The 288,358-nt window shown below is 44.9% G+C and overlaps 1 protein-coding gene across 5 annotated transcripts; it reads left to right on the top strand.

Moving 5' to 3' along the window:
- The first annotated feature begins 56,026 nt into the window (after positions 1-56,026).
- On the top strand, positions 56,027-262,404 carry CMIP (c-Maf inducing protein). Of its 5 annotated transcripts, none has more exons than XM_063945560.1 (22): positions 56,027-56,741; positions 147,709-147,834; positions 159,554-159,604; positions 191,416-191,577; positions 196,988-197,029; positions 202,235-202,297; positions 203,384-203,464; positions 210,552-210,629; positions 218,198-218,301; positions 220,115-220,219; positions 221,081-221,434; positions 231,158-231,223; positions 233,807-233,833; positions 234,738-234,786; positions 240,104-240,229; positions 244,958-245,074; positions 245,534-245,674; positions 254,320-254,367; positions 255,186-255,332; positions 256,646-256,751; positions 256,883-256,953; positions 259,993-262,404. In XM_063945560.1, the coding sequence occupies exons 1-22, from the start codon at positions 56,445-56,447 to the stop codon at positions 260,044-260,046; spliced, it is 2,415 nt and encodes an 804-aa protein (XP_063801630.1). In that variant the 5' UTR covers positions 56,027-56,444; the 3' UTR covers positions 260,047-262,404. The 5 variants fall into 5 exon arrangements, with proteins under 5 accessions (XP_063801630.1, XP_063801631.1, XP_063801633.1 ...); XM_063945561.1 differs by having other exon boundaries at positions 56,028-56,741; positions 240,104-240,211; XM_063945564.1 differs by lacking the exon at positions 56,027-56,741 and adding an exon at positions 125,755-125,836.
- Positions 262,405-288,358: the final 25,954 nt, after the last annotated feature.

Raw genomic sequence — 288,358 nt, 5'->3', positions numbered from 1 at the left:
TCCCCTTTTCTTATCCAGAGTGGCACACGTCAGGGCTTGTCACCTTTATTATTTGCCTTAGCTTTAGAACCCCTAGCTGTTTCCCTGAGAAATTCTCCCAGATTTACAGGCATAAAAATAATGGACACCATGGTAAAATTATCACTGTATGCTGACGACATGCTTCCATTTATTTCTCATCCTGATACGTCCATCCCTGCGATTGTCTCCCTGATTGAACAATTTGGTTCCTTTTGCGGGATACAAAATTAATATATCTAAATCCGAGCTTCTCCTCCTTTCAGGAGACTCTTCCCTCTTTCCATTACACCCGGTCCTGTCCCGATTCCCAGTGGCTCGAGATAGTCTTAGATATTTAGGGGTTCAGATCCCTACTTCCCTCCCGGATCTATATGCGGTTAATTTTGGTCCTATTTTGTCCAAGGTGTCTAAAATCCTTACAGACTGGGCGTCTCTGCCCTTGTCTCTTATGGGTCGCGCAGAAGTTATTAAATCTGTTGTTTTTCCCAAGATTGCTTATTTTCTTCTCCCTATTGCCCTTGTTGAGAAAGATGTCCTTTTTCTTAAACAATGTTTCACTAGATTTCTATGGGCAGGTAAACGACCTAGAGTCCCCTACGCTAGGTTACAGCTATTACGTGAAGAGGGAGGTATAGGAATCCCGGATCCTGTTCTATTTAGTAGAGCAGCGATGTACCGGTATATCACAGACTGGCTTTGGGGCAGATCAGTATTTACGAACTTGCCACTTGAACTGGCCGTATTCCATCCTTTCTCCCCTGCTGCACTCTTACACACCCCAAACTCCCGTCTCCCATCTGAGATAAAACATAATATTTTATTTGGGCATACATATCGAGCATGGCAGGCCACTCACACTAAAGCCCAGAGAAAACCTGACACCTCTCTTCACACTACGTTTTGGGGTAACCCATGTTTCCTTCCTGGCCTTGATAACGCACATTTTTTGAGTTGGAGAGAAAAGGGGATCGCAGCTATTAGAGACATATACGACCCAGGAGGCAACGCAGTGCTTTCTTTCTCTGATATCCAGATAAAATTTGATATTTCCCACTTGGAATTTTTTATGTACCTGCAGGCTAGACACTTTGCTCAATCCCAGTCTCACCCAATGATTTCTGAGGCTACCACAGACCCGCTGCGCATCTTAATGGTACTTATTAAAGATTGTCCTTACCATCTTAGTTACTTCAGAAACACCTTTAGGGTCTCATATAGAGACCGGCTCTGGGATTCCGCGTTGTCTTCATGGTCCAGAGATATCCCCAATATGGGATCGTGCGCTGAATTGTTAGATAACATTTTACCCACTTTTAGGTTCTTATACTCTGCCTCTTTGCAAGAGGTTCACTTGAAGACGCTCCAAAGGGCATATATAGCGCCTAATCAGAGGGCACACATGGTCCCAGACGACACTGGCTGTTGCATCAAATGTACTGCGCAGAGTGCCACCTTGTACCGCAATATGTGGTCTTGCCGGAAAATATCTATGTTTTGATACAAGGTGGTCGCTTATCTCAACACAGTATTTAATTTACGGTTAATTAAACGCCCGAGGGCTTGTTTGCTACTTGATTTTAGGGAGCGGTCTCTTGGGCCTGAAGATAGAGACATTGTTCCGGTACTTTCTGTTATCCTGACAATTGCCAAGAAACAAATTCTTAATAATTGGATCAAACCGTCTGCCCCTTCTTTGATGGCTGTGAAACACATGACCCTCCGGATTATTTATTTTGAGAGGCGTGCTACTCTTCCTGATATTGAATTGGGGGTCAGGCGGTTTGCCAAGAAGTGGGAGAGGTATATTGATACTCTAGACCCGGATGTACAGTCGTTCATCTATAAACTTTTTGAGACCACAACGTGGTATCTATATAGACAAATCGATAGGGCCTCTTGACAACCTAGGCCCATGTACTGTTCCTTTGGGACCCCCTGCTGTTTTCTTAGGAAATGCAATTATATTAATTTTAATACCCCATGCTTTATGTTCAGTCTGATGCCATATGGGTACTGAACCTTCTCTTTGGTTAGAATGGCTAACCATGCCTGAATTACTTCTTTCATATTTTTACTTAGGACTTCTTTGGCCGCTACACATTCATGATATGATTATACTTGTATTGTTTTCCCCATTTGTTCCCCGCCCACCCCCACCCACCCCTGTCTGTCTTCTTTACTGACCTCTCGGGATACTGATGTCCTGTGAATCCTCAGGTAGAATTGTATGCTTAGCCTTAGGTATATGGTGATTTCTTATGCTAAGACGCACGTCGGTAATGTCTTCATCATTTCCTAGACCTCATGTAGGTTAAGATTGTTTATCCTTTACCTCTTACTTAAGCCTACAAGTACCGACTATGTATCTGTGGTTTCACTGATGTGGCTTAAAAGCACCTTACGATGGATTATTGTAACTATACCGGTTTCTCTCCGGTTTTTGGTATGTCTGTATCATGAAGGTCTTCCCTGTTCTTGTATTTCTATAAAAAATCTAATAAAAATTGTTGAATTAAAAAAAAAGGGGCATTACAGTGTGTGGCACAACGTGTAAGGGGCATTATGGTGCGGTGCATAATGTGTAAGCGACATTGTTGTGTGGGGCATTATGGTATGGTGCATATTGTGTAAGGGGCATAACGGTGTGGTACATAATGTGTTGGGGGCATTACTATAAGGAGGAAAAATTCAAAGTAATGTAAAGGCCATGTATCAGGAACGAAAATATAGTGCTATGGATTTTTCGAGTTTGGGGGTCCCAAAACGGTATCTTGCCTAAGTGCTCATGTTGTCTAAATCTGGCTCTGCTCCTGCTGATATCTGTAAAACTATTCACTTTAATATTATTATTATTATCCTTTGTTTATATGGCGCCACAAGGGTTCCACAGCGCCCAATTAAAGATTACACTGCCCGATCTGTCGGGGACTGATGTCATGAACTGGGCCGGCGTGTACACACGCCCGCCCAGTTCAGCTGTCAATCACCGCCGGCTGCCGCAGCTTGTGTGCGGTCGGTTGGTCGCCTGTACACACACAGCGATGCGCCAATATATCGGTAGACATATTGGCCGTCGGCTGTGCTAAACGACAGAGTTCACAGACATATCGCCCATACACACTGGCCGACGGACCCATGATATATCAGCGGTTCAATAGAACAGCCTATATATCGGCCAGTGTGTACGGACCTTTACAGTTGAAGACAAAATAGGACAAGTACAGGGTAAATAAACATAACCACATCAGCAGATAACACTGAAATAAGTATCAGGTGGCAGAAGACTGCTGGATTTGGTGCAATTGAAGATTATTAAAGTAAGAAAAAGGATAAGCACATGAGGGAAGAGCGCCTTGCTCGTGACAGCTTAAATTCTAAAGGGGAGGGGCAGACAGACAGGGGTGACGATTCTCACTGCGCTTTTATTCCTAAGAGACCCGTTTTTTACTTTACTGCACAATGTAATGAAGGTCTTTAAATGAGACAGAAGCATTTTTCTTCAGATGTCAGCATGGAACTTCAGAAAGCAACTTAAGCCTCCCTACTTATTAAACAGGCTAGACAAGTTGCCTTCTCAATCCTCATGATGTGATTGTTCTACATTGAGAAGAAAAGGGAAAGAGATACAAACCAGAATCCATTTAGTTCTCATAAACATATTAAATAATGAATGTGTATTTTTTTCAAGCATAGAAGAGGTGACAGAGTTTGTATCCTGGTCCTGTACTGCTCATGGGAAGCATCTAGCACCTGGCCGTTACACTCCTGCAGAGGGCTGCATTTCTCACATGCACTTCTGGCCCCTGACGCAGAGGGCAATGTATCTCGGTTGCCGTTGCTCCCGCGCAGCATACACAGAAATAAATGTGCGTTTGTGCCAGCATACAGTGATGTGCCGCATTGTATCTCCCCCTATACATATTTTGATAGCTGTCATCATCAGGGTGCACTTGCAGCAACCTATATGTGGTGCAGAAGCTACATATGGAATGAGGTGTTTTTAATCTTCTGTCCAAGTGTGGACATGTGCATGATTGGGGCCGGAGAAAACGCAGAGCAAAAACATGCACAGCGCGTTCTGCAAGCAGGCGTACTTTCATGCTGCATCAGCCCCCTAGAATGCAGAGCTATAAATAATGCAAAGCTGGACTGAGTACAGAGCTGGATCATACCTGCAGCCACCTGGGCACAGTGGGTACTGAGGGCAGTGACTGCCTTAAAACTAACATTGGGGACCAAACTGGTAAGTCATGCTTGCCGACTTTATGCTTCTCCTCTCTGGAAGGAGCCTGAAGAGGACATGCAGTGGACCACTTTGGGTTCCGGGCTGGGTTCGTCACATCATTAGGCCCTATCCCCGTCATGGCAACATTGTGGGTCTGTGGAAAAGGGGTGAGACTAAAACATTGTGTTTTGTGCCTATTTAGCCCTGCCCCCTCCATGCAGGCACACGATTCCCAGTTTTCTCCCCATCCTGCCCACTTTACTAGGAAGCTGGCGGGATGTGGGAGATCTGGCCACTCTTCTGGGTACCTCACTAGGAAGCTGACGGGATATGGGAGATCTGCCTACTCTTCTGGGTGCCGTGTGGATTACCCAAAAAAACGTGAGTCTCCGGCTCCTTTTAGGAGAGCAGGTAAGTATGCGGTAAGTTGCATAGGGCCTCATAAGATCTTAATCATCATGTGACAAATGCCAGCGTCTGCCCCATCGCCAATGATTACAGACAAGGAGACTGTCTACAGGTCACATGTGTAAGACTGATTTTCTGTAAGCCTCCATACAGAGGCATAAGTATATCCTTACAAATAAATAAGGATCAAATAGTGTTTGAGGTAACAATATGGTTAAAAGGGAGTCCTGTTGCCTAGAATTTTTGCGTGGATTTGGTGAGATTTCACCACTGATTTAGTGAGAAAAATACATTTATTGACACACACATACATCCAGACATTGCTTCTACTACATCCTAATGTGCACCCCTACAGGACCAAATGTAACCATTGTTACCAGTGTTAAAACCTCTTCAGTTACTCAGTATATTGTATTGTATAATAGACATTTTAGCCTTACAGAGCCTCATCTATTTAAATAAAACATTTACTGAACCAAGCAGTATTCGGGATCTCTCAAATTCCACGTGAATGCTTTATTTCATGCTTGAGTAAATGTACATTTAAATGATATGTATTACTTCTTTTCCACTGCTGCAATAGCCTGGGTTATTGCCGGGTCCTCTCAGATCGCGGCTTTGTGGACAAGGGTCCTAGAAAAATAACCTGGGTCCAACCCAGGTGCAGTGTAAATGGGACCAGGGTGCGGTGTACGGGGTCTGACTCGGGTTTGAACCAGGGACGTGCAGGCAGGGGAGGCAGTGCCTCCCCTGTCAATGATTAAAATAATATAAAGAAGATACTTATGACACATATTCTGTTTCATAAGTATCTGCGTTATATTAATCTAATCATTATCCCTGTTTAAATGTGTTTGGGAGGCACCGATCGTGGTGGCTCTTGTTGTGAATGGGGAAAGGTATGGGAGCGGGGGGCGGGCGCAGGCGGGGCCTAGCAATGGGCATTAAAAGCCCATTGAAAATACATAGGAAAGTGGCACCATTAGAGGTGCCGCTTTTATACAGGGACATGCTTTCAACCCATGAAAGCACGTCCCTGTCAGTGAGGCCACAGTGATTGGCCAGCAGATAAGTCACTGGATCCGCTGTCAATCACTGTGTGGGTGCGGCGGAGGTGCAAGCGGCGGAGGTGCAAGCGGCGGTGAGAGTATTAGCGGCAGGCCATTCTGCAGTTTGGCAGCAGAGCGGTACCAATTTCAAGAATGGCACCTCAGTGTCATTTTTGAAATTCAAGATGGCCGTCACGAGCCAATCACGGCTCGCTGCGTCTTCACCCCGCCCCCTACGGGTGACTTATATAAGTCAGCGCGAGGCAGCGGCGTGTCAGTCCGACGGCGGAGGAGGAGCAGAGAAGAGCTCCTGAAGACAGAAGACGCCGGAAGTCCTGGATGGGCGGCAGCAATGGAAAAGAGCTTATCAGCTGCCACCCACCAGGTGAAGACGCTGGAAGCCCTGGGGAAGGCGACGGCCATGCAAAAGAGCGTAAAGGCCGCCACCCCCAGGTGAAGACCCTGACTAATAAACTTTTTTTTCAAGATAGTGTGGTTTTTTTCTTTTAATATTTTCTTTACAGGTGGACTACAGGTGTCAGCAGGACCATTATGTCCGGGCATGCTGGCACTTGTCGTTCTCCAAGTGCCAGCATGCTGGGGCAGGCTTGCTGGGACCTGTAGGCCACCTGTAAAGAACAACAGTAACAATGAACCCCGCACCCACTGCCACCAGGGGTGCGGGGCATAGCACTGGGCTATCAGCCCAGTGCTGGTTATTGCTCGATAGGAGGACCCCATTTTAATTTTTTTTTGTGTCCCCACTTCTGGGGAATTCCAGCCCTTGGCTGACTAGTTGGGGGGGGGGGGGGGGGGGGCAGATTAACGTTATGGCAGGGGGACCCCATACTGAGTGTCTCCCCTGCTATGGCATTATCCCCCCTGGCTGATTCTGCCTGGTGCTGGTTTTAGCAATGTATGGGGGACTACACTTTTTTTCCCCCACTGTATGGGGGAAGGGGGGGGGGGTTAGCTGCCAGTGTCTCCCCAGCCACTGACCTCACCGCACACCACTGGTTTGAACCATGTTCAAAAACTCAGTTGGGATCCAGGAATTAGGCATAGAAGTGGCATACATCTGTAGGATAATTCTTGTGATAACTAAAGTAGGTCTTTAGGATTTTCAGAGTGTTTTATTCATACTTTCCCACCCTGGCAAGTTCCTCTCTGGGAGTTCCTTGGAGAGGTAGACCAAATGAGTGTGATGGGAGTGGAGTGTTGCAAATGGCAGGTAAGTGCTTGAGGCCACCAAATTGCGGGGAAATTGCCCACTTCTCTGGGAACCAGAAGACTCTGCCCCTAATCCAGGAGTCTCCCTGAGTTTCTGGGACAGTGGACAAGTATGAATATATTTCTTGAGATAAGTCAATTACAGTAGTTACTGTATCTTCAATGAATAATTAAAACAACATGAAAGGGAATACACCTGCTAATGTGATTTCTTGTTATTTAAACCTATATTGTATACAATTGAAGAGATCCTTGCCAGTTTCCCATTTAATTGTAGTGACCCACTCTAGTATCGTTTTGGGTTCATTAGCAATAAATTGAAAAATACTGTTTCACCAGTTCAGTTGTGGGAACCCTTGCCTCTCTGCTGAGCTGTGGAGATGGAAGCAGGTAACAGGGCTGCCGAAGACAGAGTGCCGGAGCAGAAGCAGACTCCTGAAAACCCATTATAACCAGGTAACACCAGATGTATATTGCCAAACAAACTACAGCATCAATCATTTATTTGGGGAACCACACCTACAATTATGAATTTTTGTTTGTAACACCAGCCTAATTCCTAATAACATTTCTGACTACTATTTCCAAGTTTCCTCAAAAGCCAAAGAAGTGTCCTGGGGCCACTCCGGGTATCTGGACGCCATTTCTTACCCATCAGATGTCTCCTACGGCTGGCTCAGCGCTCCAGGACCGGATCCCATCTGTTATCCTAATGTTCACATTCCTGCATCCTCTCCTGTCTCTCTGAGACGCTGTCACAGTAACGCCTTATTACATCTGGCATGGCGTCTCCCGCGGCCTCCGCCGCCGTCCCTGAGCTTCTGCATGCAGAGTGTCAGAGTGGCGATTACGTCAGCCGCGGCCTCCGCTGTGTCCGCGTGGTTGGATGTGCACTTGTCAGCCTGGCGTCTCCTGTCTCCAGTGGCCGGCGCCGCCATTACTGTTTTCATTACCACATGGATTACAAACCAAACTTCCCTCCAAGTGTCTGCATGGGCGCAGCCATCTTGGATTCTGTCAGCTGATCATTTCCTCCAATCTGTTGTCAGTATTGTTAATCTGCATAATTGCCTAGCCAATCCCTTCCTTGCTGCAGGTATAAATACACTGTGCCTGAGCAAGGAAGGCGTCAGTGCTTTGGTTGTCAAACCTAGTTCCTGTTTGTCTCTCTCCTGTGATTGTCTTCCAGGTTCCAGCTCCTGTCTCAAGACTTCCACCATAGAGACCCGCACCAGCATTCCACCTGCGGTGTAGCCTGACTCTCCAATCCATTGTGGATTCATCTGTTTCCAGCTACAACATTACCTGCTTCCAGCTCAGCTTCCAGCAGAGTACAGCTTCCCTTAAAGGGCCGGTGTCCTTTCTACACTTTACCACTCTCCACCGGTATTATTATTTCTCCGCTCTCAAGTTCTACATTTCAGTTCATATTTCATCGCTCCCAAGTTCATTTATTATTTAACTGGTTCCAGCCAGTATCCACTCCGTGCTAACAACAGTCTGGTTCCAGCCAGTATCCACAGCAGCTGTTTTATCTTCAGCAACCCAGCTTTTCCTGGAACACCAGCTGGCACAATCCTGGGTTATCTCCATTGCTACAGTCGGGCCTGGTAAGGACTTTCCATCTAGAAGATCATAAGAACTATCTCACACTACCAGTGCCCTGTGGCTCCTGCCATCCTGTAGTTCCCAGGAACTGTATTTATTCTTTGCTGACTTTTACGTTTTCTTTTACTGCTGCTGTGTTGCGGAGTTGTCATAATAAACATCATTGACTTTTATCCAAGTTGTCGTGGTCACGCCTTCGGGCAGTTATTATTCATGTTACTTACATGTCCAGGGGTCTGATACAACCTCCCAGGTTCCGGTACATCTCAGCCCCTACAACTGAGGCTGCCTCCCGTCAGCTCAGGCCCTCAGTTGTGACACTTTGATAATAAGAAGGAACCAGCTGGATCAAGTAATATAATTAATAAACATCATTTTACATTTTGATGTGGAAAATGCTATCACTCAGACAGTATGTCAACTAACACTTTTTTATGTTTAAACAAATAAGGAACTTAGAATTATTAAAAGCAAATCTCCTTAAAAACATTGTAAATAGTCAACTCTGTTTCTATATAACATAGAAACTTTGTTACAGTTCCTACAAGTTAAGCGGAGTACGTACAGTACTTTTTATGATCACTCTGCTGATCAGGTTTAAAGGTGAGTAGACACAGCAGCTGATTGGGTAAACTCCCCCGATCATCTGTCCTGTGTTCCCCCTGCGTGAACCCCTTTCAGCTCCTGCGAGCACCGTAAACACAGAGCAGACTATAGCACAGTGTACACGGTGCTCCTACGGGCTTCTATGGGACTGGGTGATAGAAGCTTCAAGAATTAAACATGTTCAAAGTTTTGAACATTCGTTCCCGGCGATTGCAGGAGTGATATAAGCAGTTTATCAGCTTAAACTCCTGCATCGGCACTCCATATACACAGATACAATAATTTCGCCGGTCCTTCAATATCAGATAAAAATTGAAGGATAGTCAAAATGATTATATCCGTGTGCATCCACCTTCACGCTCCCAATCAGCTTGATCTCCTGCAAACCCCGTACACACTGCGCTAGAAATAGCTCAGTGTGCATGGGCTTGTTTGGGATGGGGAGGTTGGGCCGACAAATATAAAACAGTACATAAGCTGCAACCTCCTGATCCCTGCGTTATAAGCTGTTTATTGGCTAACACTACTGCAGCAGTTCTGGTATCGGGTGATCAGGCCTGTCATGATTGGCCGGCTGATTCTCCAGATGCGTCCATTTGAGAATAGCCTCCAGTGACTTATGGGTTACTTCCGACACAGTATGTGCCACCATGAACAATTAGACTGGGAGATACCCCTCCCACTGCGGCTCTTTGGTTCTGCTTTACCAGAAAAATATGCCTTTGAATCAGTAGCATAGGCCTTGCAAGGCCGTAGGTTAAGAACACAGAGGTCAGAACTGGAAATTAAGTTTTAATTTCAAGAGTAAGAATACTTCAGAGCTTACGTTACAAAAAAGATAGGGGGACATGTACTAAGCAGTGATAAAAGTGGAGATGTGAGCCATTGGAGAAGTTGCACATGGCAACCAATCAGCTGCTCTGTATACTTTTATAGTATGCAAATTATAAATGTTACGTCAATGCTGATTGGTTGTCATGGGCAACTACTCCACTGGCTCACTTCTCCACTTTTATCACTGCTTAGTGCATATCCCCCATAGTTACAAAGTATATTTGATTATATTTAAAAATACACAAAGATTATGAATTCAGAAAATAAGCTAAGTTTCAGAAATTCTAGAACTCACTAACAAGACCTGCTGTGGGGGATTCACAGATAAAGGAGGTATGGAGCACCCTCACCACATAGATGTCCCCAAAAAGTGCACCCTGATCCACCTAGCCAAGCAGGTTTATCTCAGCAGCAATCAATTATGACACCACCACCAGGGCCGGCTCCAGGCATACAATCACCCTGAGCAAGAAAATTTCAAAGTTATGCACGCTCTGTGGCGCCGGTGTCTGACGTCAGACACCGGCGCCGCACAGCACCCACTGAGTAGTTTTGCATAGTCCTGCCCACAGCACAGAGGCAGCCACTGACTGCTGGCTGGGAATGGGACTCGGAGGCGGGCCGGGGACAGACGGATGCTGCTAGAGCCTGGAGGCACACACGGGACCAGGCTCCAGGCTCCAATATGGCAGCGCCAGCATGCGGCGCCCATTAAGGGTGGCGCCCTGCACGGCCGCTCTATTGGAACATGCATGGAGCCGGCCCTGACCCCCACCACCACCACCCTTTCGGATTTTAACCCTTCCAAAACCAGAATAAATGGTTTATCCTGAGGTATCTGAGGGGCTTCCCTGCCAGACCCCCAGGGGCATTTAATTACTTGCTTCAGTCTGTTTGAAGTGTAATATCTGGGATCTACCAATATACAGTATTGTGCAGGTTTTATAGACTAAGGGATCTATTTACCAAGCCTTGGATGGAGATAAAGTGGATGGGGATAAAGTACCAGCCAATCGGCTCCTGTCATTTTTTAAATCCAGCCTGTGACAAGGCAGTTAGGAGAACAGACCAAACGCTTTTCTTAAGCAGTTTCTCTTGCCCTACTTCAAAGAGGTTCAGCACCTTTTGTGAACAGCCAGAAGACAGTACCAGTTACGCAGGCCCTACGCTGGTTAGAATATACATACGTTTCCCTTAACAATTCCAATGTTTCCAGTCTCAATCTATTACGTGGAGTTAATTACAGAATGGCACTTTGTGCCTACAGCTTTACAAATGACATTTTCATACAGAATATACAGGAGGTCATAACACATACTGTTACCAATACCATTCTTAATTATGTCCATTCCAATGTGAAATAGGCTTTATCGCTACAGGGCCATGGATTGTATAGGTGTATACCCAGCAAATAGGGGGGTGAGGATGCACAAATGCATTATATTACAAACATATATTTTTTCCTATGATTGTTCTAGTCTACATATATTTGAAATAATTACCAGAACTGGATTGGCGTCACTGTCCAGTTGGCCTAGCCCTTAACTTCCCTGATGTCTATGCAGGTTAACTCGATCCTCGCTCCAGTCAGGAGGTGACAGGTCCAAAGAGACCACATTCTGGGTTCAACAGCTGGGTATGTGGTCAAAATGACAACATGTTCAGATTGACGACATGATAGATAATTAAAATGTTGACATTTTGAATGGTTTTAGTGTTAGGGCTAGGCTGCGGTCTGGGTTAGGTATAGATTAGAGTAGGGTTAGACCTGAAATGCGCTGAATGTCTACTGAATGCTCTATGTCAGCATGACGACTGTCGAGATTCTAGCAACGTGAGCATTTCACATGTCGACTTTTGTACCACACCCCAACTGCAGTGCAACAGAAGAACAGCACCTGATAACGGAAGAAAAACCAAAGGGGGATAAATGAGACGTGTCATCCTGCAAGGCTGAGAAATATATCTGTGAAAATATTTTATATAGTCCCAACGGGATGCAGTTAATTTGCCGGCAGTTGGCATCCTGGCAGTCAGGATGCCGACGCCGGAATCCCGACTGCTGACAAAACCGTCAGCCGGAATCCTGGCTCACCGGGACCAATCCCACTCGTGGGTGTCCACGACACCCATAGCGTGAGAATAGAACCTGCGGCGTGCACAGTGAGCCACCAAGCCCGCAGCATGGCAAGCGCAGCGAGCCTGCAGTGAGACTCTTTGCGCTCGCCCTGATGCCGACATACCGACGGCCAGGATGCCGTTGTCTGTATACTAACGGCTGGCATCCCAACCGTCGGTAAATCATACTGAACCCGTCCCAACGTTTTGGGTACAAGTTCCCTAGTATCTCTAGCCACTTTATTGCACTTTTAAGAAGAAACTTTGTTAGATACCCCTGGTAAAGCCAGAAGCACCTGCACTTGCCCCCGGGAGGCATTACAGTACGATGTGCTTCACAAAGTGTTTGGAATTGAAATTCATTTTCCATTTTATCTACTTTATACCTTTCTGATGAAGCTTTTATGTTCCAGTCGTATTCTGGGATGTATAGTATGAAATTAATTATTTATATATACATGCACTTTGTGATATGGTAACATTTATTGCTAAACATATTGGTATTTTAATGATAGTTTATGGTGACTATATAATATATCTGAGGGAGTCAGAGGCAGTGAACACTAATGTGGAGAATGCAGAGAGTGGGAAAACATAACTGTCTCATATAAGCCATGTGATGTACTACTGTATAACCCGTGAGATGCTAATGAGATTACTACTAGGAAGGCCAATCCCAGGATCGGGATCTTCAGGATCCCGGTATTTAGGCCAAAAAATGGCCGGGATTCAATCCTGGCATTGGAAGCTCCAATCCCGGGGATTGAGGGATCAGCGCTGAGCGTCCTCAGGACGCTCAGACGCTGCCCGGCTTCCTCCTCCCGGCTCCCCAGCGTGACGTGCAGGGAGAGGTCACGCTGCGCCGTCAGCCGCCGCCGGGAGAGAGAATATGAGGTCTCCCACCCGCCCGCGATATATGGTGAGTTATGAGGGCGAGGGGACAGCCACAAAGGGAGAAGCCAATTCCGCGTATCCCGGGAATCCCGGGATTGACCATTTTTCAATCCCGATACCTGTGATTGAAAAAATGGCCTGGGATTGGCCTTCCTAATTACTACTGACATGCATTGCAATGCGATGGGAAGTGTAGATTTACAGCAAGTGATTTGTGCCTGACAGAAGCAAGAAATAAAATATATCCATTCTTGGTCCCAGATAATATTGCAGGTGTCCTTTCCAGTCTGACTAGCCAGCATTGGGGTAACTTACTGTGCCATGTGAGCAAATCATGTGTGTCATGTATGATCTCAAAATGTGATCTGATGCTTCTCTGCAGAGGTGATATCCAGTCTTCTTATGCCAGAGGCCCTGCAACATATCATGTTACCTAACACTGAGTTAAACTATGTTAACTAAAATTGATTGATCTGCAGATTTAGTAATTACATCGTTTTAGACCTGTTTACAGCAATAAGAAATTATAGATTGCTCAGATGCAGGCCCAGACTGGCCATCTGGCACTTATGCCACAGTTTGATTAAGGATTTGGTGGGCCCGGGATACTCTTAAGACAGGGGCTCCCTAAGGTCTAAAATTAAAATCATAATACAAATATATATGCATATATATATATATATATATATATATATATATACACTGCTCAAAAAAATAAAGGGAACACTAAAATAACACATCCTAGATCTGAATGAATGAAATATTCTTATTAAATACTTTGTTCTTTACATAGTTGAATGTGCTGACAACAAAATCACACAAAAATTATCAATGGAAATCAAATTTATTAACTCATGGAGGTCTGGATTTGGAGTCACCCTCAAAATTAGTGGGAAAAACACACTACAGTCTGATCCAACTTTGATGTAATGTCCTTAAAACAAGTCAAAATGAGACTCAGTAGTGTGTGTGGCCTCCACGTGCCTGTATGACCTCCCTACAACCCACACAAGTGGCTCAGGTAGTGCAGCTCATCCAGGATGGCACATCAATGCGAGCTGTGGCAAGAAGGTTTGCTGTGTCTGTCAGCGTAGTGTCCAGAGCATGGAGGCGCTACCAGGAGACAGGCCAGTACATCAGGAGACGTGGAGGAGGCCGTAGGAGGGCAACAACCCAGCAGCAGGACCGCTACCTCCGCCTTTGTGCAAGGAGGAACAGGAGGAGCACTGCCAGAGCCCTGCAAAATGAGCTCCAGCAAGCCACAAATGTGCATGTGTCTACTCATACGATCAGAAACAGACTCCAAGAGGGTGGTATGAGGGCCCGACGTCCACAGGTGGGGGTTGTGCTTACAGCCCAACACCGTGCAGGACATTTGGCATTTGCCAGAGAACACCAAGATTGGCATATTCGCCACTGGCGCCCTGTGCTCTTCACAGATGAAAGCAGGTTCTCACTGAGCACATGTGACAGACGTGACAGAGTCTGGGGACGCCAAGGAGAACGTTCTGCTGCCTGCAACATCCTCCAGCATGACCGGTTTGGCAGTGGGTCAGTAATGGTGTGGGGTGGCATTTCTTTGGGGGCCGCACAGCCCTCCATGTGCTCGCCAGAGGTAGCCTGACTGCCATTAGGTACCGAGATGAGATCCTCAGACCCCTTGTGAGACCATATGCTGGTGCGGTTGACCCTGGGTTCCTCCTAATGCAAGACAATGCTAGAACTCATGTGGCTGGAGTGTGTCAGCAGTTCCTGCAAGACGAAGGCATTGATGCTATGACTGGCCCGCCCGTTCCCCAGACCTGAATCCAATTGAGCATCTGGGACATCATGTCTCGCTCCATCCACCAACGCTACATTGAACCACAGACTGTCCAGGAGCTGGCGGATGCTTTAGTCCAGGTCTGGGAGGAGATCCCTCAGGAGACCATCCGCCACCTCATCAGGAGCATGCCCAGGCGTTGTAGGGAGGTCATACAGGCACGTGGAGGCCACACACACTACTGAGCCTCATTTTGACTTGTTTTAAGGACATTACATCAAAGTTGGATCAGCCTGTAGTGTGTTTTTCCACTTTAATTTTGAGGGTGACTCCAAATCCAGACCTCCATGGGTTAATACATTTGATTTCCATTGATAATTTTTGTGTGATTTTGTTGTCAGCACATTCAACTATGTAAAGAACAAAGTATTTAATAAGAATATTTCATTCATTCAGATCTAGGATGTGTTATTTTAGTGTTCCCTTTATTTTTTTGAGCAGTGTATATACATACATATATATATATATATATATATATATATATGTATACGCTGTATCATTTGAACTAGGGGAGTATCGTGTAGCTATATTATCTATACTATATATATATATATATATATATATATATATGTTACAGAGTATATATACATGCAAAGCTCTGCAGCACTGGCAGTTGTGACGTCTGTCAATGGTGTCAGTAGGCAGCGCAGCTCCGTGGATCGAACCGGTAATAGAGATCCGATCGGTGGCGGGGGTCCTTCTCAGAGAGGGGGGCCAGGGGATACTTACCCCCAGACCCCTCACCCCCTCCATTCGGCCCTGGGCAAATGCCAGAAAGGGTGATGGCCATATAGGCCGGTCCGGCCACACAGGAAGCAAGGCTGGCAGACCAGTGCAGCCCCTCGTTCTCCAATGTATTGATAATTGTAATCCTTTGTGAATAATAATAATTTTATTTATATAGCGCTCTTTCTCCAATAGGACTCAAGGCACTTAACAGATACATAGCATAATTTAGTACAGAAAATAATGAAGTACATTTTCATAAAATACAGAAGCATGAAGATACTAAAAGGGACATTATGGAAATGCTTGAGTAAACAGGAAAGTCTTGAGTCTACTTTTGAAGGATTCTATAGTTGGGGCCTCTTGCACTGTGCGGGGAAGTGAGTTCCATAGAGTCGGAGCCGCATGACTAAAAGCTCGACCCCCAGATGAATTATGGGAGATTCTAGGTACTGCTAAAAGTCCTTTATCTACAGATCGCAGTAATCGAGTGGGGCAGTATGGGGTCAGAAGCTGCTTCAGGTACCTTGGGCCCTGGTCATGTAATGCTTTGAAACTCAGTAAGCCAATCTTGAAGATGATTCGCCATCTTACAGGCAGCCAGTGAAGGGAGTAGAGGATGGGTGTTATGTGGCTAGAACGGGGCTGGTTGGTTAACAGCCTGGCAGCTGTGTTTTGCACCAGCTGTAAGCGGTGCAATTCTTTTGCTGGGAGACCAAGGTAGAGGGCATTACAGAAGACTAATCGAGATGATACCAATGCATGTATGACTTTTGGAAGATCATCTGAGGGAATTAAGTGCTTGATTCTGGCTATGTTCCTCAGGTGAAAGAATGAGGATTTGATTGTGGCTGATATCTGATGTTTAAGTGTCAAGCCACCATCCAGGACAACACCAAGATTCCGCACACGATCATTGGTCTGTAATTCTGAATCCCCGAGTGTAAGTCCAGTTGGTTGGCTATGCTGCGGTCTTGTCCTTTGATGTTGCGGTCATATCAGAAGGACCTCTGTTTTATCCGGGTTCAGTCGCAGCCAACTGGCACTCATCCACTGAAAAGTCCTCTTCAGTCCATGTGCCATCCATGAACCTGGCAAAAATAAAGTAAGCACATGGGACGACACTAATGACAGATCTGTCAAGCTTAAGATTTATCAAACCTTCTGAAAAGAAAAAGTGTAGGTGTTGTCTTTAGTAACCAATCAGATTCTAGCTAGCATTTTCTAGATGGTACTAGATAAATCATAGCTATCTGATTTGTTACCCCACTTTAATACGTCTCCCCCTAACTGACCCTTACTGATTGCTTTACTTTCATTTTAAGTTACAGTACATTATATGAACATTGATTTTGTTATTCATTGTATTATCTGGAAAATAAATAATTAACAAAAAAAGGTTAACGAAGACGAGACATCAGTGCTTAGCTCCTGATTCAGAGATGGACGCATATGCCATTGCAGCTGAGATTCCATACACAACATCTGTGTGAGAATATGCAAATGTCGCAGTCACGAGGACTATTACTGAGGCGCCCACTGGATCAGGCACCATGTCAGTGTCTCACGGCACGTTCTGCCCACATGCTGACATGATGCTGCGTGGTAAACTATGTAATCTACACTGGCGTTTCTATAATGGGTGCAGTGTGTGTGGTGCACACGGGCCCCCACCGCACACACTGCACCCATTTGTAAAATACTTACCCCTCCAGAGTCCAGCAAAATACTTACCCCTCCGGAGTCCAGCATCTGCAGCGCCGCTAGAACACAGTGAAAATGGCCCAGCGGCCATTTTCACGGTGTTCTGCACATGCGCAGTAGAGAGATCTCAGGGAAAATGGCCACCGCACCATTTTCCCGGAGATCTGCGCATGCGCAGTAGAGTCTGAGCCCTCTAGTGTTCAGACTCTACGGCGCTCCGGGCAGAGAGGAGGGGGCCCGACGGAGGAGGCTGAACACGGGCCTCCTCCTCTCTTAAAACGCCCCTGGTATTCTATGAATGTTAGTGAAAAACTACTATATGGGTTTTTTTTGTTATATGGGAAATGTGATTTCATTCTGTTTCACCTGCCTCACACTGATTATGATCTCACAGGACACTGTGTGCTTCCTGTCTGGCAGTCTTGTTCAATTTATTTTCCAGTTAAAAAAAAACCCTCCCCATCAACTGACTGAACTGCAGGATTCTATTGTAGAAGTGTAACATTCCCTTAGGTACCCACTTCAGACCCAACCACAAAAGCTCCGTACCCGAAGTCTGGGATTTTTAATGAATCCACAGCTTTTTGCCAACGTATCAGTAAGATTGTCAGGATGCCGTCACACAGGATTCCCGTAACTCTGCCCAGCTGTACATTAGGTACATTTGCAACGATCACTGTAGTTATTTGAAAGGGATCCCGACAGTCAGAAAGCCAACAGCCAGTGCTGAAAGTAGGTTGGTATGGAGTACCATTAAGAAATATGCGTACCACCAGCCCACTGCTGGGGCACAATTTAAAAGGTGCATTTTTGTGTGTGGGACCTAAAATGGTGTCAGTGGCATAACTGTGTGTGGCATAATATGTAATAGGCATTATGGTGTGTGGTATAATATGTAAGGCATTACGGTGTGTGGCATAATGTGTAATGGGCTTTATGGCGTGTGGCATAATGTGTAATGGGCATTACGGTGTGTGGCATAATGTGTAATGGGCATTACGGTGTTGTGATGTTAGTGTATTAGAATGCTTAATATTTGTAGACACTCCCTTACTAATATGTGCAAGCCTGAATCTTCAGTGATGGTCCCTGGGACCAGGGGGATGCTGGGAAGTGGGTGGTCCAGTGTGCAGTGTGTCTGGAGTTGGTGATGGAATAAACAGCACAGCAGTGAACTCACATGTCTCTGTGTCCTTATGACTGGATTTACAAACATATGAACAAAACATGGTGTCAGAAGAAGTTTAACTTGGACTGCTAGTGCTCTCAGAGTGTGAAAGAATCTTGCAGAAGTTTGTAAGGCTGTGATACTCAGTGTCTGCAAAGCCTGCCGTGTGCTCCTCTCTTCAAACAGTGAGTAACCATGGATAAACTGGCTCCTCCAACCGGCATGCTGATGTCTGGTAACTTGTCTGAAAACTGGAAAAGATTTAAGCTAAGGTTTAATATGTATCTTGCTGCATGTGGAGCTCATACAGAGGCTTAGAAAACTAAGGCATCCATTTTCCTCCATGTGATAGGAGAGGATGTGCTGGACATTTATAATAGTTTTCAGTTGGCTGAGGGGCAGAATATGGTGCTATCTTGTATAATGCAAAAGTTTGAAGATTACTTTGTGCCAACGAAAAATGTGACATATGAAAGATATAAGTTTTTCACATGTGATCAGAAGTCTGTAGATGGATTTGATCAGTATGTTACAGAGCCGCAATCACTCAGTAAAACCTGTGAGTTTGGTGATTTAAAGGATTCACTGATTAGAGATCGAATTGTCTGTGGAATACCTAATAATGGACTCAGAGAGAGACTGCTGAGAGAGCAAGACCTAACACTAGACAAGGCAGTGACTAAGTGTAGATCTGCAGAAATAACTAGATTTCAAGCCAAACCGTTACACAAGGAAGTTGATGCTGCTGTCCATGTAGTGCAGAAAACAGAGCCAAGCAAACCTCCATTCTCAAGAATGAAGCAATCTAAGCCACAGTCTAATAAGGAAATGTGTAGTAGATGTGGAAATGCTGACAATCCTAAAATGTGCCCAGCTTATGGTAAAACCTGCATGAAATGTGGTAGACTTAATCACTTTGCCAAATGCTGTAAAATGAAAAGTGAAACAACCAATGTGCATGCTGTTAAACAAACAGAGGAATTCTTTGTGGATTGCATTGAACTTTGCAGTGCAGATAAGAAAGAATGGATTGTCCCTTTAACTGTGAATGAGATTGTCATTCCCTTTAAGCTTGATACTGGCGCGCAGGTGAATTTAATATCGTTTCAAGACTATAAGACTTTTAGAGTAAAACCTAAAATTCGTCCAGCCAAAGTGAAAGTTACAGGGTACACTGGGGAGGAAATTCCTGTGAAAGGTACATGCTTAGTGACACTGAAATATAAGGGACAACAGTTTAAAACATCTCTACTGATTGTGGATAAAAATGTGCAACCGATTCTAGGATTAAGTTCCTGTGAGAAACTAAGCTTGCTAAAGAAAGTTTTTGTGGTGACATCACAAGTAGAAGATGACTGCAAATCGATGTTTACAGAATACAGAAACTTGTTTGAAGGTCTAGGTTGTTTGCCTGGAGAGCATAAAATAAATATAGACACGCAAGTTTCTTCAGTGATACACCCCTGTAGAAAAGTGCCGTTTGCACTGAGAGAAAAACTGAAACAAGAGTTAAATCGCATGGAAGCCTTGGGTGTGATACAGAAAGTTGATGAGCCTACTGAATGGGTAAGCTCCTTAGTAATTGTTGAAAAGAAAAATGGACAACTCAGAATATGTCTAGACCCCAGAGATCTAAACAAAGCTATTAAACGAGAACATTTCAAACTACCAACCAGAGATGAAATCATGTCGCAATTTGCGGGAGCAAAATGGTTCAGTAAATTGGACGCATCTTCAGGATTCTGGCAAATGAAGCTAGATGAGGCCTGCTCAAAGCTTTGTACATTTAATACACCAGAAGGTCGATACAGATTTCTTCGACTACCATATGAAATATTGTCTGCTCCAGAAGTATATCACAAAAAGATACACGATTTTTGAACATATTCCAGGTGTTGAAACAATAATGGATGACATTATTGTCTGGGGATCTACAAAGGAAGAACATTATTCTAGATTGAGACAAGTAATGGAACTTGTCAAGAAAGTGAATCTAAAGCTAAACAAGGACAAATGTGAATTTGGCGTGAATACACTTACCTTTATGGGCGACGTGGTCTCGGATCAAGGTGTAAAACCAGACCCAAGGAAAATATCAGCCATAGTGAACATGGAACGACAAAAAAGACGACGTCAGAAGATTCCTAGGAATGATTACTTACTTAGGAAAGTTTATTTATCAACTCTCTGAATGAACAGCCTCTCTTAGATGGTTGTTGTACAAAGATAACGAGTGGATGTGGTCACATGAACAAGAAGAAAGTTGGCAAAACTTGAAACAGATCATTACAGAGCAACCAGTGCAAAAATTCTTTGATCCTGCGAAAAGAATAAGAATTTCAGCAGATGCTTCGCAATATGGCCTAGTCTCAGTGCTGTTCCAAGAACATGAGGATACATGGCAACCAATAATCTATGCATCAAGAGCACTGACAAGTGCTGAAACAAGGTATGCTCAGATAGAAAAAGAGCTTCTAGCGATCACATATGCATGTGAGCGATTTCATCAGTTTGTGTATGGTCAAACATTTACAGTGGAAACAGACCACAAGCCATTGGTAGCTATCATGACTAAATCATTGCATGACTGTCCCATGAGAATTCAACGAATGCTTATCAGACTACAGAAATATGATGTACACTTGCTGTACTGTCCCGGCAAATACATGTACATTGCTGATACACTTTCTCGTGCTGTGGACAAAAGTGAAGGTTCCAAAAGTCTGATGGATGAAGCCTATGTTAATTTGATCGTAGCTTCTCTACCAGTGTCTTTTGCAAGACAAGAACAGATTAGGAAAGAAACTGAGACAGATGACACAATGAAAGTGTTGAAAGATATCATTCTGAAAAGTTGGCCAGCAGAAAACATGCGTGCCCGCTGTCTATCCATGATTATTGGATGTACCGCAGTGACCTTACAGTTGTCGATGGTATTATTTACAAAGGCAATAGGTTTGTCAAACCTGCACGACTAAGAAAAACTATGCTGTGCAAGATACATGAAGGCCACTTAGGAGAAGAAAAATGTAAGCGGAGAGCGCGTGAAGTTATGTATTGGCCAAGAATTAACCAAGACATAGCACAGACTACAGCTACATGTGAATTATGTCTTACGTATAGACCGAAACAACAAGTCGAGCCACTGAGTCCTCACGCAGTGCCAGAAAGTTGGCGCAGATTTGTTTGATTGTAATGGGAAAATGTACATTGTCGTGACTGATTATTACTCTAACTACCCTGAGGTGAAGACACTACATACAATTACTAGTAAAGCCGTAATCAATTGCATGAAGTCAATCTTTGCAAGGCATGGTGTTCCTATGGAAGTGTTCACTGACAATGGTCCTCAGTTTTCCAGTGCTGAATTTAGACAATTTGCTGATGAGTGGGAATTTGTCCATACTACGTCAAGTCCCCACTATCCACGCTCAAATGGGTTGGTGGAAAGTTCAGTAAAAACTGTAAAGAGTCTCATGAAAAAAGCTCAAGAAGGTAAAGAAGATTTCTACAAAAGTCTTTTAATCTACCGCAGTACACCTTTACAGAATGGACTTTCTCCTGCACAAATTCTGATGGGAAGGAGGATTAGAGCAAATCTCCCGATACATGATGAACTGCTTAATACGCATAACTCAGCGTTGGTCAGACTGAGTAAGGAACGTCAACAGGTGAAACAGAAACTGTTCCATGACAGGCGAGCAAAAAGCTTATCTGATCTAAAATCGGGTGACCAAGTCCGTCTCAGAGATCACGAGAAAGGTATTTGGGTGCAGAAAGGTATTGTGCAAGCACAAGTAGCACCAAGATCTTATACTATACGTACAGAGCGTGGAACGGAAGTAAGGAGAAATCGGGTGGATTTAAGATCTCAACCTAACCATAATGAAGACATGACTGAAGAATACCCTTCATCTGACATGTATGATGATCCTGATAATGGTGAACAAACCACGATTCTAGAAAGGTCCAACATGGTCGATGAAACGCAGACTGTGTATGAAAGACCCAAAAGGGAAATACGCAGACCTGAGAGACTCATTGAAACGTGTTAGATGATGTTCTTAATATGACGTTGTTAATTGTTGCATTGAAGTGTACAGGGCTTATCTTTAAAGAATAGAGGATGTGATGTTAGTGTATTAGAATGCTTAATATTTGTAGACACTCCCTTACTAATATGTGTAAGCCTGAATCTTCAGTGATGGTCCCTGGGACCAGGGGGATGCTGGGAAGTGGGTGGTCCAGTGTGCAGTGTGTCTGGAGTTGGTGATGGAATTAACAGCACAGCAGTGAACTCACATGTCTTGTGTCCTTATGACTGGATTTACAAACATATGAACAAAACAGGTGTGGCATAATCTGTAATAAGCATTACGGTGTGTGGCATAATGTGTTATCGGCATTACGGTGTTTGGCATAATGTGTAAGGGGCATTACGGTGTGTGGCATGTGGCCATACCCCTATTGTCATGTAGCCACTCCCCTAGTCTTGTGTGACCACGCCCCATCATGACACGTGACCACACCCATTTTTACTATCAGTACCACTAAGAAAAAAATTCTACTTGCACCACTGCTGACAGCGCACCCCTAAGATTCTGATCTTAGGGGTGCGCTGTCAGCAGTGGTGCAAGTAGAATTTTTTTCTTACTGAAGGATCCCTAGGTTAGTTAGGGTTAGGGCATACTTACTGACTTTTGAGGCTGCCCCCTCCGTGGAAACCAGGTTGGCACAACAGGGAGCGTTGTATCATCCTAGGTGGGCAGTGTGGGGGCGTGGGCCGCGATCACGTCATCGTGGCCCCACCTCCCGCTATATAATGCTCAGATTACCAGCATTGTAAAGTGGGGACGGGGCTATGATGACGCAATTCAGCACAAATCACGTAATAGCCCCTTCCCCAGACCACCCACTTTTGTGTACAACTGCAGGGGGGGGTGTAGACTTGCCCACTTTTCCGGGCAGCTGCGACTGCCACACGATTTTCGGGAGCCTCCCGGACATTCCAGGGGAATGAGCAAGTATGGGTTAGGGTTAGGTTTCCATTTTTTTTTACCACTGTGCTGAAGACAGGGCTGGATTTGTAGGGACCTACTGGATCACATACACATAGAGAGGTCAGTGGGGTTGTTATCTAACCAGAAGAAAAAAATTGTATGGGTCCTTCATTACCTCTTTCCATTCAAATGGGAGAAACGAACGCTACAACTCCTGCAGTCCAGTTCGAAGGATATATTGGGAGTTGTAGTCCTACAACAGCTGGATAGAAGCAACCAGTGGCTTAGACATGTACTACAGAATGTAGGGTGGCATTACAGGGGTAAATTGGATGGCGTAGGGCTATTCATAATTGAAAAGCTCTATCTTTCATTGCTAGCTGAAGTGAAGAGAGTACGCTCCCTGGGAGTAATTACGCACATCAACACCTATGGCTAGCAATGTATTTTCAAGAAAACAAAACTACATCAAGAAATATAACAAATATATATATATATGCCTGTATGCATAAATTAAGGAAAATGCTACTTGGATTTCATTTTAAAATAAAGCAGATCTATTGTAATAACTGGAAAGATAATTGTAAGCAGCTCTTTGGAGAAACACACAGAACATTAACTAATGTACTTACTAACCTATGTGTGACTGTGTATGTGTTTGTATGTATGTGTGTGTGTGTATATATATATATATATATATATACATTGCTCAAAAAAATAAAGGGAACACTTAAACAACACATACTAGATCTGAATGAATGAAATATTCTTATTAAATACTTTGTTCTTTACATAGTTGAATGTGCTGACAACAAAATCACACAAAAATTATCAATGGAAATCAAATTTATTAACCCATGGAGGTCTGGATTTGCAGTAACACTCAAAATTAAAGTAGAAAAACACTACAGGCTGATCCAACTTTGATGTAATGTCCTTAAAACAAGTTAAAATGAGGCTCAGTAGTGTGTGTGGCCTCCACGTGCCTGTATGACCTCCTTTTGAACGCCTGGGCATGCTCCTGATGAGGTGGCAGAAGGTCTCCTGAGGGATCTCCTCCCAGACCTGGACTAAAGCATCCGCCAACTCCTGGACAGTCTGTGGTGCAACGTGGCGTTGGTGGATGGAGCGAGACATGATGTCCCAGATGTGCTCAATTGGATTCAGGTCTGGGGAACGGGCAGGCCAGTCCATAGCATCAATGCCTTCATCTTGCAGGAACTGCTGACACACTCCAGCCACATGAGCTCTAGCATTGTCTTGCATTAGGAGGAACCCAGGGCCAACCGCACCAGCATATGGTCTCACAAGGGGTCTGAGGATCTCATCTCGGTACCTAATGGCAGTCAGGCTACCTCTGGCGAGCACATGGAGGGCTGTGCGGCCCCCCAAAGAAATGCCACCCCACACCATTACTGACCCACTGCCAAACCGGTCATGCTGGAGGATGTTGCAGGCAGAACGTTCTCCTTGGCGTCTCCAGGCTCTGTCACGTCTGTCACATGTGCTCAGTGAGAACATGCTTTCATCTGTGAAGAGCACAGGGCACCAGTGGCGAATTTGCCAATCTTGGTGTTCTCTGGCAAATGCCAAACGTCCTGTACGGTGTTGGGCTGTAAGCACAACCCCCACCTGTGGACGTCGGGCCCTCATACCACCCTCATGGAGTCTGTTTCTGATCGTTTTAGTAGACACATACACATTTGTGGCTTGCTGGAGGTCATTTTGCAGGGCTCTGGCAGTGCTCCTCCTGTTCCTCCTTGCACAAAGGCGGAGGTAGCGGTCCTGCTGCTGGGTTGTTGCCCTCCTACGGCCTCCTCCACGTCTCCTGATGTCCTGGCCTGTCTCCTGGTAGCGCCTCCATGCTCTGGACACTACGCTGACAGACACAGCAAACCTTCTTGCCACAGCTCGCATTGATGTGCCATCCTTGATGAGCTGCACTACCTGAGCCACTTGTGTGGGTTGTAGACTCCACCTCATGCTACCACTAGAGTGAAAGCACTGCCAGCTTTCAAAAGTGACCAAAACATCAGCCAGAAAGCATAGGAGCTGAGAAGTGGTCTGTGGTCACCACCTGCAGAACAACTCCTTTATTGCAGAACAACTCCTTTATTATATATATTAGAGATGTGCACCGGAAATTTTTCGGGTTTTGGTTTCGGTTCCGCGGCTGTGTTTTGGATTCGGACGCGGTTTGGCAAAACCTCCCTTAAAACTTTTTGTCGGATTCGGGTATGTTTTGAATTCGGGTGTTTTTTTTTTCAAAAAAACCCTCAAAAACAGCTTAAATCATAGAATTTGGGGATAATTTTGATCCCATAGTATTATTAACCTCAATAACCATAATTTCCACTCATTTCCAGTCTATTCTGAATACCTCACAATATTATTTTTAGTCCTAAAATTTGCACCAAGGTCAGTGGATGACTAAGCTAAGCGACCCAAGTGGCCGACACAAACACCTGGCCCATCTAGGAGTGGCACTGCAGTGTCAGACAGGATGGCATTTAAAAAAATTGGCCCCAAACATCACATGATGCAAAGATAAATAAAATAAAAAAAAGAGGTGCAAGATGGAATTGTCCTTGGGCCCTCCCACCCACCCTTATGTTGTATAAACAGGACATGCACACTTTAACAAACCCATCATTTCAGCGACAGGGTCTGCCACACGACTGTGGCTGAAATGCCTGGTTGGATTGGGCCCCCACCAAAAAAAGAAGCAATCAATCTCTCTTTGAACAAACTGGCTCTACAGAGGCAAGATGTCGACCTCATCATCATCCTCCGATTCCTCACCCCTTTCACTGTGTACATCCCCCTCCTCACAGAGTATTAATTCGTCCCCACTGGAATCCACCATCACAGGTCCCTGTGTACTTTCTGGAAGCAATTGCTGGTAAATGTCTCCACGGAGGAATTGATTATTATTCATTTTGATGAACATCATCTTCTCCACATTTTATGGAAGTAACCTCGTACGCCGATCGCTGACAAGGTGACTGGCTGCACTAAACACTCTTTCGGAGTACACACTGGAGGGGGGGCAACTTAGGTAAAATAAAGCCAGTTTGTGCAAGGGCCTCCAAATTGCCTCTTTTTCCTGCCAGTATACGTACAGACTGTCTGACGTGCCTACAGTGATGCTGTCACTCATATAATCCTCCACCATTCTTTCAATCGTGACAGAATCATATGCAGTGACAGTAGACGACATGTCAGTAATCGTTGGCAGGTCCTTCAGTCCGGACCAGATGTCAGTTTTCACTCCTGACTGCCCTGCATCATCGCCAGCGGGTGGTTTTGGAAATCTGATCCTTTTCCTGGCAGCTCCAGTGGCGGTAGAAAATGGAGGAGGAGATGTTGGCAGGTCACGTTCCACTTGACTTGACAAGTGTCTCACCAGCAGGTCTTTGAACATCTGCAGACTTGTGTCTGCCGGAAAGAGAGATACGACGTAGGCTTTAAACCTAGGATCGAGCACGGTGACCAAAATGTAGTGCTCTGATTTCAACAGATTGACCACCCGTGAATCCTGGTTAAGCAAATTAAGGGCTCCATCCACAAGTTCCACATGCCTAGCGGAATCGCTCCATTTTAGCTCCTCCTTCAATCTCTCCAGCTGCTTCTGCAAAAGCCTGATGAGGGGAATGACCTGACTCAGGCTGGCAGCGTCTGAACTGACTTCACGTGTGGCAAATTCAGAGGGTTGCAGAACCTTGCACAACGTTGAAATCATTCTCCACTGCGCTTGAGTCAGGTGCATTCCCTCTCCTTTGCCTATATCGTAGGCAGATGTATAGGCTTAAATGGCCTTTTGCTGCTCCTCCGTCCTCTGAAGCATATAGAGGGTTGAATTCCACCTCGTTACCACCTCTTGCTTCAGCTGATGGCGGGGCAGGTTCAGGAGTGTTTGCTGGTGTTCCAGTCTTCGGCACGCAGTGGCTGAATGCCAAAAGTGCCCCTGCAATTCTTCGGCCCACCCACAGCATCTCTTGCACGCCCCTGTCGTTTTTAAAAAAAATTCTGCACCACCAAATTCATTGTATGTGCAAAACATGGGACGTGCTGGAATTTGCCCACATGTAATGCACGCACAATATTGGTGGCGTTGTCCGATATCACAAATCCCGAGGAGAGTCCAATTGGGGTAAGCCAATCTGCGATGATGTTCCTCAGTTTCCGTAAGAGGTTTTCAGCTGTGTGCCTCTTATGGAAAGCGGTGATACAAAGCGTAGCCTGCCTAGGAACGTGTTGACATTTGCAAGATGCTGCTACTGGTGCCGCCGCTGCTGTTGTTGCTGCGGGAGGCAATGCATCTACCCAGTGGGCTGTCACCGTCATATAGTCCTGAGTCTGCCCTGCTCCACTTGTCCACATGCCCGTGGTTAAGTGGACATTGGGTACAACTGCATTTTTTAGGACACTGGTGACTCTTTTTCTGACGTCTGTGTACATTCTTGGTATCGCCTGCCTAGAGAAGTGGAACCTAGATGGCATTTGGTACCGGGGACACACTACCTCAAGAAATTCTCTAAGTCCCTGTGAACTAATGGTGGATACCGGACGCACGTCTAACACCAACACAGATGCCAAGGCCTGAGTTATCCGCTTTGCAGCAGGATGACTGCTGTGATATTTGATCTTCCTCGCAAAGGACTGTTGGACAGTTAATTGCTTACTGGAAGTAGTACAAGTGGTCTTCCGACTTCCCCTCTGGGATGACGATCGACTCCCAGGAGCAACAACAGCAGCACCAGCAGCAGTAGGTCTTACACTCAAGGATCCATCGGAGGAATCCCAGTCAGGAGAGAACTCGTCAGACTTGCCAGTGACATGGCCTGCAGGACTATTGGCGTTCCTGTCTAAGGAGGAAATTGACACTGAGGGAGTTGGTGGTGTGGTTTGCAGGAGCTTGGGTACAAGAGGAAGAAGGTATTTAGTTGTCAGTGGACTGCTTCCACTGTCACCCAAAGTTTTTGAACTTGTCAATGACTTCTGATGAATGCGCTCCAAGTGACGTATAAGGGAGGATGTTCCTATGTGGTTAACGTCCTTACCCCTACTTATTACAGCTTGACAAAGGGAACACACGGCTTGACACCTGTTGTCCGCATTTCTGTTAAAATAATTCCACACCGAAGAGGTGATTTTTTTGTATTTTGACCAGGCATGTCAATGGCCATATTCATCCCACGGACAACAGGTGTCTCCCCGGGTGCCTGACTTAAACAAACCACCTCACCATCAGAATCCTCCTTGTCAATTTCCTCCTCAGCGCCAGCAACACCCATATCCTCATCCTGGTGTACTTCAACAGTGACATCTTCAATTTGACTATCAGGAACTGGTCTGTGGGTGCTCCTTCCAGCACTTGCAGGGGGCGTGCAAATGGTGGAAGGAGCCACCTCTTCCCGTCCAGTGCTGGGAAGGTCAGGCATCGCAACCGACACAATTGGACTCTCCTTGGGGATTTGTGATTTAGAAGAACGCACAGTTCTTTGCTGTGCTTTTGCCAGCTTAACTCTTAATTTTTCTAGTGGGAGGATGAGTGCTTCCATCCTCATGTGAAGCTGAACCACTAGCCATGAACATAGGCCAGGGCCTCAGCCGTTCCTTGCCACTCCGTGTCGTAAATGGCATATTGGCAAGTTTACGCTTCTCCTCAGACAATTTTAATTTAGATTTTTGGGTCATCATTTTACTGAACTTTTGCTTTTTGGATTTTTACACGCTCTGTACTATGACATTGGGCATCGGCCTTGGCAGACGACATTGATGGCATTTCATCGTCTCTGCCATGACTAGTGTCAGCAGCTTCAGCACTAGGTGGAAGTGGATCTTGATCTTTCCCTATTTTACCCTCCACATTTTTATTCTCTATTTTTTAATGTGTGGAATTATATGCCAGTAATATTATTATTATATCAATAGCAATGGCCTACTGTACTCTACTACTATATACTGCTCACAACAAAGCAGCACAGATATGGATACTTGAAGTGACACGGAGCTGCAAGGTACAGCAATGGCCTATTGTACTGTACTACTATATATACTGGTGGTCACCAAAATGCTGCACTGTACTACTATATACTGCTCACAACAATGCAGCACAGATATGGATACTTGAAGTGACACGGAGCTGCAAGGTACAGCAATGGCCTACTGTACTGTACTACTATATATACTGGTGGTCACCAAAATGCTGCACTGTACTACTATATACTGCTCACAACAATGCAGCACAGATATGGATACTTGAAGTGACACGGAGCTGCAAGATACAGCAATGGCCTACTGTACTGTACAACTATATACTGGTGGTCACCAAAATGCTGCACTGTACTACTATATACTGCTCACAACAATGTAGCACAGATATGGATACTTGAAGTGACACAGAGCTGCAAGATACAGCAATGGCCTACTGTACTGTACTACTATACTGGTGGTCACCAAAATGCTGCACTGTACTACTATATAGTATATACTGGTCACACAACAATGCAGCAGATATTGAGCACTGATCAGGATACTGTCTAGAACTGAGTCTGACACGGAGCTGCAAGATACAGCAATGGCCTACTGTACTGTACTACTATAATATACTGGTGGTCACCACAATGCAGCACACTGAGCACAGATATTTGCAGCACACTGAGCACAGATATTGAGCTTTTCAGGCAGAGAACGTAGCCACATTCTCTCCGCTCAATCTCCAATGCACGAGTGAAAATAGTGGCGACGCACGGTTCTTTATATGGAATACGAATCTCACGAGAATCCGACAGCGGGATGAATGCGTTCGGCCTCGTTCGAGTTAACCGAGCAAGGCGGGAAGATCCAAGGCTGCCTCGGACCCGTGTAAAACACGTGAAGTTCGGGGGGAGTTTGGATCTTGACGAACCGAACCAGCTCATCTCTAATATATATATATATATATATATATATATATATATATATATATATATATTATTAATTTTTTTGATTGATTGATTGATTGATTCAAACTTTTATCAGGGACGAAAATGAAACGTGAGAGTAAAGAGGGAGTTTAGGGTGCATACACACGGTGCGATGTGTGCTTACGATTTTGACTATATAGTCAAAATCGTAAGAAAAGTTAGCAGATATCGCACCGTGTGTATACAGCTTGCAATACCGATGCGCGTTCCCGTGGAGTCGATATCGCAGGAAAAATAGACTGTGCAGGCAAGGAAATTTTGACTATATTGTGTACAGTCTAGTTTCTAGTATAGTCAAAATTGTATATAGTCAAAATTGTACATAGCCAAAATCTCACCGTGTATACAGTCAATATCGGTGGTTCTGGGCTCCTGCGAGTTCATTTAGCCAGAATTGCACCATGTGTATGCACCTTAAAACTCTCTTGTATATATACCCTGGGAACAAGTTTTGGGAGTTTCTCCATCCCTGCTGACCTTTTATGCTATTCTCTGGAGGACACCCAGCCCAGGCAAACTAGTCTTTATTTACCTGAAAGGACTGAAAGCCGGTCTATATATATGTTCTCATTTTTGTGTAGCCTGATATTGTCCTTTATGCTTCTTCCATGTCTGAGATGTAATGTTCCAATGTGTGTTATCACAGTCTTTCTTAATAGTCATTTAGTCACTGGGTGGCGCTGTTCCATTGGAATCTGTACACACAGCCCTTAGCAAGCAACATGGCTAACATATTAACAAAAGTACATAAGTACAATGTGGGGTAGATGTATTAAGCTTGGAGAAGTGATAAAGCAGTGATAAGTGTAGGGTGATAATGCACCAGCCAATCATTACAGGTTTGGAAAATGACAGTTAGGAGCGGATTGGCTGGTGCATTATCCCCTTACACTTATAACTGATTTATCACTTCTCCAGGCTTAATACATCTATTACCCCATTATTATAATGCTCTCTCCGCAATAAAATATTTCCAGATTTTATTAAGTGCTATTAAAAAAAAATAAAACACCATAGAAAATTATAGCATCATCTATTTCACTTACCTGAAATGAAAACCACATTCACAAATTTTGGGTTAATTATATTTTCTCCTACTGCCAGTCTTGTTACATCTATGGTTGCATATAGTTTGTCAGAGGGCAGCCATTTTGTCTGATGGCAAACTTCAGTCAGGATGGCTAGTTACTGATACGGAGCTATAACCAGCTGCTGTTACTATTTCCATTTCATAGGCTGACAGACAGAGGTAGCTGCCCCTGATGTGACGTATAAAAAGTATCCGTGTAGATATAACTCATTTATGCCTTCAAAACATCACCCTACGGTGGTGGACACACACACCCCGTTTAAGGTGTAAAACGAAAATACTGTTTTGAAATGCAAAGTCTGGGTCCTACAATAAACAATAGTGGTGTGGATGTATTAAGCAGTGAAAAGGATGGCTCAGTGAAGTTGTCTTTAGCATCCAATCAGCTCCTATCTATCATTTTATAGAATGTACTTGATATATGCTACCTCAAAGCTTATTGGTTGCTATAGGCAACTTCTCCACTGGACCACTTCTCCACTTTTTTCACTGTTTGATACATAAACGCCATAGAACGGTTCGCCCAACCAGAACATCCAATTTAAAACATACATATTAGTAAGGAATTAATATTCTTTTTATTTGTAATCCCTGTTCACTTAAGTTTCTCAATAATGTCCTTTCACAGAATAGTTTGTCAACACAATCAGGAAATTGGGAAACAGGTTCTCATGAGGAGAAGTGATCTACCAACTCCTGGGCTATGATTCATTACAGCAACAATAACAAATCGTATATCTTCATAATCACAAAAGAATTGGGAAGCGAAGCTGGCCAATATGTTTCTAAATTAATTTATTACTGGGCTTATAATGTCAACACTTTTATAATCAAAGGATCCAAGCTATGGCTGAGCGTCATTCCTTGGTGGCCTAATCGCTTAGATTAAGGATAGTTAACACGTGCGCTATGGCTTTGTTGAACTACAAGTCCCAATAATGTTTTCACATGAGGTGGAGGGCCACAATTTGCAGCATATAGGTTTAGATCACAGATTTTTCGTTTTTGCATTATTTTGTCAATAGGAGTGTGACAGGGTGAACTGACCCTTACCATGTGCAGCCTGGGTGTGGTATGGAAGGTCGACCACACTTATGTCGACAGTGTCTAGGTCGACCACTATTGGTCGACAGTAACTAGGTCAACAGGGATTCTAGGTCGACAGGGTTTCCAGGTCGCAGGCCAAAATGTCGACATGAGTTTTTTTTGGGTATCGTTTTCTCCGTACAGTGACCGGAAACCCCAATTAGTGTACCGTGTCCCCTCACATGGCTCGCGAGATTCGGGCAAGGTGCCTCGCTCCGCTACCGCTGTGCTCGGCACTGATTACTATTCCCAATCGAAGTTCATGTGGATCGTTACATGTGAAAAAGTAAAAAAAAAAAGAAAAAATTGTGAAAAATGTATGTCGACCTTTTGACCTGTCGACCTAGAACATGTCGACCTAGAAACCCTGTCGACCTAATTACTGTTGACCAATAGTGGTCGACCTAGACATTGTCCACCTAAGTGTGGTCAACCTAGAGACCGGATACCATGCAGTCTAGGGTAGGGAAGCCAATCCCGGGCCATTTTTTCAATCCCGGGTATCAGGATTTAAAAATGGCCAATCCCGGGATACCCGGGATTGGCTTTTAACTATGTGGCCGCCCCGCGCCGTGCCGCACACATAACTCACCATATACCGGGGGCGGGCAGGTGGGGAACATCCTTTGCTCTCTCTTGGCGACTGATGGCTTAGCGTGACCTCTCACGCTGCGCCGGGGAGCTGGAAGAAGGAAGCTGGGCAGCGTCTGAACGTCCTGTGGACGCTCAACGCTGATCCCTCAATCCCCGGGATTGGAGCTTCCAATCCTGGGATTGAATCCTGTCCGTTTTTGGCCCTAAATCCCAGGATCCCGCCGATCCCGATCCCGGGATTGGCCACCATAGTCTAGGGCAGAGGTTCCCAAACTGTGTGCCGTGGCTCCCTGGGGTGCCCCGGGACACTTGCAGGGGTGCCCTGGGTTGGTGGTCAAGGACCAATTCAAATTATTCATGGTCAATATAATAGGCAAAACCAGTGCTAGTGGCTGCCAGTCATAAAATATGTGGCCAAACAGAAGCACATCTTGTCCCTCACCACACAACTGACCCTAAGGATGACATATAAACGCAATCTACTTAATGTAATATTTCTTTCTAAATTTCTCACTAAGAAATTTTTGGCCTAGGGGTGCCGTGAAAAAAATTCTGATATTCTAGGGCGCCGTGATTCAAAAAAGTTTGGAAACCACTGGTCTAGGGGGTAAATTTACTAAAACTTTTAAAACAGAGAATTAGTTTTATTGCCCATAGCAACCAATCAGATGCTGTCTATCATTTTCTAAAAGGCAATAGAGAAATGATAAATAGCATCTGATTGGTTACTATGGGCAACATCACCAATTCACTGTAAATTTACCCCTAGGCTTCTGCTTACCCTGTCTGTCTGTCTATCTCTTATACAACAAATCACACATGGCATGGAAGGGTATTTAAATGGGTGTGGTATATTATGTTGACACTCAAAATGCTGACATTCAGAATGCTGACACTGACATAAAGCGGTAGTCAATTAGTCGCGGTAATACACTGTGGCTATCCAATTAGCCCCAGACAGCCGAAACCAAATTCACAATGAGCATGCATTTATTTTCTGGTCACATCTGTGAAAACACGTAGGTCCACGTCTTTTTGTGGAAGTCGCGGACCTATGTCATCGAAATGAAGTCTCAGCACAAGCTTGCCCCCACACAGGGCTACAAACCTGGTATAGTAGGGCGCCAAGTGCAGGATTTCTGAAGGGGAGTTTCAATTGTCCGATATAACAGCAATTATCGCCAGCCCATGAAAGATGCATAATTAGCATATAACAAGCTATAGTCTGCCCCAAACAAATAGCAGTTTACGTAATACAGTACTTTTCAGACATATGCTGGCCCAACGGTGCGATGACTGAGCACTCAGATCCACAGATCCACAGATAGAATACATATGTATTCCCGGCGGACGGGATGCCAGCTGTCAGTATGCCGACAGAGGCATCCCACCCGCCAGAATTCCGGCAGTAGGACGAGAGCAGACACCCACGAGTATGAATAGACCCTGTGAGCCGGGTATTCCGCCTGTTGGCATTGTCGGCTGTCGGGATTCCGGCATCGGTATCCTGACCGCCGGGATCCTGACAGCCAGCAAATTGATTGCCTCCCCCACAGACAGGCACACACGCAGCAGACTGGGATGAATCTATTATACCCACACGTATCGTGCGGGTATAATGCTGCTTCCTGCTGTGCCTCTTTACTAAGGCGATGCAGGAAGCAGCAGCGCCGAGATATATCATCTCGGGGGCCAAAGTGCGGGAGTGAACACTCCTCCAGCGATTGCCGATGAAGCATACAGCGCATCAGCCTAGTGCTGATGCGCTGTGTCTTTCCCCCAGACAGCTCCAGTGTGTATGTGCGAGATCTCGCTACTCTGGCAAGATCTCAGATGCAGCACAGAGCCATCAGCCGGCGCAATCAGGGACAGCGCGGTCCCTGGCTGTGGTGATGGGGCAACAACAATTGCAACTATCGAAATCAATAGCTGTAGGCAGAGGTGGCGATTTATGTTTTTGCTGGTGGGTGCTCAAGCCGAAAATATAGGGGAGTGGCTTCACGGGGAAGGGGCGTGGTCACAAAATAATACCAATTCATGTTACGCAGCACAGTAGTCTCCATTATTCAAATTACAGCAGCAAAGTCCCCTCTTTACACATTGCGGCAGTATGGTCCCCTTTTTACACCTTACGGCAGAGGTCCCCCTTTTTACACATTGCGGCAGCATGGTCTCCCTTTTTACACTTTACGGCAGAGATCCCCCTTTTAACATATTAAGGCAGCAGAGTCCCCCTTTTTACACATTATGGCAGCAGTCCCCTTTTTACACAATACGGCAGCAGAGTTCCCTTTTTTACACATTACAGCAGCACAGTCCCCCTTTTTACACACTGCACTAGCTTGTTTTCAATGAATTAAAATATCTCAGTGCCTCTCTCTATGTGAACTCACCATGAGTCCTCTCCCCAACGGAGCACCAGGCTGAGTAGAATGAGGGCAGCAGAGTGGAGTGGAAGGAGAAGGCAGGCTTGGTGAGCTGGATGGGAGAAAGCAGGGTAGAGGGGAAGAAGATGGTGGGCTGAGGGGAAGAAGAGGGCGGGCTAAGGGAATGAAGGGTAGGGTAGACACACCAGGTGGGGTAAAACAAATGATTGAGGATCTAGGTAGACTAGAGGAATGGTCAAGAGTCTGGCAATTACAGTTTAATGCCAAAAAATGCAAAATCATGCACTTGGGTCTCAAAAATCCTAAAGCTAAATACAGTATTAATGGCACTATACTGGAAACTACTGAGGAGGAAAGGGATCTAGGAGTCACTATTTCAGATGACTTAAAAGCAGGTAAGCAATGTAACAAGGCAATGAGGAAGGCTAGTCAGATGCTTGGCTGCATTGGGAGAGGAATCAGCAGCAGAAAGAAAGAAGTAATAATGCCACTGTATAGGTCATTGGTATGGCCTCATCTAGAATACTGTATTCAGTTCTGGAGGCCATATCTTCAAAAGGATATTAATACATTAGAAACTGTACAAAGGAGGGCAACTAAAATGGTGCATGGCCTACATCACAAAACATACCCAGAAAGACTAAGAAATCTCAATATGTATAGTTTGGAGCAGAGAAGGGAAAGGGGGGACATGATAGAAACTTTCAAATATATCAAGGGTTTTAACAAAGTCCAGGAGGGAAACATTCTCCAAATGAAGAGAAGCAAAAGGACACGAGGACATGCACTGAGACTGGAGGGGGGGGGGGGTTCAGGGGAAATTTGCGGAAAAATTATTTCACAGAAAGGGTAGTGGACAAGTGGAATAGCCTCCCATCAGAGGTGGTAGAGGCTAAGACAGTAGAGCAATTTAAACATGCATGGGATAGACATAAGGATATCCTTACAAAGAAATAAGGATCAAATAAGGTTAGAGATAAAAAAAAAAAAAAAAAGGGGCAGACTAGATGGGCCAAGTGGTTCTTATCTGCCGACAAATTCTATGAAGTGGGTGGGCCTGGTCCGACGGCCGAGAAGGAGCAAGGTAGAGGGGGCGGGCTGAGGGTAAGCAGGGGGCAGGCCCTATGGATGAGGGGAAACTGCAGCCGTAGAAGAAAATAACAGGGCGGATTGCGCCTCCATGGTTACAGGGTGGGTGCGGCGGGGAAAGGAGACTAAGCACTGGCACTGCAGTGATCAGTGTACTTCCGGTGCTGAGGTGACGGACAGCGGCGGCTGCACTGCCTGGACCTGTGGAGCATCCACCGCTAGAGCATGCCGCCCTCCAGTGGCCAATGTTCATAGCTGCCTATTCATGGTAGCGCCGACCATGGTGGGTACTCATCATTTTCCGTGGGTGCTCGGGCCCGGGAGCACCCACGGAATCGGCGCCTATGGCTGTAGGTGTCAGAATGGTCTTACATTGCCCACATAGAGTGGGGCAAAAAAGTATTTGGACAGCCACCGATTGTGCAAGTTGACCCACTTAAAAAAGATGAGAGAGGTCTGTAATTTCCATCATAGGTACACTTCAATTGTGAGAGACAGAGTCTGGAAAAAAAAACAAAAAAAACAGGAAATCACATTGTATGATTTTTTTAAACAATTTACTTGTATATTCTTGTGGAAAATAAATATTTGGACACCTACCAAGCAACAAGATTTCTGGCTCTCACAGACCTGTTACTTCTTCTTTAAGAAGCTCTTCTATCCTCCACTCGTTACCTGTATTAATGGCACCTGTTTGAACTGGTTATCTGTATAAAATACACCTGTCCACACCCGCAAACAGTCAGACTGCTACCTCTCCACCCTGGCCAAGACCAGAGAGCTGTCTAAGGACACCAGGGACAAAATTGTAGAGCTGCACAAGTGTGGGATGAGCTACTCGACAATAGGCAAGCAGCTTGGTGAGAAGAGATCAACTGTTGGCGCAATTATTAAAAAATGGAAGAAATACAAGATCACTGACAATCTCCCTTGACCTGGGGATCCATGCAAGATCTCACCTCGTGGGGTATCAATGATCTTGAGAACTGTGAGGAATCAGCCCAGAACTACAAAGGGAGACCTGGTCAATGACCTCAAGAGAGCTGGGACCACAGTCACAAAGGTTACCATTAGTAACACACTACGTCGTTATGGATTGAGACCCTGCAGCGCCCAAAAGGTCCCCCTGCTTAAGCCAGCACATGTCCAGGCCCGTCTAAAGTTTGCCAGTGACCATCTGGATGATCCAGAGGAGGACTTGGAGAATATAATGTGGTCAGATGAGAGCAAAATCGAACTTTTTGGTATAAACTCCACTCGCCGTGTTTGGAGGGAGAAGAATGATGAATGGCATCCCAAGAACACCATACCCACTGTGAAGCATGGGGGTGGAAACATCATGCTTTGGGGCTGCTTTTCTGCAAAGGGGACAGGACGGCTGATCCGTATTAAGGAGAGGATGAATGGGGCCATGCATCGTGAGATTTTGGGCAAAAACCTCCTTCCCTCAGTAAGAGCATTGAAGATGGAACGTGGCTGGGTTTTCCAGCATGACAATGACCCTAAACACACCGCCCGGGCAACTAAGTAGTGGCTCCGTAAGAAGCATTTCAAGGTCCTGGAGTGGCCAAGCCAGTCTCCAGACCCCAACCCAATAGAAAATCTGTGGAGGGAGTTGAAAGTCCGAGTTGCCCGGCGACAGCCCCAAAACATGACAGATCTAGATCTGCATGGAAGAGTGGGTCAAAATACCTGCTACAGTGTTTGCAAACCTGGTCAAGAACTACAGGAAACATTTGACCTCTGTAATTGCCAACCGAGGTTATATTACAAAGTATTGAGTTAAACTTTTTGATTGTCAAAATATTTATTTTCCGCAAGAATATACAAATAAATTGTTAAAAAAAATCATACAATGTGATTTCCTGGGTTTTTTTTTTCTTTTCAGATTCTGTCTCACAGTTGAAGTGTACCTATGATGGAAATTACAGACCTCTCTCATCTTTTTAAGTGGGTCAACTTGCACAATCGGTGGCTGTCCAAATACTTTTTTGCCCCACTGTATCAGCACGGTCAGTAGCGGATCTTGCTACGGGCACACGGGACTTTTTCCCGGGGCGGCGCCTTCCGGAGGGCATCGCCGTCATCCGGAGAGTGCCGCCACCGTGCCAAGATCCGCTACTGGTGGTGCCCCCCCGACGCTGGCTGTCACTGATGTGCGCACTGCCCGGCACTGTGGAACGGCACATAGATACTAGGGGTCATGACGGACCTCTAGTGTCTATGCGGTGCTATGGGAGAGACATCACAAGGGCTAGAACCGGCCCTGAGCACGCTATCTAAAAGATAGCAGCACTGATAATGACAGGCGCCCCTGTCACCTTGCACACCCCCTGCAGTAATACACGGGGGTGGGGGGAGTGATACCACTTTCCCCCATATCGCCGTTTCATACATCTAGCCTTAGTAGGAAAATCTGCTGCTACTGGGCATGTGTAGCAGCTCCATTCTGCACTTTATACGGCATGTAGTGGCCGCTGCCCAGGCTGTGTAGAAGGGAGATTTCCAGGCAAGTGGAAACCCCACCCTGTGTTTGCCTATGGGCGCGTCCTTCAATCTTATTAATCCACTATAAATATTGATAATTATCAAAACATGCTTTAGCATTTTGTTTTTGTCTATCAGCAAAAAGCAAGAGAAGGCTGAGCTAAATCATCCAGAAATCTAACAATGCTGGCAAAGCAATAAAAAATAGGATTTTAATACCTACCGGTAAATCCTTTTCTCTTAGTCTGTAGAGGATGCTGGGGACACTTCAAGAACCATGGGGTATAGAAGGGATCCGCAGGAGACATGGGCACTTTAAGACTTTAAAAGGGGTGTGAACTGGCTCCTCCCTCTGTGCCCCTCCTCCAGACTCCAGTTAAAGGAACTGTGCCCAGGGAGATGGACATTTCGAGGAAAAAGGATTTATTTTGATTTAAACTAAGGTGAGATACATACCAGCTCACACCTCAAACATGCCGTACAACATGGCATTCAACCCAACGCATGCAACGGCATGAATAATGACCGCAACAGGCTGACTATAACCGCAACACAACACGTGTGTAACCTTAACCTATTTCTGCAGATACAGTACGCACTGGGACAGGCGCCCAGCATCCTCTACGGACTAAGAGAAAAGGATTTACCGGTAGGTATTAAAATCCTATTTTCTCCTTACGTCCTAGAGGATGCTGGGGACACTTCAAGAACCATGGGGTTTATACCAAAGCTCAAGAACGGGCGGGAGAGTGCGGATGACTCTGCAGCACCGATTGACCAAACAAGAGATCTTCCTTAGCCAGGGTATCAAACTTGTAAAACTTTGCAAAAGTGTTTGAACCCGACCAAGTAGCTGCTCGGCAAAGCTGTAATGCCGAGACCCCTCGGGCAGCCACCCAGGATGAGCCCACCTTTCTGGTAGAATGGGCCTTCACCGATTTCAGTAACGGCAATCCAGCCGTAGAATGAGCTTGCTGAATCGTATTACAGATCCAGCGTGCAATAGTCTGCTTGGAAGCAAAAGCCCCAATCTTGTTGGGAACATACAGGACAAACAGAGCCTCCGTTTTCCTAATCTGAGCCGTTCTGGCTACATACATTTTCAAAGCTCTGACCACATCTAGAGACTTCGATTCCTCAAAGGCGTCAGTAGCCACTGGCACCACAATAGGTTGGTTCATGTGAAACGACGAAACCACTTTAGGCAGAAATTGCTGACGAGTTCTCAACTCCGCTCTATCTTCATGGAAGATCAAATAGGTGCTCTTGTGAGACAAAGCCGCCAATTCAAACACCCGCCTTGCAGAGGCCAAGGCCAACAGCATGATCACTTTCCAAGTGACGAATTTCAACTCTACCTTACATAAAGGTTCAAACCAATGAGATTGCAGGAACCGCAACATCACGTTAAGATCCCATGGTGCCACCCGGGTCACAAAGGGAGGTTGGATGTGCAGCACGCCTTTCACGAAAGTCTGAACTTCTGGAAGGGAAGCCAATTCTTTTTGAAAGAAAATTGACAAGGCCGAAATTTGTACTTTAATTGAGCCTAACTTTAGGCCCGCATCCACCCCTGCTTGCAGAAAATGGAGAAAACGGCCCAGCTGAAATTCTTCCGTAGGAGCCTTCTTGGATTCACACCAAGACACATATTTTCTCCAAATACGGTGATAATGTTTCGCCGTTACCTCTTTTCTAGCCTGAAGCAGTGTGGGAATTACTTCACCGGGTATACCCTTTCGGGCTAGGATCCTGCGCTCAACCTCCAAGCCGTCAAACAAAGCCGCGGTAAGTCTTGGTACACGCACGGCCCCTGCTGTAACAGATCCTCTCATAGAGGAAGAGGCCAGGGATCTCCTATGAGCAATTCCTGAAGATCTGGATACCAAGCCCTCCTTGGCCAGTCTGGAACAATGAGGATTGCCTGAACCCTTGTTCTTCTTATGATCTTTATCAGTTTTGGAATGAGTGGAATCGGAGGGAACACATATACCGACTGAAACACCAACGGTGTCACTAGGACGTCCACTGCTATTGCTTGAGGGTCCCTCGACCTGGAACAATATCTCCGAAGTTTCTTGTTGAGGCGAGACGCCATCATGTCTATTTGAGGAATTCCCCAACGACTTGTCACTTCTGCAAAGACCTCTTGATGAAGACCCCACTCTCCTGGATGGAGATCGTGTCTGCTGAGGAAGTCTGCTTCCCAGTTGTCTACACCCGGAATGAAGACTGCTGACAGAGCACTTACATGCCTTTCCGCCCAGCGGAAAACTTTAGCCATCGCCGCTCTGCTCTTCGTTCCGCCCTGACGGTTTATGTACGCCACTGCTGTTATGTTGTCCGACTGAATCAAGACGGTCAGATCGCGAAGAAGATGCTCCGCTTGTAGAAGGCCGTTGTAAATGGCCCTTAGCTCCAGAATGTTTATGTGTAGACAAGCTTCCTGGCTTGACCATTTTCCCTGGAAATTTTCCCCCTGTGTGACTGCACCCCAGCCTCGGAGACTCGCATCCGTGGTCACCAGGATCCAGTCCTGGATCCCGTATCTGCGTCCCTCTAGGAGGTGAGAGCTGTGCAGCCACCACAGGAGTGAGATTCTGGTTTTGGAAGACAGGATTATCTGTCGGTGCATGTACAGATGGGATCTGGACCATTTGTCCAACAGGTCCCACTGAAACACTCTGGCACGGAATCTGCCAAACTGAATTGCCTCGTAGGCCGCCACCATCTTTCCTAGCAACCGCGTGCATTGATGAATCGACACTCTTGCTGGCTTCAGAATCTGTTTGACCAGGTTCTGAATTCCCAGAGCCTGGAAGAAAAACTCTCTGTAATTCCGTGTCCAGAATCATACTCAAGAACGACAGTCTTGTCATCGGAACCAACTGTGATTTTGGCAAATTTAGGAGCCAACCATGTTGTTGCAAAATTGTCAGGGAGAGCGTCACGCTCTGCAGTAATTGTTCCTTGGACCTCGGTTTTATCAGGAGATCGTCCAAGTACGGGATAATTGAGACTCCTTGCTTGCGCAGGATAACCATCATTTCCGCCATAACTTTGGTGAAAACCCTTGGAGCCGTGGACAGACCAAACGGCAACGTCTGAAATTGGTAAGGACAATCCTGAACGGCAAATCTCAGGTAAGCCTGATGTGGAGGATATATGGGGACGTGTAAGTAAGCATCCTTTATGTCGACCGACACCATAAAATCCCCTTACTCCAGACTGGAGATCACTGCTCGGAGAGACTCCATCTTGAATTTGATTTTTTTTAGATAGAAATTGAGGGATTTTAAGTTCAGAATAGGTCTGACCGAGCCGTCCGGCTTCGGGACCACGAACAGGCTCGAATAAAAGCCTTCTACCTGTTGTGACGGGGGCACCGTGACAATTACTTGATTTTGACATAGTTTTTGTATAGCACCGCATACCACCTCCCTGTCCGGAAGAGAAACTGGTAAGGCTGATTTGAAAAATCGTCGAGGGGGCACGTCTTGAAATTCCAGCTTGTACCCTTGGGACACTATTTCTAATACCCATAAGTCTAGGGTCAAACGAACCGAGAAATGACTGAAGAGTCGGGGACGTTCCCCCACTGGTGCGGACTCCCGCAGAGGAGTCCCAGCGTCATGCGGTGGATTTGGTAGAAGCCGGAGAGAGGACTTCTGCTCTTGTGAACCTGCCACAGCCGGTGACCTTTTTCCCTTTCCTCTTCCTCTAGAAGCAAGGAAGGAAGACCCTCGTCTTTTTTGTATTTATTGGGCCGAAAGGACTGCATCTGATAGTGGTGAGTTTTCTTTTGTTGTGCAGGAACATAAGGTAAAAAGGATGACTTACCCATGGTAGCCGTAGATACCAGGTCAGCGAGGCCATCACCAAACAAGACACCACCTTTATACGGCAGAGACTCCATAGCCTTCTTAGAGTCAGCATCAGCATTCCATTGATGAATCCACAATGCTCTCCTAGCTGAGACTGCCATAGCATTGGCACTTGATCCCAAAAGGCCAATGTCCCTCGCAGCTTCCTTAAGGTAGGCTGCAGCATCCCTGATATGACCCAGGGTCAAAGAATGTTATCCCTATCCAGGGTATCAAACTCAGATGACAAGTTATCTGCCCACTTTTCAATAGCGCTACTCACCCACGCTGAAGCAACGGCAGGTCTGAGTAGCGTACCCGTAGTGACATAAATAGATTTCAATGTATTTTCCTGCTTACGATCCGCAAGTTCTCTTAGGGCTTTCGTGTCAGGAGACAGAAGCGCTACCTTTTTGGACAGCCGTGACAGAGCTTTGTCCACAGTGGGGGGTGACTCCCACTTTTCCCTATCCCCAGAGGGGAATGGATATGCCACCGGAATTCTCTTGGGAATCTGAAACTTCTTGTCAGGATTTTCCCAAACCTTTTTAAAAAGAGCGTTCAGTACATGAGAGGGAGGAAATGTTACCTCAGGTTTCTTTCCTTTAAGCATACAGACCCTTGTATCAGGAACAGCAGGGTCCTCCGTGATATGTAACCAGGGTCGGACTGGCCCACAGGGGTACCAAGGAAACCACCGGTAGGCCCCACTGCCTGAGTGTCCACTCCTTCCTCTAGGGATCAGGTTCCAGACTGTGCACTTGTATTATACATGTTGCATTACACTGCACTAAACTATTGTGTATTTCAAGCCTCTGGGGAGGCTGGCCACAACACCTTTGTAGGCTGGCCACACCCTTAAGTATGGGTCCCTATCACTGCATTCCCCCGGTGGACCGTTCATGCCCCAGTCCGACACTGTATGTAACACGTCTTTTATGGCCACAATCATGTACTGAATGCTTTTAGCCAGTTTTGGATTTAATCTGGCATCACTATAGTCGACACTGGAGTCAGAGTCCGTGTCGGTATCTGTATCTGCTATCTGGGTAAAAGAACGCTTTTGTGACCCCGAGGGGGTCTGAACTTGTGACAACACATCCACGGATTTCTTCCATGCCTGGGTCTGAGACTCAGACTTATCCAATCTCTTATTTAATAGAGCCACATTTGCATTCAGGGTCACTCCCACAGTCGTTTCTTTCCCTAATCCAGTCTCCTCCTGGGAAGAGCACTCAGCCTCAGACATGCCGACACACGTGTACCGACACCACAAACACACTGGGCATATAGGGGACAGACCCACAGTAAAGCCTGTCAGAGAAATACAGAGGGAGTTCGCCAGCTCACAACCCAGCACCTATCCCGGTACTGAAACGTTTGATACAATGCCTCAGACCTGTTAGCGCTTTTATTATTATTAAAACAGCACCAAACTAACCGTGCCCCCCCCCCCCCCCCCCCCCCCCCCACAGCAGTGTAGGAGGCCAGGACCAGCGTCTCTGCAGATCTGTGAGAGAAAATGGTGCTGATGAGAGCTGTGAGGGCTAAGCCACGCCCCCTTAATGGCGCGCTTCAGCCCCGCTATTTTTCAAATACTTATACTGGCGGGGGCTTCAGATTCAGTGCCCAGGCACTATATACCACTTTTGCCAGTTACTTAAATGAGGATTTATGCTGCCCAGGGTGCCCCCCCCCTGCGCCCTGCACCCTGTAGTGCGGCTGTGTGTGTGGGAGCATGGCGCGCAGCGCGGACGCTGTGCGGTACCTCAAAGCCGTCACTGAAGTCTTCTGATCTTCTTCTACTCACCCGTCTTCTGACTTCTGGCTCTGTAAGGGGGGTGACGGCGGGCTCCGGGAACGAGCATCTAGGCGTACCTAGCGATCAGACCCTCAGGAGCTAATGGTGTCCTGTAGCCTAAGAAGCAGAGCCTTGAAACTCACAGAAGTAGGTCTGCTTCTCTCCCCTCAGTCCCACGATGCAGGGAGCCTGTTTCCAGCAGGTCTCCCTGAAAATAATAAACCTAACAAAAGTCTTTTTTCAGAGAAACCCAGGAGAGCTTCTCAGTGTGCATCCAGTCTCACTGGGTACAGAATCTAACTGGAGTCTAGAGGAGGGGCATAGAGGGAGGAGCCAGTTCACACCCCTTTTAAAGTCTTAAAGTGCCCATGTCTCCTGCGGATCCAGTCTATACCCCATGGTTCTTGAAGTGTCCCCAGCATCCTCTAGGACGTAAGGAGAAAGGGCGGTAGCTTCCCAGGAGGTAAATTAGGACTGTCACATAATGGCAGGAATAGTAATAAAGTGGGTGCTAGAATAATATAATTGAATAGTATAGCACCAAACAGATAGAGTGATACTACAGTGAGGGGTGGCCTGCAGTAATGGGATACTGATGATGCATCGGGAGCTTGAGTAGCAATCACTACATAGTCAAACTTTAGGTTCCGGGGAAGAATTTCATTAATACACTGTGGGAAATTTACTAAGATGGGAGTTCTATATAGGATGGGATGTGCCCACGGCAACCAATCAGATTCCAGGTATTATGTTCTAGCAGGTGCTAGATAAATGAGAAGTAGAATGTGATTGGTTGCTATGGGCAGCATCCCATCTTAAAGAGAACTTCCATCTTAGTAAAGTTACCCCACTGGGTGTGCTGCAATGCAAAGTAATATTTGTTACAATTGGGTATAGACAGCCGTCTCCCCCCCCCCCCCCCCACCCCCCCACACACACACACCACCACCACCACAACAAGTTGGTAGAAGCATTTTTCATGAAAAGTCACTCATTTCAAAAGTAAAACCACAAAGCAAGATAAATAGTAAATAGCAACACTTCCCCTTAGCATTGATAGAGAATGGGGGAGATTTTGTCAAAGCTTGGGGAGAGATTGGTGAAACAAGACACACATTTCTCCAGCACTCTGCAATGGGCCAGCTTAAGAGACCAACAGCGGCATCCTGGCGGCCAGAATAAGTACAGGGGTTAGGGTTAGGCACTAAGGGGAGGGTTAGTCTGCAGGGGTGGGGGAAGTCAAGGAGGTGAGAGTTTTGCAAGTGGCCTGTGACTGTAATATTTATGTAAATATGGTCCAGGTGTGGAAATAGGTGTGGCATGGATGCTAGCATTGGGCATTTGGAGCATGTGGGACTACAGATAAGTGGCCTACAAACATATTGCTCAACAAGACTGCAGGCAAAACGTCTCGCAAGTTTTTGTTACTGTTATTTCAGCTGCTCCTGCTTATCTCTTAGGAATCTGGACCCACATTCTTCCTCATATGGGTGCCTTTCCTGGTAACTCCTGCAGCAGGTGGAGGTCTTGCAACAGCAGTTCCACTTCCGCATGCTATGGCTTTGTCATCTCGCTGAGAAGGATTGTCCGCCCATCTATTCTAGAAGAGAAACAAAACATCATTGAACAATAATGACTGGATAACAAAATATGAATTGTGAGTTTGTGCAAGAGAAGACGCAATCCATGATTACTGCAGCATTTTAGAAACTGCAATATTTGAAATATGGACAGTTGAACCTCCATGCTCGGGAAACTGCTGTTTTGGGATTGGACGGACCCTCAAGGGGGGATGCGTTCAATTTACCCACAATCAAAATCCCGACAGCCAAAACACTGACAACAACTGACCGACGGTCAAAATCCCGACAAGGTCAAACTACTGTCAAGGTCAAAATACTGACATTTAAAATACCGACAAGGTCAAAATACCGACATTTAAAATGTCGACAGGTCAAAACGTTGACATTAGTTTTTCATGATTTTTTAATTGAAACCGACTTGTTCATACTTTCCCATCCCAGTGGACTTCAGTGGCGCACCCAGGGGGGGTTTCCGAGTACCCAGAAACCCCCCTCCACTAAAAAAAAAATTTTTTTTTTTTTTTGGTTAGCTGCATGAGTATTATTAATGACTGTCTAGCGTCCTCTGCAGCCTGCTGTCTTCCTGGTGGCACTTGCAAGTGCAATAAAAGTTTACTTTGTTTTAATTATAGTACATATATATCCATGTGCATACATATATACACATGTATATACATACATACATACATATAAACACACACACATATGATATATATATAAGTGTGTATATATATGTGTACTGTATGTGTGTGTACATATATATATATATATGTATGTATGCTTGTTTAATATGCTATGTATATGTATGTGTGTATGTGTATATATATATATATATGTGTAGATATAGGTGTATATATATATATATATATATATATATATATATACACATAGACACACTAGTTTTACGGACCCAGCATATACTGGGTCACCTCAGTCCCCACCCCCGTGATTGGCTCTGCCCAGTTCTGGAAACCCCCCCATGCAAATCCTGCGTTTGCCACTGGACTTGGAGGGGGCGAGCGCAGCGAGCCAAGCGAGGGGATGTGGTACGCTTATACAGTGTCCATGTCGACCTATGTCGACATGCACACACACACAAAAAAAACAATTAAAAACTTGTGTTGACTTTTTGACCTATCAACATTTTAAATGTTGGTATTTTGACCTTGTGTGTATTTTGACCTTGTCGATGTTTTGATCGTCAGTCCATTGTTGTCGGGATTTTGATTGTAGGTACAGTATTTCATACTAAACCCCTCAAGGGTTTCAAATGTTCTCCGTAAAATAACATACATAACATTTGAATTTACTACTTACTTACATACATTACATTTGTACTTACTCTAATCTGGTTATCTGGTATTTTATTCTTCTGATATATGTGATATGATATAACACCAGATATTAATAAATGGTGGGACAATTTTAAATATAAACTTCTACAACCAGACATATATTTTAAATGGTTGTGCTTCATCTGTTTTGCCTATTCAAGTCTCTCATTTTGCACAGGTAAATTTTATATCTTCCCTCCCGAAATATAATGGGTATTTTTTGTGAACATATTATTAGTATTGTTTATTTACTTAGCATGACTGTATTCTGCAGCACTATACAGAGAATACGTAATCAAGCATTTCACGTAATGGTAACCACTGTGCCACCATGCTATAAGTGACATAAATATTCAAATAGATTGCTTTCTTTTTTACATCAGTTACCTAAGGTAAACTATGTACACATAGGTACGTACGTACACTATAATGTACAGCATATATAACTGCCAGGGTTACTGTTACATAATTGAATTATTTCTGGGGGTTATAAGGCAAGAAGTTGGGACATTTGACTTTTTGTTTTTAAATATGAAAGTCCTTTTAGAGTCAGAAGATTCTGTGAGGTCACTCCAATTCTGACTACTATAATAGATCCAACGTAAACTGGATCTACAGCCATAAGGCTGCCTAGGGATGGCTGATTCATCTGTCTGAGGAACAACCTCAGGTTGCCCAGAGATTCACCTTTACCACTGTGTATTGATGGCATAGGAACCTGTATTAGCAACTCTAGGGGGGACTGAATGTTTTTGAAAGCCGCACGCAGCACTGAAATCAATGGGAAACAAATAGCACATTTATGTCACGCAGATGGAACATGGTGGAATTTGGTGCCATGGGGCTTTGTGTGGAGGAAGGGAGGAGGTGTAGAGAGCTTCATTTGAGAAGTAAAAACATGAGATGTACTAAGCAGTGAAAAGTGTGGAGAAGTGAGCCAGTGGAGAAGTTGCCCATGGCAACCAATCAGCTGCTATGTATAATTTTACAGTATGCAAATTATAAATGTTACTTTAATGCTGATTGGTTGCCAAGGGCAACTTTTCCACTGGCTCACTTCTCCACACTTTTCACTGCTTAGTACATCTCCCCCTAAATCTTAGTTGAAATAAATGTATGTAAGGATTGTTAAAAACATAATTTTACTTTTTATCTCAGGCAGATAAATACAGATTTGGGGGTCTGTGTACAGAGTATACTTTCCGACTTTCCGCCTGCCCCATGCAGGAAGGGGCAGCCAGGTAGGTACAACAAGGGGCATGGCCTCATCATGGGCAAGCGGTATGGGTGCATGGACAAACAGGATGACGAGATTGCAGTGCTACGATGACAAGATTCATGGCGAAGCGCGTCACTGACCTCCCTGGACCGCCCACTTTCAAGGATGGCTGAGGGGGGTTTGGGAGTCTTAAGGGGGAGGAGGCTGCGGATGGGTGAGGCCAGTTCCAGGAGACTTCCTACCTTTCTGGAGGGTCGGGAGCGCCACCCGATTTTTAGGAGCCTCCCGGCCAATCAAGTTTGGTACAGCCTTGGAGAGAGATAAAATGGACGGAGATAAAATACCAGCCAATCAGCTCCTAACTGCCTGTAACAGGCTGTGTTTGAAAAATGACAGGAGCTGATTGATTGTTAATTTATTTCTCTCCACTTTATCTCTCCACAAGGTTTACTACATAGACCATAGGCAGCTTGTTGCAGTACTCCGTGGACTCATGTTACAGAACGTACATCCCATCTTTATTATTGTTATTACACACCATCAATTGTCTGATGGGTGTCCTGTGCACACACATCATATAATTAACCTAACTATAAATAAACAATTATAAGAAATAAAGACACCGAGACGTTGATTTGGCGGATTACAACTTGTCAGCTATTTATAAAATATTTGAATATATGTAAAGGAAGTAAGTATGCTGGTAGAGAGAGGATGGCCAGAATCAGCTTAATCCAACAGGGCAATACACAACTAACAATACTACATTGCAGATCGATGATACCCCCAAAGGTGTCACACAAACAAAAATATTACCAGCTCCAACAAAAGATATCCATAAAAACTACCCATCTGGGAGGGTGATGCTGCTGCCCAGTCAGGATTGTCTAGCCAATGAAGGTGAGCACACCCAAACACTATAACAATTTACAATATGTGCACTAAATATATAGTATAAAAGAAACCATATCATATAAATGTATCCAACCTGTGGTCCCTACCACCACTGTATCCACCATCCACTGAGGTCGATATTAACCTACTTACTGACACAAACTTAATGACATACCTTACTGACATAAACACTGACACTTATTGACACAGACACAGAAACACACTTGCTGACACACCTTACTGATACACTTACTGACACACACAGTTATTGAAAACCTGACTACTACAGACACCTCTAACTGACAGATAACACTTACTGACACATACAGCCCTTACTGACACAAATTCCAATTACTGACACACACTTACTGACATATACCTCTTACTGACACACACTGTATATACACAGATACAACTTACTGACACACACACTACACAGACACCACTTACTGACTGATACCCACTGACACACACACACACACACACACACCACTTGCTGACATACTGTATACCTCTTACTGACTCCACTTGCTGGCACATATACATACACACACCCCTTACTGACACACACACACTAAACAGACACCACTTACTGACCGATACCCACTGACATACACACACACGCGCACACACACACACACACACACACACACACACACACTCTGACACCACTCACTGAAATACCCTGAAATACCCTGGGCCTGGTGTGTGCTGAGTTTCGCCTGGTGTTGCACGCCTGTTCCGCCATCCACGGGCCCAGCTCTCATCTCTTTGCAGACAGCAGCCTCCTCCCCCAGGCCCTGTCCTGCATGTGATGGCCCTATTATGGTGGCAGCAGGTAGGTGCGTGGCCACCTGGGACCACCCATCTGTATCTCCTTGTCTGACTTTGAAATAGGCCAGTGCAGCAGAGCGGGGAAGGCACCTCTCCAGCTCAGCACCTTCTTGCCGCCTTGCGCCGACCCTGTGTGCAGGTGAACCACTATTATGCCTGGTGCTGGAAGTGGCGGAATGCCATACAGCTGTACACCGCCCCACTTACAGCACTGACTCTACATAAATAACAATTACAATGACATAAATAGGTAGACATATCTCCCAACCTCTGCTTTCCTTAGCCAGCATGCGTTCACTCCCCCTCCTCCACCACCCCAAATAAAAGGGTGTGACCTCGATGGGAGGGGGCATGGCCTCGGGACGGCATGACAAGACCCTGCTTTTATAATTTTTGGGGCATGCTCCTCGCTCTGCGAGCAGATGGGCCGCCCGCAGCTCTCCTTCCTGCAGTGTATATATGCCATGCGCGTGGCATCTATTCAGGGATCACTTGTTGCTTTGCAGAGCAACGGTGATAAAAGGCTCCCCTAACACCCCACCACAGGACACTGTGGTCCGAGAGTGGGACAGCGGGACAGTGTCCAAATAGTGAGACTGTCCCTCTGGAATCGGGACAGTTGGGAGGTATGGGTGGAGAAGACCAAGGAGAGAGGACCTTGCTTGCATGAGCTTACAGTCCAGAGGGAACATGGGTAGACACAGAAGGGAGAAGACTGCAGAGAATGGAGAGTTAGGAGGGGTGGTAGGTTAGTGAGAAAAGGTGAGTTTTATGGGTACTCATAAAGGCTGGGAGCCTGAATGAAAGTGTAATTGAGCATGGGAGGCGATTCCAGAGGTTAAGAGTAGCCTAGCAGAAATGCTGAATGTGAGAGTAGGACGTGGTGATCATGGAGAAGGTGAAGCGGCAGTCACTGGCAAGCGAAAACAGCAGGTGTGTGAGGGAATAAGGCTGGAGCTGTAAGGAGGAGACGCGTGGCTGAGCGCCGTATAGATGAGAAAGTCTTGAATTATACATGTAATTAGAATGATCTCAGGCAACTTTGCCGCCCTAGGACGGATGAAAAAACCCAACTTCGCAGCTATCGGAATGATTACACCTTGAATGGCTGAGGCTGCGAAGGCATGGGGCATCCACAGTTGCTGTGACCGCAATCTTATTGCGGTGCAATCGCAATTATATTGTGGTCACACCAGCTGGGCGGCAGGTAGCATGTTAGGTGACCATGCCCTGTGCTGGGTGGCCCCCAGTATGCGATAGAAACGGTTGTAGATTCTGCTTTTTAGGTGGCTCTGTAATCCAACCTGAATAGTGTCCACAAACCATATAATCAAGCACCGACCACGTGCATAAACGCCTAGTGGCAGAACCTTGGTAGCGTGACTGCATTGTTACATCCCTGCCATCCTGCCACTAAATGTGCACTGAGGTGGGCCAGGCCTGACGGCACGTTTCACAGCAGAAGTGGAAGGAGCAATCAAGTATAAATTAGACCAGACTACTAGACATAGCTAGTAGATGTCTCTCTTTAGTTAAAAATTTAGGTGGTATATTCAATTAGGGTCGGAACCATTCTGACATGCATTTGTCGGAATGGATCCGACAACCCCTATTCAATCTCATCTCAATTCGAATTTAAAAAAGTCGAATTGAGATGAGGGACCGGAGAGGGAGGAGACCAGCGGGGACAGCCGGGGCAGACAGAGGAGAGCAGCGCTGCAGAAGGATGTCTCACAGTCACCAGACCTCACGGCAGTGTCCACTCGGCTCCAGCAAGTGTGACCACACTTGCTGGAGCCGAGTGGACGCTGCCGTGAGCGGCGTAGCTGTGAGACATCCTGCTGCAGTGCTGTGCTGTAGCGCTGCTCTCCCCACTATGCCCGCGGCTGTCCCCCATCTCCCCCCCTCCTCCTCTAGGTCCCACATCTCAGTCCGACATTTTTTTATGTCGGACTGAGATGGTCGGAAACAGGGACAAATCCTGTCGAATTTGGCCCCGTTTCAGTCAAAAGTACGTGAATCGGCAGCTATACCGCCGATTCACGTACTATTCTACAAGTCGAATTCCACGACTTGTCGAATAAAAACTGATGGGATTGAATAGGTCGAATCACGATTCGACCTTAAAAAGTCGAAAACTGTCATCTTTTCGTCAGACGGCAGTTTTCGACCCTAACTGAATATACCTCTAAAACTGCACCCCTAGAACTAAAACCATATATACTGCTTATAGCTACTTGTTTACATTGCGTACATTATGCTATAAATTACAGAATCTAATTGGTCGCTTTAACTTTTCATCAATATCCACCAATGTCTTCATAAATTAGTATTTTTGGCTAGAAGAGGCGTACGAGCTAGTGACTTCTAGGGAAAGTGTAAAACACATTCAGGCCAGCAAAGATCAGCGTTGATATGTGGTCCTGCCCCGAGTATTTTTGGCACTGCAATCTCCAGATGCCATTCAGTCAAAACATAGGTCACACACCCGGAAGTCTGAAGTCACATGGATGGTTCCCTCTATTCCTAAAATCTGTCTGGGCTTAACCATCTGCTTGCTGGTGTCATTTACACTTTGTCCTGGGGAAATGCTCATGAAACCTATTGTGTGCTTTACATGTGTTCCATGGCACATTAATATTGCGTTTTTCATTTGATTTAAAACCCATAACGGGTGGGGTTTCAAAGCTCGGATATAGTGTAGAGCAATAAAGTACCAACCAATCAGCTCCTGTGGTTTTTCAAACACAGCCCGTAACATGGTAGCTAGTGGCTGATTGATTAGTATTGGTAATCTCTCTCCAAGCTTTGATAAATCACCCCCATAGAATTTTGACTGAACTTTTCAGATTTCAATGGATGAAAATTATAGTAACAGCAGAAAGGTGTGGACAGGACTATTGCCCTCATTCCGAGTTGTTCGCTCGCTAGCTGCTTTTAGCAGCATTGCACACGCTAGGCCGCCGCCCTCTGGGAGTGTATCTTAGCTTAGCAGAATAGCGAACGAAAGATTAGCAGAACTGCTAATAAATAATTCTTTGCAGTTTCTGAGTAGCTCCAGACCTACTCCTAGATTGCGATCAGCTCGCTCCGTTTAGTTCCTGGTTTGACGTCACAAACACGCCCTGCGTTTGGCCAGCCACTCCCCCGTTTCTCCAGACACTCCCGCGTTTTTCCCTGACACGCCTGCGTTTTTTAGCAAACTCCCGGAAAACGCTCAGTTACCACCCAGAAACGCCCCTTTCCTGTCAATCATTCACCGATCAGCAGAGCGACTGAAAAGCGCCGCAGAATCCACAGCACATCTGCTAAGTTTTTTGTTAAATAACTAAGCGCATGCGCCCTGCGTGCCTTGCGCATGCGCATTTTGCAACAAATCGCAGCATAGCGAAAATCGGCAACGAGCGAACAACTCGGAATGACCCCCTATAATCTATGTGCTGTATGTAAATGTATATATGCCATCTAATTATCTGTCACTTCTCTTCCTGTCTCTATTTTTTATATATTCATGTGTAGTTTCAGGTACGATAGTCACATCCTCCATTGTACACACAGTTATTGTGAAAGACTAGTAAAGTAGGAACGTCTTAAAAAACAACATATTTACTAATAACATTTTCTAGTGACTATTAGGGGTAACAAACAGCTGCCTGTATGCAGTGTGTGTTTGTATGTGTGCGTCTGCACAGATACTGGTTAAGGAGTGGCGTCTGTGTCTAAGAACATAATGCAGCGGTGATCCCAAATCCTTACTGATCAGTTCTACGTTCCTGATGACTAAAACAAAAGTAGCATTATGTTCAATCCTTTCCTTTCTAACACACCCTCGCCGGGTTGAGCAGTTCACTTGCAAATTCATGAGTTGGACCTCTCCCCAGTGGAGGCAGCCATTTTGTTAGCTTTAACCAAAAGTACGCCTAACAATCTACTACATTCTAGTGACGTCTGGTGAGGCATAAGATGTGAAATGAGACACAAACAAACTCATGCCTCCGTGCTGTCAGTAGTGAACTGTTGTGCTGAATATTGGATACACCAATACGATGGCTGCTAAATTATGTTACAAATCTATTCTATAATCTATTTAACTTGGTTAAATTACCATAAAGTAGATGATAACACCATAGAATTCATTCAAAGACAATTTTACAATGGTTTATGCCCCAGAAGAAAAAGGAGCATACGTACTGTAGGTAGGCTTACCATACTATCCTTTTAGACCGGGACACTAATGAATTACAAAGGTGCTGTGGCTAGCTGACTTCACCTAGTTTTAAGCAGCAAGAGAACCTGTGTAATTAACGACTGTCCCGGTTACAGGGTTAGTACGGTAAGCCTGAGCATAGGGGACGTCAGCGCACGCCTGTTAATTTTTGCTGTAACTTTATTTTTCGTCCTTCTACAGGATAACAAAATAGCTATCACTGAATATTTACTATCATCTGCCCAGTTATAGGCGGCACAGTGATACATTACACCTAAGAGGAAACACTGCTCCATACAGCTTACAGTCTAAACCCAGCCCGGTCACAGCCCTAGCAATTGCCCTAGTTCCTAGTAGATGAAAGGTGCCATGCAAATGCCTCATTTTAATTATTGCAATTATGATGCAGGTGTGACTGGTTAATGTTAACATTATGACGCTCTTGACGTTATCCATAACATGTAATTTCAGTAAAGCAGGTCCTTTGGGGAATCACAGATGGACATCAAGCATTTAGACATGGGCTTGCTATTATGTAAGTAAGTATGTGTGTGTCACTTATATATATATATACACATACCTCCCAACATGACCCTCTCCAGGAGGGACACAATGCTCTGCTTCTGGACTTTTCTCTTAATTTATGATTACCGGCACCTGTTTTGAACAGGTTAGTGGATAAGAAAGGTGTTTCAGCACAGGTGATGGCAATAATACATTAAGAGAGAAGTCCAGGAGCAGAACATTCTGTCCCTCCTGGAGAGGGTCATGTTGGGAGGTATATATATATATATATATATATATATATATATATATATATATATATATATATATATATATATACACACACACACATTTTTCTATCTCTCTCTTTATAAATAGATCTAGGTATGTCTGTAGATATATACTCTTGAATACATTAAGCACAACAAACAATTAACATGTGTAAATGCTGGTGCTAGCCTCTGTACTTGAGAGTGAACCTGTGAACACTCAGGTGCTGTAAAGATGGAGACCTGGCTATGCCCTGCTCCTGTCCCCAGCCACCCCCCTCTCCTCCTGTAATGACACCCTCCCCTCCCCTGCAGCAGACACACACACACTCACAATACGCATCCTGATCTGCTGCCTGCTTCTGCCATTGACGTCATTCAACGAGCACATGACCCGGCGGCGGCCAATCAGCGCAGAGAAGCTGCTGCAATCTTTTAGCATTTGCTACTCTGTAGCACACACACACACATACATACACACTCACTCACTCACTCTCACACATATACACACACACTAACACACGTAACACAGCTACATGCTGGGGAGACATAGGAAGAAGCAGAGATCCCACCACACACTCCAAGGGCTCCCCAGCCTGGCAGCCCCCACCACTCTCTGGATCAGGGGGCTACTGGCTTCCCCTCTTGGATAAAATGTGGATGTGACCCTGCAGATCGCTGGCAATGTCCAGGACCCTCTGAGATACTTTGTATCAGGGGATCTGCCTTCTTGTCTTCCTCCCTGTTGAACTGCTGGCTGGATTTCTGGGGGGAGGAAAGAGCAGAAGGGAAGAGACCTGGTTCTATTCACTAGTTGCTATGGATTTTACTAGCAGCTCGTGTGGGGGCAGTGATCACAGACCCATAGAGGAGACCAAGCCCCTGCTGGGGGAGATGGCTGCTCCAGATGGGGGGAAATCGGGGGCTGTGCCCTGCAGGAGATCCATGGTGCACTTCAATGGGATGAGATACAAACTGCTGCAAGAGGGGGACATCCAGGTCTGTGTCATCAGGCACCCCAGGACCTTCCTGAGCAAGATCCTCACCTCCAAATTCCTAAGGAGATGGGAACCCCATCATCTTACCCTAGCGGACAACAGCCTGACCTCTGCCACAGTAAGTGCTGCTGATACCCTGGCAATGTCTGGGCACTGATCTGCAGTGGTGATGGGGGGGCACATATCACATATGAATACTTAAGGTGGGAGGAGCATTGGGGTCTTTCTGTAGCCCATATATTGTCATTGTCATCTTAATGAGGGGTCATGTATTATATGTTGGGGCTGATCCATATTTTGGGTTCCTTATTGACACCTTTGCAATGTATACCCAGCCTTGGTGCCCATTGCCGGCGATTAAGAATGAATTGATTGCACTGGAAGGAGCTGTGTGGAATTATTTGGGAAAAGACGAGTAACCCAGCTATTGGCTTGGCTGCCATTGTATGTGCTGTCAGGGCTCAAAATCTGGACAGTTTGCCAGGAGGGAAAGGCCTCTGCTGCTGCAGAACATCTCGCACGAAAGAGGGCTGTCATTGTTTCCAAATGCACAAGCATTGGGATGATTGACAGATGGGCTTTCTAAGGTGTTCCGCAGCAGCCGCTGTCTTTTTCTGATGGAAAAGGTCTACGTATGGTACTGTTATTTAGAAATATATACTCTCTCTCACCCATATCAATGCATTCCTAAAAATATGTACATTGGGGAAAAAGCTGCTTGGGTGTACAGATAATGACCACTCTATATGGTTATAGGTGCCTGGATCCTGCATTGGTTTCTCCAGTAAAAGGAGAGACCATTTTTATTCTGATTTTCATAGTGTTTAATGACCATTGGGAATCTGTCCTGTATTGGCATCAGTACACCAACCTACTAGGATGGCGGATATAATATTGTTTGTAATATAATAATAAAAGAACAGAATCAGAATTGATTTGTCATTTCAAATGTGTTCATTCTATATGGATTTTTTTTTTAAATTATATACTAGGTTTTTGTATGCATAATAGCCGTTTGGAATAGAATGGTGACAATTTTGTCTGTCGCTTGATCACTGGTTTTTAGTGGAATAGAAAAATGTATACAGCCTGCACAAAAATGGTCTCTAGACTCTCCCAGCCATTAGTATATTGCCAGGGATTCTCTGTTTTGTCACTGAATATTTAAAATCTTATATTTCCCATTTTTTTTAAAAATGGTATATTTTAACAATTTACATTTATTTAATCAAAATGTCCTTTTGTTGCCATGACATTCTGTCATCGTGCTTTGAGAGATTCCCCACACAGCATGTACAGATTGCTCACTGCAGCACATTGCTAGTTTCCAACAGGAATACAGTATATTAGATCAGCAAAGGATTCTGGGAAATATACATTATATCCATGGTGAGCCGCAGAATTCATACAGATCCAAAGGGCGAAACACACTATGCCTTGGTCATATTATAGTGTTTTATAGAAAATAAAATAATTATTGTCAGGATACATTTTGATGCATTTGTTTTGACTTGTCTACATGTATTATTAAATACAATTTTCAATAGATATAATAAAACAATAGTATTTGACAATATTGTAAGTAATATCTACTATTGATAGTCATTAAGTAACTATCAAAATTTAAATACATTTTTTTTTTTAAATTGTAATTTAATGTATAATATATAGAGTATGTAGGGGTTTTTTTTAGGGGGAGGGGTGAGACTGGTGACTGATTGCAGTGACATAATTGATTAGTATCAAGTAGATTTGCAAAACCCAAATAAATTAGAAGTGCGCTATCACTTAAGTATGAGTTATCGGCCTAGGTCTGATAAAACTCATCTTATCACTCCAGCCGCTAACTCTTCTCTAAACGTGCTTCAGTATTGTATCATATAATATTGTATCATATAATATATTGTATCATATAATATATATATATATATATATATATATATATATATATATATATACACACACTAGTGAATCAATCGTGATCATTTGTATGTGGTTGAATTTTAAGTTATTACCGACTAATTTATAATGTGTCTGTACATTCTTGTAATATGTTGCTGTGAAATAAACAACATTTTGTTGCCTGTAAGGAATACAGTAGCGTAGTGTTTTTAGTTTATATGCACATATGATTATTTCTAATGTACGAACCAATGAGCAGCAATACCTGGGAAACACACCTGAGATCTGCGGACAGCAGAAAGACCTGCGTGACCATTTCCTAAGGGCACATTTATTATCAGAACTGCTTATTTTGATAATATTTCCTAGTGGAGAGTTGCTCGCTAATGAAGTTGGGGTAAATTTACTAAAGCTTGTAAGCTTGCGAGCAGGGCCTTCCTACCTCTGTCTGTCTGTCTTTGCCCAGTTTTGTTCTATAATTGTTGTTCTAATTGTAAAGCGCAACGGAATATGCTGCGCTATATAAGAAACTGCTAATAAATAATAATAAATAAATAAAGCTGCTGAAAGTGAAAAGAGGTGATGTTGCCTATAGCAACCAATCAGTCTGTTTATAATTTCTCTATTGAATCCTAGAACATTATAGACAGAATCTAATTGGTTGCTATGGGTAATGTCACCTCTTTACATTTACCCCATCATATACTGTATTTGAATCTTAATTTCTGTAATTATGTGCGAGAATCTGCTTTATAATGCTTGGTGTTTGTTTGTTTTTTTAATGTCCATTTTATTCACTTTGCTGTCTGTATAAAGTTACTAAAAAAATGTTGGAAAATAAGGAGTTTAAAAGTAACATTTCTATCTTGACTATTAATGAGCTCACATGTTGCCGATGTACAGTACTGTATGTCTATAAAATGAATGGTCATGTGACCCATCTTATGAGTCTCTCTCCTAAACCTTGTCTGTGATAAATTATACCATGGATAATTGGTTAATCCTGTGTCTCCAAATAATAATTGTAAAACAATTATGCAAAACAGCACAATGCAATAAAATATAAGTGTGTGTGTGTGAAGGAAAATCTTGTATTATTCTAGCCATCAGTATATTACGATTTTTAAGGTCTAAGGGGTCTATTTACTAAGCCTTGGACGGAGATAAATGGGGATATGTACTTTGCAGTGATAGAAATGGAGAAGTGAGCCAGTGGAGAAGTGGCCCATGGTAACCAATCAGCTGCTCTGTATACTTTTTTAGTATGCAAATTATAAATGTTACATCAATGCTGATTTGTTGCCATGGGCAACTTCTCAGCTGGTTGACTTCTCCACTTTTATCACTGCTTAGTACATCTCCCCCCAAAGTACCAGCCAGCCAGTGTCTAATTGCCATGTCACAGGCAGGGTTTTAAAATGGACAGTTAGGATCAGGTTGGTTGGTACTTTACCTCAATCCACTTTCTCTCCATCCAAGGCTTAGTAAATACACCCAAAAATTTGGAATAAAAAAATTAAAGCGTGATGCAATTTTAATGAAACCAAAGTGGTTTCTCATTTCTGATGGCCTAAAGCCTGAATTGCTGTAGGACTTCTAGCGGGAAACGCAACATGCTGTGGTTAGTGAGCGTTTGCACTTGCAATCAGTTTGGTTTGGTGGGGATGAACCATTGCGTTTACTTGCTGCCATTGCAAATAAATGGATGAGACACAGTGTGAAGAACTGCGCAACACCACAAGCGCTACCAATAGCAAATATAAGCGGGTATGTGGTTAATGGATTCCATTCTCATAGCCGTTCAGATAGAATATTTTTGAATAGACTGAGTACTCCCTTCTAGACAGTTGCAGTACAACATTACTGATTCTTCTGTAGCAGTCATCATTCGTTAGAGAAACAGGCACCATATTTTAGAAAACGAAACAGACTGGTCTAGGTGCCTTTATAGATTACATTTGCTACCTATTTACCTTTGTGCATGTAGTTCTATATTTTATGGCCTCTGTTTATCAGTGTTTTTAAAGCATCTATTTTGCAAATGATGCCGTACAAAGAAGAGCATGGTGTGACCGACTCTGAACCATAACTGAACTATCGCATTAAGCAGAGTTACTTTTCTAAGGTACATTTTGCCTAGGGTGTGCGCTCCTTATTGTGTCCTCATTTCCTGCTAGAACAACCTGCTATCATCAGAGTGGTGACAGGCTCTGGATGTGCTTCTGATCATGTGGGAGGCAGTGACCTGTCCATCCCTGCGAATATGTCAGAGAGGACAGGGCTGCATGTGACAGGGCCAGTGTCATGATGTGATTGGGGGAGGCTACCGGCTGAGAGACAATGATAGGAGTAGGGGCCATAAGATTGTGCCATCAAACATACCTTTATGGGAATAAAAATCCATGCTTCCAACTTGGAGATTTGTTTATTTGTCTCTCTTTACCAAAGATGTGTGACGGATGCATTTGGCTTGTAATAAAGTAATAGAGCTGTATTTCTGTATGTGTTCGTGACAATTGACCAATATTTCTTTTTAGCTCACGGCAACTATCTTTGATCTTTTAATACGTATTTACTATCCTCCATATAATTTACTGGATTGTTACTTGTATAAAAAAAAAAAAAGAAGCTTTTATGCATGACTATCTTTCGCCAACAAAAGTATTAATTTCCTCCATTTTATTTATTTATTTATTTATTTATTAACAGTTTCTTATATAGCGCAGCAAATTCCGTTGCGCTTTACAATTGGAAATAACAGTGATCAAACAAAACTGGGTAATAACAAACAGTCATAGGAAGGCCCTGCTTGCAAGCTTACAATCTATAGAACTATAGATGGATCTATAAATCCATGTGAACCACATCCTTCCACCTGAACCACGCCCCTCCACCTGAACCACGCCCCTTCTATAATGCATGTGTTACCCCTTTCACATTGCAAACCCGGGTCGGACCCGGGTTTTGAACCAGGGTCCGACCCGGGTCAGTGCCCATCACATCGCATTATTGACCAGGGTTATTCCCGGGTTATTGCAGGGTTGGTGCCTTTTTACTCAACCCGGGTCGCCCATGATAAAACAGTGTGATGTCATTTTAAAAGGACAGTTAAGAAGGGAGGGGTCTCTGTGTGCAGGCCTCAGTCAGCTGACATGGAAACAGCCAATAAGCACTACTTTCTCACACCCTTATTGTATATCTCGGGTCTATAGCTTTTACATGCATAATAACCCGGGTCCGACCAGGGAATAGCCCTTCTTTTAACCTGGGTTGAAATACGACCCGGGTTATTGACTTTGGATCGTTCACCCCGCACTTCAACCCGTCCCGACGTGGCAATAACACTAGTTAAATTGGCGATGTGAAAGGGGTATAAGTGTACTCTACTTTCTTACAATTCACTTATGCCCCTTTCACACCGCCTATGCCGGATCCCACCCGGGAATTGGAAACGGGTCCTTCCTGGGTGGTACCTGGCATTGGACGCTGATGCTGGCTTCCCTGACCCGGAAATATGCCAAGTGGGTTGCCATAGCGGCGGGGGGGGGGGCGGAGCCGGCAGCGGAGGCGGTACTGGGAGATGAGATCACCTCCGTGCCGCCTTTCCCTGTTGTAGTGAATGGGTCCCGGGTCACATCAACCCGGGAGCCCGTTTACGCTGCCACTGAACCGGTATTCAACCCGGGAATAACACTGCTTTATTCCCGTGTTGAATTACTGGGTCAGTCGACTCGGGATTTCAACTATGGCACTTTCACACCGCACGCCGACCCGTGTCGACCTGGCAATATGCCAAGTCGATACCATTTTTTTTTGTGCGGTGTGAAAGGGGTATTATTTACACTCCTATTCTACTGCCACAATAACCCATGTTATTGGATGTATCAACCCTGTTCGCAGTTCAGTGGAAAAGGGTCCCAAAAAAAAAAAAAAACCTGGGCCCAGTTACCTAGGAAGGACAAAGGTGACGGCGCAGTGTAAACAGATGACCCGGGTCATCCGACATGGGTCCTGTTTAAAGCCTATGGAGAGCCGGATCACCAGCGCATGGGGATGATGTCATCTCCAAGCGCCGGCAGAACAGATACGCTGCATACAGGGTTTTGGTGGAAAGTAGAAGTAATAGGCACAGAGGGCCACACTTCACTGCCTACTGGATCTTAATAAGCAAATTTAAGCCTATGGGGTAATTCAATTGTTTATGGGCGCATTTAAGTAATAGGCGCCTGACCGGCAATATTAATTTGTTCTGCAGATGTGCATGAGTGCCGCAGGTTCCAATTACTTATCATGCTTGTAGCACCCTGAAGCATTAGGTTTATACGTGTAAAGAGGCTAAACCTGTGCAAAGTATTGGGCACGCTGGCTAAGCGGAAGTTTGGGCCCCCAAAAGATGGACTTTTCGCAGATATCAGCTCGCCACCTCTGTGAGCAGAAATAAAGGGCGCCTGCAGTATTCGCGCCCATCTGCACAAACAATTGAACAGGACCAATGAAAGAGGAGCTGCGGGCGCCCAAAAACAATTGAACTCTCCCTCTCCCCATATGTATCCAGAGGAAATGTATTTATTTCCATTTGCACTTCTGTAGTTATCAGTTTAAGTAAAAAAACAAATAAACAAAAAAACAGTGTAGGGGTCAATCCAATTGTGGGCAATGGGGGTAATTCAGACCTGATCGTAGCAGCAAATTTGTTAGCAGTTGGGCAAAACCATGTTGCACTGCAGGGGGGGGGGGGGGGGCAGATATAACATGTGCAGAGAGAGTTAGATTTGGGTGGGGTGTGTTCAAACTGAAATCTAAATTGCAGTATAAAAATAAAGCAGCCAGTATTTACCCTGCACACAAACAATATAACCCACCCAAATCTAACTCTCTCTGCAAATGTTATATCTGCCCCCCTGCAGTGCACATGGTTTTGCCCAACTGCTAACAAATTTGCTGCTGCGATCAGGTCTGAATTACCCCTAATGTTCTTTCCCCCTGTGAGTTAGTGCAACAGCCGCATTTTACGTCAAATTTGTGCAAATTCTGGTGTGAGATCGGGCTGCGAAGGGCGCGAGATGCGGTGATGTTGCCAGCATTTCTGTGCCGCTGCAATGGCAACTCGCACCCTTCGTCTGTGATTGGATTGAACCCTTATGGGTATATGCAATTCCGGAGGAATTGCGTCTTTTTACCCCCGTTTTTAAATTCGACACAATTCGACCGTCGAATCCCGGCCGGCGGGTGCCGGAATTCGACATATTCAATTAAAAACGGATTCGACAGTCCCGCTGTCGAAAAACGGACCAATTGACGGATAAGTGCGTCCTGGATTCGACTTTTCTGACGGCACTAAAATGGTTAAAAAACCATAAAAAAAATTGTGTTGGGTCCCCCCTCCTAAGCATAACCAGCCTCGGGCTCTTTGAGCCGGTCCTGGTTGTAAAAATACGGGGGGAAATTGACAGGGGATCCCCCATATTTTTAGAACCAGCACCGGCTCTGTGTCCGGTCCTGGTGCAAAAAATACGGGGGACAAAAGACGTCGGGGTCCCCCGTATTTTTAACACCAGCACCGGGCTCCAATCGCTGGAGAGATAATGCCACAGCCGGGGGACACTTTTATATCGGTCCCTGCCCCCGTGGCATTAAATCCCCAACTAGTCACCCCTGGCCCGGGGTACCCTGGAGGAGTGGGGACCCCTTAAATCAAGGGGTCCCCCCCTCCAGCCACCCAAGGGCCAGGGGTGAAGTCCGAGGCTGCCCCCCCCCCCATCCACGGGCTGCGGATGGGGGGCTGATAGCCTTGTGTAAAATAAAAGAATATTGTTTTTTTGCAGAAGAACTACAAGTCCCATCAAGCCTCCCCCGCAAGCTGGTACTTGGAGAACCACAAGTACCAGCATGCGGGGGTAAAACGGGCCCGCTGGTACCTGTAGTTCTTCTGCAAAAAAATACCCAAATAAAAACAGGACACGCACACCGTGAAAGTAAAACTTTATTACATACATGCCGACACACACATACTTACCTATGTTCACACGCCGACTCTGTCCACGTCTCCAAGTAGAATCCGGGGTACCTGAAAATAAAATTATACTCACCTAAATCCAGTGTGTCCTGTTCTTTTTTTTGTAATCCACGTACTTGGCAAAAAAACAAACCGCATACCCGATCCACGCACTGAAAGGGGTCCCTTGGGTGGCTGGAGGGGGACCCCTTGATTTAAGGGGTCCCCACTCCTCCAGGGTACCCCGGCCAGGGGTGACTAGTTGGGGATTTAATGCCACGGCCGCAGGGACCGATATAAAAGTGTCCCCCGTCTGTGGCATTATCTCTCCAGCTAGTGGAGCCCGGTGCTGGTGTTAAAAATACGGGGGACCCCTACGTCTTTTGTCCCCCGTATTTTTTGCACCGGGACCGGACGCAGAGCCCGGTGCTGGTTCTAAAAATATGGGGGATCCCCTGTCAATTTCCCCCCCCGTATTTTTACAACCAGGACCGGCTCAAAGAGCCCGAGGCTGGTTATGCTTAGGAGGGGGGACCCCACGCATTTTTTTTCAGGATTTTAACCCATTCCCACTGAAAACCATGCTCTCTCTATTAGTCAGTTAAAAAAAAGAAATCTTTAAAAAAATATATAAATAATACTTGTGTCTCCTAATACACAAATCAAGTAGATAATCCCTTCTAATATAAATAGATATGCTATTAGCAATAAAAAAAAACACAAAAAAAACATGTTTTTAAAATTTTTTATTAGATTCCGCCAGCAAAGTGAGGCGGAATGAAATTGACGAAATTACTATCGAAAAGCACTGTTGTCTAATCGACATTCTTCAATTGAATATACTTTTGTCGAAAAGCCGCATTTTTACCACTGCAGACATGTCGAATTTTAAAAATGTCGAATTGCAAAAAGTCGAATCTGAAACGTCCGTTTTTTTGTCAAAAAGTACTGTTCGACATGTTTTTTTTTGTCGAAAATGCCCCGTTTTTCGACTTTTGCGGCAATTCGAACGCAATTGCCTATACCCCTTAGTGTCTTAAGTGTCTAATACCCCGTTCACATTGCCGGATCACACCCGGGAATTGGATACGGGTCCTTCCCGGGTGTTACCCGGCATTGGACCTGTGCAGTGTGAACATGGTGGCTTCCAGACCCTCTGGGGGCGGCGCTGGAGATGAGATCATCTCCGCGCCGCCTCTCCCTATACTGTGAAGGGGTGCCGGGTCACATCGACCAGGGTAACCCATTCACACTGCATCTGACCTGGTAATTACCCGGGAATCGCCCTTCTTTATTCCCGGGTTGAACTACCGGGTCAGGCGACCCGGGAATTCGGCAATGACCCATTCACACTGCACAGCGACCCGTGTCGACCTGGTAAAATACCAGGTCGATACCGGCTTTTTGTGCAGTGTGAACGGGGTATTAATCAAAATAAAAGGAGTTAGTTCCCTTCCTCCTCTTTTGTTCTGTGTTTTTGATGATCCATTGCACTAGCTATTCAGAGCTAAGGCGTGAATCCAGAGTTGGAGCTGTGTTACACAATGACATCATGTGCAGGAAGATCTGACACTTGTCTTCCTACTTGTTCAGCCCTTTGAATTTCTTAAAAACTTTGCTGCAGTAAAAAAAAAAAACTTTATTTTTTTGGCAATTTTTCTGTTTTCTATTTTTTTTCTTCTTCATTGCGTCTCAGTGATGATACAAAAGATTATCTGTGTATCGTGTTGATAATTATTCATCAGGCTTTGACACATTCAGTTTGCAGCGAGCACTGACTGTAAAAATATGACTAAATAAGGTAAACCTGTCACATTTAAATGAAGTGTCCATTGTTCATAGTTAATAAATATCATGAACAATTGGCGTTTATTTAGGTTAAAAAAAATATATAACTTTTTCTGGTTGTCTACTGCATTAATAATTGGAGATTACAAAATATATTATATATATATATATATATATAACTATTTTGACCTGATTAAGAATTTTTGTATATAATGCTGATCTGCATGCAACTGTACGATTATCGGCAGACTGCGCATGCACCGCGATCACACTGCGTGCCATGCATCAAGGTACCTTTGTGATGCTGCTCGCAGTGAGGATAAATTATTAGGGTGGTATTCAATTCTTTTCACCCCATTCCACACCAGTTCTGTTTCTGCTGATGGGCGTGGTATCATCATTTCAGCTAGCTACCCCTGGGGTAGCGAGGTGCCCTAACCCTTTGCGCCGCTAAACCTGATTGCTATGGGGGCGATATGCGTGATAACCAGGATCACTTTAGAGAGGAGATTGGGCGTGATATATCATTTGAATACCACTTTAAGAGGGATTGACAGGAAGGGACCGTAGGCATAAGTATACAAATCTGAATCAGGCCCTTTTTACAATGGAAAAATAATGTAACAAACGGAAAATGGTGTACTTGTTAATGATAGAGGCACCGTAGCTCACAAGCATCCATGGAAATTATAACTGGATACTTGAAACAACTGTTCAGGTGAAAACCACAATGTGCTGGTAAGTCACGGCGGCGCCCGTATAATTTACAAGTAGCATCAAATATTAACTATTGCACTACCTGCATCTGACGAGCATTATTTATTATTTTACATTATTATATAATTTATTAGGCCATCTCAATTACTTTCCAGACAGTTACATGTCTTAAAAATATCATTAAGTTGCTTACTCCATGAAGGTTCTGATTGAGCTTACATGCCAAAAAATAGGGATTCCTATGTAGAGCTACTGTAGCCTTGTGTGCAGAGAATGACAGTTTTTCATAGGCGTCAATGATCCCTAGTCTTCTGTCCAAGCTGACCCATCCTGCACAGAACAGGACATGTACGAGCCTATAAATCAATGCTGTTTGCAGATGAAAAACTACTCCCAGTATTTGGATGATAGAGGCAAATTCATGGTATTTGTAACACATGTAAAACAGGTTTCTTGCAAAATAACTAATTAAAGTCTGGTAACATATTTTAGGGGTCTGTTCATGAAGCAGTGAAAAGTGTGGAGAAATGAGCCTGTGGAGAAGTTGGCCATGGCAACCAATCAGCTGCTCCATACAATTGTATAGTATGCAAATTATAAATGTTACTTCAATGCTGATTGGTTGCCATGGGCAACTTCTCCACTGGCTCACTTCTCCGCACTTTTCACTGCTTTATGAATAGACACCAAATGTCTCTATGGATGTAAAACTTTCATATTTAAATGTTAAAGATCAAGAGGTGAGAGCGGTGCTATCATCACACATGGTCACCCTTTGCAAATGTAAGCGTTAACCTTGAGCACAGGTGGCATTTACTGTGACTTAGTTAAATGATGATAAATGATGATAATAAAAGCATTTGCCTACAGGTTTATGACACTTGAGAGGCGGCTGCTTTTCTAGTAAGGTTATTTTTTATCAGTGTATGGCCAGATACACAGTGGTGTTGCTAAAGCCTTTTCTGCATGGAATACAATTATATTTAACATGTGTTTTAGCATTTGTAGCACAGTTATAGCGCCCTGTGGGCTTCCACAATGCAGTCACCTGCAGTAAGCGCACATGGAGATAGACCAAGATGCATTAGGAAATCCGGAACACTTACTCAGTACTCACTGCAACACTAACAAATGCTAGCAACAGCTGTAGAGGCTTTGGTGTCCCTAGAGATAATGGCAAATGCACCATAAAAACCAAAGTGGGTATGGCAAAATTAGAAACAATGGATTCTATTTTCAGACACGCTAGCAAAATCCATCAGTAGTGCAAAGCCAAGTTCTGTCTATCTCTCATCAACTTTCACTAGCCCCCTTTCTCTCCCCCGCTCTTCACTTTTCCCGCCTCTTTTGCCCCCCTCTCTCTCTCTCTCAACTTCCTCTTCCCCCCTATCACTCCTCCCCTTCCCTCCCATCTCTTTCTCTTTCCTTCCCTTTTCTCTCACACACCTTCACCTCTCAATTTTCTCTCTGAATCCTCTTTACTCTCTCCCTCCATCCCTCTCTCTCTCTCTCTCTCTCTCTCTCTCTCTCTCTCTCTCTCTCTCTCGTTTTCTCGATCTTCCTCTTTCTCTCATCCCCATTGTCACCTTTCTCTCTCTCTCTCTCTCTCTCTCTCTCTCCTTTTCTCTCACAACCTTCTCCATCCCCCCCCCCCCCCCCCCCCTTACTCCTTTCTTCACTCCTCTTCTCTCAAGAAAGATATATAAACAGCCACCTTCACCTGTAACATATTTCTAACCTGGAAATACTGTTATGTACTAGATAAAGGTGCTGTAACCGTAGCAACTTTTCGGAACACTGTTTCATTCTCTAACTTGTATTAGAATAATGAGAGTTTAGAGTAGACTGTGGCTGCTGTAGTTGTTTCTCTGTTTCTTTTATCTTATAAATGCTCCCTAATGAGTAAAAACCAGGGTAGACTTAACTTTAGGGCTGTTTTTTTCCTTGTCTTTTTTAAAACAAAGAGTGCAGCAAAAAGGAAATTAAGGCTGAAGTGGACAAGCGGAGCACAAGGGACAGGACAGCACATAGTAACCATGGAGACATGGGATTACAGGGTAGGCTTCTTTTATAAGAGCGCCAAAGACCATATTTGCAGTTGTTTGTGAAAGTTAATGAGAACTGTAACCCATTGGTGCCCAAAACAACATAACATGTCAAAGAGTTAACCCGTACTTTTACAGACTTTTTTTTTTTTTTTTAAAGCCCCGTTTGTATGTTCTCCTGTGGCTGCGGAAGGGTTAAACTACATAACTAACCCCACAAGACTCCCTCACCTGTTGTTTTTATTGCCCCACCAATTATACTGAGTCTTCTGCTGTTCTGTGCATATAGCACAGGGTTTCCCTGCTTCCATGGCAAGCCTAGTGTCCCAGTAGTGCAGTTCAATATTTGCTACAGTTACTCCATTTGCCAGGTAACTGCTCGCTTGGGGACAAAACTTGATCCCATCCCTGAGGGAGCATGGTATGTCAACACATTTTTTAGCTAACAGCAGTGGCGGAACATCAGTTGGGCCACATTTATAATGTTCATGTAATTCCCACAATCATGGGTTAGTATATATCATGTAATACAAAAAGTATTTATTAGGAATATTACAAGTGCACTGTTTACATTGTGTGCACATCAAATATCAGTTATCAATATGTATCTAGCATCTCCCTACTTTTTTGGTACAAATACAATAATGCATAGGTATGTTCCTCTCACTATTGTCACATAAGGCGGCCTATGAAATTCTTAGGCGCTGGACGCTAATTTTGGTTAGATACGCAAAGACACACACACACTACACACTGTCGTTCCTTTTTGTTGGGAGCCAGTGAACCTACAGATATAGCCACGCTCATCATGGCTGCGACTAGTTGTTGGTGCATCTCGTTTGCCGCGATGCACGCGCACTCCGGCATATGTGTGTATCTTAGTCGCACCTGTCGCCATTAACATTAAGCTGCAAAAGACGCAGCCCGTCATGGCCTCAAACGGAGTGCCAGTGCGGCCGCTTCGCAGCCATGATAACTGTGGCTACATCTGTACCAGTATAACACACTCGGCACAGTTAGGTGCCGAGGGTGGAATTAAACCCAAGACCTCAATGCTGTGCGGCAGCAATGCTAACTCTTACACCAGCTGTGCTTCTTTAAGATGCTTTGCTTTAAGGTCAGTGCACTGTATGTCCCTGGGTTCAAATTTGGAGGGGAATAGAGCAGCCTGCAGGTTATCAGATTACAATGTTCACACCAGTACAGAGTATATCAGGCTATGATCGACAGGGCCATCTTAATGTATAGGCCCACTGGGCAGCTGCCAGGGCCACACAATTCCAGGGACCTTCGAGCAAGGACAGGCGGTGGCCACACAATCAGAGCAGCGGGAAAGCATGCTCTACTTGCCTCCCAGCCTGTAGCCACCACAGCCACACACAGAATGGCTGTCAGCATGCTGATTGCTGGATGGCTGGAGCTATCCACCAATCAGAGTGCTTTCACTGTATGGAATCTTGTAGAGAGAAGGCACGGGACCGCAGGAGGGGCATGTTATGATATTTTTGGTTGGTTCCCATGAATGAGTGAGTAGGGGCCCTAGTATATTGCTTTGCCCAGGACCTACTACGTTGTTAAGATGGCCTTAATGAGCGGACTGCCTTTGTGTGAGCGAATGGATCCCTCGTGAGTTTCATGTGACTGTGGCAGTGTTGTGATGTGAGGAAATGAGTGGAATCAGCAGGAAGTATCTGTCAGAGAGATACTAGAAGGGAACACGATTGCAGTGATGTGCATTGCCTGTCATAATGTTACTGGAATACTGTGGTGTGAAACTCACCTTTGTACTAAGCTCATACATCCAATATGCTTGAAAAATGGTGCAGGTTTTGCACGAAAACCAAAAATGAAACAAAAATGGAGAGCAGTTCCGAAAACTGTACATGGTCATTTTCTGGTGGTTTTGCTCCTTATTCTAGACTGGATTGTGCAGTTATTAAATGTCTGCCCAATTCATTGCCTAGATTTCGCTCTCCTGCAGTTGATGCCTAGTCTGAGACTTGTTGCCTATTTCTCATTCCCCATCCTTCGCGTTCCCCTATTAGTCTTGTAGAGCGCAGTCTTTTAGGATTAAAATATTTTCAGCATGGTGACATGTGGTTGTCCTAACTTTGGATATGAAGTGGGAGAAGGCCATCAAAGTTTAAAATACACACTACTAATGGAAACCGCCAACGCAATCCATTTGGGCAGAGGCTGTAGAATCTGGTGCTTGTTTTAGTAAATTGTGTGTTCTTAAGAGTTAATATTTTTAGCAGAGCGGCTTCAGGTCTGAATAGAAAGGTCACATCACTATTCCTGAATTAATTGCCTAATCTTAAAAGCTCTCTGGCCTCAAAAAATCTTGCTCAATTCTGCGTAGGACCAAGGACTGTGTACGCTTGTCATAGTTTCATGGTATCCCTCTGTCATTTTCGGTTCATCTGATTTCACACCCACAGTGATGTCTATTAAGTTCCCTATCCCACGGACATTTCTTCAAGATGAGAGGTTATCATAACACTAATACAATGGTAAGGAGGGCAGGCGATAAAGTGATCATTATGGTACAGACAAAAAGCCATGACAAACACCTTTTATGGGAGAGAGGTAAAGTCTTGTCACAGGGATATTGTATATTAATTTCTAGATATTTATATTTAAAATGTATATATTGCCTCTCTTTAAAAATGCTAAAAAATATTTTTGTTTTCACCTTGGCAGAAGAGTTGTCACCTTGGCAGGTAAAAATGGAATGCCTTGTCCCGGCTTTTCTGATCCACAAAATGTTACAACCCTTGCTTGGCCCAAAATGAGACACTGCTACAATACTAGATTGGGAAGAGTTACACTATAACTTGAATAGTCTAAATGGCAGCCTGTGAAAGCTATGTATACTTTATTGGGAATGGAAAAGTGCAAAAAATTGAAAAAGTTGTGAAAAACTCATGTCGACCTTTTGATGTGTTGACCTTTGTCATGTTGCCCTAATGCCAATGTCAACCTTTTCCAGGTATCGACCTAATGCATGTCGACCAATAGTGGTCGACCTAATAACTGTCGACCTACAGTAAGTAAGTTTGACCTAAGGACTGTATTTCACTTTATGTGTAATATATTCTCAAAGTCCATTTGCTTGTGAGAATAAGCTCTGAACTGGGTGTGGTTCATTAGGTCGACATACATTGATTCGACCACGTTTGGTCGACATGGTCATTAGGTCAACATGGAAAAAGGTTGACATGAGGTTTTTGACTGTTTTTGGTGTCGTTTTCTTCGTAAAGTGACGGGGAACCCCAATTAGTGCACCGTGTCCCCTCACATGGCTTGCTTCGCTCGCCATGCTTCGTGCTAGGTGCCTCGCTCGGCTACACCTGCGCTTGGCACAGGTTACCGTTCCCAATTGTAGTCCATGTGTATCGTCAAAAAATGAAAAAGTTGTGAAAAACTCATGTCGACCTTTTCCCATGTCGACCTAGTCACCACGTCAACCTAATGTACGTCGGCCTAATGCATGTCGACATAATGACCGCCATCCCTCTGAACCAATATAATGATTACAATTTACATTGGCTAAATCAGTTCTGTGTGACACAGGTCCTGACGCAGACCCAAATGGAGGAAAAACGTTGGGCCGCGAATCCAAGATGCACAGCGAATGCGTCTTCTTGATGGATACCCCTGGGGAACACAGATTAGAAGATCCATGCAATTCTGATAGGAGTCTGTAGGCAGTGACTTGTGGGTGACTTCTGTCAGAGAGTGAGATGGGGTTGTGTCTGTGTCAGGGACTGCGCCGTTCCAGTGGCCATGTACAGTCAGACATTGTGAGCTAGTGTTCATTCTAGCACCCTGCACCTTTCAAAACCCGTGCAGTTCCTCTTTCCTGACTGGAGTATAGCTCCCTGCTCTGGTGCTTCTAGCACACTCTGATCTGTAACTGAGTGCTGAGATACAGACCAGAGTGTGCTAGAAGTTCCAGAGCAGAGAGCGACACCCCAGGCAGGAAATAGGAATGCATGGGACTTGAAAGGTGCAGGGTGATAGAATGAACACTGAGGTTCCCTAATGTCCGATGTTGTGGCCAATGTCCGCTCAATGGTGTGCTTATTTGCGCACTGCAACGGATTAGACACGTGGCTGGTGGGCATCTCAATAGGGCACCCATCAGTCGGGCATCACCATACAGCCGCTACTGCGTCCACCTCTGAAACCCCCCGATAGTCTAATAAAAAGTAGAAACACATTAAAAGTAGCCAGTTGAAAACTCTTTATGTAGTCACGTATAAGGAGCCTTTGGACAAGCTGTCTTGGCCTGCCCCCCTCCCCCTGCTTATGTGTTCCTGGCTTCAAGTAACAAAGGAGATCCCAAAGAAGGCATATATTTATATTTTTACATTGTAAATTGTATACTCTAGTTTCCTGTCTGTTCTACTTTCAAAGTGAAGTCTTAAGAACTGTCACCATGGGGGTTATGCATCAAAGTGTCTTAAGAGTGGACAAGTGGGGAAGTCGCCTAGAGCAACCAAGTACATTCTAGAAAATCAAAGGTAGAAACTGGTTGCTATAGGCAACATACTTCTTCACTGGTCCTCGTCTTGACTCTTAGGAGGATATTCAATTGTTTGAAAAGTCAGTTTGGTGTCTATTTTTTCCCGTCTATTATATAGGACACCCAAACGACTTTTCAAACAAGTGAAAATCCCCCTTAACATTTGATACATTTCCTCTTATGATACAGTGCGTTCCATGTGCTCTCAGAGGGGTCTATTCATTAAGCAGTGAAAAGAGTGGAGAAGTGAGCCTGTGGAGAAGTTGCCCACGGAAACCAATCCACTGCTCCGTACAATTGTATAGTATGCAGATTATAAATATTACTTCAATGCTGATTGGTTACCACGGGCAACTTCTTCACTGGCTCACTTCTCCACCCTTTTCACTGCTTCATGACTAGACCCCAGAGTTCGCTAAATTAAGCTCCATTACCCTATTGTATGCCCTGCGCTGTCCCCATCTTTCTCTCCCTGTATCGCCGAGCCCGTATTGCTGAGTTATGGAGTGAGTGCTCACCCCAGAATATTCCCCTCTTATATACTCCCTACGCTAACATCTCTATGTACAAGCCACTGAAGAAGCTGCCCCGCAATCATGTGTCTGCTCAAATTTTACACCACCCCTTCCATACCGTAACCACCCAATCTTATACTACACACCTAGAATTATTTTACACATTAGCGCTGTTCAATACAATCGCCTGGTCATACATTTGCTAGTATCCTGCTGTGCATTAAAATATCTCAATTGATTCTATTGCTCTAATCATTTGTACACATCAAAAGAAGCCCCGAAGACGTGAAAAGCAGAAAGCACATCATGAAACTTGGTAGGAGTCCTGCGTGCAGCGACTAGCACCGTCCTTTGGTGGTCATTCCGAGTTGTTTGCTTTTAGCAGCTTTGCACACGCTAAGCCGCCGCCTACTGGGAGTGAATCTTCGCATAGTAAAATTGCGAACGAAAGATTATCAGAATTGCGAATAGACACTTCTTAGCAGTTTCTGAGTAGCTCCACACTTACTCGGCAACTGCGATCAGTTCAGTCAGTTTCGTTCCTGGTTTGACGTCACAAACACACCCAGCGTTCGCCCAGACACTCCCCCGTTTCTTCAGACACTCCCGCGTTTTCCCAGAAACGGCAGCGTTTTTTCAAACACACCCATAAAACGGCCAGTTTCCGCCCAGAAACACCCACTTCCTGTCAATCACATTACAATCACCAGAACGAAGAAAAAACCTCGTAATGCCGTGAGTAAAATACCTAACTGCATAGCAAATTTACTTGGCGCAGTCGCAGTGCGAACATTGCGCATGCGCAATTAGCGGAAAATCGCTGCGATGCGAAGAAAATTACAGCGCGAACAACTCGGAATGAGGGCCTTTGTTGGGAGCGTGCAGCAGACGTAGGTTCTGCTGGTCGCTGAGCTACGTTGTTATGAGACAAGCTGTTTTTATATACTGCTGTGGCTTGAGGTTTCCAACCAGAGAGCTGAGCAGAACAGCTGCATCCTGGAGACATGCTCTCTACCCCTCTGCAAGAGGAAGTCGCATATAATATTTGTATTATGCTGTGTTCAATAAGCTTTATGAACTTGCCAGTGCAAAGCACTCGCTATCATTTAATTTATATATAGTCATTGCTTGCAGGAGTTTTCTGAAGAACACTTGTCTATATTTAACCACACCACAGCCAGGTAGACTGATTCACTGGTATTCTCAAAAAAAACAAAAAAAAACCCAAAATGTCCTTTACTTCCTTTCTTGTACACTGTAGGGCTGGATCTGAACTGGGTGCAGTGGAATGAAAAGCAAATTACTTTGCATCTTGGCAAAACCATGTTGCACTTCCAGTGGGGCAGATTTATACATTTGTGGGCTACATGCAAAAGCAGCCAGCATTTACCCTGCATGCAAATATAATAACTGTTCAGATGTGTCCTCATACATCTAGCCTCAATACACCATGCTGGGCGAGACTGAGACGATCTGAGATGTGTAATGTAGCATCTCTTTCTTATCATTTTGGGTCTTACTCGCATCACAGATGCAGCGAAAACACAGTGTTATAGCAGGGTAACCGACAGCTGGGCGTGACTATCACAGGGAGGTGTGGTCAGTCCCCATCATGGTAAAAATTGGGGGCCCTCCAAAAGGTCCAGGTAAAAAGTACACGCAGCCCCCCCCCCCCCCCACCACCAGTCTCTCGGTGGCTCTGTGTACTAGAGACACTGGACTGCGGCACCAACACAAGAATTGGTTTAAAAATGTACAGATAAAGCAGAATGCACAGCTACTATCAGGCACCCAGACATGTGGGGGGACGCCCAGCATGTCAGTGCCGGCCCCCCCCGCAGAAATGCAAAAGCATCGCACAGCGGCGATGATTTTGCATTTCAGGAGTAACTCGCGGCTGGCTTGGAGAACCTCCTTGCTGCCCGTGTCGCTTGCAGATGCGTGTGACGTCACTCAGCCGCCGCGGCCCGCGCCCCCCCCCCAACGGTCCGGCCAGAGGCAATCGTTACGGTACAACGGCCATCCGCGCATGCGCAGATCCTACCCGATTGCTGCGCCGCGATAAACTGCAGCGAGCGATCGGGTCGGAATGACCCCCTTGATGTGAGAAACAGTCACAGCCACTGCATCATAGCACTTAGTTTACAGTCTGACACGAATGTATAAACGTTATATAAATTGATCAGCGCAGTCTAAAGGTGGGTACACAAAAAGTGATGTGCTCTATGAGCGACGTCGCCTAGTGTTTCCCCCTCTCGGGCCAGGCGGTGGCGGCATTACATACACACTAAACAATATGACGACCCTATCGCTCAGTGACGTCACGCCGGGGCCGTGCAGGCAGCTCTTGGACAACTGTCCAAATTGAGCTGCATGCACGGCCGACAGCGAGGGTCGTTAAGGACCTGCGAGGTCCGCGCATCGCTTGGCGGCGGCATACACGCTTGTAGAGAAAGTAAACAACGTCGCTCGGGAAGGGTGAAAATGAGCGACGTCATTTACTTTCTCGGCAAGTGTGTATGCACCTGTACACAGTACTTATGTTTATTCCCGGTGTTTAATTATGTGAATAAGATGCACATATTGATGAATGTTTAAAATAAATAAAACAATTGCTGCTGTACAAATTGGAACCCCTACCAAATGGTTATTTTGAACTGACATATTTACAGTCGTGCAACAGTATGCATTGCTTACTGTATGCCTCAGCATTTAGGCAGTGCTCTGATTCGCCCAAGAGAAACTGTTATCCATACATGTCATGACCACTTCTCAATAAGCCACGCCCATTTCTGGGAAGCCATGAACATTAGTCTGCTGGAATTTAGGATCTCTGGTAGGTATATGGATGCTAGATTTACTGTAAGTCCTAATTACTTTCATGGTTCCAGCTGACATAAAAAAAAAATACAACAATGTACATCAAAGGTTCTCATACCAGACCTCATGAGCGGTGCATGATTTGTGGGTCTCCTTCTGGACGAGCGAGTGGGTTAACTATTTGAATAGGTGGGTGTATCAAACTGGAAGACCGAGTGATGAATCCACTAAACATACCCTGTTGCTAAGGCGCAAGGACACGTTAGACACAAAATACAGTTGTACACTATAAAATCACTAACACTAGTGTACAGCATAGAGAGCAGTTGGCAGTTTCTATCTAATTGCGTAGTCCCCAAGAATTATGTCACAAACTGGTGCCATTTTCAAGGGATTGTCAACCAAGAGCACGTGTCCTTTCCGAATTCACAGAAAGCGGTGTCACCTTGACCAAAGCAGCAAACTAACAGAATGGGGTCAGTTGGATGCTAAAAAAAATAATAATCTGAAAATAGCAAAATGAATTAGCAACGACTTTGGACAGTTGTCGATGCATAACTGGGTAGGTCTTTCTATAAATATAAGTTCTATCTCTGCAGCTCGTACAGTGTCCTTGTTCTAAAACAGTTTTATGGGAAGCAGACATTTACTGATAACTATACCGAGTTCTACTGTTACTTCCACATCCGTTAATAACTAACCTGATCAGTGTTATGGCAGTTATTGTGCTTTTACATGGTGGTCATCTTTGCAGCGCATAGGTTGCACACAGACTTGTATGGATTTGTTCGTCTTATCTATGCATGCCACCTGTCAAGCTCAGAGAGGTTGCACTACATTTGAAGATAAATGTATATTTGTAGTTTTAGTTAGATGCACTAAGTGCTACTCCAACTCTTTAGCGCTTACTTAGAACGTTGGCCAATACTGGTGTTATAACAAGGGTTAAAATATAAAAAAAATATATATCCTATAATGGATTTTATATAGTCCATGCATAACCTAGCGAGGGGGCAGGGTCGGTGACATCATGCTGTTCCATAGTACACCAATGATTAAGGGGCGCCTAAAAAACTGAATGAATTATATGTTTTTAATGGCTCATGTAGCTGCTGGCTGCTGCTCCTCCATGACAGTTTTACGCCGGGAGTGTGGTGTTTGGCTGTGACATCATAGACAAGCGTCAAACTCTGACTCCGAATAGTTGAAGATAGCACACCTCCTGTCTACCAGGGTAAGGAGCAGTGCATGCAGAGGGCTGTGCTTCGCAGTAGATGGAGGAGCTTGCACCAGCCCTGAATGGGTGGCTTTATAATGTGGGTGGTATATTGAGGATACTCCTGATTAAAATATTACTTTTCATTCCTTATAATGTTCCATAAAAAATCCTGCTGAGGCCAAATGTCCTTTATTTTTATTTTCTAAGTATTTATCTGTTCGGTATGGGATGCAGTTAATTTGCCGGCAGTTGGGATCCCAGCGGTCAGGATACCGACGCAGGAATCACGACAGCTGACAATACTGACAGTCGGAATCCCGACGCACAGGGGCTATTTCCCACTCGTGGTTGTCCACGACACCCATGGGGTGGGAATAGAACCTGCGGCGAGCGCAACAAGCCACTGAGCTCGCAAGGGGACTCTTCGCACACGCCCTGCTGCCGGCATGATGACGATCTGGACGCCGTTGTCGGTATACTGACGGACGGCATCTCGGACGTCGGTAAATCATACTGAACCCTTTGGTACATTTGTTACTGTACGTTATACTATACTTTTTCCTTGCGTTCATCATGTTGTTAAGAGTTCTGGTTCCAGAAGTATCACTATCAGACGGAAGTGTGTTAAAAAAAATTTTTAGTCTGTTATTGTATTTAACATAATGCTCTGTGGGGGTGATTCTGAGTTGATCGCAGCAGGAACTTTGTTAGCAGTTGGGCAAAACCATGTTGCACTGCAGGGGAGGCAGATATAACACGTGCAGAGAGAGTTAGATTTGGGTGGGTTATTTTGTTTCTGTGCAGGGTAAATACTGGCTGCTTTATTTTTACACTGCAATTTAGATTGCAGATTGAACACACCACACCCAAATCAAACTCTCTCTGCACATGTTACATCTGCCCCACCTGCAGTGCACATGGTTTTGTCCAACTGCTAACAAAATTCCTGCTGTGATCAACTCGGAAATTACCCCTATATACCTCCCAGTGACTTTAGTTTTATCCTTTCCTGTTTCCTCTGTGAAATATGAGTTATTTGTGTGCAATCTCATGATTGTACCATCTTCAGTATAATACGCATGATTTTGAAATACTTACAATAAAAAACAATCTCTAGGCACCGATTCAGTTTAAAAACAAATCCCATAATGCATCAGCTCCAGCTCCTAAAGGTGCCCATCAGATGTACATTTTTTACACATTGGCCGCCTTCTCCTGGTCTGTTTTTTTTCAACTTTGATTTAAGGTACAATAAAAGTAAATGCAGCTAGGGCTAGGCCTGTTGGAGAGCTGTAGCACTACAACTCCCAGTATGCCCTGCCCACTGAGAAGTGCTGGTTAGCTAATTATTTTCTAAAGCACAGTATCTTTAGAATTTTCGTGCAGGGTGATATAAACAGTCTGCCATAGAACCTTTAATTGGCATTAAAAAAAAAAAGACATTAAAATACCTGACAAGGAGCCAATTTACTTATCAGCAGCAAGTAACTTTCCAGCCCTCCATAGCTTTGCTTAAGTCACTGCTAACAAGATGACTCATGTTTTATGCCTTTGTTACACAAGTGCTTGGGTTATACAGTATAGCCTGTGGAAAAGAGGAACGCCGGATCCTCAATCTTAAGCCACAAGAAAGTATATAGAATTTTGGACAGTTTTGTTTGAAACTTATACATCCCAGTATGTCAAATGATCACTGAATGTTCCTTGGAGAACCTGTAAACAATGCCAACATACTTGTAGTGGCATGTTTGCTGTTTATGTGCCACTTAGCCACAGAATATTGGGGTCTATTCATAAAGCAGTGGAAAGAGTGGCGAAGTGAGCCAGTGGAGAAGTTGCCCATGGCGACCAATCAGCATTGAAGTAACATTTAGAATTTGCATACCATTAAATGATACAGAGCAGCTGATTGGTCGCCATGGGCAACTTCTCCACTCTTTTCACTGCTTCACGAATAGACCCCTTTATTTGGTATTAGTTTACATCCTTATCAATATCTGTCTAGGCATGAACTCAGAAACCTGAAAACATGGCTTTTTACTGGCTGGGTAGCAGTCAGCAATATGTTACTACATAAGTTTCGTGGTAGGGTAGACGTCGGCAATCTGTTACTACGTAAGTCTAGTGGTAGGGTAGCAGTCAGCAATCTCATATGACATAAGTTTTGCCTCAGGGTAGCAGTCGACAATCTCATACGACATAAGTTTAGACTCTGTGTAGCAGTCATCAGTCTCATATGACATAAGTCTTGTGGTAGGGTAGCAGTCGACAATGTCATAGGACATAAGTCTTATGGTAGGGTAGCAGTCTGCAATCTACGTAAGTTGCCTTATAAATAATCGCACCTGAAGAGCCTATGCAGCTGCGGAGGTTGAGGCTTATTATGAAAATTTCTTGGTTGTGTCCTCAAAACATAACCGAAGCCTAAACTTTTATAACTAAACCTTCAGCTGCAAGTCTAAACTCTTTCACCTTTCCACGTACTCCAAGAATGGGCGAATGGTGAAATCAGTTATAGGTGAGATTGCGCTCGGTTGGCGAGCGGATTTCTTGGCATGACATGAAAGCTGTCTTATTTTACAAATAGACGCTGCATGTTTCACCAAAAGATGAGAGGTTTGTACAGCGGCTGCTGACTTCAGATGTTAACCAGTGAAGTCGGACCCAGACCTCTTGACACAAGACTGTGAAATAGTTTTCTCACCAATAAACAACCGAATGCAATATTAGAGACTTCTTTGTTTAAACTGGGGGAGGCTGGGTGAAATGAAGAGAATGAATCTAGCGTGCTAGTTACACCAGTGAGGTATTTCCTCTTTTCATTAGGCCAACTTTTGTCCTAAAAAAATCTCAAAATGAACACCATGCTCTGCCAGATCACTGCTGTCTCTAAGTGATTTCTTATGTATTACAAAACTCTGACGTCAGCGGTATTTATTAAATCATGAAGAGAGAGAGAGAGAGATAAAGTACCAGCAAATCAGCTCCTAACTACCATGTTACAGGCTGTGTGTGAAAAATGACAGCCAAGAGCTGATTGGTTGGTACTTTATCTCTCTCAAAGGCTTTGATAAATATCCCCATAATGATTGGACCAATGCGGTCGCGTTTAGTCATTACTTGATAACAAGAGCCATATTGTGTTCTCAGGTGTTTAGATCCGGACACAGAACATGCATAGATGTGACTATATCTTACGTTGCGGGCTCCCACGTCCTGTGGCAGCAGCTTTAGGTTAACCTAGTACAGAAGTTCCACCATGTCACCAGTTTGAGAGACTTTTCTACGCTTTTGTATCAATTCATCTGTGAACTCTGTAACTTGTGTCTGTAATTATGACTTCCTTGCTGTACGGAACTTGTGTTTTGTAATTAAGCCGTTTTAATAATAGAAGGTAAACCGCTACACCTTCCCGTCAGCATCTAGGGAATGCTGCCGTCCCAAGTGTCAGAGGTAAATACTCGTTAGGTTGTGGCCAGGTGATGTTTATTGTAAGTGGTGCTTAGCGTGTTTGTAGAACTCTCACATGATGTTTAATCAGATGGGATTATACTGAAATAGATGTCCTAAACGGCGGAAGTTGCCATTTTGGGGGCTGAACCAGTATCTATGAAAAAGCCACTCTATCATCAGGGTCATCAGGGCAAAAAGCCTATGTACAGTATATGTGGTTCAGCCAAAAATGGCTACCTTCACTGTTCATAGGCTGCTGGTAGAATTGGAGGAGGAGGGGGGGTTGGCGCGATTGTATAAAATTAAGGAGGTTCTTAATCCTAAACAGTAAGGGACGGTAAGGTTGAGTGAAGCCCACATGTTGCTGAGACTTCTCGTGTGTTTTTTATCTACAATTTTCCGTGTGGCACCAACAACGACCAGCTACAGTGTGGTTATGGTTCTACATCTCTTCCTTTGTACACTGCTCCAGTCATGTTTGGCGTAAGGGTGCAATTAATGATTCACATTGCAGGAGCTGATTTATTGTTTTTAAGCTTTGTCATTCTGTCGTTAGTTTTCGTGTTGTCTGATTGTACACACTTTTGCTGACTATGGATTTATGATGCTATACGAAACTCTGTAAATGGCAAGACATGGCATTCTTCCTGCTTTTGTAAAAAATTGTTCCTTTGCCGAGTCACAGCCAAGCTTTGACAACAAATGAATGTAAATGCCAACACTTGGAATTGCCTCCTGTAGTCTGAAGGACAGTAATGCCGCTTTCAGACATGTGGCCCAGGAATTTGCCGGGTCTAGCAAGCCAGAAAAATTCCCGGGTCTCGTCTCCGTGACCCTGGTTGGGAGCAAGATTGTGGACCTGGGACTTAGTCCTGGGTTGCTTCCTTTCACACATGAAATCCCAGGTTGATGCGCGTTCACGTGAAAAAAACCAGGTATATAGCTGCATGTGTGGCAGGGGTATAGGACACACTTTTAAGGAAACATATGAGAAACTTCCAGTGAACACAAGATGCAGATGCAGTGTACAGTACATGCAAACTAATATTATTTTTTGTGATGGGTTTAGCAAATCTTGGAGGAAGCCAGTTGCAGATGGGGGGGGGGGGGGGGGGGGAAGAGACGAAAAACAGGCTGTATGTTCTAGCTTCACAAGGTAAATGATGGCAGTGATGGCCATTGACCATCAATGATTGAAAATCAAAGATGGATCATGGTCAGTGTAGAATACTTTTGCCATCGATGTGGGAGAACCAGATGGTTTCCCTTCATCGATGGAAAGGCAGACCAATTTTTTTTTTTAATGAGGTGCCAGGACACTGAGCATAGCTCCTCCCCCTGACACCCACAAAGCCCCATCCCTGTGTTCTGATTGGCCCATGGGTCTGTCAGTGAAAAAATAGGGATGACCATCGATTGTGTAAACCATCGGTAGTCATGGTTTTTCCTCCGGGTACTCCGGTTTCCTCCCACAATCCAAAAATATACAGGTAGGTTAATTGGCTCCCAACAAAAATTAACCCTAATGTGAAGGTGTGTGTGTGATGTGGTAGGGAATATAGATTGTAAGCTCCACTGGGGCAGGGACTGATGTGAATGGCCAAATATTCTCTGTAAAGCGCTGCGGAATATGTGTGCACTATATTAATAACTGGTAATAATAATAATAGTCATCCGCTGCATAGTTGGCCCTGGATTATGGTTATTAAACATGCCCTCCCCCAGCAACCCCCCCCCCCCCCCCCCCCACACACACACACAAAAACACACACACACAAAAACACACATGCACTCTTAGAGGTGGAGACTTGAACCTGATTTTTTACATCACAAAGAAGAGGCTGGAGATGGTGTTTCGGCTTTGGATGGCTAATTCAGACCAGATGTCTCTCATCTGTAGCATTCCTTCAACATTTTCTCCCCACAAGCTATTCAGTTTTGCTTGCCAAGTCTAGTAATAAAATAAGTCTTTTTGAGCTGATCTTAGACATTTCATCCTAATCCAAGCCCAAATAAAACATAAGTGACAACCTCAAGACTGTGCAGTCAATTTTTTCCTCCTATTCACTATTAAGTCATTGTAGGTCATGTGTGGGGTTTTTTTTTGTTTGTTTTTTTTAAAGCAAAATCTCTTTGAACGCAGGTTAATTAGTGCAGGCCACCAATATAGCTACTCATAATGACTTTTGTTTTTGTACTTTGCCAGGAATTAATTTGTGCATGTTAGTCTACATGATGTTAAAGTAAGATTTATTTTTACTTTGAAAATAAGCTCAGATCTATGTACATACATTGTTTGGCATGTTGGTTATTATTAATATCAAGTGAAGCTTGTGATATTGCTCCGTCAGGGTATACTGTAATATTCTATATTGGAGATATTTACTACTAGCTGCAATGTCCAGCATTGCCTGGTTTTTATTTATTCATTCATTCATTCTGTTTGGAGGAAATGTATAAAATCTTTGCGTGAGATAAAGTGGAGAAGCTGGACATATATCAGCTTTTAACGAACTGTCATTTTATAGACTGTGCAAGATAAATTACAACAGATGATTTGTCGCTATGGCAACTTCTCCACTTTAGCTCTCTCGAAGGCTTGTTACATCTCCCCTCTATTTCCATCCAACCACCTATCCTATCTCATTCTTGCTCGTTCTCTTTCAACACCCACTTTCTCTCTCCCTGTGACACAAAGGGACCTATGTGCTAATAAACTACGACCAATCAGCTTCTAGCAGAATCTGCAATCCTTGCAATTGCATGCTGGGGCCACCCATCGCAGGGCAAGGCCGCCCAGCAAGTGACCCGCCATCCACCCACTGCGATCACACTGCAAGTACAGCGTGGTCGCAGAAGTTGTGGATGCCTCCTACCAGTGCAGCCTGGCAGCGACGTCAGGAGTCCCGTCACCATTTTCTCAAACGGAGCGTCTGTGTGTCACGACACGCAGCCACCCCTAAAACGCCCCCTATTTCCCTAACGCCACCCCAAAAATGGCAGAGGCGTCGCAGTTAATGCAATACAATCACATTAACTGCTCGCGCAGTGCGCACCATTCTCAAAAACTGCTGTTGCATCGCGATTGTGATGCGACCTGCATAAGGCCCTTAGTGCATGCAATAGGTCTCTTATTCCAACCCACTTTCTCTCTATTTCTCTTCTCTCTGCACCCCAACAATTTCTCCCCACCTCTCCTTCCTTCCCCCACTGTCTGTCACCTCACTCTTTCCTGTCATCTCTGACACTGGTGGAGGTCAGACCTACTGTCATTACATTGCAACATCATGACATCATTTTTATCAGCAGTTGATTTTATTCAATAGATGTGCAATTGTGCACTAATGCATAGCAACCAATGCAGATCTGAGAAGAATAGTATGCGATGAACATGGGACCCTGCACACACACACATATATATATATATATATATATATATATATATATATTTATATATATATATATCTATCTATCTACACCTTTAAGTTAGCCCATGCAGTACACTAATTGCTGTCATTCGTATTTTTCTGAATTTGTGACTGCTATTCTAAGCTGCCACATACTGTATAAACTTATAACTTTTGGTGGCCTTTAAACTCTGTTAAAACTAATATATATATATATATATATATATATATATATATATATATATATATATATATATATATTAATTTGTACATGTGTAAAGTGTTCTCTCAAATATGAATAACTGCCTGTTAAGAACACACATAGAATACATAAACACTCTGTAAATGCTTCTATAACCCTGCTTAATTTCACTGGTAACCTTTAAGAGGAATGCACACTCTTCTCTCCCCACTTCTTGGTGACGTCTCTTGGAACTTTCCTTTTTTTAATTGGCTGCCAATAATATTGTTCTCTCAGCTACCGGATGTCTATGGTGAAAACTACATAAGCTTCTACATAATAGCAGTCCAGAGCATTGTAGTTTATACAGTGCCATCAGTGCATAAGATTCTGAGTAACTGTTTACAGTTACAATGTATGTAGACATGTAACGGGAGCATTAAGTGTTGATTAATTAGGTTCAGTATTAGATGTGTGATTAAGGCCTCGATCTCCCTTATTTTATTATATTTTTATGTTTAGCTTTTCACAAGTAGGTAAATGAAAAGAGCCATAAAAATAGGTCAGGTAAGAGTCAGTGGTCCTGTTCACACTACTGTGTTCTAGACAAGGCATAGACAGCTTTTGGCAGTGCCACTAGGTGGTACTCCAGGATGTTTGGAGTGGCACTTGCTTTGTCAGAACCTATTACTATCACTAGACCTGCTTACAGTGGAATAACCGTACAACTTTCTGAAGCACGTCTTCGACCTCCGATTACAAATTATCAACGTAACTTAAGCAAACTAGCTTCATAAAAGGAACGACGGAGCCACTATCAGTTTTAGTATCCATCTATTACTTTCTGAAATGTTGGTATATGTTGTTATGGAGTTGACTTGTAATGTTAAACGTCTATCACCCATAGAGAAAAACATTGCCTATACCTGCTTTGGAATAACAGTGCTACGTGTAAAACTTAGAATGCATCACAACCTAGGTGTCGTCTGTTAACGACCGTTACCTGTCCAATCGATTGCAATATATATGGAATACATATTAAATATATCACTAACGTTCTCAACATTTTTCAAGCATATACGTGTGAACGAGGCCTTAGGACTAAGAACAGAGGCGACAAACCCATCTGAATAGAGCTATGGGCCTAATTCAGAGTTGATCGCAGCAGCAAATTTGTTAGCAGTTGGGCAAAACCATGTGCACTGCAGGGAGGGCAGATGTAACATGTGCAGAGAGAGTTAGATTTGGGTGGGGTGTGTTCAAACTGAAATCTAAATTGCAGTGTAAAAATAAAGCAGCCAGTATTTACCCTGCACAGAAATAAAATAGCCCACCCAAATCTAACTCTCTCTGCACATGTTATATCTGCCCCATCTGCAGTGCACATGGTTTTGCCCAACTGCTAACAAATTTGCTGCTGTGATCAACTCTGAATTACCCCCTATGTACACAGTTCAGTCACAGAGGATGTTTAGAGAGAGACTGTGACAACAGGTGGATACATTAAAGTCACTGAAGTGAAGCCAATAAATGCGCTGGTTCTTATTCTTCATGCTCATTCCAGACGCTAAATACTTAGTCTTGTAGTTGGCATAACTTTGTACATACAGTATGACATCTATTGGAAGTAAATGCTTCCGTATCCTTTATAATATATACATTTAATATCATATGATTGCATTCTAAAGTTACATACATACAGCTTGGTTTATGTTTGTTATGTAGCAAAAAAGCAAGCAACTAGGCAAAACCACACTGCATTACAGGGGGCAGATGTAACATGTGCAGAGAGAGTTAGATGAGGATGGGGTGTGTCCAAAATAAAATCTAAATTGCAGTGTAAACTTAAAGTGTTCTAACATTTGTGGGCTCATTGCAAAAGCAGCCAGTATTTACACTGCACAGAAAATATATAACCCACCCAAATCTAAATCTCTCTGCACTTGTTACACCTGACCCACCTGCAGTGTAACATGGTTTTCCCCAGTTGCTTGATAATTTGCCTTACTTACAAACATGAATGTGGCCCATAATTACCTGTTACCCAATATATTTTATATCAGGTTTAGGTAACCTCTAGCTCTCCAGCTGCTTTAGTAGTATGTAACACTGTAGGGGTGCAAGGCGCCTTTTCCTGGGGAATATGGCAGCATGCAGCAGCTGAGGAACAACACAAGTCCAGTTTCTGGTACAACTGACCCCGGCCAGTTTTATTGAAACAGAAAATAAAACAAACCCCAAAATAAAAATACCTTGCCTGTCCGGCACTAACTAAACATAAGATATTCCTAACTGTCACTAAACAAAACACAGAGTTCTTCAGTACATACTGTATGGCTCACTTGCATCAGAAAGCGTGTCTCTCACACACAGATCCTGCAGCCTTCCCAGGCAGTCTGCCCATACTAATCAGGTTAGAAGCACTATATCACTCTTACACAGCTGAAACCCTGATTAGCCCTCTGTGAGGCCAAAGACCCGAACTGGGCCCAATGTCTAGAACTCGCCTTATCTCTCTCTCAGAGCCTTTACCCAGCTTTTACAGCAAACTGAAAAGGTTCAGACAAAACAAAAAGCATTTTTCCTAGAAGTTAACATTTTCTAAAACATGTAAGACAAGAACCTGGGACAAATATACCTGCCCTCAAACACTATCCCAGTGTTCTTGTCACATATCCCCCTCCCCTGTTTCGACCTAGGGGCCGGAACACTTGTAGCCCCCAAACAGAAGATGCGAGACAATGCATCTGCGTTGGCCAATTGTGTTCCCGGTCTATGTTCGACAGTAAACTTAAAGTCCTGCAACGCTAGAAACCATCTAGTTACACGAGCATTCTTGCCTCTATTTACATACATCCATTTTAAAGGGGCATGGTCTGTCACTAGTCTGAATTGTCTACCCAAGAGGTAATATCTCAAGGTATCTAGTGCCCACTTAATGGCCAAAGCCTCCTTTTCCACAATGGCATACCTTTTTTCATGCTCATTGAGTTTCCTACTCAAATAAATGATAGGGTGTTCGTCCCCATCTCTGGTTTGGGACAGCACAGCACCTATCCCTACCTCTGAGGCATCTGTCTGTACCACAAATTCTTTTGAAAAATCTGGTGTTATCAACACCGGTTGTGAACACAAAGCCACTTTTAACGCTTGGAACGCCTTTTCTGCATCAGGGTTCCATTTCACCACATTTGACTGCTTCCCTTTGGTAAGGTCTGACAACGGCACCGCTGTGGTCGCAAAATTAGGAATAAACCGTCTATAGTACCCAGTAATTCCCAAAAAAGCCCTTACCTGTTTTTTATTCACTGGACGAGGCCAGTTTTGAATAGCATCAACTTTATTCAATTGGGGCCTAATCAGACCTCTGCCTATGGTGAAGCCCAAGTATTTGACCTCCTCCATTGCGAGGCAGCACTTCTTTGGGTTAGCAGTTAACCCTGCCTCTCTGATTGAGTCCAGTACTGCTTGTACTTTAACCAAATGGGACCCCCAGTCTGTACTGTGAATTACCACATCATCCAAATAGGCAGCTGCATATTTTCTATGGGGCCTCAAAATTTTATCCATCGCCCGTTGAAAGGTTGCTGGAGCCCCATGCAACCCAAAGGGTAACATCTTATACTGGTACAGCCCCTCCGGAACCGAAAAGGCTGTTTTTTCTTTGGCGCTATCAGATAAAGGTATTTGCCAGTAACCTTTGGTCAGGTCCAATGTGGTGAGAAACCTGGCTGTTCCCAGCTTTTCTACAAGCTCATCCACACGGGGCATGGGGTATGCGTCAAACTTGGACACCTCATTTAACTTACGAAAGTCATTACAGAAGCGTATGCTACCGTCGGGCTTCGGGATGAGCACTATGGGACTGGACCACTCACTGTTAGACTCCTCTATGACTCCAAGTTCTAACATGGTTTTAACTTCCTTAGAAATAGCTTCTCGCTGAGCTTCAGGAATCCTATATGGCTTTAAATGAACCCTGACCCCTGGTTCTGTGACAATGTCATGTTTTATTATGGTCGTTCGGCCAGGCAGCTCTGAAAATACCTCCCTATTTTGGACGAGAAATTCTTTAACCTGATTGTTCTGATCAGCTGATAATGTCTCTGACACCTTCACTGCGGGAAGCAACCGGGGTGAAGACACCGAAGGGCAAGGCTCCGCTGACAGAGACAACCTATCTTTCCAGGGTTTGATTAAGTTAACATGGTAGATCTGTTCGGGTTTTCTCTTTCCCGGCTGGTATACTTTGTAATTAACCTCATTCACTTTTTCCCTAATCTCAAATGGACCCTGCCATTTAGCTAGGAATTTGCTTTCCACAGTGGGTACCAAAACAAGAACTCTATCTCCAGGAGCAAATTCCCGTATCTTGGCACTCCGGTTATAGACCCTCTGTTGAGCACTTTGGGCCTGTTCCATGTGCTCTCTGACAACAGGTACCACGGCTGCAATCCTATCCTGCATTTGTGTTACATGCTCAATAACGCTTCTATAAGGAGTGGGCTGTCCTTCCCACGTCTCTTTGGCAATATCCAACAGCCCTCTGGGGTGTCTACCATACAACAAATCAAATGGAGAAAATCCCGTAGAGGACTGAGGAACTTCTCTGATGGCCATTAACAAGTAGGGCAACAAACAATCCCAGTTTTTCCCATCTCTCTCAACAACCTTTTTTAACATACTTTTTAATGTTTTATTAAACCTTTCCACCAACCCGTCAGTTTGGGGATGGTAGATGGACGTCCTGAGGTGAGTGACCTTAAATAACTTGCACAATTCTTTCATGATCCTTGACATAAATGGAGTACCTTGGTCAGTCAAAATTTCTTTTGGTATTCCCACTCTACTAAATACCTGCACCAGCTCCCTAGCTATCGCCTTGGTTGTGATAGTGCGTAAAGGGACAGCCTCAGGATATCGAGTGGCATAGTCCATAATTACCAGGATATACTGATGCCCCCGAGCAGACTTTAACAAGGGCCCCACGAGATCCATGGCTATTCTGTCAAACGGGACCTCTATAATAGGCATGGGAACTAGTGGGCTCCTGAAATGGGGTCTAGGGGCATGATACTGGCATTCAGGACAGGAAGAACAATATTCAGACACTTCTTTATAAACCCCTGGCCAAAAGAACCTTTGTAAAACTCTTTCAGTGGTTTTTTCTGCCCCTAAATGTCCTGCGGTAACGTGACTATGAGCTAAATCTAGTACCGTTCTCCGATAAGGCTGGGGAACTACCAGCTGTTCCACCACATCCTCACCCCTTTTGACAATGTGGTACAAGAGCTCATTACAGATGGCCATGTGGGGATACGTAACCCTGTCACCTGGTACCACAGGTTCCCCATTAACAATCTTAACATTCTCTCTAGCCTTTATTAAGGTAGGATCCTTTAACTGTTCAGACGCAAACAGATCCTTCTTTACCTCCAGGTCAGGCACGCTTTCAGTTCTAACTACTATGTCTCTGTTCCCGGCAAGAGGGTCCTCACTGGACTCCCCATCTGTCACTTCCCCAGCCAAACTAGCAAAAGGCAAAGGGCCAGAAAGTTCCGAAGACCCACGTATATCCATAAAATCACCGGTATTATCAACTGGCTTTTTACTTCTCACATCTGTTGATAACCGTGATTCCCACAGTTTCCAAAAATGAGGAAAATCCCTCCCTATTATGGCCTCATGCACCAAGGTAGGGACCAGTCCCACTTTAACCATTGCTGACCCACAACAAGTTTCTATATTCACCTCAGCAGTGGCATAATGTTGGGTATCCCCATGTATGCAAGTTACCCCAATAGGTATTTGCTGGACCTTTAAGGGGTTCACTAACCCAGCTTTCACGAGGGTAACTAAACTTCCTGAATCTAGCAAGGCCTCTACCCGGTTACCCTCTAAGAACACATCACACATTTGTTTTTACAGCTCAGGTGAAGGTACCACAGTACAGGCTAACCTAGCAAAGAAAGACATTCTGCAACATTCAAAGGCAGCATCACATTGCATGGGTTCTTGCGTGACTGGGCAATTGGCAATAACATGACCTGGCATACCACACCTAAAACATTTAACCACACGATTATCAACCCATTTGGGCAGCATAGACCGTTCTAGCCCCATTGGCCTGTTTCCAGGGCCAGTGTTTACAGTCTCTCCAGCCTTGCGTTCTCTTAACCGCCCAGCAACGTTTTCCCACGGAACAGTCTTACCAGTCTTTACTGAAGGGCGCTGTCGAGGATCTATGGGTTGCTGGGTGGTCATCAGTAGTTCCTCTGCTGCCAAATACCTCTCTACCATGTCCACTAATTGGTCAGCAGTACCCGGGTTTCCATGGCTCACCCACTTGCGCAGGACCATGGGCAAAGATCTCAAGTAGCGGTCCATGACGACTCTTTCCACCATCTGGGGACCAGTTAATGTCTCTGGCTGTAGCCATTTTTTTGTTAGCTGAATAAGGTCGTGCATCTGGGAGCGCGGAGGCTTCTCCATGGCGTACAGCCAACGGTGCACCCGTTGTGCTCGTACTGACAGCGTGACTCCCAGGCGGGTCAGGATCTCAGTCTTTAGTTTATCATAGTCCCGAGCCTCAGCAGGGCTTAAATCAAAGTAAGCTTTTTGGGGCTCACCTGACAGGAAAGGAGCCAGCAGACTGGCCCACTGTGCTTTCGGCCAGTTCTCACGCTCGGCAGTCCTTTCAAACGTGGTCAGATAGGCCTCCACATCATCAGCCTCTGTCATTTTCTGCAGGAAGTGACTGGCCCGTATAGAACTAGAGCTGGTTGGAGCACTGACGGCCACATCTCCAACCCGAGCTGCAAGTCTCTGCACCACTTCTGCTAAGGCCTCTCTATCCTGACGCTGTTGCCTGTAAAGTTCATCAACAACTGCCTGCTGTTGTCTCTTATTTTCCTCCATTGCCACCTGCTGCTGTCTGTTGGCCTCCTGCTGTAGTCTCCAATTTTCCTCCATTGCCACCTGCTGTTGTCTCCTATTTTCCTCCATTGCCACCTGCTGCTGTCGGTTGGCCTCCTGCTGAGCCGCTGTAGCTTGCAGCAAGGCTTTAAGCAGATCCTCCATGTCGACAGATTTTTCAGGCGGCTTTGTAGCTGCTTTCACCCAGGACATATACCAAACCCTCAGGGGTGAGTCTCAGTAACTTCACACTGGGCTGTATCTGCATAAACCACCGTTTTCTGCAGGCCTCACAAAGCTGCTGCTTTCACTTATGCGCAGAACGGTGTGCTCGCATTCTCCACCAAGTTGTAACACTGTAGGGGTGCAAGGCGCCTTTTCCTGGGGAATATGGCAGCATGCAGCAGCTGAGGAACAACACAAGTCCAGTTTCCGGTACAACTGACCCCGGCCAGTTTTATTGAAACAGAAAATAAAACAAACCCCAAAATAAAAATACCTTGCCTGTCCGGCACTAACTAAACATAAGATATTCCTAACTGTCACTAAACAAAACACAGAGTTCTTCAGTACATACTGTATGGCTCACTTGCATCAGAAAGCGTGTCTCTCACACACAGATCCTGCAGCCTTCCCAGGCAGTCTGCCCATACTAATCAGGTTAGAAGCACTATATCACTCTTACACAGCTGAAACCCTGATTAGCCCTCTGTGAGGCCAAAGACCCGAACTGGGCCCAATGTCTAGAACTCGCCTTATCTCTCTCTCAGAGCCTTTACCCAGCTTTTACAGCAAACTGAAAAGGTTCAGACAAAACAAAAAGCATTTTTCCTAGAAGTTAACATTTTCTAAAACATGTAAGACAAGAACCTGGGACAAATATACCTGCCCTCAAACACTATCCCAGTGTTCTTGTCACAAGTAGAAGTCCGCATCAATCAACTGACTGGCCAGAACAAGAGCCACTGGTGTAACGGGTACAGTAGGAGGACCCCAGTTTATAGGAACCAAGAGTAGTGGTGTCCATTGGAAGATACATAATTTTTATATGATGTGATGTTGCTATAGGAGATATAAAATTGTAGTAAGTGCCATCCATGAGGATGATCCACTAGCCCTGAGTATGGGGAACCTTACCTACTCTCCCTGGTATTCGTAAGGTAATGATGCCTCAATCTTGTGATTTTAAGACCTTAATGAGCACGCATAGTTTCTTGTAGTCTCCTTTTGACATGTCAGCATAACGCAAAAGCTTGGTGCACACTAGGCCGCCGGATCGGCCGTCTGGGCGTTCCGTTAACCTATCAGACACCCTTACCGATCGTCTGTTCGATGTGTTGTGCCTGACGTCACAACTGGGCGGGAATTTACATGTACCCGCCTAGTTGTGCTGTCAGTCAACGGTGTCCTCTGCAGCAAATGTATGGGCACTAACACAACACGATGCGCCAATATATCTGCAGATATATCGGCCATTGGCTGTGCTGCAGGACCAACGCGATATGTCTGTGAACGACGTCATTCACAGACATATCAGGGGTACACAGTCACACCCGCCGACGGGCTCCCGATATATCTGCCGTTGAACAGCTTCTAAATGTCAGTTCAGAAACTGTGCTAGATAACTGACAGAAGTTGAATGTTTGCTTTGGGCAACTTCTCCACAGCTTGATACATCTCCCCGATATTGAGAGTATAATCGTCTTACTACTGGTAGGAGCATGCTCAAGTGTGCTTCTTATAAACGTTCAGTGACATCATCAAACTGCCATCCTTCATTACATTGGTGCTAAATCAGCGGTGGCCAACCTGTAGCTCTTGAGCCACATGCGGCTCTTTTCTTGTTCAAATGTGGCTCCTAACACACAAAGTCACATGACCACAACAGATCCGGTAACCACTGCTCTCCAGAAAAACACGCAGCAGCACTACGGGGACTTAAGGCCCATACACACTGGGCGATTTTGAGCTGAGAGCAGGTCACTTTTGGTGTGTTGAGCCGCTTTCAGCTCAAAGCCGCCCAGTGTGTATGGCCAAACGATGAGCGGTGAGCGCTGATGCACGCTCCCGCTTCATCGCTGGCGGCCGCCGTTCATCTACTGGTATTACTAGTAAATGAACGGCCGGGTGAGCGGCTTTCCATAGCGTCCTGCTATGGAAAGCCGCTCACCCCCGCTGACATCACTGAGCAGCGGGGAAAAGCGCTCAGTGTGTATGCACTGAGCACTTTTCAGCCCAGTGTTGTCGGCGATCATCGCTGTTCATACACGCTGGGCAAAAACGCCCAGTGTTTTTGTACCTTTAGAACTGAGGGAGCCAGATACTAGAGATGAGACACCCACCAGCAAACAGAGGGCACATAAGGGGCTGCTGCAGTGGCATGAATTGCGGGAAGCTGAAGTGACACATGAGGGTGCTGGCTGAAGTAACAGGAGGTTGCTTGCTGAAGTGACAGGAGAGTGCTGGTTGGAGTGACACATGGGGGAGCTGAAGTGTATTATGTGAATCTGGATTTTTCAATATATTGTATGTGGGTCTGTCTTTTACAATTATTTTATGTGGAAGTGGCTTTTTCAATGTATTTTATGTTGGATCTGGCTTTTTCAATGTATTTTATACCATGGGCGTGGCCTAGCAGGCACAAGGCCACACCCCATTTTTGCATGTGCGCCTTCAGCTTGATGTCGGCTCTTTGACGTACCTAACACATTTTTTGGGGTTCTTTGTCTCTGACTGGTTGACCACCCCTGTGCTAAATGATCACATGGAATTCGTTACACAAGCACTTCTGCCCACATCAATATGTAATTTAAATAATGCCCAAGGATGTACATTAGAAAGAGACTTTTATTTAGGCTATACATTACTGTTAATGTTAAATTTGTTTAAACTTGCTTGTCAGGTACACTTTAAACATCAATATAAATTGTTAAATAGGCAATTAAGTCCTTGCTTTGGGTAAGAAAAAAAAAAACCTCCAATTTTTTAGCTTTGTTACAGCATCATTTTACATTCCTCAGTTCCTGTTAAACTTCCGCTCTCGTGACACATGTATTTACTTCCCACACAGGCCCTTTTAGTTGCATTTCATGTAAAAGTCTAGTTAACTTTACCACCAGAGCTGATTAAAAATAATTTTGCGAATTATTTAAAAGAAGAAAAAAAGGAACTTGGAAAGTAACAAAGCAAATTTTCACCTTCCCCAACTAGAAACTGGTCCTTTATACGTTAGTCTAATGCAGGGATGGGGAACCTTCGGCCCTTCAGCTGTTGTTGAACTACATATACCAGCATTCCTTGCTACAGTTTTGCTATTTGGCCATGCTAAAACTGTTGTCGGGCATGCTGGGATGTGTAGTTCAACAACAGCTGGAGGGCCAAAGGTTCCCCATCCCTTGTCTAATGGTTGGTTCAGTGTCTGCTGTGTTCGGAATGGTGGACGGATATACAGGTCGTGTGAATTTTGCTTTAGTGTATCCATGACAACACAGTGGTTCAGCCATTTTGTCACGTTTTATTGATATCCGTAGTGTTGAAAGGCTCTTCATCATTATGACCCCTGTTGCGGAACTTCACACCGACACCCGGTCACCTGCTGGGGAGGGTGTGGAGAGTCAAGTAAAGTTGAGGCCAGGAGAGCATTTTTACGCTGCTGACCCTACTATTGTGCTACCTGCGGAAAGCTTCTCGCCTCATCTCATGTCAGGAATGGCCCTGATAGTTCTGACTGAATTGATTTGCTAGTCACAGAAATATTAGCACCGCCCACAGAATGTATGCCTACAGTCTCTGTTGCCAATTGATACTCTTTAAGTGAACCATTTAGCATTCCAGAATGTTGCTTGAAATCTAATATTGTAACTCTTATTACATTTATTTTTTTTCCCAATAGAAGGCTTGAATTTCAGCCTAAAAATAAGCTAGAAATGTGTGGCTTATTATTCATTGCTAGAAAATAAGATGAGCTATGCGGCTTTCGTTGCCATAACTACAATGTAAGATGTAGTTTCCATGGAAACAGATAGCAGTGACAGGCCCAGGGAATATTCAGTTGTTGCCGGATCTACATTAGCAGTCTGCGGACTCCTTCAACCTTTTTGCCACATGCTGTACCGTAGGATCTTCGTGCTACCTCCTTACCCTTTAGCTGGGGTTACAGTATTATAGGGATTACAAAAATAAGCTTCATTGGGAACACAGATCTGATCAGATGGTGAAAATCTATACACCATCAAGTTTGGCCATAAAGAAGAAACAGATGTAGAATTGGGCTTATTGTCAGGGAGACAGACATGCTGAAAATGGTTGCACACAAATTAGTTTATAATATACAGCATTCGGGGTCTGATTCAGGTTTGTAAGCAAAGCAAAAAAGCACGCAACTGGGAAAAACTATGCTGCACTGCAGGTGGGGCAGATGTAACAAGTGCAGAGAGAGTTAGGTTTGGGTGGGGTGTGTTCAAACTGAAATCTAAATTGCAGTGTAAAAATAAAGCTATCAAACATTTGTGGGCTATACGCAAAAGCAGCCAGTATTCTTCCTGCACTGAAAAAAATATAAACCACCCAAATCTAAATCTTGTTACATCCGCCCCACCTGTAACATGGTTTTGCCCTTAATCAGGACATCTGTGTCCAATTATAGCTTGTGTGCAGTGGCAGATTTAACCTATGGACTGCAGCCCCACCAGTAAAATCCGCCACTGCAGTGAGCCTGTTGCTGTCCGTGACCGCACTGTCTAGTTGCTACACTGTGACTGGCAGTTACTTCCTATTGGAAGTCCTACCTGCTAGTCTCCCGCAAGATAGGCAGGCCCATTGGGAGATGTTTCCTCCCTCTGGAACTGCCAGACCAGGCTACGAACAGCAGAGAGCTGGCTTCCTGTGGGTAACCACTCCCTGCCTGATCCTCAGGTATAGCCGCCTTCTATAGGCTGCAGTTGATGCAGTCCATAGAAGCCAGGGGATGGGGGGGGAAGGGTGCGCAGTCAAGCCGCCGTTTGTGCGCATGCCCGTGGATTTCTCTTCAAAACTCCCTCAGACTTGAAATCCAGAAATCCTCTTTAAGTGCAGCCTGCAAGCTAATCGCAGGCTGCAATTGAATAGAGCAATTAACCCCCTGTTAATTACCGCGGCTTATTGAATCTGACCATATATTATTATTACCCTCAGTCATAAACACGTGTATATACAGTATATATACATTTGTGTGTACCTTTATGAGGCAGAATGTGTAATAAAAGTAAATGAAAGTGAATTGCCCAGAGGAGATCTGTCTTTCCTGTTTGTTGACGCCACTTACCCCTGCGTCAGGGGTCAAGATGCCTGAAAGTAGCCTCAGAGGAGGGCTATTCACTATCTAGCAGTGGCAATTTAAGTAGTGTCATGGACGTTTTTCCAAGATCTCCATAAAACCTAACATCATACAAAAGTGTGTAAAGTAGCGTTACAATGCTGTACAATTTGTCCCCTCCACCTGTGTTATGTTCTCGCTGTTCTGCTTCACATCTGCAGACAGAGAAAACTGGACACCGCAGAGCTTTCCAGTAATTTAACCTGCTAGCTGTGATCCTCACACAAGAACATGTTAACCCTTATGATACCATTTTAACCTGCTTATTTACTTTTAATGCTTCTTGCTGCTAATTGGGCCTTGGCTGTTAGTATAGCAACTAAAGAAAACAATGTGGAGTATTAATCTGATATAGCTGCAGACACTTTAGAGGCAGGAGCGAAGGGCTGGCGGGTTGGACCCTGATTTACGTAGCTATTGGATATATAGCTGATGATAACTACAAAGGGCATGAAGGGGTGTAGTATGGTATGCCGGAGGCCGGGCTCCCGGCGGACAGCATACCGGTCCCGGGATCCCGACTGCCGGCATACCAACAGCTGGGTGAGCGCAAATGAGCCCCTTGCAGGCACGATGGCAGGCTACGCGCAACATGCTATTTATTCTGTCTCCAGGGGGGTTGTGGACCCCCAAGAGGGAGAAAAGTTGACGGTATGCCAGGTGTCGGGATTCCGGCGCCGGGATCCCAACAGCCGGCAAACTGAATCCCACCCGGCATGAAGACCTCACAAAGGGGTCTATTCATGAAGCAGTGAAAAGAGTGGAGAAGTGAGCCTGTGGAGAAGTTGCCCATGGCAACCAATCAGCTGCTCCGTACAATTGTATAGTATGCAAATTATAAATGTTACTTCAATGTTGATTGGTTGCCATGGACAACTTCTCCACTGGCTCACTTCTCCACTCTTTTCACTGCTTCATGAATAGACCCCAAAGAGTGATTACTCATCGCACCTTTTCTGCCTTGCAATGCATAGTAAAGGAAGATAGCCCAGATGGAAGTTATGTAAACATAAAGCGATAAAGATTGAGTCTTCAATTAAAATTTTATAGTGTGGGAATCACTGCTTAAATGTGATAACAGTTGTATCACTGACCTCTCCACCACTTGTTTGATCAGAACTGTTGCCCGTCTTTGTGACTTGCCCACTTTAGCAGCACTGCTGGATCCCCAGAGCACAGGCAACATAACCCTCAAGGCCACGCAGATGTGCCTAAAATGTGTTTATTTTCTTCAATGCCATTATATATTATTACAGTGCTGTTTGTATCTGAATCACAGACATGTCACGTATGGCTGACTCAATATTCAGTTTAGCGATTTACTGAGAACTAATGTAATCAGAGAGATGGGAGGTACAAAATGGCTGCCTCCACACTCTTTAGGCAACAGGCGCACTTCAGCAGAATTATTGTTAGCTCTGCAACTAAGTGTAATTGAATCACCATCGAGGAACATATTTAATCTGACAGATTCTTATACTTAATTGATGTTAATTTGCAGAAGGGTGTCAAGTTTTCAAGCACTTTTTTTTTTTTTTTTTTTTTTTACCTAGTGGGGAAAAAAATAGAAATCTCAGTCCTTTTCCTCTTTTAGTTCCTTGTCGTTGCTTATTTCCCATGCCTGATATCTAGGTACAAGGAAGGTCAACCTGGCTAATCTGATCAGCTCTTTCCTTCAGAAATGGTTTCCTTTTCCATTGTATGAAAAAAAAAAGAAAAGACTTTGTTGATCTAAAATAATCATTCTTTTATTTAACCCATGGCTCTGTATAATCCCCCACTCCCAGGATAGGACTGTATTTTGTACTTGTTTTTTTTGTAAGTGACGTTGGTATTTCTTGAATTGAGCATGATTAGATGCTAATTCTGCAAAGTTGGGCTACTGTGTTTCCAAGTGATATGCTTAATTGCGCATTTATCAGAAATAAATTGCCCCCAATCTATACGTCATAAGCACACACTAAGCGATTTCAGCCTAAAAAATAAACGATAATGACATAAATGAGAAGGATCCAATCGAATCCCTCCCAGCACCCTCTGTGGTGCATGTGCCACTCGACGTATGCGCAGACGGACTCCCAGATTCTAAACCCAGAAGTCCCCACACCGCAAAGACAGGCCCAGACTAAGGACACAGCTGCACCATTGTTCTAGGGGGCCCCGGCAAGGCCCACAGATAATCCAAGGTCTCTCTCACTGCTGCCTGCGCTGCTGCATGTTCAGCAGAGCACAGGCACTACGGGGCCCATCCAGGAGCAGCTGCAGCATTATTGCACCTGGCCATAGCCGGTGCAATAACGTTTTTTTCTGTTCATTGCTGTGTGCATGACCTCATAAGGTGCTGCACCGCTGACGGACAGCAAAGCAGCCGCAGCGGGCAGCAGAAAACATACCGTAAGTGTTACACCGTGGGGATTATGGCTGGAGGGACACTGTGAGGGCTAGGTCTGGAAAGACAGATGGCAGCTGGGGAAACACTGTGGTGGCTGGCTGAAGGGACGCTGTGGGGACCTGGGGATGGGGGGCCCCTAAAAAAAATGGTTGTATAGGACCCCATGATTTCTGTTGCTGGCCTTGTGCAAAGGACAGCTCCCATTGGGAGAGATGTCCTTTGCTGAAATAGTCATACATATGGTGTTATGAGTGGCGGGATGCATCACATTTACAATGCGATGCGTAATGCATCGCACCCCCAATTACTTCACATAACATTCAAGTTTCAGTGTAAATGTGTTTGTATGCCCATTCCTCTTGGCCAATGATGTCACTGGTTCTTGGTGAATTGATAACATGTTAGCTATCTCATGAGTTTTGATAGGATACATTCTTCTGAATATTGGTACAAAATGGCTGCCACTGCTGTGTGTAGGCAAACAGGTGTTTGGTTAACATTGAGGCAGGGGATATACGAAAAGTAATTATTTATATGAATAAAATGCAGCTTTATACTTGCAAATGACTGGCAGTGAATTCCTAATTACCTACCCATACTATAATTAAAGTTTTAATTGTACTTATTTCATTTTTTACTGTTTCAATTGAATTTATAGCTGCACAACACTAAAGGCCCATACACACTTGCCGATAAAATGGGCGACGTCGCTCATTTCCCACCTCCCTGAGCGACATTCGCTCATTTTATCGGCAAGTGTATATGCCGCCAGCGACGACCGATGCGCGGCCCCACGGGTCGGCAACGATCGTCGCTGTCGCCAGTGCATGCATGCAGGATCTGGACTGTCGTCCAGATCCTGCATGCAGGGCTGGCGGAGGCGTGACGTCACTGAGCGGTCATATCACTCAGTGTGTACAGTCGGACGCCGACCGACCGGCCGGCCCGGGAGGGGGAAACATTAGACGACGTCGCTCACAGAGCGACATCGTCTAATGTGTACGGACCTTAACTGGCAATAAAAGTTTTTATGTAACCATGCTAGCACAAATAGCAGCATCCTTGCAGTTGTTTATATTCATTACTTTATTTCTTTATGCCTGTCACTAAAGCTCCACTACAAATTGCAGTTATGTATTCTGTTCAGAAACTTTGTACACCATATAGACGACGAATTGCAAGTGCGTAAATTAGAGAACACACTTTGCAGATACAAGCAGACTTTGTTTAAACTTCAAGATTTTCTTTCCATTTTTCATCCTCCTTTGATTGTGTGGTTTCCTAAGTGTTAGTTTACATTTGTTGGACAGAATTCTTCTATGTGATTAACGAGGCACAGGGGATGTATGGAAAATATGATACTGGCTCTGAAATTAACCCTTTCCATCCTAGAGATTTGTCAACATGAAAATGAAAGTGCATTGTCCTTCTTTCAATGTCAAACCAGATCTCTTCACTCAGAAAATGACAATAGAAGTTTTCTAACTCACACTGCCATATTTATGTGAAAATCTGCTCCCTGTTGCTAGTCTTTTTACTTTAGCTTTATAACTAGGTTTGCATGCAATAATATGTACTAGAATGGACTATTTTATTTTTCCATACGGGTTCGCCATTTAAATATTTATAGTCTACTATAGTGCTGTGCATTAAAGAATACCTGGGATCGATATGCGTTCCCTGCGGACGGGATGCGGTTACAATACCAGCATCCCAATGGTAAAGATCCTGACAGGGGTGAGGTAAGTATTTCAATTCTCCCCCCTAACCCTTACCGCAGCCTAACCCTAACACCCCCCTTACTACCTAAACCCACCCCCACTCCGCAGCCTAAACCTAACCACCACTTCATCCCACGCAGCCAAACCCTAACCCTCCCGGCTATACTTACCTTCGGCTGTCGGGATTTTGGCGTCGGGATCCTAATCTCTTCTGTATTCCGGTGTCAGTGTTCTGACATTTGTCTGGATATTGGCTTCGGGATTTCGGCTGCCGCGATCCCGTCAGCCGGTATCTCGAAACGTATACGAATACCTCGTATTTTCAGGACGTCACGACAATAGCAAAAAAATAGGGACACAATAGAAAAGTAACTAAACTGTGAGAGCTCTTCATCGAAAAAGGAAAAATTACAAGAATATAGTATTATAAAACCAGTAACTGCATTTTTTTTATTTTACTGTGTTAAATATCAAGGAACAAAGGTTATGTAGTGTGTATTTTGTTTTAGTGTACATGAAAGTACAAAGTGTGTCAATGTTTTATTGCCGGGGTGAGGCACAGAGCTGCGAGATGATCGAAGCATAATTGGCGTAAGTAATGTGCAATGAACATTGAAGGCGGACACCTGGCTCCTGGCTCTATTAGTGCGATAATATTATCTCCTCATCTTTTGTTTAGCGGAATGGTCAGTTGGAACAGACGATCTGGTTAAAATAAATAAATATAACAAATCCATTTCTTCTCCTGGTATCCTGGGTGTCTTTATCGGAGCAACAGAACCCTATGCGTTTTTTTGGCTGGAAATGTGCGGCATTCTAAAATACCTTTCTATAGCCTTAGGATTAACGGTATTGCAGAGAACTGGAACGATATGGCAACCAAATGAGATCCAGTGTCCTGCCAAGTTCTATTGTGATGAATAATGAGAGTTTAACAGAAAATCTTTTTCAAACTCTCTTGTCCGCTAAAATCTCCAGCTCACAAGTTGATAGGTTAGAAACAATTTAAATGTACTTACTTCTGTTCAAACAGAAGGGATGTTAAACACACCATGATAATAACCTATTTAGAAATCCTATTTGTTTCTGTTGGGGGGGGGGGGGGGGGGTATGAACTGTTGTTTTTATTTGTATGGAGTCTCATTTTGGGGGAGATGTAGCATACTTTTGAGAAAACTAAAGAGGGGAAGTTGCCCATAGCAACGAATCAGCTTCCAGCTATCATTTATATAGCACAGTCTAGTAAATGACAGAAGCCGATGGTTGCTGTAGGCAACATCTCCACTTTATCTCTCTTGAATGTTTTATACATCTTCCCCCTTAACTCCCAAAAGTCAAATCACATTGTTAACGGTATTGGGTCAAAAAAGAGAACCAAATAATAATTTACTAAATTGTAATCTCTCATAAGCAGGGCACATCCTACCCTCTCTGCTACCTTTTGTGTAACCTACTACAGGTTGAGTATCCCATATCCAAATATTCAGAAATACAGATTTTTTTGCGTGAGAGTGAGATAGTGAAGCCTTTGTTTTCTGATGGCTCAATGTACACAAACTTTGTTTAATACACAAAGTTATTAAAAATATTGTATTAAATGACCTTCAGGCTGTGTGTATAAGGTGTATGTGAAACATAACTGAACTGTGTGAATGTACACACTTTGTTTAATGCACAAAGGGGGTCATTCCGACCCGATCACTCGGTGCAGTTTGTCGCAGCGCAGCGATCGGGTTGGAACTGCACATGGCAGCTTTCGTTGCCTAGCGATCGCCTCTAAGACAAAAGCGGTCCACGGGCGGGAGGGGGCTGAACGGCGGCGTTAAGCCGCCATTTAGGGGGAGTGGTCCGGCCAACGCAGGCGTGGCCGGACCATTGGGGGGGCGGGCTTCGGCGGCTGCGTGACGTCTCACACAGCCGCTGCGGCCAGCGGCAGCGTCAATTCACTCCCAGCCAGCTGCAGGAGCTGCGCTGGCCGGGAGTTACTCCTCAAATACAAAGGCATCGCCGCTGTGCGATGCTTTGTATTTGTGCGGGGGGGGGGGGGGGCGGCACTGACATGCTGGGCGTCCTCCCGCATGTCAGGGAAGATGATCATAGCTGTGCTAAATTTAGCACGGCTACGATCAACTCGGAATGACCCCAAAGTTAATAAAAATATTGGCTACAATTACCTTCAGGCTATGTGTATAAGGTGTACATGAAACATAAATGCATTCTGTGCTTAGACTTAGGTCCCATCGTCATGATATCTCATTATGGTATGCAATTATTCCAAAATACGGAAAAATCCGATGTCCAAAATACTTCTGGGCCCAAGCATTTTGGATAAGGGATACTCAACCTGTATATACAGTCGAACCTGGTTAAGTGGGATTTCAAGGGATGGCACATTTAGTGGTACATTTACTAAGCAGTGATAAGAGCGGAGAAGTGAGCCAATGGAGAAGTTGCCCATGGCAACCAATCAGCACTGAAGTAACATCTATAATTTGAATACTATAAAATTGATACAGAGCTGCTGATTGGTTGATGGGGAAATTTCTCCACAGGCTCACTTCTCCGCTCTTATCACTGCTTAGTAAATGTTCCCCTTAGTCTCATTTATCTGGTTCCGCGCTTATCCAGGTTCAAGAAGTGTTTGTCTCACTTAGAGAGGTTTTCTCTTATACAGGTTCGAACAGTACTTGTTTCACTTAAAGAGGTGCCTAAATGCTAAATAAAATTATGTACATTCGGTACTTGGTTTCCGTGTCCCTTCTGACATCACTGATCGAAAGTAGAGACCTGTCAAAACCTGTATTAATCCCAGTTACAGAGGTTCTAAAGGCAGTCCTCTCTTTTATAGAGGTTAATAAACTGTACTAATCTCACTTAGGGAGGGATGTACTAAAGAAATGTGGTAAAACCCTGCATTTCCAAATGTACTAAAGCCCCAGCACCAGGGCTACAACGCGGAGTGTAACGCCAGCTATAGCTGGCGTTACCCTATAGAAGCCTATGGGCTTCTTCCTGCGTTGCTCTGTGTGAGGGATTTGATCGTATCCCTCCCAGCATGCTCTGTGGTCCGCCGCCTCCTTCTGCACATGTGCAGATGGACTCCTGGGGGCAGATACCTGAAAGTCCAGGGAGCGGCACGCATTATGAAGGACAGCTGTTATCGGAAGAGCTGTCCTTAACAATACTGATCGCATATGTTAGTACATAAGCGATTAGTATAGATGCAATGTGTGTCAGGATATACACCACAAGGTTGGTACATCCCATTCTTATGGAGGTCCTAATAGCAGATGCTACTTAGAAGCTGGGTACACACATGGCTGACGGATCGTCAGTACTGCCCACCTATCTGCTGATTGGTAAGTGCCCGCCCGATGTGTCGTGCCTGACGTCACAACTGGGCGGGAATTTAAATGTGGGTGGGTGGTTGGCGGACCACCTGTACACACAGCCAGATGGCCCGATATGTCTGCAGATATATAGCCCATCGGGTGTGCTGCACAGCTGATGCGATATGTCTGTGATTGACATCGTTCACAGGCATATCGAGGGTACACACCTGCCGACTGGCTCACGATATATTGTCTAGTGTGTACCCAGCAGTACAGTCCAGCTTTCGTTGTATTCATGCTTGCGCACAGACTGTATAATCAAACTGACTGAGCTACTAATTAAGCCACCTGTGCTTAAGCATTGATATCCATAGAACTTTGACTTTTAGGATACCTTGAGGATACCTTGCCTATTTCCTAAGCTGTTGACAAAGAGATAAAGGGGGTAATTCGACCCGATCGCTCGCTGCAGTTTGTCGCAGCGTAGCGATCGGGTCGGAACTGCGCATGCGCCGGCGCATGGCAGTCGTCGGTGCCCAGCGATTGCCACTGAGACAGAGGCGGTCGCTGGGCGGGAGGGGGCTGAACGGTGGCGTTTAGACGCCGTTTAGGGGGAGCGGTCCGGCCAATGCAGGCGTGGCCTGAACGTTGGGGGGAGGGGGCGGGCCGCGGCGGCTGCGTGACGTGTCACACGGCCAGCGGGAGCGACGAGTAACTCCCGGCCAGCCGCAGGAGCTGCGCTGGCCGGGAGTTACTCCTCAAATACAAAGGCATCGCCGCTGTGCGATGCTTTTGTATTTGTGCAGGGGGGCCGGCACAGACATGCGGGGCGGACTAGCCCTGTGCTGGGTGTCCCCCCGCATGTCTGAGTTTACGATCGTAGCTGTGCTAAATTTAGCACAGCTACGATCAACTCGGAATGACCCCCAAAGTACCAGCCAATCAGCTCCTAACTGCCGTGTTACAGACTGTGTTTAAAAAATGACAGGAGCTAGTTAAATAGACCCCCAAGTTTGGGAACCACTGGATTATATTATTAATACTAATTATTTTTGTGCATATTGGAATACGCGTGTTACATGTGCCCCACCTGCAGTGCACCATGGTTTTGCACATTAGTATGTTTTTATGGTTTGCTAACAAGCCTGAATAAAGCCCATAAAGCTATGCCGAAGACTGCAGTTCCATTTACAAGAAAATGTCAAGGGGTGAAAGCAGCGTTTCATTTATTAGAGGATAATTCTGTGGTTTACTGATTCCAGACAGAGATGTCCATTGAGTGCTATTGAACTTCCAGCAGTTTGAGAACCCTTTCCACAGTAGTGGATCCACTGGCGTTTCTATAATGAGTCCAAAGGGGTGCCCCACCACACACGCTGCACCCATTTTTAAAATACTCACCCCTCCGGAGTCCAGCGCCGGCATCCGCAGCGCTGTGAAAACACAGTGAAAATGGCTCAGCGGCCATTTTCACAGAGTTTTGCACATGCGCAGTAGAGAAATCTCAGGGAAAATGGCCGCTGCGCCATTTTCCCGGAGATCTGCGTATGCGCAGTAGAGTCTGAGCCCTATAGCGCTCCGACTCTACAGCGCTCCGGGCAGAGAGGAGGAGGCCCGAACGGAGGAGGCTGAACACGGACCTCCTCCTCTCTTAAAGTGCCCCTGAGTGGATCCCTACATTGGGCGGTCAGGAGAAAGCTTTACAAGTCACAGTTTAAAACTGGAAGCGCAGATTATTGGAAATCTGTCCCTAATTCAGGGTTATATTTATCCATGATGACCTTTAACCATTGTAAGTACTGTATATATCCTCCATACTAATTACTGCACACTCACATGGTGCTCTGTCCTCCTTTATTGTGGTTGCTAGTAGTGCCTTACGGGGACATTTACTAAGCAGTGATAAGAGCGGAGAAGTGAGCCAGTGGAGAAGTGCCCATGGCAACCAATCAACACTGAAGTAACATCTATAATTTGCATAGTATAAAATTATACAGAGCTGCTGATTGGTTGATGGGGCAACTTCTCCACTGGCTCACTGCTTAGTAAATGTCCCCCTTAGTGAGAGAGAAAACTTAAAGGGTAAGAAATGTAAAAACAAACAGAAACGTTTCTATGCTGCTCTCTGAAGAGATCATATGTCTAGTAGTTCAATACGGTAATTACAGGCCTGCTCTGTTTATGCGACAGCGTTTACTGCTCTTGTACTCTATGGGGGGTATTCAGTTGTTTTGTTGCACCCGATCTCCTGTCAAACCATGTAGGTGCACTGCAAAACACCTTCTGGTTATGAATACTGATACACCTATACCCTCTGCCCATTGTACTGTGCACATGCACTCTACAGACTAGTTATGCACCTAAGCATGTGAAGAGTTAAAAAGAAAAATCCCCATCAATAACAATTCCCCCTCCCCCTTCATTGAATAAAAAGTTCCCATTTTTCTGCAAAAATCCTCTCCTCTTTTTCTGCAAAAAATTGTGGTCCAAAAAAAAAAAAGCCATTATTTTTAATTCAAATCAACATTAGAGTTGCGGTGGGAAGGGCATCAGGATTACGTTAAAGAATAGTAGCAGTACAAGTAGCGCTGCGGTACTCCTGTCCTAACCATTATTTATGCTCTTTCATTATTTTATTTTTTAAGGAAACCCCAGGGGCAGAATGTAATGGCACCCAAGTTCGGCAGCCTTGCGGGATGCCGGACAAACTCAAACAGTTTTTTTTAAAGGGGCAGTCACTTACAAGGCAAAACCTTGCCTTGTAAGTGATTGCGCCTGTAAAAAAAAAAGTCATAGTTCAGTCGGCATCCTACACGGCCGTTGAACTTGGGCGTCATTACATCTGGCCCCAAGCTGAGTTACATCCGGCCCTGGGGACTTTAAAAACACACAAACAAAAAAAACGGGTGAAACTAGATTTTTTTTTTTAATCTTTATTTCTTATCCAATGGCTAATAAGAGTCTAGATATTGTTTTGGCTTTTGGAAGCTGCCGATTTACCTGCTCTTTTGAACCTGGTTTTGCATTGAATATCATTGCTGATGAAAATGTTGGTGCCCGAACCGCTAAACCGCTAACCCTAACCGCTGCATAGTAAATCGATCTCTTACTTTGCAATGGCGGTACCCAGTTTGTCCCTCCTGGCCAATAGGTTAAATTCCTTTAATCCTATCTGTGTCCCATCTGGCCACATCCTTACTGTGTGCTATTTCAAGTAACCCCGCAGAAGCTTTCAAGAAGTAGTGGTGGGCAGATAATTACGGGAGATGTTTCTCGGTACTCGGGATTACATGTGAGATAATGCGCCTGATCTATAGATAACATGTTTATTCTCTCCACGGTATAAATGTGAAGAACCGGGGAGGGGTATTGCAGATCTAGTGTATCCTGGCAAACAAGACTACAATTAGTGAAGCCGTTTTAGGAAACCAGTGATAATCACTGGTCAACATTTCCATTACTTTTATATTATTTTAATATGGCAACTGTCCTATCCCCAGAGAAGGTCACCGGGCAGCCTAGAGTCACACACCCTGCTGGATCACGTTAAATATTTGACTTGTTATTTTTATTTTGCATATTTCATAAGCAGCCAAGAATCATATGCTAAAATAAACCCAGCTCTCTATAAAACAGCTCTTTACGTCTGGCTACAAACTTGTCTTTGTTAGCTGGTCTGACCTCTTGTTAAGTAGTCATATGACATTTTCTCCCGTTCCTCAAAAACCTGCATTTCGGAACCACCCATGCAGGTATTCCAATTTGCAGACATATGATGAGCCTGGGAATGCTTATTACTATGAAGTATTAACTTTGGATGAGTTTAGATATTTTTTATTCCATTCAAGTTCCATGGGGCAGATTTAACGACGAGTGATATTCTTATAACCTGTTACATATCATAAATGGTGCTCCAGACAATCCGCTCCTAACTGTCATGTTTGAAAAATGACAGGAGCTGATTGGCTGGAGCAACATTTATCATTCAGAACAAGTGATTACAAGAAAATCACTTGTTGTTAAATTGCCCCCAAGTTAGCTAAAGTTCACCACATAGGGTCATTCCGAGTTGATCGCTCGCTGCCGTTTTTCGCAGCACGGTGAACAGGTTACTGCTGCGCATGCGTATGCACCAGCGCGTCGTACGGGTACAAACAAATCGTTGTGGGCGATGGATTTAACGAAGAATCCATTTGCACAGCCGATCGCAAGGAGATTGACAGGAAGAGGGCGTTTATGGGTGTCAACTGACCATTTTTAGGGAGTGTTTGGGAAAATGCAGGCATCTCCACGTTTTTTTGTCCCGCTCGGCTGCACAGGCGTTCACACACTTGCAAAGCGAAAATACACTCCCCCATGGGTGGTGACTATGCGTTTGCACGGCTGCTAAAAGTAGCTAGCGAGCGATCAACTCGGAATGACCCCCATAATGTCATGATTTTGCACCACCGCCACAACCAGTTGCTGCCTATTCTCTGCTCTCTGGAGAAGGCTTGGCAAACTGGAGTATCCAGGTCGGCCAAGACGCAGCCATATATGAGAAGGGCCATTGGGCAAAAGCGTACACATTACATGACATGTCCGATCTCCTACAGTGTCAGACTGGGCGATGAAGGGCCCACCTGGGTAATGTAGTGGTAGGGGCCCATGTTTAGGGGTGTGGTCAGTCTCCAGAGGGGGTGTGGCCAGCTGCCACTGAGGCATGGCTAACCATTACAGAGCGCATGGTCTGGGCCGTTTAATAAATATATGTGTAGTAAATACTGCTAGTAAATGCATGATAATGTACCAGATTAATAACAGCAATGCATTATAGGGAATACATCACAGGCATATGTAGTATATAATGTAACATATGTATAATGTACTAAAGTGCACAGCCAGGCAGTGGAGCCCACTGGGGGGTTTCCCTTGTACCCCTGATCTATCGCATTAGAACCATTACTGTCATTAACTAAAATGTTACAATTTTACTGCAACAAATATAGGTCTAGATTTATTAAGCCTTGGAGAGTAATAAATAGCACAGTGATAAAGTAGCAACCAACCGGTTCCTAACTGCAATGTTATACCCCTTTCACAATGTCTGAGGCGGTTCGCACCCGGGAGCCTGACACAGGTGCTTCCCGCCTGTGACCCTCCTCAGGCCCCTCGGGGCGGCACTTACAGATCACATGATCTCCGAGCACCGCCCATCCACACAGAGTAAATGGTAAACGGGTCGCATCGACTCGGCTTCTCGTTCACACAGCACAGTGAGCCGGGTTGAACACATGTTCAACCCTGCTAGCTACCCGAATTGTATACCAGGTCGCACAACCCGGATTTTTCCATCTGGGCCCTTCCAGACCGTATAACATCACGGGTTATGCGCGCTCATGTGCAATAACCCGTGTTGAAAGCTTGCAGTATAAAAGAGGTATTACAGGCTGTGTTTGTAGAAAGACAATTATACCCCTTTCAGACTGACAAATATTTCCCGGGTTATTGCACATGAACGCGCATCAACCCGGGAATTTGCTCAGTGTGAAAGGGCCCTGAAAGAATATCCCGGGTCGAGCGTCCCAGCATTTCATCCCAGGTCTCGACCTGGGTTGGATCCGGCATGGTCCCGGGATGCAGTGTAGTGTGAATGGGCCCTACCCCGGTATTCAGTACACGGGACTGTTAAAAGGCCTCTCATTGGAGCTTTCTTGGGCTCAGAAAAGATGATGTCATCATCCAGAGCTCGGGGAGGCGTCCTGGAAGTGGAGGAGACAGGCAATATGGCTACCTGGACTGATCAGGAGATCAGAGAGCTGCTCAGCATAAGGGGGGAGGAGGAAATAAAGAGACAGATAACTGGCACAGTGAAGGATGCTATTATTTATAAAAACATTGCAAAGCTGCTTGAAGCCAGAGGAATTATCCATACACAACAGCAAGTTGTTAATAAAATGAAGACTCTGAAAAAGCAGGCCCCACCCATCCCTATGCTTGCCTATTGTGACCTCAGCTATGTGAGCCAGAAAAATGTCCATTTCTATTGACATACATATGCATTTGCAGGGATTTCCCGGGATCAGTGTAAACGGGGCTGTCCCGGATCGATCCCAGGTCTAAGTTCAGTGTGAAAGGGGACATTCCCGTGTTGTGTCCCGGGATGCGTCCGGGAACACCTTCCCGGGTGTGACCCGGCTTTGTTAGTCTGAAAGGAGTATAAATAGCGGATTGGTTGGTACTTTATCACCATGCTATTTATCACTCTCCAAGGCTTGATAAATCTGGGCCATACTCTGGTTTAGGAAGAAATCAGATTCTCGCTAGCTCAGAGCTGATGCAAGTTTGAAGTCCGTTTATGGAACGGAAGGAACCATGAGCGCCTCAGCACTAAGCAAGGGAAGAAAACACGGGTCCGGTATGAATGGTCGACCATGTTATGGTCGACAGTCATTAGGTCGACCACTATTGGTCGACATTGACATGGTCGACATGGACACATGGTGGACACGTGAAAATGTTCGACACATGAAAGGTCGACACGTGAAAATGTCGACATGAGTTTTTTTACTTTTTATTGTGTCGTTTTTTTGCGTAAAGTGACTGGGAACCCCAATTAGTGCACCGCGTCCCCTCGCATGGCTCGCTTCGCTCGCCATGCTTCGGGCATGGTGCCTTCGCTCCGCTACCGCTTCGCTCGGCACAGATTACCGTTCCAGTCGTAGTCCACGTGGATCGTAAAGTATGGAAAAGTTCCCCAAAAGAAAAAAAAGTAAAAAAAAACCCATGTCGACCTTTTCATGTGTCGAACATTTTCATGTGTCGACCATGTGTCCATGTCAATGTCGACCAATAGTGGTCGACCTAATGACTGTCGACCATAACATGGTCGACCATGTGAACGGATACCAGAAAACACAAGGTGACCTCTTATATCTTTTTGCCACATTTGAATCACTTTCTCAGCAAAACAAAAACGTATGCGGTAGTTTTCAGAAATAACCTCTATTATCTTCAGAAGTTTAAGCGATGAGTCTTAATAATTATTTGACCTGATTAATAATTTCTGTCCTTATTCCCTCACAAGCCCACTCTACTTTTCCTTTACTTTTGCTGTGGTATTCCCTATAACGCTTAAGGGTTGCCATTTTGCTACCCGCACCTCCCCTGCCTGTCATCGTTATTAAGGGAATTAATAAGAGTCGAATTGCTTTTTATGCTTGGAGATTGAGTTGCAGCCCTTTGTGGCATCTTTAGTGGCTTGTCATGGTATGGCAATTGCAAGCCGGGGTTCAGTATACCGATGCCGGCATCCCAATCGAGGCAATGCTGACAAGGGTGCGCAGGGTACCCTAACCACCCTCCTCTACCCCCAACCCTCCCACTCTGCAGCCTAACCCTTACCGCCCCTATTGGTGCCTAACCCTAACCTTCCCCGTCGGTGGTGCCTAAACCTAACACCCCTTTCCTGCAGCCTAAACCTAACCCTCCCCCCTTAGTACCTAATCCTAACACTCCCACCATAACCCACCCTCTCTGCAGCCTAACCCTAACCTCCCCCAGCCATACCCTATATAATTTATGAAAATAAATCCTAATTGTAAAGCACAACAGAATATGCTGGCGCTATACAGGTTGAGTATCCCTTATCCAAAATGCTTGGGACCAGAGGTATTTTGGATATCGGATTTTTCCGTATTTTGGAATAATTGCATACCATAATGAGAGATATCATGGTGATGGGACCTAAATCTAAGCACAGAATGCATTTATGTTTCATATACACCTTATACACACAGCCTGAAGGTCATTTTAGCCAATATTTTTTATAACTTTGTACATTAAACAAAGTGTGTCTACATTCACACAATTCATTTGTTTCATATACACCTTATACACACAGCCTGAAGGTCATTTAATATAATATTTTTAATAACTTTGTGTATTAAACAAAGTTTGTGTACATTGAGCCATCAGAAAACAAAGGTTTCACGATCTCACTCTCACTCAAAAAAGTCCGTGTTTCGGAATATTTGGATATGGGATACTCAACCTGTATCAACAAATGCAAATAAATAAATAATGAAAACATATTACAATATGCCACTTTTTATTTTTCTCCGAGAGCTGTTGGCAGCTGTGAATACTTTGATGTATGAATGCACCACATGCTGCAGCAGCAGATATTGTAAGCATAAAGGCCTTTCTGTCTGGTACGCAGCAATTTTGCATTTGGGCACTGCACAGATTGGTGTGATTTGGAAATGAGAGCAGTGTGGTTTTCTACACCCTTGCTGGGTGTTTATTTGAGCATAGGTGTCATATACACATACCTATCTAATCTGCAGTTGCACTTTCTTGGATACACAGGCACTTTATGTTATCAGTTTTACACTATGTTATTACCTATTTGTATTTGAGTCCTTATTTGCTGCATGGCTGAATGGAAATATCTGGAAAGCAGAAACACACACAAATAAGCTATATGTTTCTGTCTGTTTGGTACGCTAGCATTTTATCAGATTTTGTTCAGATCATAGATGTTAATTTCATCTAAATAATACTGCACTAGATGGTGCTATATTTTCTCCCATTGCTCTAGATCAGGCCTGGCCAACCTGTGGCTCTCCAGCTGTTGTAAAACTACAAGTCCCATCATGCTTTGCCACAGTTTTGCTATTAGGGAATGCTAAAACTGTGGCAAGGCATGCTGTGATGTGTAGTTTCACAACATCTGGAGAGCCACTGGTTGGCCAGGCCTGCTCTAGATCTTATCTGTCTGGTTGTACAACAGTTGCAATAGCCACCTGAAGGGAGAGTAGTACGTACATCGCTAGACGTTCATCGGCTGCAGATCCACTCTGTCAGTCCCTCCATTGCTTACCTGTATTCTACCGTATTCAATATAAAATACTTTTACTCACACACAATGGGGGTAATTCAGAGTTGATAGCAGCAGCAAATTTGTTAGCAGTTGGGCAAAACAATGGGGGTCATTCCGAGTTGTTCGCTCGTTGCTGATTTTCGCTATATTGCGATTAGTCGCTTACTGCGCATGCGCAAGGTTCGCAGAGCGCATGCACTTAGTTATATTACACAAAAGTTAGGTATTTTACTCACGGCATAACGAGGTTTTTTCATCGTTCTGGTGATCGTACTGTGATTGACAGGGGCCCTCATTCCGAGTTGATCGGTCGCAAGGCGAATTTAGCAGAGTTACACACGCTAAGCCGCCGCCTACTGGGAGTGAATCTTAGCTTCTTAAAATTGCGACCGATGTATTCGCAATATTGCGATTACTAACTACTTAGCAGTTTCAGAGTAGCTCCAGACTTACTCTGCCTGTGCGATCAGTTCAGTGCTTGTCGTTCCTGGTTGACGTCACAAACACACCCAGCGTTCGCCCAGGCACTCCCACCGTTTCTCCAGCCACTCCTGCGTTTTTTCCGGAAACGGTAGCGTTTTCAGCCACACGCCCATAAAACGCCGTGTTTCCGCCCAGTAACACCCATTTCCTGTCAATCACATTACGTTCGCCGGAGCGATGAAAAAGCCGTGAGTAAAAATACTTTCTACATAGCAAAGTTACTTGGCGCAGTCGCAGTGCGAACATTGCGCATGCGTACTAAGCGGATTTTCATTGCGATGCGATGAAAAATACCGAGCGAACAACTCGGAATGAGGGCCAGGAAGCGGGTGTTTCTGGGCGGAAACTTGCAGTTTTCTGGGCGTGTGCGAAAAAACGCTGGCGTTTCTGGGAAAAACGCGGGAGTGTCTGAAGAAACGGGGGAGTGTCTGGGCGAACGCTGGGTGTGTTTGTGACGTCAAACCAGGAACGAAACTGACTGAACTGATCGCAATGGCAGAGTAAGTCTCGAGCTACTCAAAAACTGCAAAGAAATTTCTATTCGCAATTCTGCTAATCTTTCGTTCGCAATTCTGCTAAGCTAAGATACACTCCCAGAGGGCGGCGGCTTTGCGTGTGCAATGCTGCTAAAAGCAGCTAGCGAGCGAACAACTCGGAATGAGGGCCAATGTGCACTGCAGGTGTGGCAGATATAACATGTGCAGAGAGAGTTAGATTTGGGTGGGTTATTTTGTTTCTGTGCAGGGTAAATACTGGCTGCTTTCTTTTTTACACTGCAGTTTAGATTTAAATTTGAACATACCCCACCCAAAACTAACTCTCTCTGCACAAGTTATATCTGCCCAGAGCCGGCCCTAACCAATAGGATGCCCTAGGCAAGATTTTGGCTGGTGCCCCCTAGCACCACCACTGTTTCCGCCTCTGACCTTGCACCTCTTTCCCAGCACCACCACCCCTCATCCATTGCAGTCCTTATTTTGATGTTTATACCCCCTATATTTTAATTAGAAACAGTTCGCACATTTGGCGCACAGGCCAAAAAGGGGTGTGTTTTTGCTGGCAAGAGGCATGGCCACACAATTGTAACCCCAATTCCAATTACGCCACACAGTACTGCAACTTTATTCACATTTTATCATGCGATAGTGTCCATAATTCATATTACATCCCACAGTAGTATCACTTTACCTTATAAACGTTACTCCTCACAGTAGAGCCCCTTATTCACATTACATCACACTGATTGCTCCTTATTCACATTACACCACACCACACCCTATTGCTCTTTATTTACATTAGATGACACAGTAGTGCCCTTTCTATACGCAATGCCACATAGTAGAGCACCTTATTCACATAATGCCACACAGTAAAGCCCCTTACACTTATGAGACACATTATTAATGTCCTTATAAACATAATGCGCCTTACACATTATGACAACCTTTATTAATGCCCTTTTACACATAATGTTCCTTACACATATGCTGCACATTATTAATGCCCTTATACACATAATGACACACATTGTGCTCCCTACACATTTGCTGCACATTATTAGTGCCCCTATACACATAATGACACACATACAGTAGTACCGTTACACATATGTCGCACATTATTAATGCCCTTATACACATGATGATACACATAGTGCTCCTTACACATGTTGCACATTATTAATGCATTTTTACATGACACACATAATGCTCCTTACACATATTACGAACACTGCTGCACAACCAACCCACTTACATGCACAACACAGCACTCACACTGCCACTAACACTGTGACCTGTGACCTCTGCCTCTGCTTGGATACAGATGTGTCCTTATAAATCTTGCCTCAATGCTAATGTCGGGCACATTTTTTTAATGAAAATGCATCTTATTTGCATTACTATGTGGCTAGGATGCACAAGCAGCTTCTGCTGATTAAAATGATATGCAGCATGCCTATATACTGTGTGGGACTGTGGCTGTATCTGCATATGAAATGCTACACACAGAAAATAGGCATGCCGCATATCATTTTAATCAGCAGAAGCTGCTGATGCCCCTAGGCATATCAAATGCCCTAGGCAATTTTTTTATTTGCCTATGCCTATGGCCGGCTCTGTGTCTGCCCCCCCCCCCCCCCGCCCCTTCCTGTAGTGCACATGGGTGGTCATTCCGAGTTGTTCGCTCTGTAATTTTCTTCGCATCGCAGCGATTTTCCGCTTAATGCGCATGCGCAATGTTCGCACTGCGACTACGCCAAGTAAATTTGCTATGCAGTTAGGAATATTACTCACGGTTTTTTCATCGTTCTGGTGATCGTAATGTGATTGACAGGAAGTGGGTGTTTCTGGGCGGAAACAGGCCGTTTTAGGGGCGTGTGGGGAAAAACGCTACCGTTTCTGGGAAAAACGCGGGAGTGGCTGGAGAAATGGAGGAGTGTCTGGGCGAACGCTGGGTGTGTTTGTGACGTCAAACCAGGAGCGACAAGCACTGAACTGATCGCACTGGCAGAGTAAGTCTCGAGCTACTCAGAAACTGCACAGAGATGTCTTTTCGCAATATTGCGAATCTTTCGTTCGCAATTTTAAGATGCTAAGATTCACTCCCAGTAGGCGGCGGCTTAGCGTGTGCAATGCTGCTAAAAGCAGCTTGCGAGCGAACAACTCGGAATGAGGGCCATGGCTTGCCCAACTGCTAACAAATTTGCTGCTGCGGTCAACTCTGAATTAGGCCCAATGTACATCTCTTCTCTTATCTCAAAATATCACCCAACCCGACCACTCCGCTCTTCACAAGATCTACGTCTCTCATCCACACTCATTACTCGCTCCCATGCACGATTGTGAAATGGCCAACCTCGCACAATAAGACTCTCCCCTAGTCTCGAAACCTTCAAGCGTGCCATGAAAACTCACCTCTTCAAGATAGCTTATCATATTTCAGAACCGCTCACTCAACCTTCATAAGCTTTCCTATTCAATTATATCCTCACTGTACAGTCCACACATATTTTCTCTTTCTTCACTTCTGACCAGGGTTCATCATTGCTGTGATGTGATATCATGCAGCCCACCTAGAACCTTTGCAATCTGGTGGACAGCTATGCAATAGATACCCTGTCCTTGTGTACACATGCCTATTTTCCTATAGATTATAAGCTTGCGAGCAGGACCTTCCTACCTTTATGACTGTTTGTTTGTTATTACCCAGTTTTGTTTTATCATTGTGTCCAATTGTAAAACGCAGCGGAATTTGCTGCGCTATATCAGAAACTGTTCGTAAATAAAATAAATAAATAAAATGTGAAAAATGTATGATCTTTGGCAGTACATTTTAAAAATGGTTTTACTAATCCTATTAACAAATGCATGAGGCATATTTACCCTAGTAAGAGGATGGGGATTCTGTCACATTCCATACTTGAAGGCTTTACTGCAGGGGTGGGGAACCTCCGGCCCGCGGGCCGTATAAGGCCCGCGAAGCCGTTTGCTCCGGCCCACCCGCTTCTCTGTGAGACACGACGCCGCTCAGTCCGGCGGCAGCGTGTCTCAGCTGTCAGGACAGGGACTCAGGAGGAGAGCGCGGCGGCGTGTAGGACTAGAAACCAGCCGCCGGTTCGTGAACCAATCCGAGCTCGCGGACCGGCAGCCAATCAGGAGCCGCGGCTGCCGGTCCGCGAGCTCTGATTGGCTCTCGAACCGGCGGCTAGTTTCAAGTCCTACACGCCGCCGCCCAACATAGCCGCGCTCTCCTCCGTGTCCCGCCAAAAGAGGCAGCGGTAAGCAGCACGGGGGGGGGGGGGGGCATCTGTATACCTGGCACTGTGGGGGGCAATTGTATACCTGGCACTGTGGGGGGCATCTGTATACCTGGCACTGTGAGGGGCAATTGTATACCTGGCACTGTGGGGGGCATCTGTATACCTGGCACTGTGGGGGCATCTGTATACCTGGCACTGTGGGGGGGCATCTGTATACCTGGCACTGTGGGGGGGCATCTGTATACCTGGCACTGTGGGGGCATTTGTATACCTGGCACTGTGGGGGCATCTGTATACCTGGCACTGTGAGGGGCATTTGTATACCCGGCACTGTGGGGGCATCTGTATACCTGGCACTGTGAGGGGCATTTGTATACCCGGCACTGTGGGGGCATCTGTATACCTGGCACAGTGAGGGGCATTTGTATACCTGGCACTGTGGGGGGCATCTGTATACCTGGCACTATGGGGGCATCTATATACCTGGCACTGTGAGGGGCATTTGTATACCTGGCACTGTGGGGGCATCTGTATACCTGGCACTGTGGGGGGCATCTGTATACCTGGCACTGTGGGGGCATCTGTATACCTGGCACTGTGGGGGCATCTGTATACCTGGCACTGTGAGGGGCATTTGTATACCTGGCACTGTGAGGGGCATCTGTTTACCTGGCACTGTGGGGGCATTTGTATACCTGGCACTGTGGGGGCATTTGTATACCTGGCACTGTGGGGGCATCTGTATACCTGGCACTGTGGGGGGCATCTGTATACCTGGCACTGTGGGGGCATCTGTATACCTGGCACTGTGGGGGGGCATCTGTATACCTGGCACTGTGGGGGGGCATCTGTATACCTGGCACTGTGGGGGGCATCTGTATACCTGGCACTGTGGGGGGGCATCTGTATACCTGGCACTGTGGGGGCATCTGTATACCTGGCACTGTGGGGGGGCATCTGTATACCTGGCACTGTGGGGGGGCATCTGTATACCTGGCACTGTGGGGGCATCTGTATACCTGGCACTGTGAGGGGCATTTGTATACCTGGCACTGTGGGGGCATCTGTATACCTGGCACTGTGAGGGGCATTTGTATACCCGGCACTGTGGGGGCATCTGTATACCCGGCACTGTGAGGGGCATTTGTATACCTGGCACTGTGGGGGGCGTCTGTATACCTGGCACTATGGGGGCATCTATATACCTGGCACTGTGAGGGGCATTTGTATACCTGGCACTGTGAGGGGCATTTGTATACCTGGCACTGTGAGGGGCATCTGTATACCTGGCACTGTGGGGGCATCTGTATACCTGGCACTGTGAGGGGCATCTGTATACCTGGCACTGTGGGGGCATCTGTATACCTGGCACTGTGGGGGCATTTGTATACCTGGCACTGTGAGGGGCATTTGTATACCTGGCACTGTGAGGGGCATCTGTATACCTGGCACTGTGGGGGCATCTGTATACCTGGCACTGTGAGGGGCATTTGTATACCTGGCACTGTGGGGGCATTTGTATACCTGGCACTGTGGGGGCAATTGTGGATCTGGCACTGCACTATTGGGGGCATATGTGTATCACGTCCCATTTTAATTGGCCACACCCATTTTTTGGTGCGCGCGCCTCCGGCGCGCACACACAGTGCCTCTAAGGGGCAGACCTACTGGGGGGCAGGGTAATTTTTTAAGTTGAGAATTTTTGTATGGCCCCCGAAGGATTTTATAAATATCCAAATGGCCCTCGGTAGAAAAAAGGTTCCCTACCCCTGCTTTCCTGAAACATACTGATTCCTAATTGGGCAACAAACAATGAGCTGTGCATTGCATGTAAGGAATACAGACATGGATTGTTGTCCTCTTAATGAGACAGGTAAACCAGGGAGAAGTTGTTTAAGTAGTAGCCGTTGTAAAAAAATAATAATAATAATAATTCAGTATACAGTAAACGAATAATTGTTAATAATTATTTTGTAGACCACATTTTACAGTTATTATGTGGTGATGAATGACACTGATTGGATGGTTTGGGCACATTCCTTTCCAATCGGGTACCGTCTTCACTAAACACCTGTCCTTAATAAACCACGTTTGCAGGACTTTCTTCAGGCTGCACTTACTCTGTTGAATTCCCTACCACGCACAATAGGACTCTCTTCCAACCTTCAAGCGTTCCCTGAAAACTCACCTCTTCAGGCTAGCTTATCAAATTCCAGAACCACCCCTATAACCTTTTCTATCCAGTCACTTCCCCACTGTAGAGTCCACTCATATCCTCACATATTTTCTCTTTCTTCACGTTCGCTTCCTCCTGACCCCAGGCCAACATCACTGTGTGATCATATCATGCAGACAACTATGCAATAGATAGCACCTATCCGGATGCATTCAATATCCCGGTTGTGGGGATCCCGGCGCTCAGCATACCGGCGCCGGGATCCCGACACCTATTCTCCCTCTTGGGGTGTTCACGAGGGAGAATAAATGGGTGGTATTCATGTGACCGGCGGCCGGGAGACCGACAGTCACATGACCTCCTCCACCATCCCGACAGCTCACTATCCCGATGGTCGGCATGCCGACCAACAGGGACTATTTCCACTCGTGGGTGTCCACGACACCCATAGAGTGGGAATAGAACCCGTGGCGACCGCAGGTCGCCACCGAGCCCGCAGCGTGGCGAGCGCAGCGGGCCCGCAATGGGCTTGCTGCACTCTCCCCGCCGGGATCCTTGTGTCGGTATGCTGCTGGGATCCCGGCGTCGGTAAGCTAACCGGCGGTCTCCTGACCGCCGGTCAGCCGTACTACACCCAGAATAAATAGCATGGTGAGCACAGCAAGCCCTCAAGGGGCTCTGTTGCGCTCGCCCCGCAGCTGGCATTCCGGCACCCGGCATCCCGCGGTTGGGATTCTGACCGCCGGGATGATGGGTGCCGGTATATAGATACCAACCCCACCTATCCTTGTGTATCAGTGTCTATTTCCCCATAGATTGTAAGCTTGCGAGCAGGGCCTTCCTACCTCTATGACTGTATGTTATTATTACCCAGTTTTGTTTTATCATTATTGTTGTCTCCAATTGTAAAACGCAACGGAATTTGCTGCCCTGTATAAGGAGGAACTATTAATAAATAAGGTTCCAATCTATAGGAATCATTAATGTGTATAGGAATCATTAATGTGTTTTTTTTATATATAATTTGCACTTTTTCTTTTGCTTCTGTAACAGGTTATGGCAACTTCATCCAAATTTTTATTTTTTTTGTCTTTTTCAAACAGCGATTTCTTATTTATTGAAAGGCTTACAGCAAACTTTTCACCCCCCTCCAGTGATGCAAACTCTTACCTACCAATGAATGATTGGTAGCGGTGCAAACAGGGCATTATGCCCTGTAGGAAAGGGCAGGGTACTGTGTGATTCTGAGCTTGGCTTGGCAGGTTTTCTTAAGTAGTAAGGAAGGCATGATGCCAGAATACTGTCTCGCTGTGCGTTCCAGCAGCTGTGTTTTAATAGAGGCTGGATGTGAGGGCTGACAGCATGGGCTGGACGTGTCTTCTGGACTATGCAAGAGGTAGATCTAGGAATCCGTGTACACAAAATAAAGCTTGCATATTTTCCTTATAGTGAGTTCTCAGCAGTGACGGACTGGGTCCTCATTTCGGGCCGGTCACTCGTGAACACGCGCGCCCGTCACGGGGGTGGGGGGCGGCGTGCCGTCACGTTGTACAGGGGCATGCCGTTAGTCATGGGGGAGTGGAATCGTGGTACGCCCCCATTACCATGGCGATGCTTGCTGGGGGATGGGGCAAGTCGCGCCCAAATTGATGACCTGCCATTCTTTCCTGCCATAAAATAGCCAACGACATAGGAAAATACCAACAACCACAATCCAGGCAGCGAGTGTGGAGAAGATTCACACATCAAAGAGACTTTGGCCAACAGTCAGAGCCTCATAAAAGTTACAGACAAGACACACCCACTAAAACTTATTATTATTATTATTATTATTATTACCAGTTATTTATATAGCGTACACATATTCCGCAGCGCTTTACAGAGAATATTTGGCCATTCACATCAGTCCCTGCCCCAGTGGAGCTTACAATCTATATTCCCTATCATATGTACTCACACACACACATTCACACTAGGGTTAGTTTTGTTGGGAGCCAATTAACCTACCAGTATATTTTTGGATTGTGGGAGGAAACCGGAGTACCCGGAGAAAACCCACAGAAGCACGGGGAAAATATACAAACTCCACACAGTTAGGGCCATGGTGGGAATCGAACCCATTGCCTCAGTGCTGTGAGGCAGTAATGCTAACCACTACACCATCCATACTGCCCATAAAACTTTACAAGCTTCCAAAAACACCTGACCTACACTAGGATTCCGCCCACAGCCTTGAGGTTTAATTTACTTAATACTGGGTACACATTGGTCAATATATAGTTCGTTATATATCGACACACGAAATATAGCAAATGGATCGGCATTTTTGTGAGCGACCGCATTCACACACATACCTGATTGGCCTTGCTGCACAGATGATGCTGATTGATCTGAAAGATATATTGGTGCATGTGTATACGGGTGATCTGCTGACCGCCAATACACCGGCTGCAGGGACCACCGACGTATCACAGCTGGGCACAGGGACAGATTCGGGGACTGTGCTGCTCTCCACACTATCCAGTGGGCAGGCAGCCCAGTATGTATGTATGAGTGTAGCACACACACACACACACACACACGCAAGCTAGGTGTAGCGGGGCCGGTGCGATCAGTCACCGGCTGGGTACCGGCGCTCTGGTGCAGGCAGGTCACGCGTATGACCCCTGTTGCTCCGGCCTGGGTGGGTAGCTAGAGCGGGTGCGGACGGCCCGCAGCTGACATTCCAGGGCACTGGGCGATAATCAGTGACTGAGCAGCAGTGGCAGTGAGGCGGGAGGGACATGGACTCTGACGCGGCAACTCCCTTCCTATCACTTCTGTGTCCAGTTACTGAGGCTTCTGGCTCTCTGCTGCTGCGGAGTGTCACAGCGTAAGGAATATTACAGGGTGATAGTATAGAGCTGTCGTAGTGTGTGCATCATTGCAGAGGGCACCGGGCTGGGAAAACATGGGGCCTTAGGCAATGGGCATTAGTATACAGTAATTAACCACTTAAGGTGAGATGTATCAATCCTTGTATCTCCCCCCCCCCCCCCCCTCCTCTCTTTCTCTCTTATGATCTCTATCGGACAGTTAGGATGGGAAGTGGGATAAGTAATGAGTGAAGGGGGAGGAGTCAGGAATAATTCATAAACACCCCCCCTAAAAGAAAGTCTAGATCCGACCCTGGCTGGGTGGACAAATTGAAATGCCTGTACAGTTGTGATATCTTGCCTGACATATTGAGTTGTAGATTGGTAATGGTGTATAGCTTATCTACACGGCAGGTCTGTGGACAAGTTGGTCAGGTGTGCACCCAGCCTATGTTCATGGCAATCCATCAGTTTTTCTAGACGTTATATGCAAGAGTTTATCAATATTCAAAAGCTACAGGTAAAGCACGCATAGTATATATACAAGTGCAATTTGCAACTGTAAATATTCCCAAATCATTTCAGATCTCATCATAGCTGATTGTGTGTGTGTGTGTGTGTGTGTGTGTGTGTGTGTGTGTGTGTGTGTGTGTGTGTGTGTGTGTGTGTGTGTGTGTGTGTGTGTGTGTGTGTGTTCTTCTGGAAGGAGTGGAACAATGCTTCTATTCACCCCTGACTTTCTGTTCTTTTGTTAATAATCAGTACACATGGAACGCATTGCGAGGATACATCTGTACATATATTTTGGGCCTGTTCGGCTTAATTGTTTTGTGTAAAAGTCTTAACAAAGCAAAGGATGAAAGTGACAGCTATATTCACAGGAAGACAATGAAGTGTTGTGATCTCAGCTACAAATGCAAATCAGGATCAGACTGTTCTGTCTCCTCAGATTTGTCACATGCCTCAAACTTGCATGCTATATTTAAAAATAATGATAATAAAATATCCATGTATATGAGCTTTACTTATTGATAGGTTCAATAGTTTGTACTACAGATTGAATACTGGAAAATAGAGATCAATGATCCCTATACATTTGTTGTGGTTTGTTCAAATACCAGTCAGTCCCTAGAGTGGGTTGGATGGTATTTGAAGCTTTGTAGAATATAGCTGAAGTGGACCTAAAAGTAGAAGTGCACCTATAGTAAATATGTATAGAGGTGTAAACTTTTCTGTTTTTTCCCTCTAAAATACTGCGTGGCTAACTATAATTTATGGTTAAATTAACCAAGTGAAGTCTTGTTTGTGCGATTGCTTTGCCGGAAGAAATTTAAGTTGATCTCTGGTTGGGCACATGAATGTGTGATATTATTCCTGCCTAGTCTTCTGAAATGTTCTTGAGAACCCTGAATTAGGAGACGTCTTGGATTCCCTAGAGAGCAGGTGGAGTCTCTAAAGAACAGGCAATTCTCCCGCCAATAATGTAATCACATTATCATGCTCCGCCTCCTACTGCTCTAGCCCCTCCTACTCCATACTGGATGTGGGTGGGGCTTAATATTGCTCCTTCGCCACCCACTTTTTGCTGAGAACTAGGTAAACAAGCCCTACCCACCTTGTCTTTTTCTATCTTGCCACCTGATCCCGTGGAAGTATGGTAGAAAACAGTAGTCATGTCTGTATAGGTCCTTATTTGAATGATTTTTTCCATTTTGCATATGATATGCAGTGTTTGCATCGCGCTTTGCATTCGCCTGAGAGCTACACAGAAAACCATCTCTAAACACTCAGATGCAGTTAAATGGTTACATTTGAAAAAGGAACAAACAGAATGTTAAACATATTGTAGAAGATAAGATGACTGAGTAAATACTAGTGGACTTTGAGGTCCTGTAAAAGACCAGTGTTTGTGAACAATTCCCCCGTCTCCCAGCATCTGCTACCTGATAACCAATCCATTCTTAAAGCGCCATTTTCAGCGGTCGTAAATTAAAATGTTATCCCTTTATAATTTAGGGGTCTATTCATGAAGCAGTGAAAAGTGTGGAAAAGTGAGCCAGAAGTTGTCCATGGCAACCAATCAGCATTGAGGCAACATTTATAATTTGCATACTGTACAGTAGTACGGAGCAGCTGATTGGTCGCCATGGGCAACTTCTCCACACTTTTCACTTCTTCACGAATAGACCCCGTCTTGCGAGGTGACAGCTCTGTACAGTATTCTTCTAATTAGGCAAAATGAGTAGAAATTAAAAAAAAAAAACATTGGTGATCAACTGAAAAAATTAGTTAAGGAGTATAATGCATCTGCTGGCTTGTTCCCATTTCTCTTTATGTCATGCAGGCTATATATAGGCTTACCAAGTCCATGTCATTCCCTAATGAAGAGCCAGCGTGCACAAATCAGCAAGCACAAATAAAAGAAAGACAAAAGTTAAACTTAAATGAAGCCACTGTCTTTTCAGAGCAGTGCTGCCCAACGCCTATTGTTCCGCAACTGCAAGTTCGAGCATGCCCAGCCAGTTGGCATTTACAAGTGCCAATTGCTGACAGTTACCGTGGCCCTGACAGTTCTCTGTAACGTGCACAGAACAATTGCTCCAAAATATAAACAAGTATTCCAGGCTCATCTGTAGAGTTTTACGTCTTTGTGAGTGACATCAGAAGCTATTAATATCATGCAATTTGCCATCATGACAGTAAAGGTTTGTCTGATGGTTTTCCCAGACTGCAGAATGTCCAGTATCAACGCTTGCAAATGACATGAGTGAGTCAGCTTGGTTTCTCGTGGTAAGAATACTAGAACTCAGTGGAAATGTTTGCTTTTTACACCTATCTATCTATCTATCTATCTATCTATCTATCTATCTATCTATCTATCTATCTATCTATCTATCTATCTATCTATCTATTTATTGCTTATTTTTAAGATGCTTTCTTACTGGTAATTGCTGAGGGGGAGTATTATAGCAGCTGCAGCATTTCTCTTCCTGTGCAAAACAATATCTGTACAAGCTGCTAGCTGCCGCAGTCAGCTGCCACAGGGTGGGGTATCCTGTGCTTAACTGTACCAGCACTGGACAACAATGCATTGCATGGAATGAGTCTCCAGCCTGTTCCCATGTCATAGTAAATAACAGCTACCTATGGGGCATAAGGTGCATACACACGGTGAGATATTGTCTATGCCCGATTTTGACTATGCGATTTCCCTTGAACTCCCCTAGAGCCCAGAAGCACCGATATTGTCTATACACACGGTGTGATTTTGACTATGGCATACTTTGAACTAGATAGTCAATATTGCCTTGCCTGCACAGTCTATTTTTTCTTGCGATACCGATCCCGCGGGACCGCTCATCGGTATCGCAAACTGTCTACACGCGGTGCGATTTGCACTAACTCTGCTTACAATTTTGACTATATAGTCATAATCGTAAGGTTACATTGCACTGTGTGTATGCACCTTTAGATCTATCAGAAAGGCTTTTGACTACTACATTTTGGACCTAATTCAGACCTGATCACTCGCTAGGTTTTTTTGCAGTTCTGCGTTTGCATAGTCGCTGCCCATAGGGGAGTGTATTTTCGCTTTGCAAGTGTGTGAACGCATGTGTAGCAGAGCTGTACAAACAGATTTTGTGAAGTCTCTGAGTAGCCCAGGACTTACTCAGCCACTGCAATCTCTTCAGTCTGTCCAGGACCGGAATTGACGTCAGGAACCCTCCCTGCAAACGCATAGACACGCCTGCGTTTTTCCAAACACTCCCAGAAAACTGTCAGTTGACACCCACAAAACGCCTTCTTCCTGTCAGTCTGCTTGCGAACGCCCATGCGAATGGATTCTTCGCACAAACACATTGCTGAGCTGCGATCCGCTTTGTACTCATGTGACGCGTCTGCGCATTGCGCTGCATAAGCAGGCGCAGTTTAGACCTGATCGCCCGTTGTTCGAAAACGCAGCCTAGCAATCAGGTCTGAATTAGGCCATTTGTGCATTAGAATTCAGTCACCATATTTTCCCGTGCCCAGAATCTGCTGCCAGGGATAATGCTTTCCATTGATGTTTTCCTAGCGCTTGTGCAGTATACACTTATTACACTTATTCATTCCGAGAATGTACATTTACTGTACCTTTTATGAAGTGTATGGGAAAGTGACTTAATTACTATTCATCCTATTTTTGGTTTGGATTGATAATAATAGTCTATATAATTTTAACTTGAGCAAGGAAGCAATGTGATCGTTCCCATTCTGTGTTCACACGGTGAGATAAATCTGTAAGATTTTGAGTATATAGTATTAAGGAAAGTTAGTGCACAACTCAAGGTGTTAGGCAGCTTGCGATACAGATTAGATTCCGATGCGTGCTCCCGTGGGGTCGGTATCGTAAGGCTAGATAGACTGTGCAGCCGAGTCAATCTTGACTACCTAGTGTACTATCTAGTGCAAAGTATAGTCAAAATTGCCACTTAGTCAAAATCGTACATAGATAAAATCGAAAGTACAGATAGTCAAAATCTGTGCTATCTGGGCTCTGGGGGAATCAAGGAAAATCGCATAGTCAAAATCGGGCATAGCAAGGATCTTACCGTGTGTACACACCTTTAACAGGAAAAAATGAATGTTTTTTGTAACATGCCTCAGTGATGTCATAGGATCCTAATAAAACAAAAGGCAGCATTCTCATGTTTTTGGGTCAGGCTTAAAAAATGGTTTCCTCTAGGGATGGCCATCAGTGGGTTTAACATTGATGGTTTAAGTTTCTGGTCTACAGGCCAATCAGAGTCTGGGGCTGGGTCTTCGTGGGAGTCGGGGGCAGTGCTATGCTCCATGTCCTGCACCTTGTAAAAAAAATAAAATAAAATAGGATCTTGTAGTTTCATACCATCGATGGCGGGAAACCATCTGGTTCTCCCCCATCGATGGCAAAAGTATTCAACATCAGACATAGATCATCAATGATTTTGAATCGTCGATGGTCATCCCTAGTTTCCACCACTGGACTTCATTTACGAAAGGTAAAATTCCAATATGGCAGTACGGAGATCTTCTGTATGCAATTTTGAGCCTAGATTTCTGCCAGAGGACATGGATGTGCACAGGTGTTTGCTGTGGAGACGTTTGCTCCTGCCAGTGCGTGAGGTTGGGTAAAAGAAGAGGGTACCCTTGCCGTGTAAATCGGTGGGCCTAGCTTTGCTGATTGAATCGAGACGAGGTTTGTATGATGCCTGTTTATAGGTGTTCCATGCACCTAAGTGTGAGCTATGTGAATCATCTATGTATGCTGGTACAAAACCAAGGCATTTTGCAGCACTTTCCAGTTTGGGCGTTGGGAACACTATAGACAGCAGTCAATCAAACTAAAAGTAGACTACAAGAGGATTAGTTTTTACATAAGTGATAAAGCATAACAACATACAATAAGCACCCAAGACATACAATAAAGCTCTAACTTTTATTTAATAGCAGGAAAGTAATAAACAACGGTGCCTGCACCAAATGCTAACATGCAATACTTTGCTGGACACAGTTAAAGGAACTAAAGTTCTGAAGGATTTTCCCAGAAAAATAAACATTACGCACAGATCAGGTTCTTCCAACCTCATGGAATTATCCTTTCACGTCTATGCCATAGGCTTCTACCTCAGTAATTACAGAGGTTCGCATGTGCGGAACATGAGGGATTGTGCTTCTCAGTGCTAAGGCCATGTGTTTTAGCTACAGAAACGTCCTAAGTGCTTGTTCCACCCATACCTAACCCATTGTGTGATGCTTTATGGCAGAGAATTACCAGTTTTCTGGTAGCAGTGGCTAAATAATGTAGAATGTAGGAGCCTTTAATACTCACTGGCCGATTGCACGATCTCGTTCATATCTTTCATCTTTCAGTGTGTATGCACCAACGATGAACGATGCGCGTACCCACGCTCGTTTATCATTGGTGCCAGCTCGTTTATGCATGCAAGCCAATATGGACAATACCCCACCCCCCCCCCGCCAGCACCCCACCCCCCACCCCGTTGGGCTCCTCGGCTCGCAATCGGTCAGTGTGTAAGGCCCATTAGACCAGTGGTTCCCAAACTTTTTTGAATCACGGACCCTAGAGTATGAAATATTTTCTCACTGCACCCCTAGGCCAAGAGTTTCTTATTGAGATATTCAAGAAAAAAATCCTAAATTAAGTAAATTGTGTTTTTATATCATCCGTAGGGCTAGGTATGTAGTGAGGAACAGGATTCACTTTTGCTTGTCCACATATTATATGATTGGAAGCCGTAAGCACTGGGTTTGTCTATTACATTGACCATAAATAATTTGAATTGGACCTGGACCACCATCCCAAAGCACCCCTGCAAGTACCCCAAGGCACCCAGTTTGGGAATCACTGACTTAAGAGTTCCAAGAGACTTTTCAGCCGCTGGCACTAAGTGGCCCAGTGTGTGGGGGTATTGTGGACAACTGGGCCCTGCATTGCCGAATGTTCCCTGCATGCCAACTTGAAGGCGTGGCTGTGCTTCTTTCATCACTAAACCTCAATCCCGGGCACTCTAATGCATTTTGTCCTAATGGACCGGGTAGTGTGTTTGGAGACACTATCCACTGCCGAGTCAGTGTTCGCTGAATTGGGTGTAGTTTGATATTGCAATTTACATATTCACAGCACATTACAGTGAGGCAGGTAAGTGCACTTGTGGGAGAGGTCCCTGCATATCTGAGTGGCCTCCACCTAATTGGGAGATTAGGCCACTGTGCCTTTAATAAACAAAACAAATACGCCAAAATCTTGTTTTACCTTTACTTCTTCTTTCCTTGTTATTGTATTGTCTTGATGTCGTTTATTTGTAGAGTGATTTTCACTTGTACAACCTTAGGTCTTTTTTTGTTTTATGTTTTTTTTCAAATCTTCTAAAATAAAAGGTAATTTTTTTTTTGGTATTCAATTATGGACATTAGACAAATTTAATCTAATACTGCCAGTCTGTAACCAGACATGAGCTAGCAGTGCTGGGTTGGTGGCGGCACGAAGATGTTCCTTTACTATTGCTTGTAAAGTGATTTCTCATACGTCCTAGAGGATGCTGGGGACTCCGTAAGGACCATGGGGTATAGACGGGATCCGCAGGAGCTTGGGCACACTAAAAAGACTTTGGGTGTGAACTGGCTCCTCCCTCTATGCCCCTCCCCCAGACCTCAGTTAGACTTTGTGCCCAGGAGTGACTGGACACATACTAGGGGAGCTCTACTGAGTTTCTCTGGAAAAGACTTATGTTAGGCTTTTTTATTTTCAGGGAGACCTGCTGGCTACAGGCTCCCTGCATCGTGGGACTGAGGGGAGAGAAGTCAGACCCACTTCTTTTTAGTTAAGGGCTCTGCTTCTTAGGCTACTGGACACCATTTGCTCCAGAGGGTTCGATCACTTGGTTCGCCTAGCTGCTTGTTCCCGGAGCCGCGCCGTCACCCCCCTCACAGAAGCCAGAAGAAAGAAGCCAGGTGAGTATTGGAAGAAAAGAAGACTTCAGTGACCGCAGAAGACTTCAGTAACGGAGGTAACCGCAGCGGTAGTGCTGCGCTCCATGCTCCCACACACCAACGGCACTCACAGGGTGCATGGCGCTGGGGGGGAGCGCCCTGGGCGGCATGTTACTGAGGGTCAGGATCGCTGGCAAGGGGACATACTAGGTGCCCGGGCATCGGGTATGATACCCCGCCAGTGTAACGCAGCTGTCGCGCTGCGCGCCATTGCTCCCTCACACCAATGGCTTACGAGGGCGCAGGGGGGGCGCCCTGGGCAGCGATATTTATATATGTATATATACAGGGGGTTATCTGCTGTATATAGACCCCCCAGCTCAATATATATATTTATTTTAGCGGGCTTAAGCGCGTCGGGAAGGGGCGGAGCTTAGCCCTCACAACGGAGTCAGCGCCATTTTCTTCCATGTCCCCGCCAAGGCTAGGTTTATAGTACAAAGGAGGGGGCACAGTGTTTTTAATTCTATATGGTGAGAAATATAGCACTATGTTCAATAATGGGCGCATAACCATTGTTGTGGTGCATGAATTCTGTGTTTTCCTGTCAGATTACCCACTATAGGTTTAGTCGACATATGTCGACATGTGTGAGGGCTCTGTCACAAGCTGCTGTGGGGATCACTGTCGGTATCGCCGACGCCTGTCGGTACTTGATTCGGAAGATTTAGTATCAGCAGGTTGGTGGTTGTATGCTTGTAAAGTAAACACGGTATGGGAGACACAGTCGTATGTGGGTGCCCTGTCGGCATCAACTGTATTTACTGGGTGAAAATTAACATGTTGTAACTGAATTATACCTGTATATATGTTTATAGGTATATGTGAGGGGAGTGTTTCGAAATTATATATGTATGCTTCCCTCAGACCCCTCGGGGTTCCAAGAATGTTAATTTTGCCTACTTACTATTAACCCTGCTGTCGACGACTACTAGGTTTTCTGTCGACCATAACGTTCCTGGTAGATCCACAACTGGGGCGTGTCAGTACATGATTATACACATTCAGAACACATTACTGTCACTAGGGACCTTTTGGGACCGGACAATTCACTTATGTATATGTATATGTATATATATATATATATATATATATATATATATATATATATATATATATATATATATAATATATATATATATATATATATATATATATATATATATATATATATATATATATATATATATATAGTGTATTACGTTATGGATATTCATGAATGTTGAAGTAATAGTATTCTTTTTCATGTGCTAGTCGTTCTGTTGATTAAGCTCTACGTCGGCAGTGTCGAGTTGGTCTTCAATCCTCCCGAGGAGTCCGAAGGTTTATTCTCTTCCCGACGCGGAGAGAATACTGTGGAAGTCAACTCCTGGTCGACACGAGGCCCTGTCACAGAGGATCGTATACAGGAAGCTAAGTGATATTTTCTTTCTATGCTTTGAGCTTGTTTACATTACCTGCACATGAGGAAGTGTTTATATTCGGAAGGGCATCCAATAGAATTAACCTAAAGTGTGTAAGGTGTTCCTCCTGTTGGTTCTTCTTTATACCATTGCGGCGGCTGCTGTGCGTATACAGGAGGTGTGGCCGGGGAAATGCTGAGGCTGTCTCCGAGAGATACTGGAGTTTTTCCCTGGGACGGTGTACCACTGTTTGGGGATACCTCAGTTCAGTCAATTCCGGGGGATACTGCTGGTGATTCTAACTTCGTGAGTTAGTCTCCTTCACAAGGGTTGGTGACGCATTCTTTGGTGGGATGTAGTCGTTTTAACCAGTTCGATACCGTTCTTTTTCCTTTTCTGTGCTGACAGTGGAAGGTGAAAGAGGTAAGGGTTCTGCAGCTTTGTTCGGTTCGCAGAAGGGGATGTCGTCTGTTTCTACCACATACATCACATGTAGCGGAGTCTACCTGGCTGGAGGCCACCCTGGTGGGACCTCGTCTACTACTTTTCAGTCAGTCCGGGAATAGACTAGGTCCTGTGAGTTAATTATAAAATCCTAAGGGGGACTTTCTGGTGTTACAGATGTTTCCCCTCACTGAAAGACAAAGATTTCTCCTTACGACGTTGGGCTACAGGATGGAATCTCTCAGACCAGGGAGCTCCAGCACGTCAAGATAGTAAGGGGTTTAAAGGCGTTTTTTCTCCGCATTCAGCTTACCTGGGTGGATATCCAGGAATGTCTTTGCCATTTCACCGGAGTGATGGCAGTAGGATGGTATTCTTTCCATAGTAAGAGCCATCGTTATTCTGTAGGGGGGCACTCTCCTGATTAAGGCGAGCTCAAGTCTCAAGTGGTGCAAATCGTCGTTTTCTCTCTGACAGTTCTTCGACACAGGGGAAGCCTGTTATTCTCAACTACGCAAACGTCGGAGGTGGGTATCAGAGTAGATACGGAACGGTTGCAGTTCTGTGTGTTCCTGTGGAAAGAGGTCTGAGGATCCGGAGTCGGATCAGATTTGTAGTGACAATCCGTCAATATGTTCCGTTGATGAAGAAGATGGGTGCGGCCTAAGAGGCCTTTTTCGGTGAGCTGGTCAAATGCCAGAGTGGTTTTCATGAGGCCAGTTAGATAGGTGGCCCGGGTCTCCCCTGCACATGCGCCGGAATATAATCCTAATAGCCAGGATATCGCTCCTGTGGTGTCTGCTCTGTTCTCACCTCCTAGAGGGACGAAGGTTCGGAATCCAGGATGAGATCCTGGTGTCCATGCATGCAGATTTCCGAGACTGGGGAACAGTCCTTGCAAGGAAGTATTTCCAGAGGAAAAGGTCAAGCTGGGAAGCTTGTCTGCAATAAGCTTTCGTGAATTAAGAGCTATTTTCAATAAACATATGCTTCATGATCTGCCCGTGTTAATTCTGTCGGACGATTTGACAGCAGTCGTGTAGGTAAACCGCTAGGGCGGAACAAGGAGCAAAGCGGCAATGGCTGAAGCCGAAAAAGGTTTTCCGCTGGGTGAAAAGACTGGTAAATGCTATATTAGCAGTCTTCGTTCCGGATGTGGACGATGGAGAAATAGATTCCTCTGCAGACGCGATCTCCATCCGGGAGAAATACAGTCGTCATCGAGAAGTTTTCACTGAAGTGACAAGTCTTTGAGGAGTGCCTCAGGTCGACATGCTGGCGTCTCACCTCAACGAGAGATCTCAGGGATATTGTTCCGGGTCAGGGGACGCTCAAGCTATAGCAGTGGACATCCTCCGGACACCTTGGGTGTTTTCAGTTGGTCTATGTGCCCCCTCCGTTTTCACTCTTCTGAAGATGATAAACGTTAGAAGAACAAAGGTTCAGGTGATCCTCATTGTTCCGGTCTAAACGAGGAGGGCTTGGTATCCAGTTTCTTCAGGATTTACTTGTAGAAGATCCCTGGCCTCTTCCTCTACGTGAGGAACTGTTACAACAAGATCCGGGCGTGTATCAAGACTTACCGCGGCTGCGTTTGACGGCGTGGCGGTTGAACGCCATATCCTAATCAGAAAGGCTATTCCCAGTGAAGTCATATCCACAATTCTTCAGGATAGATAAGAAGTAACGGCAGAGCCTTACCACCATGTTTGGAGACAATATGTGTCTTGGTGTGAATCCAAGAAGCCGACTACGGAAGACTTTTGGATGGGTCGTTCTTCTCCATTCTTTGTAAGCAGGTGTGGGTGCAGGCCTAAACTTAGGCTCCATTTAAGTGAGGTTTTTGGCCTTATACACTTTCTTTCAAGAAAGTATTGGCAACCTTTCCGGAAGTTCGGACCTTCGTGAAAGGAGTACCGCGCATCCATCCTCCATTTGTGCCCCCGTTGGCACTGTGGGACCTTGACGTGGTGTTGCGTTTTCTTGTGTCACACTGTTTGGAACCTTTGTGTAAGGTTGTGTTAAACATTCTCTCTTGGAAAGTGGTCATGATATTGGCTTTGACGTCCACAAGGCGGGTGTCCGAAGTAACGGTTTTGTCTCACAGGAGCCTGTTTGATCTTCCATGTGGATAGAGAGGATTTGAGAACTCGGTTAATAGTTCTGCCAAATGTGGTTTCTGGGTTTCGCAGAAATCAACCTATTTTGATGCCGGTGGTTACTTAAGCTGATTCAAGGTCTCTTGATGTAGTCAGAGCGTTGAATATTATGTCGCCTATTTGGCTCAGATTGCGGAAACAGAGGTTCTGTTTGTCCGGTATGCTCCCAGCGTGATTGGGGAGCCTGCCTCTCTGCAGTCTGTTACACGCTAGAGCTGTGATCCGATTCGGCGTGCTCGTTCTACGGCTGGATTGCCGTTACCGAATTTGGTGGTGACCCATTCTACTAGGTAGGTGGGCTTTTCTTGGGCGGATGCCCGAGGAGTCTCGGCGATTCAACTTTGCAGAGCAGATACTTGGTCGGGTTCAAATCCTTTGCTAAGCTCTACAAGTTGGTACCCTGGCTGAGGGGGATCTCATGTTGCTCATTCGGTGCTGCAGAGTCGTTCGCACTCTCCCGCCCGGTCTGGAGCTTTGGTATAAACCCCATGGTCCTTACGGTGTCCCCAGCATCCTCGAGGACGTATGAGAAAATAGGATTTTAATACCTACCGGTAAATCCTTTTCTCTTAGTCCGTAGAGGATGCTGGGCGCCCGTCCCAGTGCGTACTGTGTCTGCAGTAATTGGTTATGGTTGCACTCTGGTAGTGTTTCTTTCTGTCAGCTTGTTGCTGATGTTTTTCATGCCATGGCATGCAGTGTTTTCTTATTGGTTGTGTTAACACACAGGTTGTGTTACATATAGTCTCAGCATGTGGCTGTATATTTTTCATACCGTGGGCTGGTATTCTATTGTGTGCCACGTTTTGCGGTATGTTCGTGGTGTGAGCTGGTATGACACTCACCGTGTTTAAATTATAAATTATTTCCTCAAAATGTCCATCTCTCCTGGGCACAGTTTCTATAACTGAGGTCTGGGGGAGGGGCATAGAGGGAGGAGCCAGTTCACACCCAGTCAAAGTCTTTTTAGTGTGCCCAAGCTCCTGCGGATCCCGTCTATACCCCATGGTTCTTACGGAGTCCCCAGCATCCTCTACGGACTAAGAGAAAAGGATTTACCGGTAGGTATTAAAATCCTATTTTTATTCTTCCAATTCTCACTGGTTGTTGTGTTTTTGTGCTGCACTGTTATATCAAAACATGAAATAAACCTCTGCTGGGGTTTAGATCATTGTTTATCCAGAATTTGATATAGAGGAAGTGGGTATCCAAATTATTTTGAGTACAGTAATTGTTATGATGAAAGCATGTGTGTTTATGTGTACTTATATACACAAGACACATTATAATTGAGCTCCTTGGGAGTCAGCTAAAGCTACAGGTACAGGACTAACAAATGTATCATATAAGTGCTTGGTAGATGTCTATCTTTAGTGTGTTTGCAGCCCACGTCAAGAGACCCCATTTTTCTGCAGATATTCAGGAGTTTGTGTATGTATATACAGATGTTCAAATCTGGCACTCCCATATTATTTATTTATTACCAGTTATTTATATAGCGCACTCATATTCCGCAGCGCTTTATAGTGAGTATTTGGCCACTCACATCAGTCCCTGCCCCAGTGGAGCTTATAATCTATATTCCCTACCACATGAAAACGTACATACATTCACGCTAGGGTTAATTTTGTTTGGAGCCGATTAACCTATCAGTATATTTTTGGATTGTGGGATGAAACCGGAGTACCCGGAAGAAACCCATGCAAGCACGGGAAGAATACTAAAACTCCACACAGTTAGAGCCGTGGTGGGAATCTAACCCATGACCTCATTGCTCTGAGGTGGTAATGCTAACCACTACACCATCCGTACTGTGGAGGCTGGCCATACACCTAAGCATCGGCCCTCCATGTCCCAGTCCAGCACTGGGAGGCTCATTACATTATATACTATAATGGGGAGGATGGAGAGAATCGAACCCATGACCTCAGTGCTGTGAGGCAGTAATTGCTACCCATCCTCGATGCCGTATAAGTACTATATGCTTAAATTAGCATTAGAACTTCATTGTATTTTAAACATTGATAACACGTCTGAACACTACAGGCAGGGCCGGACTGGCCTTCTGGCGCTTCTGAGAAATACCAGAGAGGTCGATGGCCTGATGGGCCGGCCTAAACGCTTGGCCACGCAGCTTTCCTCAGCAAAAAGAGAGCCAGGGGCTGGCTGAGCCGCTCCGCCAATATAGATGACACAGCTACCTGTGTGCCATTGCTGTAATTCTCAGTGTCCCCAAATGGCATGAAAGTTTCCAAACTATAGCACTGCACTAAAGGGTTTTATTGTCAAGTAACATGAGCATCAACGTTTCTGGGTCACACATGACCCTGTCATCAGGGTGATTAAAGGTAAATCATTCTGATGACAGGGTCCTACGTGACCCAGAAACATATAACTGTACATGAGGCCTGTTTATCTTATCTTGTCTCTCCCCACTGTCCACGCTGGTGTTTCCTGCCTTATGCCAGCTGCAACCAGAGGAGACTTGATTCATCTGTTTGTCTCGGGGAGCTGATTCAGGTCATTACCTCAATATTCGGCTGCACACATTACTGAACAGTGCAAGATTTTCCAGCTCACCTTGATGGGGTGCGAGAAATCCCTGTGATCTTGCGGGTCGTGATGTGCTGTTTCAGAATGACATATTTAATGAAATCACCTCCTCGAACTTTAAAAACATGTCATTTGAAGACACCACTGCTTTATCATGCAAGTTGAAAGTTGGACCATTGTATTGTCTTCAAAACCTACATATTTGCTTATATACATTAAATACGTTTGCTTACCAGTTTGTGCTAAACAAAAAGAACTGTTTTAGTTACCTATTCATTATTACTCTGTAAAACTACATATCCCAGCATGCCCTGTGTAGTCCCATGCCCCTGCAATGGTCTTGCTTTACGCTTTTGCTCGCCATACTTTGTTCATGCGCCCACTATATGCGCCCTGACTACTTATTAATGTATGAAACAAACCTCATACTTCAAATATTTAATAATAAATAGTGAGAACATCTATCCTAATTGATTGGAATATGCTACAAACTCCTCTGATGCTCAGATGAGGCCTCCTCTCTACCTTTGTGAGAACAGAGTTTCAAAGTTGGAACCTGAGGAAGGAGCAGTAAGCATGGAAATGGGGACAACCCAACATTGCATGGCCCGTCTCACTTCTGGGCCTAAGAGCTCACCCCTTGCACCCAAGATAGTCCCACCCCTGGTGTAATTCATACTTGTACCATTAAATGGGGAAGGTCTGCTGACACCTATTGCCCTTGGCCTTAAGGGGGGTACTCACGGAGCGATCGCTGCTTAAAATCTAAGCAATCTGACTAGATTGCTTAGATTTTAAGCACGATCGCTCCTTGTGTAGCCGCCTCAGCGATAGCGATGCGCAGCCCCGCGCATCGCTATCGCTGCTTCTAGATTGGCCTGCATGCAGGCCAATATAGCGGGTCGCTCACTTCACCCGCTGGGTGAAGTGAGCGGCCCCCCCGTCTCCCCCCGCACGCTCAGCACAGATCGCGCTGTGCTGAGCGCCGGGAGAGATGTGTGCTGAGCGGTTCGCTCAGCACACATCTCTCTGACATCGGCCAGTGAGTACTGGCCTTTAGGCTATCACTTCAGATACCCCATTTAAAAACAACCAGCAGCTGCTTCCAGCAAAGTAAATAAAGAAAGCAGGTAAAAAAAGAAAAGAAAAAGAAAGTTGTTTCTGTACAGATCGTACCGCCTGATAATGTCTTTAAAATAAATAATTTCATAAATACATAAAAAAATAAGAACGTTAATTAATGTAAAAATAAGATTTTGTTGTATGTGTGTGTGTTTGTGTGTGTGTATGTGTATATATATATATATATATATATATATATATATATATATATATATATATATATATACAGGTTGAGTCTCCCTTATCCAAAATGCTTGGGACCAGAGGTATTTTGGATATCGGATTTTTCCGTATTTTGGAATAATTGCATACCATAATGAGATATCATGGCAATGGGACCTAAATCTAAGCACAGAATGCATTTATGTTACATATACACCTTATACACACAGCCTGAAGGTCATTTTAGCCAATATTTTTTTATAACTTTGTGCATTAAACAAAGTGTGTGTACATTCACACAATTCATTTATGTTACACATACACCTTATACACACAGCCTGAAGGTCATTTAATACAATATTTTTAATAACTTTGTGTATTAAACATAGTTTGTGTACATTGAGCCATCAAAAATCAAAGGTTTTACTATCTCACTCTCACTCAAAAAAGTCCGTATTTCGGAATATTCCGTATTTCGGAATATTTGGATATGGGATACTCAACCTGTATAAATCAATCCTGATTTCTGATAGTAGAACCTATTCTGTATTTCAGAGTTCTTTGTAATTGGACTCCATGGTATCAAAGGATGTGCCTGTCCTGTGTTTATGTCTATAGGAAAATGTACAGACATACTAGGGCAAACATAAGTTGTATCCAAGGGAGCAGTGAGAGCATAGGTCTGGTTTTGAGCATTTTGAGTTGCTGATTGACATCTCTGTTTTCCAACAATTTCTGGAACCGTAGATTGTTTTTGTGACATAAGCGAAATTTCGGTGACGTAGCTTTCTGGGCCCAGGTTTCTTAAGTATAAAGTCTGAAGTTCACTAACGTTCATTACCGGATTGCTTTACTCCTCGCTCAGATCACTGCCTTCCTGCCCACAATGTAAACATTTAACTTTTAATGACCTGTTTCTGTCTTCAGTCACAGGAAGTCTGATGTATACGTGATGTCAGGCCACCTTCTGTGTAACAGTAACCATTACTAAAGTCTTGTCTGTCATCAGTGATGTTATTACACACAAAAGCTCTGATGCGTATGGAGAAGTTTCTGCATCAGAGACTTTTGCCCTGTGTCTCACATCCTGCAGTAGTACTAGTAAGCAGTTATTTGCCAGTCTTCGGTCATTGTGCGAGAATGTGTGTCAGTTTTTGTCTGATTCTGACATCATAATTGCTGAACATGTATATTTATTCTTATTCTTTCCCATGTTACTCATAATATAGACTATGATTTAACAACTAAATATTGCATAATTGAAGAGCACCTATTACTTAGGGGAGGGGGGGGGGGGGTACACATTTTTTGTGTTGAACCAATGAGAGTCAAGCCTATTGGTTTATTAATACCAGTGACATTGCTGAGGTATGGAGGCTTTTTATCTATATGCTGAAGCGCAGTTGCAAGTTGACTCTGCACTGCGTTTACGATGATTCCCGTGAACAAGACGCCCATGCCTTGTTCTCTGTGATTTCTGTACTCTACAAACAGGTGCACAAATCTCCAGGAAAATGGCGGCCGCATAGTTTTCCTGGTGACTTGTGTGGCACTGACATGGGATTCTGGAGAGGTAAGTATACTAAAGGGGTGTGCGAGGTGGGACCCCTGGACCCAGGGAATTATGTGCACCCATTATAGATACACCATTATAGATAAGCCACGGTATACTCACATTTAATACGTACCTACCAAAATGTAGACATGTGAAATTGGAACAAAATAAGACACCCTGTTCCATCTAAACTGTGCCATGATCCAATCAGAAACACCCACTGTGAAAACACCCACTTTTGAGGTCCAACATTCTAGCCAGTTGAGAGGTATAATACATGGAACAATTAAGAAATTGTAAACAAATTTAGCTGCTGATTATCTTATAATAGATACTAATTAATATAATAAGATATAGTGAAGGTCTGTCTAGGAAACTCCTTATACCAGGATTGATCTGGTGATATGGGAACATATATTCGCCAACAGTATAGAAATGGATTGTTCATTATATAAGTGTAGTTTGATGTTGTAGTTATGACATTGCGGTCATAATAAAAAATTGTTTGGATGCCTTTCAGAAGGAATGGTATCCGTAGGTACAGTTACACAGATTGGGGGAATTAGACGGATTGTCGTGTATTATGTTAGGGAGACTTCTATTCCTATAAGGATACATGGGCCGCTGCTTTGCTGAGACTTTTGTTTCTGGATGAACACAGACGGAGGTCAGAAAGGGTCAAAGTTTTGACAGTGGATCATAGTTTGCAAATGCTTGCATAAAATACCACCATGCAGGAGGTAGCTCATGTCACGGGGAACATATATATATATTCTGGATTTGCCTATAGGATAGTCTTTAGCAAAGTGATAATTTTCCTATTGGGTAATAAATGTAAATGTTGGTCCTGGGTCCACTTGTGTTTCATTTGTTTGGGCTGCTGTCCATCAATCAGTTTTGGCAGGCATTGAATATGCTGACTACTTAAGGCAAATCCGCAAAGGATAGGAAAAGGATACCTAGGCAATTATTCTACATTCAAAAACAAAAAATGTTTGCATTTGGTGAGGTTCCAGATTCATATCACGTAAACAATGAGTAGAATTTTGCATATGCATTTGATTGAAATTCTTCATTTTTGTAAATGTAATTAAAGGAAAATAACTAAACGGCTACTTTGCACAGACAGAAATTTGCTAGGTCGCTGGTTTGTGTGTGTGTGTGTGTGTGTGTGTGTGTGTATGTATGTGTGTGTGTGTGTGTGTGTGTGTGTGTGTATGTATACAGGTTGAGTATCCCTTATCCAAAATGCTTGGGACCAGAGGAATTTTGGATAACGGATTTTTCCGTATTTTGGAATAATTGCATACCATAATGAGATATTATGGTGATGGGACCTAAATCTAAGCACAGGATGCATTTATGTTACATATACACCATATACACACAGCCTGAAGGTAATTTTAGCCAATATTTTTTATAACTTTGTGCATTAAACAAAGTGTGTATACATTCACACAATTCATTTATGTTTCATATACACCTTTTACACACAGCCTGAAGGTCATTTAATACAATATTTTTAATAACTTTGAGTATTAAACAAAGTTTGTGTACATTGAGCCATCAAAAAACAAAGGTTTCACTATCTCACTCTCGCTCAAAAAAGTCCGTATTTCGGAATATTCCGTATTTCGGAATATTTGGATATGGGATACTCAACCTGTGTATATATATATATATATATATATATATATATATAAAATAAAGCTTCTTTTATTTTAGTAATGAGTAATTTTTTTGTTTTGTCTTGTTTTTACTCCTAACAATCAAATTGAAGCCATCTTAAAATCTGCATATTATATCACTACTACTAGAAAAGGGGAATGTTTTTGGTTACACTGAAGTTGAATTATCTTTACGTACACTACACAATTTTCATGCATATAAGAACACAATCTCTGAAAGTAAGAAAATAGGGGAGGGGGGAGAGATCTCTTGCAAAATTCTGTAAGTTCATTCCGTACTAAGGAAATGCTGTGGTTTGTTTTGACTTTTGCAAATTCTCCTATGTAATTATAACACAGGAGCTTGGAAAGGTCATGTGGAACATAATTTGTTTATAGACTAGGACTCCGGTGAATTGATCATTTTCATACTGGATTATAAACGTCAAACACCTTGCGATTCCGTCCTGGCATGTGACCATTTATGGATAATTTGTTTACGCATCTGTTTTAGGACTATGTCCCAATGGCATTGGGAGAGAATTTGACATAGTTGAGGCAAATCAGCAAAGGAAGTAACACTAGGTTAGGGACAATAGTCAGGCATGAAATACAGTAAACACATGCGTTTGGCGAGTTTCTATAATGGAAGCGCTGCTGTATGGCCGGCAGATTGCTAATGAATTCACTATCAGTGTGTAACATGGCGACACTTGTAGCCTTATGCAACTTCCCACAATACAGGCCAAACTACTAGCCTTCACATGTGCTCATTTGTTTACAGTCCACTCTGCCTATTCCCCACAATAAGTATTGCTAATTAGCAGTCAGGTACACCTGCCCGTTTAAATTTCCTGTGCCACACACAGTGAATGCTATCATGCCCACACGATGATGCAAACAGGTCGTGTTGGTTTATGTGGGTGTTTGCCTTACAAGAAAAGGATACAGCACAGTCATGACTCCTCGGCCCTGTTCAGTCAGCGATGATTCATGCCATGTAATTTGCCATTGCTGTGACAAGATGAAGAGTGAGAATTATTTTCCCTGCGGAAGTGATCATTCTTATATCTCATTAATGAAATTTGATTTTCGGTGTATCAGTGTATTGGGACTACACAGAATACTTGGAATTTACTTAAAACAATATGATGTGTAGCTCAGAGCATCCTACATCCCAACTACCAATGGGAAAGATTTGCTCTGTATATATAGAAATGATATAGAAATAGGGGATATAGGGGGGGGGGGGGGGACATGTATCGGACCTTCAAATAATGACAGGTGGAAATGTTTCCCATAACAACCAATCAGATTCCAGCTATCGTTTTATGAAGTGTACTAGATAATTAATAGCTGGAAGCTGATTGGTTACCATAGAAGGTTTGATATCCCCTCCCTATGGTCCCCTTATATTTTCATTGATGTCATGTGAATATTGGCAATTGATTTATTTTCCACGTTCCCTCCGAACGGCCGTAAATGTCTGCATACATGGGCAGGCACAAGTTCTATTGTGGGGGATCAGACTGGACTGATCTGGCATTCAGGCAGAGTACACGCTGACAGACCTTGGTCATCTTTAGACCACTCCTTCTGCCAGTCCAAAATAGAGGAGTATTGCGTTTGCCAATTTATTTGGAGCCTACATCTTGGGGCCAGCTTGGTTTAAAATGACCATATTACCTCTTCAAAGTACTGCATGTAGTTTCCACTTTTTGACAGTGGTTGTGCAACACTGTAAATATTTTTGTTCCCATGAAACATTCTCTGATGCACGTACAGGAGATTAGCTATTATGGCACATATAGAACCTAAAACCGTTTTACAGAATTTTGCTCCAAACAGTAGAGCAAGGCTGCTACTCTAAAGGTGGGTACAGACTAGACGATGTGCTCTATGAGCGACGTCGCCTAGTGTTCCCCCCCCCCAGGCCGGGCGGTCGGCGGCAGTGCATATACACTGATCGATATGACGACCATATCGCTCAGTGACATCACGCTGAGGTCAGGCCGTGCAGGCAGCTCTTGGACGACATTCCAAATTGAGCTGCATGCACAGCTGACAGCGAGAGTCTTCGGCGGCATGCACACTTGCCGATAAAGTAAGCGACGTCACTCAGGAAGGGTGAAAATGAGCGACGTTGTTTACTTTCTCAGCAAATGTGTGTATGTACCTTAACTCTGAGAACACTTGTAAATAAAGGTTCTATTAAATAAATAAATAAATACAGGTATATGATCTATTATCCAGGTGATAAAATAGCGTGTAAGAGTTTTGGTGGCACTTTGATAAAGAGTGTATTCTGGCAATATTTTATAGGTGGAGGTGGTGGGAAAGAAACTGGAAACGAATAAAGTAGTGGGTGCAGCCAAGGGAGACACCAAGGCAGTGGGTTCGGGAGACTGGGAAATTGTGGTGCAATTGATGCGGCGGGAGATCTAAGCCGGGTGCCGACTCTGGGAAGGGGGGAAACTGATAAGCTCTGTTTTGGACTTGGTGAACTTAAGGTAGCATTAGGGCATTCATGTGGAGACAGCAGAGAAGACCATTGGTTATATACGAGAGAACAGAAGTGGAGGGGTCAGAGGGCAAGAAGTAGATTTGGTGTCATCAATGATCCTGAACCAGATTAAGTACATTTTTGAATCTCTATCAAAGAGATGTACAGTGGAAGAGCAGAGAACCAAGAACACAGCCTTGTGTGACCCCATCAGATAGTGCGAGGGGAGGAGGATATTCCAGTGGTAGCAACACTAAGGGCTTTTCAGTAGGTAGGAAGTATACCTGGAGAAACCGTGTCATGGCGTGAAAGGTGTGAAGGATAAGACACACAAACACAACACAATAAAGGTGTGAAGGATAAGAGTGTGGACAATGGTGTGGAAACCAGCAGAGAGATCAGGAGGAGGAGTATGGACTGGTGACCTTGCATTTTGCTTTGTGTAGGTTGTTGAACACTTTTCTGAAAGATATCTCAGTGGAATGATGGGTTTGAATGTCCAATTGCAGAGATTCGAGAATGGGCTTACATAAATGGCCATACATATGTCATGCAAATGGTTTGGATCCAAAAGGGAGGAGACTATTAGGTGGTTGTAGAGAGAGACTGGGTCGATGAAGATTTTCTTAAGGAATGGTGAGATGAGTGGTTATTTGAAGGGGGATGGAAAGGAGCCAGTAGAAAGAAATTAGTGGAGAGATGGGTATGCAGGGAGAGACTGGGAGAAGTTGGGAGAGAATATAGACAAATTAGTAGATTGTAATGTGGATGATGAGATGAGGACCGAGACTAAGGGAAGATGTACTAAGCCTTGGAGAGAGATAAAGTACCATCCAATCGGCTCCTAACTGCCATGTTACAGGCTGTGTTTAAAAAATGGCAGTTAGGAGCTGACTGGGTGGTAGATTATTTCTTTCCACTTTATCACTCTCTATGGGGTCTATTCATAAAGAAAATGAAAACAAAATTGCTACTTATCACTATACATCACATCGCTTTGATGCGATGTATAGCTGTAATAAGTAGCAATTCATGTATACACCCTTTCCGACGATGTGCTGCGGTGTCTGGGACTGCTGCGGTGAGGTAATCTCCAGCGGTCCCTCCCTGCGATGCGTGGAGTCCAGAGTCGGGTCCCTTTGCACATGCGCACCTTGTTGGCCTCCCAGGGGGGCGCAGTGGTCGCTAGGAGGTTGGGGGCGGAGCCAGCGCCAGGTGCCGAGCAGAGAGCAGGAAGCATTGAGCTTCCCTGCCGTCTCCGCACCACAGTTCAGGTTACGCCATCCTGAGATGGCGAACCTGAACTCCATGGAGAAGCGGAAAGCAGAGCTTTCCACACCTTCATGAATCGCACTCACCATACAAAGGTATGGTGATGCAATTCAGGCACAGAGCGGGGGTGCCGCTGGAGAAGTCAGACTTCTCCACGGTAACCCGCACTGTGAATTGCAGTAGGCAGAGAAAAGCCCTGTTTAACGCAAAACAGGGCTTTTCACTGCTACATGAATAGACCCCCAAGTCTTAGGGTGGAATTCAATTATTTGAAAAGTCGGTTGGGTGTCTATTTTTTCCTATCTAATAGACAGGGAAAAACAAAAACAGACACCCAACTGACTTTTCAAACAAAGTGTTGTTGTTTTAGTAAAAATGAGAATTGGATAGGATTTTTTTTTTGGGAGTGTTTTAATTCGGTAAAACTGAGGCCAAATTCCAAATTTTTTACTAATAAAATAACGTAGATATGTGAGTTTTTTTTGTTGCCGCAATAAAGAAAATAATTCTTATTGCCCCATTGTTATATGTAGGGGAAAATATTTTTTTACTGGGATTACAGGTACGAAGTCAAAGGTATGATGTTGTCTTGACAGATGGCTGGAATATACAGTTTATACATTTTCTATGTGCATTGGTGTCCTTGGCTGCTGCCACTGTGTACAGGTACAGATACACTTTAGTGGTGATTTATATCCAATAGCGTTGTTTTGAGAAATTATGTTCTAATATGTATATTTTTTTTTTACTTCATTCCGATGATCCCTTCTGTTTGTGGGATTTATAATGGCATATGTAGCTTGTCATAACCACGTATGGTTAATTTCGGTGACATGCCAGCCATTTAAAATCTGTGGATTTTTATACATTTGTTAGAAGACATGTACAAAAGGTCTTCGTTGGGTGAGCTCTGTAACACTAGGCCAGGGGGCCTCGCTCCCCACTATAAAAGTTGTTTTGATGTCTCTACGCAACAGTGCCAAGGGAAAAATGTATTACACAGAAAGCCTTTCACACAAACATCTGCTTAGTAAATCATCATAAACAGCCATATGTCCTCTGCTTGACTCCTGCGCGTTCCAAAGCCTGAGTCTACGCCAAGCGCTGGATGGCGGAGGACAGCAGCCTCTGCGTAAGCACATATTAAGTTACAGCCTTGTAACTGAAGTACAGTACAGACAAGTTGTGGTCTAGCTGCAGTGTGCTGTGATACAGTTTACACACACGGTGCAGCTGCTTTGTGAAGGCTCTTGCATAGCTCAAGTGTACACAAGCTTGAAGCGAAGCCACTCCGTGAGTCACATTACTGAGTGTATTTACCATGACAACCTGCGTGCCTGGAGGGTTCTTCAGGAGTCGAAATCCGGCTTTAAGAACCAAGGCCAGCAGCTGCAATTGGTCACAGTTCTTGTATTTTTTACTTACTGAACTAGCATCCTGCCTCTGTATTCTCTATTCATTAATCACACACATAAATGTGTTTTCTGTGTGCATGTAGTATGTATTGCACTTACATACATGTCCCTTCATTATATCTGTACTACTCCCAAGCATTTTGGATAAGGGAGACTCAACCTGTAGTTACCAGCCCGTCAAAATGACGGAACAACACATAACAGTAATGTCAGCTCTGGCGGTTGTGTGCGCCCAAACGGAGCAACACTCGTATTGCTCCGTCAGACGCCATCTAGTGGCCGCCATTGTGTAAAACACTTGAATTCCCCCCATAGAGGTGAGGGGCAGTGTTAGCCTTTTATTATATTGGGTGATAGAGAAGTAGGGCCAAATGTAATAGAGTGAGAGTTTTGGTAAGGTTTTTCAGTTGTTTTTTTTTAAAGTGGCAATCATTTACACTGCACGATCAACCTGGTTTTGCAGTGTAAATGATTGGGGGGGATTATGCTTAGCGCTGTGGTTACCAGTGAGCACATCACCCAATGTGGGTTTCCAGTAGGGATAGTACCTATGGTTACCCAGTTGGTACATCACCTAGAATTACTTAATTGGCACTGGAAAACCACAGGTTATCATATATAGTTACTCAGTGGGCAGATCACCTGTGGATACACAGTGGGCACATCACCTGTGGTTACATGGTGGGCACATCACTTGTGGTTACACGTTGGGCACATCACTTGTGGTTACACGTTGGGCACATCAGGTCACACAATGGGCACATCAACTGGCCTGCTGAAGCCAATTAAAGCTCTTTGTTTTGTACCAGTATTGCAGACTAATGTGACGTCACAGGAGAAAGAGTAACATATTGTTCTGTGTTTTTGTTTCCAGCCTACAGGGTACATGGAGAATAGCATGCCATACAGCGCCATAGAGGAAGTCCAGTTGCTGTCCTGGGAGAACGCCCCAAAATACTGTTTACAGCTATCATTTCCCGGGGGCACCGTCTTACTCCAGGTATGAGGAAGCCTTTATTGCACTGCACAGTGTCTGTATTTATAGCCGTGCCTATGTGATGATATATAAATGATTCCTCAGTATAGTATGTGATAACCAAGCATCAATGTCATCTTTACCACTTAGGACTGTTACTCCTAAAATATAAGGCACCCTATGGCCCTCACAAACATGTGTGAGTATTGGTGGAGCATACCTTGCGTGTATTCACGCTGGAACCGAGCATACTGACATGCAAGCAATGTACAGCCATACACAATGAAATCTCATTAGCACTTGTCACTGAAGCGGTGTCATTGGACTATAACAGGACACAGTGTTCAGAGAGAGTAGACGGAATTGCAGACTATGCACAGTTGTGCCAACGCTGAAATATCTGCCCATTTCAGATGCAGCTTTTACCCTTCTGTCCTCCCTGAGCTCGCCTTAGGGCACCTGTGTTACGGTTTGACAGGTGTACCGCCCCAGTGAAAGTACCCACCTGCCACTGTCCCTGAAGCATGTGGTGCAAATGCGCCTTGATGGTGATGGGAATAACCACGCATAAGCACATGGGCAGTCCGGCCACAGAGATGCATACAACTTTGTATACCGATGAATATACGCTCTTTGTTCCGTCTGCGTGATTCGGAAGCAGTTACATCGGACTTGCATTCCGCCAATAGGAGAGATGTTTATCGCTGTAACTGAAGTAGTTGTATCTAAATAAAAGCAACACTATTGCTGCCTATAATCCACACCTGTTGCGGGTTGGTGGTGGGTGACCGGCGTTTGGGATCCTGCCGGTCACCATACCGACGCCGGGATCCTGGAGTTTAGAATGCTGGCGGGTGGGGCGAGCGCAACAAAGCCCCTTACAGGCTTGCTGTGCCAGCCACGCTGTGCTCGCCACAGGTTCTATTCCCACTGTATTGGTGTCGTAGACACCTACGAGTGGGAGTAGTCCCTGTTAGTTGGCATGCTGACTGTCAGGATTTTGAGAGGCCGGGATGCAGGCGTTGGTATTGTGACCAGTGGTCTCCTGACCGCCGGTCACATAACTACATCCCCCTTTAGCAGATCATCTTCTACAGATTGCTGAGCCCTTTATGTTACCTAGCACTTTGTGTTCTGCACTTATTTTTCGGAGGCAACGTTTTTCAAAGGCGGATAAAACAGCAAGTGTACAGTTTGCAATCACTCATGTGTGCCTGTTTCCCTTGTGTGCTCCATACATGGAGCCCTGCCTTTTCCTATTGATATGTAGCCTATTGGAGGTCACAATAGGGGCACAGCGGATGTGAAAGTGACAGGCCACACAGAGAATCCTTAACCAGGATGCTAGGGTTTATTGGTAAACCGCAGGTGGAGGATACTGCAGGAACACAAGTAATGCAGGGGTTAACAGCAGTGGTATCAAACACAGAGTATTGCAGCTAATAGGTGTCTACCCTGAGGAGCTATGTACAGCACGTGTACTAAAGATGGCTACAGTCTACACGTGCATTAGTACATCAGATTGGAGATCGCACTTCCCTGCAAACTCTGGGTCCTAGTGCCCTGAGTGTATGCAGCATAGGAGTGCTCTCTCAACACTCTCCCTCGCTCAAGGCTGTCTCCCGTCACAAAAAAAACACAAGACATTTGCTTTTTGGCTGATATGTCTACAACACTACTCATTTTCGTGGCACCATTAACATTTTTTTTTTATCTTTGTCAGTGATTGAAACTTTTACAGAATAGTACAAAGCAGAATCCCCCCCCACCCCCACCTTTGTATAGGCATTACCTCATAATTTCTAATTAATTTATCTCATCGTAACATTAGTCAGTTTTGGCACAGGTCCCTTGTGTAGTTGTAACCTTAATAAATAAATGAATAATGTACTTTGCTCATATCTCTGTCATTTTCCCACTCTATTAAAACACCCCAGCATCTCATTTTTACCACCCAGGCCGGATGGTAAACCCTGCTGTGCGGTGGGCTGCAAAGAGTTAACCAAGTGTTCAGTCTAGAAGGTATTAATGCTGCGCTCACTTTCCCTGTGTAAATGTTTTGTGTGCACACGTGGTGCCTTTTTGTCCCCCCACCTTCTGTTCTTAATAATCAGGAGGTAACCAGATGGAAAAACAAACAGGGGAGAAGCCCTTGGTAAGCGCAATGAGTACAGTAGCTGATGCAGGCATCTCCCGGCTGTGCTTGATGAAGGACGTCTGCTTGGAGCTGTGTTTATGTGTTTTGCTTTGTGTCATGAAGTCAGTTGCTGTTTGTTTTATAATCCTAAGTTTTAAAACCCCCCCATAAACAAATGAGGAAAGAAAGGGAGACATGACGTCAGCACATGCAGTAACTGTTCTATATCACAAGCTGGTTAGTGCTGCAGGCTGTAAACACATAATTTCTACGGTTAATTATTATTCTCAGTTTCCAGAGATAATCCCAAAATATGAATGCTTGTCCATGCAGTCTCTTATCTATGACAAACTAGGCTGCGCACTGACGGGTTACACTTATACGTTCAACATGGAGACTGTACATGGATGTAAAAATGAAAATGATTTGCCCAAATTAGACATGATATATTTGTGTTATTTGACACCCTTTATGCTTTATTTACACTGCAGTGTTTTATCTGCTTGCTTTTCCGTTTTAGTACAGTGCAGTTGAAAAACTTACTTATGCAACTTACACTTTAATTTGTTTTAAAATAATGTATAATGGGGGTGATTCCGAGTTGTTCGCTCGCTAGCTGCTTTTAGCAGCATTGCACACGCTAAGCCGCCACCCTCTGGGAGTGTATCTTAGCTTAGCAGAATTGCGAACGAAAGATTAGCAGAATTGCAAATAGAAAATTCTTAGCAGTTTCTGAGTAGCTCCAGACCTACTCCCAGATTGTGATCAGCTCAGGCCGTTTCGTTCCTGGTTTGACGTCGCACACACGCCCAGCGTTCGGCCAGCCACTCCCCCGTTTCTCTAGACACTCCTGCGTTTTTCCCTGACACGCCTGCGTTTTTCCGCACACTCCCAGAAAATGGCCAGTTTCCGCCCAGAAACACCCACTTCCTGTCAATCACACTCCGATCCCTTCAACGATTAAATTTCTTCGTTCGGACCATGCGCATGCGCATTTTTGCCTTAATCGCTCCGTTGCGAAAATCGGCAACGAGCGAACAACTCGGAATGACCCCCTATGCCAGTGGGTTCAATTGTATCTGTCCCATAGACACAATGACGGAAGCCGTTGTATAGTCTAATCCACTGTGCAGCCTAATAATTAATTGAGATCTAGTGGCATCACCACTAGACATGTGGACAGAGGGCCTGATTCAGTATGGAACGCATCAGCGATGCATTCGCATACTGAAGCCCTTGTGCACAGACAGTGAGATGTGATGGCATCTCACTTATGCGAACGCCTCTGCCTGATTGACAGGCAGAGGCGTTCACAGGTCGGGTGGGGGCGTTGACACGGCGTTGGGGGAGGGCAGTTCGGAAAACGCAGGCGTGTCCGGACTGTTTGAGTGGCGGGCCGCAACGGCTGCATGACGTCACAGGCAGTCGCTGCAACCTGAAACATGGCTGCCCGGCGACTGACTTCACAGCTAGGCAACCCTAAATATGTTTAGCGAAGCATTTGCATTTTAGTGTGGGGAGTGGGGGGCAGGATCCAGCATGCGGGGTGGCCTTGCCCGCCGCATGTTAGTGGAAAGAGTTGTAGTTTTCAAACTGTGTGCCTAGGATTGGTGGTCCATGACCAATTCAAATTATTATCAATCGAATAGGCAAAAGCAGTGCTTGTGGCTGCAAATCATAAACTATGTGGACACATAATTGAACCTAAGGATGACGTAAAAACACAATTTACTTAATTTAATATTTTTTCTTCTTCGGGGTCCGTGGTCTCCTCAGGGTTAACACTGGAGTATGCTTGGTGGAGACCAGTGCTAACCCTGTGGATCCCATGGACCTTCGAAGAAAAAGAGTTAACAAGGGTAAGTTTTACCAGAACTCTTATTTTTCTAAATTTCTTTGTTAGACACTTTTGGCCTAGGGGTGGCGTGAAAAAAAATTCTGATACTCTAGGGTGCCGTGATTCAAAAAAGTTTGGGAACCACTGTATATATAGGACTAAAACAGAGCAGGGCTCATCCTATGCTAATTGTTCTGCATCTTATTGAATTAATAGGCTGCAGTCTCATGCCAATTGGTTAAAATTTCGATGCCCCTACTGTGTCGTAACAAGATCCTAAAAACATACAAACATCAGTAGTGTGTAACAAAATTGTGGCATTATCTTTGTGTACTTAGTTACACTGAGATTCTCCTCGCTGGCTGCTGCAAATTGTTTTTGGACAAGAGCCCGTGTTATGCTTTGATGCGAGTAAATGCAGCATGACGAGTATTTATAGGGGTCTTGCATTAATGCTTCATTGACAAGGACTCCTAAAAGATACTGGAAATATATGATTTGTTGGCTTTTCCGCACACATCAGAGGGACGCTGGGATTGCCCGGGAAACCCAGTGTCCCTCATTCAGCACAATTGACACCTAATGGGCAATGCCTCTTAGCATCGGTTAAATATTACAAATACTCTTGTGCCGCCCAGGTGATAAATCTTTCCCAGAGTATTAAGGCCTCCTAATTGCCTGCGCTGTTGTTTAGTTTACACATAAAGAGCCATTTGTACGTACGCCTCCCAGCGTTAATTTATCATGCGCTCCTTGTAATGGAAGTACTGGCCTTGTACAATATTAATTACCTTGCTGCGGGGTGAGGTGTGCTTTAGGATATAATAGAGAACCAGGCTCCATGGCTATTTTCAAATGGTCATAGGTGAGATTATATCCGTATTTTATTCGACAGTGTGTCATAAACATCCTAATGATAATTTGTGGACCCTTTATTCAAAAGTAAAGCATTCATTACCTTTACTACCAAGAAATAATGACACGGAGACTTGAATTTGGCAGACAATTGTTAGCTATTTATTGTACCCTAACCATTAGTAAACCTGTAAATTGAAAAATTTATTTAACATGCCGATTCAGCCGGCATATGGTGGCAGAAAAAAGAACGGCTCTATTCAACTGACGCTAACCTGAAAACGTTAAAATTCAGGCAATTAAAAAAAAAAGGCAAATTTAAATTAAAAAAAAAAAAAAGGCAATTTCAGCAGCAAGAGAGACCGAGCTGGCCTAGCATTCCCTATATATATTAACCCTCCCCTTTTTCCATGGGCCGTACTTTCCTCACAGCTAGGTCCACCCCTCACAGGATGTTTAACTCTCTCCATTCCTATGCAGTCATTTCGCTCTCCTTATGGGGTATATGCAATTGCGGTCGAATTCCCGAAAATGTCGAAAAACAGGACATTTTCGCCAAAAAAAAAATTCGACAATGCAATACAGTACTTTTCGCCAAAAAAACGGCCATTCCAAATTCGACTTTTTGAAATTCGACATTTGTCAAATTCGACATTTCTGCAATGGTACAAATGCGGCATTTCGACAAAAGTATATTCAATTGAAGATTGGAAATTCGACAACAGTGCTTTTTGACAGTAAATTCGTCATTTTCAATCCTCCACACTTTGCTGGCGGAATCTAATAAAAAATGTTAAAAACATTTTTTTTTTTTTTTTTTATTGGTAATGGCATATCTATTTATATGAGAAGGGATTAGGTACTTGGTTTGTCTATTTAGGAGGCACAAGTATTATTTATATATTTTTAAAAATATATATATATATATTTTTTTAATGGAATGGTGTAAAAATCAGAAGAAAAAAAGCGTGGGGTCCCCATAACCAGCCTCGGGCTCTTTGAGCCGGTCCTGGTTGCCAAAATACGGGAAAAAATGACAGGGGATCCCCCGTATTTTAACAACCAGCACCGGGCTCTGCGCCTGGTCCTGGTGCAAAAAATACGGGGGACAAAAAGAGTAGGGGTCCCCCGTATTTTTTGTACCAGCACCGGGCTCCACTAGCTGGACAGATAATACCACAGCCGGGGGTCACTTTTATACAGCGCCCTGCGGCCGTGGCATTAAATACCCAACTAGTCACCCCTGGCCGGGGTACCCTGGAGGAGTGGGGACCCCTTCAATCAAGAGGTCCCCCCCCCCCCCAGCCACCCAAGGGCCAGGGGTGAAGCCCGAGGCTGTCCCCCCACCCCCCACCCCATCCAAGGGCTGCGGATGGGGGGCTGATAGCCATGTGCCGGAATTCGACGGTCGAATTGTGTCGAATTTAAAAAGGGGCGAAAAAGTGCCGCGATTTGCCCGGAATTGCATATACCCTTATGTCTTGTAAACATCACACTCACCTTTCACTGCTAATGTCTCCCTGTGTTTCTCAATGTGGGATAGTGGTGTCTTCAGTAAATAGAACAAGTATTGGAGGGATTATTTCCGTGTAAAACTAGTTCTTAGTTCCTTGAAACTGGTTCCTTAGAGAACCAAAATGTGGGACTGTTTGCCATAATGCCAATTCAATAACGGATTTATGCTGTTTAAAATCTGGTGAGTATAGCCTGCACATTCTTTTATGATTGGACATGTGGACTTTTCTACAGTCTTGTTTTTTTTTTTTTGTGGACCCTCAGTTCTATCTAGCTCTCTATCTGTCTATCGTAGCTACGTTCGGCGATCAATAATTATATTATAATCCCCCCCCCCCCACAGTGTCCTGGTCCAGCTTGGGTCCTCTGTGTAATATAATAATAATATACACACATGTATACATAGACATTGGAAGTAGGCATCACTCAGGGATGAACATAAACAGCAAAAGATACCAAAGTAAGTTGCCAACGTTTCAATACGTTAATGTATTTTCCTCCGGGTACCCTAAGGAAAGCAGATTAAGTACTGAAATGTTGATAACTTACTTTGGTATTTTTCTGTTGTATATATTCATCCCTGAGTGCCACCTACTTCCAATGTCTGCTGTTTATTTGGGGAATTGATCTCAGTCCAGGAAGGCAACGGGAGCAGTATCTGTATGCAACATATGTGAGTGCTGGACATTCTCCCTTTTATACATAAAATAACATAGGTTTAAATAAATCTGTGGGCATGTAAATCTCCAGTCAGGGACAGATGGGGTCAATAAATAAAAGGGGTTGCATTCCAGTATGGGGGGGGGGGGGGGGGGTGCTCCCCTTTGAAAAAAATAGTCGGATTTCATCCTACTTGGGTCAGAGACACCGCTTAATCAAACGGGCCTTAATACAGCACAAAATACCAAAGTAAGTTACCAACATTTCAGTACTTAATGTGTTTTCCTCAGGGTACCCTGAGGAAAATACATTAAGGTATTGAAACGTTGGCAACTTACTTTGGTATCTTCTGCTGTTTGTATTCATGCTTGAGTGACGCTTACTTCCAATGTCTATGTATATATGTGTGTATAATATTATTATTATTATATTACATGGAGGACCCAAGCTGGACCAGGACACGGGGGGTATTACAATATAATTATTGAGCGCCGGACGTTGCTATGATAGATAGATAGTTGACATGAGTTTTGTATACCTCCACACTTGCTTGGAAAGGGATAGTTGACCCTTGCAAGTTGTCATTTCACATTTGCCTTTGATTTGGGATAGTTGACTCCCACAAGTTGCGATGTCCCTTGCCTAAGACAAGTGGTTGCTGAGTGCTTGCCACTTCTTCTGCCACCATACTTTTATTAAATAAAGCTGACCATTATTTTTTAACGCCACATTCTTGTCTGTCTTTATCTAGTTATGTCTATTAGTTAAGGGGGTGGTGGTGGTGGGGGGGGGGGGGGGGGGTATTAAGGGACATCTGTCATATCCCGATTTTCTTGTTACATTGTCAGAAGTATTGTTTTACTTGACTACGGTATTTGTATGGTGTGTTTTCTTTTTAATCTGAGTTTACTATGCATCTCTGCTACGATGACCTTTATTATGGCCACACATGTTAAGATGCTATTGTGCAGCCTGATCAGCGTTTCCACTTTCTACTGTAGTTTTAGAGTTCCTGGTCGACACTTATTTTCTGTCACAGTGTGTAAGTAAAATTGCCCTAGCACATTATGTACACAGTATGTTATTCCCTGTGTTCTTTCAGTGTGTAAAAGCTACAGTGAGAGACTGCTGCAACTCTGCTCCTCCACTTCCCTGTTTCCTGCTACTTTCCATTCTGATCTGTCATGCTGTGAGTGACAGTGTAGTAGGGAACTTATAGGCAGGTCCCCTGTCTCTTCCCATGTACAGAGGGAAGGCTGGAAAGCAAATACATTCCCCGATTGGCCTGTATTTCATTTTTATTAAGGCCCACAGGGCCGCTCTAGCCCACCGAGCTGTGTCCGACTGGGGCATGAAGATCCCACTGGGGGAATGTAGTGGTAGGAGCCCAGAGGGGATGTGACCAGCTGACACAGAGGTTTGGCTAACCATTAGAGAGTGCATGCCTGGGCCCCTTGATAAATATATACAGTAAACACTACTAGTGCACGCATGATGATGTACCAGATTAATAACAGCAATGCACGGTAGAGAATACACCATAGTCCTGTAACCTATGTATAATGTATCATTCAAATGCACAGTCTGTAACCTGGTCCCTAGAGGAGGAGGTGGGCCCCATGGCAGTGGGGCCCATCGTGGGGCTCCCCTGTACCAGTCCAACCCTGCCCCGAGTAATTTTTTTACTCTGTAAAGAACCAAGTGGGGGCTTTTTTGATCAAGGGCCCCAGTTGCATGCACAGTCACATTCACCACTTAGAAAAGGTTTCAAAATGGCCACTTTTGCTGTGTGCGGGTTACCGGTGCTCTTTACGTCCTCAGCCTCATCAAACAAAGCTGTGGTTCTGTGAGAGCTACTAGATGGTGAATGCACTGAGAGTTCAAAAGGCAAAACAGACTCTCCCTTGGCAAACCTGCAGGCTTACTGATTATTTGGCCACTTCTCATTCTGAGGCGCAGTTTATAATGTGAACCTGAGATCGGAGATGCGGTTCCCTTAATTGTTGTTGTTGGAGAAAAAAAGGGATGTATTGTTCATTTTCAATAACAGACTTTGCTGCCCTGATTAAATGTGTACCCTGCAAATATTGACATACACTGCAGGAAGCAGATACTAAAGAACCATTGTTACTTGTACACCACACCAAGCCTGCCTGGAGGCCTCTAATGTGTCCATAGCAGGAAGATATGATATTTACTCCGAGCAGAGTCCAGGAAATAAATATGAATTGATTTAGGTTGTGGAGATGGGCTGTATTGACAGTGATAAAAAAAAGGTATATCCCATAAAACAGAGGAAGTTGCGGCCTCCAAATCCCAGCAGAGCCTGGGAGTTGTAGCTCCACAATAACAACAGCTGTGCAGTCGGCGGTCGTGTCCTGTCATCTCTAACAGTGACATGAAGGTCTGTTGCACAAAATGGGGCTAACACCGTTGCTGGAGCGTGTTGTGCGTGGTTTTGGCCTACGCAAGCTCTGGAGCTGAGCGTACACAAGTACTGGAGACGTAGGCAATTCAGGCACGTCTCCTCTTATGACTGTACCAGGGAGTTTACACATAGGAAAGGCGCGTGCAACTGGCCGATGATGATGATGATGGCTATGAATCCAAGCGTTTGGTTGTAGAGATGCATACAACATATACTTACATTTAGTTCTGTGCGTACAATGGGCCTAATTCGGACCCGATCGTAGATGTGCTAAATTTAGCACATCTACGATCAGTCACACAGACATGCGGGGAGTCGCCCACTGGGCTAGTCCACCCCGCATGTCAGGCCCGACCCCCCCGCACAAGTACAAAAGCATTGCGCCGTGGCGATGCTTTTTGACTGGAAGAGAAGCTCCCTACCAGCGCAGCTCCTGCGTGCTGGCAGGAGCTACTCGTCGCTGTGAGGGTCGCAGCGGCTGTGTGTAACATCACGCAGCCGCCACGGCCTGCCCCCCCAACGGTCCAGGCACGCCTGCGTTGCCTGGCCCGTGCCCCCTAAACGGCGGCCAAATGCCGCTGGCCCGCGTCCTCCTGCCCAGCGACCACCTCTGCCTGTGAAAACGCACAGCACCTATCAGGTCTGAATTAGGCCCTATGGGGGTCATTCCGACCCGTCCGCACGCAGCGGTTCTTCGCTGCGGTGCAAACGGGTCGGAAATGCGCATGCACGGCGGACACATTGCGCACGCGTGTCATTGCCTGGCGATGATCGTCACCGGGCAACGACGCCGCCAGCGAGAAATGTGATCGCTGCTGCGATCCCAAGAAGACGGACAGACGGAAGGCGTTCTGGAGCGGATATTCACAGTTTCCAGGCGTGGTGAGTCCAGCGCAGTCATGTCGAAGCGTTTGGAGGGCGGATGTCTGACGTCAGGACCGGGACCTTCACCGCTGGATCCGTCGCACTGGTTGAGTAACTGCAGCCCTGGTCTTGTTTTACTTGAAACTTTTTTAGCATAGCAGGGCTGCACAAGCGTTCACAGCCCTACTATGCTAAAATACACTCCCCCATAGGTGGCGTCAGGTTGATCGCACGAGCAGCAGAAAGTTGCTACGTGCGATCAACTCGGGATGACCCCCTATTCAGAGCAGTTACGGGCAACTTGCTTTCAACTGTGCACCAGACACAATTAGAGCACTTAAAAAATGCCTCCCCTGAAGCCTTATTTACACCCAGAGGGAGATGTATCAAAGCCTGGAGTGAGAAAAGTGGGGAGTGAAAAAAGTACCAACCAGTCGGCGTCGTACTGCCATTTTACAGGCTGTGTTTGAAAAATGACAGTTGGGAGCTGATTGGTTAGTCATTTATCTTTCTCCACTTTATCCTTCTCCAAGCTTTCATACATCTACCCCACCAATAGTATGGTCTTCAGGAAAAGGTGTCCATGAGCAAATGATTGTCCTATTAAATTGTTTTGTGGGGTTTTTTTTTTTGGTTGAGGAATAATGTACGCTCACACATACCCTGAACATTAACTAACCTTTGCAAGTTTTTTTTTTTTCCTGGTTCATTATATCATTATAACTGGGATTATCACTTGTCTTCGAGTGACCATCACTCGTATCTCCACATTCTGGTTCTCTTTAATGATTGTGCCAATAAACTAAAACCTCTGATGTCTTGTAGCACAATGCTTGATAAATAGGGTTCCTAGTGAAAAGACACCGAGGAGCCTTAACTGGCAACAGATTGTGAAACATAACGGCATAAAGAAATAAAAACGGGATGTTGATTGAACAACAACTCGTTTACTCACTTGTTTCTTTTATTTTGGTATGTGCCTATACATTTTGTATTACGTATGATAATAAAAAGTATGTTTTTACATTTATGTGTAATATAGAATTGACGTATGCTGCGGATGGACATTGTTACATATGTGACCTATGGTTTCTGTGGGGCAAAATGTGAACTGGGGGCACTACAGTGTGTTTAACACATTTGTGGTGCTGGAAGTATTTAAACATTACACTGTTTAATAACATCGCCAGCATATCATATCGACAATTTTATTGGTAGGGACCCCACAAGGTAGTTGCCTTGGGGCCCACTAAGCCTTAATCCAGCTGTGGGTGTAGATATGCCATTTGTATAAATATATGTAGGCTTACTGTTCAGACAACGTTGTCAGATATCTTTATGTGAAAGCATCATGGTGCACTAACACCCTTTATACAGTTATAGAATCTACGTGTTATAAATGGGAAATTAGCCGTGTCTAACACCATGCTCTTCTAATTTTATGCAGGCTGCAAACAGCTATTTGAGAGATCAGTGGTTTCATTCTTTGCAGTGGAAGGTGAGTAAAAATGTGTTGATCTGCCGCCGGGCGCTGTCTTTATATCTGTGTTTTATTTCTATATATGTTTAAACATAAATGTAATTAGATCTACCTGTTATTGGAGTAGAACTGCAGTTACTGTCCCAGTAGTATGTGTTTCCCTAAATCTCTTTCCACTGAATTAGGGATATAGGGGGTCATTCCGAGTTGATCGCTCGCTAGCTAGTTTTAGCAGCCGTGGAAACGCTATGCCGCCGCCCACTGGGGAGTGTATTTTAGCTTAGCAGAAGTGCGAACGCATGTGCAGCCGAGCTCTACAAAAACAGTTTGTGCAGTTTCAGAGTAGCTCTGAACCTACTCAGCGCTTGCGATCACTTCAGCCTATTCATGTCCGGATCTGACATCATACACCCGCCCAGCGAACGCCCAGCCACGCCTGCGTTTTTTCAGACACGCCTGCGTTTCTGCAAACCCTCCCTGAAAACGGTCAGTTGACACCCAGTAACGCCCCCTTCCTGTCAATCTTCTTGCGGCCGCCAGTGCGAAGGAAAACTTCGCTAGAACCTAAGCACAACCACAAAGAGCTTTGTACCCGTACATCGCACGAGCGCATTGCGGGGCATACGCGTGCGCAGAAATGCTGTTTTTTCACCTGAACGCTGCGCTGCAAAAATCGTCAGCAAGCGATCAACTCGGAATGACCCCCGTAGCTGTCACTGTCACCATTAATTAGTTTATCCCACTGCATGTGTTTCCCAGCAGACCTCCTTTAGAATCGAAATACTGTAGAACCTTCAAATAAATAGATTTTAAATCAATACAACATCAAGGCAATAATAAAAAAACAACATTAACTGACCGGTATAAAGCATAACCTATAACGAGTCAAGAATTATTGTCAGTAATTATGATGATTCCATTTAAAGTTTTGAAAGCACACATTTATTTTCTTCTAGGATTGCAATGGTTAAACCTGGTTTAAAAGGTCGCTAGTTGTAATACTTAGAGGTGCACATACATGTTTCTCAATTGTATAGATGTTTTACATGAGTAAATGTCAGATAATGCAAAGTAAGACAACACTGTGAGTAGGTACTGTAATAGAAGGGAATACAAATGATGGAATATGTTCTTTTTAGTAGACACATCTCTCTTTGTTTGTATAGCTTTACATTACTAGCTTTATGTAATTAATCTATTTTGCAAGTACGTCTTACTACCTAATTTTCCCCATTGGGTAGATACTCTGTATAGTAGAATGTACCCAACAACTGGTAGAACTAAGCCTACTGCAAGAGCTTCAGCTGGTTTGTGATTGGTCCTACCACAAGTTTTTGTGTGAGGCTGCTAGAGAAATAGCGGAGTCCCCAAAAAATTCATCTGCATGGAGCGAAATAATATTTCCCGAGGTGGCGATATAATTTTAAGGCTCAGTAGCTGCCCATATGTGTATGTACAATATGTGTACGGGGCACTTGCGTGGTGCCTCGGGACCATGGTTCAGGACCAAATCAAATTATTATGGTCAGTGCAATAGGCAAAACCAGTGCTTGTGGTTTCTAGCCATAAACTATGTGGACAAACAGAAGTGAATCATAGAATTTTTCGGCAGATAAGAACCACTTGGCCCATCTAGTCTGCCCCTTTTTTTTTTTACATTATTTCTCTAACGTCCTAGTGGATGCTGGGGACTCCGTAAGGACCATGGGGAATAGACGGGCTCCGCAGGAGACTGGGCACTCTAAGAAAGATTTAGTACTACTGGTGTGCACTGGCTCCTCCCTCTATGCCCCTCCTCCAGACCTCAGTTAGAATCTGTGCCTGGACAGAGCTGGGTGCATTTTAGTGAGCTCTCCTGAGCTTGCTAATAAGAAAGTATTTTAGTTAGGTTTTTTATTTTCAGAGAGCTTCTGCTGGCAACAGACTCTCTGCTACGTGGGACTGAGGGGAGAGAAGCAAACCTACTAACTGCGGCTAGGTTGCGCTTCTTAGGCTACAGGACACCATTAGCTCCAGAGGGATCGAACACAGGAACCTAACCTTGGTCGTCCGTTCCCGGAGCCGCGCCGCCGTCCCCCTCGCAGAGCCAGAAGACAGAAGCCGGCGGGTTGAAGCAAGAAGACGTCAAAATCGGCGGCAGAAGACTCCTGTCTTCATATGAGGTAGCGCACAGCACTGCAGCTGTGCGCCATTGCGCCCACACTAACCCACACACTCCGGTCACTGTAGGGTGCAGGCAGCAATTGATTACCTCCTGGCAAAAAAGCAGCATATATACAGCTGGGCACTGTAATATGCATGAGCTCCCGCCATTAATTTTACACAAAATCGTGGGACAGAAGCCCGCCGCTGAGGGGGCGGGGCCTTCTTCCTCAGCACTCACCAGCGCCATTTTCTCTCCATAGCTCCGCTGAGAGGAAGCTCCCCAGGCTCTCCCCTGCAGACTCACGGTAGAAAGAGGGTAAAAAGAGAGGGGGGGCACATAAATTTAGCGCATTAATCATATATACAGCAGCTACTGGGTAAACACTGAGTTACTGTGTGATTCCTGGGTCATATAGCGCTGGGGTGTGTGCTGGCTCTCCAAAAGGCCTTGTGGGGGTCCTGTCCTCATATAGAGCATCCCCTGTGTGTGTGGTGTGTCGGTACGCGTGTGTCGACATGTTTGACGAGGAGGGCTATGTGGAGGCAGAGCAGGTGCAGATGAATGACGTGTCTCCGCCGACGGCGCCGACACCTGATTGGATGGATATGTGGAAGGTGTTAAATGATAATGTAAACTCCTTGCATAAAAGGTTGGATAAAGCTGATGCCTTGGGACAGTCGGGGTCTCAGCCCATGCCTGATCCTACAGCGCAGAGGCCGTCAGGGTCTCAAAAAGCGCCCACTATCCAAAATTGTTGACACAGATATCGACACGGATTCTGACTCCAGTGTCGATGACGATGATGCAAAATCGCAGCCTAAAATGGCTAAAGCCATCCGCTACATGATTATAGCAATGGAGGCACATTGCACATATCAGAGGTAAACCCTGTCCCTGACAAGAGGGTTTATATGTATGGGGAGAAAAAGCAAGAGGTGACTTTTCCCCCTTCACATGAGTTAAATGAGTTATGTGAAAAAGCGTGGGATTCCCCCGATAGGAAAGTGCTGATTTCCAAAAGGTTACTTATGGCGTACCCTTTCCCGCCAACGGACAGGATACGCTGGGAATCCTCCCCTAGGGTAGATAAAGCTCTGACACGCTTATCTAAGAAGGTGGCCCTGCCGTCACAGGATACGGCCTCCCTAAAGGATTCTGCCGATAGGAAGCAGGAAAGTATCCTGAAGTCTGTTTATACACATTCAGGTACTCTACTGAGGCCGGCAATTGCGTCTGCCTGGATGTGTAGTGCTGTAGCAGCATGGACAGATAATCTGTCTGAGGAACTGGATACCTTAGACAAGGATACCATTTTACTGACCCTGGGGCATATAAAAGACGCTGTCCTATATATGAGGGATGCCCAGAGGGACATTTGCCTACTGGGCTCTAGAATAAATGCAATGTCAATTTCTGCCAGAAGGGTCCTGTGGACTCGGCAATGGACAGGTGATGCCGACTCCAAAAAGCACATGGAGGTTTTACCTTACAAGGGTGAGGAATTGTTTGGGGACGGTCTCTCGGACCTAGTTTCCACAGCTACTGCTGGGAAGTCAAATTTTTTGCCATATATTCCCTCACAGCCTAAGAAAGCACCGTATTACCAAATGCAGTCCTTTCGATCACAAAGAAGCAAGAAGGTCAGAGGTGCATCCTTTCTTGCCAGAGGCAGGGGTAGAGGAAAGAAGCTGCACCATACAGCTAGTTCCCAGGAACAGAAGTCCTCCCCGGCTTCCACTAAATCCACCGCATGACGCTGGGGCTCCACAGGTGGAGCCAGGAGTGGTGGGGGCACGTCTACGAAATTTCAGCCACCAGTGGGTTCGCTCACAGGTGGATCCCTGGGCTATACGGATTGTGTCTCAGGGATACAAGCTGGAATTCGAAGTGATGCCCCCTCACCGTTACCTCAAATCGGCCCTGCCAGCTTCCCCCATGGAAAGGGAAGTAGCGGCAATTCACAAGTTATATCTCCAGCAGGTGGTGGTAAAGGTTCCCCTCCTTCAACAGGGAAGGGGATACTATTCCACAATGTTTGTGGTACCGAAACCGGACGGTTCGGTCAGACCCATATTGAATTTAAAGTCCCTGAACATTTATCTGAAAAGATTCAAGTTCAAAATGGAATCGCTCAGAGCGGTCATTGCAAGCCTAGAAGAGGGGGATTTTATGGTGTCTCTGGACATCAAGGATGCTTACTTGCATGTCCCCATTTATCCACCTCATCAGGAGTACCTCAGATTTGTGGTACAGGACTGTCATTACCAATTCCAGACGTTGCCGTTTGGGCTCTCCACGGCACCGAGAATATTTACCAAGGTAATGGCGGAAATGATGGTGATCCTGAGAAAGCAAGGAGTCACAGTTATCCCATACTTGGACGATCTCCTCATAAAGGCGAGGTCCAGAGAGCAGTTGCTGATCAGCGTAGCACACTCTCAGGAAGTGTTGCAGCAGCATGGCTGGATTCTGAATATCCAAAAGTCGCAGCTGATTCCTACGACGCGTCTGCCCTTTCTGGGCATGATTCTGGACACAGACCAGAAGAAGGTGTTTCTCCCGGCGGAGAAGGCCCAGGAGCTCGTGACTCTAGTCAGAGACCTCTTAAAACCAAAACAGGTGTCGGTGCATCACTGCACGCGAGTCCTGGGAAAGATGGTGGCATCGTACGAAGCCATTCCCTTCGGCAGGTTCCATGCGAGGATCTTTCAGTGGGATCTGTTGGACAAGTGGTCCGGATCGCATCTTCAGATGCATCGGCTGATCACCCTGTCCCCGAGGGCCAGGGTGTCTCTTCTGTGGTGGCTGCAGAGTGCTCACCTTCTCGAGGGCCACAGGTTCGGCATACAGGACTGGGTCCTGGTGACCACGGATGCGAGCCTCCGAGGATGGGGGGGCAGTCACTCAGGGAAGAAACTTCCAAGGGTTGTGGTCAAGTCAGGAGGCTTGTCTGCACATAAATATCCTGGAACTAAGGGCCATATACAACGCCCTGAGTCAAGCGGAGCCTCTGCTTCGCAACCAACCGGTGCTGATTCAGTCAGACAACATCACCGCAGTGGCTCATGTAAACCGCCAGGGCGGCACAAGAAGCAGAGTGGCGATGGCGGAAGCCACCAGGATTCTTCGTTGGGCGGAGAATCACGTGCAAGCACTGTCAGCAGTGTTCATTCCGGGAGTGGACAACTGGGAAGCAGACTTCCTCAGCAGGCACGACCTCCACCCGGGAGAGTAAGGACTTCATCACGAAGTCTTCACTCAGATTACAAATCGATGGGAACTGCCACAAGTGGATATGATGGCATCCCGTCTCAACAAAAAGCTACAAAGGTATTGCGCCAGGTCAAGAGACCCTCAGGCGATAGCTGTGGACGCACTAGTAACACCGTGGGTGTTCCAGTCGGTCTATGTGTTTCCTCCTCTTCCTCTCATACCCAAGGTTCTGAGAATCGTAAGAAAAAGAGGAGTGAGAACAATACTCATTGTTCCAGATTGGCCAAGAAGGACTTGGTACCCGGAACTGCAAGAAATGCTCACAGAGGACCCATGGCCTCTGCCTCTCAGACAGGACCTGTTGCAACAGGGGCCCTGTCTGTTCCAAGACTTACTGCGGCTGCGTTTGACGGCATGGCGGTTGAACGCAGGATCCTAGCGGAAAAAGGCATTCCGGATGAAGTTATTCCTACGCTGATAAAGGCTAGGAAGGACGTGACAGCAAAACACTATCACCGTATATGGCGAAAATATGTTGCCTGGTGTGAGGCCAGGAAGGCCCCTACAGAGGAATTCCAGCTGGGCCGGTTCCTGCACTTCCTACAGTCTGGAGTGACTATGGGCTTGAAGTTGGGGTCCATAAAGGTCCAGATTTCGGCCCTATCCATTTTCTTTCAAAAGGAACTGGCTTCTCTTCCTGAAGTTCAGACGTTGTTAAGGGAGTGCTGCATATTCAGCCCCCTTTTGTGCCACCAGTGGCACCTTGGGATCTCAACGTGGTGTTGGGTTTCCTGAAATCCCACTGGTTTGAGCCACTTAAGACCGTGGAGCTAAAGTATCTCACGTGGAAGGTGGTTATGCTATTGGCCTTAGCTTCGGCTAGACGTGTGTCAGAATTGGCGGCTTTGTCATGTAAAAGCCCCTATCTGGTTTTCCATATGGACAGGGCAGAATTACGGACTCGTCCGCAATTTCTGCCGAAGGTGTTGTCACCTTTTCATTTGAACCAACCTATTGTGGTGCCTGCGGCTACTCGTGACTTGGAGGATTCCAAGTTGCTTGATGTAGTCAGGACTTTGAAGATCTATGTAGCCAGGACGGCTGGAGTCAGGAAGACTGACTTGCTGTTTATCCTGTATGCATCCAACAAGCTGGGTGCTCCTGCTTCAAAGCAAACCATTGCTCGCTGGATCTGTAACGCGATTCAGCAGGCTCATTCTGCGGCTGGATTGCCGCATCCAAAATCAGTGAAAGCCCATTCCACAAGGAAAGTGGGCTCTTCTTGGGCGGCTGCCTGAGGGGTCTCGGCATTACAGCTTTGCCGAGCAGCTACTTGGTCGGGTTCAAACACATTTGCTAAGTTCTACAAGTTTGATACCCTGGCTGAGGAGGACCTTGTGTTTGCCCATTCGGTGCTGCAGAGTCATCCGCACTCTCCCGCCCGTTTGGGAGCTTTGGTATAATCCCCATGGTCCTAACGGAGTCCCCAGCATCCACTAGGACGTTAGAGAAAATAAGATTTTACTCACCGGTAAATCTATTTCTCGTAGTCCGTAGTGGATGCTGGGCGCCCGTCCTAAGTGCGGACTTTCTGCAATACGTGTATATAGTTATTGCTTAATAAAGGGTTATGTTATGTTGGCATCCATTGTTTGGTGCTCTGTTGTTGTTCATACTGTTGACTGGGTAAGTTTATCACAAGTTATACGGTGTGATTGGTGTGGCTGGTATGAGTCTTACCCTGGATTCCAAAATCCTTTCCTTGTAATGTCAGCTCTTCCGGGCACAGTTTCCTTAACTGAGGTCTGGAGGAGGGGCATAGAGGGAGGAGCCAGTGCACACCAGTAGTACTAAATCTTTCTTAGAGTGCCCAGTCTCCTGTGGAGCCCGTCTATTCACCATGGTCCTTACGGAGTCCCCAGCATCCACTACGGACTACGAGAAATAGATTTACCGGTGAGTAAAATCTTATTTTTTATCTCTAACCTTATTTGATCCTTATTTCTTTGTAAGGATATCCATATGTCTATCCCATGCATGTTTAAATTGCTCTGTTGTCTTAGCCTCTACCACCTCTGATGGGAGGCTATTCCACTTGTCCACTACCCTATCTGTGAAGTAATTTTTCAGCAAATTTACCCTGAACCTCCCCCCCTCCAGTCTCAGTGCATGTCCCCGTGTCCTATTGCTTCTCTTCATTTGGAGAATGTTTCTCACCACATAGCTATCTCTAAGAATGACATAGGAACACAATTGACTCAATTTTACTTATTTTTTTCTGAATTTCCGACTAAAACACTTTTGACATAGGGTTGCTGTGTTAATAATTCTCATACTCTAGAGTGCCATGACTCAAAACATTTGGGAACCACTGGGAGATGGATTAGGCCAGAGAGTTTAAGGTTTTGGGACCAGTCTGTACTGGCCAATCAAATGCTCTTTCTGTATAGAGCAGAAAACAGATTTTAATCTCTGGCAGAACAATTGTGTATCACATCAGGGCCCTGCATCTTTCTGTGTAGCAGAGTGCCTCCAAAGGCACCCCACAAACTGTCTGGGCCATCCTGCACTTTCAGCCTTGAACCTTTGGTGGCAGTATCAGTCACATGCCCTCGTTACGGCCCTGATTACAGTCTGTGGGTCTTGTACAGTAATGAATTATCCCCATTCTTATATGCAGGTTGTTTGATTTGATATTATTGAATACTAATTCTGGACATAAATGTGCTGATAATGACCCTTACAAGGGGATCCGTTCAATTTGCCAGCTGTTGGAATCCCGCCGGTCAGGATACCGACGACAGAATACCGACAGCCAACAATGCCGTCAGCCAGAATCCTGGCAAAACAGGACTATTCCCACTCGTGTGTGTCCACAACACCCATAGAGTGGTAATAGATCCTGTGGCGTGCGTCACGAGGCCCAGAGCCTGCAAGGGGACTCTGCTGGTATTCTGGTGGGCGGGATGCCATTGTCGGGATATGGACAGCCGGCATCCCACCCACCGGTAAATCGTATGTATTCCCTTACAAGTGACCTCACCAGTATTCAGTGTGGGTAGACGCACACCCATACTCTAATGCTGTCAGTATTTAATGGATCTTTTATCGATATCGCTGCGATGCAGGCACCAATTAGCCGGTACGCAGATGATAAGGCAGAGGTGTGTAACCAGCTTTACATAAGAGATTTAAGTATGTGAAAGATGCAAAACCTCCCCCCCCCCCCCCACCACCGGGCGCTATCTTTATTGTAATTAGATCTACCGGTTATTGGAGTAGAACTGCAGTTACTGTCCCAGTAGTATGTTTTTCCCTAAATCTCTTTCCACTGAGATTTCTCTAACGTCCTAGTGGATGCTGGGGACTCCGTAAGGACCATGGGGAATAGACGGGCTCCGCAGGAGACTGGGAACTCTAAAGAAAGATTCAGTACTATCTGGTGTGCACTGGCTCCTCCCTCAATGCCCCTCCTCCAGACCTCAGTTAGAATCTGTGCCCGGCCAGAGCTGGGTGCTCCTAGTGGGCTCTCCTGAGCTTGCTAGAAAAGAAAGTATTTTAGTTAGGTTTTTTATTTTCAGAGAGCTTCTGCTGGCAACAGACTCACTGCTACGTGGGACTGAGGGGAGAGAAGCAAACCTACTAACTGCGGCTAGGTTGCGCTTCTTAGGCTACTGGACACCATTAGCTTCAGAGGGATCGAACACAGGTACCTAACCTTGATCGTCCGTTCCCGGAGCCGCGCCGCCGTCCCCCTCGCAGAGCCAGAAGTACAGAAGCAGCAGAAGCATCGGTTGAGTGATGCTCAGTTGTTGTTCATACTGTTAACTGGGTAAGCTTATCACGAGTTGTACGGTGTGATTGGTGTGGCTGGTATGAGTCTTACCCTGGATTCCAAAATCCTTTCCTTGTAATGTCAGCTCTTCCGGGCACAGTTTCCTTAACTGAGGTCTGGAGGAGGGGCATTACTTAGAACATTGCTTAGAAATAAATATTTAAAAATGCCTTTACCTGGCCTGTTTAACATTAAAATCAATTGTCCCCCAGTAACTTAGTTAATTAGTATCTAGTGCTTTCAATAGGATTTCAGAATGTCACATACTTGGCTACGTTATTTTAGTTCTAGCAGAAAGCAAAATAATAAAACAAATGGTAAAGAAACGAGTTAAAATATGCTGTGAGTCAACCTCAAAATCTATCATTAAAATTTCCTATAATCTGCCAACAAGTACAGCGCTTTCAGGCTTACAAACATATATATTTAACTGTAATCACATGGTATGAAGAGAACCGCAGTGAAGTCTGTGTGTGGTAAGAAGGAAGGGATACCCTTCCCTTTTTGTTAGCGCGTTCCACCATCTGAGAGAGCTGCCTCTCTCTGTCTGCTCATGACCTGTGCATTGTGATGACTGTAGAGATTGATTTAGCCCTGCGACTACTGGACTTAATGGTAGTTAAAACTAAACACTAGATAACAGACTTTCCTCTATGTGTATGTGCATACGCCTGTACGCTAATGTAAGCATCTAATCAGCCAATCGGGTGGCAGCAACTCAGTGCAGGAAATTGTGCAGGTGTGGTCAGTGGGTTCGGCTGTCAAACACCAGAATGGGGGAGAAACCTGATCTAAGTAACTCTAATCCATGAATTGATTGTTAAAGCCAGATGGTTTGGTTTGAGCATCTCTCAAATTGTTCTTGTCCTGGGATTTTCTCGCACAACAGTCTCTAGAGTTTACACAGAATGGTGCGCAAAACAACATGCAGCCCTGTTAGCAAATACATGAGGCCAGAGGAGGACGGTCAGACGGGTTCAAGTAATGGGGTAGCGGCAGGAACTCCAATAACTGTTGATCACACCAGTGCAGAAGAGCACAGCACATAGGGGGTCATTCCGAGTTGATCGCTAGCTGCTGTTGTTCGCAGCGCAGCGATCAGGCTAAAAATCAGCACTTCTGCGCATGCGTATGGTGCGCACTGCGCACGCGCGACGTACTTTCACAAAAGCCAATGCAGTTTTACACAAGCTTGAGCGACGCTTTTCTGTCGCACTGCTGATCGTTGAGTGATTGACAGGAAGTGGGTGTTTCTGGGTGGTAACTGACCGTTTTCGGGGAGTGTGCTGAAAAACGCAGGCGTGCCAGATAAAAATGCAAGAGTGGCTGGGGAAACGGGGAGTGGCTGGCCGAACGCAGGGCGTGTTTGTGACGTCAAAACAGGAACTAAATAGTCTGAAGTGATCGCAAGGTAGGAGTAGGTCTGCAGCTACTCTGAAACTGCACAATCTTTTGTAGCAGCGCAGCGATCCTTTCGTTCGCACTTCTGCTAAACTAAGATACGCTCCAAGAGGGTGAAGGCTTAGCGTTTGCACTGCTGCTAAATGCAGCTAGCGAGCGATCAACTCGGAATGAGGGCCATAGTGCCTAATTCAAGGTTGATTGCAAAAGCAAAATCTTCCTCTAATGGACAAAACCATGGGCACTGCAAGGGGGCGGGGGAGCAGATATAACATGTGCAGAGAGAGTTAGATTTGAGTGGGTTATATTGTTTCTGTGCAGGGTAAATACTGGCTGCTTTATTTTTACACTGCAATTCAGATTTCAAATTGAACACACCCCACCCCAATCTAACTCTCTGCACTCCCTGCTGCACATCTTATATCTGCCCCCTTCCCCTGCAGTGCACATGGTTTTGCCCATTAGAAGAAGGAAGATTTTGCTTTTGTAAATCAACCTTGAATTAGGCCCATAGAACCTTGGAGTGGATGGGCTACTGCAGCAGAAGACCACACTGGGCTCCACTCCTGTCAGATAAGAACAGGAAACTGAGGCTGCAGTGGGCATAGGATCACCAACAGTGGGCCGCTGAAGATTGGAAAATTGTTACCTGATCCAATCAGTGTTGTGTTTTGTTGCGAAATTACAATAGTAGGATCAGCATTTGACATAAACAACATGAATCCATGGTTCATTTCAGCCTAATCTGTACTAATCCTCCTAATCTGTGCAAATTATTTCTGTTAGCCAGGAGACAGCAGTTCAGCCGTTTATTTGTAATGCCTCCAGAGTGATGCAGGATAGAGAAGTATCACCAGTGGTGCAAGTAGTAACTTTTTCTTAGTGGTACGGATAGTAAAAATGGGTGTTGTCACATGTCATGAGGGGGCGTGGTCACATAAAACTAGGAGAGTGGCCACATTATGCCACACACTGTAATGCCCCTTACACATTATGCCAAACACCGTAATGCCCATTACACATTATGCTACACGTCGTAATGCCCATTACACATTATGCCACACACCGTAATGCCCATTACACATTATACCACACACCGTAATGCCCATTAAACATTATGCCACACACTGTAATGCCTTATATATTATACCACACACCGTAATGCCTATTACATATTATGCCACACACAGTTATGCCACTGACAACATTTTATGTCCCACACACAAAAATGCCTCTTATAAATTATGCCCCTCCTGTGGGCTGGTGGTACTGAGTACCACCATCATATTTTTTAATGGTACTCCATACCATCCTACTTTCAGCACTGAGTATTACCTTCCTACATGGCACAACATAATCATTGATTGGACTTGCCATGTTAGTGCCATTTAAAATAGATTTCTATGGAGGCTGTCTGTGCTGGCTCAGCTGTAATTCTATTTTATGAAATGTGGTTTTGTCAAACATGTATTTTTTGTGTGTATGTAAAATATGATACATAGTAATTTAATCTAATATGTGCAGTACTCACAAATATGAGAACAGGTTTAAGAGTCACTTACTGACCTCAGACAATGCAGCACCTTTTAGTAAAGGGTCATGTCTGCATTCTGCTATTGGGGACTGCCCCTATGTAATGATTTGCAGGACTGGAGGACCCACTGTGCCTGTCACAGTTCAGCTAGCGATCTCTTTTGGACCTCTGGCTTAATTTCAACTTTTACATTTTGCTTTTGATGTACTGATGCTTTAAGGGGTCTATTCAATTGTTGTCGGATTTTCATACAAGTCAGAAAAACATAACTTTCTGACTTTTTTAGGTCGAGTCTGGATTCAACCTATTGAAGTCCAGTGCCGTTTTTCCGATTTGTCGGAAAACATATGTATCGGCGGATTAGCCGCGGATCCACATTTTTTGTTGCATTTTAGTCCGTTTCCGTCAGGTTTTTGGCCCGTTTTCGTCAATGTCGATTCGACTTAAAAAAAAGTGAGATCGGCATTGTCGGAACCAGTCGGAAATGCCCGCAAATTGAATAGTGAAGACGGAGAGGATCCAACACTAATTGAATATACCCCTAAGACTGTTAATATATGTGCTACATTTATTCATTGATTGTTTCCTGTATAAAATTGTGGCTTCCTGTATAAAATGAGGCTAGTCGGAATGAGGGACATCCAACTAATAGTATGGACCAGCAAAGTCATTCTCCAAGGTGTACCCCCTCCTAAATGAGAAATCTCCAGTCAATGGAGCTCATTTGAATATCTTGCTCTGCGAATCAAAAACTTGCCTTTGCATGAAAGATGCAGCTTGAGGTCCTTTCCAGCACTTAATTTTCACTTAGCAAGGTGTACACCCATCTCCAGTTGGCACCAACTTGACCCTGATGTCCCCAATTGATGCACACTGTTTCCTATTTCCCAACCATCCCTTTTTAAACCAGACCGTTGAGATTTTAGAGGCTGGTGTTGTCATTCCTAACGTCATAACTTTTGTCCAAATTGCCGGAACTGTTATTGGGGTATGTCCTTGTTGCAAACCTATTTTAGCAGCGGCCCAGGGGGAAACATGTGCACTGGGGTGATCATGTCCTCAACGTTAAGTGGTCATGTGTCCTCAAGAGCTGCTCTTGCTTTGTCCCAGGTGGACAAGATCTGAACTTGTTTGGTGACTCATTCTGCAACCCTTTCAAATAGACTAGAACAGGATTCTAGATTACAGATTTAGATTATACTTTTATCTGACACTAAACCTTATTCACTGGATAATATTTAACTTGTTTACTGTTTTACTGTTGAATAGAAGACGGAAATACCACATGTTAGGCTATGCATAAGGGAAGGAATGCCAATAATAAGCCTAGTTCCTTGTTAAGTACAAACGCGATCATTGAGATTACAGGAAGCATAACCTCATTACAGTTGAAATTCCTCTTTTTAATGGCAGTAAATTACTCTTCAGATTTTATTGAGATCTCTTACAATAAATGTAGACACATAAGAATCACAACTGAGTAGATGATCAGGTAAAATGGATGGCTTAGAGGATACTGGGTTTCCATTTAGTACCATGGGGTATAGACGGGTCCACTAGGAGCCATGGGCACTTTAATAATTTGATAGTGTGGGCTGTCTCCTTCCTCTATGCCCCTCCTACCAGACTCAGTTTAGAAAATGTGCCCGGAGGAGCCGGTCACGCTTATGGACGCTCCTGAAGAGTTTTCTGTATTTATTTTATATGTTTGTTATTTTCAGGCAGGGCTGGTTGGCACCAGCCTGCCTGCTTCGTGGGACTTAGGGGGGGGGGGGGGGGGAATGGCCCAACCTCTTGAAGGGTTAATGGTCCCGTTCCCCGCTGACAGGACACTAGCTCCTGATGGAACTATTCGCAAGCCCCACCACGGCGAGCGTACATTCCCACAGCACGCCACAACCCCTAACAGAGCCAGAAGAATGAAGAGTGGTAAGTACTAACCCAGCATCCCGGTTAGCGGGGCGCCGGCCATTATGGCGGCATGAGGATACGGAGACGCACGGATTCTAACCGGTGCGTAATGCGTCTCCAGACACAGTACACAGCTGCGTCTCAGTACACTGTACACAGTAACCACACTGGCAAAAATAGCCTTAACACGGTTTTCTCTCCATTTTATGCACCATATTACCTCAGCCAGTATAAAAAAAGAGGGAAGACCGCGCGCCATTGAAGGGGCAGGGCCTTCGCTATGAGTGGATCCAGCAGCTCACCAGCGCCATTTTTCCCTCTGCAGTGGACACAGACGTTGACTGACAGGGACGCGCAGCTCCTCCGGAGAGACTCCAGATTACCTCAGCGGTACCAGGGGGTCATAGCAGGGGGAGAGTGATTATTAGTGTACTAAGTCCCCTATCAGGGTACTTAGTCTGCGACCCGGCTACGCTTGGCATTAGCGATAAGAGCGCGGTGGGGGCTGGCTGCAAATAACTCTTTGTCTCCCTGAAGGGCTCTTTGTGGGTTAATTGTGCTTAACCTTTTCCTGTGTGTGTGCTGTCCCATTTACATTATGTCAGGCAAAGAGTGTGTTTATTGTACAGCAGAGTGTTCCTCTTCACCAGGGGGCTCACTACTGGGTACTCAGGGCAGTGCACCTTCCCAGAATAGCGGGGATGAACCGGAGTGGGTAAATTCCATTAAGGGAATGATCTCCAATATTTCTACGGAATTATCCCACAATGAGAAAGAGACGCAATACTTAAGACAGACTGTGGATGAGTTTATGAATAGAGACTCGGTCCCCAAACCAGCGTCTCAATCCCCTCCCATTTGTCCGCAAAAACGATCTCGGGCCCATATACTGCAGTCTGACGCTGACGGGTCAGACATGGAGGAGGGCGAGGTGGATTTGGAGGGGGGGGGGGTGCTAATCTGTCACAGGGAATAGAGGCTCTTTTAGAGGCTATCAGAAATGTTCTGCAAATTCCTGATAAGGTGTCAGAGGAGTGTGAGGAATCTTATTTTAATGTAAAAAAGAAGTCCTCGGTCACTTTTCCTGCATCAAAGGAATTGAATACCCTGTTTGAAGAACCATGGGTTAATCCTGATAAGAAATTTCAGATCCCTAAAAGGTTGCTCTCATCTTTTCCTTTTTCTCTGAAGGATAGGAAAAAATGGGAAAATCCACCAATAGTGGACGCATCAGTCTCTAGGCTGTCACGAAAAATTGTATTGCCTGTCCCTGGTGCAGCCTCCTTAAAAGACATGCCTGAATCGTAAAATTGAGACTACACTCAAATCATTTTATACAGCTGCTGGGATGGCCCAGGGACCCACTATTGCATGTGCATGGATCACAAAAGCCATTGCTAAATGGTCAGGTAACCGATTCTGAACCTCAAGTCCTTGAACCCATTCATAAGAGTGTTCAAGTTCAAGATGGAGTCTCTGTGATCGGTGATCTCAGTCTGGAGGAAGGGGAATTCCTAGTGTCTCTGGATATCAAGGATGTGTACCTTCACATTCCAATCTGGCCTCCTATGGTTTGCACTACAGGACTGTCACTACCAATTCCAGGCCTTGCCATTTGGTATCTCCACGGCACCGAGGATATTCACCAAAGTGATGGCAGAGATGATGTTTATACTCCGCAATTAGGGAGTGAATATAATTCCATACCTGGACGATCTTCTGATAAAGGTGTCGTCCAGGGAGAGGTTGCAGGACAGCATTGATCTCTCAACCAAACTTCTCCAGGATCACGGGTGGATTCTGAACCTTCCGAAATCTCACCTAGAGCCAACACGGAGGCTCCCATTCCTGGGAATGATACTGGACACGGAGTCACAGAAAGTGTTCCTTCCGTTGGAAAAGGCACTGGTAATCCAGTCGATGGTTCGGGATGTCCTGAAGCCAACCTGGCTATCGGTGCATCTATGCATTCGCCTTCTGGGGAAGATGGTGTCCTCTTACGAGGCGCTTCAATACGGAAGGTTTCACGCAAGACCCTTCCAGCTCGATCTGTTGAACAAATGGTCCGGATCGCATCTTCACATGCACCAGAGGATCCGTCTGTCGCCAAAGGCCAAGATCTCCCTTCTGTGGTGGCTACAGATTTCTCACCTCGTCGAGATTCAGAATTCAGGACTGGATCCTGTTAACCACTGACGCAAACCTCAGAGGTTGGGGAGCAGTCACCCAGGGGGTGCAGTTTCAAGGAAGATGGTTAACTCATGAAGTCATCCTTCCGATCAACATTCTGGAACTCAGGGCCATATACAACGCCCTTCTGCAGGCTTCATATCTTCTTCAAGATCGGGCCATTCAGGTCCAGTCAGACAATGTGATGGCACTCACGTACATAAACCGACAGGGCGGAACGAAAAGCAGAGCAGCAATGTCAGAGGTGTCAAGAATTCTCTTCTGGGCAGAAAAAAATGCTGTGCAACTATCAGCGGTCTTCATTCTGGGAGTAGAAAACTAGGAACCAGACTTCCTCAGCAGACACGACCTGCACCTGGGAAAGTGGGGCCTTCACCCGGAAATGTTCAAGTGCTTGACACGTCGATGGTGATATCCACAAATTGACATGATGGCCTCTCGTCTCAACAAGTAGTGGCGGTAGACGTCCTGACGACTCCATGGGTCTATCAAATGGTTTACGTGTTTCCTCCGCTTCCTCTTATCCCAAGAATTATAAAAAGAATAAAAAGGGAAAAGGTTCAAGCAACACTCATTGCTCCGGACTGGCCAAGAAGGGCCTGGTACGCTGACCTTCTGGAAATGCTCCTCGAAGATCCGTGGCCTCTACCTCTTCTACGAGAATCTTCTGCAACAGGGCCTGTTCGTCTATCAGGGCTTACCGCGGATAAGTTTTACGGCATGGAAGTTGAACGGCTAATTCTAGCCAGAAGAGGGATCCCTAATAAAGTTATCACAACTATGATCCAAGCCAGGAAGGGGGCAACGTCTAAACATTACAGCCGTATTTGGAAGAAATACGTCTCTTGGTATGAGAGCAGAAATTTTTCTGTGGTGGAATTTCATCTGGGACGTTTCCTGCTTTTTCTGCAGGCAGGTGTGGATGTTGGCCTACGTCTGGGCTCCATAAAAGTCCAGATTTTGGCCTTGTCCATTTTCTTTCAAAAACAATTGGCTTCTCTCCCTGAGGTCCACACGTTCTTGAAAGGTGTTCTGCACATCCAACCTCCCTTTGTGCCTCCCACGGCACCTTGGGATCTCAATTTGGTGCTGCAGTTCCTCCAATCGGACTGGTTTGAACCATTACAGGAGGTGGACGTAAAATATCTTACGTGGAAGACCGTCACACTGTTGGCCTTGGCTTCAGCAAGACGTGTGTCGGAGCTGGGGGCTTTGTATCACAAGAGCCCCTATTTAATTTTCCATGAGGACAGAGCTGAACTCAGAATTCGTCAGCAATTTATTCCTAAAGTGGTGTCTGCATTTCACATTAACCAACCTATTGTGGTTCCGGTTATCACCGACACTTCTACTACTTCTAAGTCTTTTAGATTTTGTGAGGGCTTTGAAGGTATAAGTAAAGATGACAGCTCGTCACAGGAAAGCCAACTCGCTGTTCATTCTCTATGATCCCAATAAAATTGGGTGTCCTGTTTCAAAGGTGCTTAGTTTTTCCTGCACTGTTACTTGGTTTAGTATTGTTGGTTCAGCTGTTGCTGTTCCTTTTTAAAATTGGGTTAGCATAGCTTTCCTCTGGTGTGTGTGTGTGCTGGTTCGGAATCTCACCACTATCCTTTATATCCTTCTCTGAAAGTATGTCCGTCTCCTCGGGCACAGTTTCCTAGACTGAGTCTGGTAGGAGAGGCATAGAGGGAGGAGCCAGCTCACACTATCAAATTCTTAAAGTGCCCATGGCTCCTAGTGGACCGTCTATACCCCATGGTACTAAATGGAACCCCATTATCCTATACGGACTACGAGAAAAGGATTTACAGGTAGGTAATTGAAATCCTATTTTTTTAACCTCCCCCCATCTCTTACTTTCCCCATTCCCGCATCTTTCTCCCCCTATATCAGGTATTCTTCCCATCTCTCTTTTCCCATTACTTTGACGCCTCCTTTTAGCCTCTCCCTCTGTCTGCTTATCTTACATTGCCAGGCCTTTTCCGCTTTCGCTGCCCCCCACTTAACGTGTCTCTATCCCATCCAAATGGAGTGCGGGACTAGTCGCATCATGGTAAGGGGCTTCCTCTGTGTGTCTGGGGTAGGATAGATGCAAGATGATTCCTGCAGTAATTTTCATATGCTTTTAAACTCCATCTATTCACCTGGTAGCAAACCTTTAATGACTGGTTCCCTGTACAAAGCTTTGAGGCTAAACATAGAAGCACAAGCAAACAAGTTTTTCTCACTTGTGTGCCTGTCCAACTGGTTGGTCAGCAATCTGTAAACTAGTATATGTGGATGTCTTTAATGCGATGCACTTACAGGAACCTTGTACTACTACTGAGTAATGGAAAGTGTCTATATCACTGCATTTTAGTTGAGCAAACACCTTCAGGTCATATATGGTTCTATAAATGCTAATTGTTGTGGTCATGTTGCAAACTGCAGACAGCGTCACTTACCAGATTACTTATAAACAGGAAGTTGAAACTGTTTCAAGGCAGAGTTGCTAAAGCAAGGCATCATGTAGTAAGTTAATTATATAAATGTAGTTTTAAATGGGTGTTTTCAACAGTCTAATGAACCTTTGCACCTGTACGCTGTAATTATAGGCAATATCTGGATTCCAAGAAGCAAAGATCAGACGTCACTGTGTCCTAAACACATTATAGCATTTACACCTCTCCCTCCTTTTAGATATACTGGTACCTTCTGTGCCAGACTGAGGCTGATCCTGAGTTGCAGGCTAAAGGGCAGGCCACAGCGGCTGTTGGCATTCACACATCTGCAAGTTTATGCAAATTCTGCTACAAACTCCTCCCTTTATATACATCCATGCAGCGGAATGTGCAGGGACTGAGATACCCACTTTTAGCACCCGAGCGCATTGTAACACTTGTTGATGGGTCCTTATAGGCCATCATCGGTCACACTATCGATAACTGTACCAGCCTTATGGCAGGTGCAGTTTTGTCGTCTGACCACGGCCTCCTATGCTTGTGGCTGTGTGTCTGGGAATGCAGCCACCAGTGGTGCCATGCCCCCGACACTCCCGTAACACGCCCACTGAATACTATCCACCTCCCAGTCTCCACCGCATTACAGCAACAACACCTTTGTGTGTACACTTAGTGTAAAGCATGCGCCATAACATATCCTCCAACATTTTACACAGAAAAATCGGTATAAATTAGGAAAGGGGACTTGGCCACGGGTAAATGGGGCGTGGCCACGCCCCCTTTCCTATACTTTCAATGGAAGTTTGGAGAGATAAAAATCGGTACAGACAATAAAAAAAATGGTACTGTACCTGCTAAAAAGGTACGGTTGGAGGGTATGCCATAGGGGTTTTCAGAACTTTTACTGTATGCCCACCTGTATGCATGCATCTTTCACGCCGAGACCACATGCTTGTTGCTCAATATAAAAGCTGCTAGGAACTATCAGGTATCTCCTTCCCCTGCTCTTTAAAACTGCACTACCATGTAGGAAAAATATTTTGCTAAGGTGTCCCTCCTCCAGCCGGATCCTTGGGAATCAGCGGGCAGCCAGTGCAGAACAGGCAAATCAATTCAACTAACCAGCTTTAAATGGCAACTGAGTGGCGTCTGCTCAGAAGGATCAATCAAATGTTACAATTTATTGTGTTTTACCCTGGATGTTAGCGGAACAATAGAGGCTTTGCAGAATAACAGATGCCCTGGGCATTACAAACTATCACCATCCGGATACCACGCAGACTCTGGAGACATACAGTATACTTTCCATATTTTTTCAGCCACTGTTTGCTCTTAATCACACAATCAAAGATTCTGTTACCAGAAATTGCTGGAACCCTGTATTCAATTATATTCCCTCTACATTTATCTAATATCAACATTAAGGGATGACTGTAACAAATACTCTTGTTATAGGACTTTATCTAGTTTCCATTATGGAGCTAGGTAGTGTGCTTGCCAAGCACCCTATTTAGTGAAGTTTCTACATTTCCATCCCTCCCCAACCTGTGTAATCCCTTTATCTCCCCCCCCTCCCCCCCCCCCCCCCCACGCTCCTCTGCCAATATACAGTCTGCAAGGTGTGTTCTCCGGTCACAGCACAGTGTAGTGGGAACTCAGCTTAAGATGCTTCAAACCAGTTTGTGTCACTTTTGCTAGCATGCTAGAATTCCCTAGCACCTTTATGGTCGAACACTAGGAATTTCGGGTGTGGTATTGAAAGTCGACAGTAACTAGGTCGACAATGTCTAGGTCGACCACTATTGGTCGACAGTAACTAGGTCGACAGGGTCTTTAGGTCGACATGTTCTAGGTCGACAGGTCAAAAGGTCGACATGAGTTTTTACTGTTATTTTGGTGTTGTTTTCTTCGTAGAGTGACCGGGAACCCCAAATAGTGCACCGCGTCCCCTCGCATGGCTCGCTTCGCTCGCCATGCTTCGGGCATGGTGCCTTCACTCCGCTACCGCTTCGCTCGGCACAGATTACCGTTCCAATCGTAGTCTACGTGGATCGTTAAGTATGAAAAGGTTCAAAAAAAGAAAAAAATTGTGAAAACCTCATGTCGACCTTTTGACCTGTCGACCTAGAACATGTCGACATAAAGACCCTGTCGACCTAGACATTGTCGACCTAGTTACTGTCGACTTTCAGTCCGGATCCCAGGAATTTCTGCCGATATGGATTCTGATTTGAGGGTTAGATGCCCCTTTGTCAGCTGTGATCATAATTGACTTTGCAAATAGTATAGGTTGCAGTGACCACACTATGGGGCCAATTCAGACCGGATCGGTGCTGTGCGTGTTCGCACAGCAGCGATCAGGCCTGAACTGCACCGGCGCCGCAGTGCGCCGGCTCATGCCAGCTAGCGATCACCTCTGCCTGATTGACAGGCAGAGGCAGTCGCTGGGCGGGACAGTATTGTTAAGCCGCCGTTTAAGGGGCCCGGTCCGGCCAACGCAGGCATGGCCGGAACGTGCCGGTGGTGGGCACACACAGCCGCTGCAACGCAGGCAGCGACAAGTAGCTCCTGGCCAGCGCGCAGGAGCTGCGCTAGCTGGGAGCTACTCCTGAAGTACAAAAGCATCGCCGCTGTGCAATACTTTTGTACTTCTGCGACGGGCAGGGACTGACATGCGGGGCGGACTAGCCCTGTGCTGGGCTCCCCCCCCCCCCCCCCCCCCCCCCCCCCCCCCCCTTGCATGTCAGTGTGCCTGATTGTAGCTGTGCTAAATTTAGCACAGCTACGATCAGCTCTGAATCACCCCTATGTTTTGTTTGCAGATACAGGGGGAGATGCACCAAACCTCGAGAGATAAAGTGAAGCAGTTGCCCAAAGCAACTAACCAACTTCTGTCATTTGTTTAGCATAGTCTATGTAATTTCAGTAAGAAGCTGTTTGGGCGACTTCTTCACTTGATCTCTCTCCAAGGCTTGATACATCTCCCCTCAAAGGTATAGTTTCACAGATTAAGGGAGAGATTTGTTAGATATTGGAGAGAGATAAAGTTTAGAAGTTGCTCATAGCGCTCAGTCAGCTTCTGACATATTTCTGGCACAACCTGTAAAATTCCACTGATTGGTTGTTACTTTCTCCACTTTATCTCTTTCCAAGACTTGATAATGCTCCCTCTAAGTTTTGGTCTGATGTGTGTCTAAAGGCTTTAGTTCTGGAAAGAACAATAGCTGAGACAGCATATGCTGGGTGATTTATGTACAGGGATGTGTCTGTGGCCCTGGATCTTAGCTGTGGAAGACGCTACTTAGGGACTATTTAACAGCATACACCATAATAATAAATGTAATATTTGAGAAGCTCATGTACCACTTGTCCTCTTGCTGCACCTATCATGAAATTTTTATATAAGCAGGGTCGAAACTAGGATTTTCATCACCCGGGGCAAGGCAACAGTTTGCGCAAACCCCCCCCCCCCCCCCCCACACAAAGAAAAACAAAAAAAAACAATAACAGTAAAACAAACTCTGTCAGACTAAAATGTCAGATTACCAGTGAATTTGAAAAAAGGGGATACAATATTCCCCTATGTGCCTCAAATGCCCTACAGTATGCATCACATGCCCCGCCCGCGTGTTCAACTACATGCTCTACTGTATGTCCACATACATTGCACTGTGGCCCTCATTCCGAGTTGTTCGCTCGTTATTTTCCTTCGCATCGGTGCGATTTTCCGCTAACTGCGAACGCCGGGTGTGTTTGTGACGTCAAACCAGGAACGAAACTGACTGAACTGATCGCAGTGGCAGAGTAAGTCCCGAGCTACTCAGAAACTGCTAAGAAATTTCTATTCGCAATTTTGCGAATCTTTCGTTCGCAATTCTGCTAAGCTAAGATTCACTCCCAGAGGGCGGCGGCTTAGCGTGTGCACTGCTGCGAAAAGAGTCTAGCGAGCGAACAACTCAGAATGAGGGCCTATATCATAATAACACTTCGTCACTGCACTACATTCCCCTATCCACTGCACTACATCACTATACTACATCCCCTACACGCTGAACTACATCACTACACTACATGCCCCTATGCACTGCACTACATACCCTATATGCTACACTACATCACTACACTACATCCCCTTATATGCTACACCACATCAGTGCACTAGATGCCCCTATATACTGCAATACATTACTACACTACATACCCTATATGGTACACTACATCACTACACTACATCCCCCTGTAAGTTACACCAAGTCCTCCCATCTGGGAGGCAAAGCATAAATTGATACTGCTAACTGAGAGCACAGTGCGCGTCTATAGCTTGTACAGTGCACTGCACACTAGTCGTATCACTGCGTGGCAAAGAAGAGAGTTTAAGACAGTAGCCGACATAGGAGAGATCCCAGGTACTGGAGCTCACCCATGCAGTATTGGAGCCAGCTGTGGGCAGACAGGTGGGTCAGAGACATTGCCAAGAGTACTGTCTGCTGCCTCACTGGAGCAGCACAGCACTGCCGGTAAAAACAAAAAACCCTGTTCCTCTGTAACTTCTTGGCGTCCCCTCAAATCCTGCACCCGGGGCGCATGCCCCCTTAGCCCCCCCCCCCCTAGTTACGGCCCTGATATAAGCCGTACCCTCCGCCTACTTACAATAGTGGCAACCATTTGGTTGTATGAACTATCATTCATGAATATGCAGGTCTGACAACACTGTGGCTTGAAGAATGAAGCCATACCTGAGCCCAAAGCTGAATCTGAAGACCACGGTTGGAGTCTGGCAGCCCACGCATGGACCCCCGGCTAAAAACTTACGATAATTGTTTAATATACCGTATAAGGACTGAAAAACTCATAAGCAAAACAATAGAGAAGTGGTCTTTTTCTTAATCCTTTAAAGGCACAAAGTGTGGCGATCATTTGAAAAGATCAGGGGAGGTTACACAAGACTGGCCTAATGAAATTACCAATCACAAATATCCAAACACAAAAGCAGGGAAATTACAAATCCTGTTGGTAGAGATAAGTAAATAGCTGATTTAGGGGCCTATGTATTAATAATTGTGGCAATGCCTGCGATTATTAACAATACATATTGCGGCGGACTTTTTCGTTTTAACAAAATTTCTCCTATGACTCCTGTATTTGTAACTCACAGGGCTAGCGGTAGTCTAACTGCTGTCCCTGGGACTCTAGTTACCTCCCCTGTATATTGGCAGAGTCTTTCCCATTGTCCAAAGACTCTGACACTGGGCATGCATCAGTTATCGGAGCCAGTGAGATCCCTCTCCTGCAAGAAAGCCTCCATAAGCATAAAGTGGTTTACACCATCTTAACGTGTCCCTATAGGGACTAACAGTGGAACAGATGTATTAAGCCTGGAGAAGTGATAAAGTGTAGGGTGATAACGCACCAGCCAATCAGCCTAACAGACATTTTTCAAACCGTAATGATTGGCTAGTGAGTTGTCACCTTCCACTTATCACTGCTTTATCACTTCTTCAGGCTTACTACATCTGCCCTAGAGTATGGTGCATAGTGGTCGGACCGTAGTCCCCATTGATAATAACATACCTCCCAACTTTGGCAGGGGGGGAAGAGGGACAGCTGTGTGCACCCGAACTTAGGGGGAGTGGCCTTGCAGAAAAGGGGCATGGCCTCACAGGAAGTGCTGCCATCACAAGCCATGTCCCCATTTTCGTCATTGTGGGGGAATGCTCAGCACTCTAACCGCTGCTGTGCTAAGCAGAGCAGCAAGTGAGAGGGAGCCTGCCGACTTCCCCCCACCCCGACCTGTGGGTTGGACAGTGGGACAGTGCCCTGAAAACCGGACATTTGGGAGGTATGTAATAATGGGGACTGCGATTAGCCTTTTGCAGATTTCTGTGAAATATCCTGTATTAGGCTTTAATTGCATGGCAGTAATTCATAAAATGATGCAGAAACTGCAGTTTCTACATAATTTTATGAGAAACAAAACCCTTGATAAATAGACACCTTTATTCCTTTAAAATTCACTAGCACCATTCAGTAAATGTTCACTAATGTTACACACAAATCCCTCCCAGCTGCATGTGCTTTTCATCCTATTGTAACTCTAGATCCAAGGCCTCTGGTCAGGTGCCAGGCCGAGCATTCATCTCTGTAACTAATGGTTTTGTGCCTCAGACAGCAGGGGAATGGAAGCAAAACGTGACAGACCACGGTAGTAAATAACATCATTTTATTACAATTCAATTGTTGCAGTATAAATGATATAAGATGAGCCATTTCCCAGGACCGGTCACATAGCACCACTAGCCATGGTGCAAAATATCAACTGCTGATTATGACAATTCGCAGCTGCATCTGCTAATTATGAATAATACTGGGGCAGATGTATTAAGCCTGGAGAAGTGATAAGCACAAGGTGATAACGCACCAGCCAATAAGCTCCTAACTACCAGTTTACACATTGGAGTTGATTGGCTAATGCGTTATCACCTTGTACTTATCACTGCTTTATCACTTCTCCAGGCGTAATACATCTGCCCCACTGTTTTGTATATGAATGTGTACTGTAACATTAGCATCTACTTCTCTAAAACCACACCTTCCGGCGTAAATCTGGTGCATAGACTTCTGTAATATCCTTGCGTAAGCCAGGTACATACACTCATACTTACATTCTGATACCTACTCTCCTGGAATGTCTGTGAGACCCCCAAGAGTATAGACCAGCCTCCTGGATCCGCCCACTTATTGGGAGCTCCATGACGCAGTTTCAGGTGAAATGTGGGGTCACCGTGGCTCCCTACTGCACGATGGGGCAGATCTGCTATTGAGGGGACCACAAAGCGCATGAGTTGCCATCTTGAACACATCTTGCCTTATGTCCAGCTCTGCAAACTAAGCAAAATGCAACTTCTTTAAAGGGACATTTTAAGTTTTCCGTCCAGCTCTACTGGAGCCCCAAAGGCATCCATGATGCACCAGCCCTGTCTGTTCAAAACCAGTAGAACATTGTATCCCATGCGCTTTTAGATTACCATGCCTTGTTTGTTACCCTTTAAAATCAACCTCATCCTGTACTTTCAGTGATCTCTCTCTACCTCTCACCCTGCGAAAAGCATACGTGCATGAAATCAGGTTCTCACTGAGCTCTGAACTCTTTTTAGTTTGATATAACCAAGCTTTGTGACTGATTATCTTCTTAGAGAACCTCCCATCCCCTGCAACCCCCCCCCCCCCCCCATAAAAAGTGGATTGTTCAGCTGCTTAATGGTGCAAATCAGGGCTGCTTGGAGAGATCACTGAGGTTTTCAACAGTATATATTGTTCTGCCAAAATATATCTTCAAAAGGCTTGGAAATTGGATATAAGATTCCTGTGCATAATGCATGTATGAGTTGCAACGTATGATTTGTTTGCAGAGCAGAATAATATAAATACACGTTTAACATGTTAGGATGACAGCTGAGAGGTGCACACGTTTTGTGCTATGACTAATAGTGGCCTTTATTAGCCAGACGGCAGTGCCTGGAGAGCGGTGATCAACAGTGTCCGATTCCTGCGCTTTAGCACAGGGTTACATACCACCCGCTATGCCAGACCCACCTCAAGGGGGTTTTTAACCCATTCACTGATACAGAAATGGTTTCTTTAAAAAAGACCATAACTAAATGCTTATCACACTCATAATTAGTGTAACTTCTTAGTAGTCAAAACTTGTTTTGTTTTTAGATCAGAAACAAAGTTTGTTTTATATAAAGTGGAGCGAGATAAAGTATCAACCAATCACTTTTCAAACACAACCTGTAACATGGCAGTTAGGAGCTGATTGGCTGGTACTTTATCTCTCTTCACTTTATCAATCTCCAAGGCTTGGTACATAGGGGTAATTCAGACCTGATCGTAGCAGCAAATTTGTTAGCAGTTGGGCAAAACCATGGGGGTAATTCAGACCTGATCGCTGCTGTGCATTTTAGCGGGCGATCAGGTCTGAACTGCGCATACGCCGGACTTTATCTAGTTTCCATTATGGAGCTAGGTAGTGTGCTTGCCAAGCACCCCATTCAGTGAAGTTTCTACATTTCCATCCCTCCCCACCCTGTGTAATCCCTTTATCTCCCCCCCCTCCCCCCCCCCCCACGCTCCTCTGCCAATATACAGTCTGCAAGGTGTGTTCTCCGGTTACAGCACAGTGGAGTGGGAACTCAGCTTAAGATGCTTAAAACCAGTTTGTGTCACTTTTGCTAGCATGCTAGAATTCACTAGCACCTTTATGGTCGAACACTAGGAATTTCGGGTGTGGTATTGAAAGTCGACAGTAACTAGGTCGACAATGTCTAGGTCGACCACTATTGGTCGACAGTAACTAGGTCGACAGGGTCTTTAGGTCGACATGTTCTAGGTCGACAGGTCAAAAGGTCGACATGAGTTTTTACTGTTATTTTGGTGTTGTTTTCTTCGTAGAGTGACCGGGAACCCCAAATAGTGCACCGCGTCCCCTCGCATGGCTCGCTTCGCTCGCCATGCTTCGGGCATGGTGCCTTCACTCCGCTACCGCTTCGCTCGGCACAGATTACCGTTCCAATCGTAGTCTACGTGGATCGTTAAGTATGAAAAGGTTCAAAAAAAGAAAAAAATTGTGAAAAACTCATGTCGACCTTTTGACCTGTAGACCTAGAACATGTCGACATAAAGACCCTGTCGACCTAGACATTGTCGACCTAGTTACTGTCGACTTTCAGTCCGGATCCCAGGAATTTCTGCCGATATGGATTCTGATTTGAGGGTTAGATGCCCCTTTGTCAGCTGTGTTAGCACTAATTATTTATGATCATAATTGACTTTGCTGTGCGGAAGGGGGTGGGCCAGCGGCGTTTGCCCACCGTTTTGTGGGCGTGGTCCGGGCAATGCAGACGTGCCCGGACCGCGCGGGGTGGGCGGGCCACGGCGGCTGCGTGATGTAACACACAGCCGCTGCGACCCAGGAAGCGACGAATAGCTCCCTGCCAGAGCGCAGGAGCTGCGCTGGTAGGGAGCTACTCCTAAGGTACAAAAGCATTGCCGCTGTGCGATGCTTTTTTACCTGTGGGGGGCCAGGGGGCAGAGCCAGACATGCGGGACAGACTAGCCCTGTACAGGGTGTCCCCCCGCATGTCTGTGAAACTGATCGTAGCTGTGCTAAATTTAGCACATCTACGATCAGGTCTGAATTAGGCCCCATTTGCACTGCAGGGGGGGGGGGGGGCAGATATAACATTTGCAGAGAGATTTAGATTTGGGTGGGTTATTTTGTTTCTGTGCAGGGTAAGTACTGGCTGCTTTATATTTACAATGCAATTTAGATTTCAGTTTGAACACATCCCACCCAAATCTGCACGTTATATCTGCCCCCTTCCTGCAGTGCACATGGTTTTGCCCAACTGCTAACAAATTTTCTGCTACTATCAGGTCTGAATTACCCCCATAGACTCCTATACCTGAAAGCAGTAAGAAGTCTGGAAAGGTCCTCAGGAGTGATATGTGCGTATACAGTGGCGGATTAGCCCACCAGGACACCATGACAGAGTCCGATGGGCCGGCCCATACCCCCTTCAGCTAGGCTGATTCACACTCAGGCTGGGATGGCTCACACTGCTTCCAGTACTTGCAGTTTATTGGAAGGCCATCCGGAAGTTAGGCTAGAAAGGACTTCCGGGTGCCGCTAGCCACGAAAAGTGTTAAAGCTGTTCTAGCGACGGAGGGCCTGGAGAAAGTTTACCAGCCCAGCAGCATCCTCTATCTTGCCCCGGCCAATGGTCTCCCCCCCTCCCTGTACTTTGAAACATATAAGGTTAAAAAAAAAAGGGGTTTGTAGAATGAAAAATCAATAAAATCAGAAGTAGATTAAAGGCATGACAGCAGTGTCGGTAGACAGTGAAAGTTTTCAGTCCTTGTAAATTAAAACGTACAGATGTACATCAGGGAAGGGAATCGTAGCATAAAGTCGCAGGAAAACATTAGCATAATGTAAAGCAATTGAGGCCCCAACTGTGTCTATCTCAGAATCAGGACCTCTGAGGAGTGACCCCGCCCTCTTGACAGACTTCTCCCCCTCAACAGACTCCACCCCCATTAGGGCTACTTCCATAAATTTCCCGGGCCGGTGTTCAATCCCAATCCGCCGCTGTGCGTATATCTGAAAGACACTGGGGTAGATTTAATAAAGCTTCTAAACATGCAAACTTAAGGTGTTGCCCACTGCAATCAATCAAATTTTAGCTAACATGTCTCTGTTGCATCCCAGAAAATGTTAGACAGATTTATGATTGTTTTAGAAGCTTTAGTAAATCTACCACACAGTATTTACGGGTCGGTTGGCTTTGTACACTAAGGCTGAGTACATGCCTGGCCGACGGATAGACCGTCCAGCCAATCTGCTGACTATGTACAGTTTAGCAAAGTGTATGCACAAACGATCTATTGCATACACACCTACCAATCCGCCGCCCGATATATCTGGCAACAAAGTCATTTGCATATGCCCACCCACTTGTGCCATAATATTCAGTGGCTGCTGCGGGCGACCTATTGCGCGGTCGGCAGGTTGGCCATACACACAGCCAGATGTACCGATATATCTGGATGTTATATCTGCATTGGCTGTGCTGGGCCGATGCGATATGTATTCACAGACATATTGAGTGTACACACCCGCCGATCTGCTAGCGATAGTTCGACGATCGATTAAACAATATATCGACCAGTGTGCACCCAGCCTAAAACAAACCTGGCAGGTGCCGGCAGCTGTGGTTTCTATCCAGGTTTCCATTGTTTGCACGGTATCCGGACTCTAGGTCAACACCCATAAGGTCAACACCCATTGGTCAACAGTGGATAGGTCGACACTAGAAATAGGTCTACACGGCCATTTGGTCAACATCAACAAGGTCGTCATGAAAAAAGGTAAAGTTTTTCACTTTTTTTTTTTTTTACTTTTTCCTACTTTGCGATCCACGTGGACTACGATTGGGAACAGTAACCTGTACCGAGTGCAGCGGTAGCAGAACGAGGCACCTTACCTGCAGCATGCAAGGGGACGCGGTGCACTAATTGGGGTATCGCTCACTTGACAGAGAAAACATCACCCAAAAAAAACATAAAAAGCTCATGTCGACCTTTTTTCACGTAGACCTTGTTGATGTCGACCTAATGGCCGTGTCGACATACCCACTGTCGATCAATGGGTGTCGACCTAATTGGTGTCGACCATGACTCCCATACCCATTTGCACATGCAGTATTATGGGTGCTTATTGTGATATCACTGACAGCTGATAATCAGTCGTGGCTATAAACCGAAATATTATCGATATAATCAGCCAATGCAGTGGAGGGGAGGAAACAGAATAAGCAGTCATACGTTTAAAACAGATCTTTATTTTCCTTTTAAACATAATTTAATTTGCACCATTCCTTATTTATTTTTATTTTTTATTTAATTTAGTGTTATGTATGGATTACAACACTATTTTAAAGCTATATGATCCTTGTGCTATATTATTCTTCAATGCAGCTGCCTCTGGCATTGAATTGGTTAACAACCAAACATGCAAAGTTCCCTTGTTACCTTGGGCAAGTTCATTTTAAGACAACCTGACCCACCTGGGAGATTCAGGATGTTGTTGTAATTGACGTAAGTAAATCAATGTTACTTGATCTCGGATTGTCGGTTACATTATCTCCTGTCTTAGGGCAGTTTCTCATTCCGCCTGCATTGTTTGGCATTGGGCAATTACACATAGTGCATGCACCCAAAATATAGAAATGCTTGTGTCTTGTAAGCATGAGCAGCCTCAGATGTCTCGATAACGATATGCATTTATTTAGGTATGCGTGATGACGGTGACCAACATAAATTTAAGCTGGCAGCAAGTTCAGTGGAAATTTTATTTCCCATCCAAAAATAAAATCTAAACCGAAATATAAATAATGATAAAAGTCATATCAAAAGTAATATAAATTGTCCCATAAAACATACAATTTGACAGTAGAATAATAAACTTAGTGGCCCCTTATTTGTCTTTTTCCCTTTATAGAAACCTTTTTTTTTTTTTTATGTCCCCGTATACCACATGGCTCCTTTGTACCTACTGCTACTTCTGTGTTTTATACTTCATTTATCTTATACCCGTTTCACACCAAGCCGTTGGCCTGGGTCATGCGTCAGTGTGAAAGGGTTAACTCGGATTATGTGTGCCCTGTCTGCAACTCCGGAAATTTTCCTTTTTGACTCACTTTTTCAACCCATCCTTCTGAACGTAACCAGGGTTATTCCCGGGGCCGCTCCAGATACCCGTAGTGTAAAAGGCTAGCCCGGGTTACTCTACCCTTTCACCGAAAGGTGTCAATACCCCTTTCACACCAAGGCATGGAACCGGGAAATAATCTGGTCATGACTGGAGTCGCGGGGTCAGGGCACAAAACCCTAGTACACCCAATTCACACTGACACATAATCTTTTTTTTTTCCAGGGTCCCTGATAGGGTATTAACACAGGTTGGAACCGTGGTCATTATCACAGCTCGGACACAGGTCTGAAACGGGTATTATTGAATAGATAATTCAGTGAAAATTTGTATGTAACAAGGATAGGTACTGTACAAGGTGGTTGTGTCCGTTTTGCAAGTTGTGTAGAGATTTAAATCTTAGCCCTGATAATCCCGGTATAGGATTTGACAAGAACATTGAAACAGAAGCTGACATAGCAGTAACTATGATGTAAAATATTGGGTGCTTTTGCTCAAAATAACTGCCCGTCCCATCATGCTCTAGAGGCTGAAGGTTTCCTGTCATGCAGGCATCAATAGCGCTTAGGCTCCTCCCAGTCTGAAGGAAGTGAGTAAGCACTTAGGAGCCATATGGAAAAATGGATGCCTCAATAAAAAGTGCAGCCAGTAGAAGGAGTAGGACGTAAGGTAATATCCACACATTGGAATATCAGAAATGTTCCGGTATAAGGCGCCTTCCAATACAAAAATGTCTGTATTGTTTTCTTTAGTTTTTTGTTTTCCAACGGCTTTCCTCTATTTGCTACAAAATCCACCATTATTATTATGTATTTTACTGTCTATTCAATGTTATATGTCATTGTGAAGCTCTGTTTACTAAACCTGCAATTCCTGTTTTTCAGAAAAAGATTTTCAAGTACAAAAAGGTTCTGAGTAACCCAAATCGCTGGGAGGTTGTACTGAAGGAGATCAGGACCCTGGTGGACATGGCACTGACCTCCCCGCTGCAGGATGACTCCATCCATCAGGCACCACTAGAAATCGTCTCTAAGTTACTCTCTGAGGTAGGTATTTCTGTCCATCCATCCATCTGTCCGTCCGTATTACCCAACTGATCCATAGCACCCCTGAATAGATAAGGTTTTGTCTTAAAGTGGAATTTACTTAATGCTATCACAGCTTGGTTAGTTTCTTTGGCTATGACTCCTTTACTTCAGCAGACCTGCACAGAAAGTGGCTAGGGTAGTCAGACCACGGTTACATTGTTGTAATACATATCTACTTCCATACCTATTTACTGGAGGCGTGAGGTTGTAGCAATAACGTGTGATGCTGCCAATCACAACATTATGTTCCCCAGTGTTCACTTGGCGCAACATCGCAGGCCTTCTGGGAGAACTGTCTGTCATTCCTGCAACTTGGGAAGCCTCCCTATAATATCGGAGACATACAATTCGGACATACAATATATTATAACATTGATAGAGTAATAAAGTGGAGAGAGATAAAGTACCAGCTAATCAGCTCCTGTCATTTTCCATCACAGCCCATAACATGGCAATTAGGAGCTGATTGGTTGGTAGTTTCTCTCTCTCCATTTTATCACTCTGAAAGGCTTAGTAGTTAGTACATCTCCCTCTGTGTTTGCTACAGCAAAATAGTTTATTACAAATTCATCCATTAGCTTGCCAGCCTGATGTAAGCCATCTTCTGGGCAGGCTTAATTATTCAGTAGTGTTAATGAGAGCCTGTATGTAATATTGAGCAGGAGCATGCTCGGTGTGCTCCAGAGTAACTCTCCATGACATCATCAAGCTTGCCAGCATTCAGTGCATTGGTTTTGAGGGATCACATGATCTCAGTGTCACTGGATCCTGCCACATCTACAGCTATTTTAAATAATGACTTCAGTGAAAGACACATGGCCTAATTCAGATCCGACAGCTTCTGTGCGTTTTCGCACAGCGGGCAATCAGATCCGAACTGCACATGCGAATGTACCGCAATGCGCAGGTGCGTCGGACGGGTACAACGAGCTTCGCTGGTCAGCGACGGGATAGTGCGAAGGATCCATTCGCACGGGCGTTCGCAAGGAGATTTACAGAAAGAGGCTTTTTGTGGGTGGCAGCTGACCGTTTTCAGGGAGGGTCCAGAAAAACGCAAGCGTGCTCAATCATTTTGAGGGTTTCTGACGTCAGCTCTGGCTCTGATCATCAGGATTATATCGTACAGGAAGAGTAAGTCCTGGGCTGTGCAGAGACTGCACAAAATCAGTTTCTGCAGCTCTGCTACACATGCGATCTCACACTTGCACAGCAAAAATACACTCCCGCTGTAGGCGGCGACTATTTGATCGCAGGGCAGCAAAAAACGCAGCCCAGCGATCAGATCTGAATTAGGCCCACAGAGCGGAGTAGAGTTTCATAGCTTTTCCTAACTGTATGTACATTGTAATTAGGCTTTCACCCATTCAGTGGTATCTTCAAACCTTCCTGACAGATACTTTAATAAATGACTCATGAGCTATACTGGTTCTGTGGCTGACTGGAGTCAGACCGTGTTTTATCTGGTTTACGTTACCCGCAGAATGTGTATAATTGTTACTTATGAGACATCAAAGGGGAGAGGAGATGACCCTGCTTTCAGACATAGGGGGTAATTCTGAGTTGATCGTAGCAGCAAGTTTCTTAGCAATTGGGCAAAACCATGTGCACTGCAGGGGGGGCAGATATAACATTTGCAGAGAGAGTTAGATTTGGGTGGGGTATATAATTTCTGTGCAGGGTAAATACTGGCTGCTTTATTTTTACACTGCAATTTAGATTTCAGTTTGAACACACCCCACCCAAATCTAACTCTCTCTGCACATGTTATATCTGCCCCCCCCTGCAGTGCACATGGTTTTGCCCAACTGCTAACAAATTTGCTGCTGCGATCAACTCAGAATTAGGCCCATAGAGCAGTAATAAACCTAAAATCCATGATGTTGGAAACCACTGGCAATCATGGGATATGACATTCCTTATAACAAACTGGATCTTCCCTCCTGCATTGTTGTTTATCACATCATGGACGGGATGTAATACAGGCCAATTTCGGCGGCCGTGCGGGATGCGGTCCAAACTCAGACATTTTTTTAAACGGGCAATCACTTACAAGGCATGGTTTTGCCTTGTAAGTCATTGCCCCTTTAAAAAACCGTCTGAGTTCTGCCTCGACCGGCATTACATCCCACTTCATGTGTTTTCTAAATGTTGCCTGCATGAACTGTATGTTTTAATGTAGGGATTAGTGATGCCTATGCCTGTTCTGTTAGTACTGCATATTTTTTAAGCAAAGTGTTTGGGCAGTAACAGCTGTCTGTGGGAGTCCTTAAGGCAAGTCAGAGACTTAGATATGTGGAGCACCTAATATTGTATTCTTCTGTACAGCAGCTAGAAGGCAGATCATGACACTAGTCATCCACCAGTTTAGAAGAAAATGGAGTGACAATTCCTAGAGCTCTTTACAAACAAAAATATGGTGACAGCCTTCAAATGACAATAAAAAGGATACCACCGTTCTTTCAAATACAAACTTCCAAAGACACAATATGTCAATTTGAAAATGGCGCTCCTTTCTGTTCGTTTTGTTCCTCAAAAAGAAATAAATAAATACATCATAGTGTAGTATATTCTAGATAAACAATTCCACCTTTTATGGCAGAAAAAGGAATTTTATATCGTGGTTTATATAAAACTTTTACTCAAGCTAATTGACATCAGGGCACCTTCCAATCTCCAATAAATCCCTAAAACGGGGTTCGTGTAATATTGCCCAAAGTGATAAATAGATGGTAACAAATCCTTCACACCCGTGTTGGTCACCTTATGGTAATGTGATTACCTCTATATACCCCTCAAACAAATGAGGTCTATACGTGTGGATATTTCACCCAGCAAAAACAGAACATGGGAATTGTCCGAAATAATGGATAGATAGTAACAAATCCGTCACACCCGTGTGGATCACCTTATGGTAATGTAATTACCTCTATATACCCCTCAAACCAATGAGGTATATGCGTGTGGATATTTCACCCGGCAGAAACGGAACACGGGAATTCCTTAAAAGCAGATTCTTTTATTTCACACCTCCAAATAAACTTGTAAAAAAAGAGGCTACTCACATAGCATAATACTGTTTTTTTGGGAGTATCCACATACAAGACAGACGGACACCTACCATCCGGTGAGCAGGACTGGATTGCCACAAGGAGTAACCGGGACTCTAAGAGGACTTTCAGTTTTTGCTTCCCTGCACTGTGTGTTTGCCATCTGGTAGGCATTTTGACTCATTAGAGATCCCCTTTTTAAATGTAATTTTAATTGTCTGTCTTGTATGTGGATACTCCCAAAAAAACAGTATTATGCTATGTGAGTATCCTCTTTTTTTACAAGTTTATTTGGAGGAGTGAAATAAAAGAATCTGCTTTTAAGGAATTCCCGTGTTCCGTTTCTGCCGGGTGAAATATCCACACGCATATACCTCATTGGTTTGAGGGGTATATAGAGATAATTACATTACCATAAGGTGATCCACACGGGTGTGACGGATTTGTTACCATCTATTTATCACTTTGGGCAATATTACACGAACCCCGTTTTAGGGATTTATTGGAGATTCGAAGGTGCCCTGATGTCAATTAGCTTGAGGAAAAGTTTTATATAAACCACGATATAAAATTCCTTTTTCTGCCATAAAAGGTGGAATTGTTTATCTAGAATATACTACACTATGATGTATTTCTTTCTTTCTTTTTGAGGAACAAAACGAACAGAAAGGAGCGCCATTTTCAAATTGACATATTGTGTCTTTGGAAACTAGTCATCCACCAGCCTTGGGAACCTGTTTTCTAATACACTGACTCATTCCTTTTACACGGCAATAAAAGACATGAGCCTACTTTATTCTATGCAAGGAAAGTTTTCCACTTTGATGAAGCAACATTGTAGTATGCTTTGTCCCAGTTCATGTTGTACTCACTGATGCGCCCGAAGAGAGGAACAGTTTGTTTCTCTGCGCACCATCTGGGACTGGTTGGGGATCCAATGTGTTTCATGTTAGCGATTTTTCCCTTATTATCACACTCTGCGGCGGAAGGCTGGAACTGCAGTTAGTGCCAGTTGTTACGTTATTTTTCAGGAACGATTTGCTTTCTAAAAATGAGTCCATCTTACGTTTTTGGCAAGGTTTAAATGAGAACGACTTAATTTATTTTAATTTTAGCGCATCCAGATAGGAAGGAACACCTGTATGTCCTTTTATGACATGACTCTGGGACCGATTCAGACCCAATGGTTTGTGAACATCTCCAATGTGTTCAGATCTGTGAGTGCAGGATCTCTGCTGGCCATACATAGATATCTGCCTGCTGCGGCTGCATGGGAGTGGAGGAGGAGTGGTGGTGACAGCCAGTGTCACACAATAATAAGTGGGTGTGTCAGACTTCTTTTCTAGGTGTGGTTTCATCTTTGGACTCCGCTTAACTGGCTCCAGCTGTGTGAAAACATTGCCCAACCTGAGTAACCTGGGGCTTACTCAGATGATCAGTGGTCACGCAGAGTGATCTGATGCTGCACCCTCAGACGCAGCAGCTGATCACAGAAAATGACAGGAGGCATCTATTTACACAAGACGCCCCCCTTGCATTATTGGCATTTAGGGGGTTATTCAGGTTTGTTAGAAAACCAAAAAAGCACACTAATAGGCAAAACCATGTTGCACTGCAGGTGGGGCAGATGTAACATGTGCAGAGAGATTTAGATTTGGATGGGTTATATTGTTTTTGTGCAGGGTAAACACTGGCTGCTTTATTTTTACACTGCAATTCAGTTTGAACAGACCCCACCCAATTCTAAATCTCTCTGCACATGTTACATCTGCCCCACCTGCAGTGCAACATGGTTTTGCCCAATTGCTAACTTTTTGGTTTGCTAACAAACCTGAATAAGGCCCTTAGGGTAACATTTACTAAGCAGTGTTAGGAGCGGATAAGAGAGCCAGTGGAGAAGTGCCCATGGCAACCAATCAGCACTGAGGTAACATCTATAGTTTGCATACTATAAAATTATACAGAGCTGCTGATTGGTTGATGTGGAAACTTCTCCACTGGCTCACTTCACTCTTATCACTGCTTAGTAAATGTCCCCCTTAGTACTAATCTGATAGGCAGATGACCACTCTTACCTGGCACGCGTGATCAGCTGCTCTAACGTACCAATGGTTGGCCCAGCAGATAGGCAAGAGTAGTTTCTGGGTATCCAACTTATTTTATAAGGGTGCAAATGATGTACTAAAGCCCCCACATAAATACAAACGTATATCGTACAGTATCTCGTACTGCAAGCCTTCATGTTAGTCTTCAGTTGCTCTTGTCAGTTCTGTTGTAATATCTTGATAAGGGAGTTAACTGTTGGTGATTTATTCCTGCAGAACATTAATCTAACCACTCAGGAGCACGAGAGCATTATCGTGGTAAGTAAAGACATTACTATTATCCAAAGGCTTTGTACACACGGGTGTTAATATCAAACATTTAGCGTAAATCCTGTTAAATGCTCTTTGATACTACTAGTATAAACGTGATGGAAGAGAATGGACCTGTACGTACGCAGTTTCTGACTAGTGTTATGGAGTCGTTCAGTAGCATTAAAGCTTGGTAAAATACAATGGCGTTCAATGGGGAAGGTCATTGGACAGCTTTGAGATACATTAATAAATGCCCTTCTAGCCCTTTATTAAAGCAAGAACAAATTACAAGGCTTTGTCCATGCTTTTGACTAGGATTGTTCTTCAACACCCGTGTGTCCAAGCCCTAATAATGCTGTCTCTGTGCTTACATACTGCTCGGCTACTAATTAAGCACCAGTTTCTGTTACAGATTTAATTGCTGTATTTGTTGACTTATAAATTAACCTACTTACATTTCTAAATGTTCTGACTTTATAAGTAATGATATACTGACTATAATGAGTTCCTAGAAGTAGGGTGCACATTCTCTGCTGTGTAAGCCTTCTGTGGTAGTTACAAATATTATAACCCCTGTTGTGACCTCCTATTGTTGTTTCTATACCCCTACTTTTAGGGGATGGGGTGGGGGGGAATTTGATAAAAGTATTGATCTAAATAAATAATAGAACCTCATAGCCTCAGTGATGTTACTAGTTCCTAGTGAAATGTTGGTAACCATTAAAACTCCAGGTATAAGGGTATCAGCAGTTTGAAGTTCATAAACCTCATGAATTGAGGTTTCAAGCATTTCTGGTTTTAGGAACATGTGGGGGCAATTCAATTACTGGTGATGGGCCACCAAGCATCGCCACAATATTATGGTACCCCACACAGCCCAGGTTTTCCTACGTACCTCTATGGAGTTTTGAGGCAAAATTTGCCATGTGACCACGTCCATCACGTTTTATTGAATTGGTGTGAGTTAATAGATTTTCAGCAACTAGCAGCTCTCAATTAGGTAAATGCCAATTTCACAACAGCTTGCAATCCATATACAGGTTGAGTCTCCCTTATCCAAAATGCTTGGGACCAGAAGTATTTTGGATATCGGATTTTTCCGTATTTTGGAATAATTGCATACCATAATGAGATGTCATGGCGATGGGACCCAAGTCTAAGCACAGAATGCATTTATGTTTCATATACACCTTATACACACAGCCTGAAGGTAATTTTAGCCATTATTTTTAATAACTTTGTGTAATAAACAAAGTGTGTCTACATTCACACAATTCATTTATGTTTCATATACACCTTATACACACTGCCTGAAGGTCATTTAATACAATATTTTTAATAACTTTGTGTATTAAACAAAGTTTGTGTACACTGAGCCGTCAGAAAACAAAGTTTCACTATCTCACTCTCACTCAAAAAATTCCGTATTTCGGAATATTACGTATTTTGGAATATATGGATATGGGATACTCAACCTGTATTACCTTTTTCAGATTTAAAGGAATGCAGTTTAGAGTTAAGTGAAACTATGGGCTAGCTATGACAACAAGTCAGGGGATCAGGGGGTTATGGATTAAGAATATAGGGGGCTTATTCAGAGTTGTTAGCAAACCAAACATTTTAGCAGTTGGGAAAACCATGTTGCATTGCAGGTGGGGCAGATGTAACATGTGCAGAGAGATTTAGATTTGGGGGGGGTTTATTGTTTGGCTGCTTTATTTTTACACTGCAATTTAAGTTTTATTTTGAAGTTGAACTCACCCCATACAAATCTCTCTCTCTCTCTCTCTCTGCACATGTTACATCTGCTCCATCTCCAGTGCAAAAGTTTTGCTCAATTGCTTACTTCTTTGGTTTGCTAACACCTCTGAATAGCTCCCATCGAGCAGTGAACCAGAAAGTGAAGTATAGAAGTACAATAGATCTCAGAAGTACAGATTTGGCCCTGCACCAGGTGCACATGGTGTCACAGAACAGCACCTGAGTAGCAGGAAGATTGGTGCTGTTGGGTGATCTATGGGTGCCCACTGCATCCTTACTAGGTAGTGTAGTGCCTAGATAGGGGATCTGCAAAAGTGTGCTTTAGTTGCAGTGACTGTGTCCCCTACATGACTTTGCGCACTGGTTGCACCCCCCTCATTGTGGCCCTGTTACGCGCTATCCCTGGCTCTCGCTGTCTCCATCCTCCCTACTTCTTACTTGAACGCATGGAAACATGCATCATTTGGGCTTTGTAGCACACAGCCATATGAAAGCATACAAGATCTCTAGATTGTATTTCTTGATTTTGTAGTGGTTTTTTTTTGTTGTTTTTTTGTACATTTTTTGAATAGCATACACCATGTTTTCTCGTGGTCTTCGGTGTCGTCCTGCATCATGCAGCAGCAGGGTTCATTTTGCAAATATTCCTCCAACCCCACAAACCTCATTTTCCCAAGTGTCTATGTACTGCAGAATCCATGCGGTATATAGAAGAATTTCTTGTGGATCTCTTGAATATTTGCACTTAGATCCCTGTGGACCACTCTGCACACACGAAAAACATTCTGCTCAGCCAAAGGAATGTGATGGATATATACAGCCTCAAGTATTGCCCATTGGCTTAAGATGTATTTTTATTCTATTATATGTTAACAATTTTATTGTTTTACCAACAATTTTATTACCCTAATTTTTATGATGAAATAATTATTAATTTATGAAGCAAATCCATATTAATTGTACCTGGCTTATGCCAAAGGATACGTTAAAAACCAATATCTTTCATAATGTAAAGTGCTAGTGGAAATATGCAATATACATCATCAGTAGTACATAGCATCCTTTTTTCCCGTCATTGTGCATTGTTGTAGCTCAGAGAATGCTAATACATCTATGAAAGCTCAGACACACACCCGTGATGGAGAACAGATATTGTTACTCCAGTGACTGTATAGAAAGCTTGGTGTTGCCCCTAGCAACCAAACAATCTTGCCATATTATTTTATTTTTTTAAGTACAGTTTATAAAATTCTAGTGGATTCCTGACTGGTCCTACACACCAAAAGTAATGCCTAGACTGCAAAGAAGTGTAGCCAAGTGTAGGTGTTAGATGGTTTACTTTGTTGCAGTTCCACTCTATGGGTCTGTTTCTTAAGTTCAAGTCTGATTGCATCTAGCGAGTTTTAGCAAACTATGTCCCAACACGAACATGCGCATCCTTGCGCATATCTCCAGGCAAGTCTTGCTCATCTCAGATGTTTCTCTCCGTGCATGAGTTGCGTCCTATCTGGGTCGTGCATATGCAGAGTGGACGCCATTTTGGGTGGTATCTCTTGCACCTAGTATGGGGTAGCTGTAAGTGCCAATACTAGTCATGAGGACTGTGCTTGTAGACAGAGGGCTGCGGGTGGCACATCCCATGCACGGGCGGATAAAAGCACTTCACTTTGCGACCTTCGTGCAATTTCTGCAGAGTAGCACATGACATGGGCGCAAAAAACCCTAACTCAGGAATGCTCAACATGAAGCCCTACAGCTGTTGTAGGACTGCATGTGCCAGCATGCCCTGCAACAGCTTACACCTTCCCTAATAGCAAAACGATGGCAGGGCATGCTGGGACATGTAGTTCCACAACAGCTGGAGGGCCACATGTTGAGCATCCCTGCCCTAAACGTTGAAAAGTATGATGGATTTGTTCAGATAGTGTGACACCATGTTTTCTTTAGAAAAACGTTTGCCATGCGTTCCTCGTATGTTCCTTACAAAGAGACCTCCGAAATGTCTTTTGCCTCTGTCGTCATGGAAATTGGGTAACTCTGTTCATCTCGTCTAGAAAAAAGTTGTCTAAACTCAACCAGGTTTAATATCTGTTCGCGTTACACTGTCTTATTCCTGAGAAAAGGCATTGTTCCTTCCCGTAAGTTGATACCGTTATAATGAAGTGATGGAAGAAGCTTTGACCTTCCTGTGTATTTACATACGCACATTTGGTTGCTTGGTTATGGAATAATTAAGCGACCTGAGTTTTCTGAAACTTTGACAGTTGTTTAAAAGAAACAAGAAGCAAACAAACGGCTGCGCTCGTAAAGTAAAGGCTGTTGTTACACTGTTAATGGAAAATTAAAAACACCATAATTCTAGCTATCAATGTAAGTCTAGCATAAGGGCTAAAGTTCTGGCTTTATAGGGGTGCTAAACCCATCAGCACAGTTTATGCTTAAATAATATCCCATGTTTTACAACTGTCTATGAACAAGAATAAATAAAATCAGCCTTTTATATAAAGCGGTGTCACCTACATGCAGTGGGAGCAGCCATTGTGTGGCTGGTGTAATGGCTTTGGAAAGGCAGCCTGGGAACTACACCGTACTGTATATGTAAATATTGCCATGCCAATGGGGGATGTGATAGGCTGCAAATTTGTAATAGTGACTATTTGTTTTTTGCTGCATTAAATGTCAAAATTACACTTTTCCAAACTTGTACCGTTTCATTTCCCCCTCATATGTCCTTTACTAGTCATTTCACAAATCCACACGGTTGCCATGTGTGTCTGAGAGCACCAATCAGAAGCAGCATTCTCTGTAATATTGGCGGCTTCAGATTGGTCCTTCTACTTCGCCTGTATGTAAAAGCGAAGAGCAAACATAACTCCCTCTAGTGGCAGACTGGGAGTACAGCGTATGTCCGATACCTATACACAACGGAAGCATTTATTTTGTATTCAAGGCAACAATGCGCCAGGGACTTCTTATTGTGAATCTTAGTGCATTGGAAGGCTGTATTGCCATTACTATTGTTTTAGCTGGACTCCATCACTGAGTGTAGGTGACAGCACTACATTGCTGCAAAGACGGTATGTAGTGTGGCACCCCAAACTTTTGTATCTAGTGTAGGATGAAGAGGATGGCTAGCAGTGAAACAATGGGAGAGCGCATCGCAAGATATGTACAATTCTCTCTTTAATTGGGCAGATCTACACGTTTCACAGTTTTGGGGCAACATACAACCAATTTACTTCCAACACTGCCTCAGGTGTAATATGTGAAGTTCCTGCTGTACATTCATTTCTAATGTAATAAAATAGTAAACCTATTATTTATTAATGAGAAATATTTATTTCTCCTTCTTTCAGCCTTTAAATATTGGGGGTTTTATCTACCGTTGTTAAATCTGTATTGCTTATGTAATATTATATTAATTAATGTGTATGTGTTTTTATCGTCTAGGCTATTGCTCCTCTTTTGGAAAACAACCACCCTCCTCCTGACCTGTGTGAATTTTTCTGCAAGGTACAGTACTAAAGGTTCATGGGGGTCATATTTATAACAGCAAGTGGGGACACCCTGTGGCTGTCCGTAGGACATGCTGAAACTTGTAGTCTTGCCAGTTCTATGGAAGTAGAATTGCAAGATAGCAATCAGTTTAAATGACTGTAAACGCATTTATTTATTGACTTATGGGATCTTGTGGAGTTTGGCGCTGGGTGACAATGTGTGGCTTTAGCATCACAGTAATAGTCGCATGGGGCCGTGAAAAAAATAAATCCGGGCCTGCACTGTAATGTCTGGTGTATTCCCGGACTCTCCTTGGACCAGTAGATTGTTAATGCTGTATGAGGTTCTCTTGGCTCAATGTTAATGCTGTTTGGGGATCTCTCGCTAATTTTTCTTTAATCTACCACATTACTCTGTTTTTATTGTTTGTCCTTTTGGTGATTTATTGTTCCTGTATCTTATGAACCCATTATTCTGCTTCCTTGTTTGTATAAAATACAATAAAAACATTGTGTAAAAAAAAAAACAGGCCTATTTGTTGTCAAGCAAAATCTGATGGCAAGGTGTATTAAGCCTTGGAGATAGATAAAGTCATACTTCCCTACTTTTTGACCGAGTCACACAGGAGGGGGGAGGGGGGGGGGCGTGGTGATGTGAACGCATCCTTGTAGCCCCGCCCACCTATTTACAATGCCCACATTTCTGGATGCCGGCGGGGATCCGGTAGCGGGGTGGGGGGTGGGGTGTGGGGTGGATTTTGCTACTGGGGAAAACGGTATGTGGGAGAATTGCCCTCTTCCCCGGGGACAGTAGGCAAGTATGGATAAAGTGGAGAGAGATCAAGTCCAGCCAGCTCCTGTCATTTTTGAAACACAGCCTGCAACATGGCAGTTAGGAACTGATTGGCTAGTAGTTTATCTCTCTCCGCTTTACCTTTGTCCAAAGCTTGATACATCTCACCCTGAGACTGTTATGTGGTTTTAGAACCAGGGTTGTAGCTGTATATGCACTATATTATATTGTATGTATTTATGTGCCTGTGTGTGTTCTGTTGCTTTGGTATATGCTCTCTCTTGAATTATATCTATGTTCTTATTACAGCACTGTAGAGAGCGTCCTCGTTCTATGGTGGTCATGGAGGTGTTCACCCCCGTTGTGCAAAGAATTCTCAAGCATAACATGGTCAGTGTTTCCTTTATTGATGATCTTAATATTGCTTTATTGATGACTTTTCCGGTTGAACAATATAACCTTAATTTCCCTGTGGTTCAGGTCTTGCTTCTGGAAGGTCATAGATAACCCCTCTACTTCTTATACAAAAGTTAAATTGGTAACTGTGTTGCTTCACGTTCTGAGAGATTTACTCATGTAAGATTGGCACAAAAGTTGAGATCCCTTGATCTGGCTGCGGCATTCCTGCCGATAAGGGGCTTATAAGCTAAAGGTCATGCTGATGTTGTTGTTGTAACCCATATACGTTCTGACAAAGAGCGCACAACCTGCGGTGGACATTGCGTACTAAGCAGCACATTGTGTTTATCACAACAGATCGTCTCCTTTGTGCAGTATTGTAATTTTCGATTTCAAAACGTCTCACTTTGCTTTTGGTTCTCTAATAGAATTTTTTTTATTATTTTTATTTTGGGGGGGGGGGTTAAAATGTTGCTGTAAAACTTGGTTTTATTAATGCAGAACTGCTGCACAGTCTGTGTATATGCCAAGTCATTCTTCCTGTCACCCAGTAGACCCTGAGGCGGACTTTCTATGTGTCCTATTTATACAGCACTTTTGTAACTTGTGAAGCTGCAGAATTACTTCTGTCTCGGGAGGAGGAGGAGGAGGGTACAGCCATCTCTTTATGGATAGTTTATGAACCACAAAAAACCTGGTGACCCAAACTATACACACATATTCCGCAGCGCTTTACAGAGGAGATTTCAGTCCCTGTCCCAGTAGAGCCTACACTCCATACCACATGGACACACATATGCATAAGGGTTAATTTTTTTTAAATTTTATTTGTCAGAAGCCAATAAACCTGGCAGTATAGTTTTGGTGTGTGAAGGGGGAAACCGGAGTAACCAGAGGAAACCCACACAAACATGTGGAGATCATACAAGCTCCACACAGATTGGAGCTTGGTCAGGATTTAATTTAAGGCCACAGTGCTGTGGGGCAGTAATGCTGCATACTACGCCAACTCTGCACCTGCTTGTCCGCTAACTGCGCTTTGAGATGCAAGCTAGTTTTAAGAGCTAGGGAATACTCCAAATATACGGGTTCGATATATTAGGTCAACATTGAGAATGCATGTCACCACCGATGAAATGTCAACATGGTCATAATGCCCCAGTGCATTGGTCAGGTATGGCTATCCCTATCTCCAACCTCTAAGCCTAACCATAATGCTGACATTTTCACTATCGCGTCATGTATGTCTACTGTACATTTTGTCTATGTTGACATAACTGTTGACATGAGTGACAATGTAGTGAATGTCAACATTATGACGGCATGCCTGAAGATACACTGAGTGGAAACAGCTATTCTGTCTCCTAAAATATTGGTCGTTTTTATGTCGCATATATTTTACATTATGATGAGTGTGAGGGGACATCAGGACTCTGGTCATGTGACGCTTTGTGTGTTTGATGTGAATGTGCCTATACATGCACTTTCCCACAGGAGTGTATACCTAGGGATGTATCCTGGTTTCTGCCGTGCTGGAAGTGCTGGTATTCATGTCCTTTTGTTCATTGTAAACGGGTACTTGGATACTGGCGCTGCCATTGTGAACGGGTACTTGGATACTGGCGCTGCCATTGTGAACGGGTACTTGGATACTGGCGCTGCCATTGTGAACGGGTACTTGGATACTGGCGCTGCCATTGTGAACGGGTACTTGGATACTGGCGCTGCCATTGTGAACGGGTACTTGGATACTGGCGCTGCCATTGTGAACGGGTACTTGGATACTGGCGCTGCCATTGTGAACGGGTACTTGGATACTGGCGCTGGCATTGTGAACAGGTACTTGGATACTTGCGCTGGCATTGTGACCGTGTTCCTGAGCACTCTGCATGAGTACCTGGTTACTGACACTGGCATTGTGCATGGATACCTGGATACTGGCACAGGCATTGCGTACGGGTACATAGACACTGGTGCTGGCATTGTGCACTGGTACCTGGATGCTGGCATTTTGAATGGGTACCTGGGCACTGACATTGTGCGTGGGTACCTGGACACTGGTGCTGGCATTGTGCACTGGTACCTGGACACCTGCACTGGCATTACACACCGGTACCTGGATGCTGGCATTGTGAATGGGTACCTGGGCACTGGCATTGTGCATGGGTACCTGGATACTGGGGCTGGCATCGTGCACGGGTACTTTGGACACTGCGTACAGCTGCTCTATGCGACTCGGGTCCAATACGAGTGAGTTGAGCCATTGTTGTGTTTAATCTGCAGCTTTGTGCCAATTCCTTTGCTGCAAAAGCACTGTGGCTTGCTCCACTATAAGCGACTGTGTATGCGGGTGCAAAGCAAATAAGAATCTGAATTCAGCAAAGCACAAAAGCCAGAGAAGAGCTGCCCATGGTGGGCCGTCTATGTCGCGTCTCGCACCGGATGGCGCAGAAAGGATAGGTGTATGAGGACACATCTGTAGGAGCACAACGCTGATTTTTAAAAATATATTTTTGTAGTTCTTAAATAGAACCATAGCGTCTAGACTGGTTTGTTGATATGACAGAACTGTTATTTAAGACACCCGTCACCTACAAACTGCAGAGGAAGAACCTTTGGGGGCTGAGCCAATATTCTGAGAGTGCAGTCTATCCCTACACTAAGAAACAGTGCATTATTGCTATTAGTTTTGCATAATAGATCATTGTAGTTCGCAGAAACTCACAACACTCTAATTTCAAGTAGTAACATAAATGGCGTTCGGGATGCCGGCAGTCAGAATACGGACCGCGGAATCCCGACACTGCTCAGATTACTGGATCCGGGATCCCGACATCACTCTCAATGCCGGCACAGGCATTCTGAACGTAAGTATTCAGGGGCTGCTTAGGGTTAAGGGGGATACACATGGGAGATTTCTCCCGGAGAAGTGTGCTGAGCGATCTAGCACAGACCGCTCAGCACACATCTCTCCTCCGCTCAGCAATCAGCGGAATGTGTGCTAAGCGAGGGGGAGGGATGGGGGGGCCGCTCATTTCACCCAGCGGTGAAATGAGCGATCTCACTCGATTTGGCATGTATGCCAAATCTAGAGCCGGCGATATTGACGCGTGGGGCCGTGCATCGCTGTCGCCGGCACCCCTACACACGCAGCGCTGTGTTCTTCATTTCTAAACAATCTAGTCAGATTGCATAGAAATTAAGTAAACATCACTCCGTTTGTACCTTCCTCTAGGCTGGGGAGTGGGTTGTTAGGATTAGTCTGTGGGGAGAAGGTTTGGTTTAGGCTAGGGGGGGAAGGTTAGGGTTAGGCAGTGAGGAGCGAGGGTTGGGATCAGGCACCACTGGGGTGGGCTAGGGTCAGGCTGCGGGGGGGGGGGGGGGGGGGGGTCAGGACCAGGTTATGCTTAGTATGCATATCTAGTAGGTGTCAGGATTCTGCGCGTCGGGGTGCCGCTGACGGTATTCTGACCACCGGCATCCCAAGTGCCGGGATCCCGATACCATCCTCCTTTAAACATATCATAATCCCTTTCTAATGTGAGGAATTATTGCGAGTCCATATCAGGATCTGCAGAATAACACAATTAATATGCTGAAACTCATCATGGCTTCAAAAACGAACTGCTAAGAAATGTAATATTCTCTTAAAGCTTCGGCAGTGGTCATGATGGTGACCCAATGCCGTGTCTTCGGGTGCTGCACTCGGATCGCAGATGCCTCCTGCTGCATTAGCGTTTAATTAGCATGATATTGCACAGTCGCTACCCTGCGCTTCCCTGTGCAATAAAATACAACTCTGAATCAGGCCTCCAATTTGTTGCTGTTGCAAAATGAGATTTCTTGTAGCTCCATGTAAGACAGCAGCACTGTCCTTGAGTGCCTCCGAAAATGCAGGTTTTCATGATATCCACAGATGAGCGCAGGTGGCCCTTCAGTTACTAAAGATTGACTCATCCACTTATAGTACAAGTTATATCAAAGCGCTATGAGTGGAAAGGGAAGGGGAGGGGGGAGGGGAAGATACCAGTATGTTTACAGCTCTTTTTTGAGTTGATAAGATGAGTGTCCGGATTTTTTAATGAGTGAATTTGGATTCCATATAACTGCCTTGTGGGATATCCTCAGCAGGTAGTAATGGGCTAAACTGTCCCTATCTGTACCTTGCTGTGTTGGTAATTTCTAGTTCCCGTGGCTGGTTTCCAAACTTCTGCCTCACAGTCTTCACGGCCGAGTTGCGGGTTTTTGCAGCACTTCCGGTCGCGGCAATGACGTACTTTCGGTCACACGGTCCAACGCGTTTCATGTCTCAGCACTTAGTCATGGATAAGGTGGATTGCATGAGATGCTCTATTTAAATAGAGCATCTCATGCAATCCACCTTATCCATGACTAAGTGCTGAGGCATGAAACGCGTTGGACCGTGTGACCGGAAGTACGTCATTGCCGCGACCGGAAGTGCTGCAAAAACCCGCAACTCGGCCGTGAAGACTGTGAGGCAGAAGTTTGGAAACCAGCCACGGGAACTAGAAATTACCAACACAGCAAGGTACAGATAGGGACAGTTTAGCCCATTACTACCTGCTGAGGATATCCCACAAGGCAGTTATATGGAATCCAAATTCACTCATTAAAAAATCCGGACACTCATCTTATCAACTCAAAAAAGAGCTGTAAACATACTGGTATCTTCCCCTCCCCTTCCCTTTCCACTCATAGCGCTTTGATATAACTTGTATTATTTAATTTGGAATCAAAATCAAAGCAGCTTACATATACAGGCGCAGATCTGGGAATTTTTTAAACCTCATCCACTTATAGTACTAAGGTGAAAACCAGCTTTGTGAGGAAAACGCAAGCTGGGAATCCCGATCAAACATTGCTGACCTGCTTAGCAGGGCAGAACAATGATGTTGTGAGGTAATGTTGTACCACACAACATGAATGACAACTATGTGACATATACACAAACAAGCAGATCACACTATGGGGGTAATTCAGACCTGATCGCTGGGCTGCGTTTTATCACAGCCTGGGATCAGGTCCGGACTGCGCATGCGTATGCACCGCAATGCGCAAGCGCGACAGACTGCAGCAGCGGGGATCGATGCATAGCGACGGGATGGTGCGAAAAAAGCAATCGCACTGGCGATCGCAATGTGATTAACAGGAAGAGGTCGTTTGTGGGTGGCAACTGACCGTTTTCAGGTAGTGTCTGGAAAAATGCAGGGGTGTCCAAGCGTTGGAAGGGAGGGTGTCTGGCGTCAATTCCTGTCCTGGACAGGCTGAAGTGATCGCAGCGGCTAAGTAAATCCTGGGCTGCGCTGAGATTGCACAAAATCAGTTTGTGCAGCTCTGCTACACATGCGATCGCACACTAGCACAGCTAAAATACACTCAGTGGGCGGCGACTATCTGATCGCAGGACTGCTAAAATCGCTGCCCAGCGATCAGGTCTGAATTAGGCTCTATAATGCAACATCACAGACAGATTTTACTGTTATTTTCAGAAATAAGTATACTTTTACACAGCAATCCTGCTATTAATCAGTTCCCTACATGGTGGAAGCAACCATTTTGTAGTCTGAATTGAACCTATCATTTCAAGTTCCATTTTGCAACAGCTACCCTGCTTATTCCTGCTTATACAGTCATATTGCTCACTCTGCACACAGGCTGCTTCCACAAGTTCTGTGATACAGTACTTCGCCAGTCACAGGCTTCTCAGAGGCCCCCCCTCTTATACACAAAGCCTACCTTCCTTCTGTCCTAGCCTGCCGTTCCCTTCCTTACCTCTGTTCTTAAACTCCTCAATATCTGCCCTTGTGTCTGTCCACGCTAGAATCCACTTTGTAGTTTTGTTTTACAGTGGTGTTTATGAGTGAGCTGCTTGCTGACATTTGTGTGACATCAGTTTACCTCATACTTCCGTAATTTTTTATGCCTCCATTTGGAAGTTATGAAAACAGGAGGTTGGCCCGGTGACACCAATCACGTTATCAAGGTCTATCATGATCTTATTAGGATGTCTCAGCATACTCTGTGTTCGCTGAGGTGGGCGAGACTTGATGATGCGATTTGTATCTTCAAGGCACGCCATTGCTTATCTTGCAGAGGTAAGCCCAATTATTGGAAATATTTCCAGCTCTCGAAGGAATCCAGGAGGCCTCACCCTTATCTGAGTATCTCCTGGCCATACCAGGAGAGTGAGCAGTTATGGTTTACAATCGCAGGTGACCATGTGTCTGTATAATCAAGTCCACTCATAATACAGTTGTACTTTAAGGGTTTCCCAGATCAGCCACAGTTTTGTGAAGTTTGTCAAAATGTTTATACTGCGTTGTTCTAAGTTTGAACAAAGTTGTTGTTTTTTTTGTTTGTTTTTTAATGTTCCCATCTTCTACACACACTGGGGTGCCATTTTGTGGGCTTGACTAAAATGCATGAAAAATGTGCCAATCCTCTTTTCCTCATACCCTTCCCACATTTCATTAGGTCCTAGTGAAAGGATGAAGAGAATGAATCCTCCTGGATAGTTTTGCCCACAAAGTGGCTGCCTGCACTTTGCGTAGAAGAATGTTACATTTTAAAGTGCCCTTCTTTGCTGTTTAAGATGTTTGGAAATATGTATTTGCTTTTAAGTAGTGTATGTAGTTGTTTTCTTGTATTCTGCACTGCACAGCTTAGATAAGGGGATCTTCAACTGTATTTAAACTGCTGCTCCCATGGTCTTCACTTAGAAAATGATAGTAGCTCTAGTTCAACAACAACTCGTGGCATTGTGTTGCCGAGCCTTGCACTTTAGGGGAGCAATGTAATAGAGGTGTGTAGCGATGCCTTTACTTGGCATCAGTGCAGAGTGATGAGTATTGAATGCACCATAGGTGCTGTTTCATGACCTACAAATGATTCTACTCTCTCTGACAGCAGTACAGCTATGAATTAACTTGTATGCAAAGAACAGCAGTCTCATACACTTGGACTAAAGGAGATGCACTCTCCCGCTGATATGAACTGCTGTTTTAAATGACTACCTATGCCCAATTCCAATAATTGAAGGGTATCAAATGAATTGCAGATGTACTGGATCTCTTTTACCGGCTCGGATACCTCTCTCTATCTACTGGTGGAGGTTGGAAAACACCTGCATTTGCAGGTAATATTGTGTGTCCAATATCTGTTATGTCACATATAATAGATCATTAGATACGTATGTGTAGATGTGGCAGGTCCTTGTGAAATGAACATATTTCTTAGAAAATGTCATGTTTCCAGTTGAAGTATAAAATAGTGAAATGCAAAACGATTTCAACTGAAAGATGTAAATTGATGGCGAAATGCGTCATCAGATATATGGTTTAGTTGTGAGAGTATGTCACCTTTCATCTGAGGGTGTGCGCAACTCTTTAACCTATCACCCACATGCAGTGCAGGTAATATTTTTGTGGCTGTTAGTTCAGCACACAAAATGGCTGCCTCCACACATTGATGGGGTCCATATTGCAGAGCATTAACATATCAACTTGGTGTCTCGTGTTCTAACCTTGGATTCTGTAGGCAAGGCAAGCATCTTAGTCTCTGTAACTGAAGGGAAATATTAAAAAAGACAATGGTATTTAAATGATTTGACTTCTGCAATTTATCTCCTTCACTTTCAGATGTTTTTTCCTCAGAACTTCACAAACATGACGATCTTGCACAATTTCACTTTTTTTTTCTGGTTTTATAAAAACATTTTTCATCTCTTCATGTTGCAGAAATGTGAAATTGTAAAGGATAAATCAGATTTAGGGGCAAAAGCACACCTATCCGATTATTTGCAAAGCTTTACACGCGATAATTCTTCATAGGATTCAATGGGGATTTCTTTTCACCACCTCCTGAACAGTGAAAAGTTGGGGTAAATTCCTAGTTTATGGTAAAATTGTCGGCACTTGGATCAGAACTACTGGGACTCTCCCATAATGACTAATTAGGTACTGAGAAGTTTTAATTATTTAAATTTGGCCAATAATAAAATTTTTAAGGTGAAACAATGCAGGAAATTGGGATAAAAGGTATGGGACAGGTGTTATTGGGATGCTTTATGAGTGGGACAGGTGTGGATCGTTGGGTCGACCACACTTAGGTCGACAGTGTATAGGGCGACCACTATTGGTCGACAGTAACTAAGTCGACACCTGAAATAGGTCAACACAAACATTAGGTCTACATGAGCAAAGGTTAAAGTGACAAAAGGTCGACATGATTTAAAAATAAATAATATTGGTGTAATTTCTTCGTAATGGGACCGGGAACCCCAATTAGTGCACCGTGTCCCCCTCGCATGGCTCTCTTCACTCGCCATTCCACGTGGATTGTAAAGTATACAAAAGTTCAAAAAAAGAAAAATAGTGTGAAAAACTCATGTCGACCTTTTGTCATGTCGACCTAGAACATGTCAACCTAGTAACCATGTCGACCTAATGCATTTCGACCAATAGTGGTCAGCCTAATGCATGTCAACCTAAGTGTGGTCGACCTAAAGACCAGATACCGAGTGGGACAAGTGTTTTTAGGCTTTTCTTTTAAAAGGTGACTTTAAATTTCCCTAATATGTACTATTACCCATTTTTATGTGCACCTTATTTAAGTAGACCACACAAAAAATAATGCATATAGCAGCCATGTGACACCCTTTTAAGAACCCCAAATACTTTTTTTGTTATAACCAATATTAGACTTCTATACTGTTATCCTATATTAGTTTGTCTATCTTAGGGGTACAGGCAGAAATACCCATTTTCCTCTATACTTAATGCCTGTAACACAAGCAAGGATTATCATGCGAATGCCGATTTACACTATTTTCTAATTGAATTGTGCGATAAACAGGAGCGCACATCTTGGCAGTAAGCAAAATGATTGCGTGATAGGTGCGCAAAATGACTGCGTGATAGGTGCATTAAGTTAATGCTCGTTACCTTAACGCGTTGTCGCGGCTAATGGAATTTCTCTCTTCTTTTTTTTTTTTTATGTACTTCGATCATGAGACTGATATTTCTTTTGCAGTGATAAAAAGTCAATTAGAGTTGCAATCTACAATGAAACATTGGGTAGATGAGCAATACTTAGCCGCCGTGGCAAGGCTGGCCTCTTACTACTTGCGCTGGTCAGGGATCTGCACATAAATGAGGCATGCCCAAAATGGGGGCCAGTTACACTTTGTAAAAAAAAAAAAATATATATACATTTAACACAAAAAAGATTGCAAACAACAGTACTTATCAGAAATACCATGCTGCAGTATGGTGGTTGTGTGTACCATCAATAATGTCCCAACAGCTTTTTCAGTACTAGATCAGCACCTATCACAAGAGTACTTTATATAGCGTACACATATTTGGGTTGGGTCGAGCCCATGACCTCAGGTGCTGATACTAGTTCATATTTGAATGAAAGTAACTAAACGGACTAATGTCAACTTAGTCCGATTTTGCAATGAATCTTTAATAGAAATCTGTGCTGTTACCATAAAACGATGGCTTCTGGCGGTCAGCAACATTGTGGGAATTCTCTTAGCCATTATTGTTCAAGTTAGATAATAGTAATAAAGTGCATGGGAAAATTATCGTTGTTGGGCTACTGTAATTATCGAATATCACTTCAGCACATCCCCAAAAAATATACCCCTCCACCACCACCTCAAAGTGATTTTTTTACCACCAAGTAAACTTACATCGATTGATTGATTTTTTTTCAATAATAAAATATTTTGTCTAAATTACTGTGTGCTAGAGACCTGCTGGAATGTAATGGTCTTTATTTTGTCAGAGGCATCACAAGGGTTTTTTTTTTTGGGGGGGGGGGGCACTGCACATAGGGTTTTGTCCCTACGTTTGTTGTGTCTAGCAAAGGGTAGTGCATTTGCCAGACATAGGTTCATGTTATCCCTCTGTGTAGGCACTGATCAAGCTCACCAGGTTGTGTCTGCTACATTTGCCAGCTTTCTATGATGTTTCCCAACCTTTCCGGCCAGGCCACACCCCCGTGATGTCATACACACCCCAGAGATGTCACGCATGCCCTTCCCACTAGGCTAAATCCCAATACCCCCACATGGCAGTAAGACTGACAGGAGAACAGGCAAGAGAAAAATGGAAAGGCAAACAACGGAACTGTACTAAATGGTGAGCTTTGCAAACAGCCTTACTAGCATGGTCATCGAATCTAGGTGGAGGCCTAGAAGAATTTTTATGCATGTATCCCGTAACACTAAGACAATGAAATAAAAGCACAGTTTTAGTGTTTCTTTAAAAGTTGACCTTGATTGAGTTCATTACAGAGGCAAATGCAGGATTTCTGGAGGGGGGTTTCCAAATTAGAGTGAGTGTCACCAGCCCATGAAGGATGTATAATTAGCATGTAACAAGCTAAGTGTAGTATATGTAATACAGTCTTCAGACATAGGGGTATATGCAATTCACGGCGAATCGCGGCAATTTTTCGCCGTTTTTTAATTCGACTAAATTCGCCAGGTGAATTCCGGAAGGTGGCTTCCGGAATTCACCATATTCAATGAAAAACGGATTCGCCAGAATCGCGGGCGAAAATCGGCCGATTTGGCGGATTTTGCCGCGATTTTAAAAAACGGGAAAAAACGGGAAAAACCCGAAAAAAAAATGGCGTGGGGTCCCCCCTCCAAAGCATAACCAGCCTCGGGCTCTTCGAGCTGGTCCTGGTTCTAAAAATGCAGGGGAAAAATTGGGCAGGGATCCCCCGTATTTTTAAAACCAGCACCGGGCTTTGCGCCTGGTGCTGGTGCCAAAAATACGGGGGACAAAAAGAGTAGGGGTCCCCCGTATTTTTAACACCAGCATCGGGCTCCACTAGCTGGACAGATAATGCCACAGCCGGGGGTCACTTTTATGCCATGCCCTGCGGCCGTGGCATTAACTACCCAACTAGTCACCCCTGGCCGGGGTACCCTGGGGGAGTGGGGACCCCTACAATCAAGGGGTCCCCCCCCCCAGCCACCCAAGGGCCAGGGGTGAAGCCCGAGGCTGTCCCCCCCCATCCAATGGGCTGCGGATGGGGGGGCTGATAGCCTTTTGTGATAATAAAAAGATATTGTTTTTTCCATTAGTACTACAAGTCCCAGCAAGCCTCCCCCGCAAGCTGGTACTTGGAGAACCACAAGTACCAGCATGCGGGAGAAAAACGGGCCCGCTGGTACCTGTAGTACTACTGGAAAAAAAATACCCAAATAAAAACAGGACACACACACCGTGAAAGTAAAACTTTATTTCATACGCCGACACACACATACTTACCTATGTTGACACGCCGACTGCCACGGTCTCCGACGATCCGAGGTACCTGTGAAAAAATTATACTCACCTTCCAGCGTCCAGAGGTACATCCAGGTCCAGAGATAATCCACGTACTTGGCAAAACAAAAAAACGAACACCGATCCATACCGGACTAGAAAGGGGTCCAATGCTTTCACATCAGACCCCTTTCTCCCGAATGCCGGGACATCACGTGACTCCTGTCACTGAAGTCCCTTCAGCCAATCAGAAAGCGCTACTTCCGTGGCGCTCATCTGATTGGCTGTGCGCTGTCTGTGATGTGACAGCGCATCGCAAAGCCGCTCCATTACTTTCAATGGTGGGAACTTAGCGGCTAGCGGGGGGGTCACCCGCCGGTCAGCCGCTGACCGGCAGGTGACCTCACCGCTAGCCGCTAAGTTCCCACCAATGAATATAATGGACTGGGCTGTGCGATGCGCTGTCTGCTCAGACGCACAGAGCCAATCAGATGAGCGCAACGAAGTTGCGCTTCCTGATTGGCTATAGAGACCTTTCTGTGACAGCTGTCACTGACAGGTCTCTCTGCATTCGGGGATAGGGGTCCCATGTGTCAGCATGGGACCCCTTTCAGTCCGTTTGGTCGGGTATTTGCGGTTTGTTATTTTCTACAAGTACGTGGATGTATCTCTGGACCATGGCTGAGGTGAGTATATTGATCTTTTTTTTCAGGTACCCCTGGATTCTACATGGAGAAGAGGACCGATGTCGGCGTGTGAACATAGGTAAGTATGTGTGTGTCGACGTAAGAAATAAAGTTTTACTTTCACGGTGTGTGTGTCCTGTTTTTATTTGGGTATTTTTTTCCCAGTAGTACTACAGGTACCAGCGGGCCCGTTTTTCTCCCGCATGCTGGTACTTGTGGTTCTCCAAGTACCAGCTTGCGGGGGAGGCTTGCTGGGACTTGTAGTACTACTGGAAAAAACAATATCTTTTAATTATCACAAAAGGCTATCAGCCCTCCCATCCGCAGCCCATTGGATGGGGGGGGACAGCCTCGGGCTTCACCCCTGGCCCTTGGGTGGCTGGGGGGGGGGGACCCCTTGATTGAAGGGGTCCCCACTCCCCCAGGGTACCCCGGCCAGGGGTGACTAGTTGGATATTTAATGCCACGGCCGCAGGGCACGGCATAAAAGTGACCCCCGGCTGTGGCATTATCTGTCCAGCTAGTGGAGCCCGATGCTGGTGTTAAAAATACGGGGGACCCCTACTCTTTTTGTCCCCTGTATTTTTGGCACCAGCACCAGGCGCAGAGCCCGGTGCTGGTTTTAAAAATACGGGGGATCCCCTGTCAATTTTTTCCCCGCATTTTTAGAACCAGGACCAGCTCGAAGAGCCCAAGGCTGGTTATGCTTTGGAGGGGGGACCCCACGCAATTTTTTTTTCGGATTGTACCGTTCCAGCAATAAAAAAAAAAAAAAAAAAAAAAATATTTTTAAAAAATTATAAATAATATTTGTGCCTCCAAAAAAAAAAAAAAAAGTACCTAATCCCTTCTAATATAAATAGATCTGCTATTCCCAAAAAAAAAAAACACAAAAAAAACCATGTTTAAAATTTTTTTATTTGTTTTCACCCTCCAAAGTGTGGCGGATTGAAAATGACGAATTTGCTGTCTAAAAGCACTGCTGTCGAATTTCCAAACTTGAATTGAATATGCTTTGGTCGAATTGCAGCACTTATATCATTGCAGAAAAGTCGAATTTGCAAAAATTCGAATTTCAAAAAGTCGAATTTTTAAGGTCCGTTTTTTGGTCGGAAAGCACTGAATTGCATAGGCGAATTTTTTTTTTGGTCGAAAATGACCCGAAATTCGACCGCAATTGCATATACCCCATATTCTGGTCCAATGATCACGGTAAACCACTTATCAGATTTTCTCTTTGGTGGGATGATCGAGTGCTCATACTAAAGGGCCCCATACACTAGAACGATAATGCCCGATTTCATCCAATTTCGGGCTATCGGGCTGATATATCGGGTGAAATTGGGCATTTTGGAGGTGTTTCCAATCCGATGCGCGTTCCCGTGAGGGTCGGATCGGCTCCCCCAGATCATTAGTGCTGCACTCGTGATATGTCGGTTCCCGCAGGCATGGCTGGGATTGCATACGATATATCGCATGCAAAATTTACCAAATCGTATGGAACCACTCCCGGGAGAGTTCAAGGGAAATTGCCTCCAACTTCAGCCTCAGACATATCGTTGTAGTGTATGGGGCTCTTAACACAGGCTTAGTAGGAAAAGCTACTGCCACTGGGGATGTGCAGCAGCTTCATTCCGCCCTTTATACTGTATGTTGTGGCTGCTGGCAGGCCACGGAGAAGGGGGGTTTCCAGGCAACTGGAAATCCCCCTGCATTTGCCTATGCAGTCGGTATAAAGTACTAATTATAATTACTGAACAGTGGGTCCGTGCACACAACCTGCTGCGTATTACTTCCGGAGACCGATCTATGGGCCTAATTCTGAGTTGATCGCAGCAGCAATTTTGTTAGCAGTTGGGCAAAACCATGTGCACTGCAGGGGGGCAGATATAACGTGCAGAGAGAGTTAGATTTGGGTGGGGTGTGTTCAAACTGAAATCTAAATTGCAGTGTAAAAATAAAGCAGCCAGTATTTACCCTGCACAGAAACAAAATAACCCACCCAAATCTAACTCTCTCTGCACATGTTATATCTGCCCCCCCCCCCCCCCCCCTGCAGTGCACATGGTTTTGCCCAATTGCTAACAAACTTGATGCTGCGATCAACTCAGAATTACCCCCCATGTCACCATAAGCTACATAGATGGTAGATGTTTGCCTAATGTACGTCCGAAACATGAGTCGCTCAGTGGGTGTATTATGGGTGTGTCACTGCAAGCGGCTGCGTTCCCAGACGCACAGTCCCAGGCACATAAAGCCGCGGTCAGATGGAGACGCTACTCCATATAGAAGGAGCAAGAGTCGATGGTACAACTGATGGTGCTCACCAGTATTACATTGTGCAGAGGCGGGTGTCTCTGTCCTTGCACGGATGTACACAAGGGGAGGAGTCTGTAGGCCATTTGCATAAAGTCGTAGAAGGACAACTGCCAGTAGATGCTGCTGCGCTATTGTCTGCTCCTTAGATTGCTATACCGATATGCAAGAGCAGCTTATAATTCACTAGGAACCGGCACTGCTTCTTATAGAATTAATAGTGTCACCTAATTATTGGCACAGCCTACCAAATGTCTGTCACCAAATTCTGTACGGGGATTCTTCTAAATAAAGTTTATATTCCACGAAGTTTGCTGACAGCCACTGGATCCAGAATAATGACGTCTGTAGGGGATTCTGGTGCCAACAGACGTTCAAACAAATCTTTCTCTTCCTTTTTTCTTTTTGTCCAGGATTTTGGGAAGTGTCCCCGGCTGAGGCTGTTCACTCAGGAGTACATTCTGGCTTTGAATGAGCTGAATGCCGGAATGGAAGTGGTGAAGAAGTTTATACACAGGTCAGTGGCTGGTCACGAGTGTCGGATTGTCCTGCTGTGATATCATTTTCCCATGACTGTAGGAATGCATAGGTACAATATTCCATAAATTATTAGCATTTGCAATTGAGTTGCTATCATTAGCCATTGATATTGTGGGGGGTCACACAAAACTCAGGACCATCCTTTCCACCAGCGTATTTGCGTCTACAGGAATGGTGACCTTATCTAAGCATAGAGACAGCTCAGCCGTCCGCCCCCCCACCCCACCCTAACTTACTGCACAATTATTATTAAGCAAGGAGCCCTTGGCTGTCTCTCATTCCTTCAGATCCTATGTCCGCACTCTCCACTCTCCCCTTTCTTCGTTAGTGTTTTATTAACTATAGAACTGGGCAAGTTGCCTTAATCAATATGAATGTTAAACCATGTTTCCTCTTGGTCTTAAACAATGGCTGCGGGAGATTGTGTGTACTGAGGGCAGACAGAATCAATGGAAAATCAAGTTGGTTGAATGAACTTTGTTCCACATAAAGATATGATTGATACTAGAATCTGCCCTCACCAGTTTGATGCTAACCACATCCCGATGTATGAAACCTTCCAAAGAGTACAAGTGGATAAGAACTTACTAGATAAATGACAGCTAAAAACTGGTTTTACAGGCGACTCCGCTACTTGTACTCTGTAGATAGTTGAATGCGCCTCATCCATAGTAGCAGATGGTACATCTGCTACTGGGACCTTAGCAATGGGTCCTTTCCCCCTGACAACTCTTATGTGTATTGTGCGGTTTGTTTATACCATTAGGGAGTACCTAAGGTTTTACAAAGTATTGCCAATGTACCCACTAATGTCTGATCACTCCTATGACACACGTTGCCATTGTGTGCAGCGAGAGGACACTGCTCCTTCCAATATCTAACTCTTAGTCTGTGGCTTTCTTATTTTCTCCATTTCCCTCCTCACGTCATTGTATTGTCATAAGTCGCAAACAGTCCTCGATCACTGAGTCGAATAAGTGTAGAGGGGGCACAGAAATGAGCAGAAGGTGAACAGTGGATCATGCTTAAATGCAGATAGGGTGTCAGATGTATTAAGCCTGGAGAAGTTATAAAGCAGTGATAAGTGCAAGGTGATAACGCACCAGCCAATCAGCTCCAATATGTAAATGAACAATTAAAACTGTTTTGTCACTTCTCCAGGCTTACTACATCTGCCCCATTGGGCCTAATCTAATAGGCCGCCTTTTACGGGAAAATCTAGTGCCTGCCTTGCCAGAATCATGTGTCCCGTTGTGGTATATTGGTAACATTATATTTATAACGTTTGTCCAAAAATACTAAATTATTTTAGTGTAAATTAATATATTGCTAAATCTTGATTTTTCTGTTATATAACGGGGATTGGGGTTGGAGGGCTGAAACACACCAGTTGTGCCTGGTGTGAGGACCGTCTCCTAATTTATGATGTCTCTCATCTCTGAGATCTCTTTATAAGACTATGGGCCGGATGTAATGGCTTGTGAGACGGCCGCAGCTCCGAGACTCCGGCCGAACTCGTACGTTTTTTTTAAAGCAGAAAACGTTTACAAGGCAAACATTGGTTGGTTTTGCCTTGTAAACGTTTCATGCTTTAAAAAAAAAAACGTACGAGTTCGGACGGGGTCTCGGAGCTGCGGCCGTCTCTCAAGCCATTACATCCGGCCCAATATCTAGTTTTATGCAGTTTTCATGTATAGTGAAAATAACAGTATATCACTGTATTTTGATTCAGTTCTTTGTGTTAGGGATTTATGTGTGTTGTGAACCCCATCTCCTGATTTTTTTTCCAGCATGCACGGCCCCACCGCAACCTGTCCACACCCTAGGGTCTTGCCGAACCTGGTTGCTGTCTGTCTGGCTGCCATTTATTCTTGCTATGAAGAATTTATCAACAGGTAAGTGTCTGTAACCAATAGATGACGTTCCTGGCGTTCTAGGTAGAACAGAATTTACCGTACAGTTATTTACGAGGCACAGATCACAATGGACAGTGGAAAATGGTTTTATATTCATTTCTCCTGTTTTGTTTTTTTTATTTAATTTTATTGTTTTGTTATAAATTTGTGTCTGGTTGGCCTTGGAAGCCACATGTTCATAACCTCTCTGGGGAAGGGCTACATTGGGGTAGGTGGTGAAATCGGAGTTGGATTTATTTAATAGCAAAGTAGTATAGCTGGTACAGTAGTTATCGGGAGAGAAATATCAGACATCAATACTGACAGATACAGGGGAACAGAAATCGGTCTGTCTGTAATGGACAGTGACCTTGGCATTGGCAGGGCTGCTATCAGAAATTGTGGGGCCTGGGACTGACTAAATAGACAGCCCCCCCCCCTCCCCCCTAAAAAAAAACAAAGATTGTGCCGCACCACTCCACCACTATGTGATGTCATACATTGTGACGTTACATACAAGTGTAGCGTTGCATACCTGCAGGAACGATTCACGGAGAGCTGATGCACAGGGGAGGCTTGTTTTAAGAAGTCCTCCCTGCACATTAGCCTGCTGTTATTGCGCAGCCTGGTGCAGATCTCCAGGTATTGGTGGTAGGAGTCAGGGGTGACCACCTCTCTCTGTAAGGGCCCGGGACTTCAGTTCCTGCAGCCCCCCCTGATGGCTGCCCTGGGCATTGGACATATGCAAAGGAAAAAGTCAGATGTATTGCAGTTCTAAGTGTAATGGTGATGTGTTGAAACCAGAAATGTTACCTGCTCTAACACTACAGTAAACATTCTTCTTCTCTCTTCTTTTTCAAGCCGGGACAATTCCCCAAGCCTAAAGGAAATCCGTAACGGCTGCCAGCAGCAGTGCGATCGTAAGCCCAATATACCTTTACGGCTCCTGCACACCAATCCCGACCTCGTTTCCCAAGAGGTGACGTCGGCGGAATCTCGGCACAAGACGGTCATTGTCACGTCCAACGAGATCCAGGTGGAAGTGGAGCGCAACAACACAGTGAACCAGAAGCTAAAGGCAAACACTGGCAATGACAGCGAACCCAACCTGATCGACTGCCTGTTAATTAGCCCAGTGTGCAGCACCATGAACATTGAGCTGAGCCCGCAGGCGGAAAGGGTGCTGGGGTGCTACGTGGAAATACTGAAGATGCTGTAAGTAGATACTGGCGAATGGTAGTTACTGGCTGTTTCCCAGACACTTTCCCATGTGCATTTAATATGGTGTCACTGTTGATCAGTTGGTAAGTGTTCTTGGTTTTCCAAGTAATGCCGCCCACAACGGGATGGCCCAAGGGAATTTAAGACATTGGGCAGATGAGCAGCATAATGAGATGGCTTCACAGATTTACCCAATGGAGATGTGTCTGACTGTACACTGGACCTGATTCACGTTTGTAAGCAAAGCAAAAAAAAAACAAGCAACTGGGCAAAACCATGCTGCACTGCAGGTCAGGGAGATGTAACATGTGCAGAGAGATCTTGATTTGTTAAAACTGAAATCTAAATTGCTGTATAAAAATAAAGCAGTCTAACATTTGTGGGCTACATGCAAAATCAACCAGTATTTACCCTGCACAGAAAAAATATCAAAGTATTTGCTCCCCTTGCACGGTAACATGGTTTGTTCCAGACACAAAGTTACTTTATTTGCTTTACTTGCAACCATGAATCAGGCCCATTATACGAAGACTGTTGGTAAGATGAGTGACAACGAGTGAGTGCATTGCACATTGGTTTGAGGCTGTTGCAACTGATGCATCCAGTGTTGTCTGGCATCTATTGGAAGACCTCATACACATGCACTTACATTTTAAGCATTTAATGCACCGTCTTAAATATTTTTGAATCCAATTTTACCTTGCAAGTTCACGACCTAATGTTGACTGTTGCGTGTTTTGATTTGCGTTGATGCTCTGTAAAACACAGTGTTGTTCTAAGGGAAACTGTTGCTACATACAAAGCTCGCTATGCTGTAGGGAAGTAATGCTGACGCATTCCTCAAGCGCAAAGTACAACGTTTTGTTTATGCATCTAACTAGAATTGTTCTTTCAATGCCTGCATGTATGAGCCCAAAGCCGGAAGTATTGGTCACGTTACTGCTCTGACACCCTTCCTCATCATGTAGGAATGACAGCTCCCTGCTACTTGCCTGCTCTGCACTCCCCCACATTGTGTCATTTGTTGAGCTCCTCAGTGCAGGATAGGGCGTTCTGGTCAGCAATACGGAAATAAGCCATATCCAGGATAATAAGCTCCTGGGTAAAGTCATTTACATGTTTTTCTTAATTCTGCACACATACTGTTAGAAGTAAGTGTATATATAACTTTATGCACCCGTGCATATGCCGTTCTGCGCTAACACTTAGAGAGACAGATGGGTGGTTTGCTGTGGTGCGCAGGGGTCGGCCAACAAGCACACATACCTGTATGTGCCTCTTAGGAGGCTTGTATTCTTGTGGGTGCAAAACACCCCCTGACCATAAGGATCCGCAATTGCATTTGATTGGCTGCGCAGGAAATTCCGCTGCATATTCTTTCACGAAAATGAATAATTTATGCATGAATAAAGGCTGTGTGGGTTCATTGACAGCACAATAGTTAAAACCCACATTGAGGGAAAACCCCCTAATGACTGCAAGATTAGAGAACCAAGTGGTATTTGACCTTCTTCTCCTGCCAGGTAATAGGATTAGCTCCCTGGCTTTCTTATAAAACAAAAGCATTTCTCTCAGCGGATTCCAGGAAGAGAGAAGTGAGAGAGAAAAATGAGAAACTTGCCTTGTCCTTGCTGTAATGAAGATGTACTGACCATGTCATACAAATAGATCTTGGCTCAGTTCTGGAAATTCTCGTCCTATGGCTCATACGTTTCAGAAAAGCCATTTATCTGAGTACACGGAGAGGAAGAAATAGTCCTGACTTTGCTGGGTCTGCCATGACCTGATTTAGCTCACAATTTCAGTTTCATTCCCAGCCTTTGGTTATGCAGATGACGGTAAAAGACCTAAGACTGCCTTGTATGAACCCTGGTCTCACAATAAACTCCAGGACAATCAGCCAACACATGGGTCCAAATAGGAGGCTGAAGCATGAGAATGTATCCCACGTGGGCCTCTCAGCAGTTATGCCCCTGACTGATGAGGCATTTGTCTATCATTCTACCAGTCCCATCCACCAAGCTCCACAATTGTTTAAAAGCCTCATCTGCTATTGTAAATACCAAATTTATTCCACAGCACGGTAACTTGGACTACAACCAAAACAAATAATTGTAGTTATAGACTGCATTGCTAATTAGTGCTAATGTTACTTTATCAGTATCCTATTGCATAGTTTTTCAAACTGGGTTGGGATTGAAATGCAGTCGGTTGGGATGCCAGCAGTCGGAATACCAACCGCTGCATCCCGATGATCAGAATCCCGACAGGTTAAGGTAAGTATACTTACCTTCCCCCACTGCCCCTTAACCCTGCCCTCTAGCAGCCCAAACCTAATCCTCCTCAGTGGTGCCTAAACCTAAGCCCCCTCCCCGCTACCTAACTCTGACCCTCCCCCTGCAGCCTAAACCTACACCTCCCACCCTTGCAGCTTACCTGTCATACAGTCCAGCAGATGCTCATTCGAGATCCTGACGGCTGGATTCCGTTGTCTGACTGGTGACCCTATTCGGGATGCTGGTGTCGGCATTGCAAGTAGTGTTGGCGATTCCGGCGTCATGGCAAGATCCCCTCAAACTCAGTCATTCAGAACCCAAACAGTTCTTGTTTTGTAGGTCACCTCACAGAATCACAAGTGGAACTTTTAAAATGTGTTTGTCAGTAATGAATACACCTGTGCACCTGCTAGGTGATCTGGATAACGGGAACTGTTTGGATCCTTGAGGACTAAGTTTGAGAACCACTGCCCTATTGCATAAAGCATATGTTTGGCCTCTTGAAATCTGTCTTTGTTAATAGGGATGGTTTAAATGGCTACCTGCAAATAAGCTTTCTGCCAAGGAGTTTGGCGTTCTGAGTTACCGGCCATGCTTTCACCCTTATTGGGCTTATCAGTGCAAAGTATTGTCATGAGATTGCAGCTTGTGATTGGTCTTCCCCCTCCACACCTCCTCCTGGCATTTAATGTTGATTAACAAAACTAATTTGGCAGCTACATGTAGAAGCGCTTGGATCTCCAGCTAAGGTGAGGCACCACCTGAGGTAAATATTTCTCCAGGAGGTGCTGCAGCTTTAAGATAAGCCATTTAACACTGTGTGGAACATGTTAACGTCTGCCTTGATATAAGAGCTTTTGCTTGACTACATTTGTGATTATTTCAACATGCTCTTATTGGATCTAGCTGTTTTTTAGGCTTACCGCTGCTTTAAAGATTTTCAGCGGTGCTACATAAATAAATGTTTGGTCATGGCCACCATAGATCTTTCATAAGTGCACGTTTCCCTTAAATACAAAGTTGTTTCTGAGAAACCTAGTCTAGAAAAAAAGAGTTCAGAAAGGACATTGCGTAAGACTATGGGATTTTGGTTTAAAACTGTCAAAACTTTCATCAAAACGAGGAAATGGGGTCAGGATTTTGGAGGGTCATGTTTTATTCATGTGAAAACCGCACAGACACAAGTACAGGGTGTCTCACATAGCTGTTATCAGTGGCCAATTATCTTGAATCTTACAACATAAAGAAAAACCTGTTGTCATTGTGTCTGACGTTTTTTACATTGTACCGCAGACAGAGGTTTATCTCTAGGATAGAAGCGTAATTCTCCATTTATTTACCAAGAGTCAGTTGAGTCGATTTTCAGTCGATTTTGTGCGACAGGTATTCACTTAAGTCAAAATCGACTGAAATAGAACTTTCCACTTAAATACAACTAAAATAGAATAGTTATGTGCTGACCGCCGATCACAATATCAGCACTTACATCCCGACCCCTCAGAATCCCTACAGTCGGCATGCGGACTAACAGGGACTATTACCACTCTTGGGTGTCCACGACACCCATAGAGTGGGAATAGAAACTGTGGCTTCGTTGCGCTCGCCCCCCACGCGGGGCACCTCAATGCCGTGATCCAGCCGTCTGTATGGTGACCAGCGGTCTCCCGACCACCAGTCACTTGATACCAACCCGAACATTCAATACTTTAACATAGAGTTCAATTCCTAACCCATATTTATAATAGTCGATTTGAAAATGGACCCAACATTGATCCAAAATCACCATTTTCAATAAAACCATCAGAACTAGTTCTATTTGAGGTTTTTTTTTCATGTAGAATTGTCTGACACATCAATTGGATGGAAAAACATGGGAGAGAAGCATGTGGGGCACTCTGGCGGCATAGATCATGACATTGAAAGGCACAGCAATTTAAAAATCGTAGATATGCAAATTATCCCAGGAATGAAAGTGTTTATGGGTAATACAGTGCATGTGACCTGTTTTGGCCAATAGAAATGCTTTTGGCTATTTTTGGTCGATGTTTGATTGATCTTGGGTCGATTTTGGATTAATAGGACACATTTCGAACTTCAAATAGAACTCACATCACACAGCGATTTTTGAAAGGAATTCAAAATTGACTTTTAGTAAATGAGCTATTTGGAATAGAGCCACTATAGTGGATTTTGTAGGGAATGTTGGTTCTATTCTGGTCGATTTTAAATAGAACCAAAATCGACTTTTAGTAAATATACCCCATAGAATCTGACTGCAGATATACACCACACCTGCCTAGTCTATCCCTCTTTTATTCCTAGTATCCCTAGTCATTTTTTCAGCGAAAAAAAAAACAACAACAAAAAAACAATATTTTCCGCAAATTTTTGCCCAGTGGTTTTTCAGGAAATTCAATTAATGTACCACGTGAAAAACACAGGATCCGGGATAAGTTCTGCCTCCAGCCGGGTGAAAAAAAATCCCAGATAATTCCGACTATTAGGGCCAATTCAACGACCTCCCAGGAATCAATTCGCAAATTGGTCATTTACGCTTATCTGACTTTTGCATCTGCTTGCAGCTGTAGTGACAAAGCAGCGTAGGGAAGCTGCAGTCTGATAGGGTTCCAATTGTTAGGTCGACATGCTTAGGTAGTCAGTCAATAGGTCGACACCATATGGGCAACATGTATTAAGTCAACAACGTCAAAAGTCGTCAGGGCTTTTCCCAACTTTTGCTTGATTTACCATCCACATGGACTACGACTGGGGATAGTAACCAGTATTAAACTCTTGCGTTGACCTTTTGTATCTGTCAACCTTTTGACTGCGTCGACCTAATACATGTTGACCATATGGGGTCGACCTGCTGACTGTTTACCTATTTACTGTAGATATTCTATACCACGTCCAGCCTGACGATAAGACTCTGCTGTGTGGGGACTCGAGGCCAAAGCCTTGGTTGCCCACCTGTAATACAACTCTGCCTGTTGTTTTGCTGAGACCATCTTGGTGTGGGCCGCATTGTAAAGGTCCATACACACTTAACGATAAAATGAGCGACGTTGCTCATTTTCCCCCTCCTTGAGCGACGTTGCTCATTTTATTGTCAAGTGTGTATGCTGTCAGCGACGACCGATGCGCGGCCCCGCGGGTCTGCAACGATCCTCGCTGTCGGTAGGGCATGCATGCAGGATCTGGACTGTCGTCCACGACCTGCATGCAGGGCTGGCGGAGGCGTGATGTCACTGAGCGATATGAGCGGTCATATCGCTCAGTGTGTACAGTCGGCCACGGGCCGGCCGGCCCGGGAAGGGGAAACATTAGACGACGTTGCTCACAGAGCGACATCGTCTAATGTGTATGGACCTTAAGAGCACCGGCCACCAAGCATATATTAATTACTTTGACCATTTCCCTTTAAAATAATAATAATAATAACAATTAAAAATAAAAGCATGGACAGCAATGTGTTAAGTGAATACTTCTAATCGGAGTTGTGTTTTTACATTTAATTGGCATTAGTATTACCAAAAAGTATTGGCAAACGTTCTGTCTGCCTGTTCTCATGACTCTGAAACGTAAGGAAACCGAAATCCTGCAGTATGATTGGGATTACAGTGTCCGTGTTTCCAGAGGGCATAAACTTGTCATGTTAATGAAAAAATACATAAATGTTGTAACGGTCTCGCTAAAACTCATATCAAAGGTGATTTTCCTGTCAACAGGGTTCGGAAAATATTTCAGAGCTAAAAGTTCACTTTCTGGCTACTGGCTGGACACCAGGAACAAACAGTTACGCCAGGCAGATCTCTTACAATGCTTTTACACTTTCTCTAATTCAGTAGCGTCCAAAGTAGTGACACAAAGAGGGCGGCTCACGGTTTGCTATAACAATGTCTACTGACAGACGACGATATGTAGTTAGCATGGCTTTCCCAGCAGAGTGGATCCTACCATGTAATAGAACCTATTTCAGTCAATGTTGAGAGAGGAGTGCACTACTGTGCAGACTCCAGCCTTCCTGTTCTTCAGGCAGGCTTCATGCCCCATCCCAAGATGGCCACCGAGATCATTACTGAGCATGTGCGGAGCCATCTTGAGACTGTTTGACAGTGTTTTGTAGCATCACAGTGTTGTCCACTTAGATGCAGAGAGACATGGTTTTATTACCTGCTATAAAGCTGTTCCAGCATCCATGAACCGCTACCCTTTTGCAGTATACATTCATCGACTGGTGATCTGTATAAAACTCCATTCAGCTTTATAACCAGTGTACATGTAACAGTGAGTACGGCTGTACCTGCTATCTTTCAATAAACCAACCCAACTGGTTAAGTAACTGAACAACCAAATAAGACAGCGCTTCTCACTTTGTATAAAATAATTTTTATTTTATTTTTACTTATAAATATACACAATTAATACAGTAAGATACCGGCCAGTATCAATATACACATAATAAAATTAAAAAAACAATTGGTTAAAATAATTCCAAAATCAAGGAATCTTATTTAAAGCACATTGGTATCATCAGATTACCAACCATATATATTATATAGCATAATCCCAATGAGGCTCTAAACAAGTAAACAATTTAGCTATACTTTCATTTGCAAAGCAATTTTTTAAAAAGCATGCACAATCTAATTGTTAGACCCGCGTCTACCTATCTCAAGATGTTAATAGCAAGCAGCAGATGGTTAATAATAGAGTCCGCATGTGCAAAAGAGTAAGATGTTAGGCAAGCGAGTAATTTGAAAGCAGAGATATTTGCTTAGAATCCATCCATACTAATAGGCAGTTCTTTAGTATACTTTGTAGATTATTAGTGATATGCTGGCAATCTAGGCTCAGCTGGTCCCAAGAACAAATGAATGAATGAAGGCAAATTGAACACTACAGTCCAAAATCCACTTAGAGTACAATAAGCTATGTACCCAAATTTGTACCTCTCCTGATTATGTTGTAGGCATTGCAGCCTCATCCAAGGAGTGTAGTGGATAATAGAAGATCTGTGCAGCGTGTTCTTTGCAGGTGCCTCTCCTCCGTATTACCAGCAGCTGGTTCTCTAATACTGCTAAAGGCAACAAAGTGTGGTTTTTAGCCAGAAAATGAGTCTCCAAACGCGTTTCTCCGCCTACCCTCCGGTCTCAGCGGCTTCTTCAGTGTGTAGATGGTTAAGTAACTGGGCTGATCAAAGTTTGAGTCATCCGCTGTTGTGTGCCTGCTCCAAACTTGCCTACGCTCCCGTATCGGGTGGTGCTCCCAGACGCTCAAAAGAGTGGGCAAGTGTTCCGGAGCCAGCCTGCTGCCCTCCTCCCAGTGGGCCACTTATGAGTGAAGTGGGCAGACCTGGCCTGCACACATATTAATTTCCAACAAAAACCTGTTGGTAAGAATGTGATTTACTTCAGTGTACTTTATATAGTGTTCCTAAATGATTTAGTTGAAATGTCCAGCTGTTTCAAAGCTATAAATCCCCCATCCCCCCCAAAAAAAAACAACTCTCCCTACCTATGACTTCCACCTCTATTTTCATGCAACCTTCTTTCCCAGTATGCATTATTCCTCTGTTGGAAGCCAAATGCTGGCATCTGAGTGGTACTGTGTGATTGATTGATTGATTGATTGATTGACAGGTGTCTAGGACCAAGGTATCACATGATTGAGTGTTATAAAAGTGTTTACTTTTCAGTTTCTGTCACGTGTCCATGTTAATCTCTGAGTGAGTAATGAGTAGGCATGGCATATGTAGTAAGAACATAAGAACTGGCAACATATTGATCAAATAAGCAGAAAAACGCTTATCATTCTATTTCATTGAAAATGTTTACAGTAGGAAAGGAACAAACCTATTCTCAGAGGGAACAGCTGCCTCACATTCACTGATTCCGATTGTAAATACAAGTCTCGGGTTTTATTGCAGAGTAGTAGCGGAAAGCACTTTATTAGGTCCAGTATCATTGCCAGGCGCTCTCTATATCTTTGCTGCAGTCAGAGGCTGTGACAGTCATTTACAGAAATAAAGCAACAACACTGATACTATATCGCTTTCCGTCCAGTGTCATTATTGCAGGCTGTGTTTTCATTTACTGGCTACAGTAAATGCATGTTACAGTTACGTCATTAAATAAAGTTGTGGTGCCAGGAAACTGACTTGTTTTTGCTTTATTTTTTATGCTATACAGTCTGCATTTTGCACTTATATCATTATATTGCATTGCAAGGCTGACCAGTAGTCAGGAGACGGCCCCCACTGTACCGAATGCCTCTGGTAACTAGTGACTACGGTTTCATGACTATGGACCAGCCCCTAGAATGCTTTGCAGCCTTCCAATGTGCTAGGAACAACTGATATGACTGCAGTAACTATCATACACTATCATATATCTATTGATATGACTGATCAAGAGGAAAGTTATAGAAAGATGAAATGAAAATAAAACCTATCATTTATATACTATCTTTAGACGTGCCAGACCTGCCAACAAGTGATCAGTACACATACTCTGAGATCCGGTTGCTGGGATGTGCGTTATAGGAATAGAGCCATCGGTAGGAGAACTTAGGAGACTCTCTATGGGAGAAGTATAGGGAGAGTCCGATCATTATATGTATACACAGCTATAACCCATGTTACATTACTGAAACCATTTTTCTACAGCACTTTTCAGTTCTCAATTTTCAACAAGAATGTCACAATCAGACCAATTCCAAAACGGCATGTTAAATTACCGGGATCCGGTTAGGATCCTGACGGTCGGGATCAAGGCAGTTGAAATACCGACACCGGAAAAGCTCAAACCAAATTACCAGATGGACAAGAGTTTCATGGTAGTTTGGTCATTTAGGATTATGAGACCTAAATAGTATGGTTCTGGTATGAATGGTCTACCATTGTTAAGGTCAAAAGACATTAGGTCGACATGGACAATAGTCAACACATGAAAAGTATCAGCTAGACAAGATAATGTCTTCAACCAATGTTTTTATGCCGTGACCTTGGATGGAGCCAGGTTAACAGGAGCAAAGACCTAAGTAGAGCCTCCTTATAAGTGAGGCTTCCCTTCTGGGTCACACCTTTAGACATATGTTTTTTTTTTAAAGAACCCTTTAATAAATACACTTTTCCAATTGTTGCTGAGTAGTTATGACCTGAAACTGACATCGGCCTAAATTTGTTCAGCTACGTGTAGCTATAATGAACAAAAAAACATTGGTGGATCTGGGCAAACAGTATCCACCACTACGCGTTCATAAAATAGGTGATGACAATGTAATATAGGTACTATTATATTGTTATTAGCTTTAGCAAGTAATATTTGGCCACATAATACATACACATTCCAACCAAGTTTTCTATGGTGATATCTCAAGTGTTAAATTGATAGTGCAGATGTACTTTGCAGAATGACTCACATTTGTGTTTGCCTTGCAGGTCAGACTATGACGACTGGCGGCCAGCCCTGGCAAGTTTACTGCAACCCATCCCTTTTCCTAAAGAGTAAGTACAGCATTGTGTGCTACTGTGTGTTATAACGCATGACTATAAGCATATGTGGATGAGCACAGTTCTTCCCAGTGCTCTCTTATGTATGAGGGTTTGATATTTAGGGGTCTATTCATGAAGCAGTAAAAAGTGTGGAGAAGTGAGCCATTGGAGAAATTGCCCATGACAACCAATCGGCTGCTACGTATAATTTTATAGAAAGCATTTTAGAAATGTTACCTCAACACTGATTGGTTGCCATAGGCAACTTCTCCACTGGCTCATTTCTCCACACTTTTCACTGCTTCATAAATAGACCCCATAAAATTAAGGGCGAAATGTATTAAAGCTTGAGAGATATGCAGTGCTAACCAATCAGCTTCTAACTGCCATGTTACAGACTGTTGGGCAGATATATTAAGCCTGGAGAAGGCATAAAGAAGTGATAAAGCGGTGATAAGTGCAAGGTTATAATGCAGCAGCCAATCAGCTCAAATATGTAAATTGACAATTGTGAGCTGATTGGTTGGTGCGTTATCACCGTGCACTTATCACCGCTTTATCACTTCTTTATGCCTTCTCCACGCTTAATACATCTGCCCCCTGTGTTTGACATAATGACAGTTTGGAGCTAATTGGTTGGTACTTTAGCTCTCTCCACTTCATCTCTCTCCAAGTTTGATAAATCTCCCCTAAGTTCCTTCAAATAATTATTGTTATACGAAGAATACACTGCTCATTACATCCATGCGTACAGTACTACGGTGTAGCTAGCAGGACATTGTAAACCATTTACATTTTAATATTTACATGACTTAAATTAGCATGCCTTCTGCAGTCGTATTCCTAATAAAGAGAATGTGTTTCATAGGGGTAAATTTACTAAGATGTGAGTTTTTTTAGAAGCAACCAATAGCAACCAATCAGATTCTAGCTAAGAGAAATCTGATTGGTTGCTATGGGCCAAACTCAAACCTTGGTAAATATACTCCATGGTGTGCTTATCGCATAGACCTCGGCTGTGGTCATGTAATGTCACTATAGGTTATAGACCCATGTTTTTTGCTGTAAGAGAATCTGTTTTGTTACCTTTGAAGCAGCTGTAATCCTTGAGGAACAGACTAATGAGCGTTTGTGTTCAAAAATGTACACTCCATAGAGAATAGATATTAACAGTTGTAATTGCCCCATTTATCAACCAATATACCCGAGGGGCTTGGTTACTTGGCAGGTGATCCAGCTCCTGCACAGCAAGTGCAGGTGTCAAAGTTATAGGCAATAAAAACAGACTGACGTACTTAGGCCAAATTTGTCTGTTGGGAACACTCTGGGGACTGCATTATTCCAGTCCATGATGCAAGCTAGTTTACAAAGTGACCGATAATTGCTGTGTCACTCTCATTACTGAAGATAGGACCAAAAGCTTAATTAAGTCACATGGGTTCTCCGGGAAAAAAACAAACAAAAAAAAGTATTCCCTGAATAAATCTGAAACGTATGAGGTCAGATGCTGGCATGAACGTGGAATAAATGGGTGGCTTTAAATGGAAAAAGTTTCTGGCTATGTGACATAACACCTGCAGCCGTCACCCTACCAGATCCTAGGGCTGGCATACACCAGTACGGGTAAAAGATTTCAGCCATGTGAGACTTTTAGGCGCCATTTTATTTATTTTTTGCTTCTTAGTCAAGAGCTGACGTAAAACAATAAGATTCTATACATTGCTAGTCTACCCTCATGTTTACCAAATTGTATGAAAAGGAAAATCATCTGTATAGATTGAAGCAAAGGAAATGTACACAGTTCTCATTGTTGCGTCCTTTGGGCATCTTTGCTTGTGGCTGAAGGGCGTAAAGGGGCATCACATAAAGCTCGGTGAGGGCATTCTGATGCAAGTGCGGGCTATATAGAGCTGGACCTAAGCGTACATACCCCTGTATACAGGGGTATCATTTCCACTGAGAATAGACTGGGGCAAATGTGCAGCGATGATGGTGCGTATCAAGCCAAGCATAGTGATGGAGGCCAGACGCACGGAAAGATGCTTGTAGCTCTACATATGGGGGAATATACACAATTATTTCCGTGCACGCAGCGTGGGAGCACAAACGCTTGATCTCTGTCCCACTCTGCATCGGGATCCCAATGAGAATAGTGCAGCGTTCATTGACATAGGGTGCCGGATGTAACGATGCCCCAGTTCAGCGGCCGTGCAGGATGACGGCCAAACTCTTGACTTTTTTTTTTTAAAAGGGGAATCACTTAGAAGGCATGGTTTTGCCATGTACGTGATTGCCCCTTTAAAAAAAAACATTCCGCACGGGCGCCGAATTTGGGCGTCATTACATATCCGGCCCAGAAAGTGTATTTGCAATTGCATTTTTTTTTTTTAGGTTACATTCTCACCTGTGTACAATTAATATTTAATAGATCATTTTAATTATTTCTTGATTTGCGGATTTTTGGCGGTTTGTTACTGCTGTGTGGTCTTATATAGTCAGATACACAGTTATGTCCTGCAATGCAAACAGCGTGGTCAGTGTGCTGTATCTGCAGTTTTTTTAAACCAGTAATAGATTTCTTTCTTGTTGTTGCAGAGCTCTGGCCCATGAAATATTTACAAAGTAAGTATGATCATAGGAATAGTATACATTCATAGTCTATAGGCTGGAATATGCTGCAAGACTGACTGTCAATCATCTATTACATTTACAAACAATCTCAAACAAGTATCACCTAGGAAGCTCCATTGAAGATGCATACTGTATTTCTCTGGGCGTGGTATATTTAGCCAAAGGAGAGGCACTATTCATCACGTCGACCTGAGAATTGGTCAACGGTCACAATGCCGACATTTGTTTTGTCGACATGAGAATTACAACATGGTTGTAATTAGAGATGAGCGGGTTCGGTTTTACTCGGATTTACCCGAATCTCCTTATTGGCTATCGGACGTCACGTGTTTTGGTTAGCCAATAAGAAAAATCCAGAAACTAAGAAATGGCGATAATTCTGACATAAAGAACTGAGTAAATCCGAACCCGCTCATCTCTAGTTGTAATGTGACATTGAACCCGTCAACATGTCCGTGATGTTAGCACTGACTATGTCAGTATTCGGCATGTAGACATGGGATGTTGTCAACATTTTGAGCTTGTTGACGCAGTAGTTTTTGTTCTACGTCTGTTCCTAACCTTAGCAGCAACCCTAAAACTAGCGCTAACCCCAGCTTTAAGCATGACTTTCTGTCAGTGTGGACATTGTGCAGCTGTCAACATTAATAGTGTCGGCATTTTAACCCTGTCAACGTCATCAACATGGAGCTTTTGTTGTTGACATTGTGAATGTTGTGACTGCATACCGTTTGCCATAGAATACAGCACTTGGCTATCTTAAAAGACCGTATCAGCATGAACACATCTCGCGCTGCTCAGATAAAGCGTTTTATCACCATTGTGCATATCTGATGGATGCCCGGCTCCCAGCTCATATAAGTAACCTATTTGTTTTCTCATGTTGCCCATGCAGGGAGCTGAAATACGTCATTCAGAGATTTGCAGAGGATCCCAGGCAAGAGGTAAGAAATACCCCCGGGACTCAGGGATGGTGTGAAGAATGGGAATACTTGTAGAGTTACCATAGTGCACAAATGATGAAAATGCCTGTTATTAACTTCAGAGTTCTGGACACAAGCTGGGCTTCACTGCACAAATAGGCGATAGGCCTATCACAGCAGGAAACAGCATCACAATTACCGTTCTCTCTAACCTATCGCCATTATCTTTATGCTGAGGCTCAAATTGCTTCAACTGATCTTCTGTTTCATTCTTTAAAAAAAAAAAAAAAACACGGAACATACAGCGTTACATTACATGTAACTTTGGGGTCTATTCATGAAGCAGTGAAAAGTGTGGAGAAGTGAGCTAGTGGAGAAGTTGTCCATAGCAACCAATCAGCATTGAAGTAACATTTATAATTTGCATACTATATAGTTGTATGGAGCAGCTGATTGGTTGCCATGGGCAACTTCTCCACAGGGTCACTTCTCTACTCTTTTCACAGCTATGGTGGCCAATCCCGGGATCGGGATCGGCGGGATCCCGGGATTTAGGGCCAAAAACGGCCCGGATTCAATCCCGGGGATTGAGCGATCAGCGTTGAGCGTCCAGAGGACGCTCAGACACTGCCTGGCTTCCTCTTTCCGGCTCCCCCAGCGCAGCGTGAGGTGATGCTGCGCCGTCAGCCGTGCACTGAGGGAGTGCAGGAAGAGATCTCCACCTGCCTGCCCTCGGTATACGGTTAGTAATGTGTGCAGGGTCGGGCGGTCACACAGTTGTGCTTATTCAATGTGACTCTTTACTGTAAGGGGGGAATTCAATTCAGGTAATTTACATATGTGAAAAAAGATAGTAGCCTCGGGTTTTAACACCCGTGACTTTTTAATTAGAGCCTATTTTTTTCTCGCACGGTCAGTTACCCTGTTATCGGGCGTTAACACCTAGAATCTGGGATAAGTTCCAGGACATATGTGTTGACAAGGTTCGGGCACCTGATAACAGGCTGTTAATTGGGGATTTATTTTGTGGTTTGCTCAGACACGCCCCGTTAACTGCGGGCTGCATTCGGGGCTTAATGGATAGCCCCCCCCCCCCCCCCCCCCGGGGGGATTAATCAACCCGTGGTAAATTCCCCCCTTAGGCTCCAAACTTGTAAATACATGAAAATTCTAATTATTCTTCAGTGTTAAAGGCGCTGGAAAAAAAATGCTTTAAACTATGGTGCTTATATGATTGAAAGATGCCAGTGAACAGTTACTGGCCCAGATTTATCAAGCCTCGGAGAATGATAAATTGCAGAGTGTTGAAGTACCAGCCAATCAGCTTCTGTCATGTTACAGGCTGTGTTTGAAAAGAGACAGGAGCTGATTGGTTGGATCACCGTGCAATTTATCACTCTCCAAGGGTTGATAAATCAGGGCCACTGTATTGCTTGCTTGTGTCAGAAAAGATTTGTGCTATTTGTCATGGTATTTGGTCATCATGCCGCTACATTCTATCATTTTGCCTTGTCAGAAGGGTATGTAGTTATGATCCTGGCGGTCAGTATACCGATGCCGGGATCCCAGCCGCCATAATGCCGGCAGGGGGACCAGGACTATTCCTACTCGTGAGTGTACACAACACCCATTGAGTGGGAATAGAACCTGTGGCTAATGCAGCGAGCCACTGAGCCCACAGTGTGGTGAGTGCAGCGAGCCTGCAGGGGGCATCGTTGCTGACCGCCGGGATCCCAACCGCCAGTCACCAAATCCCAACCCGGCAGGAGAACACAACCAATGTCAATAATAATAGAATTGTGTTGCAAGTGGAATATTAAGTAATAAATAATCTATTTTTAGTATTGGCTATTAAATGTTAATTTCAAATGAGTGAAGGACAGACGCTGTTCAAGTAAAAGTGGTTCCTGGGGGGAATTCAATTTCTGGTAATGTGCCGCCGGGCATCGCTGCAATGTCAAGGTGCGCGGGATCAGTACTAAATGCTGCCGGTCGGAATCCCGGCGGTCGAAATACCGACGCCGGAATCCCGACCACACAATCCCGACAGGGGTGGCGAGCGGAACGCAGCCCCTTGCGGGCTCGCTTCGCTCGCCGCGCTGCGGGCACGGTGCCTCGCTGCGCTCGGCACACTATTATATTCTCCCTCTATGGGTGTCGTGGACACCCACGGAGGGAGAATATGTCGGGATTGTGGCGGTCGGGATTGTGGCGGTCGGGATTCCGGCGTCGGTATTTCGACCGCCGGGATTCCGGCCGGCGGCATCTTGACCGCATCCCAGGTGCGCAGATATCAGCCAGTTACGGTAGCCCCTACATTGCATGTTTTCCTATTCACCTGTATCGGATGTGCAGCGAAATGCAGTTGGATGCATTTTGCTATTCAGTTCATCTTGCTGAATGAAATTTCCCCCAAAAGTTTTACTTTACATTACAGCTAACTGTTCTCATTCATTGTTGAAATATTGAAAAAGAATTAGTTTAAGCTTTTTTTTTTTTTTTTTTTGACATAGGCTTTCAGACCATCCTGTTTGTAAATGGTGGTTATTGCTTTAGCAAGAGATTAGCATCAGAACTGTAACAAGATTAAAACACAGTTCTGTCCAGGGAGGGAGCCACATAATATATGTTAGTTTGTACTGTATGCAGCAGGGTGTGTGTGTGGGGGAGGTGCGGGTGCAAGAAGAGGTAGAAATGAGGGTGGGGGTGGAGTGTTGCGATGGTATCTCTAGCATTTACAATCCTGTATGTATGCTCATATGGCCTTAGGTAATTGTCATACAGCTGTTTGCAATAGAACTCACCTATAGACTGCCATAAAGGGCTCTTGCTGTCACCTGCTACCAAACTCTATGCAATGCTTCCAGTTCTGCCGGCTTAATTTTGTAAATGTCCATGCACTCTTTTCTTCTATACCAAAATATTCATACACCCGTCATTTGTTATCAACACCAAAAGTTACACAGTAAAAGCCGGTCACTTCTAGAACACGTTTCAGTCACACAGTTAGCTGAGTGTCTCAATGTGATTTGATTTTCACCAGTTCTTCCTTCACTAAAGTACATAGATTACATTGTTATAATTTTTACATGTCGGCTGTCTGACAGTGTCTGATACGGACCTTTGAATAATAGCTGTGGACCGGCATATCTGTCATATTTCCTGCCCTCATATACGTCACCTTACTTAGGAATGCTGAAATATTTCCTGTTGCAGAGACCATGTTGCATAATTTGCCTGTATTCTTAATGACTGTAACGTCTTCTGTCAGCTATTGCGTCCAGCCATGTTTTCGGATTAGCCTGTTGTAGTAAAGAGAGATTTTTCCCGTTTCTCCCTGCACAATTGCTCAAGCTACGTCCAGTTAGTGGGGAAAAAAGCAATGGGCAGCTAGATTGGTCTAGGTGTGCAATAAGGAATGTAAAGCTTTCTGGTAGGGACCTTTTATCAAGAGTTACAAATCCTCAAAGCTTCTTTAGATCAGAATCCTATATTGTCACAATGTTTTTATTAAATGGTTGTGCAGCAGACAGACAAATGTCAATTATAGATTGCAATCTGTGTCATGCTTGTGCCTCTCTTAGAATATATATATATATATATATATATATATATATATATATATATATATTGTATTTATTGTAAGAGAATGTGTTGGTTGTAATTAAGTTTTTTGTTTTTTTAATTAAAGGGCAAGTGAAGTCACACATTTAAACTACATCAAAGGCTGTGTATTACTTAAGTTGGATACACAGGGCAGCTGATCGGGGTAAACTCTCCCGATCATCCATCCTATGTGTCCTCAGCGTGACCTCCTTTCAGCTGCCTGCAAGCCCCGGGAGCACGGTGCAGACATAGCACAGTGTGTACGCGGCTTCTATGGGTTCTGATGTTCAAACCTTTAAAAATGAAACAGGACATATGATTTGAACATTTGACCCCGGCCGTTGCAGGAGTGTTGTGAAACGTGTATCGGCTTACACTCCTGCATCAGCACAGATACAATCGTTTTGCCGATCCTTCGCTGTTGCATTTAAATCGCAGGACTGGCATAATGATTGTATCCGTGTGTACACAGCTTAAGCCTAAATAACTGAGGCTATATATTCTGTCTCTTTGGGGTATATTTATCAATAACTGCGATATTAGTGCCCTGAATCATAATGCATTTGTTAGGCCCGGATGTAACACTCTACTCCCGCAGGTACAGGCGTTCTTGCAATGTGTTTAGATTGGTAGCCGGACTCATGCGCATATGTTCAGCGCCTATTGCTGGGGTCAACCCTCTGCCGGTTACTTTTGCGATCTGTTGCTGATGGGCTGCAACGAACGAATGCCATCGTCAGATGATGTTAGCTGCGGGGACCAAGCTGTGTATATGTGCACAGGGATAGTAGCTAATTACTGCATTGTCAGCTTTCAGACCTTTATAAGATCCCATTAGAACAATGATTGGTTGGTACTTTGGGGCAGATGTACTGAGCACTGGAGAGAGATAAAATGGAGGGATAAAGTACCATCCAATCAGCTCCTAGCTGCCATGCAACAGGCTGTTTGAAAAATGACAGGAGCTGGTTGTTGTTACTTTAGCTCTCTCCACTTTATGTCTCTTTAAGCTTTGATAAATCTCTCCCTAAGTTTGCTATTTCTGACAAATCGGGAACCTTATTTAAATGCTGGTGATTTTTCAGCTTCATTTAGGCTCAGGGGTACGAATACGCTCCCTATGTATGACCGCAGTAATTACCGGCAAATGACACCGGGCAATGTATTAACGGTCAGCGGCATTGTCCGTTCCGACACCTGCATCTATTAATTTCGACAGCTGCAGCCGTCTTAGCCCCATCACCACAGCACTGTCCCTGGCTGTCAGCTCCGGCAGCTGGGGACTGTGCAGACGGGCAGCTGGGGACTGTGCAGACGAAAACAATATATATTTTTTCCGAACTAATACCGCGGGTGCCGCAGGGTGATTTCTGAACAGCGCATGCGCACAAGCAATGCTAGCGCCGGTCAGAGCAGCTGAAGAGGGAGAGTGCACATCACAAGACAGATATAAATGTTTGGACTGTTTTAGAACCTTGTATCAGATGTTAAATACAAACAATGGATCTTAAAACATCGTATGTAACAAAAACTGATTTTTCTGCATGTAAACTGCATCTCCTGTAATAATGTCCTCACTTAGGGGACCAAGAAAGCTGGTTTAAAAATAATCCGAATAACCTGGAAGTCTGCCATAAAAATCAGCTTTTTTTTTTTTTTTGTAAATCTGTTTTTATTCTATAAAAATAGCTTAGATGTCTGAGACATATAACCTTTGTGCATCCATCTGCAGGTCCACTCATGTCTCCTAAGCGTCAGAGCCGGAAAAGACGGCTGGTTCCAGCTATACAGCCCCGGAGGGGTCGCCTGCGATGACGATGGAGAACTTTTTGCCAGTATGGTACGTGTCTGCAATAATGTGAGTTTATATTTCATGGGTTTGTCTAAAATCAGGGTTGGGGAGATTCATTTCATTATTCACGGAACACAGAGATCTTTTCTGGTGACTTTCTGCAGAATGTCCTACTTCGGTGAAAAAATAGACATATAGGGGTATATTCAACTGAAGTCGAAAGCTGCCGTCTGCCGAAAAAGACGGCAGTTTTCGGCTTTTTTTGGTCTGAAAAGGGTTCCGACCTATTCAATCTAACCCAAAATTTTTCAACAGGTCAAGGAATTCGACTTGTCGAAAAGCACATGGATCGGCGGAATAGCTGCCGATCCGCGTACTTGTGTCGAAAATGGGTCCATTTTGGACCATCTCAATTTGACTTTAAAAAAAGTCGAAGTGAGATGGGGAGAGCAGCGCCGGAGACTGCATGAGCAGCGTCGGAGAGTGGGAGAGCAGCGTAGCAGGAGGATGTCACAGCCGCCGCTCACAGCAGCGTCCACACGGCTCCAGCAAGTGAGACCTCGCTTCCTGGAGCTGGGTGGACGCTGCCGTGAACGGCGGCTGTGATGCGGGGATGGGGAGAGATAGAGACGGGGTGGTGGTGGGGAGACGGGGGACAGCCGCGAGCATATGGAGAGAGCAGAGCTACTGCTCTCCCCTGTCTGTCCGCGGCACTCCCCTCCCACATCTCAATTCGACCTTTTTAAGTCGAATTGAGATAGCATTGAATAGCCCAGGTCGGATCCATTCCGACAAATGAATTTCGGAATGTATCCGACTTCAATTGAATATACCCCTCAGACTTCAATGGAAAACCCGGCAGTGCTTAAAATATACACATTTACCAAAGAAAACGTAGCAATTTAAATCAATTCATTTTTAATCAATTTTTAAGATTTATCAAAGCTTGGAAAGAGATAAAGTGGAAAGAGATAAGCAACCAGCCAGTCAGCTCCTGTCATTTTTCAAACACACCCTGTAACATGGCAGTTAGGAGCTAATTGATTGGTACTGTGTGACCACACTGGATTACCCAGAGGAAACTCACGCAAATATGAACAGAACATGCAAACTGCACACAGATGTGTGACGCAGCAATGCTAAACACTGTGCCGCTGTACTGTCCTTTGTACTTTTACTGTTCTAACTGCAGTATATGCAGCAGGTTTATAAATATCCCTTAGTGCGTGCACAGTAACCTGTGGCAGCAATACAAATGTGAACTAGATAGATAGATGTAGATAGTTGTTTCAGTTCAGTCACTATGACAGTATAGTAAGTTAGATATTAAAGTGCACAAATGCCCCCTGCAGAAGCTGACATTACAAGGCATTCTGGGTAGAGAGAGAGAAAAAATGAGCTTACAGGCTGCTCCTATATTTCCAGACTTTTGCACCGTTTGACCATAAGAGATCTTTTTCTCATAGTCCTGCCTGCCAGAAAAGCATCAGGTCTGCTTGTAGATCACTGATACCAGCCCCTGGATCTGTGAGGAATGTTGATAAATGTTTCCCTGCAGAATTTATGGGTCGTTACTGTACATCATATGCGCTTGCATACAAACTGCAACTTGAAACACAAGACTCACCAATGTTTCCATCTCCAAAAAAAGAATTTCTATCCTAAGGAGGATAAGAGCGCAAAGCTTAGTCACAGCTGGGCATGTTATGGATGAATATCTGCCTGTACGCCATAACATGGCTGTATAATTGCCATCTGTCCTTTCTTAGTGCTATTTTTGTTGTACCTCTAGTGACTACTCCTGTGCACTATATGTTCAGCTGGTCAGGGATGAAAGTAAGAGGGAGGCTTGGCACACAAGATAAAACCGCTCACAATAAACATGTCAATTTTTAACCATACAAAGATGATGACAAGAGACTAAGATCAAATATCTATTAGGCTGAGAAATGGGAAGTTAGGGCTCACACACACACACACACACACACACACACACACACACACACACACACACACACACACTCTCTAACTTCCTGTTACTCAGCATCACAGAAACTAGGAGCGTGATTTATCAAAGATTTGAGAGGGATAAAGTACCAACCAATGAGCTCCTAACTGCCATGTTACAGACTGTGTTTGAAAAGTGACAGTTAGGAGCTGATTGGTTAGTACTTTCTCCACTTTCTCTCTCTCCAAGCTTTGATAAAATATCCTCCTGGGTCTCAGTAAGGGGTCTATTCATAAAGCAGTGAAAAGAGTGGAGAAGTGAGCCAGTGGAGAAGTTGCCCATGGCAACCAATCAGCTGCTCTGTATAATTTTATAGTATGCAAATTATAAATGTTACTTCAATGCTGATTGGTTCTTCTCCACTGGCCCACTTCTCCACAGTTTTTCACTGCTTCATGAATAGACCCCTAAATCTCTCCCCATGTAAATATGATTGATGATAAAGATACTGAACATATCATCCTGACTGACCGTGTTATCATCTAATTATAACCGATTATCTAGCCCGTGATTACATGGGAGGTGTTTGAAGCCTGTTAAGCATTATGGATACTTATATTGTAGCTAAACTTATATATAAATATATATTGTATAAGTGAGAAGGGGAAACTACTATCCTGTTTTGGCTTAAGAACGACTCAGAAAATCATACAAAAGTTGCTCAATGCGCTTTGCCTAATTTGCTGAAAATGCAGCCTACATCCCTAATCAGTGACTGGCAGCTTTATTTTATTTAGTTTGAGGGAATACAGCATGCATGAGCAACCTGCTGTTTTGGAACTACAAGAACCAGCAGACCTTATGACCACAAATAATATTATTAGGCTGTGTTCATAAAGAATCTTCTTACGGTGCTGCATGTTCTGTCCACAGCAAAGCAGTTTAACATGTGTGAGCAGAAACTTCCCCCAGCTGTATCTCCCCTCTGCACCGAGAGCTACAGAACAGAGGAGCACTAGGTGCACATAATATGCGCAGAGGAGCACTAGGGGTTAGCTCTCCGTGATTATGATTAGGCTACTGCAGTGTGGGCCTGATTTATACCCCTTTCACACCGCCAATGCCGGATCCCACCTGGGAATTGGAAACGGGTACTTCCCGGGTGGGATCCGGCATTGGCCGCTGCTGCTGGCATCCCTGACCCGGCAATATTCCGGGGCGGGTTGCCATAGCAGCGGGGTGGCAGAGCCGGGGGCGGAGGTGGAGGCGGCGCTGGGAGATGAGATCATCTCTGCGCCGCCTCTCCCTGCTGTAGTAAACGGGTCCTGGGGTGCATCGACCCGGGAGCTCGTTTACGCAGCCACTGACCCGGTATTCAACCCGGGTATTACACTGCTTTATTCCCGGGTTGAATTACCGAGTCAGGCGACCCGGGATTTCGGCTATGCCCCTTTCACACCGCACGCTGACCCGTACCGGGTTATTTGTGCTGTGTGAAAGGGGTACTGGAGTTGTATGCCAATGCAATTTGCGATTTTCTAGACTTCGGAACTGCTAATGTTAGCAAGTGAAGCTGCCGCCAAGAAATGATAGATGCCCACCTGCACAATCGCAACTCATTCGCAATTGCGTACACATTTGCAGGCTGCACGCCAAAAGGAGGAACAGCGACAGCCTGAGTAGGTCTATGGCTGCGCAATCTGGATGCGGCAGTAGCGACGCAGGCGCCATGTTTCTCTGCGTACATGATCGCAGCTGATAGCATATACACAACCCAAAAACAGCCATGGCATGCTTGTATTTTTCCTTCCACTCCCCGTTAACTCCCCCAAACTGTCAAATAAAAAATAAAATGAATTGCAGTGTTCAACACCATTTAATTTGCCATTATTTTAACATAATATACTATTGTAGCGGTCTTTTCCTTTAACATGCCGGTCAGTAACAAGTGAATGAGGCTAACTGGTTAATAGAAGAATAAAAAAAGTTTTGGGAAAATATTATATAAAGACAAAATAAATGAGAAATATATGGTCCAATCAGCGCACATCAAGTTGGGTTGCCTGCTTTCATGAGACGCCTCAAGGAATTAGTAGTGTGCAGACTGGCACAAAATCCCTAACTTTCAGCTCAAAAGTCCAACCCCCCCACCACCACTTTGGTACAGCCATTACATTCAATTCAATTCTTTCTACTGCTTAGTTTAGCTTTATGTACGGCTAATATTAGTCATAGAGGTGAGAGATCATCAGGACACATTTGATACCCGTCACTTTTGTGTATGCTAAGCTTTTAATGACTAGAAATGAGCTTTGCAACCAAAGTGCAATGCTGAGCAGCAGGATAATTCCCATCACAAGTAAAGGACGAAAGTCGAAGACTGAAAGCTTTAGGTTACCCCATTTTGCACAAAAGGGAACACCCTAAATATAGGAATTTTTCTTGCCCCTTTATTTTGTTTCAGTAAACTTGTTCTGCAGATTGAAATCCTGTTTTGGCTCCGTACTTAGCAATAAAAGTCCTTCGTACAGTCCGTCCCTCACCTCGTCCTGTTAAAACGTCTACTCCTCTTCTCACACTGTCACCTTGCTACACAAACCCACGCACTTTGGCGAAAATCTGACTGGTTGTATAGTTTGTAGTGTGTTTCGGGGCCGATGCTTGTTTTGCATCTCTGTAGTTTTGCGCTAAAATTTACCTCCGTATAATGTATTGCATCATAATGGAAATACTGATTTATGTGAAGATCATGTTGCGTGATAATGAGACATACTTTTCTGTCTATAGATTATTTTTTTCCTTTTCTTTTTGGTTAATACTATATTATACTTTGTCATGTCTTTCAGGTTCACATTTTGATGGGCTCGTGCTATAAGACTAAAAAATTTCTGCTGTCGCTGGCAGAAAACAAACTGGGGCCCTGTATGTTACTTGCCTTACGAGGAAACCAGACCATGGTGGAGGTATGAGAACTTATTAGGAACTTGTAATGTATCTGCCGTTGAGTACACATGGCATTAATGGTTGGTAGAAAACAGCACAGATGGCCACTTATTGTATGTTTGGCTGTATCCCCTCTTTATTTTTGCTCCACTCTAGAAAGGAAAGGTAGGGAAAGGGTGCAGAACAGTGGTTTCCAAACTGGGTGCCACAGGCACGTGCAGGAGTGCCACGGGTAGATGGTCATGATTCAAGACGTTTGGGAACCACTGGCATAGAAGATAACAATGCACGGAGGCAGGAGACAGGATGCAGGATTCTACCTATCAAAACATACCAGGAGACCAGGAGTACTCTCTTGATCGGCAGATTTTACTAAAATCGAGATTGCAGAGATTGCCAATCCCCAAATAAGAAAAATAGAAACATTGCAGAAGTGTTGAACATTTTATAATTCTGATATCCACCTTTATTGTTTTCAGATTCTTTGTCTGATGTTGGAATACAACATTATAGAGAACAATGACACACAACTGCAGATCATCTCTACACTAGAGAGCACGGATGTGGGGAAGAGGATGTACGAGCATCTGTGTGACCGACAGAGAGAGCTGAAGGAGCTGGTAGGTCCAGGTTTCGTGTGTGAGCATGTAGGCATGCCATGTAACTATTTATGGTATCCTGTGTATATCATGAGCAGCGATACCATGCACACTGACTTATCATTTGGTGCATAACAAAGCAAATATACAAAAAAGATAACTGTTCTGAAGAGACGTTCTGTTTATAGGCCTAATCCAAGGTTGACTGCAAAACATTTTCCTCTAATGGGTAAAACCATGTGCACTGCAGGGGGAGCAGATATAACATGTGCAGAGAGAGTTAGATTTTGGTGGGTTATATTGTTTCTGTGCACGGTAAATTCTGGCTGCTTTATTTATACACTGAAATTTAGACTTCAGTTTGAACACACCACACCCAAATCTAACTCTCTCTGCACATGTTATATCTGCTCCCCCTGCAGTGCACATGGTTTTGCACATTAGAGGAAAATGTTGTTTTGCAATCAACCTTGAATTAGGCCCTATATACCGTGGCTTATTCACCAATTGCAGAATTTCTGCAACAAAACACAATATTGCAAAGACTAAGGCCTCATTGTTTATTACATGGATTCTGCTAGCGTTCAACGCACACATTATGGAAGCCTATAGGGAGCTACAAGTGTGATGTTAATGCTAGTTAGAAGAGCATGTCAATCACAGACACTTTTTTGTTTTTTTTTGGATTCTTTTTCAATACTATCATTACTAACATTAAAAACACTGCTCAATGCCACTGGGTTTCTGGCTTAATAGGCATTCAGCAGCCTTTGGTTTTACCCACAAGCATTTACGATGGAGCATTGAAACTGAGTGGGAGTATCAGCACCGCTTTCCCACCGAATTCAAGATAATTAAGGCACAACAATGAAGGAACATATAATAAAGAGAGAAATGATTTTCACTACTATTAAGGGGTCTATGTACTAAGACTTGGAGAAAGATAAAGTGGATGGAGATAAAGTACTAGCCAATCAGCTCCTAACTGCCATGTTACACAATGGGGTCGATTCTATTCGGCAACTAATGAATAGCGCCGGGAATTAGCTCCCGACGCTATTCAATTCAGCAACTAGTTACGTCGGCGATGGCCCGTTCTCGCCGACAAAACAGGTTGAATTGTCGGGAGAACGGGCATTCTCCGACTTAACTCCCCGGCGCGAGGCTGATTCCCGACAGAATCAGCCTTGCGCCGGCCGCGAGGCATCACTTTTGTCGGGTTTCTCTTCTCATCCCCCGGGGATGAGAGAAGAATTCCCGACAATTGCAGGTAATTAGTTGCTGAATTGAATAGCGTCGGGAGCTAATTCCCGGCGCTATTCATTAGTTGCCGAATAGAATCGACCCCATTGTTTGAAAACTGGCAGATAGGAGCTGATTGGCTGGTTCTTTATCTCTCATCGCTTTTCTTTCTCTCCAAGGCTTGATACGTGGACCCTTAAGACCTTGCCATCATTGTATTGTTACACACACATTAGATGCAGTTGAATAATGAATAAATGCAGGAATATCAGTAGTTTTCTTACAATCACAGTGAGATTGCAGGCACCATCTGTGTTACCTCATGAATGACCCCTCTATTGCATAAGACGAGGGCCACCTATGTCCTGTGTTACATACAAAAACACTTCAGCAGCTTACAGGGGATCGGTATGAAATACCTATAATCAAAATACCTGTAATCAAAATACCTGTGGTCAAAATACCGACAGCAATTGACTGACGGTCAAAATCCCGACAGTTAAAATACAGACAAGGTCAAATTACCGACATGTGTTTTTGGTGTGTATGTCAACATAGGTTGACATGGACGCCGTATAAGTGTACCGCGTCCCCTTGCTGTGCTCGCCATGCTTCGGGCACGGTGCCTCGCTGCGCTCCGCACATTATTATGTTCCCCCCTCCAGGTCCACTGGGATGGTAAAGTATGAACAAGTCTGTTTCAATTAAACAAAAATCATGAAAAAATCATGTCGGCATTTTGACCTGTCGACATTTTACTTGTCGTATTTGACTATGTCGGGATTTTGACCTTGTTCGTATTTTGCCCGTCGGTCAGTTGCTGTCGGTATTTTGACCGTCTGGATTTTGATTGTCGGTAAATGACTGCATCCCACTTACAGGATTACTTCAACAATTAACATTAGTTCTTAGTTGTTAAAGTCATGTATACGAATGATGAAATGTAAAACTTAGTTTTCAAGTTATCTTTGTAAGAGGCATGGGAATACATACCTTTTACCGGCGGACGGGATCCCAGCTGTCATGATCCCAACATCGGGTATTCTGGCCACCAGTATGCCGGCAGCAGGGCGATCGCTAGAAGGCCCTTTGTGGGCACAGGATCTATTCTCCCTCTATGTGTGTCGTGTCTCACCGGTATTTGGCTGGCGGCATTTCACCATTGCGGTGGCGTAGGCATCACCTCCCAATAGTTTATTTTACTTTTATTTTTGTTTATTGAATAGTCCCATCCCATGCCAGTTTCTGTAAGTGCCACCAATCCAGAAGTATATTATTGCAGGTCAAGACATTTAATTTTCCTAAGCCCATTACCGAGTTGCCCATTTGATTTGATTTTAATGTCTTTTCTCTAACGTCCTAGTGGATGCTGGGGACTCCGTAAGGACCATGGGGAATAGACGGGCTCCGCAGGAGACTGGGCACTCTAAAAAAGATTTAGTACTACTGGTGTGCACTGGCTCCTCCATCTATGCCCCTCCTCCAGACCTCAGTTAGAATCTGTGCCCGGACAGAGCTGGGTGCATTTTAGTGAGCTCTCCTGAGCTTGCTAATAAGAAAGTATTTTAGTTAGGTTTTTTATTTTCAGAGAGCTTCTGCTGGCAACAGACTCTCTGCTACGTGGGACTGAGGGGAGAGAAGCAAACCTACTAACTGCGGCTAGGTTGCGCTTCTTAGGCTACTGGACACCATTAGCTCCAGAGGGATCGAACACAGGAACTTAACCTTGGTCGTCCGTTCCCGGAGCCGCTCCGCCGTCCCCCTCGCAGAGCCAGAAGACAGAAGCCGGCGGGTTGAAGCAAGAAGACGTAAAAATCGGCGGCAGAAGACTCCTGTCTTCATACTGCAGCTGTGCGCCATTGCGCCCACACTAACCCACACACTCCGGTCACTGTAGGGCGCAGGGGGGGGGCGCCCTGGGCAGCAATTCAGTACCTCCTGGCAAAAGCAGCATATATACAGTTGGACACTGTAATATGCATGAGCCCCCGCCATTATTTTTACACAAAATCGCGGGACAGAAGCCCGCCGCTGAGGGGGCGGGGCCTTCTTCCTCAGCACTCACCAGCGCCATTTTCTCTCCACAGCTCCGCTGAGAGGAAGCTCCCCAGGCTCTCCCCTGCAGAAGCACGATAGAGAGGGTGAAAAAGAGAGGGGGGGGGGGCACACAAATTTGGCGTAAAAACAATATATACAGCAGCTACTGGGTTAACACTAAGTTACTGTGTGATTCCTGGGTCATATAGCGCTGGGGTGTGTGCTGGCATACTCTCTCTCTGTCTGTCCAAAGGGCCTTGTGGGGGAACTGTCTTCAAATAGAGCATCCCCTGTGTGTGTGGTGTGTCGGTACGTGTGTGTCGACATGTCTGAGGTAAAAGGCTCCCCTAAGGAGGAGATAGAGCAAATATGTGTGTGAGAGGGTGTCTCCGTCGACAACGCCGACACCTGTTTGGATATGTGTAAGTGCTAAGGTGAATTTATTGCACAAAGGATTAGAGAACAGACAGGAAATCTACCCATGTCTGTCCCTATGTCACAGAGACCTTCAGAGTCTCACAATGCTCACTATCCAAAATAATAAACACTGATATCGACACGGAGTTTGACTCCAGTGTCGACTACGATAATGCAAAGTTACAGCCATAATGGCAGAAAGGTATTCAATATATGATTATTGTAATAAAAGATGATTTGCATATCACTGATGACTCATTTGTCCCTGACACAAGGGTACACATGTTAAGGGGAAGAAAGCTGAGGTACATTTCCCTCCTCTCATGAGGAAAAAGAGCGGGAATCTCCAGACAAGAGACTGCAGCATCCCACAAAAAATTCTCAGGCAGTATCCTTTCCCCACTAGGGCCAGGATGTGATGGGAATCTTCCCCTAGGGTGTCACGTTTGCCCAGAAGGTAGCACTAGCTATTCTCAGGGATCCTGCAGATAGCGTGCACATTCTGGTACACGACTCAGACCGGCGATTGTGTCGGCATGGGTTTATAGCGCTGTGGCTGCGTGGACAGGTACCTTATCAGCAGAGATTGAGACCCTAGTATGCATATAGATATATATATATGTATATATAGAGATATATATATATATATATATATATATATTGAAAAGATGCTGTCTTAAGAGATATGTATATATAAAACATGCCCAAAGAGACATGAATATACTGGGTCCTAGAGTCAAATCTATGTCGATTTCTGCTTGACGTGTCCTGTAGAATATGCAATGGACAGATGATGCCGACTTAAGAGGCATATGGAAGGCTGAGGATTGTGTGGAGAAGGGTTCTCGGACCTGGTCTCCACAGCTATAGCTGGTAATTCTGATATTTTGCCTTATATTCCTGCACAGCCTAGGAAAGCACGACATTATCAAATGCAGCCTTTCGAATAAAGAAACAAGAAAGTCCGAGGTGCGTCCTTTCTTGCCAGAGGCGGGGGCAGAGGAAAGAAGCTGTACAACACAGCTAATTCCCAGGAACAGAAGTCCTCCCCGGCCTCTACAAAAATCCACCGCATGTCGCTGCGGCTCCACAGGCGGAGCTGGGCCCGGTGGGGGCACGCCTTCGTAAGTTCAGCCACAAGTGGGTTCACTCCCTGTTAGATCCCTGGGCAATAGATATTGTGTCTCAGGGATACAAGCTGGACTGTGAGAAGATGCCCCCTCACCGATGGCCCTGCCAGCTTCCCCCCACGAGAGGGAAACATTGTTAACTGCAATTCACAAATTGTATCTTCAAAAGGTGGTGGTCAAGGTTCCCCTCCTTCAACAAGGAGGGGGTTATTATTCGACCATGTTGTAGTCCCGAAACCAGACGGTTCGGTCGGACCCATATTGAATTTAAGATCCCTGAACATATACCTGAAAAGGTTCAAGTTCAAGATGGAATCGCTAAGAGCGGTCATTGCAAGCCTGAAAGGGGGAGATTTTATGGTGACTCAGGACATAAAGGATGTATACCTTCATGTCCCCATTTATCCACCTCATCAGGCGTACCTCAGAATTGCAGTACGGGATTGTCATTACCAATTTCAGACGTTGCCGTTTGGTCTCTCCACGGCCTTGAGAATATTCACCAAGGTAATAACGGAAATGATGGTGCTCCTGCGGAAGCAAGGTGTCCCTATTATCACGTACTTGGACGATCTCCTCATAAAAGCGAGATCAAGAGAGCAGTTGCTGAACAGCGTATCACTTTCTCTGGAAGTGTAACGGCAACACGGCTGGATTCTATATATTCCAAAGTCGCAGTTGGTTCTCCTAGGCATGATCCTAGTCACAGACCAGAAAAGGGTTTATCTCCCGATAGGGAGAGCTCAGGAGCTCGTGACACTGGTCAGGAATCTATTAAAACCAAAAGAGGGGTCAGTGCATCACTGCACTCGAGTCCTTGGAAGGAGGGTGGCATCATACGAGGCCATTCCCTTCGGCAGGTTCCATACGAGGACCTTCCAATGGGACTTACTAGACAAGTGGTCCGGATCACATCTTCAGATGCATCGGTTAATCACCCTATTCCCCAGGGCCAGGGTGTCTCTCCTGTGGTGGCTGCAGAGTGCTCACCTTCTCAAAGGTCGCAGATTCAGCATTCAGCACTGGGTCCTGGTGACCACGGATGCAAGCCTCCGAGGGTGGGGGGCAGTCACACAGGGAAGAAATTTCCAAGGGCTGTGGTCAAGGCAGGAGACTTGCCTTCACATCATTATCCTGGAACTGAGGGCCATATACAACGCCCTAAGTCAAGCGGAGACCCTGCTTCGCGACCAACCGGTTCTGATTCAGTCAGACAATATCACCGCAGTGGCTCATGTAAACCGCCAAGGCGGCACAAGGAGCAGGGTGGCGATGGTAGAAGCCACCAGAATTCTTCGCTGGGCGGAGAATCACGTAAGAGCACTGTCAGCAGTGTTCATTCCGGGAGTGGGCAACTGGGAAGCAGACTTCCTCAACAGGCACGACCTCCACCCGGGAGAGTGGGGACTTCATCAAGAAGTCTTCGCGCAGATAGTAGGTCGGTGGGAACTGCCACAGGTGGACATGATGGCATCCCGCCTCAACAAAAAGCTACAGAGGTATTGTGCCAGGTCAAGAGACTCTCAGGTGATAGCTGTAGACGCACTGGTGACACCGTGGATGTTCCAGACGGTTTATGTGTTTCTTCCTTTTCCTCTCTTACCCAAGGTGCTGAGAATCATAAGGAAAAGAGGAGTGAGAACAATACTCATTGTTCCGGATTGGCCATGAAGGACTTGGTATCCAGAGCTGCAAGAAATGCTCACAGAGGACCCATGGCCTCTGCCTCTAGGGCAGGATCTGTTGCAGCAGGGACCTTGTTTGTTCCAAGACTTACCGCAGCTGCGTTTGACGGCATGGCGGTTGGACGCCGGATCCTAGTAGAAAAGAGGGATTCCGGATGAGGTTATTCCTACGCTGATAAGGGCTAGGAAGGACGTGACGGCTAAACATTATCACCGTATACGGCGAAAATATGTTGCTGGGTGTGAGGCCAGGAATGCCTCTGCAGAGGAATTCCAGCTGGGCTGTTTTCCTTCACTTCCTACAGTCGGGAGTGACTTTGGGCCTAGGATTGGGGTCCATTAAGGTCCAGATTCGGCCCTATCCATTTTCTTTCATAAAAAAAAACAAAAACTAGCTTCTCTACCTGAAGTTCAGACGTTTGTAAAGGGAGTGCTGCATATGCAGCCCCCTTTTTTGTGCCACCAGTGGCACCTTGGGATCTTAACGTGGTGTTGAGTTTCCTGAAATCTCACTGGTTTGAGCCGCTTAAGACCGTGGAGTTAAAATATCTCACGTGGAAAGTGGTCAAGAATTGGCGGCTTTGTCATGTAAAAGCCCCTATCTGGTTTTCCATATGGACAGGGCAGAATTAGGGACTCGTCCGCAATTTTTGCCAATGGTGGTGTCATCTTTTCATTTGAACCAACCTATTGTGGTGCCTGCGGCTACTCGTGACTTGGAGGATTCCAAGTTACTAGATGTAGTCAGGGCTTTGAAGATTTATGTAGCCAGAACGGCTGGAGTCAGGAAACCTGACTCGCTGTTTATCCTGTATGCATCCAACAAGCTGGGTGCTCCTGCTTCAAAGCAAACTATTTCTCGCTGGATCTGTAACACGATTCAGCAGGCTCATTCTGCGGCTGGCTTGCCGTCTCCAAAATCAGTAAAAGCCCATTCCATAAGGAAGGTGGGCTCTTCTTGGGCGGCTGCCCAAGGGGTCTCGGCATTACAGCTTTGCCGAGCAGCTACTTGGTCGGGTTCAAACACTTTTGCAAAGTTCTACAAGTTTGATACCCTGGCTGAGGAGGACCTTGTGTTTGCTCAGAGTCATCCGCACTCTCCCGGCCGTTTGGGAGCTATGGTATAATCCCCATGGTCCTTACGGAGTCCCCAGCATCCACTAGGACGTTAGAGAAAATAAGATTTTACTCACCGGTAAATCTATTTCTCGTAGTCCGTAGTGGATGCTGGGCGCCCGTCCCAAGTGCGGACTTCTGCAATACTTGTATATAGTTATTGCCTAAATAAGGGTTATGTTATGGTTGCATCAGGTTTGTCTGATGCTCTGTTGTTGTTCATACTGTTGACTGGGTATGTTATCACAAGTTATACGGTGTGATTGGTGTGGCTGGTATGAGTCTTACCCTGGATTCCAAAATCCTTTCCTTGTAATGTCAGCTCTTCCGGGCACAGTTTCCTTAACTGAGGTCTGGAGGAGGGGCATAGAGGGAGGAGCCAGTGCACACCAGTAGTACTAAATCTTTCTTAGAGTGCCCAGTCTCCTGCGGAGCCCGTCTATTCCCCATGGTCCTTACGGAGTCCCCAGCATCCACTACGGACTACGAGAAATAGATTTACCGGTGAGTAAAATCTTATTTTCAATGTATTTACATTTTTAGCATTCTTGCACCATTAGGATAGATACGGTGCATGTATATTAAAGGATGTGTTTTCCAAATGTATTGGTGGCAGTAATGAAACAAAAAATACTTTGAAATAAATGACATATTGAGTAAAAAGGTTGGCGTTCCTTTGTAAAGCTGGCCCTGCATTTTCTAATCTGTGCTTTGGGTATTCCAAAAATGAAGTGATTGCATGAATCTGACCTGGTTCTGTGGTCACACATAGTGGTCATTAGGCTCTATTGGTACATATGGTCTGATAGATGTCATTTTTATTACATTGCACTAATTGTAGGGCTCCATTTCAGGTATTATTGGACTACTATTGCGGATTGTGCAGCAAACATAACTAGCCATAGAGATCATTATTTTCTCAACTGGGCCTTTTCCTTCTATATCGAATACATAGCAAACCTTTTAGAGACAATCAGAAAAATTGTTAGAGAAGATTTATTTAGCATTCTAATAACTGCTTTGTTTGCTTCAATTACAGCAAAGAAAAGGAGGACCCACTCGCCTAACACTGCCATCCAAGTCTACGGTAAGCGTGAACAGTTTATTTTTATAGTTGCTCTGATTTTGACCTGTGGGACAACAATGCAGTCCCTACCCATTTTTTCATGACTCCTACATTGAGTCATTGACAACAGACAGATGTCATAGATTCCTTCACCCAAAAGTGGGCGACCATCTTAATCTGTGGTTCTTAGCCAGCCTTCAGAGTTACAACACTTATTATATTTGATGTATACATCATATAACTACACTCAGAATGGAGTTTCCCTCTACTGTCTGAGTGCTGAGGGTGCTGAAGGAGTTGAGTTACAAGGTAAGATTCAGATTGTTGTCAGTGGCTGACGTGCACTGGAAGCTGCGCATGATTGGTCACTGGGGCACCAATCAGGTACCTCTTTCCTTGCATAGTCCCTGCTGGCAACCTGTACTGTTTTTCCTGGTAATTCCTTCCTTGCAGGATTAAGGAAATATTGTCACCTTCGACTTTTCCAGCAGAAATTGCGATGTTAGGGAAAAATAAGGAGATGGCTTCCTTATTGGAGAAAGTCTATTCTCTTCATTCAGTTCTTTTTATTTAACAATGACACCTAGAATATTACATTTTATCTGAGCATCTGTTAAATGAAGCATATTGCCTCATATGAAAACCTTAGATTATTCACCTTAATGTAGACTGAAAGTATGCATACTGCCTTTTAATGATACCATTGTGTCAGTGTTCATCAGTATAGCCACCATTACAAAACTATGCAATTGGCAGTAATTGATTTGAAATCAATAACATTTCTGCCTGTTGGCACATCGTAGAAGCTCTTGTGCTCAAAAAGTTCTCCTTGCTTGCAGGATGCGGACCTAGCCAGGCTACTGAGCTCTGGCTCCTTCGGAAACCTAGAAAACCTCAGTCTGGCCTTCACTAATGTAACGAGTGCCTGCGCTGAGCAACTTATCAAGCTGCCTTCACTCAAACAACTGAACCTATGGTCAACTCAGGTACATTGTTCATAAGCTGTGCTTAGCTGAGATGCAGAAGAACTGTAGTTAGTTCCAGAAGTTAGTAAAACACACACTGGGGCAGATGTATTAAGCCTGGAGAAGGGATAAAGAAGTGATAAAGCAGTGATAAGTGCAAGGTGATAACACACCAGCCAATCAGCTCCTAACTGTCATTTTTCAAATCCATAATGATTGGCTGGTGCGTTATCACCTTGCGCTTATCACTGCTTTATCACTTCTTTATCCATTCTCCAGGTTAATACATCTGCCCCTTAGGGGAGGAGATTTATCAAAGCTGGGAGAGTGATAAAGTACAGAGAAATATAGTACCAGCTAATCCACTCCTGTCATTTTTCAAACACAGGGGCAGATGTATTAACCTGGAGAAGGCATAAGGAAATGATAAACCAGTGATAAGTGCAAGGTGATACACGCACCAGCCAATCAGCTCCTAACTGTTAATTTACATATTGGAGCTGATTGGCTGGTGCGTGTATTACCTTGCATTTATCACTGGTTTATCACTTCCTTATGCCTTCTCCAGGTTAATACATCTGCCCCACAGAGTGTAAAATTATAAATAGAAGCCAGTTGGATGGTACTCTACCTCCCTCTACTTTAGCTCTCTCCAAGCTTTGATAAATCTCTTCCGTCACTTGGGACGTTAGCGTTAATATACAGCTGAGTTAAAAATATGTATATATGTTTATGTGTTGTGCAAAATATTAACTTATTTTTAGAGCTTATTCCTCATTTTAATGATTGACCATTTTGTTAATTGTGTCATATTATCACAGGGGTCTTAACACGCCAACCCTGCAGTACCTATAGACACTTATCTTGATAAACCTTTGATTGGGCTCTGTCAGCTGTCGATTGGGAACGGTGGTAAAGCCATTTAAACAATGACCACATCTCAAAATCCAATCACACTAATAACACCCTGTCAAATGTGACCGTCTGGACCAAATGCGTCTTTCAGATGAATGTTCATGTATGGATACATGTGAAAGCGATCCGGTCCATGTGGCCAGCTTGCCCATTCTATGGGCAAGCTTAGACATTGACAGCATATCATCAAATATAACTGAGTCACTGCTCATATGACAGCTGTGGCACCAATCAGAACACAGGTGTTAAAGAGAAGCAGGTCATTCAAATAGTGCCCAGACTCTAGTGTTTAGCTATATAAAGTGTATTTCAGAAAGTGCAGGTTTATTGTATCAGGTCACTCAGGTTTCCATCTCAATACAAAAATTTCCCTTGACAATGCGTTTCACATTATTAATGCTTCTCTGGTTCCTCCACAGTTTGGAGATGCGGGGCTGCGGGTTTTGTCCGAGCACCTCACTGCGCTGCAAGTTCTCAACCTGTGTGAAACTCCTGTCACCGATGCTGGGCTGCTGGCACTGAGCTGTAAGGGTCCTCGCTCTTTTCCTTCTGTCTTGCCACATCTCCGTCATCTGTCTTCCCTTTTCTTTCTGTCATTGTCAAGTCCAAGAGAATTTTTCTTTTTCTTTCTAATACCTTTCTGTTTTCCTACTTAGCTATGAAGAGCCTCTGCAGCTTAAACATGAACAGCACCAAGCTGTCAGCAGACACTTACGAGGATCTAAAGGTAAACTCGTGAGACATCACATTCGCTCTTTCCATGTGCGATACAAAGATTCACTCTTATACATGTCGGTTTATTCGCTGTCCATCGAGAAAGTTACTGCCGGAAATAAATAACTAAAATGTGAGGCTTGTAGCTGTGCATGCTGCAGAAGGGTATGCAGTTAATGTGCCGGCAGTCGGGATCCCGGCGGTCAGGATACCGACGCTGGAATCCCGACTGCTGACAATACCGACAGCCGTAAACCCGGCTTACAGGTTCCATTCCCACTCATGGGTGTCCACGACACCCATAGAGTGGGAATAGAATCGCGAGCCACCAAGCCCGCATCGTAGCGAATGTAGAGAGCCCGCAAGGGGATTCTTTGTGCTCACCCCGCTGCCGGCATACTGACGGCCGGGATGTAGTTGTCGGTATACTGACAGCCGACATCCCAGACATCGGTAATTCATACTGAACCCTGCAGAAGACAGATTATTTCTACCTTGTTTACACATCATGTTTTTAATGGAGAGTCACCTTATCCATCTGTATACATTAGCCTCTGGAATCAGTATATATATCATATTTAGGGCGGGCTGTACTAATATACATCGCCGGTCATCGCAGCGATGCTAATTGCATATGTACTAACATATATGATTAGTTTCGCAACTGGCTGTGTTGCAGGGGAGGATGAGGTTGCGGGATCGGAGAGCAAGAGGGAGGCTGACAGCATACAGGTGAGGGGGTTAGCATGCGCGGGCCGGCGGGATGCGGTAAGAAGCCCATAGACTTCTTTAGGGTATTGCCATAAAAAGATGGCGATACCCTCCACATCGGAAAGCTGGCGACCGAAAACGGGAGTTTTACCGCATTTTACCTTTAGTAAATCCCGCCCTAAGAGAGATCATTACAGATGATAATAATAATTTTATTTATATAGCGCTCTTTCTCCAATAGGACTCAAGGCTCTTAACAGATAGATAGCATAATATAGTACAGAAAATAATGAAGTACATTTTCATAAAATATAGAAGCATGTAGATACTAAAGATACATTATGGAAATGCTTGAGTAAACAGGAAAGTCTTGAGTCTACTTTTGAAGGATTCTATAGTTGGGGCCTCTCGCACTGTGCGGGGAAGTGGGTTCCATAGAGTCGGAGCCGCATGACTAAAAGCTCGACCCCCAGATGAATTACAGGAGATTCTAGGTACTGCTAAAAGTCCTTCATCTACAGATCGCAGTAATCGAGTGGGTCAGTATGGGGTCAGAAGCTGCTTCAGGTACCTTGGGCCCTGGTCATGTAATGCTTTGAAACTCAGTAAGCCAATCTTGAAGATGATCAGTGTAAAATACCCACGCATTACTCCAAATGCATAAATAGATGACACTCAATTGACTGTTAAATTAGTGGTTTCATATTTTAAGATCTAGTTCCACTTTGTCACTTATGATCTAGAACCTGTTCAACCAGCTTTGCACACCAGCTAGGCGCTGTCAGGCTTTTACTCCTAATAAGGATATAGGGCATTAATTAACAAGATTTACATTAATCAGTAAAGGCCTGGAGTGACCTAAATCTTCCTTCATAAGATCCTAATTACACAAGCACACCCACTATACTTTCCTGGCTATAAACACACCCAGCAACATGACCCGCATGTTATTTTTGCGTGGGATTCTGTTCCATATATAACATTTCCTGGGCGTTAAGCGTCTTTATGGAGTATCTGGTGTATGCTATTGTAAAAATAGCCCAGCAATCCCCACACCCGAATATAGCATAACTTGTTGCTGCATCCAGCTCTTAAAAATGTGCGTAAACTGGGGTGGGTGTTGTTTTTCTTTAATCTTTTTTTTTTACTTTATTTGTTTTAAAGGCCTCCAGTACATGTAAAATAGCTTACACAATGGTGTGACCTACTTATACTTTATTTTAAAGAGATGCTTAGTTATATTAACAGTTATATCTGTATATGGAAAAGTTACAGGTGTTTGCCTTAAATCAAAATATTTCGAATACAAATACATCATGTGAACTATTTTTAATATTTAAATATTATATGATCCTGTTCTAATTGGTGGCAGCTTATGTAGCAGCACTCAGAATCTTCAACAATCCAATGTATTGAAATCACAGCAGAATCCTAACGTTTGGGTGCTCACTTGCTCCTTTGGCAAGGTGTACAATGTAGATGAAGACTAAAATCTTACCTTAAATAAGAAAAAAACCCTCAGAGTGCACCAGCAGACCGGAGACCCTCTGAGTGTGCAATGCACTCCGGCGTCCCCTGTGGATGACATCACTCGCCAGGCGCCCTCTACTTGCCTTGACATTCGGGTGCTTCCCTGGTTGGGAAAAGAAACCGGAATGGGATGAAGCACAGGAAGAAAGTACACCAGCTCCTAGCCCTCCACAAAAAGTCAGCCATGGATTGATTGTAACTTTGCATTATGTTTAATTTTTGTTCTTCTTCCTGTTCTACTATTAATTCTTACTTTTCACATCTATTATTTTATACTTTTTGTGGAGGGATACTAGGCGCTGGTTTACTTTTGTCCCTATGCTGCACACCATTCCTGTTGCTTTTCCCTGCAGCACCGCTGCACATCCAACCAGGGTTGCTCCAGTTTGTCCAGGCAACTAGGGGGCAACTGGTGGGTGATGTCATCCACAGAGAATGCCGGTGTGCGCTCCACACGGCAAGACCCCAGGCTGCTGGCACACTCTGCAGGCTTCCATCTTATTTAAGGAAACATTTTAGTCTTCTTTTACATTGTACACCTTTACAAAGATGAAGTAAGCCCCCGAAACGTTGGTATTCTGGAATTTTGAAAACTCTGAGTGCCAATGATTTCTCTACCTGTTGCATCTGTACACAGGGGCATTTAAGCAAATGGATTGTATTGTATTTTAAATTAAAGTACTGATATAGTTGAAACAGGAGATTGTTTATTGCACTTGTATTTTGGTAAAAAGAAAAGTATTCTAAAAGAGAGTTATATGTAGACCAGTAGTTGGCGGTGATAGGTGATTATATATTTTTGTCTCCGCAGGCAAAGCTGCCAAACCTTAAAGAGGTGGATGTTCGCTACACAGAAGCCTGGTGACTTCCTACTATCACTGAAGAAGGATACACGTCTCAACGGCCTCTTTGTAGGACAAGGAACTTCTTGGACTACGATCTGTGTTTTTGAATTTAGAGGTCATTTTTTATGTAGGGAAGATCAACGTTTGTGGCCTGATACAGCTTCAGAAATTTCAAGATGAATTCATTAATGGATACAAAAGACTTTTTAGGCGCCAGAAGGTTATACCGAGGAAACTAAAAAAAAAAAAAAAAAAACTTTTTGTGGATTTTTTTTTTTATTTGCATACGTGTTCATGCTGTGTGAGGGAAAATTTTCAAAAATGCATATGTTTTATGTATTTTTTTTTAATTCAATATGATTGGTTGGACTCATTTAAAAAAAAAAAATCCTGCTTTGACCTTTCGCTGCGTAACAAGGACTTACAAGATCATAAGCGCAACAAGAACGATTGTCACTCTCTTTTTGCACCTTTTTTTCTCGCCCTGCAGCTGTTCTGCAAATCCATGTTTTGTAAATAGGATTTACGTCATTCACCTATTTAAAAAAAAAAAAAAGAAAAAAATGGTTCATACTCAGCGGGTCTGGGACCTGCTTTTTATTTATAAAATGTAAAAAATGTTTTTTTTTGTTTTTATTTTGCAGATAGAATTGTACAAAGTAGTTTGTTGCTGTCATGTTGACTGTGTTATTAATGTATGTGTATTGTTTTGGCTTTGATTTCAGAAGAGAAAGCTTTCTTGAATAAATACCATGGTTAATGTATGGTGTATTTAATATAAATATATATCCCCTCAGCCACATGCTGTGTCAATAGCGTGGGATACAGAAAACCATTGCATCCGATATTGGTTATAAACATTGTGTTTATGCATTAGTGCCCTGTTATTGTCATTTTGTATAGATCTATGCCGATATCTTGTTGCTCCCTATGTTTTGTTACCTACCTAAACTTAGGGTTCTATTTACTAAGTCTTGGACAGAGATAAAGTACCAGCCAATCAGCTTCTGTCAGTTTTCAAACACAGCCTGTAACATGGCACTTAGGAGCTGAGTGGCTGATACTTTATCTCCGTCCACTTTATCTCTCTCCAAGGCTTAGTAAATAGACCCCTTAGTCCAATATGTACATGACTTTCAATATGAATCCCTTGTGCACCTGCAGGGGATCAAGCCACAGGGTGAAGCTTATAGGTTTGTGTCAGCTGCAGCAGATCTGTGCTGGAAAGCTGTTCCGTCAGCGATGCCTACTGTGCTGCCTTCAAATGTAAGTGCCTCAGCACTTCACTGACAAAAAGCCGAACGCACACACACACACACACACACACACACACACACACACACACACACACATATATAAGAGTAAAAATATGCATTTATGTTTCCTGCAGAAAAATGTCCATCAATTTATCATCGTGTATACCAAGGGTAGGCAACGTGTGACTCTCCGGTTGCTGTGGAACTACACATCCCAGCATGCCCAGCCACAGTTTTAGCCTATCCTAATAGCACAGCTAAGGCAGGACGTGCTGGAACGTGTAGTTCGGCAGCAGCTGGAGTGTTCCACCTTGGGTACCCCTGTTGTATACAGTATTGTTCCATTCTACCAAGATACCAATTACAGTTGTTCACATATACACTATGGTAACAGGGCACATAATGCATTCAGTCACTATCCATTGTCTAATTATATATAATACATGGGTAAATGTTTATACTGTGATCATTGTAAGTTACGTTGTTATACGTAATTGGATACTAAGGATGTTATATTGATGATATCATTTTTTTTTATTATTCACAAATCCTTTATTGTGGATAAGGTTACTGCAAGTCACAGACCTTAGTGTCCTATATAAAAGCAACCTCAATGGGTTGTCATGACACCAGAACTCCTGGTGGACTTGTAATACCCTTCTGATGTTTAGTAAAGGTTATGTTATTCAGTGTAACTATCTCAGCTTGTAACCTGCAGTACAAGAAAATATTATTGGAAGTTCGTATTACTTGAGACTGACGTCAAGGAATATGAATCTGCGACTGACATAGATTTTTATGTAAAAGCAGCATGTACAGAATATATTTCAGCCCTTCTACCAAGAGGGATCCAGACTTAAAGAATTGTCCTTTACTTATCTATTAATTTATCCAAGAGTTTCAAAAATGTTTTGAAAAAGACTGCCATTGGCTACTGATGTTTTACTTCTATAAAAATGTGAGAATCTTATTCATGCATGTAAACCTGCAAGTCTCTTTCACAGTGAAAAGAATTGGAATATATCAGTGATAGATTAAGTGCTGCCTTCTCCCTGGCTGATCGATATCGCCAAAGTGTGCTTTCTTTTGAAATAAAATGAAACGGTTGCCTTTGTTTTCAAACCAGGCTTTTGCTTTGTATGTTATGTCAAGTTTCTTAGTAATTAACTCGGTAAAGTGTTTTCCTATGACTGTGGTGGGGACTCTGCTGACGATGCAAATGTCATTCATTTCAATGTTCACTGTATTTTACTGTACTCCTCTTCGATGAGATTGTCACTGAGATCTCTGCTATCCCATTATAGCCCAAAAGACAACATCATAATATTAGTACAAACTTTTAGGGTCTATTCATGAAGCATTGAAAAGTGTGGAGAAGTGAGCCAGTGGAGAAGTTGCCCATGGCAACCCAGGGGCGGAACTCTGGGAGGCAGTGGAGTCGGCTACCGCTGGGCTCCTGGCCTCAAGGGGGCACATCTCCTCCACTGTCTCTAGCTGACTGACCCCGGCGATCATTGGCTGCGAGGAGCTTTCGTGTCAGTGACACGGAAGCTGCCTTCTAGTATATACAGAGAGCTGGCTGTGGCTACAGCTAGGGAGAGCTCCAGAGCACAGCTCCTGCCAGGCCCTTTCAGATGAGCTGGCCGAGTGAAGCTCTCTGTTCCTCCATTGGGCTGATAGCAGCAGGTAGGCACTGGCAGCACTTGCCTCAAGCTGCACTGTGGGGGGGAAGGTGTAGTTGGAAAGGGGAGGGGTGCTGGGGGTCTTTAATAAATGTTGGCAGCACTGTGTTTTATGTGTGCATGTTTAAGTGAGGTGTGTGTGTAAGTGAACGAAGCATGTGCTTGTTTTTGTTTGTGTGTGTGTGTGTTTTTTTTTAGAGAAAGAGGCGTGTGTGCATGTAAGGGAGACGTGTGTGTGTGTGTGAGAGAGAGAGGCATATGTGTGTTTAAGTGAATGAGGCATTTGTGTGTGTGTGTGTGTGTGTGTGTGTGTGTGTGCGTGTAAGTGAAAAAGGCATGTTTGTGTGTTTAAGTGAAGGAGGCGTGTGTGTGTGAGTTCAAGTGAAGGCAGCATGTGTAAGTGAGAGGTGTGTGTGTAAGTGAGAGGTGTGTGTGTAAGTGAGAGGCGTGTGTGTAAGTGAGGAGTGTGTGTGTTTAAGTGAAGGAGGTGTGTGTGTGTTTAAGCTAAGGAGGTGTGTGTAAGTAAGAGGCGTGAGTGTAAGTGAGAGGCGTGTGTGTGTTTAAGTGAAAGTGGTGTTTGTGTGTGTGTTTAAGTGAAAGTGGTGTTTGTGTGTGTGTTTAAGTGAAAGGGGCGTTTGTGTGTTTTTTATATATATACTGTATATCAGCACACCACTGCGCCAAAGCATCTTCATTGTGACAGCTGGTGTGTGAGGGAGTACTGTAGGTGTCAGTGGCAAACGCAGGATTTGCATGGGGGGGTTTCCAGAACTGGGTGGAGCCAATCACGGGGGTGGAGACTGAGGTGACCCAGTATATGCTGGGGCCGTAAAACTATTGTGTGTGTGTGTGTGTGTGTATATATATATATATATATATATATATATATATATCTCCTATATATTTGCCTTGTCTGTGCCTGGCCCTCTAAAGCTGGGCGGAGTCACAGCAGTGGGCGGAGTCACAGAGCCCACCCACATGTGCAGCAAGTCTCTGTGCAGAGTGTTAGGTCCTGCTGCCTGTCCGCCATCAGCAACTCGGACTCCCCGGCCGCGGCGCCAGGGGCACAACACTGCCACCGACATACACACTTATACGAGGGACGGGTGGTGCAGGAGAAGTCTTTCGTAGCCCTCCCTGATCCGCGCACACAGACCCGGCGCCTCCTCCACGCACAGTGACAGGGGGGTCAGAGGGGTCCCGGGGGTGAAGTATACAGTTTTACAATTGCCGCCCCCCGCCCCCCCCTCCCTTAGCCTGTCACTACGTTCGGCTCGGTCGTGCCGCTGTCCCTGCCCTTCCCACCAGAACTGCCGCAGATGCAGTGGCTCATGCAGCACTGAGCCAGCGCTGCGGTATGCACACCTCTGCCCCAGCCTCCCGCCGGCGCCGAACACAAGGAGAGTGTCAATGTCGTCAGAAGGGGGGACACCAAAGTGCCAGCTGTACTGCTGTGACAGGAGCCGAGTGAGATAAGCCTCTGTAGCACTCGCCTCCTGTCACAGAGAAGAGCCGGCACACACTCTCTCCAGTCTCTGGGGGCAGCCAGCATCTTCAGGCAAGCTGGAAACACCCCCGGAGCGAGAGAGAAAATACCTGTGAGGCCACGCCCCTTTTAAATTTAGCCACGCCTCCTTTTCGCCCGCCGCGTGGCACGGGGGGGCATATATAAACGCATGTGTATGTGTGTTGAGGAGGGGGGCTAGGGTGCTTTGGAGGGGAGGGTGGGGGGGCCCAAGTTGTCACTGTACAGGGCCCCAAGTATTCAGTTGCCGCGCGTTCGCACGCCACATTCCAACGCTGCCTCCCTCCATCCCCAGACGCTCTAACTCCACAACACACGGCCGGCCCGACAGCCCACAGACGGGGGAGGAAACGGACAGAGTGCGTGATACTGTGGAGGGAGCTATCTCTGGACGCTGCACCAATTTCACAGGTGAGAGAGCACCGCTGTGAGTGTCGGGGGCAAACTGGGAGCCAGGAGAGAGCAATGCCACCCCGGTCTACCCTTCTGGTGTCCACCCCCTCCACAACTTAACATGCTCTCTTTGTCAGCTTCCTCTCTGGGGACTCCCCTCCCTACCACCCCACGTCTCTGTATCCCCTCCCTACCGCCCTGCATCTCTCTGTCCCCTCCCTACCGCCCTGCGTCTCTCTATTCCCTCCCTACCGCCCTGCGTCTCTATCCCCTCCCTACCACCCTGTGTCTCTGCATCCCCTCCCTACCGCCCTGCGTCTCTGTATTCCCGCCCTGCGTCTCTGTATTCCCGCCCTGCGTCTCTGTATTCCCGCCCTGCGTCTCTGCATTACCGCCTTGCGTCTCTGTATCCCCTCCCTACCGCCCTGCGTCTCTATTCCCGCCCTGCGTCTCTATTCCCGCCCTGCGTCTCTGCATTCCCGCCCTGCGTCTCTGCATTACCACCCTGCGTCTCTGTATCCCCTCCCTACCGCCCTGCGTCTCTATTCCCGCCCTGCGTCTCTATTCCCGCCCTGCGTCTCTGCATTCCCGCCCTGCGTCTCTGCATTACCACCCTGCGTCTCTGTATCCCCTCCCTACCACCCTGCGTCTCTGTATCCCCTCCCTACCACCCTGCGTCTCTGTATCCCCTCCCTACCGCCCTGCGTCTCTGTATCCCCTCCCTACCGCCCTGTGTCTTTGTATCCACTCCCTACCGCCCTGTGTCTCTGTATCCCCTCCCTGCCGCCCCACATCTATGTATCCCCTCCCTACCGCCCTGCGTCTCTGTATTACCTCCCTGCATCTCTGTATCCCCTCCCTACCGCCCTGTGTCTCTGTATCCACTCCCTACTGCCCTGTGTCTCTGTATCCACTCCCTACCGCCCTGCGTCTCTGTATCCCCTTCCTACCGCCCTGCGTCTCTGTATTCCTGCCCTGCGTCTCTGTATCCCCTCCCTACCGCCCTGTGACTCTGTATCCCCTCCCTACCGCCCTGCGTCTCTGTATTCCCGCCCTGCGTCTCTGTATTCCCGCCCTGCGTCTCTGTATTCCCGCCCTGCGTCTCTGCATTCCCGCCCTGCGTCTCTGTATCCCCGCCCTGCATCTCTGCATTACCACCCTGCGTCTCTGTATCCCCCTCCCTACCACCCTGCGTCTCTCTATCCCCTCCCTACCGCCCTGCGTCTCTCTATCCCCTCCCTACCGCCCTGCGTGTCTCTATCCCCTCCCTACCGCCCTGCATCTCTGTATTCCCGCCCTGCGTCTCTTTATCCCCTCCCTACCGCCCTTCGTCTCTGTATCCCCTCCCTACCAATACGCGTCTCTCTGTCCCCTCCCTACCGCCCTGCGTCTCTGTATCCCCTCCCTACCACCCTGCGTCTCTGTATCCCCTCCCTACCGCCCCGCGTCTCTGTATGCCCTCCCTACCGCCCCATATCACAGTATACCCTCCCGCCCTGCGTCTCTGTATCCCCTCCCTCCCGCCCTGCGTCTCTGTATCCCCTCCCTACCGCCCTGCGTCTCTGTATCCCCTCCCTACCGTCCAGCGTCTCTGTATCCCCTCCCTACCGTCCAGCGTCTCTGTATCCCCTCCCTACCGCCTGGCTCTCTCTGTCCCCTCCCTACCGCCCCGCCTCTCTCTGTCCCCTCCTTACCGCCCGCCTCTCTCTGTCCCCTCCTTACCGCCCCGCCTCTCTCTGTCCCCTCCCTACCGCCCAGCGTCTCTGTATCCCCTCCCTACCGCCCTGCGTCTCTCTATCCCCTCCCTACCGCCCTGCATCTCTCTATCCCCTCCCTACCGCCCTGCATCTCTGTATTCCCGCCCTGCGTCTCTGTATCCCCTCCCTACCGCCCTGCGTCTCTGTATCCCCTCCCTACCAATACGCGTCTCTCTGTCCCCTCCCTACCGCCCTGCGTCTCTGTATCCCCTCCCTACCACCCTGCGTCTCTGTATCCCCTCCCTACCGCCCCGCGTCTCTGTATACCCTCCCTACCGCCCCATATCACAGTATACCCTCCCGCCCTGCGTCTCTGTATCCCCTCCCTACCGCCCTGCGTCTCTGTATCCCCTCCCTACCGCCCAGCGTCTCTGTATCCCCTCCCTACCGCCTGGCTCTCTCTGTCCCCTCCCTACCGCCCCGCCTCTCTCTGTCCCCTCCTTACCGCCCGCCTCTCTCTGTCCCCTCCTTACCGCCCCGCCTCTCTCTGTCCCCTCCCTACCGCCCAGCGTCTCTGTATCCCCTCCCTACCGCCCCTCTGTATCCCCTCCCTACCGCCCAGCATCTCTGTATCCCCTCCCTACCGCCCAGCATCTCTGTATCCCCTCCCTACCGCCCCACGTCTCTGGTCCCCTCCTTACCCCCCTGTGCCCATACAGGGTCCATACCACCGGCTCCTGGATACCCCCCTGACAAACCCTCACCAGGAGGACAGGAGCCCTAACCCCCTGTGGTGCCCCCCGTAGTTACCGGTATATCGGTGATGCTCCGCTCTGCCGCCTCCTCCCTATCCCTCACACAGCAAGCGCAGGGCGCAAGCCCAGCACCGAGCACATGACCGTGCTGCCCATGGCCATTGGCCCTGGGAGCAGCGCCAGGCTCCGCACTCTCCTCCTACTGCACCTGAGGGGGCGCGCACATAGCAGAGGAAACTGGTGCACCTGTGGCCGCGTGGAGGGCTCGCGTGCGCAACATGTCCTCATCACTACACCTGAAGGATGATACGGTGTAGAGAGAGGACACAGCTGCCCCTGTTCCGCATTGTAGCAGCACTCCTCTGTGTCTGATGACACCATATACCTCTTCATGTGGGTATTTCTACATCACATACATCCTTATCCGTGTCCTATATATTGTTACACATACAATCACATAGTTATAGGTCCCGCACCCCCCCCCCCACCTGCATCCACCCCCCCCTCCACCCGCAGCATCTACAGACTCCCTGCCTCATCATCGTGCCCTGCAGCCACTCTTCACGCCATCGCAAGGGACTACTTCCCCCTCACCATCGGACGCCCTTTCATCGTGCAATATTTAACCACTAACAAACCTAGGAAGGCAGGTAATACTCCATATAATACAAATATTGAACCCCAGCAAAGCGGCCTGGGGTTAAGGGGCGTAGCCCCTTTCGACGGTGTGAAGAGCGCCCGTAGGGCGCGATGAAGCACCTAGTATATATATATATATATATATATATATATACACATATCTACACATATATATATATACCGCATATACACCTATATATATATATATATATATATACATACATATACATAGCATATTAAACATGCATACACACACATATATATATATATATATATATATATATATCTCCAAGAAGAGTACAGGCACTCACCACTTCCTTGATGATAATGAATTTATTATACCTCACAGGTGTATCTCACATAGAGATGAACGACAGCATGCCAGCAAAAATGTCGACGTTTCGGCTCCATCCGAGCCTTTTTTTAAGACAGACAAAGTCACATCAGTCTGCTGGGTGTTAACCTGATGTGATTTTGTCTGTCTTGACAAAGGCTCGGATTGAGCCGAAACGTCGACATTTTTGCTGACATGCTGTCGTTCATCTCTATGTGAGATACACCTGTGAGGTATAATAAATTCATTATCATCAAGGAAGTGGTGAGTGCCTGTACTCTTCTTGGATATATTTTGGACTACTTGAGAGCCCTTTATGGAGCACCGCCCATGATGTAATTTGCAGCAGTGAGTGTGGATTCATTGTGTATATATATATATATATATATATATATACACACATACACACACAGTACACGTATATATATATATATATACACATGTATATATATCATGTGTGTGTGTGTGTGTGTGTGTTTATATGTATATGTATGTATGTATGTATGTATGTCTATATATACATGTGTATATATATATATATATATATATATATATGCATGCACATGGATATATACTGTATGTACTATAAATAAAATAAACTTTTATTAAGCACTTACAAGTGCCACCAGGAAGACAGCAGGCTGCAGAGGACGCTAGACAGCCATTAATAATACTCATGCAGTATTGGTGGAGGGGGGTTTCTGGGTGCTCAGAAACCCCCCTGGGTGCGCCACTGGGTGTGCTAGAAAGGTGTGCTGGTGTCTGTTTTATTGTGATGACTGACTTGGAGTGCCATCCACTTTGTATGTGTATCTATATTACTGTTGGGAAAGGCACTTGAGCACGCTACTACTGTTCAACATGAGTGCCGGATAGCTACGTATGAAGGGTGTGTGTGTATACAGTATGTAGGGGGGGCACCAACATTTATCATGCCTCCGGGCGACTGGTACGAACTTACGCCACTGTGGCAACCAATCAGCTGCTCTGTATAATTTTATAGTATGTAAATTATAAATGTTACATCAATGCTGATTGGTTTCCATGGGCAACTTCTCCACTGGCTCACTTCTCCACACTTTTCACTGCTTTATGAATAGACCCCTCAAACTGTGAAGTGCATAAGATAGAGGTTCTCAAACGCGGCCCTCAAGGCACCCCAAAGGTCCAGGTTTTAAGTTTACCTATGCTGGACACAGGTGACTTAATTAGCACCTCAATAGATTTAACCAACTGTGCTGAGCCATGGATATACATGAAAACCCTGGAGCATTGGGTTGCCTTAAGGACCACGTTTAAGTACCTCTGGCATAGGAAGATATTTGGCAAGCACCTCTTAATAGTTGTGTCATATTTTACAATTCACCTAACAGGAACTTTCACTTTCATATAATTTTAATTTCTAGGTTTGTATAGTTGCCTTTTTTCCCATCAGTGCTTTTCAGCATTGTCTTTATATAAGCAAACGTTTAATTTAATTGCAAAGAATACTGACTAGCTAGATTTATTCCTAAGGGCAGGATGCACTAAGGGTAAATGGAGTTTTTCCCCACTCTCCATATGTATCCAGCTTCAGAAAGCGAAACTTTCTGGAGCTTGCACCCGATAGGCAATGCCATCTATAGATGGCATTGCCTATAGAAGCGTGGGAGCTTGCAATATGTGATGCATGATACATCACTCCTTAAATCTGAATTAGGTATATTATAATCATTGACATAAAAATAAATCAAAAGCATGTGTAAAATCATTACAAAGAGGGAACTATAATAAAACCATGTACAAATGAAAACATTAGTCATCTGAAGGGAAGACTTCAGATCACTATCATTATAGTGGAGTATGAAGCTGTGAATTAATCCCCTATATTTTATGCAAATTGTATTTTCTTCCTACATAACTTGTTAGTTACTCTGTTATTGAGTGATGCTAAAACATTCAGTGTTTTACCATCAATGGTGCCAAGAAATGTGTAGATTCGATGGGCCCTTAGATTTAGCTACGTGTGTATTCCACTCATATCTGTTCCCTATTCCATAGAACACTAATTTTCCCCAGGAATTTACACGTTATTAGGAACTCATGCCAGTGCTGATGTTGCTACAAGATACTGTGGGGTATATTCAATTGAAGTCTGATCCATTCCGACATTAATTTGTCGAAATGGATCCGACCTTGACTATTCAATGCAATCTCAATTCGACTTTAAGAAAAGGCGAATTGAGATGCGGGAGATGAGATGGGGGAGAGCCGCGGGCATACGGGGGAGAGCAGCGCTACAGCAGCGTAGCCGGAGGATGTATCACAGTCGCCGCTCACAGCAGCGTCCACCCAGCTCCAGCAAGCGAGACCTCGCATGCTGGAGCCGGGCGGACGCTGCTGTGAGCGGCGGCTGTGACACATCCTCCGGCTACGCTGCTGTAGCGCTGCTCTCCCCCATCTGCCCGTGGCTCTCCCCCGTCTGCCCACGGCTCTCCCCCGTCTCTGCTCCCGCATCACAGCCACCGCTCATGGCAGCGTCCATCCGGCTCCAGCAAGCGAGGTCTCGCTTGCTGGAGCCGGGTGGACGCTGCTGTGAGGGGTGGCTGTGATACATCCTCCGGCGCTGCTCTCCCTCGTCTGCCTGCGGCTCTCCCACGTCTCTGCTCCCGCATCTCGATTCGTCTTTTTTTAAAGTCGCATTGAGCTATGCCACCGATCCACGTGCTTTTCGACAAGTCGAATTCCTTGACTTGTCGAATAATTTGGGGTTAGATTGAATAGGTCGGAACCCCTTCCGACCTAAAAAAGTCGAAAACTGACATCTTTTCGACAGACGGCAGCTTTCGACTTCAATTGAATATACCCCTGTATGTTGGAGACTGAATTAGTAGACCGAGTGGGACTGTGGTGAGACTGGCAGCAAGACAAGTACTCAGCAGCACTTGTGTAGCATACATTTCCAGTTCCAATTTCAGAGACAAATAGCGATACCAAGTGGCAGGTCAGTGCATTGGTCAGTATGAAAGCTAAGGTCAGGACAGGCATCTCACAAATAAGGTCAGTACCCAGGCAACGACCTGGATAGATAGAAGACAAGGTCCGTATTCATTCAAAGGAAAAGGCAGGCATCTACCAGGCAGAAGTTAGGGCAGGCGGCTAAAAACAAGATTGGCATCCTGGCAGAAGTCAGGGTTACAGCAGACAGGCAGGGTCAGAATCCAGGCAGGGTCCCACAGGAAGACAGTTTAAATAAAAAACACAGACTTTGGTAACACACAAGTATACTAACATGCTCATGAAATTAGGGGCAATGTACTAAGCCTTGGATGATGATAACGTGGAGAGTGATAAACTTCCAACCAATCAGCTCCTAACTGTTGTTTTTCAAGCACAGCCTGAAACATGCAGGGCAAATGAAGGGGCCTTTTTATTGGACGAGGCCTCCACACCTTGGTTGCCCCCACGACCAGCGCAAGTCTTAATCCAGCCCTGGTAACATGGTAGTTAGCTGTATTGGTTGGTACTTTATCTCTCTCAGAGGCTTATTACATCCCCCCTAAGTCTCTGGAAGACTACTTTGTACTGACAGGGGCATAGCCAGAACTTTGTGGGCTCCATAGCAACATCTTGAAGGGCCCTGTCTCAATGCTTCTAGAGAGTCAATATTATGAGGCATAAAATTAACAACACACAGCAGTTGTTAATGTTATGCACCATAGTAGTGCCCTAGTTTATTTTTCGATCCTTAGTATTGCTCTAGTTATGTAACATTGTAGGGGATCCGGATTGAAAGTTGACAGTAACTAGGTCGACAATGTCTAGGTTGACCACTATTGGTCGACAGTAACTAGGTTGACAGGGTCTTTAGGTCGACATGTTCTAGGTCGACAGGTCAAAAGGTCGACATGAGTTTTTCACAATTTTTTTCTTTTTTTGAAACTTTTCATACTTAACGATCCACGTGGCCTACGATTGGAACGGTAATCTGTGCCAAGCGAAGCGAAGGCACCATGCCCGAAGCATGGCGAGCGAATGCGGTGCACTAATTGGGGTTCCCGGTCACTCTACGAAGAAAACGACACCAAAATAACATTAAAAACTCATGTCGACCTTTTGACCTGTCGACCTAGAACATGTCGACCTAAAGACTCTGTCGACCTAGTTACTGTCGACCAATAGTGGTCGACCTAGTTACTGTCGACTTTCAATACCACACCCACATTGTAGGGCTGCCAGTACACATTATGTCACATGGTATCTCCAACTCCCATTATGACATTCAGTGTTCATATTACACCACATTGCAGTGCCCCAGTTCATATTATGTAACACTGTAATGCCCTCCAGTGCATTTTATACCACATTACGATAAGCAGGTCCTGGGGCACATCTAGATATATTGCAGGCCCCAAGGTAAAAGTTTGTAAGGCCCTCTATGTGCCACCCAATGGTGAGAAATGTATATAACACATTTAACTATGACAGGGAAGGTGGGCCCCTCCCAGCTCTGGGCCCCATAGTCGCTGCACTCCTTGCACCTATGGTAGCTATATCCTTGCGTACTGAGCATGCTCGTGGGCATAGTTTCTGGAAGCCAGGGTTGAACTGACCCATAGGGGTACAGAGGGAAATCCCTGATAGGCCCCACTGTCGGAGGTCCCACCTGCCCATATTCATATAGAGATATATATATATATATATATATATACATATACATACATACACATATATATGTATAATTTAAAGATTAATAAGTCACCTGGTCCCAATGGAATTCACCCAAGGGTTCTTATGGAGCTTCACTCTGAACTAGCAAGACCGCTATTTTTGATCTTCAAAGATTCAGTTATATCAGGTATGGTTCCCAAAGACTGGCGTATAGCAGAAGTAGTGCCAATATTCAAAAAGAGAAGTAGAGATGAACCGGGCATGGTGTCAATTTTTGCAGACGATACCAAATTGTGTAAGGTTATAAATACGGAGGGGGATGCTGCGTCTCTTCATAATGACTTGGTTAAACTAGAAGCATGGGCAGCTAAATGGAGAATGAGCTTCAATACAAACAAGTGTAAGGTAATGCACTGTGGTAGCAAGAACAAAAATAACACCTACATACTAAATGGGGTAATATTAGGTGATTCTGTACTGGAAAAAAACTTAGGTGTTCACATAGATAGCAAACTAAGCAGCAGTAACCAAAGTAGGATTGCAGCAAAGAAGGCTACTAACATATTAGCATGCATAAAATGGGGAATTGATGCAAGGGACGAGAGTGTTATACTCCCATTATATAAATCACTAGTGCGGCCACATCTTGAATACTGTGTACAATTTTGGGCACCATACTACAAAAAGGATATCCTGGAGCTAGAAAAGGTTCAGAGGCGGGCGACCAAACTAATTAAGGGCATAGAGACGTTGGAATACGAGGAAAGGCTTGAAAGGCTAGGCATGTTTACACTGGAAAAGAGGAGACTAAGAGGGGACATGATCAACATCTACAAATATATAAAGGGACAATACACAGAGCTTGCGCGGGACCTGTTTTTGGTAAGATCAGCACAGAGGACACGTGAACACTCGCTTAGGTTAGAGGAGAGGAGGTTACGCACAAAGCGGCAAAAAGTTTTTTTTCACAGTAAGGACAATACGGGTTTGGAATTCGCTGCCTGAGAGAGTAGTAATGGCAGACTCAGTCAACACCTTTAAGAATGGGTTAGATAAATTTCTAATGGATAAGGATATTCAGGGTTATGGTGCTTAGTCACACACTATAGTTATTAAAAAAAGAGGAATAAAACATAACCGCTGATATCAGCATCAGACAAAATTTAGTAAAAAAATAATACTGCATAGGAGACCACAAATAGGTTGAACTCGATGGACAAATTGTCTTTTTTCAACGTTAGATACTATGTTACTATAATATATATATAATGTTCAAGGGGTCCGGCACTCACTGCTTATTGAAATAACTGTCCCTGTTGCCCTCCGTGTATGCAGTCACAACAGAAGCAAATGTGACAGCATTTTCGTCAGGGCAATATAAAACATAAGAACACTCACCATTTAAATGTGCTCCCCTCACCGCCAAAAGCCGCGCCGCCAGCTCCGCTTCCGATAGGCAGGCGCTCTCTGATGATGTCACCCTGTCACAAAGGTTACAACTGGTACACTGACAATGTAGATAATAAATATAAATTACCATTGCGTCTGAGTATGCCCCCCACATTCTCCTTCCCACCCGTACTAAGATCTGATCAAAATGTTATCCCACTCCTACTTCTACCACTAGTTACCTGCTATTGTGTTGGTTTTTTTTTTTTTTTCCTCTTCATTGCTCGCTTCCACCCCACCATGTGTTTTCCTGTAATGTTTACATCCACTGATTGCACACCTTTCCATTGTGCCCTACATGCAGGGTACATCATACTACTACATAAGCATCAGTTTTCCCATATATGAACTTGGCCCTTGTATGGATCACCTTCCACAGTGTAACCTTCAAAGTGCGCCCAACATGGCTGCCCCATATGGTACACTTGTGGATGGGATGAAAAATACATGGACCTTCCTTGTGGTTTTGTTGGAACCCTACTCTAAACTGTAGGACTCTGAAATCACCCCCATTTTGTGTCATCTCTTCTAGGGGTAGACTATTCCACCCTGGGTAATCCTACGCTAAGATGGCTGCTGCACTTGGTACCTGTGAGGGTGGAATACACAACCCTTGGAAGTTATTACCCAAAATACCTACACCAATCCTGCGTTATGCTTTCTGTGTGCTTAAGGTTATTCTTTTATGTCTGTGTTGCTTGTCTATTGTTGTATTACTCAAATCCTCTGTATCATGTGTATTGTTTTTGATGTCTGTAAAGCGCCTTGAGTCCTGTTGGAGAAAGAGCGCTATATAAATAAAATTATTATTATTATTATTATTATATATATATACACACACACACACACACGGTCGCAAAAAAAGATGATTATCGGATTTTGGGCCAAGGGTGGCAGTATTTCTGAAACAGCGTAGTTTGTGACCTGCTCGCGTGCTGCTGTGGTGAAAGTGTATCGTGACTGGACAAATGGCACCACTGCAAATAACCGGCATGGAAACTGCGGAGCACCACGTGCCATTGATGTGAGAGGCAAAAGCCGGCTATGAAGGTGCGTGAGGGCTGACCGACACACTACAGTGGAGCAGCTCACCGTCAAAATGAACCTGGGGCTATGTGTGTCTAAAATTACATTTAGCCCATCTAGCTGCTGTCTGGGCTACACCCGGCGGTTACTCTGGCTATACGCTCATATATATATATATATATATATATATATATATATATAGTTGAAATACCAATGCCGGAATCCCGACACTGAGCGGAATACTGGCACCCCAAATAAAATCCCAATCCCAGCCGACAGGAGCCTGCAGCCTGCCATAGGCCCACAAGCCATCCAGAGGTATATAAAACTGTTAGAATTAAACGCATACAGTATGTATATATATATATATATATATTAGAGATGAGTGGGTTCGGTTCCTCTGAATCCGAACCCGCCCGAACTTCAGTTTTTTCTTCACGGGTCCGAGCGACTCGGATCTTCCCGCCTTGCTCGGTTAACCCGAGCGCGCCCGAACGTCATCATCCCGCTGTCGGATTCTCGCGAGGCTCGGATTCTATCGCGAGACTCGGATTCTATATAAGGAGCCGCGCGTCGCCGCCATTTTCACACGTGCATTGAGAGTCATAGGGAGAGGACGTGGCTGGCGTCCTCTCCGTTTAGAGAAGAGAGAGACACAGTAGAGACGAGAGAGACACAGTAGTAGTAATTTTGGGGAGCATTATTAGGAGGAGTACTACTATACTACTATACTACTTGCTGAAGTGATATAGATTAGATAGTGTGACTGTAAGTGTATTGTATTAATTATCTGACTTGTGGGGGAGACACTGACAGTGGGGAGCAGTTAGAGTCTGAGAGCAGGACTCAGGAGTACATATAACGTACAGTGCACACTTTTGCTGCCAGAGTCAGTGCCACACTGCCATTGTTGTGACCACACTGACCACCAGTATAATAATATATTTTGTGATTGTCTGCTTAGGACTCGGAGTACTAGTTGCAAGTTGCAACGTGACCTGACCACCAGTTTAATAATCAATCACCACCAGTTTAATATATATATATATATATATATATATATATAAAATTATATATAATATATATATATATATATATATATAATATTGTATACCACCTACCCGTGTTTTTTTTTTTTTTCATTCTTCTTTATACATACTACTATAGTAGCTTACTGTAGCAGTCTGCGGTGCTGCTGACCTGACAGTGTCCAGCAGGTCCGTCATCAGTCATTACATAATAAATATATATAGTACCTGTCCGGCTGCAGTACTAGTGATATTATATCGATTTCATCTCATTATCAATAATTTATCATCCAGTCTAGACTCTATATTAGCAGCAGACACAGTACGTTAGTCCACGGCTGTAGCTACCTCTGTGTCGGCACTCGGCAGTCCATCCATAATTGTATACCACCTACCCGTGGTTTTTTTTTTTCTTTCTTCTTTGTACATACTACTATAGTATAGTAGCTTACTGTAGCAGTCTGCGGTGTTGCTGAGCTGACAGTGTCCAGCAGGTCCGTCATCAGTCATTATTACCTAATAAATATATTATCTACCTGTCCGGCTGCAGTACTAGTGATATTATATATACATACATATATATATTGATTTCATCTCATTATCATCCAGTCTATATTAGCAGCAGACACAGTACGTTAGTCCACGGCTGTAGCTACCTCTGTGTCGGCACTCGGCAGTCCATCCATAATTGTATACCACCTACCCGTGTTTTTTTTTTTCTTTCTTCTTTGTACATACTACTATAGTATAGTAGCTTACTGTAGCAGTCTGCGGTGCTGCTGAGCTGACAGTGTCCAGCAGGTCCGTCATCAGTCATCATTACCTAATAAATATATTATCTACCTGTCCGGCTGCAGTACTAGTGATATTATATATACATACATATATATATTGATTTCATATCATTATCATCCAGTCTATATTAGCAGCAGACACAGTACGTTAGTCCACGGCTGTAGCTACCTCTGTGTCGGCACTCGGCAGTCCATCCATAATTGTATACCACCTACCCGTGGTTTTTTTTTTCTTTCTTCTTTGTACATACTACTATAGTATAGTAGCTTACTGTAGCAGTCTGCGGTGCTGCTGAGCTGACAGTGTCCAGCAGGTCCGTCATCAGTCATCATTACCTAATAAATATATTATCTACCTGTCCGGCTGCAGTACTAGTGATATTATATATACATACATATATATATTGATTTCATCTCATTATCATCCAGTCTATATTAGCAGCAGACACAGTACGTTAGTCCACGGCTGTAGCTACCTCTGTGTCGGCACTCGGCAGTCCATCCATAATTGTATACCACCTACCCGTGGTTTTTTTTTTTCTTTCTTCTTTGTACATACTACTATAGTATAGTAGCTTACTGTAGCAGTCTGCGGTGCTGCTGAGCTGACAGTGTCCAGCAGGTCCGTCATCAGTCATCATTACCTAATAAATATATTATCTACCTGTCCGGCTGCAGTACTAGTGATATTATATATACATACATATATATATTGATTTCATCTCATTATCATCCAGTCTATATTAGCAGCAGACACAGTACGTTAGTCCACGGCTGTAGCTACCTCTGTGTCGGCACTCGGCAGTCCATCCATAATTGTATACCACCTACCCGTGGTTTTTTTTTTTCTTTCTTCTTTGTACATACTACTATAGTATAGTAGCTTACTGTAGCAGTCTGCGGTGCTGCTGAGCTGACAGTGTCCAGCAGGTCCGTCATCAGTCATCATTACCTAATAAATATATTATCTACCTGTCCGGCTGCAGTACTAGTGATATTATATATACATACATATATATATTGATTTCATCTCATTATCATCCAGTCTATATTAGCAGCAGACACAGTACGGTAGTCCACGGCTGTAGCTACCTCTGTGTCGGCACTCGGCAGTCCATCCATAAGTATACTAGTATCCATCCATCTCCATTGTTTACCTGAGGTGCCACTGCCTTTTAGTTGTGCCTATTAAAATATGGAGAACAAAAATGTTGAGGTTCCAAAATTAGGGAAAGATCAAGATCCACTTCCACCTCGTGCTGAAGCTGCTGCCACTAGTCATGGCCGAGACGATGAAATGCCAGCAACGTCGTCTGCCAAGGCCGATGCCCAATGTCATAGTACAGAGCATGTCAAATCCAAAACACCAAATATCAGTAAAAAAAAGGACTCCAAAACCTAAAATAAAATTGTCGGAGGAGAAGCGTAAACTTGCCAATATGCCATTTACCACACGGAGTGGCAAGGAACGGCTGAGGCCCTGGCCTATGTTCATGGCTAGTGGTTCAGCTTCACATGAGGATGGAAGCACTCAGCCTCTCGCTAGAAAAATGAAAAGACTCAAGCTGGCAAAAGCAGTAGCACCGCAAAGAACTGTGCGTTCTTCGAAATCCCAAATCCACAAGGAGAGTCCGACTCCAATTGTGTCGGTTGCGATGCCTGACCTTCCCAACACTGGACGTGAAGAGCATGCGCCTTCCACCATTTGCACGCCCCCTGCAAGTGCTGGAAGGAGCACCCGCAGTCCAGTTCCTGATAGTCAGATTGAAGATGTCAGTGTTGAAGTACACCAGGATGAGGAGGATATGGGTGTTGCTGGCGCTGGGGAGGAAATTGACCAGGAGGATTCTGATGGTGAGGTGGTTTGTTTAAGTCAGGCACCCGGGGAGACACCTGTTGTCCGTGGGAGGAATATGGCCATTGACATGCCTGGTGAAAATACCAAAAAAATCAGCTCTTCGGTGTGGAAGTATTTCAACAGAAATGCGGACAACAGGTGTCAAGCCGTGTGTTGCCTTTGTCAAGCTGTAATAAGTAGGGGTAAGGACGTTAACCACCTCGGAACATCCTCCCTTATACGTCACCTGCAGCGCATTCATAATAAGTCAGTGACAAGTTCAAAAACTTTGGGTGACAGCGGAAGCAGTCCACTGACCAGTAAATCCCTTCCTCTTGTAACCAAGCTCACGCAAACCACCCCACCAACTCCCTCAGTGTCAATTTCCTCCTTCCCCAGGAGTGCCAATAGTCCTGCAGGCCATGGCACTGGCAATTCTGACGAGTCCTCTCCTGCCTGGGATTCCTCCGATGCATCCTTGAGTGTAATGCCTACTGCTGCTGGCGCTGCTGTTGTTGCTGCTGGGAGTCGATGGTCATCCCAGAGGGGAAGTCGTAAGCCCACTTGTACTACTTCCAGTAAGCAATTGACTGTTCAACAGTCCTTTGCGAGGAAGATGAAATATCACAGCAGTCATCCTGCTGCAAAGCGGATAACTGAGGCCTTGACAACTATGTTGGTGTTAGACGTGCGTCCGGTATCCGCCGTTAGTTCACAGGGAACTAGACAATTTCTTGAGGTAGTGTGCCCCCGTTACCAAATACCATCTAGGTTCCACTTCTCTAGGCAGGCGATACCGAGAATGTACACGGACGTCAGAAAAAGACTCACCAGTGTCCTAAAAAATGCAGTTGTACCCAATGTCCACTTAACCACGGACATGTGGACAAGTGGGGCAGGGTCAGGACTATATGACTGTGACAGCCCACTGGGTAGATGTATGGACTCCCGCCGCAAGAACAGCAGCGGCGGCACCAGTAGCAGCATCTCGCAAACGCCAACTCTTTCCTAGGCAGGCTACGCTTTGTATCACCGCTTTCCAGAATACGCACACAGCTGAAAACCTCTTACGGCAACTGAGGAAGATCATCGCGGAATGGCTTACCCCAATTGGACTCTCCTGTGGATTTGTGGCATCGGACAACGCCAGCAATATTGTGTGTGCATTAAATATGGGCAAATTCCAGCACGTCCCATGTTTTGCACATACCTTTAATTTGGTGGTGCAGAATTTTTTTAAAAACGACAGGGGCGTGCAAGAGATGCTGTCGGTGGCCAGAAGAATTGCGGGACACTTTCGGCGTACAGGCACCACGTACAGAAGACTGGAGCACCACCAAAAACTACTGAACCTGCCCTGCCATCATCTGAAGCAAGAAGTGGTAACGAGGTGGAATTCAACCCTCTATATGCTTCAGAGGTTGGAGGAGCAGCAAAAGGCCATTCAAGCCTATACAATTGAGCACGATATAGGAGGTGGAATGCACCTGTCTCAAGCGCAGTGGAGAATGATTTCAACGTTGTGCAAGGTTCTGATGCCCTTTGAACTTGCCACACGTGAAGTCAGTTCAGACACTGCCAGCCTGAGTCAGGTCATTCCCCTCATCAGGCTTTTGCAGAAGAAGCTGGAGACATTGAAGGAGGAGCTAACACGGAGCGATTCCGCTAGGCATGTTGGACTTGTGGATGGAGCCCTTAATTCGCTTAACAAGGATTCACGGGTGGTCAATCTGTTGAAATCAGAGCACTACATTTTGGCCACCGTGCTCGATCCTAGATTTAAAGCCTACCTTGGATCTCTCTTTCCGGCAGACACAAGTCTGCTGGGGTTGAAAGACCTGCTGGTGAGAAAATTGTCAAGTCAAGCGGAATGCGACCTGTCAACATCTCCTCCTTCACATTCTCCCGCAACTGGGGGTGCGAGGAAAAGGCTCAGAATTCCGAGCCCACCCGCTGGCGGTGATGCAGGGCAGTCTGGAGCGACTGCTGATGCTGACATCTGGTCCGGACTGAAGGACCTGACAACGATTACGGACATGTCGTCTACTGTCACTGCATATGATTCTCTCAACATTGAAAGAATGGTGGAGGATTATATGAGTGACCGCATCCAAGTAGGCACGTCACACAGTCCGTACTTATACTGGCAGGAAAAAGAGGCAATTTGGAGGCCCTTGCACAAACTGGCTTTATTCTACCTAAGTTGCCCTCCCACAAGTGTGTACTCCGAAAGAGTGTTTAGTGCCGCCGCTCACCTTGTCAGCAATCGGCGTACGAGGTTACATCCAGAAAATGTGGAGAAGATGATGTTCATTAAAATGAATTATAATCAATTCCTCCGTGGAGACATTGACCAGCAGCAATTGCCTCCACAAAGTACACAGGGAGCTGAGATGGTGGATTCCAGTGGGGACGAATTGATAATCTGTGAGGAGGGGGATGTACACGGTGATATATCGGAGGATGATGATGAGGTGGACATCTTGCCTCTGTAGAGCCAGTTTGTGCAAGGAGAGATTAATTGCTTCTTTTTTGGTGGGGGTCCAAACCAAGCCGTCATTTCAGTCACAGTCGTGTGGCAGACCCTGTCACTGAAATGATGGGTTGGTTAAAGTGTGCATGTCCTGTTTATACAACATAAGGGTGGGTGGGAGGGCCCAAGGACAATTCCATCTTGCACCTCTTTTTTCTTTAATTTTTCTTTGCGTCATGTGCTGTTTGTGGAATGTTTTTTGGAAGGGCCATCCTGCGTGACACTGCAGTGCCACTCCTAGATGGGCCCGGTGTTTGTGTCGGCCACTAGGGTCGCTTATCTTACTCACACAGCTACCTCATTGCGCCTCTTTTTTTCTTTGCGTCATGTGCTGTTTGGGGAGGGTTTTTTGGAAGGGCCATCCTGCGTGACACTGCAGTGCCACTCCTAGATGGGCCCGGTGTTTGTGTCGGCCACTAGGGTCGCTTATCTTACTCACACAGCTACCTCATTGCGCCTCTTTTTTTCTTTGCGTCATGTGCTGTTTGGGGAGGGTTTTTTGGAAGGGCCATCCTGCGTGACACTGCAGTGACACTCCTAGATGGGCCCGGTGTTTGTGTCGGCCACTAGGGTCGCTTATCTTACTCACACAGCTACCTCATTGCGCCTTTTTTTCTTTGCGTCATGTGCTGTTTGGGGAGGGTTTTTTGGAAGGGACATCCTGCGTGACACTGCAGTGCCACTCCTAGATGGGCCCGGTGTTTGTGTCGGCCACTAGGGTCGCTTATCTTACTCACACAGCTACCTCATTGCGCCTCTTTTTTTCTTTGCGTCATGTGCTGTTTGGGGAGGGTTTTTTGGAAGGGCCATCCTGCGTGACACTGCAGTGCCACTCCTAGATGGGCCCGGTGTTTGTGTCGGCCACTAGGGTCGCTTATCTTACTCACACAGCTACCTCATTGCGCCTCTTTTTTTCTTTGCGTCATGTGCTGTTTGGGGAGGGTTTTTTGGAAGGGCCATCCTGCGTGACACTGCAGTGCCACTCCTAGATGGGCCCGGTGTTTGTGTCGGCCACTAGGGTCGCTTATCTTACTCACACAGCTACCTCATTGCGCCTCTTTTTTTCTTTGCGTCATGTGCTGTTTGGGGAGGGTTTTTTGGAAGGGCCATCCTGCGTGACACTGCAGTGCCACTCCTAGATGGGCCCGGTGTTTGTGTCGGCCACTAGGGTCGCTTATCTTACTCACACAGCTACCTCATTGCGCCTCTTTTTTTCTTTGCGTCATGTGCTGTTTGGGGAGGGTTTTTTGGAAGGGCCATCCTGCGTGACACTGCAGTGCCACTCCTAGATGGGCCCGGTGTTTGTGTCGGCCACTAGGGTCGCTTATCTTACTCACACAGCTACCTCATTGCGCCTCTTTTTTTCTTTGCGTCATGTGCTGTTTGGGGAGGGTTTTTTGGAAGGGCCATCCTGCGTGACACTGCAGTGCCACTCCTAGATGGGCCCGGTGTTTGTGTCGGCCACTAGGGTCGCTTATCTTACTCACACAGCTACCTCATTGCGCCTCTTTTTTTCTTTGCGTCATGTGCTGTTTGGGGAGGGTTTTTTGGAAGGGCCATCCTGCGTGACACTGCAGTGCCACTCCTAGATGGGCCCGGTGTTTGTGTCGGCCACTAGGGTCGCTTATCTTACTCACACAGCTACCTCATTGCGCCTCTTTTTTTCTTTGCGTCATGTGCTGTTTGGGGAGGGTTTTTTGGAAGGGACATCCTGCGTGACACTGCAGTGCCACTCCTAGATGGGCCCGGTGTTTGTGTCGGCCACTAGGGTCGCTTAGCTTAGTCATCCAGCGACCTAGGTGCAAATTTTAGGACTAAAAATAATATTGTGAGGTGTGAGGTATTCAGAATAGACTGAAAATGAGTGTAAATTATGTTTTTTGAGGTTAATAATACTTTGTGATCAAAATGACCCCCAAATTCTATGATTTAAGCTGTTTTTTAGTGTTTTTTAAAAAAAACACCCGAATCCAAAACACACCCGAATCCGACAAAAAAAATTCGGTGAGGTTTTGCCAAAACGCGGTCGAACCCAAAACACGGCCGCGGAACCGAACCCAAAACCAAAACACAAAACCCGAAAAATTTCAAGTGCACATCTCTATTATATATAAGTAAAAAAATAAGATTTTACTTACCGATAAATCTATTTCTCGTAGTCCGTAGTGGATGCTGGGGACTCCGTCAGGACCATGGGGAATAGCGGCTCCGCAGGAGACAGGGCACAAAACTAAAGCTTTAGGATCAGGTGGTGTGTACTGGCTCCTCCCCCTATGACCCTCCTCCAAGCCTCAGTTAGGATACTGTGCCCGGACGAGCGTACACAATAAGGAAGGATATTGAATCCCGGGTAAGACTCATACCAGCCACACCAATCACACCGTATAACTTGTGATCTAAACCCAGTTAACAGTATGACAAACGTAGGAGCCTCTGAACAGACGGCTCACAACAAATAACAACCCGATTTTTTTTGTAACAATAACTATGTACAAGTATTGCAGACAATCCGCACTTGGGATGGGCGCCCAGCATCCACTACGGACTACGAGAAATAGATTTATCGGTAAGTAAAATCTTATTTTCTCTGACGTCCTAAGTGGATGCTGGGGACTCCGTCAGGACCATGGGGATTATACCAAAGCTCCCAAACGGGCGGGAGAGTGCGGATGACTCTGCAGCACCGAATGAGAGAACTCCAGGTCCTCTTTAGCCAGGGTATCAAATTTGTAGAATTTTACAAACGTGTTCTCCCCCGACCACGTAGCTGCTCGGCAGAGTTGTAATGCCGAGACCCCTCGGGCAGCCGCCCAGGATGAGCCCACCTTCCTTGTGGAATGGGCCTTGACAGATTTAGGCTGTGGCAGGCCTGCCACAGAATGTGCAAGTTGAATTGTGCTACAAATCCAACGAGCAATCGTCTGCTTAGAAGCAGGAGCACCCAGCTTGTTGGGTGCATACAGTATAAACAGCGAGTCAGATTTTCTGACTCCAGCCGTCCTTGAAATGTATATTTTCAATGCCCTGACAACGTCCAGCAACTTGGAATCTTCCAAATCGCTAGTAGCCGCAGGCACCACAATAGGCTGGTTCAGGTGAAACGCTGACACCACCTTAGGCAGAAACTGAGGACGCGTCCGCAGTTCTGCCCTGTCCGAATGGAAAATCAGATATGGGCTCTTATACGATAAAGCCGCCAATTCTGATACTCTCCTGGCTGAAGCCAGGGCCAGTAGCATGGTTACTTTCCATGTAAGATATTTCAAATCCACCAATTTGAGTGGCTCAAACCAATGGGATTTGAGAAAATCCAAAACTACATTCAGGTCCCACGGAGCCACTGGGGGCACAACCGGGGGCTGTATATGTAGTACTCCTTTTACAAAAGTCTGGACTTCAGGAACTGAAGCCAATTCTTTCTGGAAGAAAATCGACAGGGCCGAAATTTGAACCTTAATGGACCCCAATTTGAGGCCCATAGACAATCCTGTTTGCAGGAAATGTAGGAATCGACCCAGTTGAAATTCCTCCGTGGGGGCCTTCCTGGCCTCACACCACGCAACATATTTTCTCCAAATGCGGTGATAATGTTGTGCAGTCACCTCCTTCCTGGCTTTAACCAGTGTAGGAATGACCTCTTCTGGAATGCCTTTTTCCTTTAGAATTCGGCGTTCAACCGCCATGCCGTCAAACGCAGCCGCGGTAAGTCTTGGAATAGACACGGTCCCTGCTGAATCAGGTCCCGTCTTAGAGGTAGAGGCCACGGATTTTCCGTGAGCATCTCCTGAAGTTCCGGGTACCAAGTTCTTCTTGGCCAATCCGGAGCCACGAGTATCGTTCTTACTCCCCTTTGCCGTATAATTCTCAGTACTTTGGGTATGAGAGGCAGAGGAGGAAACACATACACTGACTGGTACACCCACGGTGTTACCAGAGCGTCCACAGCTATTGCCTGAGGGTCTCTTGACCTGGCGCAATACCTGTCCAGTTTTTTGTTGAGGCGAGACGCCATCATATCCACCTTTGGTTTTTCCCAACGGTTCACAATCATGTGGAAGACTTCTGGATGAAGTCCCCACTCTCCCGGGTGTAGATCGTGTCTGCTGAGGAAGTCTGCTTCCCAGTTGTCTACTCCCGGAATGAACACTGCTGACAGTGCTATCACATGATCTTCCGCCCAGCGAAGAATCCTTGCAGCTTCTGCCATTGCTCTCCTGCTTCTTGTGCCGCCCTGTCTGTTTACGTGGGCGACTGCCGTGATGTTGTCCGACTGGATCAACACCGGCTGACCCTGAAGCAGGGGTTTTGCCAGGCTTAGAGCATTGTAAATTGCTCTTAGCTCCAGTATATCTATATGAAGAGACATCTCCAGGCTTGACCATACTCCCTGGAAGTTTCTTCCCTGTGTGACCGCTCCCCAGCCTCTCAGACTGGCATCCGTGGTCACCAGGACCCAGTCCTGTATGCCGAATCTGCGGCCCTCTAACAGATGAGCACTCTGCAACCACCACAGAAGAGACACCCTTGTCCGTGGCGATAAGGTTATCCGCTGATGCATCTGCAGATGCGATCCGGACCATTTGTCCAGCAGATCCCACTGAAAAGTTCGTGCGTGGAATCTGCCGAATGGAATTGCTTCGTAAGAAGCCACCATCTTTCCCAGGACTCTTGTGCATTGATGCACAGCCACTTTTCCTGGTTTTAGGAGGTTCCTGACAAGTTCGGATAACTCCTTGGCTTTCTCCTCCGGAAGAAACACCTTTTTCTGAACCGTGTCCAGAATCATTCCCAGGAACAGCAGACGTGTTGTCGGGGTCAACTGAGATTTTGGAAAATTCAGAATCCACCCGTGTTGTTGCAGCACTACTTGGGTTAGTGCTACTCCGTCCTCCAGCTGTTCTCTGGACCTTGCCCTTATCAGGAGATCGTCCAAGTAAGGGATAATTAATACGCCTCTTCTTCGCAGAAGAATCATCATTTCGGCCATTACCTTGGTAAAGACCCGAGGTGCCGTGGACAATCCAAACGGCAGCATCTGAAACTGATAATGACAGTTTTGCACTACGAACCTGAGGTACCCTTGATGTGAAGGGCAAATTGGGACATGCAGGTAAGCATCCTTTATGTCCAGGGACACCATAAAGTCCCCTTATTCCAGATTCGCTATCACTGCTCTGAGTGATTCCATCTTGAACTTGAATTTTTGTATGTACAGGTTCAAAGATTTCAGATTTAGAATAGGTCTTACCGAGCCGTCCGGCTTCGGTACCACAAATAGCGTGGAGTAATACCCCTTTCCCTGTTGTAGGAGGGGTACCTTGACTATCACCTGCTGAGAAAACAGCTTGTGAATGGCTTCCAATACCGTCGCCCTGTCTGAGGGAGACGTTGGCAAAGCAGACTTTAGGAACCGGCGAGGGGGAGACTTCTCGAATTCCAACCTGTAACCCTGAGATACTACCTGCAGGATCCAAGGGTCCACCTGTGAGCAAGCCCACTGTGCGCTGAAATTCCTGAGTCGACCCCCCACCGCTCCTGAGTCCGCTTGTACAGCCCCAGCGTCATGCTGAGGGCTTTGCAGAACCCTGAGAGGGCTTCTGTTCCTGGGCAGGGGCTGCTTGCTGCCCTCTCTTACCCCTTCCTCTGCCCCGGGGCAGATATGACTGTCCTTTTGCCCTCTTGTTCTTATAGGACCGAAAGGACTGCGGCTGAAAAGACGGTGTCTTTTTCTGTTGGGAGGGGGTCTGAGGTAAAAAGGTGGATTTTCCGGCAGTTGCCGTGGCCACCAGATCCGATAGGCCTACGCCAAATAATTCTTCCCCTTTATACGGCAATACTTCCATATGTCGTTTGGAATCCGCATCACCTGACCACTGTCGCGTCCATAAACTTCTTCTGGCAGATATGGACATCGCACTTACTCTCGATGCCAGAGTGCAAATATCCCTCTGAGCATCTCGCATATAAAGAAAAGCATCCTTTAATTGCTCTATAGTCAATAAAATACTGTCCCTATCCAGGGTATCAATATTTTCAGTCAGGGAATCCGACCAGACCACCCCAGCACTGCACATCCAGGCTGAGGCGATGGCTGGTCGCAGTATAACACCAGTATGTGTGTATATACTCTTTAGGGTAGTTTCCAGCCTCCTATCAGCTGGATCCTTGAGGGCGGCCGTATCAGGAGACGGTAACGCCACTTGTTTTGATAAGCGTGTGAGCGCCTTATCCACCCTAGTGGGTGTTTCCCAGCGCGCCCTAACCTCTGGAAAGGGTATAATGCCAATAACTTTTTTGAAATTAGCACTTTTCTATCTGGGTTAACCCACGCTTCATCACATACATCATTCAATTCCTCTGATTCAGGAAAAACTACAGGTAGTTTTTTCACCCCCCACATAATACCCCTTTTTGTGGTACTTGCAGTATCAGAGATATGCAAAGCCTCCTTCATTGCCGTGATCATATAACGTGTGGCTCTACTTGAAAATACGTTTGTTTCTTCACCGTCGACACTAGATTCAGTGTCCGTGTCTGGGTCTGTGTCGACCGACTGAGGTAAAGGGCGTTTTACAGCCCCTGACGGTGTCTGAGACGCCTGGGCAGGTACCAACTGGTTTTCCGGCCGTCTCATGTCATCAACTGATTTTTGTAATGTGCTGACATTATCACGTAATTCCATAAACAAAGCCATCCATTCCGGTGTCGACTCCCTGGGGGGTGACATCACCATT

The sequence above is a fragment of the Pseudophryne corroboree genome, chromosome 11 (genome assembly GCF_028390025.1).
Source record: "Pseudophryne corroboree isolate aPseCor3 chromosome 11, aPseCor3.hap2, whole genome shotgun sequence".
NCBI lineage: Eukaryota > Metazoa > Chordata > Amphibia > Anura > Myobatrachidae > Pseudophryne > Pseudophryne corroboree.
Note: the sequence above shows the minus strand (reverse complement) of the source record. Positions and strands in the feature narration are given on the sequence as shown.

What these genes read in the sequence shown, in the direction of transcription:
- CMIP (XM_063945560.1), top strand. Translation starts at nt 56,445, where the DNA reads ATGGATTTTACTAGCAGCTCGTGTGGGGGCAGTGATCACAGACCCATA. An exon ending in TGGTACGTGTCTGCAATAAT is followed by an intron (nt 240,230 to 244,957) that starts GTGAGTTTATAT and finishes CATGTCTTTCAG; the next exon opens with GTTCACATTTTGATGGGCTC. An exon ending in TGAACCTATGGTCAACTCAG is followed by an intron (nt 255,333 to 256,645) that starts GTACATTGTTCA and finishes GTTCCTCCACAG; the next exon opens with TTTGGAGATGCGGGGCTGCG.